This window comes from Rhinoraja longicauda, chromosome 42, assembly GCF_053455715.1.
Source record: "Rhinoraja longicauda isolate Sanriku21f chromosome 42, sRhiLon1.1, whole genome shotgun sequence".
NCBI classification, from domain to species: Eukaryota; Metazoa; Chordata; class Chondrichthyes; order Rajiformes; family Arhynchobatidae; genus Rhinoraja; species Rhinoraja longicauda.
The window spans coordinates 2,550,674-2,836,310 of NC_135994.1; the positions used below are offsets into that span (position 1 = coordinate 2,550,674).

General features: G+C 42.7%; 4 protein-coding genes across 11 annotated transcripts; all 4 read left to right on the top strand.

Moving 5' to 3' along the window:
* Positions 1-1,692: 1,692 nt before the first annotated feature.
* LOC144611976 (ras-related protein Rab-5B) lies at positions 1,693-19,344 on the top strand. 3 transcript variants are annotated; one of them, XM_078431349.1, is made up of 7 exons: positions 1,714-1,819; positions 4,670-4,743; positions 5,034-5,285; positions 7,855-8,006; positions 10,107-10,229; positions 10,574-10,667; positions 12,617-15,477. In XM_078431349.1, the coding sequence occupies exons 3-7, from the start codon at positions 5,123-5,125 to the stop codon at positions 12,730-12,732; spliced, it is 648 nt and encodes a 215-aa protein (XP_078287475.1). In that variant the 5' UTR covers positions 1,714-1,819; positions 4,670-4,743; positions 5,034-5,122; the 3' UTR covers positions 12,733-15,477. The 3 variants fall into 3 exon arrangements, with proteins under 3 accessions (XP_078287476.1, XP_078287474.1, XP_078287475.1); XM_078431350.1 differs by lacking the exons at positions 4,670-4,743; positions 12,617-15,477 and adding an exon at positions 19,251-19,344 and having other exon boundaries at positions 1,693-1,819; XM_078431348.1 differs by lacking the exon at positions 4,670-4,743 and having other exon boundaries at positions 1,693-1,819.
* Positions 19,345-19,747: 403 nt separating this feature from the next.
* On the top strand, positions 19,748-79,742 carry suox (sulfite oxidase). 2 transcript variants are annotated; one of them, XM_078431346.1, is made up of 8 exons: positions 19,748-19,886; positions 32,904-32,990; positions 38,469-38,639; positions 39,461-39,550; positions 41,116-41,833; positions 68,585-68,648; positions 74,224-74,416; positions 75,843-79,742. In XM_078431346.1, exons 1-8 carry the CDS (start codon positions 19,803-19,805, stop codon positions 77,283-77,285), a joined length of 2,850 nt encoding a protein of 949 aa, XP_078287472.1. In that variant the 5' UTR covers positions 19,748-19,802; the 3' UTR covers positions 77,286-79,742. The 2 variants fall into 2 exon arrangements, with proteins under 2 accessions (XP_078287472.1, XP_078287473.1); XM_078431347.1 differs by lacking the exons at positions 19,748-19,886; positions 32,904-32,990; positions 38,469-38,639; positions 39,461-39,550; positions 41,116-41,833 and adding an exon at positions 63,581-63,705.
* A 17,160-nt stretch (positions 79,743-96,902) lies between these two features.
* Positions 96,903-211,962, top strand: ikzf4 (IKAROS family zinc finger 4). 3 transcript variants are annotated; one of them, XM_078431236.1, is made up of 9 exons: positions 96,903-97,045; positions 118,292-118,348; positions 145,249-145,303; positions 160,890-160,994; positions 178,727-178,987; positions 181,008-181,175; positions 196,604-196,753; positions 207,918-208,049; positions 210,461-211,962. In XM_078431236.1, the coding sequence occupies exons 2-9, from the start codon at positions 118,328-118,330 to the stop codon at positions 211,183-211,185; spliced, it is 1,617 nt and encodes a 538-aa protein (XP_078287362.1). In that variant the 5' UTR covers positions 96,903-97,045; positions 118,292-118,327; the 3' UTR covers positions 211,186-211,962. The 3 variants fall into 3 exon arrangements, with proteins under 3 accessions (XP_078287362.1, XP_078287360.1, XP_078287361.1); XM_078431234.1 differs by lacking the exon at positions 178,727-178,987; XM_078431235.1 differs by lacking the exons at positions 118,292-118,348; positions 178,727-178,987.
* On the top strand, positions 196,706-239,904 carry rps26 (ribosomal protein S26). 3 transcript variants are annotated; one of them, XM_078431237.1, is made up of 4 exons: positions 196,706-196,753; positions 238,643-238,820; positions 238,953-239,083; positions 239,810-239,904. In XM_078431237.1, exons 1-4 carry the CDS (start codon positions 196,721-196,723, stop codon positions 239,846-239,848), a joined length of 381 nt encoding a protein of 126 aa, XP_078287363.1. In that variant the 5' UTR covers positions 196,706-196,720; the 3' UTR covers positions 239,849-239,904. The 3 variants fall into 3 exon arrangements, with proteins under 3 accessions (XP_078287363.1, XP_078287365.1, XP_078287364.1); XM_078431239.1 differs by lacking the exon at positions 196,706-196,753 and adding an exon at positions 236,958-237,207; XM_078431238.1 differs by lacking the exon at positions 196,706-196,753 and adding an exon at positions 237,512-237,544.
* Positions 239,905-285,637: the final 45,733 nt, after the last annotated feature.

Genomic DNA, 285,637 nt, shown 5'->3' on the forward strand with positions numbered 1-285,637 from the left:
GTCTGAAGAAGGGTCTCGACCCGAAACGTCACCCATCCCTTCTCTCCCGAGATGCTGCATAACCCGCTGAGTTACTCCAGCATTGTGTGTCAATCTTTGATTTTAACCAGCATCTGCAGTTTTTTTCCTAGCCAAAAAGATACTGTTGTGATCACTCTTTACAGCCCTTTTGGGAACAAATACACTTTCAACAGGTAGATTAATGAGGATGAGGTCAAGTGGATTTATCCTGAATGTTGCTTCAATCACTATCTATTGCATGCCCAGTCTGACAGGTAAGACCTTCAGGACTCTGCCAGCTTTGTGCTACACAGCCACTCTTTGCAGTGGGGATTGTAGTTCCATCTGCAGTATATGCTCCGTGGGCCCTTGCCACTGTCAGTGCTTCTTCCAAGGTGGATGGTCTATCCTGTGTTATCACTATATTGATTTAACCTAAAGGTTGTGTTTCTGCTGAAAGGCTTGCTGGGGCACTTCACAGGCCTGTTACGAGTCAACCATCTTGGATAGACACAAAAGGCTGGAGTAACTCAGCGGGTCAGGCAGCATCTCTGGAGAACATGAATTGGTGATGTGTATGGCTGAGACCCTTCATCAATCATATTGGAGTCACAAATCGGTGAGATGGGTAAATAAACCAGATTTCTTTACCCTGGAGATTTATGAACCAGACGACAATAAATTAATGGTTTACATTACTGAGACTAGTTGCTATTTTTTTAAAGTTAGACATTATTCAGTAAACTTAATTTAAATTCCACAGCCACAGTTTGGAATTTGAATCCACCTCTCAGGATTGTCAGTCCATGCTTCTGGATACTCGCCCAGTAAATATAACCACTGCATCACAACTGTTTGATTTGATAAAGACATACAATCTATGTTTGCATTGTAACAGTTAACTCTGTCTAACCTGGACATTTCTGGACACCTCCAGATTCAGGGACAGTTTCTTCCCGGCTTTTATCAGGCACCTGAATCATCCTACCGACAACGAGAGAGCAGTCCTGAGCTACTATCTACCTCTTTCGTAACCCTTGAACTATCCTTGATCAGAGAGAGACACAAAATGCCGGAGTAACTCAGCGGGTCAGGCAGTATCTCTGGAGAGAAGGAATGGGTGACGTTGAAGAAGGGTCTCGACCCGAAACGTCACCCATTCCTTCTCTCCTGAGATGCTGCCTGACCTGCTGAGTTACTCCAGCATTTTGTGAATAAACACCTTCGATTTGTACCAGCATCTGCAGTTATTTTCTTATACTTCTTGCATCCTTGATCGGACTTTGCTGGCATTACCTTGCACTAAACATTATTCCTTTATCCTGTATCTGTACACTGTGGACGGCTCGATTGTAATCATGTATTGTCTTTCCGCTCACTGGTTATCACGCAACAAAAGCTTTTCACTGTACCCCGGCACACATGACAATAAACTCAACTCAACTGAACTGAACACTCGACATCAAAGAAGCAACGAGCCTCCACGACAACCGCGCTAACACCGGAAGTCCCGCCCACGCGGCAGGGCCCCTCAACGATTGGCTAATTGGTCAAGTCACCCGCGGATGGCGCTTGGCCAGTGGTCGAGCCGGCGGTCAATCACACGGGTGCTCTCTTTGACTGGCTGTCTGCGCAGGGCCCGCTTCCGCCGCGCTGTGATTGGTGCGTGCAGCTGTCAATAACAGTGGGGCAGCCTTTTATTCCGCCTGGAAGGTGGCGCGCAGCTCCCGCCTCTCGCTGTGGTCCACGACCGGCCGCCGCACACTTCTTGCGACACAATTAATTACAAAAAATCTGCGAAGTTGAAGGCGTCGTTGAGGTATATATACATTTAAAAACTGTTTTTGGTGAGAAATATGTGAGCGAACCATTCTCTTTCGAGTCTAGGCTTGGGGTTGTCCCGGCTTTTTTTGTGAGGCGAAGGACTTTTTAAACAGACAGAGAATGTTGCGCTGCTTATGGGTGTGGGGATTGGGCGGGCAACAGCAACATTAAATGTTTCTTTTGCTCTCTTAAGCGCTTGGAGGACTGGTTGCTTTTGAACGCGGAGCTGACAGTTTGTTAGTGTCTGCAGATTTCCAGCAAGAATACGTTGTTGAAGTTATTTTGCAAAGGACCGACACTGGGGCCTTAACCGATTCTTTATGTTGGGATTACAAATTTAGAGCTCTGATGGGCATTGATTGCAGGACTCTTGTGCAAACCGATGGGAGTAGAGACTTCCACGTAAATCCCGTGGAATTAAAATGTGGCGAAACGTCCATTATCTATTTGTTACTTTTGGGACAAAGCCTTGGGCGTGATACCAGCCCGCAATCTTTTCACGGTTAATGATCAATTTGACAGTTGAAGAATACTACTTTGACATTTTTCATTCCTGACCCCGAAGGTAAACTGCAGGTCTCCCAGCCTGTGACTTGCTCCTAGTTTTGGGGCAGTGGTCTTTGCCGAGTTGTTGCAGATATTGTTCATCAGTAAATACTATAGCGATGGTTCGAAAGCTTTGTCAAAGAATGGATCAGCGTTTCTGGCCTTTCAATGTCAGGGTTGAGTTTGGACTGCATTTAAAATTTGTTGTTATTTGCTTGTAATGCCAGAAGTCTAAGCAACTATTGTCTTGCATATAAATTGAAAGTACACGATGAGGAGGGATACAATTCATTTCCTTCTACCATCTCCTATTTAGCAATTTTAAATTACTTGCTTCTTTCAATGTAGTAAAGATGTGTGTTTGGGAGCTTATCCAGTTTTTTTGAATCGGCAGTTTTTCATTAACCAACCCTTTAGTCTAGATATTTATCAGAAATGTAACCCATTGATCATAACTCTTGTGTGTCACAGGTCTAGAAGTGGTAGAAATTAAGATGCATTTGGGACTTTGTCATTAGAACTACAGCGGTGAGTCTAGTCATAACTCCATGCAGTTTGTTATAGGGCAGAGGAGGAAGGTAGTCAAGAAATTAGAAATGGATTTCATTGTTACTGTGATGTTCGTCACAGATGCTCTGAAGAGGAAGTGTCCATTGGTACTGTTTTAAAGCCTGTTTTACAACATTGTCAGCCCTGTAGCATATGATACAATACGATATGATAGAACTTTATTTATCCCAGGGGGGGAGTTGATTTGCCAACAGTCATTTAAAAAAAACAAATTACACAAAATATGAAATTAAAGTGATGAGTGGAAAGGATTGGGGGGGGGAGGGGAGTCGGTCTACCCCATGACAGAAGGGGGAGGAGTTGTGCAGTTTGATAGCCACAGGGAAGAAGGATCTCCTGTGGTCTGCTCTGCGTCTTGGTGGAACCAGTCTGTTGCTGAAGGTACTCCTCAGGTTGACCAGTGTGTCGTGGAGGGGGTGAGCTGTATTGTCCAAGATGCTCTGCAGTTTGAGGAGCATCCATCTCCGCTCTGAGGACGAAGCCAGCCTTCCTGACGAGTTTATTAAATCTGTCCTGGGCCTGATGCTGTGATCGGTGATGTTCTTGAAGACTATCGGGAACAATGCCAGAACAGGGAAAGGAAGCAAAGGAATTCTACCACAAGGAGTATGTCATTTTACTCATTGTAACTGACCTTTCCTTCAAGATTTTGCCCTGGCCACTTGTAAGACTAAAGACTTGCTGGTAAGACAGAATTGCAGAACCTGCTGTGACCTCTGTCTAGATACTTCACAGCCAATTATTGTGTTTTTTTTTTTGTTAAATGGTTGTTCATAGCCAACTTTCTTTTCAAAGTAAATTTTGCATTTGGTATACTGGTTTTCATTCCTAATGAGCTTTCCAAAGTACTCATTCAGCAATATGCAATTTGATTTTGGGCATCTCTGAACAAAGGTTTTTCTTCTACAAATTTTGAACGTGGTATTGTTTTTTCCATGCGCAAAATACTAAATATTAAGAATTTGTTTATTTGGAGAAATTTTGACATCTATTCTGCTAGTTGGCTTTGGGCTTCTTAAGTTTGTAAACACATACTTGTTGCTCCAAAAATAGTTTATTTTTGTTTTCATTGAAGTGGGAAATTGAGCAATTGCATTATAGTTGTTTGCTCTGTTGGCCAAGTACATATCTTGTTTCGTTGGTACATATCTTGTTTCACTGCTTGTTTACGAAGGGAACCTAAAACTTGTCATGATAATGTGACAACTGCGTACACTTGAGCCAAATGATGTTCAGAGACCAATATGTTTAGTCTTCACAGAAATGCAAATACTCATCCATTTTTCCAGATGCTCAAGGTATACAAACCTGAGCTGAGATGGCTTTTAAAAAACCTGCACTAACAGGGGAGAGCATAATTAAATGCCAGCAACAGTGTCCATATTTTGATCTGGTGTATTGTCTCAGAAAGCTTGTCTTCCTTGATCAATATGTTGCACCACTGGGGAATCTATTCCATATTTTAGTTGGTGACCAGGAATTTTTGATATGGTGGAATCTGTTAAATTTTCCCCAAAGTTTTGTCTGAATCAAAATCCTCCTGCCCGAAGCTTTTGACAATGCAATATGTTCATGATTTGCATGCCTTAGTTAAACTGAATTAGTGCTCTAGTGTTCACAGCAACATTGATGTATTTAACAATAGTTTGTGCTTTATTTGTCAAAGTGTAACTATCAAGTCCAAACTTTGAGGTAATGAATTTAATGCCAACATCCATTATCAAACTAGATGCAAGTTGTACCCTTTGGATTTGACTGGTGTTGGACCACAGAAATCGCTCTTGATCCTCATCCTCTGAGCAGGTGAACTGATTTTTTTTATCCCCCAAGTATAGACATTCCCCAGACAACAATGGTTCTGTGAACACACTGCACTACAGGTCTCAATTTTATCTTGGTTAGATCTTCATTTGAATTGGTTAATTTTGCGCAGATTTGCACGACAGATTCAGAACTATCCCAGGCTATGGACTAGAGCTTCAACATGGAGTAGACTGAAATATTTGAGTAGGAATTGGCCATTAACGAGTGTAATTGTTTATTGTAATTATTGTAACTAAAGCTATTCTAGTCTGAATTTGTTTTTCTTGCAGATTGTGTGATCTTGGTTCTCTCTTGTGCTTGTCTGCTGGAATTGGCAGGATCTGTTTCTGCTACTTCTGTCACAATTCCTGTGGCGGCCATGGCTAGCAGAGGAGTATCCAGGCCAAATGGTCAATCACAGGCCAGCAAAATCTGCCAGTTCAAACTTGTCTTGCTCGGCGAGTCAGCTGTGGGAAAGTCCAGTCTAGTGCTGCGGTTTGTTAAAGGACAATTCCATGAATACCAGGAAAGCACAATTGGTGGTAAGTCCAAGTGTACCCATGGAAAATAACGTGGGAAATGGAGTTTGGGGCCCCTCTTGGCTATGCTTGTTCTATTTTGCTGCCTGTATGCTATGCTCCACACTATAACATCCATAACTATTGTCCGTTTCCCATAGTAGAGGAGTCTCGACCTAAAAGTCACCGATCCATGTTCCCCAGAGATGCTGCCTGACCCGCTGAGTTACTCCAGCACTCTGTGAAACGTCACCTATCCGTGTTCTCCAGAGATGCTGCCTGACCCGCTGAGTTACTCCGGCACTCTGTGAAACGTCACCTATCCATGTTCTCCACAGATGCTGCCTGACCCGCTGAGTTACTCCAGCACTCTGTGAAACGTCACCGATCCATGTTCCCCAGAGATGCTGCCTGATCTGCTGAGTTACTCCAGCACTTTGTTTTTTTGTCCCTTTCCTATTATTGCTTGCCTCCTGACCTTTCTTCCATGATCTTTTGCTCTTGCAATAAGTAACATAACTGGAATTATGTACTTTAATCCTAACATTTGGTTTTTGAATGGTCAAGTAACCATTTTAGAAGCTTGTATTTTTTCAGCTTGTACTTGGCAGTGAGTGATCTCTGAACTGCTGGATTGGGGAAGTTAGTTGGTGACTTTATGACAGGAGGCCACATTGGCTAAAGTTTAGCTGATGTTTGCAGTTTATTGCTCTTTAGACTTGTCACTATGCTCTTGATGAAGTTGTTTCCTGTTATTCTCGAGTCTATTTGCCAGCAATACTTAATATTCAAAATGCTATTATAGCTTCTGTTGGCTACTTTAAAAATTGCTATTATATGGTATGTTCTTCGTTTATCAAAGTTTTAACTCCCCATTGACAAAGTCTCTGAAATTGTATTCACTTATGAGGCTCCTTGCTCCTGCCCATTGTTGCCAACTAACTTGCATGGAAACAATATAATTGGTAAATCATTTGGATAAATGGCTTGCTCTTTGGCTTTTAAACTAATGTAACTTGGTGCCAAGATCCCCAGTTGCAACACTTGGTTCATTAATTTCACAGGTACTTTAGGGCCAAAGCACTTTCAAGGTGCCAGAACTATGGAAACTCATTAATGATTTGTCTGTGGTTGAGGTTGTAGGAGCCATGACTTCATATTTGGAACACAAACCCCTATTTGATAGAAGCAACAGTTGTTTTCCCTCGGTCTGAAGACCAAGTTGACTAGATGAATGAAGACAGCTCTGGCAGACTTGGCTCTTCCATTGTCAAGGTGTGGTCACAATATCATCACAATCGCCCAGCAATTCAAGCCAGAGCCATCACTGCATTATTAATGTACAACTGAGGAAACAGTTGCCAGTACACTCTCTGTAACCGCATCCATCATCAAGTGGAAACCTTGGCTGGATACCCTTTTCTAAGTGGTCATCTTGTTACTTTTGACCATCCCCCTCGCACTGCTTTCTTGAGGGAGGGGGGGGGGTCCTTTAGGTAGAGCTGAATAATTAGTTTATGGGATGTTACCTTTACTAAGGTGTTGCAAGTTTATCTTAATGAAATGGCAATTAAAGGTGGGTCCTAACCTGAAATGCCACCTGTCCATGTCCTCCAGAGATGCTGCCTGACCTGCTGAGTTACTCCAGCACTTTGTGGGAATTAAATTATTTGTTCAAAAATCTTAACTAACTGACTCTTTTTAATCTACCAAATGTTGCCCTTACCTGAAGATGGTGGTTTGCAGATAATTCTATATGCATCAGCAACATTTGAAAGTGGTGGGAAGTCGAGGTTGAGGTGGAAGTTGGGATGTAAAATTGATCGGCGAGTAACACAGGAGATTTGGGCAAAGGCATGTAGGTCTTTTTGACAGTGCTGGATGGAGATGATTTCTTTGGTTGGGATGATTTGAGATTACTTTTTTAGGCTACAGATGCTGGAAATTTGAAGTACCAGAAATACTCAGCAAGTCGGGCAACATTTGTCGGAGGAATTGATGTTTAAGGTTGCAAACACTTCCCTGGGACTGGGGAAATAGGGTTAGAGCTCAATGATTGCTTTGTCCCCCTACCATTCAATGGCCAGTGCACATGTCTTATATGCATAGAGCAACAACTTTATTTGCAGCTGTTAATACAATATATTATTATAGCCACATTTACTATTTAAAGCTCTATCTAAATATCAAGCTGTGTAATTATATTACCATTGGAAATTACTGTTCAGGGTTTTACTACTTGACTGTGCAGCGTTATGAACGTCCAGGGGAATATCTGCCAAGTTATTGCTTTAAGTAACTTTCTTGTTTCAGTTAGTGTAAGAAAATAACTGCAGATGCTGGTAGAAATCGAAGGTATTTATTTCACAAAATGCTGGAGTAACTCAGCAGGTCAGGCAGCATCTCAGGAGAGAAGGAATGGGTGACGTTTCGGGTCGAGACCCTTCTTCAGTCTGACCTGCTGAGTTACTCCAGCATTTTGTGAAATAAATACCTCCTTTTTGTTTCAGTTGGTCTGTTTGTCTACTTGGTGCTCTTTATGTCTTCTGTCTTGAGGTAAAACTGACCAGTGGTTCTTTTAATATTTCTGCAGCTGCCTTTCTCACACAATCCGTCTGCTTGGATGACACAACAGTGAAGTTTGAGATCTGGGACACTGCTGGACAAGAGCGATATCACAGTCTGGCTCCCATGTATTACAGAGGTGCTCAGGCTGCCATTGTAGTCTATGACATCACCAATCAGGTTAGAACACGCCATCGTGGCTTAAGTAGGGTCACAACTATTGTCTAGTGTGAAAAGATGTGTTTTGTGATTGTTTATTCCTGCTTTTGGGCCAGGGAGCTGGAAAATTTTAATTTAATTGGCTGGGTAAATGTAAAAATTGTCCCTAGTGGGTGTAGGATAGTGTTAATGTACGGGGATCGCTGGGCGGCACGGACTTGGTGGGCCGAAAAGGCCTGTTTCCGGCTGTATATATATGATATGATATGATATGTAAGATAATTCTGCACTTGCAAAACCTTAACGTCAAGCCAAGAAGTTAATTGTTCTGGTCCTGGTGCATATGATAATGACATTCTTGCTGCAGCTTTACAGGCACATTAGTGCAACAATCCAACAAGTACACAAACCATCAGTTACACAAGGTAACCAAAACATATCGTGCAACCTTAAACAACATTGATAGTAATTCGGTGCTGAGGTAGTTGTGGTTGGGATTGTGCAGCGTGGCTCAAAAGCTTCTTCGTTAATGGGAAGGAGCTGTCCTTGACCCTGGAGGTAATGGGTCTCTGGCTCCTATCCTACCTTCCTGATGGTATCAGTAGTGATACAGAGTGGTGTCTGATATTGGCTGGTGCCTTGGGGCAAAGTTTCATGTTGAGCACGTCAATGGTAGGAAGGTGATTCCTTTGATGGACTTGGCATTGTCCACCATCTTTTGCAGCGACTAGGCTTGTTTACACTGGAATTTAGAAGGATGTGAGGAGATCTTATTGAAACGTATAAGATTATTAAGGGGTTGGACACGTTAGAGGCAGGAAACATGTTCCCAATGTTGGGGGAGACCAGAACAAGGGGCCACAGTTTAAGAATAAGGGATAGGCCATTTAGAACTGAGATGAGGAAAATCTATTTCAGTCAGAGTTGTGAATATGTGGAATTCTCTGCCTCAGAAGGCAGTGGAGGCCAATTCCCCGAATGCATTCAAGAGAGAGCTAGATAGAGCTCTTAAGGATAGCGGAGTCAGGGGGTATGGGGAGAAGGCAGGAACGGTGCTGGCTCGAAGGGCCGAATGGCCTCCTCCTGCCTCTATTGTCTATTGCAACCTCCTTTTTTGGGCATTTGAGTTACAGAACCAGGCTGTGATGCAACCACTCAGTATGCTCTCTTGTAAAAGTTTGAGGGTGCTGAATCTTTGAGCAAACTGAGGAGGTAAATGCATTGAGCTTTCTTTCATTGCACTAATTGCTGGGCCCAGAACAGATCATCAGATGTGCCTGGTCTGAAACTTGAAGCTGTTGACTGCCATCCCATTGATAAGATGGGTTCACAGACCCTCAGCTTCCCCTTTCCTGATCATTCAGACCAGTTAAACTGATCAGTCTGGACACTTGAGGGGAGAAGGGAAATCTTATGAACTTACATTAAAGGCTTTTTTAAACATCCCTGTGGCTAAAATGACTTAAAATAGTCTGTTGCTTGTTTGTAGCTAGATGAATTGGACGGTGAATTTAGTTTCCACCACATTGACTCCCATAAATCATTAGCCCACAAGCAATCTTCTCAAGCATCCTACCTTGTGTCTGCTGGTGAAAGTTGTGTGTCATAAGTCCTTTAAGTGCTTGTTCAGTGGTTGGTCCAATAATGGGACTTGTTTGTTGGGTTATGCATAAACTCTGGAATTTGAATTTTGAAACACTGGTATCCTGGTACTATTTATTGAAATCATCTTGGTATTTGCATCAAGAATTAGATGCACTGTTTTGGCACACTTCACTAAATTGTACGTGAATCGTTTTCTGGGTAAGAGCAATAAGCTTGGCAAATTTGAGCAGTGGAGGGGTATTGGCAGGGCTTTCATTGTGCATTATGGTAATGTTTGGTAAGTTTTTATTGTTTCTGATAGATTTTGTTCCAGCAAGCCTTTTAGTTGTTTTCAAAATGGCTTCCGCACCTTTTTATTCAGTTGAAATTTGGTGTGAGGGATTTGAGGACTTTGAGCCAGTCTAAATGCAAACTTGCCAGATTGATCTGGTGATTTAGTCATCCAGCTGGAATTTTGGGTGCACGAGTCCAAGTATTGAATTTTAATTGAATATTGTGGCTTTTTTTAAACTTTAGGAGACGTTTGCAAGAGCAAAGACATGGGTGAAAGAGTTGCAGCGACAAGCAAGCCCCAGTATTGTTATAGCACTATCGGGAAATAAGGCAGATCTGGCAAATAAAAGAATGGTGGAATATGAGGTATGTACATCTTTTGGAGGTGATATAAATGCCCCGTCTGAGGGAATGTTGCATCGTCTGTAGGTGTTTGCCTGATTGCGTACCAAGCGTTATTTGTGAGATGAGTAGCTCTCGGGGAATCAAATTTGGAGATTGAGTTTGGCCATTTCCTTGTTAATGGGAATAATTGGCCATCTTAAGTGGCATTTTGAATTAGGGGGAATGTATGGCGTTGGCCTTCAATCTAAACTTATACTCTTTTTTTTTAATTGCCAGAGTAGAGTGATGTGAAAATTGTATAAATGCAATTGACAGTAGATTTGTCTAATTCACCATATATTTACATTTTTTTTCTCTTTCAACAGGAAGCACAAGCATACGCAGAAGACAACAGTTTATTGTTCATGGAGACATCAGCAAAGACAGCAATGAATGTTAATGACCTATTTTTGGCAATAGGTAAGTAATGGGGGCATTTAACAACTTTTAAATTTGAACTGCATGTTCTGGCCACCAACTTGAAAGATGGGAACCATTGAACTTGGGTTGGTGTAAACCTGCAAGACATTCTGAAATGTAGTCCATAAAGATCATTTGCTTCTCTCAATATTCCCCCCAAATATTAGAAATTACTAGTTGTTTCATTTTGGTGTTTAAAGAAATGTCTTGTTAATAGCATAGTTAAAATTCAACTTCCTGCAATGAATAAGCTTGAATAAACTAAATTGTATGCCAAGGAATGAGCCTGAGAAGCCATTGGCTTTAAATGGCATTTTACGGGGTTCTAGTAAAAGATGGCAGGCCAACTAAACACTAGTAATTTGGGCATCCAAAGCTCCATGAGGAACCAATATAGATTCTTGAATTTCCTTTTTGTCAACCACTGTTTTGTTCCAGTGGGCCTCCAAGCTATGTTAAAAGCTTGGCACAGTTGATAGCAATCTCCCAAGTCAAAGCTCTGGCTTGCTGTACTGAAGTGGAACTAGAATATCTAGGCAAGATACCAATGATTAAATCATTTAAATGCTGGAAATACTCAGCAGGTCATTGTCCAAAGCTGATTATGTTCTTGATATTAAGGGATTGCCACATTGTTTGTCGTTTAAGAAAAAAAAAGAGAACTTGAGGCTTTGTCTCCTCGTTCCGGTGGATGCAAAAGATCCTGTGGTCTCATTCAGAGAAGACGTTTGGTCGACATTTGACTAATGCTACAAAACATACAGTAACTGATAAGTCATCTCATTCGCTGCTCAGTACCTTGTGCGCAAATTGGCGGCTGCATTTCACTACAAACTTAACTGCACAACAAAGCTAGCTGCAAAAGTGCTTTGCAATAGCCTGAAAATGATGAGGCGCTATGTAACGCAAGCTCTTGCCCCTTGAGCTACAGCATCTGATTTTGTAGATGCCTTTGGACTGGAAGCTTTGTTCTAAATATACTTCTGTCTTTAAATCTCTCTCCTTCAGTGTGGTAATTCATTGCGCAAATCTGGTCTGCAACTTAAGGTTCAGACTTTGCTGACAGGTTTTAGTTCAATATTTGCTGCTCTTGATAAAGCTACATTTTTGGCAGCAGAGTAGATTGTTGTCAAAATTCTTGACATTGGATGTTTTGTGGTTGGTCAACTTGACTCCTTGTGTAGATCCTAGTGGGAATATGACAATTTGCCTGTATGCCAGTGACTAGAATTGAAGTGCCAATTAAAGTTTGATTGTTACTCATCCCTGCACATTAAACGTAGCATTGCCATCTGAGTGCAAACTATATTAAATGGATCTTAAGCAGTATCCAAATGAGGAAAGCAAAAGACTGCATGCTGGATCTGAAATGAAAAGGCAATGCTGGAAACACAACCTATTGGACAATATTTGAGAGGAACTAATAGAGAGGATGGAATGCAGTCAGCACTGGTACTTTAACTCTGCCTGACCTGAGTATTTCCTGCATTTTTAATTAAACACTCTCAGATGCTTGGTCTGAAGAACTGGCTGTAAGTAGGCAAGAATTGAAGGGAGGGGTAATGCAAGACAATTGAACAAAAGGCACCAAAGTGCGGGTGGGAATAGATGAATCATTGAGAACAACTGCTGCCCAGAAAATGGAGGTGGTGATCTGAATGTTTGAGCTCTAACAAGGCACATTAAGCCTTCTGGATTAAGTTGACATTCCGCAAGGTCATGTGCACTTTGATCAGTGTAGGAGGCAGAAATCAATGGGCAGAGAATTAAACTAAACTAACAGATGACCAGTAGCTCAGTTGAGTTTGCAGACTGAATGGAGGCGTTGTACCAGTCACCCCATCTGCCTTGCTCCAGTGCAGGGGAGATGACAAATGGTAAAGACTTGAAAGCCTGATAAACCACCTGTTTCACTTGGGAGCACCATTACTCGTATCTTTATCTTCCAGCCAAGAAGTTGCCAAAGAGTGAACTTCAGAATGCCAGTGGAGCAGCAGGCCGCAATAGAGGTGTGGATCTCCACGAACCATCTCCGCAGAACAGGAGCCAATGTTGTAGCAACTAAATGATGAAGGGAGCTTGTTCCAGTTGACAACTGCACACTTGAGTGGAAATTCGATTTCTCCGGCCATGCCCTTTGCGAAGCTTTAGTCAAGAAAGTACCTGCAGAATGGATGTGGAACTTAAACCAGTCATTACTTTGTATTATAGATGCAAATATCAACCTTTTCCCTCTTAAATAATGTTCGTGTGGATGCACTTATCTCTTGCACACCAGTTCTTCAAAAACCTGTTTTTTATCATTATACATTAAGAAAATGCTCAAATTCCAGTGGTGTAACTTAGCACGAAAGCGGCAGTATCCCATTGATCAGTTTCTGCCCTGTATCTTGAGACTGCACACAATATAAATCAGTATTTTGCATAAGCTTAGACTGACGGGCAATCTTTGCAGTTCAGTAAATTGTAGCAATTGGCCCTTTCTAAATGGCAAGTCTAAAAGGGGTTCTGTATTGAAAAGTAGGTTAGTTATCCTGGAGAAATTGGCTGCTAAAATCTGTAAACTCTGGCTACTAGTTCTTGGTGCAATAAGATTGTAGGTCACTGAATACTTGAGCATTGTGAATACTTCTGAATTAACAGGGTTTTTTTAACTACTGTAGGTGGCACCTTGGTTTTAAGTGGTTTGATGGGAAACTAGGCTCTTCCAGCATGGGTGTTTTAACTCTGCACTGTTCTCACACTTGTACCTGTCGAGGAAGGGTTGTAAGGTGTGCACTTAACTGAACCATGAAAGGGCAGTATAGCCACAAAATTAACGCATGGTTGGAAATGAGTGCATACAGTTTCTAAAATTAAGCTGTAGTTTTGCTTATGATCACTTGTGCCATATATTGGCTGGCTAATGAACCTTCCCTGTGGAGTAGGGGAAGACCTGAGAAAGCTTTGCAATGACTGATCACTACATGTCCTGAATAGTTCAGTCCACTTTAACAATTTTGGTTCAGACTCTTATATTGGAGCTATGATTAAAGTGACACCTACAGAAGTGCTGGCTCTCCACCTGACATTTTCAAGGCTGGGTTCAGTGTAGCAGCATCTGTTAAGAATAACTGGTAGTGTTGGATGCACAGAGGTTGAGATTCAACTTGATAAACTATAAAATTGTATTTTGATAACTCGGCTGTTTGTTTGCATTGTGGTGGTGATCCAATGGCATTTTGTGGCTTTATTAATTCCTCTTGGATTTTGTTTCCACTATAGACATGAGATGTGACAGCACTGCTAATTCTGCCCATGCAGTCGGATATTGCAGCATTATTTAACGTGGTAATATCTTAATTTTGCCCTGATCAACTCCCCTGAGTATTTGACTTCAAAAGATCAATAATTTGTTGGATTGTTTTGACATTCTCATTGTGTTCTCCATCACAGGCACACAGGAAACATTTTAGTTTGACATAGGAATAGTTTCTGCACCTTGGCCTGCATAAGAACACCACCATTGGAATGAATTGGTGAACATGAGGTAGTAATTGAATGATCTCTGGATTTCAGATCATTTTGCAAATTGCCAATTACAATGCATGATCTATACACTTTACAGCCACTTTGCAATGTGTTTCTTTCCTGCAGAACACCTATAGGATGAAAAGCAGTCCATTTGTGACTATTTGGATCCACTAAGCTTAACATTTGAGCCAGCGTTTGTTCCGGTTGAAATTGGCAAGCATAAGCATTAACATCTGGTTTGGGCAGAGTTATTAATAAAGATGTTCAGCAACTGTCTGCCATGCAGGTAGAAATGAGGACATAGCCAAGCACTTTGCTATCAGCATTTCAGATTAATTGTGAACGTGTGAGGAATCTGAATGCAGAAATTGAGACATTGGAGAATTTTTGATCAAATTAGTTTTTAATTTGAGCCTTTATCAGTGTTTGGGCATGTGATGAATGATTTGGGTCTTGCATAGGAATTTAATATTTTTCTGATGCACTTTAATGGTTTTCTCCTCAATGCATTCATCTAATCTGGTGCCTAGTTACCCAACTGTGTGCACATGTATATACCAGCATTGGGAATATTCCAAAATATAACTTTCTCTTATTGACTCGAGGGGGAGGGAAAGGTGGAGAAGCCTTTGGATCTCACTTTAACAGTGACTCCAAGTGTATGTATGATTTTAAAGTTCACTTTTATTAAAACTTCTGAATTTGTGTAGTTGTAATGTTGCTGCTTCAGATAGCTTGGTTCTTGCAACCTAAAGGGTGCACTTGATGAATGTCTTCACCTAGCTAGGTATGGTTCCTTCATGGTAGCTCATGAATGGGCAATGCATTTTATACCAGATAATTACTTGCATTGGTGTCACAAAGACTGTCTACTCACTTCTACGAGGCAATATTAATCCACTAATCCTGTTTTTGCTCCAAATGGAAGTGAATGATGCAGTTGTGGGCATGTGATTTTTAAATAAAACACTACGCAAGTCCTGCAAAAGGTTGGATTTCATAGCAAGAAACTGGTCATGCCACCTGTGAATAAGATGCCACAATTCTGTAAACAATTTGCTGTTTTTGTAATTAAGTCAGCTTTAAACTTGCAATTAAATCATGGTCATTCTAATGAATAGATGTAACCATGTATTATGGATGGTCTTGGTTATGGATTTCATTACTATGGACAATTTTGGTGTGTCCTAATGTGGGTACTCTATCACTGAAATGTATTTGGGACTACCTGGACTTGTGCATTGAGGGTTTCATTTTTGTATATTATCCTGAAAGATTAAAAGTTATTTAGCAATTGCATTGGAGTCTGAAGTATATATCGCCATGCATCATATCACAAATGTCTCTGATCTTTTAAAATGCTGCTTGTAGCAAAACAATATATAGTGACTGCATTTTTGTACTTGAATTTTAATTTCATTTACTTACACACCTGGAATTCTATAGATAGTTGCAAATGGTCAGTGCAAGTAACCAAGAAAGAATAGATTTTTTTTCCTCTTTGTACACTGTCCCACCATCACAGAAAACCAAATGGACTACCAATCAATTGACCATGTGCTCCAGTTCCTAGGCAGCTTCTGACTGATACCACAGCTAACCAGTATTTCTCTTGCATTTTGCCAATGGATCCAGAATTACTTTGTACCTTTGAATGCAGCTGTACAGAAGGCAACATTTTTGTTCATTGTGCATATTAATGTTTCAAAGCTGACTTTTTCTGTAATAAACTTAATAGTGCTACTTGTGTCTGTTTTGTTCACTCCCTACAAGCCTTAGACCATCCTGTGGTCATCTACCCCAAAGGGTCAGCATTTAAGCTGATTTGCATTAATGGCTGACTTCAGTTGCAGGAGCTACAACTTTTTCTACAACAGTGTGCAACCCTGAGGTAACTAACATGCACTGAAGGTAATCTGGTTGGCTTTAACAGGCAAATGCAGTAGCCAAATTGCACACAGCAAATGAGATGACTTCAGCCAGTGAGGAATTCCACCCAGGACCTTGCAACTAAACAAGTGACCTATGTCATGCCACGCATGCAACTGTACAAATTTGAATGTCCTCATTTTTAAATGTCTCCTTGCTAACTTTAGATTTTCTTCTCCCACCCTCCATACATCTCCCATGGGTGCAATCTACTTGCGTCAGTTGCCTATATTACTGCAAGTCTGAAGAAGGATCTTGACCCAAAACATCACCTGTTCCTTTTCTCCAGAGATGCCTGACCTTGAGTTGTTCAGGCATTTTGTCTATCTGCCTACATTAATACATTGTCCAAATTTGGATTTGCATTGAATGGGAAGGCATTCCCTATTTGGTTTTGGGCACTCTACTTGGGATTGGTGAACTTCTGCTCTGGTCCTGAGGATGATGATGGTGGTGGCTGTCAAGGTGGTAACTGCAACTGGGGCAGGAGGCAGCTCCTGGTCGAGTTGGTGAGTAGTTTGAGGTGATCTGCTTCCATTTTGGGCTTCTCTGCTCATTCATGCAGCATTACCATTTCTCAATACTATCCCTGATGTTCTTTTTTTCCCCCCCTCTTTCTGCCCCTCAAAATATCCTTGGTCAGAGATTCCTGTAAATTAATGGGGATATAGCACTTTATGGAATCACGTTCTTTATATCTCGGCCTACTCCTATCCTACCAGGGTGGAGCTTGGAATTGACTTGTTTAGAGTGTCTTGGTTTCAGACAACCTGTTTGCCCAAGTCTCTGAGGTGCTAGGCCTTGCGCTAGACTTGACCTTCAACATACCTACCTCTCTCTGGTAGCATTTAGCAGTCTATAAACACACACTGAACAAACTTTGCAGTATGTGTTGGCATATGGATTAGTTAAGCCCCTTCACCTAAACTGCCTTTTTAATCATGCTGTCCTGGGATATTTTCTATCCTGCAAAGTTACTTTTTTGTGTTAAAGTAACCTCTGAATTCTCTACCAATTATCTGTCTTCGATAGCCTGACCATTATTTTTGCTGTTATTGTAAAGAAAAAATTTGCAAGAAGCGGGTTTTATTTTGTCTCTGATACTCGCTCTTTTATTGCAACCACCCATCTGAAATTGAAGCCTAATTTTGTATCAAACATATTAAATTGGTTACTTTATTGTCACGTGACAAGTCACAGTGAAATTCTTTGCTTGCAAATAATCGCCACCTAAGGGCGCTGATGAAGTTACAAAATATTCACTATCTGCGGCAGATTCCCCTTTGTTCTACCCCACCCCCCGGCCAGATTGTCCATTGTTCTTCCAGGTGGAGTAAATGTCTACTTAATCTGACATTTATTCCAACTAGAATGGAGAATCTAACTTTCTGCAAAAAAAGTGAATCCTGTGGCTGGCCATAATCAAGGATGATTCTCCAAAAAACGTATTTTCCCATTTTACCACTTGAAGTAAAACAGACACAGGATGTTAGCAGTAAGTGACATCCAGTGGGGTCATTGTGTAATTGCAGTACAAATAAGTAGCTGCCAAGTATAGTGTTACCTATCGTAATTTGCAGAAATTCTATAATATTTTCTGGTGTTCTCAATAAAATTAGACTTTAATCAGACTTTTTTTTCCTGTGAATTGCATTTTTTTATCCAGAGAACATTTGGTGCATGTGTCTAACCTGAAAAATCTGCATTAAAATGTAAACTCAACCTTCATTATGAAATGAAAGTCTGACAAAAGTGTAACACTGAATCATCAAATTTCGAAATGGTTAACAATCTGAGTATGGGATACGGTCCAATTCTGACTTCCGATCAATGAAAAATAAATTGGGAAGCATTTTGAAATAGCACACCTCCAGGAAAATCTAGCTAGGCAATCTGTCTATTGCTTTGGAGATTGTTGCAAAAGACTTGTTTTGGGGAAACTGCTATAATCTGAAGAACTGTGACTGGCCATTTGACCTTTTCCTCATTAGTAGTTCCAGCTTGGCTTTCAGAGCTGGGAAGTGTCTATGGTTTACAACATAGGCCTCCAGAAAGCATTTACAATTGCATCCGATGTCACAAACATTGAGCAGAAGGTGCCACTTTTGACAGGTTGGAATTTTGAGAAATGGGAATACTGTAATGGGCAATGGGTGACGAGCTGTGTTCTCTCAGCCTCTCCTTTTCGCCACGTTTAATGGTAAATGAAGTTGGGTTTGCAGCTGACACCAATTTAGATGGGTATATAGTGCTGCAATTAAGTTGTTGAGATGTCAATCAAGTGGGGGGAAATCATTAGCAATGTGGACAAGAATTAAGTTATCTTCAAATAAGAGTAAATATTGGCAAAATATGGAACTTGAGGGCAAAGGAATTTATGTATGTTTAGCCAAATTGTCGATGCTGTTGACATTACAAAAGTAACCACAGTGACAAATGGACTATTGACATTTTTGTCAAGAAGATAGCAAGAGATGGAAGCTTTGCTTTATTTGCCCATGGCTCTGAAATGAGCCTTTTCTGGGATTTAGGTCCAGAGTGCGAACATTGACCTCAGGAAAGTTGTGTGAAATGATTTACTTAATGTTAGAGCATGAAAGTTGAATGTTATAAATTAAACCCTCAGAAATTGAAAGGTTGGATACAGACGCTATGTCATTGACAATGGTGAAATTCAAACATTGAGAGAATACAATCTTGCAACTTTAGCCAGACCATTCAAGAGTCAAGAGTGTTTTATTGTCATGTCCTGGAACGGAACAATTAAATTATATATTACGCAGGCACAAAACAAATAACAATAGCGCAAAGACAAAACCAATCCCCCAAATCTATATGGCTCAGATCTTATTTGGAGCATGTCCCGTTTAACAGCCTGATGGTTGTACAGGAAAGAAAATTAGTGTTTTCTGACAAAGGGTTGTAGAAAACTGTAATCTAAGCTTCATAGGCCGATGGCTTGTTCTGGATTGTAGGAGTGGCAGAGATGCAGTTCAGCTGCAGATCATCCCTGAGCAAAGTGCTTCCATGCTCCTATTTAATCACACTTCGTTTATGACCACGGCGTGCTCTCATGCGATGCGAATGTTATCCAAAGACGCGATGCTCATTGATTTCACTTAATTATGATTGTTTCTCAAGATAGCTACCGGAGTGCCTGCCGTCAACCTGAATAGCTTGTCAAGACTCGTGTGTCATGGAAAACGAACCTGTTCTGCTTTGGTGGAGGGAGGGGTAAGTTTGCAGTCAGTTTCTCTCCCCTCCCATTTCCTCTCTTAAAATGTTGAGACATTCCCTGAACTGATCTGGACGCCAGTTTCGTGGAAGACTTTACAAAAACAACACATTTGGACCGACTGATTCTCTTCCCTCGCCTGTGGGTGAACAAGCCGGCGCTAGGACCCAAAGGTCTTCCTGGCTCCAGGCGGGACTGATAGAAAAGCCACAACCCAGAAATGCGAGTCGAGTAGCTGACTGCGCGGAGGAGCCTTTTAAAGTCTATTGTTTTTGTTGAGCGGGCGGGAGACCGCAGCACACCGGGAAGGAGAATGAAGCCAAGAGGATCTCCGACTTGTTGATTTGTTTCACCGGCTGGCTAGCTGGAGGTTTTGCACCCAAATCCCCGACGACCAGAGGAACTACAGTCACGTTTGTTTCTGAAGCCAATAAGAGATTTAATTGAATAGTGGAGCGATGGGGACTCCGGTGAATTCTCGGAGAAGGATCCTGTCCAGAGAAATGTCGGAGGATGAAAACGTGATGTTAATGATTAAAGAGGTAAGAAACTCCGTTTCCCAAGTACTCTATTTTTAAAACGTTGCATTTTAGGTTTTTTAAAAATCAGGTTTTACATTATTTTTCAATCAAATCGGTTGCGAGGTTTCACATAAATCATTTAATAAGCTTATGCTGAATTCACCCAAGGCTAATCACACAAAACAGGAAACGAGTTTCTTTTGACTTCAGAATTATTTTATCTACTTTACATACCACAGTGTGAATCAGGCCCTGGATATGTGGAAATAAATAATCATTACAGGCGGGATGCTACATCGAACTTTGGAGTCCAAAGCTGCCTTTATACTCGTTTATTTAAACGCAGGCACACCTCTTCTCCAATGTTGGACCCCATGTAATCCACTTCATCCCCAGAACAAAAGCTCCATTTAATCAATCCTGATCTCTAATGGAAGCAACATCTTGTAAAACCTCTGGCTGTGTAAAACACGAATCTCAACAGCAAGTACTTACAATGGCAAATGACATGTTCGCCTTCAGTGTGTAAAAGAGCCAGGATATCTGCCCGAGGAAGGGTCTCAGCCTGAAACGTCACCTATCCACGTTCTCCAGAGATGCTGCCTGACCCGCTGAGTTACTCCAGCACTCTGTGAAACGTCACCTATCCATGTTCTCTACAGATACTGCCTGACCCGCTGAGTTGCTCCAACACTTTGTGTCCTTTAAGGATATTTTTATACAGGGTAGACACAAAATGCTGGAGTAATTCAGCAGGACAGGCAGCATCTCGCTTCCGGTGGAAGTGCTGGAGGCAGGCTCGATTTTATTATTTAAGAGTAAATTGGATAGGTATTATGGATAAGAGGGGATTGGAGGGTTATGGTCTGAGAGCAGGTAGATGAGACTAGGTCAGAGAGAGTGGTCGGCATGGACTGGTAGGGCCGAACGGGCCTGTTTCCGTGCTGTAGTTGTTATATGGTTATATGGAGAAGGAATGGGTGGCGTTTCGGGTCGAGACCCTTATACAGGGCCTTGGTGAGACCACACCTGAAATGTTTTGTGTCATTCTGTGCTTTTTACCAAAGAAAGGATGTACTTGTCATAGATGGAGAGCAAAGGTTTATCACACTGGTTCCAGGGATGGTGGGATTGGTGATAAGCAAGTGGAAAGGGCATGGTCTGAAACTTAAATAGTCTTACATAGCATGCTCTTAAATAGTCTGAAACTTAGCTCACTGTCAAATATCACACCAAGGTTGCAAGCAGTTTTTTTTGGCATTGGTATTGATTTATTACTGTCACATGTACAAAAGTAACCACAAAAGTTACTCCAGCACTCTGTGAAATGTCACAGTGAAAAGCTTTTGTTCGTGTGCAATCAGAGTACAATCAAGCCATACTGAAGTTCAACAGGGTAATGTAAATAGAAACTTACTAGAGGGCAAATTATAGTTTTGCAACATTGCAGTGTTACATAGAATCATTGTCATACAGCACGGAAGCAGGCCCTTCAGCCCAACTTGCCCATGCCAACCAAGATGCCCCTTCTATACTAGTCCCACCTGTCTGTGTTTGGTCCATGTCCCTTTAAATCTTTCTTATCCATGTATCTGTCTAAAAGTCTTTTAGCTATTCCAGAGAAAAAGTTCAATGTCTGCAATGAGGTAGTTTGGAAGGTGGGGAGGGACTGTGCCCTAGTTTATGGGTGGACCATTCAATGGTCTGATAATAGCAGGGGAAGAATCTGTTCCTGAATCTGGTGGTACGTGCTTTTGAGCTTTTGTATCTTCTGCCCGAGAGGGGAGAGGACGGAATAACTGGGGCAAAAAAAGGTCCTTGGTTACTTGCCTGCATTCCTGAGACAGTGTGAAGTGCAGATGGAGTCAATGGCGGGACGACTGGTTTGTGTGATGGACTGCGCTACATCCACAATCTGCGATTGCTTGCGGTCTTGAGCAGAGCTGTTCCCAGACCAAGCTGTGATCTTTCTCAATAGTATGCTTTCTGTGGTGTATCTGTGGAAGTCGGCAAGAGTTGTTGGAGACATGCCAAACCTCCATCTCCTGAGGAAGTAGAAGCATTGGTGTGCTTTTTTATAGCCGTAGCTTCAATCCATGACAGATTGTTGGTGATATTTACACCTGGAACTTGAGGCTCTCGATCATTTCCACGTCAGCACCATTGATGCTGATTGGGGCATGTACTCCACCATGCTTCCTGGAGTCAATAACTAGTTCTTTGATGCTGACATCACAAGAGTGGTTGTTATCCTGGCACCGTGTTTCTCAATTCTCTATCTCCTTCCTGTACTCCATTTCGTCATTGTTTGCGATCCGTCCCACTACAGTGGTGTTATTCTGATTTGGAGATTTGCTCGGGAGAGGGTTGGTGATAAGGAAGCTACATTTGTGATGTGAGGTGGTTGGATGTTGAACGAGCAGTCTGACAACTCTGAGGCAGTGACGGCTTCGGGAGAGGCAATGGTGAGCAAAAGCTGTGAAAGGCAATCATGCGACATGTAACTGTGCTTATCCCAAGTACCGTCTTCTCATTCCTTCTAATCCCTTCAATGTACTGATTCCCGACAAGGCTATGTGTAGATTCTTCACCTTTCCGGAAGAATTGTAACAAAGTCCATAATTGGAAGGCATTTAGGAGCTAAGGCTAGGCTGCCCTGGTTTACCATTGATGGACACAAAAAGCTGGAGTAACTCAGTGGGTCAGATCGCATCTCAGGAGAAAATGAATAGGTGACGTTTCAGGTCGAGACCCTTCTTCGGACTGAGTCAGGGGAAAGGGAAACGAGAGATATAGATGGTGATGTAGAGAGATATAGAACAAATGAATGAAAGATATGCAAAAAGGTAACGATGATAAAGGAAGCAGGCCATTGTTAGCTGTGAGCTAGGTGCGAACAAGCTACAGACAATGAGACTCAACAAGACTACTTTGAAGCTGGTGCGACTTGGGTGGGGGAGGGATGGAGAGAGGGGGGGATGCAAGGGTTACTTGAAGTTAGAGATATCAATATCATACCACTGGGGTGTAAGCTGCCCAAGCGAAATATGAGATACTGTTCCTTGAATTTGTGTTCGCCTCACTCTGACAATGGAGGAGACCCAGGACAGAAGTCAGTGTGCGAATGGGAAGGGGAATTAAAGTGTTTGGCTACCGGGAGATCATGTAGTTATCCCTTCCCAGCTTGAAAGCCTAGAAGTCAATTGTAACATCCTTGTCATGAGTCTTTAATGTAAATTAACGGCTCAAAACCTTTTAACCTATTATGTCTGTCGATTCTTTCAAGCAATCCTAAATTAATCTTGTTTTGCCCATTGTCCTTTGTTTCAAATATGTATCCGATTTTTAAATGTTTTTAAAAATGAGAACGTCTCAACCACTTCCTGTGATCAATTGGTCAATGTTGAATTGAGACTTTTTGTTCTCGCTCCTCTCTCAGTTCAGTGGCGAACTTAAACTAATGACCCTTGCCACCGACCCTGCTACGAGAGAAAATAGCCTTTCCTGATTCAGTGTGTCAAATCCGCTAATAACTTAAACAAAGACTTTGTATTTAATCTCTTGGCCTCTTTTGTTCCGCTGGAAACAGAGTATTGTAAATATATATAGCCAAAATAGACTTACAAGTCAGAAGAAATCGAGATGAAATTGTGCAATGTTCTCGTCAGACTCCACCGTATTGTGTTTATTCTGTGATCAAAACAAAACAAGAGAGGCGATCAAACCCATTTATGGTCAAGACATCACATTATAAGGAATGTCGAGAGACTTGGGTTTCAGTCTGGGCAAGGAACTGTGCATTTTCAGTATTATAAGGTTAGCATTAGGATTGACGTTTTGAAACTCCCCCTTCAAATGGCCTCAAAGATGAATATTATCAACTAACTGATGTTGGGGCCACAAAAGGCTGCACTTTTACACGACTGCCCTCATTATTTTTTTGGACTCGGTTTCTTGAATGTTCCGCATTCAAGCTCGATTATCCAATTATCAATGGAGGCGAAACCCTGGAATCATTAAAAAAAAAGATTGGTTGTTTCTATGGAGGTTTCTAAGGTTGTCTGGCTGCATGAACTGACACGGGGTGAACTGGCATTAATGATTACTGAATTCTCTGCATTTTCGCTGTGGTTAAAGTGCACCGTGGAATGAAAAGAATTCCTCCTGGTTATTCATCAAGAACTGTTGATCTTTAAACCAAGTACACGCTAGCTATCATTTGCTGAAATCAGTTTCCCTGTTTGTCCGGAATCATCCAGAATCAAAGCCACTGATTATTGCAGGGCACCGTGTAGGGAAGGGTAGTGTAGATACTGCCCCATTCCCAATAATCACCATGAACGTGTGCGTTTATGTATTCACTGACTGCTGAATATCCCTCTTCAAAAGCTGTCAAATTTCAAGACCAATGCAAAACTCTCTGGACACTGAAGTTTGCCCATGTCTTTTTGTGCACCGAGGCTATGGAGATGTTTATTATAAAGGGGCTGGTGGTTTACATTTCAAAGGATTTGAGAAAATAAAATACAAATCTGACAAGGCAACAGGCTACAGAGGTGCAGATGTGACCGGGAAGTAGTGAAATAAATCGGGATGGCTTACTGGCACTTGTGTAAATACAGATGGTGCTTGTAGCTCCTTGATTTTCTCCACTTAAGGTACCTAACACGCCTCTACTCCCACTGTACTTCACTGACAGTGTTCAATGCTGAAGCTCTCTAGATATTCCCCAGGGGCTGCCATCTGCACTGATTTATTTTCCCCTCTTTGCTCCCCACCCCCCCGAGAAGTCTACATCAAATAAGAAACATGGGGAGGATCTGCATTATTTATACGGGATGGGATGATTAAAATGGTCAACGTATAGATCAGGCAAGACAGGAATTGAAGACGTACAACACGAAACAGAAGAATGTTTCTTGCTCCTGACGACAAACGTGAAACAATTCATAGTCTGCAAAATATTTGCAACACATGGATCAATATCTTTGCCAAAGGTTTCCTTGCACACCCTTTGGCCAATATTTCTTGCAGCTCTTCATGTTCTCCTTATGTGGATATGCTTTGCCTTCTCTGGTAGCAGGCCCAAATGGGTAGAAGTGAGATCATAACTTTGAACTGTTGGGAATTACACATATAAACCCACACCCTACTCTCCTAATACATAAATAAATAGAGATTTTGAAAAACTGGCAAGTCAGTGAGCACTTGAAGGAAATGGACAGGTGATATTGCAGAATGGAAAATTCTCTGAGAATGAGTGTATTCATGAGTCGAGAGGGGTCAAACGAGGGGGCGTATTGATTGCTGAATGTTGCAAGAGATTATTGCTCAAGAATGATGTAGCAAGGTGGAGCATGCCTCTCAAATCCCAGCCGTTGCATTCCAGAGTGGTGAAAATGCCACAGAACACAGTACAAAAACTTCAAGTACAAGCCTTGATTATTCAGTGTAACTAAACGGGGTATGGCTTTCCTTACACAAATGCAAGAAAGCAAAGTGAAAGGTGAGAGAATCTACATGAGATTTACTTGCACCCGAAGAGACCAAGAGAGTTCACAAATGCCCGGACCTCCATTGAAGTCTGTGATTTCAGACAATGAGTAAATGCACTGTATTGTGGTATTGAGTGACAATAATCAGGAAACCAGCATCTGCAATTCCTTGTTTCTACATGAAAGAGCCTGTCCTTGTTTTGTGTTCAGTTGGGTAGGTAGGTAAGTTAAGATGGTGTGTCATCTCAGAAAAGGGGTGGTGTCCGGTCACAGCAGGTTGGGGACTAGTGTTGAAGTTGTGGAGAGCTATCCCACAGACGAGTCAAGCAACAGTCTAATATGATTGTCCTCACAACATTGTAGCATGAGGACAATGAGGTGGACAATCCTTCACAGTCTTTGGCACCTCCTGCCCCACTGGAGGAGGGGGTGCTTGGCATGCAGGCTGGATGGAGTTGCCATGGGGGTCTAATGTAGTTGATGTTATTGGGTCAAGCCAACCTCCTCCTGATTGTGTCCCCCCCCCCCCCCCCCCCCACCCGGCTGATAAATCAGTGCATCTCTACTTTGACCAACATCTGGAAATAGAGAGACAAGTCTCTCTTCCTCCAAGCACTGAAAGTAGCAAAGGCACAGAGTGCACTGATGATGGGGGACTTCATTGTCTGTCACCAGTAGTGGCTTGGTAAAAATATCACAAACTAAGCTCACCGTGTCCTGAACAACCTCAGGTGCTGTCTGTGTGGAGTTTGCACGTTCACCCAGATTCTGAAAAAAAACTACGAATAAAAAACCAAAACTATGCAGAAAGCGAAGTGAATCGGGCAGCCATTCGGCACACCGTGGTCAAATGCCAGGTTGTTAAAGAGTCATACAGCGTGGAAACGGGTCCTTCGGTCCAATCTGCCCACACCAACCAACATGTCCCATCTACACTAGTCCCATTACTCCCCTGACATCAATCTGAAGAAGGGTCTCGAACCGAACCGTCAACCTTTCCTTCTCTCCACAGATGTCGCCTGGCCTGCTGAGTTACTCCAGCATTTTGTCTATCTTCGATTTAAACCAGCATCTGCGGTTCTTTCCTGCACTAGTCCCACCTGCCCGCGTTTGGTGTTATACTAACTTTTTTTTTTAAAGTCACTGTTTAAACCTTTAAATCCAAACCCCTATTCCCTTTCCGCCACCTTCAAACACAGTTTTGTGCCTCAGTAATCCAGTTGATCAGGTTTCAGCCCGACAATTTTAATTCTTGTCCGAGCCCATGCGACTTGGAATAGGGCAATTCAAAACTTGCTGGCTTGTTGCAGTCCAAGTTTAAAATGAGCAAGTCACCAAACTGGGAGTTGCACTGTCACGTTGGAAAATTGATGGAGCAGGCGCTGATGTTTGGGCGTGAAGCCTTCTTTGTTTTTGCAGGTGAAACCATTGCTGGATCCTCTGCCTCCTTTATCCGATTGATTAATAATTTATTATCACACGTGGCATGTCACAGTGAAATTCTGTTTCGCATACCATACATAAAGTATGGCCCTCCCGTCCCCTCCTCATTCCCAGATCTCCCTCTATCTTCCTGTCTCCACCTATATCCTTCCTTTGTCCCGCCCCCCTGACATCAGTCTGAAGAAAGGTCTCGACCCGAAACGTCACCCATTCCTTCTCTCCCGAGATGCTGCCTGACCTGCTGAGTTACTCCAGCATTTTGTGAATAAATACCTTCTTATACGTATGGAAAGAGTCGCCATGTATAGGGTGCCACTTTTGAAGTGGACGGGACGTGTTTAAAAGTGGATTTTGTTTTAAAAATGCACCATAGATTATCTTTGGCTTTATTTATAGGCGTAGGGAACAAAAACAAGGAAGTTCAGCTTCCCCTTTTGTAAGCCGTTCAATCAATCTCAGCTGGAGTATTGTGCCCTGGGCTTGATGGTTTAGGAAAGACGTCATGGCCCTGGAGAGGATGTAGAGGAGATTTATTTGACTGATTTCAAGGATGCAGAGTTTGTGTTATGTGGTAGCACTGGAGGAGCTGAGCTGTTGTGCTTGGAGCAGTGATGGTTAGGGCGATGTGAGTGGTGGGCTCAGTGTCCTGGAGGGTGGTGCCAGAACAAACAGGCAAGTGGTTGATATTTAGAGGACACAAATTTAAGGCAAATGGCAAAAAGGACCAGAGGTGAAATAAAGTTTAAAAACGAGGAACTGCAGATGCTGGTTTACAATAAAAAGACACAAAGTGCTGGAGTAACTCGGCAGATCAGGCCACATCTTTGAAAACATAGGTGCTGTTTTGGGGCGAGACCCTTCGTCAGACTGATTGCGGTGGGGGGGGGGGGGGGGAAGAAAGCTGGAAGAGTGGAGAGGCAGAACAAAGCCTGGCAGGTAATATCAACACAGGTGAAGGGGCTTTAACGTTTAGGTTTTTTATTGTCACATGTACCGAGTTACATTGAAAAGCTTTGTTTTACATGCTCTCCAATCAAAATCACATAACACTGTACATAAATACTGAAGTTAAACTCAAGTGCAATAGTTAGAGCACGGAGGAAGATATAGAATGCAGAATATAGTTAAAATATCATTGGAACATTCAGAAATTGTGATAGATTTACAGGTAGAAAAGAGATTAAAATAGTTGAGCGATTGTGTCGGATGATACTAGATCTCTATCTGGGAAAATAGACAATAGACAATAGGTGCAGGAGTAGGCCATTCAGCCCTTCGAGCCAGCACCGCCATTCAATGCGATCATGGCTGATCACTCTCAATCAGTACCCCGTTCCTGCCTTCTCCCCATACCCCCTCACTCCGCTATCCTTAAGAGCTCTATCCAGCTCTCTCTTGAAAGCATCTAACGAACTGGCCTCCACTGCATTCTGAGGCAGAGAATTCCACACCTTCACCACTCTCTGACTGAAAAAGTTCTTCCTCATCTCCGTTCTAAATGGCCTACCCCTTATTCTTAAACTGTGGCCCCTTGTTCTGGACTCCCCCAACATTGGGAACATGTTTCCTGTCTCTAATGTGTCCAATCCCCTAATTATCTTATATGTTTCAATAAGATCCCCCCTCATCCTTCTAAATTCCAGTGTATACAAGCCTAATTGCTCCAGCCTTTCAACATACGACAGTCCCGCCATTCCGGGAATTAACCTAGTGAACCTACGCTGCACGCCCTCAATAGCAAGAATATCCTTCCTCAAATTTGGAGACCAAAACTGCACACAGTACTCCAGGTGCGGTCTCACCAGGGCCCGGTACAACTGTAGAAGGACCTCTTTGCTCCTATACTCAATAGACAATAGACAATAGACAATAGGTGCAGGAGTAGGCCATTCAGCCCTTCGAGCCAGCACCGCCATTCAATGCGATCATGGCTGATCACTATCAACTCCTCTTGTTATGAAGGCCAACATTCCATTGGCTTTCTTCACTGCCTGCTGGACCTGCATGCTTCCTTTCAGTGACTGATGCACTAGGACACCCAGATCTCGTTGAACATCCCCTCTTCCTAACTTGACACCATTCAGATAATAATCTGCCTTTCTATTCTTACTTCCAAAGTGAATAACCTCACACTTATCTACATTAAACTGCATCTGCCATGTATCCGCCCACTCACACAACCTGTCCAAGTCACCCTGCAGCCTTATTGCATCTTCCTCACAATTCACACTACCCCCAGCTTAGTATCATCTGCAAATTTGCTAATGGTACTTTTAATCCCTTCGTCTAAGTCATTAATGTATATCGTAAATAGCTGGGGTCCCAGCATCGAACCTTGCGGTACCCCACTGGTCACTGCCTGCCATTCCGAAAGGGACCCATTTATCCCCACTCTTTGCTTTCTGTCTGTCAACCAATTTTCTATCCATGTCAGTACCCTACCCCCAATACCATGTGCTCTAATTTTGCCCACTAATCTCCTATGTGGGACCTTGTCGAAAGCTTTCTGAAAGTCGAGGTACACCACATCCACTGACTCTCCCCTGTCAATTTTCCTAGTTACAGGGTACATGGTAAAAGCACCCAGTCACCAGTGCCATCTTGAGAGATCTGTGAATAGTTGTGTGATCTGTTATTCGTTGTCTGAAAGGCTGGTAGAAGCGGATTCAAGAGCAACTTTCCAAAGACCTCCCAGTCTCGGCCCTCTGAGATCTCTCTGCACCTTCAATTCTGCCCCTCCCCGCTCCTCCATATTTCTCATGCCTTCAGCTGTGAAGGTGCTAAACTCTGCTCCCTAAACCCCTCTGTTTCTCTCCCCTCCCTGAATACGCTGGGTTATCTGCAGTCATACCCCATTTGGTTCCGTGTCAGAATATGTTGGTAATTCTCTGACTGCCTTGCAACTTCACAAATCTAAAGGTGCTATATAAATAGTGTATAAAGCTGTTGGTGGTGGGTAAATAATTGGAGAGGAACCATTTACTAGGGCTTTGGGAAAAGAACACGAGGATGAGACTAACTGAGCAGCTCATTCAAACCATGAGCACAATTGTTGAACTCTAACTGGCGTTCGTCCACATTGTATCAACGTTTTCTAAGAGTTTCTTATAATATTCAGTAACCGATTCCTTGCATGGAATGGTTAACAATAGAAAAAAATCCAGCTCCTTGTCACCCTTCCACAAAGTTTTGGTCTCCACAAGCAGTGATCTCCCTTTCACATCTTGCTGTACTGAACAGCCATGGCTGTTCTTCTCGCCACTCGGTAACCAAGATGGCGACTTTGGACACGGTGACTAACTGCAGGGAGTCCAGTCTCGCATCAGCTGCTCTCCCCCATTTCACTCCGACCATTGGCAAGAAGGTACAGGAGTTTGAAAACCATAAGAGAGTTAGTTTTCAAGAGAGAGTTAGATTTCGCTCTTGGGGCTAAGGGAATCAAGGGATATGGGGGGAAAAGCCGGAACAGGGTACTGATTTTGGATGATCAGCCATGATCACATTGAATGGCGGTGCTGGCTCGAAGGGCCGAATGGCCTACTCCACCTATTTTCTATGACCTCTGGGTTCGAGAACAGCTTCTTCCCAACAACCATCAGGCTTTTGAACACTACAAAACACTAACCAAACTATGGACTGTCTTGGCTGCACTAAGGACATCAGGCTCTTTTGCACTAATATTGGGGTTATTCATTTTTTGAGTGTTTTGTTTATGTTATCTACGAGCACTGTGTGAACAGGCGTGTTAAGCTGCCGCAAGTAAGAATTTATTGTTCCGTTGTCAGTTTTCATGACAATGAAACACTCTTGACATCTGCCTCTGCCCACATCCTTACGATTTTGCAAGGGCGATTCACAAGAAAGCAGGAGACCCAGCTGTTTTTGCCACCTTAACCTAACCTGGGCAATGGCAGCGATCTTTTTAATTACTGTAAATGCAGCAATACAGAAACCAGGGGGAAGTGTTGAAGGCTATTTATGCATTTTTCTTTGTGTCTTTGAGTGCTCCCTCTAAAGTTACAGCAATAGTACAGAATTGCAGCAAAAAAGATGCGTTCCAGGAACCAACCTGAAAGCTTTGTGATCTCTCTTGCTGCTGTTGTGCTTTTAACCAGCTGGGCTGCTCACCAAAAACAGCTGCTCATCAATAACTGTCACTACAAACTAATGTTGTGTTAAATTATGTTGTTAATTCTGTCCAAATACATGTTCTTTATGAGGGATGATTTTACCTATAAACTGGATCGTCATTTTTCAAAGCTTCGTGATGCCCCTATGGCTATTTTAGTGCTGACTACCTCAGTGTTTACTCTAAGCTGGAAGCAGTTACAGCTCCTTTAAAATACCATGGGTGCTGGAAGAAAAATCTGATGTTTACTCTTATCTAGTTCCATCCAAGCAGTAAATAAAGCTTGACAACTGTTTCCAGATGGTTCCAGCGCTCGTTAAATGTTGCACAAGCTCTTGAGATTTCTGATATTTTGAAACCTCATTAATTCTTTATTCTGGTCTTAAAAAACACAAATGAGGACCAAACTACTCCTACCTCTCCTAAACACGATAGTTTGTGATGGGCTCTCCTCCTTGGGCAGTCTTGACTTGCTTCCAGTTCTGTGGTTGCCACATTGGCCTCATCAGACACCTCTGAATCCTCAGAACAGATCTAGCAAATCGAAGTCCATGAGGCAATGTGAGCGGTTAGGAGCAGGAATGTACGCAGCGACCTGTAACTTGGTGGCCTGGAATATCACTCTACCATTGGGAAGAAACCACGAGACCAACTATCAAGAGTAGTTCTCTCCATCCCTCCCCCACCATAGTTCTCCGGCTAGTTTCACTGTCCTCCTGATTACTTTTACTGTTTATACGCCTTGTTGTCAGCTTCCCCTCAGCCAACAATGAACCATTCTACATTTCCTTGATCATCATCTGCTTTCATCTGTCGTTTTCACACCTTGCCCTTCCATATCAGTTTCCCTCGCCCCAGACTCTCAGTCTGAAGAAGGGACTCGACAACACCATGTGGAAGAAGTGCGGCAGCTCACCACCAAGAGCAATGAATGAAATTCAATAGATGCTGGCCTTGCCAATGACACCCAGACCCTGAAAATGAATGATGTACCATTGGCCTCTTGCGAGTACATAGCCGCTGCTGCAGTCAGACGCAATACTGACGTTGTGCTGACACAATCTGACCTCTGTGGATCAGGGTGGGGAATAATTGTCATCTGAAGTGAAGCAATCCAGAGAAGTGAGAAAGGAATGTCAAATGTGGGGGTGGAGAGGAATAATGTGAATCCAGATGTAGCATCAACCTGTACCTGTTCCGTAGGGGAGAGAAACACAGCAAAACCAAGGGCCGTTTTCACACTGCATGTTTGAATATCAAGAGTCATGTTCAAGAGTGTTTAATTGTCATATGTACTGAAAATGGAACAATGAATTTTTTACTTGCAGCAGCAGAACAGGTCTGTGGTGGGCACAGTACTCGTAGATAACATAATGGAACAAAAAAGGTTCAATTAGGTTAAAAAAAGATGCACTTTGTGTGCTGGAATTGGAACGTGAGAAAAATTGTTCAGTCAAGAGCAATATGTATATCTTCCAGTGTAGGATGAAATGCAGATGCTGGTTTACACCACAGATAGACAAAATGCTGGAGGAGCTCATCGGGACGGGTAGCATCTCTGGAGAGAAGGAATGGGTGACATTTTGGGTCGAGACCCTACTTCAATGGTGATGGGCATGTGAGAGATTGCAAGGAGATAAGTGGGACAATGGGTTTATTATTTAGTGTTAGTAACGGGATTCTTGATTACTACGGGTGTCAGGGGTTATGGGGAGAAGGCAGGAGCACGGGGTTAGGAGGGAGAGATAGATCAGCTATGATTGAATGGTGGAGTAGACTTGATGGGCCGAATGGCCTAATTCTGCTATCATTTATGACATGGGATTACTGAGAGGCAGCACAGACTCGGCGGGCTGACTGACTGTTTTCTACATTGTCAGGAAATATGAAAACATGAATAATACCTCTGCTCTTGCCTTTGTTGGCTGACGACCGTTGTGTGCATCACTCCCCTTCTGTTTCTCTTTGTAGGCCGATGCAAAGTTCAATGCCAGGAAAGCTTCGCTTGCTGAGGTCAAGGAGGCTTGTATGAAGAAATTGGTGCAACAGCAGCAACAGGTAAAGCACAGTATCTAAACACATCCCTCACGGCAATTGTCCCCGTACAGTGTTACATAGAAAATAGGTGCAGGAGTAGGCCATTCGGCCCTTCGAGCCTGCACCGCCATTCAATATGATCATGGCTAATCATCCAGCTCAGTAACCTGTACCTGCCTTCTCTCCATACCCCCTGATCCCTTTAGCCACAAGGGCCACATCTAACTCCCTCTTAAATATAGCCAATGAACTGGCCTCAACTACCTTCTGTGGCAGAGAATTCCACAGACTCACCACTTTCTGTGTGAGGAAATGTTTTCTCATCTCGGTCCTAAAAGACTTCCCCCTTATCCTTAAGCTGTGACCCCCCCGGTTCTGGACTTCCCCAACATCGGGAACAATCTTCCCGCATCTAGCCTCTCCAACCCCTTAAGAATTTTATATGTTTCTATAAGATCCCCCCTCAGTCTTCTAAATTCCAGCGAGTATAAGCCTAGTCTATCCAGTCTTTCTTCATATGAAAGTCCCGCCATCCCAGGGATCAATCTGGTGAACCTTCTCTGTACTCCCTCTAAGGCAAGAACGTCTTTCCTCAGATTAGGAGACCAAAACTGCACACAATACTCCAGGTGCGGTCACTTCTGTACATCACTTTCTGTACAAATAAGTGATGAGAGGAATCCCTGTGGAGAACAATGGCACGTGATGACACGCAACAACCTTACGAGAAAGAAATCTTTCCATTGGAGCACATTGTGTCGAAACTGTCTCTTGCGAGGTCTTCCAATAATATCACTGGGATAGACACAAAAAGCTGGAGTAACTCAGCGGGACAGGCAGTATCTCTGGAGAGAAGGAATGGGTAACGTACAGTCTAAAGAAGGGTCTTGACCCGAAACGTCACCCATTCCTTCTCTCCAGAGATGCTGCCTGTCCCGCTGAGTCACTCCAGCATTTTGTGTCTATCTTCGGTTTAAACCTGCATCTGGTGTTCCTTCCTACACATATCACTGGGATTATAGTATAAGAAAATAACTGCAGATGCTGGTACAAATCGAAGGTCACAAAATGCTGGAGTAACTCAGCAGGTCAGGCAGCATCTCGGGAGAGAAGGAATGGGTGACGTTTCGGGTCGAGACCCTTCTTCAGACTGAAGAAGGTTCTCGACCCGAAACGTCACCCATTCCTTCTCTCCCGAGATGCTGCCTGACCTGCTGAGTATCACTGGGATTATGTACCTACAGTATTACCATATATCCAAACATTGCCAGTCATTGTATTCTTTAGCCAGATCAGCACAATAATTAACTAGGAATGTGATCAATTGAGAACAATTTGCCATTTGGTTGTTCCAAGAAAAAAATCGTGCAATGCTTGAATTTGTTTTGTCTTGCACAGACTGATTAATATTTTAAAACAAGAACAATAAATTGTCCATTTTTAAATCAGGAAATGTAAGAAAGAAAATAACTAGATTTGTTGTTGAAATGAACTATGGCATTGTGAATCAAGCATAATCTAAAATCTGGAAAATATTGAAACATTGTTCGCTTGAATAAATTGGTTGAAGGGAACTCCTATCTATTCCCTGCTCCCCCTCAAACCACCTGCCCCCCCTTATCCTGTCAGCCCCTGCCTCAGTTCTCCCCAATCTCCACCACCGACCTCTGACCTCTTCACAGGAATAAAAACTGCCACCTGCTCTCTGGACCCCATCCCCTCCAGCGTTGTCAAGGCCTGCCTTCCTGCTCTCTCTCCACTTATCACTGCAACAATAAACTCCTCCCTGTCCACTGGCATCGTCCTGCCATCCCTCAAAATCGCTGCTGTCACCCCCATTCTGAAAAAACCTGGTCTAAACCCTGACACCCCAAACAACTTCAGACCAATCTCCAACCTACCCTTTCTGTCCAAAGTTTTGGAACGTGCTGTAGCTTCCCAACTCAAATACCACCTCTCTACCAATAACCTGTATGAAACTTTCCAATCCGGATTCCGCTCAAACCACTGTACTGAAACTGCGCTCCTCAAAATCACAAACGACATTCTCCTCTCCTCCGACGCTGGCAACCTCAACATCCTCATCCTACTTGACCTCAGCGCCGCCTTTGACACCATAAATCACTCCATTCTCCTCACCCGACTTGAAACCTCCCTTAACATCACCGGCACAGCCCTATCCTGGTTCAAATCTTACCTCTCTGACAGACACCAGTTCATCTCCATTAACAACTGTAAATCCCCCACCGCTCCTCTCCCCCAAGGTGTCCCCCAAGGCTCAGTCCTTGGCCCCCTCCTCTTCATCCTCTACCTGTTCCCCCTTGGTCAATTAATCCGCCGTCATGGTCTCAACTTCCACTGCTTCGCCGATGATATCCAGCTCCTCATCTCCACCAAGTCAATCTCCCCCACCACACACTCTACACTGACAAACTGCATCACTGAAATAAAATCTTGGCTTCAATCAAACTTCCTCAAACTCAATTGCAACAAATCTGAAATCATCATCATTGGTCCAAAAACGCTCACCAAATCCACCCAAAACTTCATCCTCAACATTGATGGTCTCCCAGTATCCACCTCACCTCACATCCGGAATCTTGGAATCATCCTTGATCAAACCCTCTCCTTCGACAAACACATCAAACACATCACAAAGACAGCCTTCTTCCACCTCAAAAACATTGCCCGTCTCCGTCCATCCCTCTCCTCCACAGCTGCAGAAACCCTCATCCACGCCTTCATCACCTCCCGTCTGGACTACTGCAACAGCCTCCTCTATGGCGCACCCTCAAAAATCATCAATAAACTTCAATACATTCAAAACTCCGCTGCCCGTCTACTCACACACACCTCGATCCGTGACCATATCACCCCCGTCCTTTATAAACTCCACTGGCTCCCCATCCCTCAGAGAATCCAGTACAAAATCCTCCTCATAACATACAAAGCCCTCCATAACCTGGCCCCATCCTACCTGACCGACCTCCTCCACAGGCACACTCCCACCTGCACCCTCCGCTCTGCCGCTGCCAATCTCCTATCCCCCCACATCCGGACCAAACTCAAATCCTGGGGGGACAGGGCTTTCTCCATCGCTGCTCCCACCCTATGGAACTCACTACCCCAAACCGTTAGAGACTCCTCCACACTCACCACATTCAAAACATCACTGAAGTCTCACCTGTTCAGTACTGCCTTCAACCACTGAAGGTCACCTCACCTTCTGTCTCCTTTCTCTGTTCATTTATTTATTTACTTATTTATCTATTTATTAATTTCCCTATGTTCTCAAAATCTCTGTAAAGCGTCTTTGAGTATATGAAAAGCGCTATATAAATAAAATGCATTATTATTATTATTATTATTCGGACAGATTTTTTTTCTTCTAAAAATAACTGAAATTTCAATATTCAAATTTGAATTTTGATGAAGTTTGGGTGTGTTCAAGACTTTCTTTTGTGCAGCACATTCACAATTTGCATCTTGCACCAAGGAACACAGCAGTTAATACGTGCTGTTCTTGTTCCGTCCTCGAAATAAATACAGATAATATTGGAACCACTTGGCTGATCAGGCAGCAGCTGTGGAAAAAGAAACCGTGTTTGTTTTGGGTCTGCGATCCTTCAGAAGTGGGAGAGACAAGTTAGTTAAAGTAGTAAGGACGGAAGGAAGGGGGATGGGTAAAAGAGTATATTTTAGCCAGCGATAGAGAATAATAGACCAAAGGAGAATATCCTGCCTGTGAGTACTGGCTCTTGTCTGGAAATGTCCAGTTGATTTTAATTCCCTGCTCTTTCTCTATAGCCCTGTCAGATTTCCTCTTTGTATTCAACTCTGGTTTTATTCATCATGAAGTGGTTATTGTTTGGGCTAACTGCTTGTGAGCCGAATGCATTTGAAGCATGGAAGTTTGAGGATACAGAATAGTCGCTGTTAAAATAAATTTCTACCCTTGTCCCCATCAAAGACTCCCCAGGAACCTGTGCAGTGCCAAGCTGATGTCCCTACTCCAGCAAGTAGGGTCATCAACTTACTTGACGGTCCCACCAAGGTTTTAAGTGTGCAGACAAGCTTTTGCTTAATTATTTGTCCGATGTAGTGCGGCAAGTACATTGGGGTAGATTTCCCATAAAGATACTCTTGTTCTTCTGCTGTAACGTAGGCGGAACCCGCAGGAGAGCAGCGGACGTTTGTAGAGAAATTACAGTGATCTTTAGATGCAGTGTCTGTCTTTTATCATCGCCTGTGGATTGAGACAAGATGCAAATTAAAGGGAAAAGTTAGATGGCAGGAGAGAGCCAGACTTCAATTAAAAACCTTTGATCATGAAAGATCTCCTTTTAAACATGTTTTTCATAATGTTTCTTTACCCTATATCTATTTACTGCTTGAGGAGCTAATGGAAAAACAAGATGCTGACCAGGTAGACTGTTTCCTGCTCGGATTTTGTTCCAAGCAGAATATTCAGTTTTTAACGACAACTGATGATAGCAGAGTCAGGGGGTATGGGGAGAGGACAGGAACGGGGTACTGATTGTGGATGATCAGCCATGATCACATTGAATGGTGGTGCTGGCTCGAAGGGCAGAATGGCCTACTCCTAACTGATCTATGAATTGCATTAATTAATCAGATCAATAATTAACTATTAAGAGAACCAAGCGCTACATGATTAGTGCAGGAAACTGGTGAATATATCATCCATGATCTTATTGAATGGTGGAGCAGGCATGAGGGGTTGAATGGCCTACCCCTCCTCCTATTTATTGTAAGTTAACAGGGTAGAAGAATACATATCACATTGGACATTCCTTAATAGTACCTTGAACAGCAACAAAATTATGCAGGGCAATATTTGATCGCTTAAACTAACTTTCAATTCTGTTATCTCAACGTTCTTTACGGAACTACTTCAAGGAAATGATTAACGAAATGACCGTTTTGTTGGGAATTTGTTGCAAAAATCTATTACTTTGGGAAGATAATAGAATTTGGGCTAATGAAATTTCTAACTCCATTTGTTAAGCAGTGTTTATTTTTTGTATGTTCTTATAGACGTGTGTAAAATCATGAGAGAAATAGATGGGGTAGACACAGAGTCTCTTGCCCAGAATAGGGGAATCAAGCACCAGAGGGCATAGGTTTAAGGTGAGGGGGGAAAAAGATTTAAAAGGAACTTGAGGGTGGTGGACGTATGGAACAAGCTGCCGGAGGAGGTAGTTGAGGCAGAGGCTATTGCAATGTTTAAGAAGCAATTAGACATGTACATGGATTGGACAAGTTTGGAGGGATATGGGGCAAATGCAGGCAAGTAGGACTAGTGTAGATGGGACATGTGGGCAAGTTGGGCTGAAGGGCCTGTTTCCACACTGTATGACTAACTTATTGTGTGCATGCACCTATAGTTACATTACGTTTTGTATGTTGAGAAATTATTATTGAAATGATGATTCCTCTGTGAGCATAAACTGTTGTTTTCATATTGTCCTTGTGTAGAACACCCAGGAAGACTTCAAAGAGAAGTACATGGATGCGGTCGAGTCGATTGGCCATTTGGAAACTGAGAAGGTGTTGCTCATGTACGAGGTGGAGCGGCTGAGGGATGTCCTGGAGAGCACAGAGGAGGAGCTGGCTGAGCTTCACTGGAAACATCAGCAAATAACCAGGGTACCATGTCCTGGCTCCTACGAATTTGAAGGAACTCTGTGTCAAATTGTCTTCAAAACAATAACCAACACTTGAGGGTACCCGAGCATGAAATTGGCTCACTACCCCCAAATACCCTCTTATTAATGCAGCTCCATCAATAATGTCCCTATATTCCTTTCCCCTCCACAGACCCCTTGTAATAACCATTACTGTTCCAGCATGTTCATGTTCTTTATAGATCTGCCAGATTGGACTTTTTTTATTATGAAATATGGATTAGCCCAACCCTATTAATTGGCATACTATTTGCACAGCAAAATGCCACAGCCACAGTCTGAAGAAGGGTCCCAACTCAAAATGCTGCCTGTCCATGTCCCTCCACTGATGCTGCCTGACCCGCTGTGTTATTGCAGCACTTAGTATTTTGCTCAAGATTGCAGCATCTGCAGTCGCCTGATCTCCAAGGCCAGTGTGTTTGGCAGACCTAATTCTGAGCTTTGTGCCATTATTTAATGTACAACTGCGTACTGTTCAGATCAAAGGGCATCAGACTAACTGGTGTACATAACGTCACGAGAGAAATAAGCTTGCTCTGCATATGTTGGAGTGGTGGTGGGTTTTAGCACAAAATTAACCGTGAGTGACCAGAAAGTGTTAGTTGCAAGAAGAAACACACGGTGGTCGTATCATTCAACTTTGGAAAAGAGCAGTAAATTTAAGAGTTTACGTACTATGTCTGTTGAGTGATTCTCTAGGGATGCCACCTGACCTGCTGAGTTACTCCAGCATCTTGTGTCTTTCCTTGTTGAGTGATTACGGTTTTTTCATTCAATTAACAGGAGCTGGAAAAGGAGAAAGTTGCCAAATATTTATTGTTGCAGAAAATGAATTGCATGAAGGAGCAACTGGAAGAGAGAAAGATGAACGAGGTGAGAATTATGAAGGCAAAGTCTGACGTGTGTTATGTTGCAGCTTGGGCCTTGGGGAAATTGTATCTGATCAATGGATGGGCACTGTGGCGCAGCAGTAGAGTTGCTGCCTTACAGAGCTTGCAGCGTCGAAGACCCGGGTTTAATCCCGACTACGGGTGTTGTCTGTACGGAGTTTGTACGTTGTCCCCGTGACCGCATTGCTTTCTCGGAGATCTTCGATTTCCTCCCACACTCCAAAGACGTACAGGTATGAAGGTTAATTGGCTTGGTGTATGTGTAAATTGTCCCTAGTGTGTGTAGGATAGTGTTAATGTGCGGGATCGCTGGTCGGCGTGGACTCGGGCCAAAGGGCCTGTTTCCGCCCTGTATCGCTAAACTAAACTGAAAACTTGGAAACTTTGGGGGCCGTGCTCGATCTGTTGAGTGCTCCCCTCTACTGGGTAAGCTGCCCCATAGATATTTATCAGCTTTTTATTTATTAATTTTCTGGGATGAGAGTGGGCCAGAACAGTGGGGGAAGGGAGGACTGGAGCAGTTGGGGGAGAGATGGCTGCAGTAGTGAGGTAGAGCAGACTGGAGTAGTGGGGGGAGTGAGTGGGCCAGAGACACAATGTGGAGAGTGGGCCTGAAGAGTGGGGAATCCGTTATCCCAACCTGAGACACAATGTAAAAAGCAGTTTCATGTCTGGATTTACAAACCTAGGAAGTTTTTTAAAATATCATTTCACTCATTAGCATCACAGAGCTAAAGAAGCCATTTACTCGTTATTATCTGTCAGCTACGTAACACAACTTTACAATTAGAATTTGGATTCACTCAGCCCCATTTTTTTTTTAAACTTCCCTTTTAAAAGTTGCTCTTGCATCTGCGTCCTCTGCCTTTTCAGGCTGTGCGTTTCTGATAATAATGTTTATTTTTTAAAAGGAAAGGTCTCCTCCCCTTCCTCTTTGTTTTTCTGCCGGTCTTCAACCTGCCCTTTGATCATCAATCTTCCTGACACTGGAAACTGCTCCCACTATCTACGTCAAAACTCTACATCATTTTGCGCACAGCTGTTAAGTTCCCCCTTGACCCCTGTGGACGACAATCTCAGCTTCTCTGCTTTTCTTGTTCTTGGTATCGTCTTGGCAAACCTTCTCTGTGCCTCTGTGTGGGCCTTGACGTCTTTCCTGCAGTGAGATGCCAAGATTGGACACACAGCTCTAGCCAAGGCCTTGCCAATGATTCATCATAAATTCCCCAAAATATCTTTTTAATATCTTTTAAATCTCTCCATTTTACACTCGATTGTGGCCGTTTGGGAAGACACAAATCTTAAATAGAAACTGAATTCTAATAATGGGAGGAATAAAAAAAACAACTGAATGTTGCATGCAATTTGAAAAGATATCTAAAATAGTCAATGCTTGATTTAACCTTATTGTGAGACTAGCTAGTAGGTCTACTAAACTTTCCCCTCTATGCGAGCTTGTTTCTTGTACATTTTGAAAGCAATGACCAAATATATTACTGCACCTCTAACTTCCATTACTCATTAACTAATTGTGGTGCATTTCCACAGGCTGTTGAAATGACTACCACGAATGATATGGATCCAGGTATCCAGGGCAACCTTAAACACAAGGAATATTCAGGTGCAAGGAAAATGGAGTTGAAAGCGGCTGATTATGGCACGCAGCAACTTTGGAGCTCACCAGCAAACTTAGCAGATGGAGAGCAGAAACACTTAACAAACAGCAACTTTGAAGCTAAACACAATATGCAACGTCAAACAAAAATACTCGCACAACGAGGTGCAGATGACGTGCTTTTGGAAGAATCTACTCGTCTGATAAAGGCTGGTGAAAATATGATGGTTGCAGAAAAAGTGAACCATGTTCACCATTGTGAGGCTGAAAGATCCAAATTGAATAACGTCATGGAAGGCAGTGGAAGTGAAACTTTTGAACCTGTCAAGGTGGACAGTGAAAGAAGCGACCCGGAAAGCAAGGGTCAAAAAGAGGAAGAGCTAATCTTTGAGGCAAGTCGAGTTTCTTTGGAGGAGAGTGCAAGCAATGAGAAACAAAGTGATGATGAGGCAAGAGAGCAAGTGGCTGGTGACCATTCTTTGAGTAACGCAGTGAAAGAGGAAGAAAGAAAGCAAATTGAACAAAAGAAAACCATTATGATGGAAATGCCTGATGGAACAAACCTGGAATCAACAGATGTTTGTGGTGTAACCCCAGGAGAAACCAGATGGGAGGGAACTAAAGAGAGGAACAGGGAAGCAATATCTTCAGGTAAAAGTTACAAAGAATTGGGAATGGATTGCAAGGCTGAGGATTTCGAAAGTGGTGGAGTTGGAAGAGCTGATGATGAACGGATAGAGTGTGGCAGAAATAAAGAAGAGGTCACCAACCCGTTTCAGAGTATGAAAGAAACCATTCCAAGTCTTGCAAAGGATGGAGTGTCTGTGAATCTGAAGCAAGATTTTGGGTCAGACAATGAGCAACAGCATGGAAAAGTAATGTCTGAAGAGAACAAGAATCCAGTGAAGAATCAAGAGATGGATAGATGGTTACAAAGTTCCATTGATGAAATAAATCAAGAAGCCTACAGTGGAAGGAAAGAAGGCGAGGATATCAATGAAAAAGCAAGAGTAGGTCTATTACAAGAGGATAATGCAGATGAGGGGAATGAAATGAATGTAGATTTAGATGCACAAGAGCATAACATTGGAATGAGTGGATCAGTTCAGGTGGAAGGGAAACAAACGCACAATGGTAGCAACACTGAGGAAAACAATGGTGGGAGGGAGAAGAGCCCATTTGATATGTTTGTGCAAATGATTAGAACGATAATAACACAGAAGAACCTTGCAAAAAATGAGGGCCAGGCGAGCAGGAAGGATGATGTTGATGAGTGCAGGAGTGAGGTGCATGAGGAAAGGGACGAGGAAATAAAAGAGCAGAATGAGGAACATCAAGAACTATATGTGGGAGAAGAGGAAAAAGAGTTAGAATCACCAGGAGATGGGTATGGGGAGAAAAGGGGGAATGATACAAGTGGGCAGGGACTGCTCGAAGGTACACTCAAGCTGACAGGACCGGAAGGAAGGAAGGCTGCAAGGGAATTTGTTGGAGAAGCAGAGGGAGTCTTGGATGATCTATCTGATGAGGAAATGCACGATGCAGCAGAAAGTATGGCATCTGAACCAAAAGCTGCCTTGTGTGATGGAGAAAGGAAATCAGACACTGAAGATGATCCTGAAAACACCACAGAGGACGAGATGGGGTTTGGGCAGAGTTTGAATAGAAACGAGAGTCTCAGGCGACACATGAAAAACAAAGACGGGTGTCAGGTTTCGTAGAGTTCCTGTCGTGTTTCCAACTATATAAATCTTGAGGCTGAAAAGGCCTCAAAGGCTTCATAGAAAATAGGTGAAGGAATAGGCCATTCGGCCATTCGGCCCTTCGAGCCAGCACCGCCATTCAATATGATCATGGCTGATCATCCAAAATCAGTACCCCGTTCTAGCTTTTTCCCCATATCCCTTGATTCCCTGAGCCCAAAGAGCTAAATCTAACTCTCTCTTGAAAACTAAAAACATTCCGAAACCTTGCACAAATTAGATCTTTTAAATCATCATAACACTGATAATTTCTGTTGCAAAGACTTTCATTTTTTAACTGAAAAGTAAATCATACTTGGAATGTAAATAAGTTGATCTTGTGGAAATAATTTTATGATTGCTTTTCTCAATGCATTGCACCTCAGTTTTTAGATTGAATTGATTGAGGAATAAATAGCCTGTCTTTATACGCCTATTATATGTTATAAGGCTCCTTTTGCCTTTGGGCTGTTATCGTTTCACCATGCCAATTAAGAAATCTGGACAGCCCTGGACAAACCTCAGAATCTGAAGAAGTTAGCAATGAACTGACAGAAACCTTTCTGAACGTTAATGTGTCTGTTGCCTGTTTTAGGCTGTAAGGGGTTTTAGGATAACAAGATAAACATTTTGAGATGTGAAACATGTGATCTATATTGAAGGTTAGAGTAGTATTTCTGAAGCATATGAAGCACAGTGCTATTTTAAAGACGTGGGTGATATTATAGCCCTTTGTAACTGTGGCTGTGTCACTCACTGCACTTCTGTTCACTTCCTTTTCACTCGAGTCCAACTGAACCTGCATTTGATGTTCCTTCTTTAAATGGGCCCAGCAGAGATGAAGATGTTACTCTGCCAAAGATGCCTCAGCAATACTGCTGTGCTGTGGCAGTCTGAGGGCCCTGAAATGATTTTGGGATTGACAAATGTGCTGTAGCCCTGACGATTGCGAATGCTGCAATCTACCGTAATACAAGCTTTCTTCCACCAGATGGTGTGATCAACCAACTGGGTGTTGTCTGTTCTCATAGTCAACTGTCCTTCATGTTCTTGTACTTAAGTTGGGACAATAAAATCGAAATAAACGAGATGTATTCTTTTTGTATTGCGCAATGCTGTTTCAAAGTTATGCGGCTCTCGAAAACGCATCAGTCTATTTGCATGCAAATGTTATTCATGAGGTATGTGTTGCACCTATCCTGCTGAAAGTTGTACATCTGACATAATGTACATCTTTCTCCTTCCCCACTCCTTTCAACCTAGTTCTGTAATTTGCTGCTCGTGGCACATGTCCCTTTACAGTTGAGGGACTGACTGCGGATTGGGTCAAACAGATCTGTTGCTGCAAATTGGACCCTGTTCTTGCACCCCCCTCTTTCTCCCACCCCTTCTCCCCGTTCCCATGCTGACCCACCAATTGTGCCTCCACACTGTTCCAACCGAAACAGTGGTAACTTCAGACCTTGGTTGTAGCCTTTATTTCCCCATCACTTTCTGCTCCTGCCCTTCTGTTTTAAAACTGCTTCCACATCGCTCATCTTCAGCCTAGATCAAAATGGGGAGGAGTCTCATTGGAACAGCATCCCATGTGGTGATAGGTATAACTACACCTCACTGCTTGCAGGTGAACGCACTTGTCTAAACACACACTGAAGCAATGGGCCTAACGTGCTTGGTTCCTTGTATTGGTTGAAATTGTTGACTGCAAGTTCCCATTCTTGAAATGGGTAACGTCCATACAGGAATATAATAGTCACATGCCACCTGTTGCAAGGTAACAGGTTCAAGGATCTGACTAGTAGAACAGAAAAAGGCTCACTTGTCTAACAAATCAGATTTATTGGCAAGTGAGCAAAAAATACTTGCCTCGGTATGTGCCTTGCAGCAGCACACCTCCCGATCTCTCTGCCTCCGTCTGCGACGCTGATCGCGACTCAGCCCGTCGGTGTACCCCCCTCGTACACAAACTAACATGTCTTACAGGTGCCTGCAGGCAGAAATCAGCTGTTGAAATCAGCTGTTGAAGTAAGTCCTGGCCAATAGCGCTGCTCCCAAATTCAAACTGCACCCAATGGCAGGGGACTGCATCCGAGCAAGGCCCTCTTCCCCCCCCCCCCCCCCCCCCCCCGCAAACAAACGCTACCGGCCGCAGACTGGCGCGTAAAGCAATACACACAGCGCTATAGACTTGGCGCGCAAAGGTAATACAGCTCTGCCTGTTTGGCGAGCAAAGGTCTAAACAGTGTTGTCGGTTTACAATACAATATGTCTTTATTGTCATTGTACAGGGGTACAACGAGATTGGGAATGTGCCTCCCATACGATGGAATAAATTAATTAGCTAGTCAGTATTAATTTAAACAACCCAATGAAACAAATTGTAACAGTTTTAAAACAGAATAAAGTGCAAGTAGATCTGTGCCGGATCACTGTGCGATGTGACAATCCGGCTCAGCAGGACCGGTTCATAGCAGCTATGGCCCTGGGGATGAAGCTGTTCCTGAGTCTGGAGGTGCGGGCGTAGAAGACCTTGTATCGTCTGCCCGATGGTAGAAGTTCGAACAGACTGTTACAGGGGTGTGAAGAGTCTTTGTGGATGCTGGTGGCTTTTCTGAGGCATCGTGTGTTGTAGATGCCCTTCAAGGCTGGTAGATGTGTTCCGATGGTCCTCTGACCTCTATGGACTACCCGCTGAAGAGCTTTCCTCTCTGCCTCCGTGCAGCTGAGATACCACACAGGGATGCCATGTGTTAGGATGCTCTCTATGGTGCAGCGATAGAATGTCGTCAGCAGCTGTTGGGGTAGACCAGACTTCTTCAGTGTTCTTAGGTAGAACAGTTGTTGCTGTGCCTTCTTGACCAGCGCAGCAGTGTTATTGGACCATGTTAGGCCCTCCGAAATGTGAGTGCCCAGAAACTTGAAGCTGTACACTCTCTCCACACTGTCCCCGTTGTTAAAGAACGGGGCGTATTCCCCGTTGTTAAAGAACGGGGCGTATTCCCCGTTGTGTGACCTACGGAAGTTGATGATCAGCTCCTTGGTCTTGGTGGTATTTAGGGACAGGTTGTTATCAGAGCACCAATCCGCCAGGTTCTGCACCTCCGCTCTGTATTTTGTTTCATCACCGTTGGTGATCAGCCCGATCACCATTGTGTCGTCTGCAAACTTGACAATGGTGTTGGTGTCGAATGCAGGAACACAGTCGTGTGTGAAGAGGGAGTAGAGCATGGGGCTCAGAACACAGCCCTGTGGTGTGCCGGTACTCGGGGTGATAGTGGAGGACAGGTGCGGGCCCATTCTCACTGCCTGCGGTCGCTCCAGCAGGAAGTCCAAGATCCAGTCGCATAGAAACATAGAAAATAGGTGCAGGAGTAGGCCATTCGGCCCTTCGAGCCTGCACCGCCATTCAATATTATCATGGCTGATCATCCAACTCAGTATCCCGTACCTGCCTTCTCTCCATAACCCCTGACCCCTTTAGCCACAAGGGCCACATCTAACTCCCTCTTAAATATAGCCAATAACTGGCCTCAACTACCTTCTGTGGCAGAGAATTCCACAGATTCACCACACTCTGTGTGGAAAAAAAACGTTCTCATCTCGGTCCTAAAAGACTTCCCCCTTATCCTTAAACTGTGACCCCTTGTTCTGGACTTCCCCAACATCGGGAACAATCTTCCTGCATCTAGCCTGTCCAACCCCTTAAGAATTTTGTAAGTTTCTATAAGATCCCCCCTCAATCTTCTAAATTCCAGCGAGTACAAGCCGAGTCTATCCAGTCTTTCTTCATATGAAAGTCCTGCCATCCCAGGAATCAATCTGGTGAACCTTCTCTGTACTCCCTCTATGGCAAGAATGTCTTTCCTCAGATTAGGAGACCAAAACTGGATAAACTGGCATAACGACGAGCTGAGGCCTAGCTGGTGGAGTTTGGTGATGAGCTTGGTGGGGATGACCATGTTCAAGGCAGAGCTATAGTCAATGAATAGCATCCTCACGTACATGCCCTGTCTCTCCAGGTGAGTCAGGACAGTGTGAAGAGCCAGAGAGATGGCGTCCTCTGTGGATCTGTTTTCCCTGTATGCAAATTGATGTGGGTCCAGTGAGTAAGGGATGCTGGATTTGATGTGTGAGAGGACCAGCCTTTCAAAGCACTTCATGACTATAGGAGTTAGGGCAACCGGACGGTAGTCGTTCAGGTTGGTGATCTTTGCTGTTTTCGGCACCGGCACTATGGTAGCCGACTTGGGGACCTTAGCCAGAGATAATGACAGGTTAAAGATCCTGGTGAATACCTCAGCCAACTGTTCGGCACATTCCTTAAGTACCCTTCCTTAAACTCCATCCGGGCCTGCAGCCTTGCGTGGGTTGACCCTTTGCAGAGCGCGTTGTACCTCCTGTGTGCTCAGTTGCAAGACCAGTCCCTCCGCCTCGGCTGGGGTTCTTCCACTCAAGGTGGTGTTGCCAGTTTCGAAGCGGACAAAGAAGGTGTTTAGCTCGTTGGTTAGTGTGATATCGCTGTGGGGGCAGGCAGGGCTGCTCTTGTAGCCAGTGATGTCCCTGACACCCTGCCACATGCATCTGGTGTCTGTGGTATTGAAGTGGTCTTCCACCCGTTGCCTGTGGGTATCTTTGGCCCTTTTAATACCTCTGTTCAGGTTTGACCTGGCAACACTATGCTGAAGTGTCACCAGATTTAAAGGCGTGCCCTCAACAGGTTCTGTACCTCCTTATTCATCCAGGGTTTCTGGTTTGGGAACATCTTTATTTCCTTGTCCTCCGTGACATTCTCCACACAGCAGTTGATGTAGGAGAGCACAGTGGATGTGTACTCCTCCAAGTCTACCTCTGAACCGCAGGTCGCCTGTTGTGCAAACAGGTCCCAGTCGGTGCGATCAAAGCAGTCCTGGAGTTGTAGGATGGCATCCTCGGGCCATATTTTGACCGTCTTTATTGTAGGTTTGGTCTTGCGGATGAGGGGTTTGTATGCGGGCAGTAGAAACAGTGAGAGGTGATCGGATTGTCCCAGGGGTGGGCAGGGGAGAGCTCTGTAGGCGTCCTTTACGTTGGTGTACACTTTATCCAGCGTGTTTGAGCCCCTGATAGGGCACTGCACATGCTGGTGGAATTTGTGGAGCGCGGCTCGTAGGTCAACCTGATTAAAGTCCCCGGCAACAATGAAGGCACCGTCGGGGTGGGCATCCTGCTGCTTGCTGATGGCCGAGTGCAGCTGTGCTAGCGCTAGGTTAGCATTAGCCTGTGGGGGAATGTATGTGGCCATGATGATGACCACAGTAAACTCCCGAGGCAGATAGAACGGCCTACATTTGAGCAGTAGGTACTCCAGGTCTGGGGAACAGTAGCTATCTATTGCGGAGTGGTTGGTGCACCAGTCATTGTTAATGTAGATACAGAGCCCACCGCCCTTACTCTAGCATGAGAGGATTTAAACAAAGCGTTGTCAGCCACAGCACTATGGGCTTTAAACGTAACGCAATGGCCACAGCACAATGGGTCACAGACTGTTCGGGCAAAATTCCCATATAACACCACCCCACCCTCTCATTTTCTAAAGCAGCCTTACTTGTTACAAGGTGGAGCTACAACAGAGGAGCCAACATTCTACAGTGCTGGTGTATATCTCTCCTGGAGAGAGCAGACAGCAGGGGTTGGGATTACAATTGTTGATAAAGTAGTAACAGCAAAGGTACCGATACAATCGAGTGCACCTTACTGTCTAAACTGGACTATTAACCAGTGGCAAATTATTTTATTAAATCCTCTACATTATTCTGGGAGTCTTCAGGAATGCACAGTTAATTTTTCTGGGCCCTGTTTGCTGGCAAGCCAGAAGAACAGAAACTTGCATTCCTGAAACTTGCTCCTCCCCGACCTGCAGCATATTCACTTTGTAAGTTGTATCGACAACTCATCTTCTCATTTTTTCCTCTGGCAAAAATGGAGTAAGGCAAAACTGGTCAAGCATAATTAACAAATCCACTCGTTATGTCATTGGATTTCCAGGGTTTTTCCATTGCTCTGTATTTTAAGTCCCATTTTAGTTTGTGCTGTGGAACAGACTGGGTTTCGGTTCAATTTTGGAGATGAGCAAAGGGAATTTTGGAGGCTTTCTTTTTAATTAAGGGTGATTGAGAGCTGTCTGTTTTAAAAGATAATCCATTCCCTTTGTACTTTCCACCAAATTAGTAACATTGTGACTTTTCACTAACATTTCATTGGCCCTGTTATTGGTTGTGGAGTACTTTTATAGTTGCCGTTTAAAAAAAAACACATTTTGCCTGCACGAGTGAGCTGAAAATACGAGTTGAAAATGCAGAACAGCAGCTGAGAACTTTGAATTCAAGATTATTGAACTGAATTTAATAATTGGTATCTGATAACAGTGAACATGAAATTGCTGGTGCCGTAAAAAACAACCTTGTTTACTACAGTACTTTAAGGAAAGAAATTTAATGTTTCCAAATTCCTGTTCTCTTTGCGAACTCTGTACCCCAGCTGCTCTCTGAAATGGGTCACAAATCACTCCGCTCAAGGGAAGTGAAAGATGGGTAACCAATGTCGACCTTGTCAATGACACCCACATTCCATGAATGAGTAACACGCAATGTTTGTTTCATATCAATTTAATGGGGCATGGACTATTCTCGGCTGTTTAAAGTATAAAGAACCTTCTCAAATTCTGGGAACCTGACCAAAACTTTTTCTTTGTATGCTTTCTGTTGTGGAATTCTAATGATTTTTAGGAGGAACATGCTTAAAATCTGCCCACAAACAATGAACAGTGGACAATGAATCCCTGTCCCAAGACTGGGGTCTTGTGATCAGTATTCACCTGTTGTCTCCAGGTGGTTGTGTTTGAAAGGCTCAGATTAATTGAAAATGATGATCAGATAAACAAGGTCAGCTCATTGAATGTTTGAATGCCTAATCTTTTTGTAGTCTTTTATTAATAAACTGCATTTAATTTTTTTTAATCTGTGCCTTTGTTACCTCTTAGACTTGACTATCCCAAGCCACTCCTAGCTCAATTAAGCATCAAGACCTTATCCAGATGAACATTGCTCTTATTCCTCTCTATCTCGGTTATCTCCTCTGGCCCAGATCCCTCTCATGTGTCACCTATTTTTATTTTGCCACCATTGGAGGCCATGCTTGATGTCATAAGATAGCGATTCCTCCCACAATTTCTTCTTTCTTCATGTAAAATGGTCTTCTATGAACTTTGCATGACTAAAGTTGCACGGCGTATTTTGGTTTGCACAATCGCGGTCTGGTTTACCAAGAATAACTGGTAAATTATCATTAACGCTTCTACCTCAGACGTTTGAGGTGATTTGGCATGTCGCCAAATATGCAATTGGACTTCTGCAGCTTGAGAGTGCACTGACTGGCTGCATCACTGTTCGGTTTGGTAATTTGAATGCTCAAAAGCAAAGGAGGTTGCAGAAAGTGGTGATCATTGCGCAGTGCATCAGTGGTATTAACCTCCCCGCCGATGAAGGGATCTACAGGGAGCGCTGCCTCAGGAAGGCAGCTAAAATGATAAAAAACCCACACCACCCTGGCCGCGCGCGCTCTAATCTCACTGCTACTATTGGGAAGAAGGAACAGGAGCTTGAGAACTGTGACCTCTGGGTTCAAGAACAGCTGCTTTCCAACAACCATCAGGTTCTTGAACCACCCAATACAACCCTACCTCAGCACCAAACCACTTTACTTTCGCCTGCACTACTGTGGTGCAAAATCTGCAATTGAAAAGATGAATCCTGAAATCCACATTTACCTTGAATGAGAGGAAAAAGAGCTATTCTTTCTTTATGCAATTCTTCATGAACAGACATGCTGGAAACACTTCGGCAGCACTAGTAAACAAAACAAGGACATTTACATTTTGGGTGTGGAGTCTTAACCAGAAGCTGCCTTGATAACAGGCTGACGCATAAATGCAGATTCCTCTTTACAGTCACCCCCAGACCTATGGCGTGCTTCCAGTGTTTTTTGGTCTTTTCCAGGTTTGCCTTATCTGCAAATTCTGCCCACCCCTTTTTAGTTATGCAGCTCCACCCAGATCAAATTGAATTGAACATTTGTGATGATGGTAAATGTTTACCCTAATCTTTTCCGTATCAACAAGGTTGTGTAAATTGCATGTAATTTGGAACGAGCTTTTTATCATTTGACTACGACTATTTCCTATGCAAACTCATCCCGACTGAAGCCCTCAGTCGCATTTTTTTTTCCATGTGGTCCAACTGTTCCTGACCTGCTTGGACCAGGTAAAATTTCCACTTCCTATTACCTTAAGGTAATCCAAAATACTGCTGCCTAACTTACACCAAGTCCCATTCATCCTTGGCTCATTGGCTCCTTGTTAAGTGAAGCTTTAATTTTTACAGTTCCCAACCTCTCTACTTCCCCCTCTCTGATATTTCCCCCGTCTAACCCTTAGAATGATCTGCACTCCTGCAGTTTTGGCTGTTGCTTAGTCCTGATTTTAATTGTTCCAACGTTGGTGTCTGTACTTTTATCTTCCAAGATACCAACTTCTATAATTTATATACAAACATATAAGATTATTAAGGGGTTGGACACGTTAGAGGCAGGAAACATGTTCCCAATGTTGGGGGAGTCCAGAACCAGAGGCCACAGTTTAGGAATAAGGGGTAGGCCATTTAGAACGGAGATGAGGAAAAACGTTTTCAGTCAGAGAGCTGTAAATCTGTGGAATTCACTGCCTCAGAAGGCAGTGGAGGCCAATTCTCTGAATGCATTCAAGAGAGAGCTAGATAGAGCTCTTAAGGATAGTGGAGTCGGGGGGTATATGGAGAAGGCAGGAACGTGGTACTGATTGAGAACGATCAGCCATGATCACATTGAATGGTGGTGCTGGCTCGAAGGGCCGAATGGCCTCCTCCTGCACCTATTGTCTATTGAATACAATGTTCCATGCTGAAAGGTAAGTAAATTAAATTAGGCAATTCCACAGGATTTCTCCTTGCTGTCACAGCTTATCTGTGAAAGAATTTTGTTGAGCATTGATCAGCTTTCAATTGCAATAGAATGGTTGCTTTCTCTTTTTCCCCTTTCTAATGCTGTTCTTCAGGCGCTGAGTCATGATGGAGAGGAGCTCGATGATTTCCAGAGAGAGCCCTGGCACTTTGCAGACAGCCATTCGTCAGAAGCGCGTTTTGACACAGCTGTGGCAATGCCATGGATGTTGCTGTGATGTGCTGCGGAAATTTCAGCTGTTTGCCCAGATCAACGATCGACGTGCCGCTGCCAGTCAGTGGCCGTGTAGAGGAGGCCTGCCCTTGTATTTGGTTGTGGTCGAGGCTTCTCTCCAGCTTTGACAAAAGTGATTGATTTCTTTGGGGCGTGGTGGTGTTTGCTGCTACTGATGGCAGTGGCTATGCTCTCAGCAACCACCTTAAGCACCTGGTCATGGCGCCACCAATAGCGACCTTCACCAAGGGACTTTGGGCAGCTGCTGAGGAGATGTTCTAATGATCCCCTTCCAGTGCAAAGTGGGCAGGAAGGCGTCACGCTCTTGCCCCAGACGTGGAGGTTTGCTGGGCTTGGTAGAGCATCATAGACAGCTTGGACAAGGAACCGGACGCACTGGAAATCTGCCTGCATGATGTTTGACCAGGTAATCCTGCTCTGCGGTATGCTCTCCCACCTTGTCCACGCTCCCTGCTGCCTGAGCCCCACGGTCCTGCTCACACGCTCTTCCTCCACACCTGCTCGGACCTCTTCCTGGATGAGATGGTGTCTCTCCTTGCCCTGGGCCTTGCCAACCTGGGTCTTAGGGAAGTATCCCAAGCCCGCTCTGCCAGTTGCTATGACTCCCACCAATGCCTTTTGTCTTAGGCGTGACTCTGCCACCTCCACTGCTTTCTCCGCCCTCCATTTCCTCCCTGTTCTCACCTCGATGCCAGCCGATGATACCTTTTGGTCCCTGGAGTCCCTGTACTGTAGGGCTTCTCTTGTCCGTGCCACCATAAACTCTTCAGTGAGACCACTGAATGGGAGCTGCAAGATGTTACTGGTCCCGTACAGTGCTCCACTGTTGAGGCTGCGGGGAAGGCCAAGCCACTTGCGAAGAAAGCCACTGATCTTCCTTCCGAGGGACTCAACTGTGGTCAATGGAACAGCGTAAACCAGCAGAGGCCGCAGGACACGGGGCAGGATGGAATGCTGATAGATCCAGGCCTTGAATCTGCCAGGCAGGCCTGACTTGTCGACTTTGGTGAGCCAGGCTTCAAGGTCTTCGGTGGACTTTTGAATGGCGGCAGAGTCTCTCACAGTTGCGTCAAAAAGCTTCCCCAAACCCTTGACAGGTTTCTCAGTGATGGAGGGAATCGCAGTTCCGGATAATAACAAGTGGAATTTGTCAGTCACCTTCCCCTTCAGCAGCATGGACCTTGACTTGGTTGGCTTGAAACTCATCCTTGCCCAAGTGTTCAGTTTCTCAAGACCTTGTAGGATCCACCTACTCCCTGGGACCGATGTTGTGTTGATGGTAAGGTTGTCCATAAAAGCTCTTATTGGGGGCTGTCGTACACCAGACTTGGTTAGGGGGTCTCTGCATTCCACCTTGGCTGACTTGGCCACCATGTTCATGGCAAGAGCAAAAAGAATAACACAAATGGTGCAGCCCGTTATTATTCCTTTTTCAAGCCCATGCCAGTCTGAAGTTTCTGACCCAGAAGTCACCCTCAGCCTGAAATTATGGTAATAATCCAGGATCAGGACCTTGATCTTACTGGGAACATGGTGGTGGTGTAGTGCAAGCTCAACCAGTCTGTGCGGCATGGACCCATAGGCATTGGCCAGGCCCAACCATAGAACAGCTAGGTCGCCTCTATTTTCATGGGCTTCTCTGATGAGCTGCGTGACTACTCCAGTGTGCTCCAAGCAGCCGGGAACGCCAGGAATCCCACCCTTCTGCACTGAGGGGTCGATGTAGCTGTTTTTGAGGAGAAACTCAATTAATCTTCGGGAGACAATGCTGAAAAACACCTTCCCTTCCACGCTCAGCAGCGAGATTGACCGAAACTGATTGATGTTTCCTCTTTCGGGGATCCAAACTCCCTCAGTGCACCTCCACTGGTCAGCAACTCTCCCCCTTCGCCATACCACCATCAAGATCTTCCATGGGTGTCGCAGGAGCTCTGGGCAGCACTTGTACACTATGTATGGTACGCCACTTGGGCCTAGTGCAGAGGCTGAGCGTGCCGCCTTGATGACCTCCTCAATCTCCTTCAGACTCGGCTCCCTCAGATTGAACTTTGTTGTTGGGGGGACTGGGCTGATGAGGGCTTTGTTGGGTTCAAATTCCTGTTCTCTCATCGGATCGCTCAGGGTGTCATGGAGGAAGCGATTGACTTCATCTGTTGAGCACATGAGGCGGCCACTGCGCTTGTCCCCAAGTAGTCGCCTGGTGAGGCAATGAATGCAGCTCGCTTCCTGGCTCTCTCTCTTCCTCTTCTCCTGTGCCACTCTGCTCTGCAGAGGGTCATAAGCCTTTTCCTAAGGATGTTTCGTAGGTCGGCCAAGGCTTGCTTCTCCTCTTCGGTAGATGTCTTGTACTGGTTTTTGAGGGTTCGAAACTCCTGCCGCAGTTGATGTATTTTGGTGGCCCTGCGGTTCATGGTGTAGGTGGTGGGCTTGGTGTTACCTTTCTCACCATGGCCAAATCTTTCAGAGGCATAACTGACAATGATGGCAGTCATTGTTTGGAGTTGGCGATCTGCATCTCCTTTGGCTGTGGCTTGAATGATGTTGGTCACATCTTTGTCAAACTGCAGCCATTCATTCCGGTTGCTGGCTGGGTGGCACTTAATCCATTGCTGTGGAACTACTCTGCAGGGGTTGGGAGACTCTGGTGCGTGGAGGGACTGGGCTCTGTGGGGTGAGTCCTGGCCGGGCTCCTCCTGCGTCTCACCAGGTTCAAGGCCTATGTGCTGCACCTCTTTCTCCTTCTCCGAGCATTTCATTCTGGCCTGATGGATTTTAAGGCCACGGTGGTTCTTGCACAGCTTTCCGCAAATGCATCTTATACTCGTAGTCAGGTCGTTTGCGAGGGTCAATAACCTTTGGTCCGTCCTATTGGAGATCTCATCCTCCCCCCCCCCCCCCCGAGAACTCATGGGGGTATGTTTCCTAAGGCTTTTCCGTAGCTTTATTGGGTTTCTTTCTCACGAAAGACACAGACTGGGGTGCTAACCCACCCTGTCCCGGATGCCGTCTTACCATGCCGTCAACTGTCTCTCCAGTAGTCACCAAACTATTCTTGGTTGTCACCCAGTCTATTCCTAGGTGCCACTGGCTGAGCCAGACTTCAATGTGCAAGATACATCTTCTGGATGCACTGGGACGCATCCTCAGTGATGTGACCTGGGGTCATCGGGTGTTTCGGGTCTCACAACATCAGACACCCTCGCCCAGGCGACCCAGCCAGGGTTGATCAGGCCCCGACTTGCGTCCCAGCAGCAACTGCCCACGGATCAGCCCTCTTAATCCAAAGCCATCTAGTGGCTTTCTCTGCGGCTCCGCTTGCGGATTGAATAGCCCTCTTCTTTGCCAGCCCCGTAATGCCCAATTGGTTGAGGACTTTGCAGAGTGAGCGACCTGCAAAGCCTCTACAGTCCACCTCTATGGGTTCATAACGTGTCTTCCAGCCTCTGTCCCAGCACATTTCCACCAGCTCCTGGTACTTTGCGCATTTCCTCTCATTTGCTTCTTCCATACGCTCTTCCCAGGGCACTGTCAGTTCCAGAGTGATCAGCTGTTTTGTCACTTCAGAGGTGATGATCATGTCTGGCCGAAGTGATGTTGCTGTGATGTGCTGCGGAAAATGAAGATCCCCCAAAAATGTCTCTGGATTTTAAAAGCATCTTTTCCTTTGAACAGTGTCTTTCAAAAACACACATAACAGTGAACTATGTTATTGATCCAGAAAATGAATCTGATTTCGGGGAGGCTTAATGCTTTCCTAGTTTTCAAAACCCAATAAAAACCACAATTGTCTTTGAAGAACAAGAGATAAACACATTGAATAGAAATGAAAATTGCATGACCTCAGGACATTGTAAAGCACAGATGGCATAGGAAATACGCCAGTCAATTTGAAAACAGCAAAGCAACGTGGTAATAACCAGGTAAATTGTTCTTAAGGTGTTGGTTAAGAGGTATTGGCTGGACCACGGCAGAATAACTCACCAGCGTTTCCCTAAAACAGTTCTATGGATGATTTGATGTCCACTTTGAAGGACAGACAAAGCCTCAATACAATGTTTCCATTGAAAGAACCCACTACCTTCAGATTCCATGGCAAGTATGCTACACATTGCAGGACTGCTGACCTGCAGAATAATTTTGCTAAAGAATCCTATAAACTCAAACTAGGGGCCATATTTTGCATGGTGTGCTTTAAGTCATTAAAGGAATTCATGTTGGGAAATAGTTCTCGCAGATAGGTCAGTTGCAATGCTCTGTTTGGACTTGCTGTGATAAAGTGTGGTTTTCATTTTAAGACACAATATGGTACATGAAAGACTAGTTTCTCGTTTGTTATCATTTGTCACTGATGAAGTTCGTTTCATTTGAGTGATAAATATGCAACTGTTCAATATCTGTTACCATATTGCAGCTATGGGAAGAGATAGCATGTATTTAGATTAGAGACTCCTTCATAAACATAACATGATGATTTACTTTATCTATTAACAGTTAATGTGATCATTTCCGCTTTATTTTCCCCACCTTCTTTTGGTAAACTATTTTTATTTCTGATTGCTGGAACCGAGCTTTATCAGTGAGGTCCAGGTCATGGCTGTTGCTTAGAGTTAAAGAGAACTCTGCTGCCCCTGAAACTATCATGGGGATCCTGCAACAAAATTGGGATCGCAACCTGCAGATTTTCTCTCCAATACGCTTTTCCTGTCTGTTGTAGTTGAGTGCTACATCTCAAATTTACAAAATACAAACGGATTCCCCAGGAATATAAAATATTCTTGCTAGGATACGTTCACTCTCTGAAACAACCTGTTTTGAAACCGATGTTAATGTTTACCACTTTAAGGAAATGCAAACACATGCTTTGCCAGTTATTCTTAATGTATGAGAAATTTGCTTCTATTATCAGTAATTGGGTGAGGTACTAAACTAAGATGCAGTCTGTTTATATGGGTGGATATTGCCCCTTTTATTCACAAAATGCTGGAGTAACTCAGCAGGTCAGGCAGCATCTCGGGAGAGAAGGAATGGGTGACGTTTCGGGTCGAGACCCTTCTTCAGACTGATGTCGGGGGTGGGACAAAGGAAGGATATAGGTGGAGACAGGAAGATAGAGGGAGATCTGGGAAGGAGGAGGGGAAGGGAGGGACAGAGGAGCTATCTGAAGTTGGAGAAGTCAACGTTCATACCACCGGGCCGCAAACTGCCCAGGCGAAATATGAGGTGCTGCTCCTCCAATTTCCGGCGGGCCTCACTATGGCACTGGAGGAGGCCCATGACAGAGAGGTCAGACTGGGAATGGGAGGGGGAGTTGAAGTGCTGGGCCACCGGGAGATCAGTGGCGTTAATGCGGACCGAGCGCAGGTGTTCAGCGAAGCGATCGCCGAGCCTGCGCTTGGTTTCGCCGATATAGATGAGTTGACATCTAGAGCAGCGGATGCAATAGATGAGGTTGGAGGAGGTGCAGGTGAACCTCTGTCTCACCTGGAAAGAATGTTTGGGTCCTTTGATGGAGTTGAGGGGGGAGGTAAAGGGACAGGTGTTGCATCTCGTGCGGTTGCAAGGGAAAGTGCCCGGGGTTAGGGTGGTTTGGGTAGGAAGGGACGAGTGGACCAGGGAGTTGCGGAGGGAACGGTCTCTGCGGAATGCAGAGAGGGGAGGGGATGGGAAGATATGGCCAGTGGTGGGGTCCTGTTGTAGGTGACGGAAATGTTGGTGGATGATATGTTGGATCCGCTGGCTGGTGGGGTGGAAGGTGAGAACGAGGGGGATCCTGTCCTTGTTGCGAGTGGGGGGATGGGGAGCAAGAGCGGAGCTGCGGGATGTAGAAGAGACCCTAGTGAGAGCCTCATCTATAATGGAGGAGGGGAAGCCCCGTTTTCTGAAAAACGAGGACATCTCGGAAGCCCTAGTCTGAAACACCTCATCCCGGGCACAGATGCGGCGTAGACGGAGGAATTGGGAGTAGGGGATAGACTTTTTGCAGGGGACCGGGTGGGAAGAAGTGTAGTCGAGATAGCTGTGCGAGTCGATGGGCTTGTAATAAATGTCCGTCACTAATTTTTCTCCTGTGATGGAGATGGTGAGGTCCAGAAACGGGAGGGAGATGTCAGAGATAGTCCAGGTATATTTAAGGGCAGGATGGAAATTGGAGGTGAAGTGTATAAAGTCAGTGAGTTCTGCATGGGTGCAAGAGGTAGCACCAATGCAGTCGTCGATGTAGCGGAGGTAGAGTTCGGGGATGGGGCCAGTGTACGTCTGGAACAGGGATTGTTCGACGTACCCGACAAAGAGGCAGGCGTAGCTAGGGCCCATGCGAGTGCCCATAGCTACGCCTCTGGTTTGGAGGAAGTGGGAGGAGTCAAAGGAGAAGTTATTGAGGGTAAGAACCAGCTCTGCTAGGCGGAGGAGAGTGTTGGTCGATGGGGATTGGCTGGTTCTACGGTCGAGGAAGAAACGGAGGGCTTCGAGACCATCCTTGTGGGGGATGGAAGTGTAGAGTGACTGGACATCCATGGTGAAAATGAGGGAGTGGGGGCCTGGGAACCGGAAGTTATCCAGGAGATGGAGAGCGTGTGAGGTGTCTTGGACGTAGGTGGGGAGGGATTTGACCAGGGGGGATAGGATGGAGTCGAGGTAGGTAGAGATAAGTTCGGTGGGGCATGAGCAGGCAGAGACAATGGGTCTGCCGGGACAATTGTGTTTGTGGATTTTGGGTAGGAGGTAGAATCGGGCCGTGCGGGGCTGGGGAACTATGAGATTGGAGGCACTGAGGGGTAGTTCGCCGGAGTTGGTGAGGTCGGTGATGGTGCTGCTGATGAAGGTCTGGTGTTCATCGGTGGGGTCATGGTCCAGGGATAGGTAGGAAGAGGTGTCTGATAGTTGTCGTCTGGCCTCGGTGCGGTAGAGGTCAGCACGCCAGACTACCACAGCCCCTCCCTTGTCAGCGGGTTTAATTATTAAGTCCGGGTTGTTGCGGAGTGAGTTGAGGGCTGCACGTTCAGGAGGGGAGAGGTTAGAGTTAGTCAGTGGGGTGGAAAATTTGAGGCGGCCGATGTCACGCCGGCAGTTTGAAATAAAAAGTTCTAGTGGGGCCCCTGATGCCCAAGCCCATATTTATCCGGCAACAAACATCACTAAAAAAATTGATTTAATTCTCCCATCCATTACCACTCTAATCTCTGTCATTTGGACCTTGCCTCTTTCCAGTAAATCCAAATGTAATCTCAATCACCTGATTCAGTATATTACAGGTTTTGGGATTTCATACCGTCTTCAACAATTTCAGATAACCAGCCTTTCCAGTTGGGTCAGAACTGGCCAGTTCTGATGTAAGGTCAACAAACTCAATTTTTCTCGATGCAAATTACTGCCTAGCCTGCTGTGTTTCCAGCAATGTTTTCATTTCAGATTGCCAACAAAGTTTCGTATCTCAAGGTAGTTACTGTGCTACAGTTTCTGAATCTCTCTCCTCCATCCTCATTCATCTCGTTTTTCACAGGTCTTCCCGACCAACAAGTCTTTGTTACCCTCTCTCAACCAGCTCCACCACATTTGTGTAGTTTAGTTTCTCTTTGTCTCCATTTCTTTCAGCATTTTGTTTTTATATCACCAAACAGACCAGTCTGGTTGTCATCACGTTACTGTTTGTAGAATTCTGTTCTATGCACATTGCCAACAATGTAATATATATATTTAAACAGTAACTACATTAAAAATATTTAATATATATATTTAAAGAGTAACTACATTAAAAATATTTAATTGGCTGCAAATACTTTGGGATATCCTGGCCTTGAAAAATACAGTATAAATATGATGTTTTTCATCAAATAGGTTAAGATGAAACATTAAATCGGCAGTCATGTCTCAACCCAATACTTCCATGCTCTGATCGTTGCATGAAATCTCTCAGAAAAACTATAACCTATTGTAATCCCAAACCAATATCATTATCAAATGGTAAGGACAATCTATTGCAAGTGGTGAGTTATAGTAAACTAACGTGGAAAATGACACATCATTACCACTACCATTTGCAGACTAAAGAGAAAGAATTTGGAGTGCAGATCTTTTATCAGGATATTCTCTGATAATATTAACATCTTTCCTCTTATCAGCTGCTGCTGATTCTGCTATTTCTGCCACTTTTAATTTTTTTGTTTAAACCTGTTTGACTATTGACAACGCTTTTTCCTGATTTAAGCCTTACTATTTCAAAAAAATACTGATCAAAATATCAAGAAAGAAGCCATTTTGATCAATTGGTCTATGCTGCTAATTTTATCAGTTCACTTGATCTTAATTTTTCATGCCAACATGAACTCCATTTGAGAACTGTTTCTGCAGCAGAAATGCATTACGAACAAGCAGATCTGCACAGCCCCGTTCCAGAAGAGTGACAATCTCTTTATTCATTTTATTTTGAAAAGGCAACACTGCTTAATGGCCTGCCTGCTTAACAACCTAAGTCTGTTCCAAGACATCTTAATCCTTCGTACACTAGTCTAGATTCTATATTGAGCCATAATCCAACAACTTTGGGAGAGATTTCTCGGGGCAGAACGATCCATGATCACTTATTCATTGTCAGTGCAATCTATTCCTGAAGTCCCAATGAATAGGTGAGTGAGGTTAGAATTTTTATGTGATAAATCATGTGGCCAAACCCATATCACTGGTATTGAAAACTAATTTACTTTGCTCCTATCTGTTTTAATTGAATAACTCTTTGACCAAGTTTCAAATACTTTAGTTCAGAAAGATGTCTATCTAGAGGTTATTTCAATAACTTCACTTTTGCCTCTCTTCCCTTTCCATGGACCAATGTGAGTACATTTCACTCGAATTACAACAATGTTTCCAAACATTAGTCCTACACTCATTAGTTTGCAGCTATGTTTCCTTGTCCAGTGGTTGAGGATGAATTTGAAATATGGTCACAATTAGCTTTAACTGTTCCACAGAATAACCTATCTTTCAAAAAGGAATCCTCTCATTTCTTGCCAGAAGGCTAGAGTTTTAAGTTGTTTGATTCTTAACTTGGTCTCAAGGATAGCTGTAGTGCCCTTCTGCACACCTTCTCGATCTTCGGGTGTCTTCTTGGTGCTTTGCTAAACAGCACTGAACATTGTATTCAATAGACAATAGGTGCAGGAGGAGGCCATTCAGCCCTTCAACCCAACGTGTCCAACGTGTCCAACCCCTTAATAATCTTATACGTTTCGATAAGATCTCCTCTCATCCATCTAAATTCCAGTGTATACAAGCCTATTCAAACTGTGACTGAACAGAGTTGCAAAGGAAAATAAAAAGTGAAGCTTGCTACCTATACGGATAAGGCTCATGCCTGTAACATGGTTTGTCACATCCATTAACATGGTTAGTGCATGCATCCAGTTGGAAATTGTCCATGCTTCTCTGTCTGCTGTCAGCTTTGGAAACTTTTATTGCTGTTTGTCAACATGAGGACCAAAGTTGTGCCAATGAAAGTCAAAGAAGCCATTATGAGACTGAGAAACAAGAATAAAACTATTGGAGACATCAGCCAAACCTTTGCCTTATCAAAATCAACTGTTTGGACCATCATTAAGAAGAAAGAGAGCACTAGTGAGCTTACTAATCTCAAAGGGACTGGCAGGCCAAGGAAGACCTCCACAGCTGATGGCAGAAGAATTCTCTCTATAATAAAGAAAAATCCCCAAACACCTGTCCGACAGATCAGAAACACTTCAGGAGTCAGGTGTAGATTTGTCAATGACCACTGTCCGCAGAAGATTTCATGAACAGAAATACAGAGGGTACACTGCAAGACGCAGATCACTGGTTAGCCGCAAAAATAGGATGGCCAGGTTACAGTTTGGCAAGAAGTACTTAAAAGAGCAACTACAGTTCTGGAGAAAAGATCTTGTGGACAGATGAGATGAAGATTAACCTATATCAGAGTGAGGGCAAGAGCAAAGTATGGAGGAGAGAAGGAACTGCCCAAGATCCAAAGCATACCACCTCATCTGTGAAACACGGTGGTGGGGTAATGGGCTGGGCATGTCTGGCTGCTGAAGGTACTGGCTCACTTATCTTCATTGATGTTACAACTGCTGATGGTAGTAGCATGAATTCTGAAGTGTATAGACACATCCTATCTACTCAAGTTTAAACAAATGCCTCAAAACTCATTGGCCGGTGGTTCATTCTACAACAAGACAATGATCCCAAACATACTGCTAAAGCAACAAAGGGGTTTTTCAAAGCTAAAAAAATGGTCAATGCTTGAGTGGCCAAGTCAATCACCTGATCTGAACCTAATTGAGCATGCCTTCTATATGCTGAAGAGAAAACTGAAGGGGACTAGCCCCCCAAAACAAGCATAAGCTAAAGATGGCTGCAATACAGGCCTGGCAGTGCATCACCAGAGAAGACACCCAGCAACTGGTGATGTCCATGAATCTCAGACTTCATGCAGTCATTGCATGCAAAGGACATGCCACAAAATACTAAACATGACTACTTTCATTTACGTGACATTGCTGTGTCCCAAACATTATGGTGCCCTGAAATGGGGGGGATTATGTATAAACACTTCTGTAATTTCTACATGGTGAAACCGAAATGTATAAAAATGGCCTTTATTAAAATCTGACAATGTGCACTTTACATGTGATTTTTTTTTTTCTATTTCAAATCTCAAATTGTGGAGAACGGAGGCAAATAAATAAATGATGGGTCTTTGTTCCAAACATTATGGAGGGCACTGTAAGAGATTGTGTGAATTTATCTAGGGCTTTAATATGATAGTTTGAGTTGTGAAGCTTTGGAAACGTCTATTGCGGAGTCATTGATGCCGAGGCTGATAGACATTTGGACAATATGAGAATAAAAAAAGAATGAGGATCAAGGAATACAGGGATGGGGCAAAATAAAACTGCAGATGCTGTTTATTTTTTAATAAAAAATAGAAAATATTGGAAACACTCAGCAGGTCAGACCTTATCTGTGGAGAGAAGTAGTTTAGCGATTCAGGTTCGGCCCTTCATTGGAACTGGGCTGACAAAGGGGTCTCAGACCAAAAACATTCACTTTGTTTCTCTCACTGCACCTGCTGCCTGACCTGATGAGTAATGTATGGTTTGATAAATAGTGTTTGGACAGTGTGGATCAGCCATAATCTGGCTGACTGATGACTGGTGAGCAGCAGCCCCTCGCTCGGGCCGAATGGACTACTGCTGCTGCCATTTCTTGTGTCACCTCAGTCACAAATACCTCAGTGGTAAAGCCCCCATCCGCCATCTCGCCGCGGGACCCTGTCAAGTTCGGTTTCCATCTGTGCCCTGACGGTTGACGCTGCTCGTCGCCGCCGCATCAGAGCTCGTCACCCGCGGGAACGGCTCGGAGACTGCGCTTGCGCAGAGCGCTCGAGCGAGCTAGCGATGGGAACGCGGGCTGCAGAGTGAGGCGAAGCAAAGAATTTTCCAGCTGGCGAAGATTTGGAGGAGAATTTCTGTCGGCTTTTTTTGACTGAATGTGAGTGGAATGTCATCTAATGGCTTTGAGTGGATGGAGACCGAGGGCAGCGGAGTGACGCCTGATTTAAAACGGCGACGCGGTAATTATGTTATCGGCACCAGAAACCGAGCCTCTTGAGATTTAAATATGAGATCGGTGGGGATGTTGAGACCAAGGGCCGCTTCCCAGTCCGTCCTCCACACACTTTAAGGGATATCTTCTCAACAATCAACAACTAGAACCTTTCAGTTACACAGTTAATCCTGTCGTCAGATGCCTTCCTGAGGGTTGAGAAAATGTGGATAATTTCTGGGGGGAGAAAACTTTTTTTATCGTCTTTATTGGTATTGAAAGGGAAAGAAAATATGCCACATTGCTTGCATCCTCCACACTTTCTTATTCCCCTATTCCACCTTCTAAAAAGTACATATTTACTTGACAGATAGTGGAAGCGGTCAGATAATTATTTCTACAACGCAAGGGGTCTCAAAGCATTTCGGAGTTGTGAAGTGCAATCATTGTTGGATTCGCCTTCAGAGCAAGTTCCCACAAACGCTGTCAGAAATGATGGCCTGCTAATCAGTTTTCAGTCGTATTTGTTATTTTACGAATAGGTATTGACCTGGGCTGAATTACAAGCACTGAAAGTAGCAAAGGCACAGAGTGCACTGATGATGGGGGACTTCATTGTCTGTCACCAGTAGTGGCTTGGTAAAAATATCACAAACTAAGCTCACCGTGTCCTGAACAACCTCAGGTGCTGTCTGTGTGGAGTTTGCACGTTCACCCAGATTCTGAAAAAAAATTACGAATAAAAAACCAAAATTATGCAGAAAGCGAAGTGAATCTCGGTTGTCATGAAATGCTTTGAGAGGCTAGTCAAGAAGCACATCTGCGCCCTCCTTCCTCGCAACATGGACCCACTACAGTTCGCATACCGTCCGAACAGGTCCACGGATGATGCGGTCTCCCAGGTTCTACACACCGCTTTCTCTCATCTGGACAGCCAGGGGGGCTATGTGAGGATGCTGTTCAGCATTCAACACAATAGTCCCCAGCAGACTGGTTGAGAAGCTGCTGGAACTGGGGCTTAGCACCCCTCTGTGTGCCTGGGTCCTGGACTTTCTCACTGCCAGGCCCCAAGTGGTCAGGATGGGGGAACACACATCTAGCTCCCTCACCCTGAACATAGGATCCCCCCAGGGCTGCGTCCTTAGCCCCCTACTGTACTCCCTGTACACACATGACTGTGGGGCCAGGTTCAGCTCAAACTCCATCATCAAGTTTGCTGATGACACTGTGGTGGTGGGCCGGATCTCCAACAACGATGAGAAGGCCTACCGGGAGGAGGTGGCTGATCTGGCACTCTGGTGTCAGGACAATAGCCTCCTCTTGAATGTCACTAAAACAAAGGAGCTGATTGTGGACTTCAGAAGGGCTAAACATCCAAGGACGTACACGCCACTGGAGATAAATGGGTCTATTGTGGATAGGGTGAGCAGTTTTAAATACTTGGGAGTCCGCATCGCAGAGGATCTGACCTGGGCAACGCACATTGCCGCACTGGTGGGTAAGGCTAAGCAGCGCCTTTACCACCTTAGACAACTGAGGAAATTCAGAGTGTCTCTGAGGATCCTTCATTGCTTCTACTCTGGGGCTGTAGAGAGCATCCTGTCCGGCAACATTACAGTCTGGTTTGGGAACAGCTCTGCCCAGGACAGGATGACCCTGCAGAGAGTAGTGCGTTCGGCAGAACGCACCATGGGAACTACACTCGTCCCCCTGCAGGACCTATACATCAGGAGGTGCAGATCCAGAGCAAGCAAGATCATGAGGGACCCCTGCCACCCCAGTAACGGACTGTTCCAGATGCTACGATCAGGCAAACCCCTCCGCTGTCACGCTGTGAAAACGGAGAGGATGAGACGGAGCTTCTTCCCACAGGCCATCAGGACTCTCAACTTTTATAACCCCAGAGACTAAATTTTTGTCAACACTAATAGTAACTTATTAACTTTATTTATATGCTGTAACTGTAATTCTTTTTGTGCACAACCCGCAGGCATTGCCACTTTCATTTCACTGCACATCGTGTATGTGTATGTGACAAATAAATTTGACTTGACTTGACTTGACTTGAATCGGGCAACCATTCGGCACACCGTGGTCAAATGCCAGGTTGTTAAAGAGTCATACAGCGTGGAAACGGGTCCTTCGGTCCAATCTGCCCAAACCAACCAACATGTCCCATCTACACTAGTCCCATTACTCCCCTGACATCAATCTGAAGAAGGGTCTCGAACCGAACCGTCAACCTTTCCTTCTCTCCACAGATGCCGCCTGGCCTGCTGAGTTACTCCAGCATTTTGTCTATCTTCGATTTAAACCAGCATCTGCAGTTCTTTCCTGCACTAGTCCCACCTGCCCGCGTTTGGCGTTATACTAACTTTTTTTTTTAAAGTAACTGTTTAAACCTTTAAATCCAAACCCCTATTCCCTTTCCGCCACCTTCAAACACAGTTCTGTGCCTCAGCAATCCAGGTTTCAGCCCGACCATTTTAATTCCTGTCCAAGCCCATGCGACTTGGAATAGGGCAATTCAAAACTTGCTGGCTTGTTGCAGTTCAAGTTTAAAATGAGCAAGTCACCAAACTGGGAGTTGCACTGTCACGTTGGAAAATTGATGGAGCAGGCGCTGATGTTTGGGCGTGAAGCCTTCTTTGTTTTTGCAGGTGAAACCATTGCTGGATCCTCTGCCTCCTTTATCCGATTGATTAATAATTTATTATCACACGTGGCATGTCACAGTGAAATTCTGTTTCGCATACCATACACAAAGTATGGCCCTCCCGTCCCCTCCTCCTTCCCAGATCTCCCTCTATCTTCCTGTCTCCACCTATATCCTTCCTTTGTCCCGCCCCCCTGACATCAGTCTGAAGAAGGGTCTCGACCCGAAACGTCACCCATTCCTTCTCTCCCGAGATGCTGCCTGACCTGCTGAGTTACTCCAGCATTTTGTGAATAAATACCTTCGATTTGTACCAGCATCTGCAGTTATCTTCTTATACGTATGGAAAGAGTCGCCATGAAAAGGGTGCCACTTTTGAAGTGGACGGGACGTGTTTAAAAGTGGATTTTGTTTTAAAAATGCACCATAGATTATCTTTGGCTTTATTTAAAATAGTTGAGCGATTGTGTCGGATGATACTAGATCTCTATCTGGGAAAATAGACAATAGACAATAGGTGCAGGAGTAGGCCATTCAGCCCTTCGAGCCAGCACCGCCATTCAATGCGATCATGGCTGATCACTCTCAATCAGTACCCCGTTCCTGCCTTCTCCCCATACCCCCTCACTCCGCTATCCTTAAGAGCTCTATCCAGCTCTCTCTTGAAAGCATCTAACGAACTGGCCTCCACTGCCTTCTGAGGCAGAGAATTCCACACCTTCACCACTCTCTGACTGAAAAAGTTCTTCCTCATCTCCGTTCTAAATGGCCTACACCTTATTCTTAAACTGTGGCCCCTTGTTCTGGACTCTTTTACCTCGGTGTCACTTTCCTACACTAACTCCACATCCTTTGATTCCATATATCTAAAAACCTCCTGGTTTTTGACTCCTGATTCCTGGTTCTAGATGCATCAGCCAGGGAAATCATTATCCTCGAGTCTACTTTGTCAAGCCCGTTAAGAATCTTACATGTTTTGGATCTGCTAGTTTGCACGATTAACACTGCAATTGCCAATCTCTGCGACTCATGGCTGATTCTCCATTTTTCTGCGCAAAAGGTGCCTCCATTGTTGCTCAGGCACCAGATACTTTCAGAAGGATGGTCTTGTTCCATAACTGACCTTGAAACTGCTGACTCCATTGAGTCAACCACCTCCCCCTCTGACCACAGGATTTTGTACTTTGACTTTTGGACTCCAATGTTGTCTTTGTTTTTGGCCAGGGTATGGCTGGCCTAACCTTTGCTGCCTCGATATACAAAGTATTACACAAATGCAAGTTTTTGTGGGGCTAAAACATTTCACCTATGGAAATAAATCTACTGTGGTAAATGTGTCTACTCTGCAAAGAGAAATAGACAGCTTTCCATTTTTATTGATGTTTTAAAAAGGTGATCCTTTGTGAATTTGAGCCTGGAAAATAACTCTGTTTTATTGAAGTATTGGGTATTTGCGAGTCAAGTGAGAATTACACGTATGTGTACTGCAAGTGATCAAATTTTATTTAGGATATTTTACACTTCAGGAAATTCTATACTTTTCTATACTTCCAGTATACTAACTTGGAAGTCTTACCCATTAACCTCATGCCACTTGTTAATCATGTATGGATTTAAATATTTTGCATTGTTGTTTAACAGGGTTTAATATGAAGGGAAGCCCGCAAATCAAATTGTTTTAAATAATTGCAGTCGTCTGCTGCAATGATTTTTGAGTTGGGTAACTTTTTAACTGACAGTCCAAGTGCTGTTTTGTGTGCGACTTAGTACTGGTGACAGTTCGATTTAATATGAGCTATTGTCGTTAGTGAGCAATGCACTCTGCTGGCGAAAGGGACAGCAAACATGATGTTTCCATATCTTTTCCCTCTGACTACTCGCATGCATTAACTATTCTCCATTTGTTACAAATGTTTCATGTTTGAAGCACTGATACAAGTTGCTGTTTGAGAACTGTAAATATATTCAATATATTGACTTCCAACTTGAAGTTGTTCATCTGATGCATTTTAAACTCCAAGAATTAACAAACTGGTCGATCAAGTTCTATTCCATTGGTTTTCTGATTGCAACCCCTTATTGATGAAGTAGGTAGTTAAAATACAATAGATTAAAATATAAATCAACCAAATAAAATTGATTAAAATTGAAATGTTATTCTGTCTCTAGGTACTTTGATGTCGTTCCTTAAGTGTACGCGGTCTGCTCTGGGCATCTGGCAGATACAAAGCAGGTAATGTTTATCTTTTTGAGAAGAACAACTCTAATTCATTTTGTTGATCTAAAACTGCCAGTTAATGAGGCCCTTTTCCCCACCTATAACTGAAAAAACTAATGTCAGCCTTGACTCAGTTGGTAGCAACTCAGGGTTGGAGGTTGTGGATTCAAGTCCTGCCCAGATGAAAGTGGGTTCTGGTGAAGTGCTGTAATATTGGATGTGCCAGCGCTTCAACTGAACATCACCTTCTTGGGCAGTTCCTTAGGATTGTGGATGCCTTGCCCCTCAAGTCCCTTTTAATTCTTTCTCCACTCAGCTTAAATCTATGCCCTTTGGCTTCAGGCTCCCCAACCCTGGGAAAAAGGCTATGACCATCTACCTTATCCATGTGCCACATGATTTTGCATACCTCTTGAGGCCACCCCTCTGCCTCCTACACTTCAGATGAAAAAGTCCCAGCCTTTCCGTAAAATTTAAAACCCTGCAGTCCAGATAACGTCCTCTTGAATCTTTTCTGCACCCTTTCTAGCTTAATGATATGCTTCCTATAGCTAGGTGACCAGAACTGCACGCAGTATTCCAAGTGTTGTCTCACCCATGACTTGTACAGTTGTAACAATGTCCCAACTCCTGTAGTCAGTGCCTTGACCGAAGAACGCATTCAGCATGCCTACCTTTGATCTATGTTGTAGTTTTGCCCACCAGTATAGGACACCTTGTACCAGAGCTGGCTCTGTTCATAGACATTGGACCAAGCTTTACATGGTTTCTCAGTCTCTTCTCCCTGACCTTTTCATTCTTGGGTCCTAGATCTCCAGTGACATTGCATTCAAGATCCAGGTGAAAATGCGCTGAGAGTTGGCATAGACTTGATGGGCTCTATGGCCTCCTGTGTTGTGTGATAATATCAGGTCTCACTTTTCCTACGTCCCATTAAAATTGTGCCCTTCTGACATTTATTACCTCTTTGTTTAGTTTAATATAGAGATACAGTGCGAAAACAGCTCCTTCAGCCCACCGAGTCCGCGCCGAGCAGCGATCCCCCGCACACTAACACTATCCAACACACACTAGGGACAATTTACAATTATACCAAACCAATTAACCTACAAACCTGTATGTCTTTGGACGTTCTTCCCTCTAGAACCTAATACTTATTTTCTTTGTTAAGTTTTGTCTGGCCATGCCACTAGCCAACATAATCTCAATGAATCATTGTGTACTGTTTACAGAGTAAAATTAGTATACAATAAACCTTCATTATAACGGGCCATGGGTGGGCAGTGGAATGGTGTCCGTTATTACCGATTTTCCGTTATAACTGAGTAAGGAATTGCCGAGTAATAGAGTATCTTTGTATAAATAGTTGAGACAAAGAACTGTAGATGCTGGTTAATACACAAAAGGAGACAGTGTTGGAGTAACTCAGCAGGTTAGGCAGCATCTCTGCAGAACATGGATAGGTGAGGTTTTGTGTCGCGACCCATCTTCAGACTCTCTGTCTTGAACTGGGCCTGGAATCTAGGCATGTTGACAACCCTGGCGGCAGGGGAAGAGGCGAGGACCAGCAGAATCATTGGTCGTGGCCGGTGTTCAGGTAAGGGTCAGCGGTGGCGGTAGAAGGTGTGGCCTGGAAGTGGCCAATGAAGCTGTGTGGGCCGGTGGTGGCAGCAGTAGGTCCGGCCTGGAAGGAGCCAGTGATGCGGTGCGGGCGGGGGGTGACATGGGCAGCCTGGCTTGAAAGTGGCTGGGGAGGCTGTGCAGGATGGGGGGTGGTGTCAGCACCTGGCCTGCAAGCAGCCGGGGAGGCGGTGCCGGTGAGGCTATCATCAACAGCCCAGCCTTGAAGTGGCCAGGGAGGCAGTGCGGGCTGGGGGTGGTGTCGACAGCCTGGCCTGGCAGTGAAGGTCGGTAGGTCTGTCCTCTATAACTGAAATCCATTATAAAGAGGTCTGTAATAACAAGGATTTACTGTACATTTAAAAAAAAAGGTTGTTCTAGTACTGGCCCATCGAGGAGCACCAATGTACACTTCCCTCTCATCTGAAAAAACTACTGTTTGATCTTGGTAGGTAATTTTCAATACATATTACTTCTTTTAACAAAAAATTATTTTTTAAATTTTACACAAATTTACACAGGACACCAACAAACAGTACAGGACAGTACAGGACATATATACCCCCTCCCCATCCCCAAGGCTCAAAAAAGAAGAAAAAAAACCCGTCTTTGTGTTCAAATGTTACATGAATACATATTATAATAATAATAATGCATTACATTTATATAGCGCTTTTCATTCACTCAAAGACGCTTTACAGGGATTTAAAGAACATAGGGAAGTGAATAAATAGATAAATAAGTAGACGAACAGAGAAAGGAGACAGAAGGTGAGGTGATCTTCAGTGGTTGAAGGCAGTACTGAACAGGTGAGACTTCAGTGATGTTTTGAATGTGGTGAGTGAGGAGGAGTCTCTGACGGTTTGGGGTAGTGAGTTCCATAGGGTGGGAGCAGCGATGGAGAAAGCCCTGTCCCCCCAGGATCTGAGTTTGGTCCGGATGGGGGGGGGGGATAGGAGATTGGCAGCAGCAGAGCGGAGGGTGCAGGTGGGAGTGTGCCTGTGGAGGAGGTCAGTCAGGTAGGATGGGGCCAGGTTATGGAGGGCTTTGTAGGTCATGAGGAGGATTTTGTACTGGATTCTCTGGGGGATGGGGAACCAGTGGAGTTTGTAAAGGACGGGGGTGATATGGTCACGGATCGGGGTGTGGGTGAGTAGACGAGCAGCAGAGTTTTGAATGTATTGAAGTTTACTGATGATTTTTGAGGGTGCGCCATAGAGGAGGCTGTTGCAGTTGTTCAGACGGGAGGTGATGAAGGCGTGGATGAGGGTTTCTGCAGCTGTGGAGGAGAGGGATGGACGGAGACGGGCAATGTTTTTGAGGTGGAAGAAGGCTGTCTTTGTGATGTGTTTGATGTGTTTGTCGAAGGAGAGGGTTTGATCAAAGATGATTCCAAGATTCCGGATGTGAGGGGAGGTGGATACTGGGAGACCATCAATATTGAGGATGAAGTTTTGGGTGGATTTGGTGAGCGTTTTTGGACCAATGATGATAATTTCAGATTTGTTGCAGTTGAGTTTGAGGAAATTTGATTGAAGCCAAGATATTATTTCAGTGATACAGTTTGTCAGTGTAGAGTGTGTGGTGGTGGAGATTGACTTGGTGGAGATGAGGAGCTGGATATTACATCTGCTATAAACTTTGCACAATATTTGACAGTATTTGATCACATTTGATGTTATAATAACAAGCAGTCAGCTAACCACCATATATGCTGTATAAGTAACGTGTGAACAGATTACTTTAAGATAGTCTAGTTAATGGAGAGATGTCATTTTGAGTTGCTCTTCAAATGGCATTTAATGGCAAGTTCATGATTTAACGGGAAAATTTAATAATTTGCAAACACTTGACCGGATTCCCAAAATGAAATTGCGAATGTGGTTATTGCTGCTTGCTTTCTAATTTTGAATATTATTTCCTTTAGTTCTGCTGGCGCAAAAAAGATAAAGGAATAATAAAGCTGATGTGAAACCGTAATAAATGATATAGTTATGTAGATAGTGAACGAGATAGTTATAAAGCATATAGCAGTATTTAACTTGCTTTTGCTGCTTTCTGTAAATTATTTTTTGCCAGTTAAATATTGTCAGCAAGTAGTGCCATAAAAAAATGTCTGTATGAAGTCTCTCTTTTGTGGGATGCTTTTTTTAGGGTTGTATTTGGAAATGTTCTCTTCGGGCACAAATCAAGAGCACTCTATCCATTCAGCCCACCAAAGCTATTAACATTGTTATTGTTAAGTTCTAATGGTTTTAGTGGTAGGAAGCAATTCTATTTGGTGGACAATGTTTAATCTTGTTGGCTTTTAACCCATTCTTATGCCCTTATGTACAAGGAAGAGTCAACTAAACTTACAGATGTACAAGGTATTTCCTTCATGAAGCTAGGTAGCTCAAAAGAACTGGTTGATGTAATTGGCTTTTGCATTTTGACATTGTGCTTCAGCTATGGGTAGAAAAAAAGATCAGTTCATTTGTGTGCATGCTATTGAAAACCAATTCATTTACAGGTGCTTTTATAAGATGGTCCCTCAAGTTTGCTTATCACTTTTAAAAGTTGCTTATTCTAAATCAGGATGTGCATTAATAGGTAATTAATAGGTAATTGCTAAGTACACCTATTGAAACCTAGTGAGAAATCAAGATTTGGGATTTCTGCTTCATTTATAGGTTGCTTATGGAGGAATGAGTAATGTTTTAAATCTTCACGGGTGATCTTTTAAGTGTTAATTATTTTGCTGAATATTTGTTTCTGTAATCTTTTACAATTGGTTGCATTGCCTTGCTTTTTCCTGAAGATCTTGCTCGTTTGTTGCGTGTTGGATTTGGGTGTAGAGGAGGGCACTTGGAAAGCAGCAGGAGGTGAAACAGTAGTAACTAAAAAAAATCAAAAGATTGCAAACTCATTTGTTATTGCAACATTTTAATCATGTACTTGTCAGGTCTTGTACTGACAGTGAACTGTATTCTGTTCCACAAATTATCTCCCTTATTGGTCTATTTGGCACACTGCAATAACCCACACACTAAAGTTACTTAGGTTTAACTTGTTGTTCCAAATCCACGTTACTTTTAAAATATCCCAAACAATTAAATACTGCTGGGAAAACTTCAAAGGACAATGCTATGACAAGTTTTGGGGTGAGGTGGTAATGATAAGGAAATGATAGAGATATTTTGATAATCTTTTCAAAATGTACTTGGATATTGCAAACGGGATCATTCGCTTCTGTTGGTGGTGCTGGGCAATTGAACTGCTGCAGTTCTTGAGACAGTGGTGCTTGGAATAAAACATGCCAAACTATGCTAGCCGGAAAGCCAGATTGCAATCTTTAGATTTTTTTTCCATAATTGCTAGTTGAATCTCTGATGGTCTTTAGAACTATAGAATAGTACAACATGAATGGAGCTGGAGTAAAAAAAAAGAGAGCTGCGGGAGGCAACTGAATTTTTCAGAGTTGCTATAGAGCAATTTACTTTACTGATAATTGGAAGGCAAAGTACAGTAATGCTGGAATTCTAGTAACATCGTAGCATTTTAGTTATTTGAATTAGTCTGTTTTGGTTAATAATTTGGTCTGCTCGCCTTGAGGTATTTTGAAATAGCATAGCCTCAGCAGTAAGTTGTAAGTACATATGGAGTGATGGGTAGTAAAATGAAGAATTGTCACCAAATTCTTTATAGTTTGCGGTCAATGAAGATAAAGAACTGACCCTGAACTGACAACTGATTTTAACCTCTCTGTGCACTTATAAACTTATAACTTTCAATTATCTGGATTCTTGATTTTCATCATGCTAATGAGTACTAATGATCATGACAATATGTGTGGAGGCAGGAACCTGCAGTTCATTCCAAAGACTGGGTCCAGCAGAGCATGGAAGCTATCTATGATGCTTATTGTGATGAAAATTTGTTTTAAAATGTGTGCCATGTAGGTGTGCATTACATCATACTTCCTTTTTAGAGTGTGGCTAGAAACCACTGCAGTCCACCCACATGCATGCTCAGTTTGCAGCTCAGTACGATGGAAGAACACTGCTGCTAACCAGGAGAAAGATGCAAACTATCAGTTCCGTAATGCACGTTGGAGGCAAATGGTTCTCGGGGTCATCACTGGTACAGGCGCTATCCTAGCTTATGGCTTGTACAGAAAACAGGTATGTAGGAAAAGATGTATTGTTGATTTACTAACATGTTTGTTTCATTAATATTCTTACTAATATTTTTAAAGAATGATGAAATACCATAATCCCTATGAAAGAAACTGAGTGTTTGATCATGTCATTGATATCTGCTCCTGCCACTTCCACTTCCACACATTTTTTCCCCTCTGCTGGAGATGCACGATGCTTAGGATACATTTTTCTGTGAGAATGATAAACGCTTTGGTTTATGGCAAAGTAGCCATTATTTATGGATGGTGCTTGATACAGAGAGGTGGTGAATGTGGTTGAGGTCAATTCTGCACTGCACCTCAATGGATTTCAGCCATTGGTGTATGGAACATTTTGGTCATAGAACATATAACACAGTAACTGGTCCTACGGCCCACAGTGACTGTGTAAACATGATGTCAAATTAAACTAATCACCATACATGATCCATTCCCTGTATATTCATGTGCCTATCTAAAAGTCTCTTAAGCGCCACGATATATCTGCTTCCACCACTGTTGCTGGCAGTGCAGGGGCTGTAGTGGAAGCAGATACAAAAGGGGTTGCATGCACTTCGTCCAACCTCATTTACAGCATCTGGTGTTCCTGATGTGGCCTCCTGTACATTGGTGAAACCAAGCGTAGACTCAGCGACCGTTTCGCTGAACACTTGCACTCAGTCTGCCAAGGCCTACCAGATCTCCTGGTTACTAACCATTTGAATTCATATTCCCTTACTGACCTGGGCCGCCTTCATTGCCAGAGTGAGGCCACACAGAAACTGGAGGAACAGCACCTCATATTCTGCATAGGTAGCTGAAAACCCAATGATACGAACATTTAATTCTCCAATTTTAGGTAATCTTTAACAACCGCATCCCTCCCTGTGCCCCACCTGGACTCTCGCCTATTTCTTCTCTTCTCCACCTACATTCCTTCTCCTGGCTTCACAATCTGCAATTCTTCAGTCTTTTTGTCTCACACCCTCTGTTTTAATTTCTGGCCATTATTCTAACCATCTGCCTATCCAAAGCCCCCGCTGCCCGTGTCCACCTGACACACTTTGTCCTGTCTCTCCTCCCAGATTTCTTTCCTCTTTCTCTCCCTCCCACAATCAGTCTGAACATGGGTCCTGACCCAAAATATCACCTATCCATGTTCAGCAGAGTTGCTGCCTGACCTGTTGAGTTACTCCACCACTTGGTGTTTAAAAAAAACCCACGGCCTGCACATCTTCTTTAAACTTGCATTAAATGGTTCCAAAAATGGAACCAATCAAAAAAGGAGCTGGCTGACTGCTCTCGTTTCTACATCTAAATGCTGAGAATCAATCACATTGCTCCAGTTGCCATACTGGGACAGAAGTTTGAGTTACATTATTTTATCTCTTCATGAAAGATAAATTACTTTTCTTTTGTTTTTGGTAAAGGAAGCGGAGCCAAAACCAGAAACATCGGTTAACAATGAGGTTCAACAATCTTATCCAGTTTACACCAGGCAAGATGTGGCCAAGCATAAAACTATGGAAAGTGGAATATGGGTCACCTACAAATCTGACGTATATGATATTACAAACTTTGTGGAACTGCATCCTGGGGGTGATAGGATCTTGCTTGCTGCAGGAGGTGCCCTTGAACCATTTTGGTCAATGTATGCTGTCCATAAACAAGAACATGTATACAAGATTCTTGAAGAGTACAAAGTAGGAGAATTGAGCCCAGAAGCTGTGCAGGAGGCCTTGGATGTGACTGACCCTTATGGGAAAGACCCATTGAGACATCCGGTTTTGAAGGTGAATAGTTTAAAGCCATTTAATGCGGAACCGCCAGTAGAGATTCTATCTGAAAATTATCTTACCCCAAATGACTTGTTCTTCATACGAAACCACCTGCCTGTCCCAGAAGTTGATCCAAAAAACTTCAGTTTGGAGATTGAGGGAGATGGGCTAAAGTCCATCCAACTGTCCCTCCGTGACCTTCAAACCAAGTTCCCAAAGCACACAATAACTGCTACATTGCAATGTGCTGGCAATCGTCGCTCGGACATGAATGCAGTGCGTGAAGTGAAGGGACTAAATTGGGGGTCAGCAGCGATTGGTAATGCAAAATGGACTGGGGTTAAACTCTCTGATGTCCTTGAGTATGCAAGGCTGCCAGCGAACACAGATGCTAAACATATCCAATTTGAGGGACTTGATAAGGATACAAGTGGGACTCCCTACGGAGCCTCTATTCCTATTCGTAAGGCGCTCGCCAAAGATGGTGACGTGCTTCTTGCCTACGAAATGAATGGTGAAATTTTATCCAGAGATCATGGCTTTCCACTACGTCTCGTTGTCCCAGGAGTGGTAGGAGCACGTAATGTGAAGTGGTTGAGCAAGATCATCGTAAGTAAAGAAGAAAGCAAGAGCCATTGGCAAGTGAATGACTATAAGGGATTTTGTCCTTCTGTGGATTGGGATACCATTGACTTCACCACTGCTCCAGCAATCCAAGAACTACCTATCCAATCTGCCATCACATCACCTTCCAAAGATGAACATCTCAGCTCAGACCTGGATGAGATCACAGTAAAAGGTTATGCGTGGAGTGGAGGTGGCCGAGAAGTGATCCGGGTGGATGTCTCAGTGGATGGTGGACAGACATGGCAAGTGGCTGACTTAAGTGAGATGAAGCAAAATGAGGGGCAGGCGTGGGCCTGGAAACTGTGGCAACTCACTGTGCCTATGCCAAAGAAACAGAAAAGGCTGGAGATAATTACCAAAGCTGTGGATAACCAGTATAATGTGCAACCAGACACGGTTGCGCCCATCTGGAATTTACGAGGGGTCCTCAATAATTCTTGGAGTCGAGTGAATGTTACAATCAAATAGAAATGATTAGAAACTGTTGCTGATTTCATAACATTGAGAGACTTGGGCATAGTAATTTAGTCTTAATTGTCAGTGTGGATTACTTGGTAATACTCTTGCCTCTGAAGATTGTGGGAACGTGTTCCATTCCAGAGGCTAGTACTTAGTTCAGGTTGGCACTTCAGTGCAGTGTTGACTTAATGTCATTTGAACAAAAGGATAGACAGGTACTGTTAACTGCTTTCCCTGTGTGGATAAGAACTCTTGGAAGAGGAACAGTTGTTATCCATTGCATCTTAGTCAACAGTTATCCCACCTGAAGCATGAAATTGAAAAGAAACTGATTATTATTGCATTGTTGTTTTTTGGGAACTAGATATGTGCTGATTGTCTGCCTCTTTCTTGAATTGGAGCAATGCCATTCAAAAGTACTTACTGTGAAGTGCTTTAGGGTATCCTAAAATTGTTAGCAATACTATATATATATAAACGCAGTGCCCTTGTGTCCATCCTTTTGAAATATGGCTCCTGCATCGTGACATACGTCTTGCCACCCTAGCGTTAATTTCACGTATGGTCTACTTTTAAAGCCACTCTATTTGTACGTTTCAGAATTTAACCAGCACAAAATGTTTAGTGTTATTTATCTCTGCTTAATTTGAATTACTTTAATTTGAAAAGACTTTTTCCAAAATAATCTGAACCTAACAGTAGGGCAATTAATGCTCAATTGAATATGGATACAATGCAGCTCAATGCAGTTCTCTCTCCTGCATTGGTATTGACTTTTTCTATCTTTAAAATTCATAAGTGGTGGAAGCAATGAAGCGACAATGATGATAACACACTAGACTACATAATTTTCCAAGCAGTAGGGAAGATAATTAATAAATTTTGCTTTACAGTGATGACTCCACTTGGTTATTCAGTAGATAGTGAAGCTATAAATGCCTTAATTCTAATAATTTTGACATGTTCATCAAGAATGAGGCTAAGGGTGGTTGTATTTGCTCTCCTTTGTTCATAGAGGTTTGCAGAACAAGAGGAAGTCACTCAGCCCATCAGGCTCTGTCCCTGTGCAAGGATTTCCTCCAGGAGTAGAAGCTGCAGGAGTAGAAGTGTAATATTGGCCATCCATCAGATAAACCCCCAATTTCCATTTGATAATTTCTTCCTGGTGATGGGACTGAAATAAGCATCCAGTGTTTATCTGCATGTTTCTCCCACTGTTTTATGGCATTCAGCACTTTGTTTTCCTCGTTTCTATGTGAATACTTTGTAAAGAAAATCTAAAAACAGGGAGGGAGTGGGGGACAGAAAGTTATGCAAATTGTAATGTTGAGGGGTAGAAATTTGAGCATTGGTTGAGGACAAAGAAATTTGTGATTTAAATAAGAATAAAGCTTGCATTAAACCTTCAACAGAAAATGTTTCATCATTAATGTTAAAATTTCAGCGAATAATGTTAGTTAATTACTTCACTTTCTATTGTGGACGTTGTACAGTGATTTTAGACTTTAGAGATACATTCAAGATTCAAGATAGCTTTATTTGTCATCCAATATTGGACGAAATTCAGTCACCCACAGTCCAACAATAAAAGCATTAAATAAGCATTAAAATTACACAACCCCAAAAAAAAACCCAAAACACAGTCCAACAATAAAAGCATTAAGTAGGCATTCAAATTACACAACCCCAAAAACCCCCAAACACAGTCCAACAATAAAAGCATTAAATAGGCATTCAAATTACACAACCCCAAAACCCCCAAAAACACAGTCCAACAATAAAAGCATTAAATAGGCATTCAAATTACCCAACCCCAAAAACACACAAAAAAAGAAACATCCATCAAAGAAACATCCATCACAGTGAGTCTCCTCCAGTCCTCTCCTCACTGTGATGGAAGGCCACAATGTCTTTCCCTTCTCCTGCTGTCCTCGCCCGCAGTCAGGTTGTTGTGGTTGCAGGCCGCACCGGACGGTCCACAGCGGGCCAAGCCCAAGGCGAGTCGCAGCCGCTCCCGCAGCCTCCGAAGACGGCCGGCTCCGCCGATGATAAGTCCGATCATTGCGGAAACAGACCCTTCAGGCCACCAAGTCCGCGCCGACCTGCGGTCACACCTGTACACGAGCACCATCCTACACACTAGGGACCATTTACAATTTTTACCAAACCCATACGTCTTTGGAGTGTGGGAGGAAACCGGAGCAGCTGAGGAAAATCCACGCGGTCACAGGGAGAATGTACAAGTTCCGCACAGACAGCACCCGTAGTCAGGATCGAACCTGTGTCTTTGGCGCTGCAAGGCAGCAACACTACTGCTTCGCCACTGTGCCACCCTCATATAATGACATTACATTATTGTAATGCCCGAGTCATTTAATGTTTTTGATTAGTTTATATGTGAGGAAATGTTGGAAAAGCTACCGATTGTACAGCGAATTAAACAAATATTTCATATCTTCTCTCAAAGTGGAAATGTCTGCAGATTAATTTTCCATTGTGCATTAGATATTAATAAGACTTCAAGTCGACAATAAAAACAATGTAATAAAACCAGGGAATATGCAGAAGTTAGAATCAAACACATTGTCATGGCGCAGGGTTGCCATCAACAGCAGGCATTTGGAACTCTCATTTGATCAGAGTAGATTTAAATCAACCTAACATCTGAGGGCAGCAGAGACCTACATTTTTTTGTTGAGCTTGGGACCTGCTGCCTGATTTGGTGCCAAATCGAGTGCCTCTTGTACTTGATAAATATGTATCTGCCTTCTCGTCTTTTAAACTTGCACGTTGAAGAAACCAATTACATGTTATTTCTCTGGCTTGCTCTCTCAGGATATATTTTAGATTTTGACAAACAATTGTGTGAAAAGATTTTGAAAAAATCTAAATCGAGGAAATGTTAAAAAGGTAGGAATCCTTGAACATTGATGGTATTGTTTATTTAAAATTACATTACAGACCTACATGAAGAATTGCCTTTATCATTGGTCCTGCAGCGGAAATAATTTGTTGCCAGTACAGGATGGTTTGAGGTTGGAGGGGGTTGAGGGGAGATGGCTTGTATCAAGTAGCCATTTTGTGCAACTGCTCAAGACTATTTTCTATCCCCGAGTTTGTGTTGTGAAGACAGGAAAAGCTTACAATCCCTCCTGAGGTTGGAGAAATATTGTTGATCAAATGACTAGTGGGTCCTAAGGAATGCTCGAAGGGGCCCTGTGGGATGCGAGAGCAGAATGAAAAACTTGGTTGAATTTGACGTTACGGAGCAAATAGCTTTTTGCTGGTAACTCCAATTTCTGTTTAAGTACAAGAGATGTTGAGGTCAAGGATATAATTAGCTGGAGCTAGACAAAGAATGAAGCCATCAAAGTTTGAGGTTGGAGCTGGGTGGGTGTACACGATGAACTTATGGGGTAATTTTTCTGAACTTAAAAGAATCTTTATTAAATTTCTCGCATTGTATGACTTAAAACCCTATACTGAAGGAACTAACTTGAACCATTTTACTCAGCTACAGTAGAAATTCACAGGTTATTTGAATTAAAACATAAATTAAAATTTAATGTGATTAGACAGGTTTGGAGGGATATGGACCAAACGCGGGCAGGTGGGACTAATGTAGCTGGGACATGTTGGCCGGTGTGGGCAAGTTGGGCCGAAGGGCCTGTTTCCACACTGTATGACTATGACCTGTGTAATATGCATTTACCAACTTTTTTTTCCTGTTGTACTTTCACAATCTAGCATTAAAATGTTACAGTAAATTGCATTATTCCTTTATTTTTGAATTCTTCTCTAATGTCAACAGAGAATGCTTTTGAACTTAAATTGTTTATTTACATAGAAACATAGAAAATAGGTGCAGGAGGAGGCCATTCGGCCCTTCGAGCCAGCACCACCATTCATTGTGATCATGGCTGATCGTCCACAATCAATATCCCGTGTCTGCCTTCTCTCCATATACCTTGATTCCACTAGCCCCTAGAGCTCTATCTAACTCTCTCTTTAATCCATCTAGTGATTTGGGCTCCACTGCCCTCTGTGGCAGAGAATTCCACAAATTCACAACTCTCCTGGTGAAAAGGTTCCTTCTCGCCTCAGTTTTAAATGGCCTCCCCTTTATTCTAAGACTGTGGCCCCTGGTTCTGGACTCGCCCAACATTGGGAACATTTTTCCTGCATCCAGCTTGTCCAGTCCTTTTATAATTGTATATGTTTCTATAAGATCCCCTCTCATCCGTCTAAACTCCAGTGAGTACAAGCCTAGTCTTTTCAATCTTTCCTCATATGACAGTCCCGCCATCCCAGGGATCAATCTCGTGTACCTACGCTGCCCTGCCTCAATTACAAGGATGTCCTTCCTCAAATTAGGAGACCAAAACTGTACACAATACTCCAGATGTGGTCTTACCAGGGCCCTATACAACTGCAGAAGAACCTCTTTACTCTTATACTGAAATCCTCTCGTTATGAAGGCCAACATGCCACTAGCTTTCTTCACTGCCTGCTGTACCTGCACGCCAACTTTCAGTGACTGGTGTACAAGGACACCCAGGTCTCGCTGCACTCCCCCCTTACCTAACGTAACACCATTGAGATAATAATCTGCCTCCTTGTTTTTGCCGCCAAAGTGGATAACCTCACATTTATCTATATTATACTGCATCTGCCACGCATCTGCCCACTCACTCAACCTGTCCAGATCACCCTGCAACCTCCTAACATCCTCTTCATAGTTCACACTGCCATCCAGCTTTGTGTCATCTGCAAACTTGTTAGTGTTGCTTCTAATTCCCTCTTCCAAATCATTAATATATATGGTAAACAGTTGCGGCCCCAACTCCGAGCCTTGCGGCACTCCACTCGCCACTGCCTGCCATTCTGAAAAGGACCCGTTTACTCCTACTCTGCTTCCTGTCTGCCAACCAATTTTCTATCCATGTCAACACCCTACCCCAATACTCCAAAGACGTACAGGTATGTAGGTTAATTGGCTGGGTAAATGTAAAAATTGTCCCTAGTGGATGTAGGATAGTGTTAATGTACGGGGATCACTGGGCGGCACGGACTTGGAGGGCCGAAAAGGCCTGTTTCCGGCTGTATATATATGATATGATATGATATGATAATACCATGTGCTCTAGTTTTACTCATCAATCTCCCGTGTGGGAACTTATCAAAGGCTTTCTGAAAGTCTAGATACACTACATCCACTGGCTCCCCTTCATCCATTTTACTTGTCACATCCTCAAAAAATTCCCCGTTTTCTCTCTCGCTTCTTTCTCAATCCACAGGAACTGATCCTGAATCTATTGAACATTGGAAAACGATCACCAATGCGTCCACTATTTCTAGAGCCCCCTCCCTGAGTACCTTGTGATGCAGACCACCAGACCCTGGGGATTTATCAACCTTCAGTCCCATCAGTCTACCCAATACTATTTCTCGCCGAATGCAAATTTATTTCAGTTCCTCTATCCACCTAGATCCTCTGTCCTCTAGTACATCTGGGAGATTGTTTGTGTCTTCCTTAGTGAAAACAGATCCGAAGTACCTGTTCAACTCTTCTGCCATTTCCTTGTTACCCATAATAATTTCACCCAAGTTTGCCTTCAAGGGATCCACATTTGACTTTGCTAATCTTTTTCTCTTAACATATCTAAAGAAGCTTTTACTGTCCTTCTTTACATTCTTGGCCAGCTTCCCCTCGTACTTCATCTTTTCAGCCCGTATTGCCTGTTTTGTTACCTTCTGTTGTCCTTTGAAAGTTTCCCAATCTTCTGGCTTCCTGCTACTTTTTGCTATGTTATACATCTTTTCTTGTAGTTTTATTCCATCCCTAACTTCCCTTGTCAGCCATAGTTGCCTCCTACTCCCCTTAGAATCTTTCTTCCGCTTTGGAATGAAATGATCCTGCATCTTCCGGATTATGCCCAGAAATTCCTGCCATTGCTATTCCACCGTCATTCCTGCTAGGATCCCTTTGCAGTCGACCTTGGCCAGCTCCTCTCTCATGCCTTCATAGTCCCCTTTGTTCAACTGCAACACTGACACTTCCGATTTAACCTTCTCCCTCTCAAATTGCAGATTAAAACTAATCATATTATGATCACTACCTCCAAGCAGTTCCTTTACCTCGAGTTCGCTTTATCAAATCTGGTTCATTGGACAACATTAAATCTAGAAATGCCTTTTCTCTGGTAGGCTCCAGTACAAGCTGCTCTAAGAATCCATCTCGGAGGCACTCTACAAACTCTCTTGGGGTCCAGAACCAACATGATTTTCCCAGTCTACCTGCATATTGAAATCCCCCATCACCACAGTAGCATTACTTTTGTTACATGCCAGTTTGAACTCCTGCTGCAACTTACACCCTACATCCGGGCTACTATTTGGGGGTCTGTAGATAACTCCAATTAGTGTCTTCTTACCTTTACAATTTCTCAACTCTATCCACAGTGACTCGACCTCGTCAGTCCCTATGTCACCCCTCGCAAGGGACTGAATTTTGTCCCTCACCAACAGAACTACCCCACCTCCTCTACCCACCTGTCTGTCCTTTCTATAGGATGTATAACCCTGAATATTAAGTTCCCAGGCCCGATCCTCCTGCAGCCACGTCTCTGTAATCCCCACAATGTCATATTTACCAATCTGTAACTGAGCCTCAAGCTCATCTACTTTACTTCTTATACTTCACGTATTCATGTACAATACTTTTAATTCCTTACTCATCTCACCTTTCACATCGATTCCTATTACACTTGGCCATACTCTCCTATCCCTTTGTGAGCTTTCTTTCCTGTTAATTCTGGGGTCATTAACTATCCCTTTACTCTCTTTCCCTTTAACTCCATCCTTGACTATCCCATTTGACACCCCCCACCCCCTATTTAGTTTAAACCCACCCGTGCAGCAGTGGCAAACCTGCCTGCCAGAATGCTGGTCCCCCGCCTGTTACGGTGCAATTTCCCCTTCCCCCAAAACAAATCCCAGTGGTCTAAGAATCTAAATCCCTGCCCCCTGCACGAGCTCTTCAGCCACACATTCAGATCCCCAATCTCCCTGTTCCTGCCCTCATCAGCACGAGGAACTGGAAGCAAACCGGAGATATCCATCCTGGAGGTCCTGCTTTTCAGCATTTTTCCGAGCACTTTAAAGTCACGCTGCAGAATATCTATCCCCTTCTTTCCGACGTCGTTTGTGCCGACATGCACTACCACTTCTGGCTGTTCACCTTCGCCCTTGAGGATTTTCTGCACTTTGTCCGTGACATCCTGGATCCTGGCACCAGGGAGGCAGCACACCATCCTCGAATCCCGCCTGTTGCCGCAGAAACCCCTGTCCGTACCTCTTTCAATGGAGACACCCTACTACCACGGCTCTGCCTGACGTCGACCTCTTTGGTTTTGGCTCAACAGCACGTTTTGCTTTGCAAACCTGTCTGCCGCTCAGTATGGCAATGTCTTCTGTCCCGACAGCTTTCAAGTGGGTGAACTTATTCTCAAGAGGTACAACAACCGGGGTCCCTTGCACTCCAAGTTTCCTTCCCTTTCTCACCGTCACCCACCTTCTCTCTTCCAGTACCTTTGGTGTAACAATCTCACTGTAGGACTTGTCCAGGAACGTCTTGTTTTCTTGGATGATCCTGAGGTTATCCAGTTGCCTCTCCAGTTCCCCAACACGGTCCTTTAGGAGCTGAACCTGGATACACTTCTCACATTTGTTGCAGCCAGAGGCACCAGCGGTGTCTCTGACCTCTCACATCCTACAAACGTCACACTCTTGTAACATATTTCCCCCTGCCCAAAGCTCTCCTTAGTTGGATCTTGAAGCATCCTAATATTCATAAGACATGGAAAATCCTAGCCTCAAAGAAGCTCAAATGAAATTTCCAATGATCTGCAGCAAATCCCTACCTCTGGTCTTTGAGGGCAATTAAAGGAAAGATCCAGCAGATTATTAAAGTTAAGTTAATTATTTTGCTGAAATCCCTCAAGGAGAGCTAGGACAACGATCTGCATCAAATAAAAAGTAATAAGTGGGCAACTTACTGTTCTGGACAGGGGTTGACAGCCTGAGGACAATGCAGAAGAATTTTAAATATCCACCACCCCACCTTTTTATTGTTTTCAACTGGCCTACCAAATGATGCATGTGCCGAAGAGCCTGTTTCTATGTTGTATGACATGCTCACACTAAAGCAAGAAAAAAAATCACAAGTGCTGGAGTAACTCAGCAGATCAGGTAGCATCCCTGGAGAACATGGAAAGGCGACATTTTGGTTAGGGACCCTTCCTCAGACTCCCTGATTGCATTCAACAGCTGAACTAGTTGCTAAAACTTTTGAGTAAAAAAAACATTCTCAAATGAAATTTTCTATGCAATTTAAAATTGAAAAATTCAAGCCTCTGCACAATTTACACCATTAAAAGCATTACATTGACATGGCCCTCTTCCTGGTAACTCTTATAGCTTTTTTTCTGTATGTGCTTTAGAAAAGCAATCTTAACAGTTAATGACTTGAGTCAAGCCATTTAATTTAAGAGTCTTCTTTCTTTCCAATCTTTTTTTTTCAATCCAGCAAGGTCAATCCACAATTTCTAAAGCACACTTTTCGTAGGCAGTCATTCATTGTGGTGATAATGCATATTCCGTGTTGCATTAGATGAATCTGCTATTTTCAGTCCTCCTTTTGTATGGGATTATCAGGCAGATAATGGATAAATTAAATCATATCTCCATTGCATCTATGAGCTGTTTCTTTCGGCAGCACAAGTACCCGAAACGTCACCCATTCCTTCTCTCCCGAGATGCTGCCTGACCTGCTGAGTTACTCCGGCATTTTGTGAATAAATCGATTTGTACCAGCATCTGCAGTTATTTTCTCTTACCTACCATCCCATGTATTTTCTATTTTTCCCAAGTTAGAGGAGAGGATGTTTAATTCTTACCCATGAGTGATATGAAACTGGCTGTACTTAAATAAAAAAGGAAGGTTTGCAAGTGAAACTGGAAAAAATAATTCACGTTGTCATCTTTAGGTTATTTAGGATGGGGGTTCCTTAAGGATGAAAATATAAAGATACAATTACTTACATGTTATGTTCATTTGCTTTTGGCCTTTTCTCCTATGGTTATTTTGTTGGGACTCTTACGTGTGCCAAATCCAGGCACTATTCACTTTTACATCATTTTAATCGGTACTAACCTTGTACTTTATATTAAATATCACTGAATCTTGTAACCAGGTCAATAAGATTGAAATCATGCAAATATTCATGTCAGGCCCCATTTGTGGCAAGAGAAGAGAAACTATTAATGTTTCATTTTGATGACCTATATCAGAATTGGAAGAGAAAACAAGTTGTAAAATGGTCGAGACCCTTCCCGAAAAGTCACCCATTCCTTCTATCCAGAGACACTGCCTGTCATGGTGAGTTACTCCAGCATTTTTTGTCTATCTTCGGTGGAAAGCAGCATCTGCAGTTCCTTCCGACACCTCACTGTCTACCTTTCTAATTGCTGGTTGGACCTGCACCGTAACGTTATTTCATTGAGCAAACCAATGTTTCTCACTCTTCCAAGAGGAAATTAATTTTCTGTTCCTACCAGAGTAAATATCCATTGTTCATAATGCTGAATATAATTAACACTAATTAAGACAGAATGCATTGATCCATTCAACGCCTCAATGCTGAGAACAGATCGCTGATTGCATGGTCAGTTCGAGGGATGCAAAAGCTTCTTTAGGGATGTGAAGAGGAAAAATAGTTAAGACAAATGTGGGTCCCTTGAAGACAGAAGCAGGTGAATTTATTATGGGGAACAAGGAAATGCCAGATGAGTTGAACAGGTACTTTGGATCTGTCTTCACTAAGGAAGACACAAACAATCTCCCAGATGTACTTGTGGACAGAGGTCCTAGGGTAACGGAGGAACTGAAGGAAATTCACATTAGGCAGGAAATGGTGTTGGGTAGACTGATGGGACTGAAGGCTGATAAATCCCCAGGGCCTGATGGTCTGCATCCCAGGGCACTTAAGGAAGTGGCTCTAGAAATCGTGGACGCATTGGTGATCATTTTCCAATGTTCTATGGATTCAGGATCAGTTCCCGTGGATTGGAGGGTAGCTAATGTTATCCCACTTTTTAAGAAAGGAGGGAGAGAGAAAACGGGAAATTATAGACCAGTTAGCCTGACATCAGTGGTGGGGAAGATGCTGGAGTCAATTATAAAAGAAGAAATTGTGGAACATTTGGATAGCAGTAACAGGATCGTTCTGAGTTGGCATGGATTTACGAAGGGGAAATCATGCTTGACTAATCTTCGGGAAGAATCTTTTGAGGATGTAACTAGGAAAATGGACAAGGGAGAGCCAGTGGATGTAGTGTACCTGGACTTTCAGAAAGCCTTTCATAAGGTCCCACATAAGAGATTAGTGGGCAAGATTAGAGCACATGGTATTGGGGGTAGGGTGCTGACATGGATAGAAAATTGGTTGGCAGACAGGAAACAAAGAGTAGGGATTAATGGGTTCCTTTCAGAATGGCAGGCAGTGACTAGTGGGGTACCACAAGGCTCGGTGCTGGGACCGCAGCTATTTACAATATACATTAATGACTTAGATGAAGGGATTAAAAGTAACATTAGCAAATTTGCGGATGACACAAAGCTGGGTGGCTGTGTGAACTGTGAGGAGGATGCTATGAGGATGCAGGGTGACTTGGACAGGTTGTGTGAGTGGGCAGATGCAGTTTAAAGTGGATAAATGTGAGGTTATCCACTTTGGTGGCAAGAACAGGAAGGCAGATTATTATCTGAATGGTGTCAAGTTAGGAAATGGGGAAGTACAAAGAGATCTGGGTGTCCTTCTTCATCAGTCACTTAAAGTTAGCATGCAGCTACAGCAGGCAGTGAAGAAAGCTAATGGCATGTTGACCTTTATGACAAGAGGAGTTGCGTATAGGAGCAAAGAGGTCCTTCTGCAGTTGTACAGGGCCCTAGAGAGACCGCACCTGGAGTACCGTGTGCAGTTTTGGTCTCCAAATTTGAGGAAGGACATTCTTCCTATTGAGGGCGTGCAGCATAGGTTCACTAGGTTAATTCCCGGAATGGCTGGACTGTCGTATGTTGAAAGACTGGAGCGACTAGGCTTGTATACACTGGAATTTAGAAGGATGAGAGGGGATCTTATTGAAACATATAAGATTATTAAGTGATTGGACACGCTAGAGGCAGGAAACATCTTCCCAATGTTGGGGGAGTCCAGAACCAGGGGCCACAGTTTAAGAATAAGGGATAGGCCATTTAGAACGGAGATGAGGAAAAACTTTTTCAGTCAGAGAGTTGTAAATCTGTGGAATTCTCTGCCTCAGAAAGCAGTGGAGGCCAATTCTCTGAATGCATTCAAGAGAGAGCTAGATAGAGCTCTTAAGGATAGCGGAGTCAAGGGGTATGGGGAGAAGGCAGGAACGGGGTACTGATTGTGAATGATCAGCCATGATCACATTGAATGGCGGTGCTGGCTCGAAGGGCCGAATGGCCTACTCCTGCACCTATTTCTATTAGCGTGAAGCACTATTCTGGGAGATGCCAGTCTGAACTAAAGTGACATTTATCAGCCTTGCTGTTTCTCTTACTAATGGTTGCATTCTGTGGGCTGTAGATGCTTTTCACACAGAACATTGGCAATATTTCCTTTGCAGCTTGCTGCTGTCCTCATTTTAGATCAATGGTTTCTTTTTAGAAAAGCTAATTTTTATTCATTAATTTAAAAAAGATGAAAGCAGCAATCTTTTTCTAAACGCAGACCTTTTGTTTAACTTGTGCCTTGTGGCTTTCTGTGGTAGACAGCAGTCAACCATAAGGTTCACAGGAGGGATTTTACAGGTTCGTGATCTCATTACCGCAGGTTTATGGGGAAATAACGCTTGCGTTGTCCTATAATCTGGTGTCTATGATAAGATCACAGGTACGTATTTTACTGTCCTACTTAAGTTTTTCAGTTTATTTCTACATGGGTTTTTGGTCAAGAAAATGGACAAACATTAAGCCAATGCCCGTATTCTGCCAGCACATTTAAGTTGTCAATTGTGCGCTTGCACTATAGTAAGGAAATATCCAACTTCCATTCAGTTACTCTCCTGTGACAGAAGTGCTGACACCAGGAATTTAACAATGAAAATACATTTTGGAAACATGCCTATATTGTACTTCTGTTGTTGCATAAATTATTCCCTGTGTCCCTGCAGCACTTTTTTTGCAAAATACAGATGAGCTCTTTTGTTTTTAGAAAAGCAACTTGTTTAGCGGGTAACCTCCATTTTACAAGGCAAAATACCGCAGATGCTGGAAGTCTGAAATGAAACCAGACAATGCTGGAAATGCTCAGGAGCGCAAGACATTGAGGTCAGAGAACAGAAGTGTAAATAGGTGGGTATGGTCATCGTAGACTTGGTGGGCCCAAAAGGCTGGTTTCCATGCTATAACACTCTGACTTTAAGGAGAGGCCTGTGATAGAGTTGTATACTGTGATAGTATGGGGAGATTGAAAGGGGTGTTGGCGATAGAAAAAAAAAGCCTCAAAGTTATTTATTATACTAAATAATGCAGTATAATTATTTAGTCTAGTTTATTATGTGAAAAGCTTGCTCTGCATGCTATTTTATTTTTGCATTTGGAAGAATATTGCTATTCTTATTCCATTTCTGGATCGACTGTCATGCTTCAATAGTGAGAAGCTGGTCACAGTAGGCAAGTTGATTTCTGTTTTTTAAACTTATTAGAACACTGTGGTTGGATTTACACAAGTTTATTTTCTAATCTTGATCAGACTCTTCCTCTGTAAACCCCTTAATTAATGATTTTACTGGAAATACTCTGAATTGCAAAAGGTCAGACATGGAGTAGATGATGCTGACATTTACTGTGCTAGAGTTCTGTCTTCCTGTTTGCGTTTTGACTCTACAGTAGTTAATCTTCTGTTTACAATAAAGTCAAATGCGTGGTTTGCCTAAATATGAAGGGTTTACACAGTCATTGGGGAAATCTATGGAAGCTTTATGAAGCTTGAGCTGAAAATTAACTTGTTTTACATGATATGGTGCACATTTTTGAGCAATGTATTCTTCGGATAGTAACTTGAGTTTAATTTAAATGGATGTCCATAATCCCATAATTAATCAGAGCTTCTAGATGAAACGTCACCCATTCTTTGTGTGCAAGTTTGGATGGTGAGCCTACCTGTTGTTCCCAATCACGTTGATACTAAAGTTGGTTGTAACACTTAGCCGAGGTGGACACAGAGATCTTGATCTTATTATACACCTGAGGCACAGTTTTAGGAGAAGCAATTATTTTGCTATTAGCAAACACATACATTGGAGTCATGACATATTGGAAATATGAAGTTAATTGCGGTTCAAACCTGAAAAGTATGCATAAGGCCACTCAGCCGCTCAACGTGGAGTTAGTGTTACAATCAAATTAGCAGCGAACTTCTGTCATTCAATAAGATCATAGTTAATATTGACTCCACATTCCCTTCTGCCCATAATCGCCTTTCACTCCTTGCTTATCTGCCTCAAATATATTCAAAGACTGCTTCCACTGCTCTTTTGAGAAAGAAAGTTTGGAGGGAAAGATTTTCACCTCATCTACATACTAAAACTCTCGTTTGTTATCTTGTTTGTGACTGAACTTCAGCCAAAACGGTAGACGATAGCGCAACAATTTTAGGCCCACCTTACTCACCATTGTCACTTTAGTGATAATGCAAGTTGTTTTATTGTAATCGGTGTTACATTTTTAAAGTTATTCAAACATTTTAACGTTTAAAAGGAGGGGAGGGGATGAGGGAGAGGGGAGGGGGTTGGGGGGGGGGGGAGGACAGGGTGCTGCACCAATGCAGGAGAGGTTTAGGCCCAACGGGTCCACTTGGTCTAGTCTAAACTAAAATTGTCAACTCGTATATCGTAAATATTATTCAAAATGTTCTTCCTTAGCAATAAGTTAAACTGAGAAGCAAAGTTGGGCTATATATTTCAGATGCTAATTAGACTAAACTGTTGTTTTGATGTTGATTTTTGTCTCTACTTATGAAATGTGGTGACAAATTTGTGATTGCCTACCAGTTTTGCTGATTTAATAATTAGCTTATTAGATTAATGGATATTAGGAAATGTGGTGATTTTGTCAATTTTAGCTTTTGGTATCTGCCAACAGCTTGGTAGCAACCATTTGAGCCAATCTTTTTTTGGCACTGCAACACTGAGGTATGGAACCCAATAAAATGGAGCGCAGGAATGAAAGATTTGACCCAGGAACCACTGATAGTCTGGGTCCTTCATGCACCCATTGGTGCCTTAGAGCCACACTGGGAGAAATGCATTGCACTGTTTCCTAATGAACCACATAGAGCGACAATGACTCAATTTCTATTCCATGTCTGAGCCCAGTTTGCAGAGTGCCAATGTGGTAGTAGCTCTGGCTATGATAAACCTCGGCTGGAGAGGAAACATTATGCAGGTTTTCTATTCCCAACTGCTATCCCAGCGACTTCTACAAGACTGATCAGGATAGGATTGGGCATAGAGTTGTGACTCCTAAAAATAAACAATTTGCTCTTGGTTTCTGCTTGAATCGTGGCCATTCTGCTGAGGGACTTGTGGGACATTGGCTGGGACACAACTTGTATGTTACCGTTGGCAGGAGAGGAAAGGGGGAAAGTTGAGAAAAATGGCCATGGAACGATCTGGTTGATTGGTAAGATTTATGCCATTTCTATCTAGTAATATACTTTTACAAAAGATAAATCAACTGGGAATGCGTTAATTGCGAAAAGACATAATTGGGTATGTGTATTCTGAAACATAGTTGAATGTTAACTAAACAGAAATAATTCTAGTATTTCTAAATGTATGACAAAGCACATGGTACAATAATCTTCTTGCTAAAGAAATCTTTTTAAATTAATTTTCTAGTTTCGTTGTGGTGCTGTTTAAATGTCCAATCAATTCCACTCACAAGAATATCTAGAATTTTCCTTGTTCAACAGTCTTGAGGGTAACGATTTGCATCAAACATTGCCCCCCCCGCCCGCTTTGAACAATGTCTTCACTCTTTTCCACACTGCGACAAAGGTGGGGTTTGCAAACAGCCTGTGCTGCCGCGTGCTTTTTGTTTAAAGGGCGATCATTTTGGAGAGAGTGCAGCTGAATACGGCTATTACAATGCTCACAGCTGCTGCTTTACAAATCGTTTCTGAAAAGAGAACTTTTCAATTTCTACATGTGCACCTAATTTTGAGCAGTTCTGTTTTCTGCTTGTTTTAATTTATTAATCCTGCAGCTGTCACAGCTTTTGAGGAGTAAAAAATGGCTCTGCCACAACCATTTATTGGGTTGCTCTGAGGAGTCAAATTGGAAAGTCTGGTCCATTAAATCTTCTGTCAGGATATAATTTCCGTTTATCCTTAGCTTTTTTAATGCAAATGTAAGTACTTCATTGCACACACTTTCCTATGAAAACATTCATTATAACAACAAATACAAAAGCAATATGTTACATAATTACAACTGATGCATTTGTGCTTTACAGTCAAATGTTAAGTAATTTCATCATTGATCACGCCACATCAGGGGCCCTCGAGGCTACAGCAGGAACAAGTCCCTCACCTGACTCCCCCTCCTGCTGGAGACTCCCTTCATCTGGAAGGTGTGGAGAGATATGTATAGTATCTGCTCTGGTTCATCCTCAACAACGGAATAACACAGCATTCTCTGCTCTGTTCCCACTGAAAGACATTAACTGCTGCTGGAAGATCTGGAGGAGACTCACTGTGATGGATGTTTCTTTTGTTTGGTGTTAGTTTGTGATTGTGTGTGTTATTGCATTTTTATTGATTATTCTTATTGGTCTTATTGTTGAACTGCGGGTAATTTTTCATTTCACTGCACATTTATGTGTATGTGACAAATAAATGACTATTGACTATCACCAGCAGTGAAAGAGGTTCCCTGGTCCAGAACCAGCTGGTCTGACAGCTGAAATAACTGTCTATGACCGAGTCTTACCAACTGTGTTGGACTTTTGTTCCTCATAGCCCATGTGGTGTGCCTGGTGTCTGAGCATGATGTAAGAAGGCATTGGCTATCTCCATGTAAAATGTGCTGATATCTGTGTGAAATGTATCTGTTCACATTTTCTCCCATCATGTTTTCTATGAAGTACTTTCATGCCTTTGATTTTTTTTCTTAGTTCTCTTCATAGGCTGTATAAGGAAGCACATTGCTGACCTGCTCATGTACACTCACCCATCTCTTCACAAAAGCTTGAGGAGAACAAGCCTCCATGGAACATTGAACAAGACAGCACAGGAACAGGTCCTTCGGCCCACAATGTCCAATGACAATGTGTTAGTGTTATGATTACTGAGACTAGCCCTTCATTCCAAATGTATTTCTAACTACATTAAAGTCTCCAGTTGCCGTGCCAGGCTTTGAATTCAATGGCTCCACATAGTTCCTAGTCTTCTGGATACTAGTCCAGTAAACCTAACTGCTGGCTACATGAAACTGACAGCTTCTTGCTTTGAAATAATTTTTAAACATCCTCAGGGGTGTCAGAAAGGGCTTTACAATTAGTTAATTAAATACATTTGAAATGCTCTCACTGTTGCAATTATAACCAAACAGCTGTGTCCCTGAGGCTTCCACAATTCTGCTGCTGAAGCTACAGTGGATGGAGAGGAGGGCCTTGTCAGAAATTCCAGATGATAAAAGACTGCTGCTGGAAAAATATATTATTTATATCACCATGTTGCAGGTTTGGTATCGCATTTCAGGCATTCTATCGACTCGTAGGCAAATTTGTAATTATAAAAAAGAGCAAAATGACAATTGAACGGGCAGATGTCAATTCCAAATGAGTTCCTTCATTGAACCTGTAACTTCCCAGAACTACTGTGGACACATCTTTAGTATGCAGACTGAAGCAGTGCAGTGCACTCTTGAAAGATGGGTGATAAATGGTGGTCTTCCAAACAATCTCCATATTTTGTGACTGAATTGGGGGGGGGAGGAGAAAATACAATTGGCAAACTGAGGATGAAAAGATAGGATAAGCACAGTTAAAGTCTACTGCTGCTATTTGACAATGATTTTGTGTCATATAATTTTATTTTATTCACTCATGGGACTTGAGCATCGTTGGTAAGGCCAGTATTTATTACTCATCTCATTTCCCTTGAAATGGGTGTATTGTTGGGCAATTTCAGAGAGCCGTTAAGAGCCGAGCCCATTGTTGTGTGTCTGGAGTCAACTATTGGCCAGACTAGATGGGTAGGGCAGATTTCCTTCTCTCAGGACATTAGTGAACCAGATGAGTTATTGGAAGTTTCATGGTCACCAGTATTGATGCAAGCCTTTTATTCCAGATTTATTTGATTACTTGGCCACCTGAATCTCATCTGGTAACTTAACAAACAATAGCATCATACCATAAAAAGAAAGGAGACAAACCAACTAATGAATGTATAACTATCCTATAGTTTCTGCATTGCTCTGTAATTTCCTCTGCATATTTGGCTTTTCACATCTCTACCATTCATCAGTGACCTATAAGAGTACACTCAGCAATGTTTGGCTGTAACCAGATTCTGTATTTGATCCCTTTTCATGTACTGTCTCCATCACTCTCTTTAATTAATACTGCTACCCCTCCTTTCTTATCCTAATCTTTCCTAAACACTTTGAAACCAGGAATACTTCATGCAATTTCCCCCAGACACAGTCCCATTTCATCAAGAAGATGAATCCTTTCTTCTTGCATCATCTCTCCAGCTACACATTGATCTGTTCTATCCTCTTATTTCTGTTGGAAATTACTCCCTTTGAGGTCCTGGTTTGTAACCCCTTTCCTAGCTACCTCATGTGCTCAAATGTATGTTTCTCAAATGTAGAGGAGGCTACATTATGAACACCAACGATACATTGGAGAAACCAAACACTGACTCGGTGATCACTTTGCAGAGCACCTGGACTTGGGCCACAAAGTGGTCCTGAGCTTCCTGTTGCATGCCACTTTAATTCTCAAACCCACTCTCATTCTGCCCTGTCTGTCTGTGGTTTCCTCCACTGCTGTCGTGAGGCCCAATATAAATTGGAGGAAAATATCTTATCTTCCATCTTGTGCCTTTGCAACTTTCTGGAATGAGCATCGAATTCTCCAACTTCAGGTAAACTGCTCTCTCATCGTTTTCCATTCCCATGCTTATGTTCCTTTCTCATCTCCAACATTATGTTGACATTATGTTCTCATCTCCAACATCATGGTGTCATGTTGACAACCACAGATATGCCCCTCTAACAATTGAATCCCTAATCACAATTTCTCCCTCTGGTTTCTCCTTCCCTTCCTGTACAACTGAGCTGTTAATCGTGCCAAGTTCTTAAATCTGCACTCTCTCATCACCATCACTAGTATCCAAAAAGATACAGCATATTTTTCATGCCCAAACTTCATAAGTATGTGAACAAATAGAAAGGTAATAAATATATTTTTTCATGCAAGGAGAGGTTGGGCAGACTTCAATAGTTTTCTCAGCAATGCCGGAGGTTGCGGGGAGTCCTGATGAAAGTGTATAAAATTATGAGAGGCATAGATAGGGAAGGCAGACAGAACCTTTTCCCAGGGTGGAAAATCAATACGTCAAGACACAGCTTTAATGTGAGAGGGGCAAAGTATAAAGGAGTTGTGCAGGGCAAGTATTTTTTCACACAGACGGTGAGTGGCTGGAACATGTTGCCAGAGGTGGTGGTTGAGGCAGATTAGTGGCATTTAAGAGACTTTTCGATAGGCATATGGATATGCAGGGAATGGAGCGATGTGGATTATGTGCAGGCAAATAAGATTTGGTCTCTCATTTATGTTTGGCACAGGCATTGTGGGCTGGAGGGCCTGTTCTTGTGCCATACCACTCTATGTTCTAATCCTGGATTTGAGTGATAGATGTTTGCAGAACACCCTATATGGCAGTTGATTGATAGAGAGGCCATTCCACATCAATCCTGGAGCCAGATGACAGTTGTCTTTTGTCCATTTCCCAGTCAGTCTTTTTGCTGCACAATCTCTGGTTCTCCTGATCTTAATACAATTATTTATGTTTTTGAATCTCTGGCTGGGCGATAATATTTTAAATGTGCAGGATGGAACTGCAGATGCGAGTTTAAACCGAAGAGACACAAAATGCTAGAGTAACTCAGCGGGTCAGACAGCATCTCTGGAGAACATGATAGACACAAAATCCTGGAGTAACTCAGCGGGTCAGACAGCATCCCCGGAGAATAGGAATAGGTGTCGTTTTTATATATTTTAAATATTGACCGTGAATTATTCAGTATTGACGGACGGATAAAGAAAAAAAAATAGATTTTGGACTTTCGGTTCCAGTTCAGTTGGGAACAATGTGTTACTTGCGTTGAAACAAGATCCAATGTGATGTCTTTCAGGAGTCCAATGACTGGCGTTGGTTCCCATAACTATCCTTGTTTCCGCAATCTGCTCGCTGCCCTTGTTCCCGGAATGAATGGATGCGGCGGCGTTCGACCGTTCGGCCTGGCGCTGCTATGAATCGGTTTTTGGTCTCTCCGCTCGCTGCCCTGGCGCTCGGAAGTTATGGCGGAAGTTGTTCGCTGACTGGAATTCAATCGCTCGAAGCTGAGCGGAGGGAATGCTGCTGTACCCGTAAACGCTAATTCCTGAGGTAAAAACGGTGTCTTAATCCGTCAGAAAGGCGATGTTTCCTTCCTAAACCCGGCGGCCCATAAAATGTCGGCGTGCGTCGCGCTGTCAAGCGAACGAACCTGGGGCCTAAGGTTTATTCCACTATTATCTCTTCGAGGGAGCGAGGGATGGTTCCGTTTGGATGTGAACCTGCTCTCATAACAAATCCGGTTACCTTGTTTTCATTGCTCTCTCTGTTTGCTTAAAAAACTGAAGTGCAATTTTAAATTGGTTTTGGAGGCATTTGTCTGCTTTTCATAGTCAACCGCACCTGCTACCGGAGGTCCCGCCTTTCCTTTGTGGTCATTGGCGTCTCTGGGGAATGATCGCGCAGTGGTTGCACGGCGGAGCTGTCAGTTCTTGGAATAGGGGCGGGATGTCTGGCGCAATTAGTGTGAGTTTACAATGGGTTCATAATAAAAGGAATGTGCGTCTAATTTAGTTGAAAGTGTGGTTCTGTTGTGGTGGGATTATAGGTATTGGAGCAAGCTAATTTCCCTTTCTCCCTCGAGGAATCCGGTGATGGCCCATAATGGCTCTGAGACCTGTAGCTATTGAGTACTGCAGGTGTGTTGTCAGTCATGAAGATCTTCCTCAGAAGTTAAAACCAGCTGCAATGCACGGTGTTTTATCCACGGCCATTATTCAAGATTGATATCAGATCCATTTGGAAAGATTGTTTTGATGATTCACGTATGTATTGTATTTCTCCCCCGTTGTTCAGTTGCCCAGAGTGAGGCCTTTTGTGCAACAGCAAACCCTGCCTGTTCGCAAAACAACCATTGTTGAATGGGATCAAAGTTTTACATGGTGAAGGTTCCGAAATCAAGATCTAAATACGGTATTGTTAAGAAGATCAACACATCTTTGGAAGTCTGATGTATTGATCACACAAATGTAATGGGTGAATTCCCTTAGTCGAGAAAGCATTTCCGAATAAATTGAGTAAAGTGAAACTCGTATTGCAATTGAATGAAACAATAAAGTACTGTTCAAAATTTGTATGCGGTTTCAGTAATTGATTGCTAAAATATAGTGTAACAAAAATAATGGAATGTGGCATGTTAGCCCATTGATCATTATTTTAATTTTGATTAAGTTTCAAGTTGTTTAATTACTGTTATTTTATAAGAGAGCAAGAATAAGGATTATTCTGTCCATTCTAATGATTATGACATCTAAATTAGAGCAACTGTCATCGGATGCATTTGCATTGATATATATCCACATCATAAGTGGCTTATATTTTGAAGTGCCTAGAAATTCTCTTTCTTTTACCACACATTATTTCAATTGGGCGAATGAGATTTATTTTAAAATTTTCCAAAAAATGTTCTTTACATCTATATCATTTCACATGTCTTAAGGCAGGTGCCAAATTTGCCTCCAGATTCTGCCAATGTCAATATATAACATACTTGGGTGATAAAGACCCGAGTTTGATTTTACTTTTGTTAAGTTACTTTTCCACGTCTGTGTCTCCAGGCCTGTGCAATTCGCCTTCAGTTACCTGACTTAGATCAGATATGACAAATGTCCATGGTAAAAGTGGCACAACCAGCAAGTTTGCATACTGGCAGAACAGTGCAGCTTGTGGAGTCACTGCTATGCAGCGCCAGAGACCCAGGTTCAATCCTGACCGTGGGCTCTGTCTGTGTGGCGTTTACACGGTCTCCCTGTGACTGCTTGGGTTTTTCCCTGGTGCTCCGGTTTTATCCCACATCCCAAAAATGTGCAGATTGGTAGGCTAGCTAGCCTCTGTAAATTACCACAAGTTTGTCGGTGAGTGGCATAACCTGGGGAAAGCTGATGGGAATATGGGGAGATTTTGAATTAAACATTACAGCACAGGAATGGGCCCCAAGTTAATAATGCTAAGTTAAACTAGTCTCTTTTGCCTGCACGTAATCCGTATCCTTCCATTCATTGCATATTCATGTGCCTATCAAAAAGATTCTTGAATGGCACTGTTGTATCTACTTCCATTACCACCCCTGGCAGCACATTCTAGGCACCCACCTTGTCCTGCACATCTTTTAAACTTTTCCTCTCTTACCTTAATGCTAAAATACACTTCTGGTGGGATCAGAAATGCATTTTCTGCTGGCAAACACAGCAAAGCTATTAAATGGAACTTGGTGTCTTGTTCTTTTGAGTGACTGCTATAAATTTGAACATAAATTGCAAAGTTTTACTAAGCTTACATTATTCTACGGATGAAAGCAACAATTAGCAATAGCATTGTTTCATGACCTTAGAAGCTACTTACTGCAGTGTTAGATAGCTTACGATAATTTCCCAAGATGGCAACTTGTGGATTGCTGGGTTAAATTCTCTACAGCATCTTGTGTTGGTATGTTGTGTCATGCTAAGATCTTTGATGTGCTGAAAATTTCCCTAATATTTGGAGTTGCTGTTGTACGAATATTTTCATATTCCTGAAATATTTTGCTGCTTTGAAAAGCATATTCGCTGTATTCTGAATTCTGAGCATATTGCCTAGTGGTGGGGATGAAAGTAAATGATGATTAAAGTTGGCAGCAGTGGGAAAGATTTTTCACAGTGGTGGTTATAGCGGATTTCCATTTGGTTAAGATCATGGACTGACGACCAGTTTATATTAGCATTCAATCAGTTAGTTCTGGGTAATGGGCATCTCCATTCTGTGCAGGAGGAGCAATTTGATGACCATTTACCACATTGTATTCCTGTTGCCAAGGAACACGGCACTGCATTTCAACGACTAAGTCTAGACTTACGGGAGGGCTGTGTGCATATGATTATAAATGCTGATGTAAGATTGAAAGGTGTGGAGTCTGCTTTTGTAAATACCTTGGTGTTTGTGCTGCCTGGAACAAAAACTAACTGCTTAACTATCTTTTATTTTCCTTTGTCTTCTAACTAGTTCTTTTTGTTCCAATCATTCTGATTTTTAGATATATAAATAAATCTAAGTCAAACCAATATTACATTGTGCACACAGTTGAAACCATGTACATTCTTATGTGGAGAGAATGGTGGAGTGAATTGTAATTTGACCAGGGTGTGCAGGTGTGATTTCCTATACATTTTTGAAGTTATTCATTCTTACTAACATTCCCTCATTTGGATAAACTTGTCGTATTGAAGGTACGCACTTCTGCCAGTGTTGCACTGGAATGCCCCCATTGGTGATGAGATGGAGTTGCATTGTGATGTTTACATTAAAAAATTCCATTTTGTCAGTAAAACCATAGAATTTTTTTAATGGAAAAGATCAACTGGTATGATTTTTAGTTTTTCCATTAAAATCAAATTTTTGCCCATGTAAGTGGTTTAACGTTTAATGTATTAATGCCAATGTCATAGTAAAATTACAGTATTATCGTTTAGAAGTCATTATCAAAAATGGTAATTGATAATTTCCATGTTCTATGGTATTTGTTTTACTTTAATTGTCTAATGCATTGCCACTTCCACTCAAATGCCCATCCAGCAGAAGTTCTGCAGATCCCTGGAGTCTTCCCCTTTATCTTCCCTGTATTGTCCCCATTGCTCTCCCTATTGTACTTGAGTTTGAACATTATATTTATGTACAGTATTATCTGATCTGTTTGGATAGCATGCAAAACAAAGCCATTCACTCTACCTTAGTGCATGTGGCGATAATAATAATAAACCTAAAGTTTTGTCCCTGTCTTGCCTCAAGTGCCTGCCCCGTGGGTCATGCGGCACCACAGGCACGAGAGGGTGTGGGCACGTGCCAGCGGCACGTGGAATTCTCTGCCACAGAAGGTAGTTGAGGCCAGTTCATTGGCTATATTTAAGAGGGAGTTAGATGTGGCCCTTGTGGTTAAAGGGATCAGGGGGTATGGAGAGAAGGCAGGTACAGGTTACTGAGCTGGATGATCAGCCATGATCATATTGAATGGCGGTGCAGGCTCGAAGGGCCGAATGGCCTACTCCTGCACCTATTTTCTATGTTTCTACTAGCCGGGCAAGTGGGGTACCAGCTGGGCAAGAGGGCGGTCGTGTGTGGGCGAGATAGTAGGCAGGCGAGATGGTGGGCAGGCATGTGCTTGAGGCAGCTGGGTGGCGAGACTGAATGCACGACCCACAGTGCAGGCACTTGAGGCAAGACAGGGACAAAACTTTAGGTTTATTATTATTATTGCGAGGTGCAGTGAATGGCTTTGTTTTGCATGCTATCCAAACAGATCAGATAATACTGTACATGAATACCCATTCTCCCAATGAGTCTCTCCCCCTTCCCCGAGTCAAGATCTCTTGCCCGTATGATGTACTCTCTCACCTGATATCTGTCTGTCTCTATCTCTCACCGAATGTCTGCCTTTCCCTTCGCTGTTTACATTGCTCTTGCTTCTATCATTTTATGTATTTGGATATTTTTTTCGTTTCTTTGCTTTTTATAATCAAAGCCAGTTCTCCAGATTGTCCGGGTGAAAGACTGTTGTGATATTCACCGTTACCCCCAAAAAACAACACCTTCAATGTGCCATCTGGATGACTCCATCTGAGTGGCATTTGATCAGAGCATAAAATTCCAATAGACCAAAGCACATGCCTTGCACTCCCACTCCAAATAATTAAAATGGACAAAACATTCCCTATTCATTATCTTTGTGTAGATCTCCTTCCTGATCTATGCATAAAATATTCCTTCTCTTCAATGCCTCCATCTGCCCCCTCCCCCAAACTGTCACCTAACCTATTTTTCTGATTCTGAAAACTGTGCTGCTGCACAACGGCATGTGTGGAAGCTTAGTCAGTTTTGGTGTCGAAGATTGCTTTTGAGTGATATTTTTGTTTGACTTGTTAAATAAATAAAAATAAGCTGTACAGCAGAGTTGCATTATTATCAGTATTTTATCTGGAATTTCTGATCAAAATGTAACATTTTTCAAACTGGTCATATGCTAAAGGATTTGTTTTTGTAACAATGGGGGTTAAATTCCACAAGGATATTTTGTTCCATGCATACTGCCTTTTGAGCTGGTTTTGTTTTACAACAATGTTGCGTTATCTGTATGGATAAGCAGGGAACTTAAATTTAGTTTAGTTTAGAGATACAGCGTGGAAACATCGGGTCCGCACTGACCAGCGATCCCCGTGCATTAACACTATCCTACACCCACTAGGGACAATGTTTACATTTATCAAGCCAATTAACCTACAAACCTGTACGTCTTTGGAGCGTGGGAGGAAAACGAAGATCTCAGAGAAAATCCACGCAAGTCACGGGGAGAACGTACAAACTCCGTACAGACAGCCACCCAGGTCTCCGGCGCTGCATTTGCTGTAAGGCAGCAACTCTGCCGCTGCGCCACCATGAATGAACCTATAAGTTCACTAACAACATCTAACTTGCATTTGTCGAGGCGTTTAACATAATAAAATGCTGCAAAGTGCTTCGCAAAGGGGCAAATCGATTAGAAATGGAAAGCTGAGCCAAAGAGTCTGACTAAAGTATTGGGAGGGTGAATAGAATGTCTTGCATGGAAGACTGAGGACTTAGGAAGAACATTGCAGAGTGTGGTGCCAATACAGTTGAAGGCAGAAGTGGAAGTCTTGGTGATGGACAAGATGCAGTTGAAAACTCAACTGACTTGAATAGCATGCTGAGGTTGCAACCCAAGATTGGGACCAGGAGATGGCTGGTAGTTGCCGTCAAGGGAATAGCATTTATGTTGACAGAAATTGGCACCATGGCTTTGGTCTCGATATTTAACTGTAGGCAATTGAGGTGTTTTCAAAATTTGCTCAGAAGATGTTGGTAAGAGATAATGTAGATAGAGAAGGTCAGGGGGTGGGGGGGAACAAGAATTCCTGGCATGACAAGGCATAAGTGGCAAGAGAAGTTTTGGCTAACAATATCTGACTGATTTGATGGGCAAGAGTAGAAACCAGTGAGTGAATTCCCAAAAATCTGCATTGCAGAGGAGAGGGCTTGGAAATGCATAGGACAGTCAAGCTTTGACAGGAAATGTACACCCTTTGCGATATGGGGTACTGTTTGAGACTGATTACAACTATTTCAGCTTTTTGGAACCTTATTGGAGAAACACTGGCATTCAGGAGGTGATGTATTCGGGAGGTGATGTATTTGGTCTTTGGATAGGAAAAAGAGGTTGGTTGTCAGGTGGATGTTTGTGAAAGAGGAAATGGAGGATAGGCTTGTTGGTGGGAATGATGTGACTGGCTGTGAATGAGGTGCAGTACCTGAAACAAGGGGAATCATTTGTGTTAATGGTTAGAATGGAGCCAGAAAAGAAAGATGAGCACCTGGTAGTTTAACATGATTAAATTTAATTAAAGAGAGCGATATGATTCTTGTGCAACATTTGAATTTGGTGAGTTGGAAGGGAAACACAAACGTGGATACAGGAAGAGAGCGAGGACAAGACAGATGAGAAGAACATTTATCAGTTTGCGGTGGATAACTGTGGATTTGTAGTGAGATAACGGAGGTAATGGTCTCAGTGTTGGTGATTTAGAAAAAAATGTATGGAGTTTCATGAGCGGATTGGGGAAGGAAGCAAGTTATTTTAAGAAATTATTGGTTTTGTAGAAAAGACCCTCCAAGATGCTGTATTGGATTGTTTTGGTAGAGGGTACGGGGTTGGAAAGGATATTTAAGTGGCGAGAGCTAAAAGGAAGTTCTCAGAAGTGAACTTGATGCGAGTTCTTTGAAGTGGAGTGAAGTCTGTCGGGTCATCAGCCTGAAATGTTTACTTTTTTCTCTCCACAAATGCTGCCTGACCTGCTGAGTATTTTCAAGGTTTTCTGGTGTTTTAACACATTTCCAGAATTTATTTTGGGGTTATATTGATATTGGACAGAAACAACAATAGACAATAGACAATAGACAATAGGTGCAGGAGTAGGCCATTCAGCCCTTCGAGCCAGCACCGCCATTCAATGCGATCATGGCTGATCACTATCAATCAGTACCCCGTTCCTGCCTTCTCCCCATACCCCCTCACTCCGCTATCCTTAAGAGCTCTATCCAGCTCTCTCTTGAAAGCATCCAACGAACTGGCCTCCACTGCCTTCTGAGGCAGAGAATTCCACACCTTCACCACCCTCTGACACAGGGGGTGGACTGGTCTTGTCCATTGGACCCGAATAAAGTGAAGTTAGCAGCATCGATGCAGTTCCCTGGTGAATCTCACTAAAAATTCTCACGAAAGACCTTCCTTGGGTCAGTGTGGTTCGGAGTACAGTGGAAGAGTAAAGTTCAGGAAGTCCGGAACTTGCTGAAGCTAACTTACAAAGATTTGGTCCTTGTTCTTGGCTGATTGGTGAGATTACTTTGTTTTTGCACAACGCAAGGATGGTGGTAACATGTGTAGGATGAAGGGTCTCGACCCGAAACGTCACCTATTTTTTTTTCTCCAGAGATGCTGCCTGACCCACTGAGTTACTCCAGCTTTTTGTGTCTATGTTCGGTGGTGGTAACATGCTTAGCTTCAAAAGCCCCTTGTGAGCCATTAAAAGTCTCATTGTTTCCTGAAGTCAAGGTCTGTGTTATGAATTCTGAAGATGGTTCCTGACGAGGGAAAGCACAGCACTATTGGAAACTGGCACCATCACTTTCTTGGCCAGCAAATGAACTGTTTCTGCTTGGAGGTTTTTACTATTTACTGATATAATTTTCCCCTTTGATCTGTTCACCAGAGAGCAAGAGGAATTGTACCATGGCTTGGAGAACCTATACTGGGGAACAGGATATAGTCAGTAGCAGGCAGGCACAGTGACCGAAAAAGCTGACTGAGTTTTCCGGATCACTAGAAGCAAAACACAGACATCCTTGAGCCCCCTCCTGATATTTCTTTCTGAGATTTAAAAAAATGATGCAGGATCCTTGACAGAACTATTAGCTCTACAGTTGTGTATGGTTCACAATTCTTTTTAAAGTTTGCCAGCTGGAGCACCTATTTTCTCAAAAACATGCAAAACTACTTGTAAAAATACACTTGTCCAATTCCTCTCTATGGTGTAAAAAGGTCTCGCAATGAAAAACCGAAATCTCTAAAATTAGGTAGCTCCTGAATTCATTTTCTTTAACCTCCATTGTTCTTTGGTTGCACTATGCTCAAAATTAATTTTATAAAACGCACACGAGAACCTGAACAAAATGGCTTGTGGGAAACCCTGGAATCTTTTGAGGGAATATTAGCATTGAGCTGTCTCAACAAGTATTTACTGTTACCACCACTCCATGTGAGTTACTGCAGTGGGGGAAAACATCAAAGTTGTTGCACCTGCCTCCCTTCTGCGACTACCTTTCTATGATCCCACCGAAGTGTCTGGCAGCATCTCTGCTATCTTCCTTCAATTCCTAGTCATCATAAACTCGGTGTAGAGCAATGGAAGTACTAGATTTGCGTTGTGAGGTTTTGGGGGCAAAGCTCAGTTGTTAAATCTTGGTTTTCCACAATTCACTAAATTATTTCTGGTGCTGTAGATTGAGGGCATCAAGCACAATATGATATTCAGCAACACAGCAAAATAAAGACAAATTAATTGTCACGCAAAAGAAATGGTAGTGGATGTCTTGCTTTGACTTTTTCTATTCTTTCGGAGACAGTGAGCATTTTGTAACCTTGACTCATAGTTTCCCTCCAAAAAATATATAAAATTGCATCATTGTTTGATTTGATGTAGAAAAGGTACTTTCATCTCATTGGGTGAAGCAGCACAGTTACATTTGCATTGAAGAAAATTCATAGATCAATTTATTGGATTATTGCTCCTTTTAACACAATGTGCTTTTGTTGTGAAGCTTCTGTTGTGTTACTGACACATAATATTCTAATCTGTCCAGCTATGAACATTTTAACAAGTTTTTTGTGTTACTATCCCATTCTGTACTTTTTGCCTCTTTCGGTTCTCTCCATTGGTCTTGTCTGCACCCCATGATTTTAAAATGGCTGCTGAAATTCTTGAGAGAAAGTATTGAGGCAGATCTATCTAATAGAAGGTTAACGGCTCAGTCCAGCGGTGCTTTCTTTCTGAATTTGTTATTTGATTTGAGGTATGTTAGTCACAGTCATTCTTAAGATTGGAGTGACTGTCGTGAGATTTTGGCCCTCTTCCTAAAGGAATTTTATTTGAGACTTGAAATTCCTGCATCTATTCCCAGATGACTGTTTGGTTTAGCAGAAACAAAACTAAGCAGAAAATCATTATTGATGTAAACAAATATTGTATGTTGTTTAATAACAATTTATGCTTCAGCAAATTTGAAAGGTCAATTAATAAGACGATGCCTACTTGTGCATGTGTAGTGAATTGAAAACAAATAGACTTGTAATAATCGGGAGCAGATGTGACGATCACTTGCTGAATCATAGCATTGAATCATATTTAATTAGCAGATTCGTATTGTCAAAGTTGATGCAAATAAAAAGGCACTTTTTAATTACAATTCCAGGTGAATTGCTCACCCCTTTATATGAGCAATCACTATTTCAACTTCGTCTCTTGGGGGTCGAAGCATATAATTTGCTATCAATGGTGTTGCTAAATGTGAAAGACTAACAACTGTGCATTGCCAATTAGCAATCTTACTTTCTTGTTTAGTTTAGCTTCACATGCTTGGCACTGAACCTTGCTCTCCTGTCGTGTTAGTTATTGATTCATACTGGCTTTGTAGCTCCCAATATGTTTACAAAACATAGCCTTTAAAATTTAATCATGCCTGTACTCATTTTCCTCTCTGTTCACTTTTCCATAAGTTTCCCTGACTTTGTCATTTTGTGCATGCCTTCATTTCTATTGTTTGGTTTTTTAAAAAACTTGGTCCATTCCTACCACGCGCCCTTCTGTTAATCTATTCTTAAAAGTTGTCTGTTTCAGCAAGCTTTCCTAACTTTGCTTAATTTTAACTTAATTCGTAAGTTAATTTTTCATGATTTGAATTCATTTGTCGCTGAGCATAGACAGGTAATGTAATAAATTGAGAATGAAATCTGTTACTTCCTGTTAAATATATTGCTTAGTGCAAGAAGTATAAGAAAATAACTGCAGATGCTGGTACAAATCGAAGGTATTTATTCACAAAATGCTGGAGTAACTCAGCAGGTCAGGCAGCATCTCAGGAGAGAAGGAATGAGAGAAAGAATTGCTTAGTGCAAGTGGGATGTCTTCTGTTGATATAATAATAATGCATTACATTTATATAGCGCTTTTCAAACACTCAAATACGCTTTACATGGATTTCTAGAACATAGAGAAGTGAATAAATAGATAAATAAGTAAACGAACAGAGAAAGGAGACAGAAGGTGAGGTGACCTTCAGTGGTTGAAGGCAGTGCTGAAGAGGTGAGACTTCAGTGATGTTTTGAATGTGGTGAGTGAGGAGGAGTCTCTGACGGTTTGGGGTAGTGAGTTCCATAGGGTGGGAGCAGCGATGGAGAAAGCCCTGTCCCCCCAGGATCTGAGTTTGGTCCGGATGGGGGGGGGGATAGGAGATTGGCAGCAGCAGAGCGGAGGGTGCAGGTGGGAGTGTGCCTGTGGAGGAGGTCAGTCAGGTAGGATGGGGCCAGGTTATGGAGGGCTTTGTAGGTCATGAGGAGGATTTTGTACTGGATTCTCTGGGGGATGGGGAGCCAGTGGAGTTTGTAAAGGACGGGGGTGATATGGTCACGGATCGGGGAGTGGGTGAGTAGACGGGCAGCGGAGTTTTGAATGTATTGAAGTTTACTGATGATTTTTGAGGGTGAGCCATAGAGGAGGCTGTTGCAGTAGTCCAGACGGGAGGTGATGAAGGCGTGGATGAGGGTTTCTGCAGCTGTGAAGGAGAGGGATGGACGGAGACGGGCAATGTTTTTGAGGTGGAAGAAGGCTGTCTTTGTGATGTGTTTGATGTGTTTGTCGAAGGAGAGGATTTGATCAAAGATGATTCCAAGATTCCGGATGTGAGGGGAGGTGGATACTGGGAGACCATCAATATTGAGGATGAAGTTTTGGGTGGATTTGGTGAGCGTTTTTGGACCAATGATGATGATTTCAGATTTGTTGCAGTTGAGTTTGAGGAAATTTGATTGAAGCCAAGATTTTATTTCAGTGATACAGTTTGTCAGTGTAGAGTGTGTGGTGGTGGAGATTGACTTGGTGGAGATGAGGAGCTGGATATCATCGGCGAAGCAGTGGAAGTTGAGACCATGTTGGCGGATTAATTGACCAAGGGGGAACAGGTAGAGGATGAAGAGGAGGGGGCCAAGGACTGAGCCTTGGGGGACACCTTGGGGGAGGGGAGCGGTGGGGGATTTACAGTTGTTAATGGAGATGAACTGGTGCCTGTCAGAGGTAAGATTTGAACCAGGATAGGGCTGTGCCGGTGATGTTAAAGGAGGTTTCAAGTCGGGTGAGGAGAATGGAGTGATTTATGGTGTCAAAGGCGGCGCTGAGGTCAAGTAGGATGAGGATGTTGAGGTTGCCAGCGTCGGAGGAGAGGAAAAGGTCGTTTGTGATTTTGAGGAGCGCAGTTTCAGTACAGTGGTTGGAGCGGAATCCGGATTTGAAAGTTTCATACAGGTTATTGGTAGAGAGGTGGTATTTGAGTTGGGAAGCTACAGCACGTTCCAAAACTTTGGACAGAAAGGGTAGGTTGGAGATTGGTCTGAAGTTGTTTGGGGTGTCAGGGTTGAGACCAGGTTTTTTCAGAATGGGGGTGATAGCAGCGATTTTGAGGGATGGCGGGATGATGCCAGTGGACAGGGAGGAGTTTATTGTTGCAGTGATAAGTGGAGAGAGAGCAGGAAGGCAGGCCTTGACAAAGCTGGAGGGGATGGGGTCCAGAGAGCAGGTGGCAGTTTTTATTCCTGTGAAGAGGTCAGAGAGGTCGGTGGTGGAGACTGGGGAGAACTGAGGCAGGGGTTGACAGGATAAGGGGGGGCAGGTGGTTTGAGGGGGAGCAGGTGCATTGGTGGTTAAGGTGCTGTAGATGCTGTCTATTTTGCTTTGGAAGAATGAAAGGAAAGTGGTGCATTTGTCAACTGTGAATGATTGGGAGATGGTGTCCAGGGGGCTGAGGAGTTTGTTTATTGTAGAGAAGAGTGCTTTTGGGTTTCCGGAGCCAGTGAATTATTTGAGAGTAGTAGGTGGAGTGGGCGCGGGAGAGGGCATCTTTGTAGTGCTGCAGGTGGTCTTTGTAGGCTTGGGAGTGAATTGTGAGACCTGTTTTGTTGCGGAGTCTTTCAAGTTGGCGGGCATGAGTTTTCATCATGCGGAGTTCGGGGGTAAACCAGGGAGCAGAGTGGGTGAAGGAAACTGTTTTGGTTTTTATAGGTGCAAGCTGGTCGAGGCAGGAGGAGAGAGTGTGGTTGTAGTAGTCAGTGAGGTCAGAGGGGCTGTGGAGGTCAACGAAGGGAGAGGCGGACATTATTTCAGAGAGGGAGGATGAGAGCGAGGTAGGTGAAACAGAGTTCAGCTTACGGAAGTTGATTTTGCGTTTTTGCCTTGGAGCTGATCTTATCTTTCTATCAGTGAGCATACAAGAGTTTTGACCCAACTGTATTTTGTTGCTGGAAAGTGCTCATTCATATACCATATACCTTCTTTACCACTCTCTCAATAGCGTGGGAATCACCTCTTGCAATGCAGAAAGAGGCCATTCAGCTCATCAGGTCTGTGCTGGCTCCCTCCAGCAAACACGTCCGTCCCTTCTCTCGCGTTCACCAACTACTCCTTGACTTTCCTGCTGCTTACCTGCACTAGGGGTAGTTAATTAAACTACCAACTGGCATGTCTGGGATGTGAGGGAATTATCCGTGAGGTCACATGGAGAATATACAAGTACCATGAAGGTGATGATCGAATCGAGTTGCTGGAGCTGTGAGGCAGCGGCACTAACTGCTGCACCGATGTCGATCACCCCCAGTCAGGTATGGCTGCCGCTCTTGCATTTAATCCTTGGTTTGTTCTGAATCAGTTGAATTTGGCCATGGTGCTGCAGTTCGCCACAGCACCTTGATGCAAATGTAACTACCTCCTGATACGTGCAGCCGATTATTGGCATTCCTTCTCTCTATCCCTCCCTCTTTGCAACTCAATACATTTGTTTTCTTTTCCAAAATGTGGACTCTTTCCCCCGCCCCCCCGCCCCCCCCACTGATGCTGCTCCAAACACTTCTAGTTTATGTTTCAACTTTCCAGCAACAGTGGGGGGGGGGGTTTGCTCCAATTACTGATTATTACTCTTTCGTTCCTGATAGAAAGCTAAGTATCTGATGAAGATAGAATTGGACTGGGTTGTGATGTTGGCAGGAGTTGTATTTCTTGTTGTTTTGATGTATTTATGAAAAAAATATTGTGCAGGCGGGGTAGCCTTGATGTCACTTTATTTTAAAAGCGACGAATTATCTTGGCTTTTGGGAATGGAAGGGTCAAGATTGAAAAGAGTGTTTTGCACATATTTCCTTGCATTTAGCACATTACAGCAACTGATTCCAGTGGCTTGATTGTAATGGTAGATCAAGGGATATGCTAGCTCACAAGTCCCATACTTGCTCATTCATACTACACAGTCTAATTATTTCTGGCAACAAAATGTTTTTAAACCCCACGCAGGCACTGGCTTAACTACCACTTTCTGATTTCCCTTGTTATCTTTCATTCTCCACAGCCTTGATATTTTGTTCTGTCGATATTGGGTTTTCATTCTTGGTTAAAACACTTTTTGCAATGTATAATGTAAGTGTATACAAAAATCTAATTTAATTGCAATATCCAAGTGAAATAAATCATTTTTCCTCTTCGCTTTTAAAAAATGATGTTGTTTTGAGAAGTAACTAGTGCGCTGAATATTCAGTATTTTGCACTACAAACACATGGATCTAGTTACTGGGAATACCTGATGCTGAGATTAGGAATTCAAATGACAGAAGTGATTTTGAAAGATTTAGCCCAGTGGCATTCACTTGCAGGACTAATGAATGGATCCATTTGATCCTGTGGAATTTGCTTATAGTTGAAGAATTTGAGTTAATGGAATGATTTGGTCCTTTGGAATTCAATGTCAGTGGGTGTACATGGGAAGGGATTTGGTCATTAGAGTTTGTCAAATAATGGAACTGAATGGAAAATAATGTAACCCTCTCAGCTCCATTGGTCCAAACTATCCTTCGATCAGAGAATAGGTATATTTATTTGGTGTTTACCAGATTTGGAGATGTTTTAGCAACATGTCTTGAAGTGCAGCCAATCATTTGCTAGAAGCATTAACTACATCATTAACTACATCATTAACTAATCATTAAGCATTAACTACATCATTAACTAATTTTATTCAGCATTCTGCCTCAGGGATTGTAGGGAAAAAATGTTTACCCAAGAAGCTAATTCAGGACCATTTTTTTTGGTTTCTGAATGTCTAGTATGCATTTCAAACATTGCACTTCACGAGTGGAAAGATATTGTCAACATTGTCTCTGCAAGATCTCCCAAATATACTGGAAAGATAAGTGAGCTAACATCTGTGGTCTCTGTCAGGCCAGCGTCCCCAGCATTGAGTCCCTAATTACACTCGGTCAGCTTCATGGAGCAGGACACATCGTTCACATGCCCAAAACAGAAACACTATTCCAAGCTCTGTCGTGGAGAAATAACTACCGGGTAGACAGAAAAAGATTTGAGGATGTGCTCAAAGCTGCCTTGAAATGCAGCAAAGTCCTTCTCTGACTCTTGAGAATCCCTGGGCCCTCAAAATGGAGAAAGCATTCAGGGTAATGTTGAGAATTTAGAGTGCATGCAATGGAGCCCACACAAGCCCTGCGTAAACGGTGGAATGAGTGAAGCACCTTGCAAACTATCCATCCATCTGCCTTGTCGGGCACCTCTTGTCCCATCTGTGGAAGAGCCTGCAGGTCCTGTCCTTTCCTTGTCTAGCTATGTAGTTGACATAGCTTGATAGCAGCACAACTGAGATGGCTGTGTGCTTAAGGACAAAGTTTATCAGTGTGTGTTTGCACGAGGTGGTGGTGGAACCAACATGATGAGCAGTGATACCTGTGGCCCATCCATTTGAGATGCATTTTTCTATCACAAAAGAGTGAATGCGATAAGCCCTGTATTCTCACAAATTTCACCCCGCATGTTGTGTGGCACTGCCATCATACTAAAGGAATAGATTCAGAACCTGGAGTATAAAACTGGGCATTGATGTTTGACGGCACTCGGCCTGTGCTCGCTGGAGTTCAGAAGGATTAGGGGGGGGACCTCATTGAAACTTACTGAGTAGTGAAAGGCTTGGATAGAGTGGATGTGGAGAGAATGTTTCTACTAGTGGGAGAGTCTAGGACAAGAGGTCATAGCCTCAGAATTAAAGGATGTTCCTTTAGGAAGGAGATGAAGAGGAATTTCTTTGGTCAGAGGGTGGTGAACCTGTGGAGTTCTTTGCCACAGAAGGCTGTGGAGGCCAAGTCAATGGATATTTTTAAGGCAGAGATAGATAGATTCTTGATTAGTACGGGTGTCAGAGGTGATGAGGATAATGCAGGAATATGAGGTTGGGAGGGAGAGATAGATGGAGGGAGAGATAGATATGATGCGATAGAACTTTATCCGAGGAGATAAATTGATCTGCCATGATTGAATGGCAGAGTAGACTTGATGGGCCGAATGACCTAATTCTGCACCTCTGACTTATGAAATTGTGCAGAAGTTCTGTCCATCTTATAATCTGTCAGATTCATACAATACAGAAATACATATGACCTTATGATACCTGAGGTACCGAGCAACAGTGATGAATCAATCTCCGCCTACAACTCCTGGCCCAGCATATCACTAACTCTGTCAGTACCATCAAACCAGAGGTCCATTGTGGACACAAAGAACTGGAGATGTTGGTTTTCAAAGAAAGACGCAAAGTGCTGGAAAAACAGCAGGTCAGGCAACGTCACTGGAGAACATAGTTAGGTGACGTTTTGGGTCTGAAGAAGGGACTTGACCAGAAATGTGGCCTAACCATGTTCTCAGAAGATGCTGCATGACCCGCTGAGTTACTTCAGCATTTTGTCTTTTTTTGTGAACCAGGGGTCCAACCCTTGTTCATTAAGTAGTGTACAAGTGTATGTCAGGAGTAGTGCCAGGCACACTTTTTAAAAAGTACCCATCTGCTGAATTTACCACAAAGGACTTTGTGGGTGAAACAGTGAAAGCAACAATCAATGGGTCCAATCAAACTTGTCTGGCCAAGCTATGTATGCTTATAAATAGTTGCATACAATTAAATGGCTCAAGAGGAGGCGGTCAAAAAAGACAACCCCATTCTACAGAGGCCAGCATATGTGCCAAAGAGAACACTTGGAAGAATTTACAGCAATCTTCTGCCAGAAGTACCAAGTGCATGATTCAACTCTGCCCCCTCCTGAGGTCCCCACTGTGAGAGAAGCTTGTCCTGAGCCAACTCGTTTAATTCCATGCGATATCAGAGAGTGTTGAAAAACAGCCAAGGCTTTGAGCTTTTCTGAAGTCTCAGTTGTAGTGGGGGAGGTTTGGGCTTCAGAACTAACTGTGCCTCCAGCCATGTTATTACAGTACAACTACAGTGCTTTTGGCATAGACCCATCAATGTGGAAAATTGCCCAGGTATGTCCTGTCTCTGAAAAGCAGAGCAAATATAATCCAGCCAATTACCAGTTGATCAATCTGATTTTAATCATGGGAGGGATACTATCAAACGGCATTCACTCGATCAATAACCTGCTTTTCACAGACAGGACATACCTGGGCAATTTTCAGCAGAACCCAAATTAAGCATTTGTGCTGAATCTACGATACCATGACAGCCCTTGGTCAAAATGCAATCCAATTAAGTTCCAAGGGTTTGACTGATACGGTCAGACTCGATGGGGTCTGAGCAGGTAGGGGGGTGGTGCAGGAACTGAGGGGGTGCGGTAGGGCAGGGACTGAGGGAGGAGGGCATTACAACCTGGAGGTCTATCGATCACAACAAAGATGGTTGTAGCTGTTGAGATATCTCAATCCAAGGATGTTATTGCAATAGTTCCTCAGGGCAGTGTCCTAATCGAACCCTTGTTCAACTACCTTCTAAACATCTTTTTGCATCGCCTTAGTAATCTGCTTTTTGCACTGAATGTATACAATACAATATACAATACAATACAATAAATCTTTATTGTCAGGGGTACAGGGGTACAACGAGATTGGGAATGCGCCTCCCATACGATGCAATAATTTAATTAATTTAAATAACAACAACCCAACGAAACAAATTGTAACAGTTTTAAGACAGAATAAAGTGCAAGTAGATCTGTGCCGGATTACTGCGTTTTGACCATCCGGCTCAGCAGGACCGGTTCATAGCAGCTATGGCCCTGGGGATGAAGCTGTTCCTGAGTCTGGAGGTGCGGGCGTAGAAGGCCTTGTATCGTCTGCCCGATGGAAGGAGTTCGAACAGACTGTTGCAGTCTGTTTTCATTAGTAAAGTTGCCCTTGCATGTTTTGGATTTGACCAGGCGATGATACATAACTGAGTACTAAACCCAGCTCAGACTTTTTTTCAAAATCCGAGATGAAGTTTTTCATGAGCTTATAATTTTGTTTTTGAGATGAGAAACAGATTTACTGATGTAACTTGCTGAGTGCAATATCCAGGACTCCAAGCTAAATGAGTACTTTGCTAAATTGGCCACAGTTGCTCCCAATAAAATACAAAGATAATTAACTGATCTCTTCTGGTTGGTCATGGTTAGAAGTAACAAAGCTGTGCAGATCAGAGAAATCTTTTGCATTCATCTGAGGACCAAATGGGGCCCAATACTCAGTTAATTTTCCGTGTGGAGAATTGTAGCTCGGGTGATATGAAATGCACCTCTGAAACTATCCCCGAAAGAGGGTGTGTCTCATGAAGGTGGAGCCAGGGGAGGGAATATCATGTGGACTTTTATCTCCAAATGCACTTTGGTGTTGAGGTAGAACTTGGCTGTCAGTTGGCTTTTGGATGCTGAGTTTAAAATTATGTAAAATTAATGCTTGAATCAAGAAATCTTTTGTTAAAATGAATGTGAAATGGTTTGGTTAAGTGGAACTCAGTTGGCATTAAATGTATTGATTTGACTGAATCCAGATTAAAACAATGTAGGTCTCTGTTAAAGCAAACATAACATGCATTACGTAAGGACACTACATTTAAACCTCGTAATATGTTTAAGAAGAATCATTTTTGGCAATTTAGTAAGCAGACACAGTTGTTGGAGCGACGAGAGAAAGTGCTCATTTATGTTGCTGAGCAAATTTGTCAAGTCAACTCTCAAGGTACGTTGAACTATCTTTTGTTTTGTCAGATCAACAGCTGAATTCAGGGCGCAACTTATGCTGGTTTGTACTTTACTTTTAAACTAAATTAAAGGGGAACTTGTATTCTAATTGTCGTGGAGTTTGAAGTCATTTCTTTGGCAGGCATGAGATCTGGAATTTTTTTGGTTATAGCTTTGTGAGAGGAAATGGAACTCAAAAGATAATAGATGCAAACTTTGAGTACAGTTCCTGAGCATATTTAAAGACTAGACAACCTATTCCCCTATATTAGCACTGTACAGTAACTTAGTACATTTGCAACCTTTAGCCTTACACTGTCAACAGCTATGCATTTCAGAGACTTGCTGTGTAGGTATCCTGTAGCCTTGACATGTAAGTGCCCGAATCAACCAAATCTGGGGAAAAGGTGATGCTGATCCTTGTATGGCTGTAAGACAAATTTATCTATCAGAAGGTCCAAACTACACAAAGAACAAACAGTTATTTTGCCAGCTTGCATCAGCCACTAAGGTGCTTTGAAAGTTTGAGCTGATCTGGACATGTTCCTGATAATGTCTGCTTCTGCAGATACTGACTTTTTACTCTCAAAATTGTATCCTCAGCATAAAATACATCCTGAACCCAGTCCCATCCACATGGCTTCTCAGTGTTCAAGGTGAAAATCTGGTTAATTTGATAAAACTTGTGTTCTTGAACTACGAATGGAGGAAATTGACATGTGCATCTTACTTTAGCAGCCCTTCTCTGTTGTCCTCTCCATTTTTTTTTCTGTGCTGAAAGTCTTAAGTTAGACAAAGAATGGTTCTGTGCACTAACATATCAAAGCTATATTTCCCCTGACTGAAGTGCATTGGGGATCAATTGATAAGAGGTGAGTGTTGTCATTGTCTACAAGCATGTCACTAATTGAGGCAAGAAAGTCCAATTAAGAAAATTTGCCCTGTCTGTGTCTCATCAAGGATGGATCGTAGAAAGATAGGTGCAGGAGTGGGCCATTCGGCCCTTCAAGCCAGTACTGCCATTCAATATGATCATGGCTGATCATCTAAAATCAGTACCCTGTTGCTGCTTTTTTCCCCGTATCCCTTGATTCCTTTAGCCCTCAGAGCTAAATCTAACTCGCTCTTGAAAAGAGTGTGTTTCTACCTAACTTTTGATGACTTTCAGGGTTGTCAGGCTATTGAGATCTTTTTGAAGTCCAATCATTTGTAAGACATTGGCAGATAGCTTGTGCAGAACTTAACAGCAATGTAATAATGACCAAATAATGTGTTTTAGGGATGTCAATTAAGGGCTAAATATTAAACTTGACACTGGGAGAATGTGGCCCCAGCTTTCAATTAGTGCTACAGGGTCATTTGTAACCCCCTTAGAGTGGTGAGCACGCAACAAAAGCTTTTAATTGTACCTCGGTACACGTGACAATAAACTAAACTGAAACATCTCTCTCTGCAGACAGGACCTCCAACATAACTTGCCAACTTAGCTTCCCACGTCCTGCACTGGATTGCCATGTAACTTTGATTTATGTGCTCAATTCTCTTGACTGATTCTTGGGCCCACAACATTCAGACTGCAGAAGTAACACTCTTACTCAATGAACCCAAAGCTAATGCTGAAGAAGGGTCTGAAGCAGTCTGAAGAAGGGTCTCGACCCGAAACGTCACCCATTCCTTCTCTCCTGAGATGCTGCCTGACCTGCTGAGTTACTCCAGCATTTTGTGAATAAATACCTTCGATTTGTACCAGCATCTGCAGTTATTTTCTTACACCAAAGCTAATGCCCAGTACATTGTAAGGGTTGGCCCATTGCATTCTACTGTAAATAAAATCATTTGAAAATAATCAAATTGAAGCATGGTGTAGTGAGCCTGGTTCTTCAGAGAGGCTGTATCGCTCGCCCAAGCTATTGTTTTGCATCTCTCGTCATTATTGCAGAGCTTCCTATCACAGTTGTGATCTCAAGTAAAAGCCAAGTTAGGAATAATTTCAAATAGCATTGAGGGCTGAGTTCTCAATCCTTCTGCCCTTGTAGTGACATATGATAGATTTGTTGGAATCTAGATGCCAGGTCATGAAGACCAAAGAGGAAATTGTTTTGCAGGCAGGGCTACGTCTACAACTATTGACGTAGAAGCAACAAGACTTGCAATGTGTCTGCTTTTGTCAGTAAATTTGGTAACATTGTTCATTTTGAAGGTAGAAGAACTGGAGTACAGAAAAGAGTGTGCAATAAATATGATGCATTGATATTGTAGAGAGAGAGGCTAAGATAAACCCATGAGTAGTTTAAGTGATGTAAGGGTTTGTGGTTTTAAAAGTGTGTAAACTAGGAGGGAGGCAGAATTTGAGAGCGCTTTTTGGTCAAACTCATTTGTAACAGCCCAGAAGGAGGCCATTCAGCCCATCAGGTTCACACTGGCCTACGGGAGAAATGACAACAGTCCAATTTTCTTCCCCCATCCCTTATTTCCCTTTCCCTGCAACTTAATTCCTCTCACACAATCCTATCAATTTCCCTTTAATTCTTTTTGCTATTAATCTTCACTAAGGAGTCATTTTACGAGAACCAATTAATCTACCAACCTATCTTTGGCATCCAGAGCAAAATCCACTCCGTCATGCGGATAACCTGAAAACCCAACACTGATACCACTCAGCCTAGATCAAACCCGGGTCCCTGGAGTTGTTCGGCAGCAGCATTAACTGTTGTGCTGCCCTTCCACACTTTGTCTTGTGCATTCAGTCAAATAAACAGCCCATGCAAGAAATAAAATATTGGAAATACTTGGCGGGTCAAGTCGCATCGCTGGGAAGCGAAAAAGAGCTAACATTCTTGAGTCAGATCATATGAAAGATCATTGATCTGCAATATTAATTCTGTTTGTGTCGCTACAGATGTTGCCTGATCCGCAAAGTATTTCTGTTTTTATTTCAGATCGCTAACATCCACAGTATTTTGCTTCTGTATCGGATGCTAGAAGAATCTTGCCAGGTACAGGAGCAGTATCCAACTAAGGAGCAGTAACTGCTGCCCGTCTACTCACCCACACCCCGATCCGTGACCATATCACCCTCGTCCTTTACAAACTCCACTGGCTCCCCATCCCCCAGAGAATCCAGTACAAAATCCTCCTCATAACCTACAAAGCCCTCCATAACCTGGCCCCATCCTACCTGAACGACCTCCTCACACTCCCACCTGCACCCTCCGCTCTGCTGCTGCCAATCTCCTATCCCCCCACATCCGGACCAAACTCAGATCCTGGGGGGACAGGGCTTTCTCCATCGCTGCTCCCACCCTATGGAACTCACTACCCCAAACCGTTAGAGACTCCTCCACACTCACCACATTCAAAACATCGCTGAAGTCTCACCTGTTCAGTACTGCCTTCAACCACTGAAGGTCACCTCACCTTCTGTCTCCTTTCTCTGTTCGTTTACTTATTTACTTATTTATCTATTTATTCATTTCCCTATGTTCTCTAAATCTCTGTAAAGCGTCTTTGAGTATATGAAAAGCGCTATATAAATGTAATGCGTTATTATTATTATTATTATTTCATTGGGTTGGGTCAAGGGGGTGTGGGGGGAGGTGGGGAACTTGGGGATACTGGAAAGAAAATGGTTGACCTGAAAGGTGAAATTGACTCCACACTGCACATTTGTGAATGTGCTTCTGACATTTTTGTTATCAGTCGGCAAGGAAATTGGTGGGGGTGAGATGGAAAATGAAACTGCAGATGCTGGAATATAACACAAAATCAGAAACCAGAGAAGAGCTTGGGACCATCTGCGGATGGACAGAGCAGTTAACGTGTTTAGTCAGGGACCCTTCCTCAGAACTGGGGGGAAAAAATGGAGGGTTGAAAGTTTTGTTTAAAAGCAGAACGGATGGGAGGAGTAAGTTGCAATGCAAAAGGCGACATGGTGATGAGTTTAAAAACTGTTCAGATGATGAGGCACCTGCGTATTGATTCTTAGCAAGGCATTTTAAAGAAACTAGGTAGGAATGGGACGCAAGCATGTTTTTTTAGGAAATACGAGCGAACAATGTACCTGAAGCTCAAATCTGATGCTCATCCCAGACGTCGCACTGTGCCTGGACAGAAGATGAGTTGTTCGTCAAGTTTGTGGTGGTCCCCAATATGGCAGTGGAGGATGCCACAAACAAATAGATCAGAATGGGGACTCTAGGAACTGCAGATGCTGGCTTATACAGTTTTATACAGTTGTAGCATAACCTCCTGGCCTTTGCTTTCATTGCCCCTATCAATAAACGCAGGTATGCCGTACACCACCTTTACCACCTTATCTACTTATCTTGCCACTTTTGGGGAGTTGTGGACTTGCACTGTAAGATCTCTCTGTCCCTCAAAGTACAGGGGGAATCTTGGGGTGCAAGTCCACAGTTCACTGAGCTTCCCTTTCCATAAATGCTGCTTGAGTGGCTGAGCAAGTCCAACGTTTCCATTCTTGTTATAAATCACAGATCCTCGTTCCAGTTCTATGAAATCAAATCTAAAGTTTTATTTTGAATTATTTTATCAATTTCTGCTTTCTGTTAAATTTTACATCCTCTCTTGATATCTGCTTTCATCCTCTTGTGTGTCGTGGCTGGTCAATTGATCAGCTTCTGCCCCCTGTGACTTCAACTCTGTAACTGACCAGTGAGGCACAGTGCCCTTCATAATGTTTGGGACAAAGACACATCATTTATGTATTTGCCTCTGTATTCCACAATTTGAGATTTGTGATAGAAAGAATCACATGTGGTTAAAGTGCACATTGTCAGATTTTAATAAAGGGTATTTTTATATATTTTGGTTTCAACATGAAGAAATTACAGCTGTGTTTATACATAGTCCCCCCCATTTCAGGGCACCATAATGTTTGGGAAACAAGGCTTCACAGGTGTTTGTAATTGCTCGGGTGTGTTTAATTGCCTCCTGAATGTAGGTATAAGAGAGCTCTCAGCACCTAGTCTTTTCTCCAGTCTTGCCATCACCTGGGAAATTTATTGTTGTTTATCAACATGAGGACCAAAATTGTGCCAATGAAAGTCAAAGAAGCCATTATGAGACTGAGAAACAAGAATAAAACTGTTTGAGACATCAGCCAAACCTCAGGCTTACCAAAATCAACTGTTTGGAACATCATTAAGAAGAAAGAGAGCACTGGTGAGCTTACTAATCGCAAAGGGACTGGCAGGCCAAGGAAGGCCTCCACAGCTGATGAAGGAAGAATTCTCTCTATAATAAAGAAAAATCCCCAAACACCTGTCCGACAGATCAGAAACACTCTTCAGGAGTCAGGTGTGGATTTGTCAATGACCACTGTCCGCAGAAGACTTCATGAACAGAAATACAGAGCCTACACTGCAAGATGCAAACCACTGGTTAGCTACAAAAATAGGATGGCCAGGTTACAGTTTGCCAAGAAGTACCTAAAAGAGCAACCACAAGTTCCGAAAAAAGGTCTTGTGGACAGCTGAGACGAAAATTAACTTGTATCAGAGTGATGGCAAGAGCACAGTATGGAGGAGAGAAGGAACTGCCCAAGATCCAAAGCGTATATCTTTCGTGTCCAAGATATCCTGAAAAGGGAGGGAGAGGAGCCAGAGGTCGTGGTACATATAGGTACCAACAATATAGGTAGGATAAGGGAAGAGGTCCTGAAAGGAGAATTTAGGGGGCTAGGAAGAGAGTTTAAAAAAAGGACTTCCAAAGTGATCATCTCAGGCTTACTGCCTGTGCCACGCGAGAGTGAGAATAGGAATGGAGTGAGGTGGAGGATAAATACGTGGCTGAGGGACTGGTGCAGGGAGCAGGGATTCAAGTTTCTGGATCATTGGGACCTCTTCTGGGGGAAGTATGACCTGTACAAAAAGGACGTGTTGCATCTGAACCTGAGGGGAACCAATATCCTGGCGGGGAGATTTGCTAAGGTAATTGCGGAGACTTTAAACTAGTACGGTTGGGGGGAGGGACTCAAACACAGATAGCTAATAGGCAGTGTGTGAGGCAGGAGGCAGAAAAGGGAAACACTCAGACCTAATATGTAGGAGAGAAAGAAATGAAAAGAAATAAACTGAGAATGAAATGATGGGTCCCTTAAATGTGTATATTTTAATGCTAGGAGCATTGTAAGAAAGGTGGATGAGCTTAGAGCCTGGATTGACATCTGGAAGTATGATGTTGTGGCGATCAGTGAAACATGGTTGCAGGAGGGTTGCGATTGGCAATTAAATATTCCAGGATTTAATTGTTTCAGATGTGAAAGAATCGGAGGGGCAAGAGGTGGGGGTGTTGCATTGCTTGTCAGGGAGGATATCACAGCAGTGCTTTGGCAGGATAGACTAGAAGGCTCGATTAGGGAGGCTGTTTGGGTGGAACTCAGAAATGAGAAAGGCGAAGCAACACTTATAGGGGTGTATTATAGACCGCCAAATAGGGAACGAGAATTGGAAGAGCAAATATGTAAGGAGATAGCAGATATTAGTAGTAAGCACAGAGTAGTGGTTGTGGGTGATATCAATTTTCCGTACATAGACTGGGAATCACATTCTGTTAAAGGGCTGGATGGTTTGGAGTTTGTAAAATGTGTGCAGGATAGTTTTTTGCAGCAATACGTAGAGGTACCTACCAGAGAAGGGGCAGTGTTGGACCTCCTGTTAGGAAATGAGACGGGTCAGGTGACGGAGGTATGTGTTGAGGAGCACGTTGGGTCTAGTGATCACAATGCCATTAGTTTCAATATAATTATGGAGAAGGTCAAATCTGGACCAAGGGTTGAGATTTTGGATTGGAGAAAGGCTAATTTTGAGGAGATGAGAAAGGATTTAAAAGGAGTGAAATGGGACATTTTGTTTTATGAAAAGGATATAATAGAGAAATGGAGGATATTTAAAGGTGAAATTTTGAGAGTACAGTGTCTTTATGTCCCTGTTCGGTGGAAAGGAAAGAATAATAATTTGAAAGAGCCGTGGTTTTCCAGGGAAATTGGACACTTGGTTTGGAAAAAGAGGGAGATATACAATAAGTATAAGCGGCAGGGAGTAAATGAGGTTCTTGAGGAATATAAAGAATGTAAAAGGAATCTTAAGAAGGAAATTAGAAAAGTGAAAAAAAGATATGAGGTTGCTTTGGCAAGTAATGTAAAAGTAAACCCCAAGGGGTTCTACAGATAAGTCAATAGCAAAAGGATAGCGAGGGATAAAATTGGTCCATTAGAGAGTCAGAGTGGACAGCTATGTGCTGAGCCGGAAGAAATGGGGGAGATATTAAACAATTTATTTTCTTCGGTATTCACCGAGGAGAAGGATATTGAATTATGTGAGGTAAGCGAAACAAGTAGAGTAGTGATGGAAATTATGAGGATCAAAGAAGAGGAGGTACGGACACTTTTGAAAAATATAAAAGTGGATTATTCCTCCAGGTCCTGATCGGATATTCCCTAGGACATTGAGGGAAGTTAGTGCAGAAATAGCAGGGGCTATGACGGAAATATTTCAAACGTCATTAGAAACGGGGATGGTGCCGGAAGATTGGCGCATTGCGCATGTTGTGCCTTTGTTTAAAAAAGGTTCTAAAAGTAAACCTAGCAATTATAGACCTGTTAGTTTGACGTGTCTGGTGGGAAAATTAATGGAAAAGATACTTGGGGACAATATATATAATCACATGGATAAACAAGGCCTGATTAGAAACAGTCAACATGGATTTGTGCCTGGAAGGTCATGTTTGACTAATCTTCTTGAATTTTTTGAAGAGGTTACCAGGGAAATTGATAAGGACAAGGCTGTGGATGTTGTCTATATGGACTTCAGTAAGGCATTTGACAAGGTTCCACATGGAAGGTTGATTAAGAAGGTTAAATCGTTGGGTATTAATAGTGAGGTTGCAAGATGGATTCAACAATGGCTGAATGGGAGATACCAGAGGGTAATGGTTGACAATTGTATGTCAGGTTGGAGGCCAGTGTCTAGTGGAGTGCCCCAGGGATCTGTGTTGGGTCCACTGTTGTTTGTCATTTACATTAATGATCTGGATGATGGTGTGGCAAATTGGATTAGTAAGTATGCAGATGATACTAAGATAGGTGGTGTAGTTAATAATGAAGTAGAGTTTCAAAGTCTAGAGAGACTTGGGCCTTTTGGAAGGGTGGGCTGAAAGATGGCAGGTGGAGTTTAATGCTGATAAGTGTGAGGTGCTGCATTTTGGTAGGACAAATCAAAATAGGACGTACAGGGTAAATGGTAGGGAATTGAGGAATGCAGTGGAACAGAGGGATCTGGGAATAACTGTGCATTGTTCCCTGAAGGTGGAATCTCATGTGGATAGGGTGGTGAAGAAGGCGTTTGGTATGCTTGCCTTTATAAATCAGTGCATCGAATATAGAAGTTGGGATGTAATGTTAAAATTGTACAGGGCATTGGTGAGGCCGAATCTGGAGTATGGTGTGCAGTTCTGGTTGCCAAATTATAGGAAGGATGTCGACAAAATGGACAGGGTACAGAGGAGATTTACTAGAATGTTGCCTGGGTTTCAGCACTTAAGCTACAGAGAGAGGTTGAACAGGTTGGGTCTTTATTCTTTGGAGCGTAGAAGGTTGAGGGGGGACTTGATAGAGGTTTTTTAAATTTTAAGAGGGACGGACAGAGTTGATGTGGGTAGGCTTTTCCCTTTGAGAGTGGGGAAGATTCCAACAAGGGGACATAACTTCAGAATTAAGGGACAAAAGTTTAGGGGTAACATGAGGGGTAATTTCTTTACTCAGAGGGTGGTGGCTGTATGGAATGAGCTTCCGATGGAAGTGGTGGAGGCAGGCTCGATTTTATTATTTAAGAGTAAATTGGATAGGTATATGGATGGGAGGGGATTGGAGGGTTATGGTCTGAGAGCAGGTAGATGAGACTAGGTCAGAGAAAGGTCGGCGTGGACTGGTAGGGCCGAACGGGCCTGTTTCCGTGCTGTAATTGTTATATGGTTATATGGTACCACCTCATCTGTGAAACACGGTGGTGGGGTTGTTATGGCCTGGGCATGTCTGGCTGCTGAAGGTACTGGCTCATTGATGATACAACTGCTGATGGTAGAAGCATAATAAATTCTGAAATGTATAGACACATCATATCTGCTAAAGTTCAAACAAATGCCTCAAAACTCATTGGCCGGCGGTTCAGTTTACAGCAAGACAATGATCCCAAACATACTGCTGAAGCAACAAAGGAGTTTTTCAAAGCTAAAAAATGGTAAATTCTTGAGTGGCCAAGTCAATCACCCGAACTGAAACCAATTGAGCATGCCTTTTATATGCTGAAGAGAAAACTGAAGGGGACTAGCCCCCAAAACAAGCATAAGCTAAAGATGGCTGCAATACAGGCCTGGCAGAGCATCACCAGAGAAGACACCCAGCAACTGGTGATGTCCATGAATCGCAGACTTCATGCAGTCATTGCATGCAAAGGATTTGCAAGAAAATACTAAACATGACTACTTTCATTTACATGACATTGCTGTGTCCCAAACATTATGGTGCCCTGAAATGGGAGGACTATGTATAAACACTGCTGTAATTTCTACATGGTGAATCCAAAATGTATAAAAATGGCCTTTATTAAAATCTGACAACGTGCAATTTAATCCCATGTAATTTTTTTCTATTACAAATCTCAAATTGTGGAGTACAGAGGCAAATAAATAAATGATGGGTCTTTGTCCCAAACATTATGGAGGGCACTGTATATAAGGATATGAGCTGGGTATAGCAGACATAGAATTGTATGTATGTTTTTGCTGTGCAAGAAGAAAGAATGCCAATCATCTAGTAGTGTTTGGCCACTGGCAACTTCGGGGAGTTACAGTGAACATCCACCCTGGTACTCTATGTTTGTAATCAGATCTCAATCTAAATTAATTTAGAAAATTTCTCGCATCCATATTTACGAAAAGGCATTTAAGCCTGTAGAGATTTACACAGATGATGCCTGTGTATTTCATACAGTATTAAGCTGTTTTAAAAAAAATGTTTACCAGTTACCAAAGGGCAACTTATGGCAAAGCAGGTGAATGATCTGAGCTCTTGTAGAAACTAGGAACTACAGATTCTGTTTATACAAAAAAAAGACACACAGTGCTATAAAGGGCCAGGCAGCATCCCTGGATTACGTGGATAGGTGACGTTTCGGGTTGGGATCCTTCTTCATATTGTCTGAAGATGGGTCCTGACCTGAAACGTCAATAGACAATAGACAATAGACAATAGGTGCAGGAGTAGGCCATTCAGCCCTTCGAGCCAGCACCGCCATTCAATGCGATCATGGCTGATCACTCTCAATCAGTACCCCGTTCCTGCCTTCTCCCCATACCCCCTCACTCCGCTATCCTTAAGAGCTCTATCCAGCTCTCTCTTGAAAGCATCCAACGAACTGGCCTCCACTGCCTTCTGAGGCAGAGAATTCCACACCTTCACCACCCTCTGACTGAAAAAGTTCTTCCTCATCTCCGTTCTAAATGGCCTACCCCTTATTCTTAAACTGTGGCCCCTTGTTCTGGACTCCCCCAACATTGGGAACATGTTATCTGCCTCTAATGTGTCCAATCCCCTAATTATCTTATATGTTTCAATAAGATCCCCCCTCATCCTTCTAAATTCCAGTGTATACAAGCCCAATCGCTCCAGCCTTTCAACATACGACAGTCCCGCCATTCCGGGAATTAACCTAGTGAACCTACGCTGCACGCCCTCCATAGCAAGAATATCCTTCCTCAAATTTGGAGACCAAAACTGCACACAGTACTCCAGGTGCGGTCTCACCAGGGCCCGGTACAACTGTAGAAGGACCTCTTTGCTCCTATACTCAACTCCTCTTGTTACGAAGGCCAACATTCCATTGGCTTTCTTCACTGCCTGCTGTACCTGCATGCTTCCTTTCATTGACTGATGCACTAGGACACCCAGATCTCGTTGAACTCCCCCTCCGCCTAACTTGACACCATTCAGATAATAATCTGCCTTTCTATTCTTACTTCCAAAGTGAATAACCTCACACTTATCTACATTAAACTGCATCTGCCATGTATCCGCCCACTCACACAACCTGTCCAAGTCACCCTGCAGCCTTATTGCATCTTCCTCACAATTCACACTACCCCCCAACTTAGTATCATCTGCAAATTTGCTAATGGTACTTTTAATCCCTTCGTCTAAGTCATTATCCATGTTCTCCAGGGATGCTGCCTGACCCACTGAATTACTCCAGCACTTTGTGCCTTTTTTTCTTGTTGCTCTGATGTCTTGTTTTCCAACCATGGAGTCTATGTGGACTTTGTAGTCCAGATCTGAATTAATGTGACTAATGAGCATTGAAGAAAGGTATTAATACCATAGTAGTTGATAGATTCATCGTTGATCAATATTGAATGCATTATTTTTACCTGTGATGTGGTTCGGTAGCATGTGCATCAGATAGTCATAAGTGAAGATAAGCTGGGTCATTTAAAGTCCATGGGAGTTAACAGCCTAAAAAAAGTGCCGTGATGTCAGCAGCCACACCAGCTGCAATGTGACACAGGCACGTTCTGAATCCAACTTGGCACATAAATTGGAGAAGTACTTGGCTCTATAAACTGGTGATATTCTTGGCTGTTTGCTTTCAGCAAATCTGAGTCAGTAACAGACATGCATTATCAAAGTCCCCTTGAGTTGTATACTTGATTGGTGGTTTCTTTGTTCTGCTTCTCCCAAGCATTGTAGTAGACTGACTGAGCATTACTGTTTAAGTCAAAGTATGAAGATCAACTTGAAGCAGAAATATTTGATTTGAATGTTTGAATTATTGTATAATTCATCTCTAAGACCTACTTTTAAAATGTAGTGTCGGGTCAATGGTGTAAAAATTATTTCTCCATTAGTTCTCCACTCTGCAAAAAATTCAACAAGGAGAACTGATTGGCATCCCAGAGGACATGGGCCATTAGTACAAAATAGCCTACTCTGTTCATTGTTTCAGAGTGACTTGTCACTTGAAAGGGAGAGCTTTGCTTCCTACCAAACACATCACCGACCTTGGCCACAATGCTTGCATGAAACAAAGATAAGCAAAACTTGGGTTTAAAGGCTGGTGTGTAGGTACTGGGGAATCAAAAAGCACATGAATATTTATTGTGTAGGAAGGAATGGCAGACCCTCTCAGTCTGAAGAAGGGTCTCGACCCGAAACGCCACCCATTCCTTTTCTCCAGAGTTACTCCAGCATTTTGTGTCTGTCTTGAATATTTATTGATTCTAAAGAGGAGTCATCAAAGTAAATGTATTTCTAATTTTGATGCAGAATGCCTTCCCATGCTTGAAGGGTGCAGTGATGGGATGGTCAATGATGTATGAGTAGAAAAGAATAAAGTAAGCTCTCAACTGTACTTTAAGTTCGCAAAATGCTAGTCTATAAAACAGCTTGTGAATGATGTTCGGTAATTGAGCTTTGACAGCAGTTAACTTTTTGAAGTACATAAAAGGGTTCTTTCATATGTTTTTTAAGGATTTGTCTGGAAAACTCTGTTTTCAGAGGAATGCTTTAATCTCCAGTAAAAAATGTAGTGTTCACAATTTTAAATAGTTTCAGAAATTTTCATCGTCCCCCTTCACATCTCCTGTCCCATGTAATTACACTTCTGACCCAGGAATCTAATTGCTGTATTTTCCAAGTTGAATCATTTACTTGATTTTTTCTGTTAAAAAGGAAATTGTAAAATTCTGATGATGGTTTGTATGTATATATTTAATTTTGTCATATTTATATTTCCTTATAACATGGTCTTGATGGGCCAAATAGCCTCCAGTGTCAGCTTTCAGAACAGTCCACACACACACACACACACACACACACACACACACACACACACACACACACACACACACACACACACACACACACACACACACACACACACACACTCTCTGCAAACTTATTCTCTCGCACATGGCTATCAACTTTACTCTCACCCACTCCTCCCCACCCCACCTGGATTTTCCTGCCATGTGGCTTTATCTGGGGTAATTCACAGCCGCTTAACCTACCAAACCACATCTTCAGGATGTGGGAGGAAACTGGAGCACGGATAGAGGGAGGGAGGTGGGTAGAAACTCATGCAGTCATTGGCCGAGTGTGTAACCTCCACTGCATCCTAGATCTGGATCAAACGAGGGTTGCTGGAGCTGTGCGGCAGCAAAACAAGCCGCTGGGCCCCTGGGTCTCCTCCCCCAACCCTGTGGTCAAACAAGATCAGAACCTGTGCAAAAAGAAAACTCCCTCTTGAGACATGAGACATTCTTGTTGTCTGCCAATTGAATGAAAACTTCAAAGTTCCGATGGATTGAATTGTCTTATGGTTTAATGCTGTGGGTTTTTTTCCTGCACTTGCTATGTATGGAAATTTGCATTTTCTGGGGAATCCTTTTGCATTTGGACAGGTTGTTTGGATAGGAAAGGTTTAGAGGAACATGGGGCCAACATGAGCAAATGTGACTCGCTTAGGTGTAGGAAAAGAAACTGCAGATGCTGGTTTAAATCGAAGGTAGACACAAAATTCTGGAGTAACTCAGCGGGTCAGACAGCATCTCGGGAGAGAAGGAATGGGTGACGTTTCGGGTTGAAACCCTTCTTCAGACTGTTGGGCGAAAGGGCCTGTTTCCATGCTGTGTGAGTCTGACTTGTGAAGTGATGTACCGTTCCTCCCCACTTGCCATGGAAATAGGTCCTTGTTCTCTAATTTTGCTCATAATTTAATTTTAAACCTTTTTATCCTTTGGGGTCTATGGTCTAATAACCTTATTGTTTAAGCTCTCTTGCAATTTTAAACATCAGACTTGAGTTGTGCAAAGCCTTTTTTTTTTAATGAGATTTCAGTTTTGCAATTCAGTGCATGAAATTTAGACCCTCCTAGAGTTGTTTTGCTCGCTGTATTCTCCCATGCATTATTATACTTTTCAGAATTTAATGCTCAAAAGACATCTGGAATGTGGAGTCACATCATTTATGTTTACATTTTCTGTTCCAATTGCATTATTGTTTAGCTGACTTATCATAGCCCGTGAGATCCAAGGAAATTGTAACAATAGATAATTTAATTGATGTAATACACTCTGTCAATATCTTTCAGTGTTTCACAGAATGTGATGAAGTTCTTAAATAGCATTTTGCTTTCGTATATCATCACACTGGTGCAAGAATAACCAAATACATCACTTTAATAATGATGTTCCAAAAGTCTAAATTGTAATTCTGCTATCATTCATTCTGAAATTTGGACGTAATCCTCTGAAGATATAGCCAGTGCTGCACAACCAAAACGTCAATGACAATTAATGGCCAGCGGCTTTGTGTACCTGTTGTTACCGATTCAGATTACTTTATTGCCCCACATGCCAAGGTGCAATGAAATTCCTTGTTCACATGAAGCTCGTAAACAGTAATAATAAATACAGTAATATGGCGGCACGGTGGTGGTAGAGTTGCTGCCTTACAGCGAATGCAGCGCCGGAGACTCGGGTTCGATCCTGACTACGGGCGCCGTCTGTACGGAGTTTGTACGTTCTCCCCGTGACCTGCGTGGGTTTTCTCCGAGATCTTCGGTTTCCTCCCACATTCCAAAGACGTACAGGTATGTAGGTTAATTGACTGGGTAAATGTAAAAATTGTCCTTAGTGTGCGTAGGATAGTGTTAGTGTGCGGGGATCGCTGGGCGGCGCGGACTCGGTGGGCCGAAGGGCCTGTTTCCGCGCTGTATCTCTAAATTAAAAATCTAAAATCGAAGTACAAGTGTAAAACAACAAACCTGTCTAATTACTTGGCTAAATTTTTCATTTGTTGTCGCTGGGTTCCATGGTTAAATAGCTTCAAAAGTTGCATTCATTGACCCAAATAATTGGAGAAGTGCGTCTGGAAAATCCTTGCAATATTTTCATGATATATTGATTATTTAAAATATATATAAACATAGCACAAAAAGTAAGGACATTTGTGTTTGGTAGATTATTTCTTTGTTGTAACAATGCTTCTTGGCAATAAATCTTATACCGTTGGAAAGCCTGTTTATTTCCCTTTTAAATGGTGCCACATTTGTAAGGAACATGCATTTGTGGGATGAGCAGCAGAGCTGAGTATGTGGGTTGCGCCCATGAAAAATCTTCCAAATCTTCTCTGCCAATGCCAAACAGCTTATTCTGCCATTGACTCTTGTTCGGTGTTGTTTGGTGGATTGGATGATTGAAGTCTGAAGAAACAAGACATATTGGCAATTTAACAATTTATTCATTTAATAAACAGGAGCCTCAGTAGCGTGTGGAAGAACCATACACAGCCACAACAGCCTGGCACCTCCTCCTCATGCTGGTCACCAGCCTGGTCACACACTGTTGTGGGATGGCATCCCATTCTTCAACCAGCATTTGTCGCAAGTCAGCCAACGTGGTTGTGTTGGTCACTCTGGCACGAACAGCATGCCCAAGCTGATCCCACAAGTGTTCAATGGGGTTGAGGTCAGGACTGCTGGCAGGCCATTCCATCCTCTCCACTCCCAAATTCTGGAGGTAGTCTCTGAGAAACTCTGTTCTGTGGGGGCGAGCATTGTCATCTTGGAGGATAGAGTTCGGTCCCAGACTGTGGAGATATCGATATCTCTCTGCATTGAGATTGCCTCCTTGATGACAAGCCTCGTTTTTCCAGTGAGGGAGATGCCGCCCCATACCATCACACTGCCTCCACCAAAAGATGTTACTCTATCGGTGCAGCAATCAGCATAGCGTTCTCCGCGTCTTCTCCACACTTTGACCCTATGATCCAACTGCCGTAGGCAGAATCTGGACTCATCGCTGAACATAACGTTCCTCCACATGTTCAGATTCCAGTGCACGTGTTGCCGACACCAGCGCAAACGGGCCTGACGGTGAAGGGCAGTCATGGCAGGCCTCCTGGCAGCCCTATGAGACCGGAGATCGGCTGCGTGCAGTCTGTTCCCGAATTGTCTGGGCAGAGAGCCGTCGGCCGTATCGTCCTGCAAACCTTGACTGCAAATTTGTAGAAGACAGCCTACGGTTCCTAAGTGCTGACAGGGTGAGGAAACGGTCTTCTTCGGGTGTCGTCTTCTTGGGACGCCCACTTCGCGGCCTGCCTCTGACATCCCCCGTTATATGGAACTTGGCCTTCACTTTGGAGATGGTACTAGGGCTCACTCCAAATAATGCCGCAACTTTTTGTGCTATGTTTATATATATATATATCCTACAATAGGGTGTCGAGTTTGGTTTATCTGAGTAAATGAGCTGCTTAAAAAACACATTTTTGCAATTCAAATCCAAGTATTTCTTTTTGAATGCACCACTTGTTTACCTGCTTTCTGTTGTGCCAGAGGTAGATAAATGTTTGCTAGTCCCTTGCATCTCCCTCCAAGTGGGAACTTAAATCTTGATTAGAAATTTGAAGCAAATAGTGCTTTCCTCGAAGGTTCCATAACTGATAAGTCACAGGTGTTGAAGGCGACAAAGGGAATTTGGTGCCACTTGATAGAAAAGTCTCAGTGGGTAATCGACCAGTATTGCAATGGTAGCTGGCTAACTTGTTTATTCTAATATAACATTTGAGTTAATTTATTTCCTTTAATGAAGAAAATCCCCTTTTTTCTATGTGGTGTGTAAGCAACAAACCTGAAACTTTGTGTAGGATTATTAATAGAATCATTGATATTTACATTATATGGTTTTAAATGTGCACGCCTCCCTATGGCAGCAGTCCAGCTTATTCTGTTCATTTTCTGAGAAATGATTCTTACTTCCCGGTGAGCTCTGTTTTTAACCCTTCAGCCCTTTGGTAATGAAATCCATTTTTAACTGCCACCCCTATAATATGGCATTAATATAATCAATGAAACTTTGTCTGGAAATGAGCTACGCAAAGAAGTGGTCGGTGAAGAGACAAGGAAGCAATTCTATTTGCAATAGAAATGCACAATACTTGGTTTAGCTGGTATTCGGGAGGAGAATAGATTTTTGAATAGGCCAATTACACAAAATAAGCTGCTTACACATTTGCCTTTCCCATTTTGGCAGTGCCAGTTATGGACAGTGTTCTTCTTTATAATCCAAAACAATTCAAGCTTTAGATATTAATTGGCATAACTAGAAAATGATGCCCTTCAAGGCGGCTTCTTACGAATAAAATTGCACTAAAGACAAGGCAGAGTTGGACAATAAATTGAAGAACTGCTCAATTCTAGAATTTGACCAAGTGAAATTTTGAAAGCTCAGTTTAAATAAAAAAAATTCCATTCTTGCAAAGAATGTTTTATATTTCTGAGGTTGAGTCTAAAGTGTGGATTAAGTTTGTAAAATATATTTAATATATGCCTGGTGGTTGAGAGATTGGAACCAAGAGCTTTAACCGTGTGAAACAAATCTTGTGGCTTTATTTTACAGAGCAGACTAGTACTTTGTCATGGCCAAATTTTATTCCTCAGCCAATATACTACGACGATTCGAGTCATTTATCTAATTGCTGTGTGACTGTTAAATTGCGTTGCATTAGTTGGCTATCGTGTTTCTCTATGTTACAAGACATCAAAATGATTTTAAATACGATAATCCTTGAACCCAGAAGTCGTGAAAACTCTGCATTTTTTATTGGCTTTAATAGTCCACTGCATTGTGCTGAAAATTTCCTTGGGATAAAAAAGAGGTTTTATCCTCGATTGATGAAAACTCTTTGTTCAAATTTAGTTAAGGAATTTTTCACTATTTTGTGCACAAATGTTGTATTTGACTGTAACTTCTATGATTTCTATTGAAGGCTGCTGGTTAGAGACGTGCAAGTTCAGATATACAAAAATTTGAAGGTGACAGTTTTAAAATATCAAGCTCGATGATTCCTGGGCAATAATATACTTTGAGATGTAAGCGTGCAAAAGTGATGAAGTTAAAATAAACCTTCTCAATCCTAAATGGAGTGCTGTGTGCTATTCTGGGCACCATACCTGAACAAGGATGTTGAAGCCTCTGCAAAGAGATTTGGTGGAGCAAATGAAGCAATTCAGTTGTGTACAGAAACTTGAAGTTTTGTCTTGCATTATAGAATGCTCAGGGGATATGTACAATATCTTAAACTACGAAGAGTTTTTATTAGAGTAAACTGCTTTGTCAGGAAGGTTGATAACGCAAGTGTGTAGATTTAAGATTGTTGCCAAAGGAGACAGAGAAAAGATAAGAATGCACTGTCATTAAAAGATAACAGAAGATTAAATAGTAACCTTCAAAAAGGGAGTTGGATAAATGTAAATAATTGCAGGCTCTGAGGAAGATGGTGGAATTAATTTTGAATTCTGTCAGAGCCAGTATGTGCATGGTTAAGCCAAATGGTCTCCTTGTCTTCTGTATGATTTCCAGAATATGACAGATTTCCAGAAATCATTTTTTCTTATAGCCTGAAGTTCCCAGCAGAAATTGTACTCCTCGTTACTACTTCAATAACCCCACCTTCCCAGCTGGCTGATAAACATTATCGATCTAATTCCACTGAATCCAAAACAGCATCAAGTATGAAAACTTTGGTCTTGAGCGTGCAGAGTTGTTTTTTGTTATTAAACTTGTTTTACTTCACATTTACTCGAACCTCCAGCACAGCAGAAGAAATAAATGTAATTCAAGCCTGAAGACTGGGTTTGGACAGTTTGCTCGTGGGGGTTGAAATTTGCCCATCCTTCTGGTACTGCTGATATTCTGACGGTTGTTTGAAGATTGTTTATTCTTACAATGCTTTAAGTGCTCAGAATGTTTTTCATCAATAACGGAGGCCAGATGAATTTGACAGTGTCAGTGGAGATCTATCTATTAAAAGTAAAATAGTCTTTTATTGCCTTCAATATTGGCCTTCTAAGTCAATATCAGAAGCCTAACATCTATGAGCTGACCTCTATTTTATCCTGTTAAATCTGATTATGGTAGACTGGCGGCAGACTTGGAGTTTGAGGTAAATCTAGGTCTACAAACCTGCTGGCAATAGGCAGAAAGTGAATGTAACAGCAGGAAAGCTGCCTGACTATTTACAGGCACTGGGGTTCAAAGCTTGTAGACCAGTATGAAACTGGCTTTTAACTTGCCCCTTTTCTTTCCTGATGTGTTGACATTTAGTGGGTCTACTGAAAGTTGTTTTTGTCTCTTCTGAAGCTGGTGTAAAGTTTCACAGGTAACAAGAGCAGCAACCTTGCAAAGTAGCCATTAATTGGATAATCCAGTAAACATCTCAAAGCCACCTCATTTAATGTCCATGTGTATACAGATTCTACAGTGTCACTGCACATCATTTGAAATCGGGAGTTGATTTCTCGCCCTACTCTGGGGTATGTGGACACGTATAATCTGCTCTAATCAGCAATGTCTCTATTACCCCACTAAATTACTGGCGGAAAGCAATAGGAACTTAAATAATTTATTCAAGGAGTATAAATACAGAATTTCATGAGTTAAGATTTTGTTTTTTGGTTCCAAAATCTGTCAGAAGTGGTTAGACTATTCTTTTTAACTTGTTTTTTTGTAAAATTCACTATCAATCTTCATGATGCCTCCCTTCACCTTGTGATGTGGCAATAGATTGATTTAAGAGATACAGGTTTACTTGCTGGTGTAACTGGTCAGCTTTGAAAGAATTCTTAATTATATTTTTAAAAAGTGACAGCATTTTGTGTTGCCTTATTACAATTGCAGCACTTATTTCTCAGCATTGTTTTGGTGATAAAAGTTCTTACTGTCCATCTTATTTGAAGGGGGGATTATTAGGCTCGTCGTTCTAAGATTTGTTTTAGTTGTAGTTTCTGAAATTATTGGAAGGTTATAAAGACATACAGGTTTAGAGCAACTGTCTTCTTTAGGACATCTGGGCTCAAACTGAATGTGCTTTTCATTGGTGAAAGTTCTTTCGGTTCTTAGGCCTTGGCTTTGAAACTCACTTCCAAAATCTGAAGAAGGGTCTCGACACGAAACGTCGCCCATTCCTTCTCTCCTGAGATGCTGCCTGACCTGCTGAGTTACTCCAGCTTTTTGTGAATAAATACATCCAAAATGTATAATCATTCTTGCCATCGCTCTGTCTCTGAGACAACGTTAAAATCCTTTTGTGTAGGAAGGAACTACAGATGCTGATTTAAACCTAAGATAGACACAAATAGCTGGAGTAACTCAGTGGGACAGGCAGCATCTCTGGAGAGAAGGAATGGGTGACGTTCTGGGTCGAGAAAATCTTTTATTTGTCTGTGCTTTGACCGCCTTTCTTTTACCTGTTTTCCCTCTTTCTATTGCGGACTTGTGTAAGGATATTCAGAGATGCCATCTAATCTTTGCAGTGCACGATGTAAATAGAATTTGTTCCATGCACTCTAACTAGAAATCTCTATCAGATTTGAACCTGTACTACATAAGCCATTGAGTTGGAGCCACAATGCACAGATACCCAAGTAAGGCTGTAATTCAATTAGATTCAACACTTTAAGTGACTGTAAAATAGTTTATTTGAATTTTATATTGTCGTGGCAGTGTTGTGTATATAAAAACAATTGAAAGAAATACACATATGCCTGAGACTTGATTGAAGAGTGCAAGACTGTTCCCTCTGACATTTCCACTTGTTCCGATCGAATTTCTATTGAGTAAAATAGTACTGATCTAATGGTAAATGTATGTGCCACTATAACTGGAATAACTAGTTTTCTTTATGTTAAGAATGTGGCAGTTTGATTTGAAAAAAAGGTTTGCGTGCAAGTAATTCTATATGTTAGAAATGCAGCACAACTTGCTTGTACTTCTGTTGCCTTTGCACAAGCATTGGATAATTTTTATCCTGGTGAGTATTTTTCACCTTTTTTCTAAAAGTAAAATCGTTTTTGTTAATCTGATATTTGCTGAAGAATGGATTCAAAATTTAAATCAAAAATAAACTTCACCCGGAACTTCCCCTCACTCATACCATGGCATGCAATGAGAATGAAGTGAATGTGGTGTGGTGAAACTGACATTTAAACTCTGAAACCAAAGCGTTGCAGTTTTAAAGATGTACCTTTTTAGTAGCTTCAAAAAAATTGGGCTTTACAGAATGAATGAGAGCTCTTCTTAAAATTAAACCTTTTTCGTGCTTTGCATTGTAGTTGACAACCGCAAAAGATCTCTTGGTGAAAGACATTTCTTGCAGCCTTCATTCTGAAAGCTAATAATGCAGAGAAGCTTGGTAATAATTTGGAGTCCTCTGAATTTCTCTACTCCATATTTTTCCTTTTAAATGTAATACACTCAAATCAAAGTCAGTCCTCCAGAAGGGATGAATATGGAAACTCTCAGTTGAGTGTATTTGAATCCTGAAACTGCAATGCAGCATTAATTCAGTTTGCACTTCACTTCACTGCACATTTATGTGTATGTGACAAATAAATTGACTATTGACTATTAAATATAATTGATATTTGTTCATTTCTAGCATAAGCATTGTTATGCATAAGTAGTATTTAATAACTTAAATCCCTACAGCCAGTTTGATGGATATCAAACTGGTGAATCAGCTCCTTCATTTTGCTGGGTTGCAAGGAGGAAGGAAAAAATACTCTTTGGGCCCAACCTTGTTATTGCTAATTGGTTGTGACAGTTTTGTTCCTTGGAACATCAACATAGAAGGAGCCCAAGACGCATTCTGGAAGGGGTTATGGCAACAGACAATTGAGGGAACGACGGACTTTCTTTTGAATGAGCACAGGAATTTGGGTGCCAGTAGAAATGGCAAAGAATGAGACATTTGATTAGTATGACTTGGTTTGGGACAGGCAGCAGAGTTTTTGAGAAGTTTGAACTTTGTGCTTGGGATGCCAGTAATGAGGATATTGGTGAAATTCGGGATAAGGAAAATTTGATAAAGTTGGCATCTCTTTGGGGGACAAAGTATACAATGTGCAAGAGGTGGATGTTGCATTGGCAATGGATAGAATGTGAGTTTGAAACTTTGTACACAGCATCACAAACAAATTGTGTTTTCACTGGGAAGAGTATCACTTAGAATCTGAAGGTTTTATGCCATGAAAAATCAATGCAGTGGTACGTGTGTAGGAAAGAACTGCAGATGCTGGTTTACACCGAAAATAGACACAAAGTGCTGGAGTAACTCAGCGGATCAGGCAGCAACTCTGGAGAAAAGGAATAGGTGACGTTTCGGGTCGAGACCCTTCTTCCGACTGAGACTCGGGGAGAGAGAAACTAGAGGTATGAAAAGGTACAGAACAAATCGGAGCCGGCACCGCTGATCATGAAAACGTGGCTGTCTATTGTTGGCTGTGAAAGAGGTGATAACAAAGGGATACGAACACTGAAACTAGCAGCAAGACTAGGGTGGGGTAGGAATGCAAGAGTTTCATTGTTAAATTGTTAATGGATTTACTCCTCACACCAGGCTTGCACTAAGAGTATAATCACGTTCTGAAAGGATTACTATAATTTATGAACATCGCAAACAGATTGGAAAGGTTCCGCGGAGTTAGTGCCTGTAATTTCTGTTTAGTAAGAACCAGGTCTCCTATGCTATTTTGCAATAAAATGCCAAGTCCTTGTTGACATAGAGAAGGGAACAATTCCATTTAGTACTCGTCTTGCACTGAGGGCTGTTTAAGATTGTGACATTTCCAGATTTTGTGTGTATGCTTCCTCATGCAAGGTGCATGGATTGGTGCCTAAAGATTGATGCAAATCTATATTTTACGGATCTAGCACGTTTGTTTCTAAATGTTTCTCTGCTCTTTCGAAAGTTATTTTCAAAGCAAAAACATTTCCACTAAATGGAATGAGACCAAAGTATATACTCTTTACACCAAGTAATTTGCAACCTGAAAAGCTAGAGAGGGAATGAGTCAGACAGCGCCTTCAAATTACGTAGCGTTTTCATAACCATTCAGCTCCTTCATTTAAAGTCACTTGTTGCATTTGGAGCAGCGGCACATTGTACAAGGACTCCAAAAGTATCCATTGTGCGACAGCAGCAAAGGGACAAGTCAACATGTCAAACCCTCATAGTAACTCTGTAAGTACTGAATATTTTATTTAAATGTTTTAAATTCGAGGAGTGCTACCTTTCACAGTTGTGCATTCTCTGCATTTGATATATATTAAGTTCAGATCTGAACTTTTGCCTTTTGTCCATAATTTGGTCAGAAGATGTAACATTATCATCCAGAATGATTCATTTTAAAATTAACTTTACAAATGCTAATTTACAAAATAATCTCCACTCCTCACCTGTGTTTGTTGTGTAGTTATTACTTAAATTATAATAGCCACAGCCTCCAACAATGTCAGTCTTAAACGGTTTCTGTCAATTTCCATCGTTTTTGTGATTTTCATTTAACACTGATCCCTGGTCGGAATGAATTCATTCTAATTTTATATTTTTACGAAAACCCACTGATTTGAATTATATCCTGTTTGACTTTGCTGTTGGCCCAGCTTAATTGAAAGCCTGATCTTTTTTTAATTCATTGGTGATTAAATGTTAACGGATTGGCTCTGGAACAGGTTTAAGTTAACTAAACTTGTTAACAGAGCAAATCTTAAGTCATTCGTGCTGAATTGGTACATGCTAGCAGGTTAATAATTGGATTTAAATTATGCCAAGTGCAAGTGTATTTGGTTCACAAAATGCTGGAGTAACTCAGCAGGTCAGGCAGCATCTCGGGAGAGAAGGATTGGGTGACGTTTCGGGTCTCTGAAGAAGGGTCTCGACCCGAAACGTCACCCATTCCTTCTCTCCTGAGATGCTGCCTGACCCGCTGAGTTACTCCAGCATTTTGTGAATAAATACCTTTGATTTGTACCAGCATCTGCAGTTATTTTCTTATACTAAGTGTATTTGGTTGGAGCCTTGGTTGAAATTGAGTTTTTAATATTTTGCATTTGGTAGCTAATTAATAGTTTGGCATCTGCATTTATTGTGTACTTGTAAAACTAAGTCAATCAGTGCCTACTACAGGGAATGGTAGTACTGTGATGTAAATTTATCATCTTAATCCATCTTTGATTACTCAATGTTTACTCTACTTGAGGATGAATCAATCTGGCAAGTGAAAACCTGTTTCTCACTTATCCAGGATAGCAACAGTGTTATGGTGTGAAGATAAAGCACCTACATTTGTATTTTATAGGTAGCTTTCCATTGTCTTTATCATTCATGTACAAACTTGGGTAGTTTGTATTAATTCTTTCAACAGTGGAGTGTTTCAAATTCAAATGCATAACATCTTCGCTTAAGAACCCCGCTTAAACTTGCTCAACGGACTGAGCATTAAAGTAGTCTGCATGGAAGGATATTATAATTGAAAGAAATATCATTTATTTCCCCCCCCCCCCCCCCCTTGCTCAGATCAAATTTTTATTTCTACATTTTATTTCTATCCTCTTAACCCACCCACCACAATACACTGAAGTGAATCAGGAATATACCTTCTCGGACCTCTGATTAACATCTCATTTGAGAAGTGAGCTCTGCTCTCCAACTGCATTGGAGCAGGGCTTGAACTTTTGAGCACAAGCAAAACAAAACCAGACAAATGCATGCATAAAACCTTGACTTTTTATCAAATTTTCATCAGCTAGGGTGCAATCCTGACCTCCCATCTACCTCAAAGGGGACCTTTGAACAATCTTTAATTGGACTTGAATGTTATATCTTGCACTAAATGTCGTACCCTTTATCCTTGATCTGTGAACTGTGGACAGCGTGATTGTATTCGTGTATAGTCTTTGACTGGATAGCATGCAAACAAAAGCTTTTCACTGTACACGTGACAATAATAATAAACCTAAAACTAAACTAATGTTCAGATTTGTTTTAATATGATTCATAAATGGCATAAATAACTGTTTAGATGGGTAAACCAATCAACTTCAAGTTGCAAATAGTTAACTATCACTGACCAACGTATGTCCAATAATGAGTTTTTCCCCCCAAAATGAAATTTATTCAGAATAAAAAATATATATACAAAGCAAGAACGCTTCATATATTCTCAGTGTCTCTACATGTAATAGTTAATCATGTTTGCACCTACCTTTTAAACAAAACACCCTGCCACTCACATGGCCTCCATTCCCTTGTTACTGAGAGTTGCTCCATGAACAATTGTACACATTAACTGCATGAATTTGTGGTTCCCCTGAAATGGGACAACATAATGATTGCAACCATACATCAGTTGGACAACACCAAACATATTTTGTGATCTATATCCAGCTTTCCTTCCTTGTTAGTGGATGAACAATCAAGACACTTTGACATTTCCCCCCCGCCCCCCCTCACTTGGGTTATAGCCATCTGTCTTTGCATCAGCATACATTGCATAAACTGTCTTCCTTAAACCACTGATGGATTCACAGACCCATGAAAATTTATGTCTGCAATTTTGGCTGTAGAGGAGGAAGCTGATATTAGCAATGTAAATGAGGAGAGATCGATCACAAATTTGGACTCCCGTGACCTGGACTGCAGGAGCGTGAAATATAAAAGTACCTTCAATTTTACCTCAGTTCAAGAGTTGGCATCAAATAATTTTCAGGTGACTGAAACCAGTTATTCCAGGTTTTTTTTGTCTGAGACCTAAAATTCAGTCCCCTTGTTTCAACTCTTGTTTAAATGCTGCTCGTATAGATAAAACATGCTTTTGCTTGCGGTGTTTCGTGCCTTTTTCCCCCCCTTTATAAAATTTAATTTAATTGTGATGTTCATAATTTCATTCTGTTTAATGTTCTTCACACCCACCACTCCCCCAAATACATTTTAAAGGCATGTGCTGATATGTTTGGAGTAAAATGTAAGCTCAATGTGTTCATTGCATGTATTTATGTGGCTCATTAATTAGACTCCTTACCCCTCATCCTCCAGATAGAAAGCTTCATGCACTGCACATTTTTGGAAGTGAGAGCATCTGTCTGTCGTATGGGTAAACAAGATCAAAAAGCTGAGAAAAGAAAGCTCGAAAAAGTAGTAGCTCCAATTTGTCAAACTGGGTGCAGAAAGAAATGAATGGTAAAAGGAGATTCGTTTGATAGCGAAAATAAATTGAAGTATATGGATTTAAAAAATAAAAGCACAACAATTTGACATATTTCAGATTGAGACTGCTTTTTTGTTTCGTCTCTGTTCAGTGGTTTTACGGGAATAGTTCCTATTTTATACAACAAGGTTTGAGCTGCTTAGTACTACCCTGAACTTTCTACATAGAGTTTAATTTGCAATTAGGGTACAAATGCAACAATTTTATGAAAATCACGGGGAGATTATGGTAAGCTGTTTTCATATGGCAAACACTGATGCAATGCAAATCAGCTAACAATTTGTGATCATTCATGGCAAATCTCTTGCAAATTACTAAATGATTTAAATGATAATGGTGTATTAAACTTTGTACCATTTAGCTTGTATCATTTTTCCAGCACAAAAGATCTAATTCACAGATTTTTCATATTTCGTAACCACATAGAAGGGGGACATTCAGCCCATTTAGTTGACGCCAGCTCTCAGTGCAATCCCATTTGTATGGGTAACCTGCGGCAGCCAGTTAACTTACCAACCAATACATCTCTCTACCTAACCTTAAGTTAACTCAAGGTGAGGAGATAAATTGTCCTCTCATTTGATGTCAGAATCATTTGTTTGAGGAATAATGTATTTCAGCGACACTATTTTACCAGAGATGCAAAAGTTATTGCTGGAGGAAAGGAGATTAAGAGGATATTTGATGATGGTGCATGTGATCATGGAAGCTGCAGGCTGCAGAAAAGCTATCCGCATTGTCAGATGGTTCGAGGATGGGGGCACAGAATCAAAGTGATGGGTAAACGTGACGAATGTGTGGGAAATGTTTTGTACACATGTTTATGGTCTGAACTTCTGCCTGTAAGGATGGTGGAAACAGCCAATCAAACAAAACTCGATTGCCACTTGGAACATGATTTGATTGGAGTCAAAATGTAGAAACAAGAACTGCAGATGCTGGCTTGCACAAAAGGACACAAAGTGCAGGAGAGTATGAGGAAAGGTCTCGACCCGAAACATCACCTATCCATGTTCTCCACAGATGTTGCTTGACCCGCTGAGTTATTCCAGCACTTTGTGTCCTTTCATGATTTGAGAGGAAATCGGACTGAATAAGATGCTCAATGCTTGTGAACAAAATGATGGAATCCTGTGCTGTAACAATTGTTATTAATTTAACACAACCAAATGACATGATGAGCCTTCTCTCAATTGTGAATTAAATGGAATTATTGTGACATCTGATAAATAACCAGTTCACACTAGCTTAGAATGTGGAACCCTGGAACTACAGATACTGGTTTATCAAGGAAATACACAATGCTGAAGGAACCCAATGGGTCAGATAGCATTCTGGAGGACATGGATAGGTAACATTTGGGTCTTTTAGCTTAGTATTAAACGAAAGGGTCAAGACCCTTCTTCAGATGTTTTGGGTCGAGACCCTTCTTCAGGTTTGAATAAGCTCATCACAAGTTTGAATAAGCTGAATATTACAGAGAAGTTGAGAATAGACACTCTTCAAATCAAGGCAGCATTCATGCAGCAGGAAGCCCAGCAAAGATGAAATGAATATGGGTTAATGGTAAAACCTTTTGTAGCTGGAGTTATTTTGATCTAAGCAGGTGGCAGTGGTTGATGGAGACCAATGCTTTCAATCCCAGGACGTATGTATAGGAGTTCCTCAAGGAAGTTTCCTTGACAACCAACATCAGTTGTTTGATCCAAAGACTGTCTTCGCATCCTACTCAAGAGTGGGTCTGCTCACTGACTTTGTGTTCTAATTCAAAGTGAAATAGCCTGTGCCAACCCACATCAAGACTCCAGGCTTAGGTTGACAAGCAGCGGATAGGCGTTACACTGCACAGATGCCAAATAATTAGACAAGAGGACACGCAACATCTTGCCTCAACATTCAAGGCACATTGTCCACAACCTGAAAACATACCCTTAGCCTAAATTTCAATTGGTGTATCTTTTAGCACATTAAACCACATTGCAGCAATGTTGGTGAAGTTGAAACAGTTACATGATGTTTTGTTGAAATCTTAACAAGTTGTCAGAATGTGGTTCACTTGAAAAGGGGATGCTTCTTCATTCTTCTCTGGAATAGAGTCATGACGTGTTGACATATTCTTTGACGTGTGTTTCGAGGCCACTCTCTGAACCATTTTAAAAATGACATTCAAAATATACCCTTGATCTGAGTTAGTATTCATTAAACATTTTCAAAGGCACCATTTAGATTACTTATTTTTCCAAATTTAAATAATAAAAACAAACTGCTGGAAAGACTCAGCAGTCAGCGGAAAGAGAAGCAGAGTTGGCATTTATGATCAAAGAGCCTTATTTAGACCCTTCAGCTGAAAAATGCTCTGCCTGTTTCCAAAGATGCTGCCGGACCCGCTGAATATTTCCATCGTTTTCTGTTTTTATTTCAAACTTTCCTATATCTGCAATTTTTGTAGATTTTTGGAAAAATGAGTCACTTTCTGGTTTTGCTGCAACTGATCAAGCAATTAATTTATTTAGGATTGTCTAATTTTAGATGTGTTATTGAATGTTTTCATGTTTGATCAAGTTTCCATATAGATATTCTGCCAGTCCTATGCACTAACTCGACTGAATAATGAAATGATTAGGCATTAAATAACTGTGGAAGATCATTTAATTTTATATGCTGATTAATGTTCCTTTTGGGCTGATCATTAAATGAGAGTTGCGTATTATAGATATAATTTACTGCTTTTTCTTGGCTGGGGTTGACATGTAACATTGGTATACTTTTTTTAATAGCCACGTCAGCAGACACACAAATACCTGAATACTACAGAATATTACAGGTTGAAATTACTGAATTTGTGTGTAAATAAAAGCAACTGGTTCACTTGAATCATTCTATAATGCCGGTGAAAAAGAACATGTGTGCCACTGGACTTCCAGATTTAGGAGACACAAATACCTGATCTGGATCTGGAATTCCAGTAGCTGGTATGTTCTCTTTCACCTGCATTATAGAATGATTCAAGTGAGCCAATTGCTTTTATTAACACAAATTTCAGTTGTCTTAAACTGTAGTATTCTGTAAATTAGTATAAATGTTCCCGTATGTATTTTAAGTATAATTAATGTGGATTTAACTCGCATGAATGTCTGATAAGCATGTTTTTCTAAGTGACGTACAAGTTAGCCTTTCGTGGGGATTCGGATGCACAACACGGCCAATCTGAGATCATAGATTTTTGGGTTATCTGTACAGCTTGATTTTCAACTTAGTACACAGTGCATTAAGTTTCCCAACTTTACGACAGTTTCCTGTTATTTAAACAGATATTGTAATGAGATATTGTAATGAGGCTTTGAATTGAATCCGTATGAAGGATGCTAATACCATTCACAGCCCAAGCTTTTTCCCCGAGGCATTGTATTCACCATTTCCATAAACGGATGAATCTCGTTTGAGCAAAATCTTTTCGTCTTTCCTCTGACAATGGGTTAACATTGCATCATTCAGTAATATACCATGAATCATAGTAAATTCGTTAGTGTCTTTGCCCAAATATCCTCCACTGTCCGTGTGTTACTTTGGAAGATGGATAGGTCATTTATCCACAAACAAACTTGCGACAGCTCACCAAATAGTAATTCAGTGCAAAACCAGGAGTTCAACCACGACTTTCTACTTTTTAACCATTTTTGGGGATGGTTGACAATTTTGTCGTTTACTAAGAGTCTCTTACATTTGAAAGATTCCATGTTGGGAATGGTTTTTAAACCCTTTTGTTTTTTACTTTCTAGCACAGCACTTTGAAAATGGACATAGAAGATTGCAATGGTCGTGGTTACATTTCTGGTAAGGAACAATTGTGCTAATTTTCCAAGTGTCAGAATATTTTGACTCAAAATTACTATATCATGGAGCAATTAATGTCCTCTAAATTTCCACTCAAGATATTTTTGGGATGTTTTTTGCAAACTTTAATGTCATGATTCCATGTACTTCTGTTTTACTGAATTTTATGCGATTGGAGGTGTGATATGTTGCCACTGGTGAACAGTAGGCATTTGTATTGGTTCATTATTGTTGCATGTAGTGAGGTATAGTGAGAATCTTTGTTTAGCATGCTATCCAGGCAAATCATACCATACATCAGTACATAAATGGTGCAAAAGAGAAAATAAAGTGCAGCTTCAAAGAAAGTGCAGATTAAAAACAGTGCAAGAGGCATCAGAATAGGATGTTTTCTGTAGAAATTGATGAGTTAGTGGAGACATCTGTAGAAATTGATATGAGTTAGTGGAGACATGCTGAATTTCCTTAGTCCTGTGAGGATGTAGACAATAGACAATAGGTGCAGGAGGAGGCCATTCGGCCCTTCGAGCCAGCACCGCCATTCAATGTGATCATGGCTGATCATTCTCAATCAGTACCCCGTTCCTGCTTTCTCCCCATACCCCCAGACTATCCTTAAGAGCTCCATCTAGCTCTCTCTTGAATGCATTCAGGGAATTGGCCTCCACTGCCTTCTGAGGCAGAGAATTCCACAGATTCACAACTCTCTGACTGAAAAAGTTTTTCCTCATCTCAGTTCTAAATGGCCTACCCCTTATTCTTAAACTGTGGCCCCTTGTTCTGGACTCCCCCAACATTGGGAACATGTTTCCTGCCTCTAACGTGTCCAACCCCTTAATAATCTTATACGTTTCGATAAGATCTCCTCTCATCCTTCTAAATTCCAGTGTATACAAGCCTAGTCGCTCCAGTCTTTCAACATATGATAGTCCTGCCATTCCGGGAATTAACCTAGTAAACCTACGCTGCACGCCCTCAATAGCAAGAATATCCTTCCTCGCTAGGTGTTGGTCTACTTGGCCACTGCAATAACATGGTTGGACAAGAGCAAATTGTTGGTGATATTTACAGCAAGGAACCTGAAATCCTGACCATCTCCACTTCAGCACCATCGATACAGACTTGGGCGTGTACTTCACCCCACTTCCTGAAACCAAACAGCACCTTTGTCTTGCCAGCATTGAGGGATAGGTTGGTGTCTTGACACCATGCTACTAAGCACGCAATCTCCTTCCTGTGCTCCATCTCACCATTGTTTGAGATCCGGCCACTACGGTGCTGTCCAGGGGTGCAGTGCTGCCGGAGTTCACCAGAGTGCCGCTCCAGCACCTCTGTGTAAAAATAAAAACAAAATAAACAGCGGGGAAATTAACAGCGGCCGCTCTAGTACCAGTGACAGCTCCGGCACCTAAAAATTTAGCACTGCAGCACTGGTGGTGTCATCTTCAAACTTGTGAATGGAGTTAAAGCTGAATTTGGCCACACTGCCACATAGGGGGTGCATGGGGCTGAGAACGCATCTTTGTGGGCCACGGGCGTTGAGAATTATGGTTTGGGATGTTTTGTCGCCTATCCTTGATGATTGTGATGTTTGTGTCAGGAAGTTGAGAATCCAGCTTTGGAGGGCTGTGCCAACTCCAAAGGCCATGTGTTTGGGGATGAGTTTGGTTGGAATTATAGTATTGAAGGCAGAGCTATAGTCAGTTCCTGTGGATTGGAGGGTAGCTAATGTTATCCACTTTTTAAGAAAGGAGGGAGAGAGAAAACAGGAAATTATAGACCAGTTAGCCTGACATCGGTGGTGGGGAAGATGCTGGAGTCAATTATTAAAGAAGAAATAGCGGAACATTTGGATAGCAGTAACAGGATCGTTCCGAGTCAGCATGGATTTACGATGGGGAAATCATGCTTGGCTGATCTTCTGGAATTTTTTGAGAATGTAACTAGGAAAATGGACAAGGGAGAGCCAGTTAATGTATTGTACCTGAACTTTCAGAAAGCCTCTGATAAGGTCCAACATAGGAGATTAATGGGCAAAATTAGAGCACATGGTATTGGGGGTAGGGTACTGACATGGATAGAAAATTGGTTTCTGACGCTGTGAGGCAGCAGCTCTACCGCTACGCCTCTGTGCCGGCCGTATCGTAACAGCTCCAGAGAAAAAAGTACAGTGGCCACACTGAGGCAGGTTGGAGGAATCAGGACTCTGCCCCAGCTTATGGATGGAAGAATAAGCTATACCCGAGTCGTGCTTTCAAACTTCTATACTTTCTCCCGATGGGAGTGGGGAGGAAGAATGACCGGGCTGGGAAAGGTCTATGATTATGTTGGCAACTTTCCCAAGGCAGCATGGTGTGGATGGATGGGAGTCTAGGCTACATCCACAACTCTGTAATGTGACAATGATAATTGGGGAGCACCAGGGGAAAGGGGCACCTTCTTAAAGTTTTGGATCAAAGCATAAGAAATAGAAGCAGGTGTAGGTTATTCAGCCCTTCAAGCCTGTTCTTGCTTGGTCGTTTTAACATCTACACATTCGTTAATCTCAGCAACAAATAACCATCCAAAAGATTTAGAGACATCTGATTGCAAAAAAACATTTCCCTTACCCCCAACTAAATTAACCTACCCTTATGTGTAAGAAGGAACTGCAGATGCTGGTTTAAACCGAAAATAGACACAAAAAGCTGAAGAAATAAATGTGAGGTTATCCACTTTGGTGGCAAGAACAGGAAAGCAGACTATTATCTGAATGGTGGCCGATTAGGAAAAGGGGAGATGCAACGAGACCTGGGTGTCGTGGTACACCAGTCATTGAAAGTAGGCATGCAGGTGCAGCAGGCAGTGAAGAAAGCGAATGGTATGTTGGCATTCATAGCGAGGGGATTTGAGTTTAGGAGCAGGGAGGTTCTGCTGCAGTAGTACAGGGCATTGGTGAGACCACACCTGGAGTATTGCGTACAGTTTTGGTCTCCTAATCTGAGGAAAGACATTCTTGCCATAGAGGGAGTACAGCGAAGGTTCACCAGATTGATTCCTGGGATGGCAGGACTTTCATATGAAGAAAGACTGGATAGACTCGGCTTGTACTCGCTGGAATTTAGAAGATTGAGCAGGGATCTTATAGAAACTTACAAAATTCTTAAGGGGTTGGACAGGCTAGATGCAGGAAGATTGTTCCCGATGTTGGGGAAGTCCAGAACAAGGGATCACAGTTTAAGGATAAGGGGAAAGTCTTTTTGGACCGAGATGAGAAAGTTTTTTTTCACACAGAGAGTGGTGAATCTGTGGAATTCACTGCCACAGAAGGTAGTTGAGGCCAGTTCATTGGCTATATTTAAGAGGGAGTTAGATGTGGCCCTTGTGGCTAAAGGGATCAGGGGGTATGGAGAGAAGGCAGGTACAGGATACTGAGTTGGATGATCAGCCATGATCATATTGAATGGCAGTGCATGCTCGAAGGGCTGAATGGCCTACTCCTGCACCTATTTTTTATGTTTCTATGAAAGGTCTCGACCCGAAACGTCACCCATTCCTTCTCTCCAGAGATGCTGCCTGTCCCGCTGAGCTACTCCAGCTTTTTGTGTCGATCTTTAGTCTACCCTTACCCTTAGACAACAGTCCTAGTTGTTCAATGTCCAGCCAAAGGAAACAGCTTCTCAGTATCTGTCTGCCAACCCCTCTCAAAGTACTTGAGTGAGATCGCTCCTGGCTAAAGTCCTGTTATGCGGGCGGAACGTCAATAATTTGAGGTTAGATTGCGGCAAGATGGACAAAATTACAGAAAAGAAATGCTTACTGTTATTAATTGAGTTAACTTCCAAACGTTTGCAAGCATTTTTTCTTTCTGAAATGACGAGTAGCTTAAACAACGTGAACATTTCAAAAATATGTTTTAAACATAAATCATATCCGTCTGTCTTTACCTGACTGTCCTGCACTGCATATCCCAAGGTGCACTGCAGCCCACTGATTTAACCAATGCCCTGTCAACGGGGGCAAAACGTTTATAATGAGTTGCACTACAATGCTGAGAACTACATTCAGCACTCTATATCTTCCCCTTTGCCCTGTCTATTGTGCTTGAATTTGGCTTGATTGTATTTGTGTGTCGTATTGTCTAATCTGTTTGGGTAGCAGGCAAAACATAGGTTTTTACTGTACCTCAGTACATGTGTGAATAATAAACCTAAACCACCTCCTAACCTCCAGAAGTCCAACCTGCTCAGGCATCCACAAGATGACCCCTCTCAGTGCACCTTCTTTGAACACTCCCCAAAACAATTATATCTCTCCTCACCAAAACAGTTCTCTGCGCTGCTTTTGGTTCTGGTCGCAGTTCCAGCTTCATCTCCTTCATGGGTAGCTCAACAGACTGGAGTTTTTAAACGAGTATCAAACACCATGGTGGCCCTTGGCTTGGTGACTTGGCTGTCCGCATATTCCACGAGGAATACAGCTAACTGGGCCTCATGGGTTTCACCACAAGCAGAGCAGAGAATGGCCTGTATTTGCTTTCTTACTGATCCATTAAAAAAAAAAAATGTCATTAATAACAAACTGAAATCTCCCCCCGATGCTTATAAGTTCAAAAGACACACCAGCAGATTGAATTTAATGGCTCATGAGCAGGTCAGTATTGCATTCCATTATATGTTAGATCGTGCTGGACCAGAGATGAAATTAGCCAGCATTCTGCATCTCCTCATGGAAGACTTACAACGCAAGCCTGTTTCTTTCTCCCAATCCAGTCCAAAGCCAAATAGACTCCTCTCAGCAAATTAATCGCACAGGACGGATTCATAGAAACATAGAAACATAGAAAATAGGTGCAGGAGTAGGTCATCTCGGTCCTAAAAGACTTCCCCTTATCCTTAAACTGTGACCCCTTGTTCTGGACTTCCCCAACATCGGGAACAATCTTCCTGCATCTAGCCTGTCCAACCCCTTAAGAATTTTGTAAGTTTCTATAAGATCCCCCCTCAATCTTCTAAATTCCAGCGAGTACAAGCTGAGTCTATCCAGTCTTTCTTCATATGAAAGTCCTGCCATCCCAGGAATCAATCTGGTGAACCTTCTCTGCACTCCCTCTATGGCAAGAATGTCTTTCCTCAGATTAGGAGACCAAAACTGTACGCAATACTCCTGGTGTGGTCTCACCAATTCCCTGTACAACTGCAGCAGAACCTCCCTGCTCCTATACTCAAATCCCCTCGCTATGAATGCCAACATACCATTCGCTTTCTTCACTGCCTGCTGCACCTGCATGCCTACTTCCAATGACTGGTGTACCACGACACCCAGGTCTCGTTGCATCTCCCCTTCTCCTAATCGGCCACCATTCAGGTAATAGTCTGCTTTCCTGTTCTTGCCACCAAAGTGGATAACCTCACTTTGAGGAAAGCAAGTGGTAATTCTACTTCCCAAGGTGCCATTGTATCACCTTCCCCTCCCACCCCCCCTAGAGGCAGGAAACATGTTCCCAATGTTGGGGAGTCCAGAACAAGGGGCCACAGTTTAAGAATAAGGGGTAGGCCATTTAGAACGGAGATGAGGAAAAACTTTTTCAGTCAGAGAGTTGTGAATCTGTGGAATTCTCTGCCTCAGAAGGCAGTGGAGGCCAATTCTCTGAATGCATTCAAGAGAGAGCTAGGTAGAGCTCTTAAGGATAGCGGAGTCAGGGGGTATGGGGAGAAGGCAGGAACGGGGTACTGATTGAGAATGATCAGCCATGATCACATTGAATGGTGGTGCTGGCTCGAAGGGCCGAATGGCCTCCTCCTGCACCTATTGTCTATTGTCTAAAATCCAAATAGTAATGGCATATGTGAACATATTAAGGATTTGAAGTATATGCTGCTGTTCTGTGTTCTACAAAGGAACAACCAAAATGTGGCTACCACCACACGCACATCCTCCCCCTCCTCCTGCTGCTGGAGACTCCTTTCACATGGAAAATGTGGAGGAGCACTGATGTCTGCTCTGGTTTCACCCCGGGCAGCTGAATAACGCAGCACTCTGTACTCAGTGGGCCGTTCCCACTGAGACGCATCAAGTGCTGCTGCAAGACCACCAGATGCACAAGAGGCCCAGAACATGCTGCTTTCCCAGCCGACACAGAGGCTTGTGGTCCGCGTGACCACAAAGGGAGATGGCTTCCTCTCCCTGGCCCCTGCGCGTTTTAGCCTTCTGTCCCCAAGAGGACGCTGGGTATATTACAACGGCAAAATCCTTGTCTCACTCGGACACAATGGAGCACGTCAGCATCGGAGTTCAGTTGGCCGACTGACATCCAGAGGTTGGGTTTTGCTGGCGTAATGGTTAAGAAACTGGATTTGCGACCAACATCCTGGATCACTGATCCGGGGACATGAGTTGAAATTCCATCATTGCAGCTGGAGAAGTTAAACTCGTGTAATTAAATAAATGTGGATTTACGAACAAAATCGAGTCTCTGAAATGGTAAACATTGTAAAAACCCATCTGGTTTACTCATGGCCTCTGGCCAGTATGGAACTCCAGATCAACAGCGTGGTTGACTCTTTGCTGCCTGCTGAGACCGGGGGCAATTAGTAAGGAGCAATCAGTAAAAGACTCTAAGGGGGGTAAGAGGCGACCGTGGCTGACAAGGGAAGTCAAGGACAGTATAAAAATAAAAGAGAAGAAGTATAACATAGCAAAGATGAGCGGGAAGCCAGAGGATTGGGACCCTTTTAAAGAGCAGCTGAAGATAACTAAAAAGGCAATATGGGGAGAAAAGATGAGGTACGAAGGTAATCTAGCCAAGAATATAAAGGAGGATAGTAAAAGCTTCTTTAGGTATGTGAAGAGGAAAAAAAATAGTTAAGACAAATGTGGGTCCCTTGAAGACAGAAGCAGGTGAATTTATTATGGGGAACAAGGAAATGGCAGATGAGTTGAACAGGTACTTTGGATCTGTCTTCACTCAGGAAGATACACACAATCTCCCAGATGTACTTGTGGACAGAGGTCCTAGGGTGACGGAGGAATTGAAGGAAATTCATATTAGGCAGGAAATGGTGTTGGGTAGACTGATGGGACTGAAGGCTGATAAATCCCCAGGGCCTGATGGTCTGCATCCCAGGGTACTTAAGGAAGTGGCTCTAGAAATCGTGGATGCATTGGTGATCATTTTCCAATGTTCTATAGATTCAGGATCAGTTCCCGTGGATTGGAGGGTAGCTAATGTCATCCCACTTTTCAAGAAAGGAGGGAGAGAGAAAACAGGAAATTATAGACCAGTTAGCCTGACATCAGTGGTGGGGAAGATGCTGGAGTCAATTATAAAAGAAGAAATTGTGGAACATTTGGATCGCAGTAACAGGATCGTTCTGGTTGGCATGGATTTACGAAGGGGAAATCATGCTTGACTAATCTACTGGAATTTCTTTGAGGATGTAACTAGGAAAATGGACAAGGGAGAGCCAGTGGATGTAGTGTACCTGGACTTTCAGAAAGCCTTTGATAAGGTCCCACATCGGAGATTAGTGGTCAAAATTAGAGGACATGGTATTGGGGGTAGGGTACTGACATGGATAGAAAATTGGTTGGCAGACAGGAAACAAAGAGTAGGGATTAACGGGTCCCTTTCAGAATGGCAGGCAGTAACTAGTGGGGTACCACAAGGCTCGGTGCTGGGACCGCAGCTATTTACAATATACATTAATGACTTGGATGAAGGGGTTAAAAGTAACATTTGCTCACAAAGCTGGGTGGCAGTGTGAGCTGTGAGGAGGATGCTATGAGGATGCAGGGTGACTTGGACAGGTTGTGTGAGTGGGCAGATGCATGGTAGATGCAGTTTAATGTGGATAAATGTGAGTTTATCCACTTTAGTGGCAAGAACAGGAAGGCAGATTATCTGAATGGTGTCAAGATAGGAAAAGGGGATGTACAACGAGATCTGGGTGTCCTTGTTCATTAGTCACTAAAAGTAATCACGCAGTTACAGCAGGCAGTGAAGAAATCTAATGGCATGTTGACCTTCATAACAAGAGGAGTTGAGTATAGGAGCAAAGAGGTCCTTCTGCAGTTGTACAGGGCCCTAGTGGGACCACACCTGGAGTATTGTGTACAGTTTTGGTCTCCAAATTTGAGGAAGGACATTCTTGCTATTGAGGGAGTGCAGCGTAGGTTCACAAGGTTAATTCCCAGGATCGCGGGACTGTCATATGTTGAAAGACTGGAACGACTGGGCTTGTATACACTGGAATTTAGAAGGATGAGAGGGGATCTTATTGAAACATATAAGATTATTAAGAGATTGGACACGGGAGAGGCAAGAAACATGTTCCCGATGTTGGGGGAGTCCAGAACCAGGGGCCACAGTTTACGAATAAGGGGTAGGTCATTTAGAACAGAGATGAGGAATTTTTTTTCACTCAGTGAGTTGTGAATCTGTGAAACTCTGCCTCAGAAAGCATTGGAGGCCAATTCTCTATGTTTTCAAGAGAGAGTTAGTTAGAGCTCTTAAAGAAAGCGGAGTCAAGGGATATAGGGAGAAGGCAGGAATGGGGTACTGATTGTGGATGATCAGCCATGATCACAGTGAATAGTGATGCTGGCTCGAAGGGCTGAATGGCCTACTGCATCTATTGTCTATAATTTCTCGGGGCTGAAGCCACCATACTGCCTCCTGATACTTCACTGGATCGTTTCTATTGTTGATGTCTTGAGATAATATGCACTGTGCATTCCTGGAAGTGAGCCCTCCCCATTACTGGAGCCATAGAAATTGTACCTCTGGCAGACTGTATGCATTGACAAACCTAAGTCCATTCCTACACCAATTTAAAAACCTTTTTTATTTGTTTGCTTTCCACTTTGTAACTTGAAGTATGAACTAAAGGCACAATCTCTAATCTTTCTGCACTTTATGTTAAAAAGAAAAATTGAATGCTTTGCAAAGCCTTTCCCATCTCTTACTGGTTTTCTAAACTTACTGCATTATGTTAAAGCCATTGAGATATTGTGCTTCTCTCTGGTATTTGTCATTTTCAGTAGCAGAATGTGTGTTTCTTTGTAAATTAAAATTATGGGTGAATAGTTATTGTATAAGTGATTAGGTAGCAATTTCATTTTAGTTTTGTCAATGCCAATTCATCCCAGCCTAATGCTGACGTAGGTTCCCTGCCTTGGAGTAAGTCGTTTTTAGGCTTTTTTAAAGTAATAAAGTGTCAAAAGCTTGTTTTTATGCTTGAATTGTGATATTTGTCTTTTGTAAACTTATCTTCGGGTATTTTCTTTTCAGAGTATGAATAAAGTGACATTGTTTGCAGAAAATCCAGGTTATGAAAGACTGCAATCTTTTTCATCTTTGTCAAGTATCGCACTGAATCCTGTCTGAATGTTTTGCCAAAAAGGCACATGCATGCACCACAAGCATTACGATCAAACAGCAGTGAACAAAATTAGTAGCTCGTTGAGCAGTGAGTTCTGAAGGCTCGAAACTTCAACATTTTAGCAGTGCATGTGTTACGCACCTTGTGATACTATTGAGCACCATGAATACTTTTAAATTATCAGCAAGTCGTCCTTAAAGAGATATTCGTTTGTGATTTTACAAAAAATTGTTTTTGAAAAAGGAAAATTAACACGTGTGTAGTGTATTGTAGCATCCTCGGGAATGTTGACAAGGACACAAGGAAACTTCCTGCTCCTCTTCCATCAATTCATGCGATCCTACATGCCCTTAACAAGAAGTAAGTTTTGGTCATGAATACAAGTGCCCATGAATGAAACATCACAATCCATAATTTCTTTTGAATGAATTTTTTGGACAATCTGAAGAGCTCAATATTAATTTTGAGGTGGGAGCAGCAGCTCATCACATATTTTTTTTAAAAGAAGCAAAATAATATAATACCCAGGTGCTTAATTTGTGATAATAAAAAAAACTACTGCACCACAAATATATAACCTGCAAGTTTAAAATTGGAATCACAAGGAAGGAGTAATAGAGAATTACCTATGTCCACTCTCACCTCGTTCCCAGGTTGACTAACAAAATTGGCTTTCTACTTTTGGAGTGGAGAAGGACAAATGTATGGAATTGCATTATCACAGTGCAGTGGAATCTTCCTGGTGCAAAATTCTGACGATTAATATTATTTCTAAGCCTGTGAAATTTCCAAAGATGGATCGTGAAGAAATTATGTTTCTTTGCAGAATAAAGGTTTTGGCCAAATGAGAAAATATGGAAAACATTTAGTGAAAGTTAGGCCAAAGCAAGTTCTCCATCCCCTTGCAATCCACGTGGTTTAACCACGCAGGGGCTGATGGAGGGTCTCTTAGCTGTCCATAACTAAAGGCGTTCTTCCTTTACCCACAAGGCGGTGTTTAACAATAGCTCAATGCTTGAAGCTTCCCTGATTTTAAAGAAAAAGATTGGAGTTATCATTTCTTGCTCACATGGCATATCTCAAACGCAGTTCTGAAGTGCAAAATCAGTTCTGCACCCTCTCACCACAGGAGGAACACTTTTTTTGGCAAATATTGCAATGAGCTGTCAGAGGAAGTAGTTGACACAGGTACCATAACAACATTTAAAAGCCATTTGGACAGGTACATGGATAGGAAAGGAAAAGAGGGATATGGGCCAACTGTGGGCAAGTGGGGCTCGGGTAGATGGGCATCTTGGTTGGCATGGGCAAGTTGGGCTGATGGGCCTGTTTCCATGCTGTATGACCCTAAATAAAGGGGCATAATTCTGTGAGCACAGTTGACGTATGCATTAATTGAAATGTTCACATTTTTGATTTATAAACATTTAAATCTTTAAAGTAACAGTCGCTCAAGTGATTCCCTTCAACTGCAAGGGAAACTAAACAGCTGCAAGATGTCAGAAGTCAAGTGGAGTGAAAGCTGCCAAATTTTAACATCAGAGTACATATGGTACTCTAGCTTGCCAGTATTTATTACACTTGCACCTCGACATTTACTAGAACTGGATTAATCAAACCTCTTTTTTTTTTTTTTAATTAAAAAGTGTTGCTATTGTGTTAAATTTGTGACTTGTCCACAAACATTGAATGACCCCATTTGGAATTTTGTGCAAAAAACAGGTTATAACGTCTCTTCACTGTTCCTATTGCTGATGCTTGCAGGAATAATCAAAAATTGCTTAATTCATGAATTCAATATGTTCATTTCCAAATGAGTTTGCAAAGATTTTTAAAAACACTAATGAAACCTTTAATACATGAACATCAATGAGCTGCGTCTGAATGAAAAGCAGGTGAATGCATTGTTGCAGGATATAGAATTTGCAGTCATGACAGGGGAAGGGCAGAATGCAAGAGGAGGGGGCATTGCAGTATTGATCAAGGAGAACATTATTGCAGTAAAGGAGCATTGTGATCAGCATGGACGAGTTGGACCGAAGGGCCTGTGTCCATGCTATACGACTCTGAGAATCATACAATGGAACTCGTATACCTTTGATACATAGAAGAAATATTACCGGATACCATTCTTGGCTCATAGACATTCAGTTAAATATATTAGTTGCAACCCCCAAGTCGTATCCTCTGTTTTATAATTTTACATGGATGTCAATGACATCCTTGAGTGTGCATTAACCTTGAGTCCCTTGAGTGTGCATTAACCTCGGACATTTCCAAAGCAAGGGGTTTAAATTATAGGTCACATGGAAATGCCAATCTCCACAAAATATTTACTGGAATGATTTGCCAATTTCAGAAACAAAAGGAGGAGTGCAAAGTTAGAGGAGTTGATAAAAAAATATTTTCTTTAACTTATCCTATTTCTAAAAGAAAAATTACAGAAAAGCTGCTTTAATTTGGATTCTGAGTTCAACATCGAGGAGCTGCCTCCTTGCATTAATGCTGTAAAATCCCTTTTTGTACATCTGTAGCAGCTTCTATTCTCAAGATGTCCAAGTTTGATGCCAAGCTATGGAAATCTGTTTAACAGCACAAACACACCCACCGGATGTCAAAGTCCTAGAATGGAGTTTCTAAATACAAATAGAAGACTATTGTTAAAAGCCACAGGGTGACCTGCAGAAGTGTTTTACTACAGCATATTTCGAGTAAACTGCAGGCTATACACGGTGCATTGTATAATTAGTAACAAAAGCGCATAGGATTCCCCCCAAAAAAAATGTGTACAGTGTTATTTGTCAGCAAGCATACCTCAACTGTTTTTATTAAATAGGGAGGGATGAAATGGACTTAGTCAAATACAGAAGATTTGATGCTCAGAGGGAAAATTGCTCTTCCATTTTATAATGTAACTCGAGCCTCAAGAAGAAAATAAATCGGGCCACACCACTGCCAGGTATTTTCATACTTTTGGTAACCTATCCTCCTGGAAATGCTTCTTCCAAGAAATGAAACTGAGCCAGCCTCTCGTGTCTCCCTGCACTGATCGCGAGGAAATGACCGACAGCATCAAATAATACCAACTGATTTGTAGCTTTAAAGTGCCCAACCCTGAAACTTGAGTAGCAAATTCTGAACAGTGTTGCATTTACTGGATCTCTACTTCATATATTTGAGAAACCAATTCTGTGACAGTCTGCAAATAAGTTTCTACGAGCACCTACAGAAACAAAATCACCATATTTCAGGTACATCTTGAATTTTGAAATATTTCATATAGTTAATTAACTAGCACCATCTTAATTAAATTACACATAATTTCCGAGCCTGATAGAAATTGTGTAATCTCTCCCTTATCTCGTTACCCATGGCTATTTGCACGTTTTTCTTTTCAGTCTCCATTTCCTTCATAGCCTTCAAATGTGTTTGTTTTGCTTTACCTCCCAATTGCATTTCCACCATTCCTAAAGCACAGCTACTCGAACAGAACTGACCAAGGTAGTCTTAATCAAAATCACAAACTTCATCTGTAATTGTGAGCATACTATCTTATCCTTTCTTAACATTTCCACTGTCTTCAATGTGGTGGCTACACCATCTTCCAATGATGCCTCATCTGTTTCTGGCTCAGTGGGACTGTCAGTGGTTTCATTCTACTGCATCCAACTGTGTTAAGATTTTTTATTTGTGTCCTATTTCCATTAATTTCCAAGGATCTGCAGTTGGTTGCTGCCTTTGTCTCACGCCATAGGTTGAAGGTGAGAGGGGAAAGATTTAATAGGAACCTGAGGGGCAACTTTTTCGCATATTGAGTGATGGGTAGATGGAACAAGCTGCCAGAGGAGGCAGTTGAGGCAAGTACTATAACAGCATTTAAAAGACATTTGGACAGGTACACGAATAGGAAAGGTTTAGAGGGATATGGGCCAGATGTGGACAGGTGGGACAAGTATAGATGGGGGATCTTGGTCGGCATGGGCAAATTGGGCTGAATGGCCTGTTTCTGTGCTGAATGACTCTATGACTCTGACTCTATATGCCTGGTGGACTTTATATGCCTGAAACATGGAAGCTGCGCTCATTCAAATGAGCATAGCTTCCATGTTTGCATTGATAATACCCAGCGCTACCACTCTACTCTTAACTGCTTCTATGCTGTTGGTTTGTGAGTCTATTTTATTAAAAATTCCTACCAAATTGTATAACTCCTGATGTCTTCCTTTTGACTGCACCCTGAAGTGATGTAGGACATTTCATAACATGCCCTTAACAGAAAATATGTCACACATGTCCAACAAAGCAAAATTTGGAAGATTTCAATTTATGAATGTGGACAACTTTAGTCAAGGGAATTTTGTTTTGGCAGAAGTTGAATTTGTTGCAATTTTACCCTATTTTTTGGGTGACAGTTGTGCAAACTGAAATCTGCTGCTCAAGGGTTGAAGGACCTTGTCTGTCATTGTTTTTAAGCCTTGCTCATTCCAGATTCTCTGTGCTTTTATCTTGGTTTTAAAATTAATTTGGTCTTTTGCAATTGGGTACAATGCGTCTTTATGAAGATGGTAGTCGTTGAACAAGATTGTGGTTGTATCAGCTGCTCGTGTCTCTTCAGCTGGTAGTTAATTTAATTAATGCATGAGAAAAGGTTGTGTGTGAGAATTAACTAAGCTGTTTTGTTTGGTTTTAAAATTAGCTCTTGTGTCATACTGTTGGAAGCTTCTTTGCAGAAAAATAATATTTTTTTGGAATAAAACTTGGTCATCTCACTGTGTAGAAAGGAACTGCAGATGCTGGTTTAAACCGAAGATAGACACACAATGCTGGATTAACTCAGCGGGGCAGGCAGCATCTCTGGAAAGAAGGAATGGATGACGTTTCGGGTCGAGACCCTTCTTCAAAAGAAGTGTCTCGAACCGAAATGTCACCTATTCCTTCTCTCCAGAGATACTGCCTATCCCGCTGAGTTAATCCAGCATTTTGTGTCTATCTTTGGTAATCTCACTCCTTTGTAATGATTGTTCATTGAAGCTAAGAAAATATAAAGGTTTTTGGGGTGTGGGGAACATGTAATTCTTTTATGATTCCATCTTTCCTTGTATGGATTTTGAAGACGCAATAAATAAGTTTGTTCACAAAAGTGTAAGATGGTTAATTAGGTTTTCTGACTGTACAAGTGCAATTGCCAAAATAAAAGAAATCAAATCCAAATAAACATTGAGAAAAGCATGATTAATAATACTATACAGAGATCAATAATTCTGTGTGGAACTATGCTGACTGACTGATGTGCAAGATTTCTGCCTCCGTTCAGTAAATCGGTGACTGCTCCAGAATATAAATACTAAAAAAATGTTCTCACTATTAATAAGTGAAACGTTGTCCACCTTGTGCGCCTCACCAAATTTGGTCAATGAATTTAGAAGATATCAAGTACTGAGACCCTGAAATATGTTGAACCTTGATCAGTATTCTGTATCTTGAGTCTTAGCCATACATTAGACATCAGCCATGGAAAGCTGTGGAGGCCAAGTCAATGGATATTTTTAAGGCACACCTAGAAAGATTCTTATTCACAAAATGCTGGAGTAACTCAGCAGGTCAGGCAGCATCTCAGGAGAGAAGGAATGGGTGACGTTTCGGGTCGAGACCCTACTCCAGCATTTTGTGAATAAATACCTTAGATTTGTACCAGCATCTGCAGTTATTTTCTTACACTACCGAGATAGATTCTTGATTAGTACGGGTGTCAGGGGTTATGGGGAGAAGACAGGAAAATGGGGTTAAGAGGGAAAGATGGATCAACGATGGTTGAATGGCGGAGTAGACTTTGATGGGCCAAATGGCCTAATTCTGCTCCTATCACTTATGAACTTACCTGTGCTGGAAGCTTATAAGTGAATGACTTATCTAGAATTATTGTTACTTTTGCAGTGATGGTATTGACCCCAAGTATCCAGTGACTGTCTAAGTTTGAAGCTGTGTGTTAGTGGTACTGTGTTTCGTTTGGCCAACTTGTTTCTGTATATGTTGTTGAATTCTCAGATCAAAAGTTAATGTGAACCCTTGTAAGTTTTTTTTTTGAAATAGCAAATCCCAATGCACAGTTATTTGCATCGATGTTGCGTTAAATTTTATTTTTAAAGTGTTTTTTTTTTCCACGTGTAAATGTGTTTTGAGCAATAAATTACAATATTTCTAAACCACATTTTCTCCCTGTGCAGGAAGCGGCGACTCTTCAATGGACAAAGAATTCTCTGGGACAATGGTGGGCCCCACAGTGAGCACACCCAACAGTCAGCACTCTTCGCCCAGCCGTTCTCTGAGTGGTATGTCTAAGTTCTCTCTTTAATTATTTGTTGGTTTCACTCATTTAATTTCACTCATCTAACCCTTCTTGGATAGTTGTTTTTAAGTCAATTAAATCTCGAGAAGGTAAAATTAATTTACTGAGGATGAATAAAATAATCTGGTTTGAGTTTATTTCTAAAACTAAATATGGATGATACTTTTTGCAGTTTGACTTGGCAGGAAATGCACATGCTGCACATTGAAACTATTTTAAATTATTAGTTCCAACAGGAGGTAGAATCATTGTTCATCTCATCTTTGGGATTTTAAGTAGTTGTAGCAAATCTGCAGTTCTTGGTTATTTCCATTAAAACTGTTCTTGGTCTTTTCCATTAGTGAAAGATTAGCTTGTATTTACGTGTGTGTGGTTAAGTTGTTTGATCGCGGCATTGGATCTCTTATCAGTAAAGAGCGCTTCAGAGTTTGCTGGAGAAGCGTACTCTTGGGTGTGCTCCATGAGTTTTTGTCCCCTCCTGTCAGCTGAAAAATGTTATGCAGCTGAAAATTGCAAGTTGACTGCTGATAAGGTTAGGATCTTTGGATCTTGAACTGTGAAAAATGATGGGACCAAGCATCCAATGTTAATTTAGGAAGAATAAGAAATGAACAGGGCAAGCGGAGGAGGAAATTGTCACACTAGAAAGAAGTAGTTTGATTGTGGGGATAGAAATTTAAGACGAAAAAAAAAAACAAAAAAATGCATTTTCAAACATCTCAGAATAATTTGCTACCTACAGAGGTGAGATTCAGAGGTGAGGTTCTCTCTTCCTTGCCTGGCGAGGATGAACAACAAAGCAAGGGTATCATTCTCATCCTTGAGAGGATCCTGGGTTGAAGTTCCTTTTATAGCATTTTCTTGAGACTTGGGAGACCACCTTATTGTACAAAGCCGAACAGCGGTGTGCCACAAATCATTCACTGATATGGTGGTGACGAATTGGAATTATGAATTGCCGCAAGTTGCTGGAAGTGCAGTTAACATGCAGTTACTTTCTGACTGATGTAGTTTAATTGAAACATTACAATCTATTAATTTTCAAATACGCAGTGATATACTTGCGTGCCTATTATTCCAAATCTTTTGGAACCAGGCGAACAACATGGTGAATATTCCATGACTGATTAATCGATGAGTACGCAAATATTGTGGACAGTGTTCGTGTATTATTAATTATTCACTTTTACTTTCTTGAACACCATTTCCCAATATCTCCATTGAATATCCAGCTTTGGTGGAGATTAAATATTGCTCTGAGACACATGGCACTTGAAGTCTGATCCGTAATCTTGAATTACACCCCTTGACCTTGCAAACTAATTCCAAACTTGTCTCAAGACCATGGATGTGTTGTAGCTACTCAAATTTGTGTCTATCGTTCCTGAAACGCCATTTGAATCTTTCCAAGGTACCAAAACATCTCTTATCAAAGATGAAATGACAAATGTAATCTCTCCACCTTTCTTGCCCAGTTTGCTGCCTTTGGTTGTGACAGCGTCTAACTAAAATGGCTGTTGGCCATCATCCAGCTGTGTAGGTTGCACCTGGTTTATTTCCTCTCCCTTCAGTTGGGAACAGAGAATCACTTGCAATGACTTTTTCTTTTCCTGCACCATTAATATTTGTGTCCTTCAATGATTAGACCTTGACCACCATCTGTTATTCATGTACACACTCTGCCTTGGCAATGTCAGCCAGCCTAAAATATATTAGCGTCCACGTGCACCGGGATGATGCTCAACTCCACATCATGAGAACCTCTTGCCACAACTGGACTGTCTCCATGCTGTCGGATTGCTTGACAAGTGCTGGATGAACCGAAACAGCCTTCAACTGGGTCTTGACATGATTGAAATCCTTGGATGTGAAGTCTTTGTGATCTTTGGATGCCATATCCACTCGAATAATATCTGTGCCCTTTTTTTAAAAATCTCTGGACATTATTCCTATGGGTTCTTGGCTGCTCTCCCTTGTTCTATCTTTGGTAAGCTTCAGCTCTTAGAAGCTTTGGTTCCTTCCTCTTAATTCTGATTAAGCCCCTTCATCTGTCACTGTTGGGCTTGCTGAACTATGTTAACTCATAATTAAGCAAAACCTTGCTTTTGAATTTTTCACTGCTTTTGCTCCACTGTATTGCTCCCTCGCTATACTACCCATCAAGATCTCTGCACTTCTCTAATTCTGGTTGCTTATCTTTTAAAAATCTGTGCTTTTTAAAAATCTTACTTTTAGATCTTGACAGGACTTCTAAAAGGGGAGAGGGACTGCGAACAGCTGGGCTTGAATGGCTGGATTTTTCATTTGCGTTTGCTGTTTCCAATGCCAGTATATCAATTTTGTACCAAAATGGTAGTGCACCAGCTTGATGAAAATAACGTTCCAGACAGGGCTTGCATTTAGTGAAATCATCATCTTCCCACTGCGTTTTTCTATCCCGTGGGAATTTCTAGGTTTTTGCCTTGAGACAACATATTGGGCATGCATATTGGGCAACATATTGGGCATATTAAATACAGGTGCATTGATTCTGAGTATGGTACGTTTTCACCAGGGGTCACAGTTTAAGGATAAGGGGGGAGTCTTTTAGGACCGAGATGAGAATGTTTTTTTTCACACGGAGAGTGGTGAACCTGTGGAATTCTCTGCCACAGAAGGTAGTTGAGGCCAGTTCATTGGCTATATTTAAGAGGGAGTTAGATGTGGCCCTTGTGGCTGAAGGGATCAGGGGGTATGGAGAGAAGGCAGGTACAGGATACTGAGTTGGATAATCAGCCATGATCATATTGAATGGCGGTGCAGGCTCGATGGGCCGAATGGCCTACTCCTGCACCTATTTTCTATGTTTCCATGTTTTATGAGAACCCTTGGGATTTTCATCCATGTTCCTATTTGTGATTTATTTTAAATCGCTGCCAGGCTGTTTATGTTTTATTGGTGAGCAGGATATGCCTTCAAGTTAGAAATGGCATGACTTGCCATTCTAAGCAATGATATATTGGAACACCTGTGACTACAACACACAACTTTTTCAGCATTCATAAATCAGCTGAAAACAAAGAGTTGCATGAAGTCTTATCAGGATGTGGTACATTACAAATACCGCCGGGTTCTTACGAGAGAGTTTGGGGAAACATTGATTCCCTCTGCTCCATCAGTCTGAAGAAAGATCCTGAGCCAAATGTTGTCTGCCCATCCCTTCCACAGTTGCTGCCTGACCCGCTGAGTTCCTCCAGCTGCTGTTTTTTGCTTAGGATTCCAGCACCTACAGTCTCTTGTGTTTTGATTCCTTTACGTTTTTTCGTGTTTCCTTCCAAAATAGGAGGCTATTCAGTCTATCGAGTCTATGCTGATCTCGGAGCAATCCAATAATCTATTCTCTCTCACGTACTGATCAACTACCCACCCTTTCCTCTTTCCCCATCCCACACCACACCTCAATTCTCCTTTCAAACACCTAACAGCCACAGATCTTTGGGATGTTCGTCCATTGTATAGGTAACCCTGACAAATGAGAAAAGGAAGACAAAAGAGTGAAAACTAATTGATTCTAAACTTGCCCTGGAGTTAAATATGTTTTTGATGATTATGAGGTGATCGGTTTGATGATGAGATTGTGGAACTCAAGTTTTGTTTTGTATGCCTTGCTGGAATGATGCGTTCAATCATGAGGCAAGAGCAGCATTTACTTGAGGGTTGATCCATGTCACATGTATCTCTGTGACGCAAGTTAAGACCCAGCTTGCAATGTTGCCATGTTTGGCTTGACTTTGTCTAAACCTACCTCCCAGCAGATTATCTGGCCATTATCATATTGCCGTTTGTGGGAGCCGGTTGGCTTCTGTGCTTCCTACATTACAATATTGGCTACACTTCAGGAGAGCTCCACTGACTACAATGCTTTTGCGTAGCCTGGGGTTGTGAAAAACACTGCATAAGTCATGTCTGTCTTTTTTGAGTTTTGCTCCCAACAGTGTCTATGGACATTAACCTTCAATTGCTGCAGACTCCAAAGCATTGAGTCCCTTCAGGGTTGATAACCTTAGTGCTGTTGTTTGCTTGTAAATGAAATCTCTTTGTTTTCTACACATTCAGCGAGATGGGCCGAGTCCATCTGCTGAATTTTTGCCAGTAACACAGAGTACTCGTGGTTGTAGGAGGGGAAAGTCCGTCTGTTTGCGGGGAAGCGGGATAAGCTAAAAAGCAGAGCAAAAAGCTTCGTGTTGTGTCTTTGTTTCCTGCACATTCAGTGAGAAGGGCTAGTTGAGTCTGTCTGTTGAATATTTTTGCCAGTAACACAGGGTGATCATGCTCGTAGGAGGGGAAAGTCCATCCGTTTGTGGGGAAGCTGGATAAGCAAGGAAGAAAGCAGCAAATTTGAAACACCTGCAAAATAGTACGTTGTCAGAGGATAGTCCCCAGCCAAATATGAAAGCTCGTATCATCCTGAGAAATTAGGTTCTGTGAAATGCTTGGTTAAAATTGTAGCCTTTTCAAAAGGGTGGCATTACTGTGCGGGTCAACATTTCAGAAATTGGCATATTTCCTAAGTTAGCTAATAAGTAACCCTAGACTGCCATGGGCAGATTTCTTTGCCATGCATGACTTTTATACTCATTTCTGTTTCCATTAAATTATGTAGCTGCTACATAGTTCGCTCCTTCCATATGCCCCTGGTCCAGTTGAGTCTCAGTTCAAATGTTCATACAATGCAGATAGAAATCCCAGGTTTTCTTGCAGTGATGGCAAAATTTGCGCTGCTTCTTGTTCTATTGTTAGTTACAAATAATGGCATTGGTGCTTCAGTTATTCTCAATTATCTCTTCCCTTTAAAGATATTAAGAATTATTCCTGATTAACTTAAAGTCACGTTTGAGCATACTTGATAACAAAAGGTTGTGCCACACTTTGTGCCAAGTCAATTATGTTGTCGTTTGCACAAGTAAGGTGAGGTACAGGTACAACGAAAATCTTGTTTGCAGCAGCAACACAGTCCATCCATTACGTAGCCTCTTTTTGTTTTAAAACAGCATTGGTTGAAACCTTTGAGCAAGTTTCTATGTGAATGATTAGTCCATCAAAGTGTGGCACATCTCACACTAGTGTAGTTGTTGCTAATTCAGCAAGAAGAAAGTAGGCAGGCATTTGGTGATAGTTGGATTTAGGAAAAAAATGCATTTGGGTTGGGTTTAAATTTGTAACGAACAGACCTCTGGTCCCAACTAATGCTTTTCTGTTTTTTTAAAAAGGGCTATCTGGTCATACAATACAATATATCTTTATTGTCATTGTACAGGGGTACAATGAGATTGGGAATGCGCCTCCCATACGATGCAATCATTTAATTAGCTAGTCAGTATTAATTTAAACAACAACAACCCAACGAAACAGATTGTAACAGTTTTAAGACAGAATAAAGTGCAAGTAGATCTGTGCCGGATCATTGTGCGTTTTGACCATCCGGCTCAGCAGGACCGGTTCATGGCAGCTATGGCCCTGGGGATGAAGCTGATCCTGAGTCTGGAGGTGCGGGCATAGAAGGCCTTGTATCGTCTACCCGATGGAAGGAGTTCGAACAGACTGTTGCAGGGGTGTGAAGAGTCTTTGTGGATGCTGGTGGCTTTTCTGAGGCATCGTGTGTTGTAGATGCCCTCCAAGGCTGGTAGCTGTGTTCCGATGGTCCTCTGAGCTCTATGGACTACCCGCTGAATGGTTGTTTATGAGAACGTGTCGTAAGTGGAAAATAGGAACCGGCGCAGATCATCTGTTATTCAATAAGATTGTGGCCCATCTGATCTTTATCTCTTTTTCTGCCAGATTCCCATAATGCTTAAATGCATGTAATAACTTAATACTCACAACTCTCTGGGGAAACGATACACAGCCTTAATGAGAAGAAATTCCTCTGCATTTCAATCAAGTGACTGACCCCTTATGTGAGACTGTACTCTAGTCCTGCACCCTCCCACGAGAGGAAATATCAAAAACAGTATCTGCAGCCTTAAGCTCCCTTGGATATTCGTACCTTTCAATGAGATCATTGATTCTTCGGAATACCCAGTGGGTCGGCCCAGTGTGCACTCCTTTGCTATCCTTCCATATTGGGAATCACTGCCTTCAAAGCAAATGTATTTTTATAAAGACCAAAAACAATGCAGTGCTCAAGGTATGGTTTCACCAAAGTCCTGTAGAGGTGTAGTTTATTTTTAAAAAACTCCTGCTCTTGTACCCCATCCCCCCTGACATGAAGACCAATGTCTTTCTTTTTCAGAGGGGTGTTTGTTGTACGAGGACACCCTGATCTCGACAAACACCAATATCTAATCATCTCATGTTGTGAAATGATATTCTATCTTCTCATCTTTGTACCAGTTGGTAACTTTGTATTTCACAAAATCATTTTCCATCTGCTATCACTTTGCACACTCACTTAATCTGCCCATATCCCTTTGTCTATTTAAAAAAAGAACTGCAGGAGGTACTCTGTGGGCCAGGCAGCATCTGTGGAGGGAAATGGACAGATGATATTTCTGGTCAGGATTCTTCTTCAGCAGTTTGTTTTTGCACAAGATTCCAGCAGATGCAGTCTCTTGTTGCTCCCCTCAGTTATTTTTATATGCTCTTTCCAACCTGAGTGTTGTTAGTGCACATGGATGCATTCCACCTTGTCCCACTGTCGAAGTCATTGCAATAGATTAATAGCTGAGGCTTGACACTTGGGGAACCCCACTATATACAGCTTACCATGTCAAAAATGATATTTTTATAGTGCCACTGCAATCTGACAGGCCATCCTCGACCATGCTGAGGTCAGGTATCAGCTTCGCTAGTGATGTTTTAGGAATTCCAAAACTCTACATCCACTGATTCCCCACTGTTGGCCCTGCTAATATGTTTCGTAAAGTTTCATAAAACTATATTAATTCTCTATAATTACATTGTGTTTTTCTACATGCTCAGTTATTATTTCCTTAATACTTCTAGCATTTTAGACAATAGACAATAGACAATAGACAATAGGTGCAGGAGTAGGCCATTCGGCCCTTCGAGCCTGTACGCACCGCCATTCAATGTGATCATGGCTGATCATTCTCAATCAGTACCCCGTTCCTGCCTTCTCCCCATACCCCCTGACTCCGCTATCCTTAAGAGCTCTATCTAGCTCTCTCTTGAATACATTCAGAGAATTGGCCTCCACTGCCTTCTGAGGCAGAGAATTCCACAGATTCACAACTCTCTGACTGAAAAAGGTTTTCCTCATCTCAGTTCTAAATGGCCTACCCCTTATTCTTAAACTGTGGCCCCTGGTTCTGGACTCCCCCAACATTGGGAACATGTTTCCTGCCTCTAACGTGTCCAACCCCTTAATAATCTTATACGTTTCTATAAGATCTCCTCTCATCCTTCTAAATTTCAGTGTATACAAGCCTAGTCGCTCCAGTCTTTCAACATATGATAGTCCCGCCATTCCGGGAATTAACCTAGTAGCCCACAACCCTTGATTTTCCTTGTAGTACAAACATCTTTCTCAGTCTTGAATGCATATCATAGCCATGATGGCGAGGCACCAGGCAAGTTCCTGTTTCCTCCTCCCTTTCTTCTACAGCTGTGTCACGTTTGCTGTTCTATTCTCAGTCTGCTGGGACCTTTCCAGAATCTAGGATTTTGGAAAATGACAGCCAATGCATCGACTGGAAAGAGAAACACAGTTGACATTTCAGGTCAATAAGCATTCGTCGGATTCCTTGGTGAGGTGTGGTCCCATTCCACACATTGCGTCTATACTCTTTGAAAGGTCATTGAGCTGAAACATTAATTGTTTCTTTCCCCACAGATGCAACCTGATATGCTGAGCATTTCCAGCAGTTTCTGTTTCTGATTTTCAACATTTTCTGTATCAGATTTCCAACATCCTACAGTGTTTTGCTCATCAATGCATCCAGTATTGCTGTGGGACGCTGAAATGCATTTCATGAACCTGTCCTCAAGATCACCTTTGTCAAAGTTGGTTTGAGCAGTTTCTGAAGAATTTAAATATGATAGAGGCATTTAAGAGGCTTATGGATAGACATATGGATTTGCAGGGATATGGATTAGGTGCAGGTAGATAAGAGATGGTCTTGGCATCATGTTTGGCACAGACATTGCGGGTCAAAGGTCCTGCTCTTGTGCTTTACCATTCTATATTCAGATTTCCAATGGTCATTACACATTTTATTACAGTCCCTATTATTTCATGATTGATGCCATGTCCATCAGTCAAGGAATCTATAGACTTCTCACTAGTATTTTTTTTAATGTCTTTTTGTGTTGCTCCGATCTTTAGCCAAGGTGCATATCTCCCTATCCTCATGCTATTTGTTATTATCAGAGTTGCTAGCTCTTTCATTTTGCACCCCCCCCTTCCCCATTTCCGTTCTAGATTTAGATTTAGAGATACAGCGCAGAAACAGGCCCTTCGGCCCACCGGGTCCGCGCCGCCCAGCGATCCCCGCACATTAACAACTACTAGGAACAATTTTACATTTGCCCAGCCAATTAACCTACAAACCTGTACGTCTTTGGAGACTAGTTTTCCAAAAGATCAAGTACCGTGAAACATTCAATTTACAGGGAAGTTTTGTCTCTATAAAGGCCAGTAGATCAAGCCCATTTTATCCCTATTTTTGCTGCAAACTCGTCTATCATGTTATGAATCCTCCATACACCTACATGAAGACCCATTAATTTATTTTATTTTTTTACCCACTTGACCCTATTTACTGCTGATCTATTACCCCATACTCTTTGGCTTTCAAACAATGATACGCTTCAAAAATATTTCATGGGTTGGAAAGCACTTTGGGTTATCTTGTGGCTATGTAAGACATGAGAGAATTGAAGGTTTTTTAAAAAAAAATCTTGCTAATTTTTGTTGTTTAAGAAGAGTTTGAAGGATAGGCAGTTAAATTTGTCTATCTTTGACCAATGCAGACAAATTGTGCTCCAATGGGAACACTAATTTGTTCAGATGAGATTGAATTGTCGACTTGGGTCGCTCCATTAAGTGGTCAGCCATCTCATTTTCTGAGCTCTGGAATTTATTACTAGGAGATGCACAACATAAGACATAATGGTTTGCTTGTATGGAAGCTGATAGCTTCCTTCATGTGATATTTCAGCTGAGGAATTTGAGGTGCACTGCAGGCAGCTTTTTGGTTCTGTTCTAATTTTATCTGATTTATTTCTTGCGGATTGTTTCTGATCTGATATGTCAAATTTAAAATGGTCTGTAAAGGGGGTCCTTCAAAAGGAGCTGAAAGGATTTAACCAGACCCGCAGCTTGCATTGGACATTGCCAACATCATTACTATTGAGTGAAAGGAAAAATGTTTGTTGTGGGACTCGGGACTCTCATGTACCCAAGTTATATTTTCTAGCTTTTTTCCCCTGATATTTCTTGATTAAATGTCCCTATTCATGTGGTGTTTCAGAAAACATTTACAATACAATACAATACAATATATCTTTATTGTCATTGTACAGGGGTACAACGAGATTGGGAATGCGCCTCCCATACGATGCAATAATTTAATTAATTTAAACAACAACAACCCAACGAGACAAATTGTAACAGTTTTAAGACAGAATAAAGTGCATGTAGATCTGTGCCGGTTCACTGTGCGATGTGACCATCCGGCTCAGCAGGACCGGTTCATAGCAGCTATGGCCGTGGGGATGAAGCTGTTCCTGAGTCTGGAGGTGCGGGCGTAGAAGGCCTTGTATCGTCTGCCCGATGGAAGGAGTTCGAACAAACTGTTGCAGGGGTGTGAAGAGTCTTTGTGGATGTTGGTGGCGTTTCTGAGGCATCGTGTGTTGTAGATGCCCTCCAAGGCTGGTAGCTGTGTTCCGATGGTCCTCTGAGCTCTATGGACTACCCGCTGAAGAGCTTTCCTTTCTGCCTCCGTGCAGCTGAGGTACCACACAGGGATGCCATGTGTTAGGATGCTCTCTATGGTGCAGCGGTTGAATGTCGTCAGCAGCTGTTGGGGTAGACCAGACTTCTTCAGTGTTCTTAGGTAGAACAGTCGTTGCTGTGCCTTCTTGACCTGCGCAACAGTGTTATTGGACCATGTTAGGTCCTCTGAAATGTGAGTGCCCAGAAACTTGAAGCTGGACACTCTCTCCACACTGTCCCCGTTGATAAAGATTGGGGCGTATTCCCCCTTTAAGTGACCTACGGAAGTTGATGATCAGCTCCTTGGTCTTGGTGGTATTTGGGGACAGGTTGTTATCAGAGCACCAATGTGAGAGATGACAAGCAAATCACAAGTATTTAATCAGCAAACTTCCTAAGAGCGGTTAAAAATATATAATTTGATGGTTTATTTACTGTACTGCTCTCAGCATAATTTTGTTGACCAATTTGTGGAATGCATTGTGTTGTCTGTATAATCTTGTAATTTGATGTGTCGTCAGTGCTTTCATAGTTGCATGCTGCTTGCAGTCTTTAAAAGATATTTTAAGTTATTATATCTACAGTCGTAGTTTATTGCTGGGCTTGGAAATGGAAAAAAAAATGAGCATATGCCCTTGTGGAGCTGAGAAATCCTTTCTCCTCGAGCTGATTTTTCTCTTGCCTTCTTGACAAGGTGTTGGCTTTTTTTGTTGTGGTTCTGTCCCTTTGTCACTGATTGCCCTTGGTGCTTGATCAAAGTACCCATTTAAGACAGCAACACATATGAAAGGCAGCCCAACCACAGGGGAGGCTGTATGTTATTCCTGATTGAGTTCTCCCCTGATGCTTGTGTACTTCCAGCAGGGATCACTGGATGAGGGATTGGGAACAACAACCTATTTCTCCAACCCAGCCAGTTGTAGTTGACAGCTGAAACTGAACTGTGACAACCTGGTTGGATTTGTCTTATCCATTCACTGGATAACTTTTGGTGCCATTAGAGATGCATATTAAAAATCTTTCGGACTACACCTTTCCCTGGCAGACAACCCAGAAAATTGCAAGCCTCTTCAATTTTGCGTGCTTCCTATTGTCCTGTTATCCATTTGGGTTGGGTAGACTACTACAAACTCCCAAATACCGAGCCACCAGATGCATTCAGCGCTGTTCAAATGACCACAATTGCTTGGGAATCCACGATTCCGCAATTGGCTTTTCAAAACGTTGACCTTTTTCATGTTATCAATTTGAATAGATATGGCCCTTCGGAAGGGAAATGCACTATATGAATAGGTTGTTACTGATTGTAATATTCCTGATGTGTTTACCTAATGTAAATAGCATTTTTGAAGCGGTTTTGACTGAAAAAGGTTTGAAGGTTATTCTGCACAATTAAATTAAATCAAGATTATCATTCTTCTGCAGCAGGGTGCAAGGCAAGGCAGCAATCGTTCAGGGCTGAGTGTAAAGTTCATAAATTTAAACTTCCTATCTATCTATATATAATAAAAGGCCTGTTCTGTTTTTAATACTTGCTGAAGCCTCCATTTTATTGTGTAGGAAATAACTGCAGATGCTGGTTTAAATCGAAGATAGACAAAATGCTGGAGTAACTCAGCGGGACAGGCAGCATCTCTGGAGAGAAGGAATGGGTGACATTTCAGGTTGAGACCCTTCTTCAGACTCCATTTGTCTGCCTCCATTTAACTACTACTTTTGGTTACAGTTGGGCTTGGACCAGTTTATTTAAAATCTCATTTTACAAATTCCCCAGTTCCAAGTGAAATTAATTGCAAATAGTGCTTGCTCCTTGCTGTTGATAATCTTAACATCCAAAATAACGCTATACACCAAGGAAGAGAAAAGAAAAAAAGCAATCATGTAACGTTTTAACATTTCTTGGAAATATCAGTGTTTCAGACACAATCAATCTCTTTGAAGTGCCATGACTGCTTACGCAGGCAACTGATGAAGTGGGTTACACAAAGTGAGAGCTGACAATCTGCAGTGCAACAAATGATCAATTAAGCTGCTATTACTAAGAAAGCTAATCAGGTACTTCTTGCTTTTCAATGTGATCATGATAGCCATCACAATTCTTCAGATTATCCGAAGATTTCTTCCTCTGGCTCTGCAGCATCTCCTTTGTGCTGCACGGAAGTGTCCAAGTCCGACCGAGGCTTTAAATTAACTGACCATTGAATTCCGTTCAGCAAGCCAGAATATGATAGTGCTCATAATTTTGAGGGGAGCGAGTGAGTGTAAAAGTTCAATAACGTGATTGTGGTTGAAATTCTGAACACTAATTTCAGGCGTGCTAGGACAAGATACTGCAAAGAATGCGTCGTTGATCCTTGCATGGTCCAACATATGGGAAACAATAATTAGACCCTTTTACAAAATAACAACAAAACAAATATATCTCTGCCTTGTGTTGTGTTAGTACCCCACTGCACAGCCTGTTTGGGGGGAGGGAGAGGTTGTGGTAGAAGAAGTATCCTTTCAATGTCTCAAACTTAATTTTATATGAAACTAACGTACAAGAAAGTGCTCTTGCACGTTAGTTCCATATAAAAATTAATTGTGGTTTCTTTGTTCAGACCGTTCAAATATTATTTGAGATGTTGAATTTCCAGAGTTAAGTGCAAGCCGCACAAATTCAAATAAATTAATTGAGGTTGCATTTTCCAATTTACTAACATGTAGCAAAACTAAAATCATCTAGGTTTACCAGTGCTCTTTAAACCAGTTTGGCAGGGGGATGGGAACCTCAAAGGGGATTTGGGTAGGTGAGAGAACAAGAAGAGGATGTCATAAATGAAGCAGGTGAAATGAATAGATGGTAAAAACAACGTTGAACAACAAAGGGGGTTAAAGTACAGAAAATACATGGCATCTGAATGTTTGCAACATTTGCAATGAGGTACAAATGTTGGTATGATCTTTTTGCCATTACAGAAACATGGTTTCAGAGTGACCAAAACTGGGAACAAATTAGTCCAGAGGATTTGACTTTGTGGAAGGGCAGGCAAAAAGAGGAAAGGAGTGATCGAGCACTAATAAGGAAAGTGATTAGTGTAGTGGTGTGAAATGATCTTGACAAAACAGATCATGATGTTGTACGATTGGAATCAATTTGGATTGAGTGGTGAAATAACAAAAGGCAGAAAAGCATTGGTAGGTGTTATTTATTGACCACAAAATGGTTGTAATATTGGTCTTGTCATGAATCGGGAAATTAGAGATGTGTTTAACAAGAATAATACTTTTATTGTGAGATGCTTTAACCTACATAGAGACTGGATCAGGTTTACTTTAAAAAGGTGGAAGATGAATTCTTATGTATTAAAAATGTTTTTTTTTAGATAAAATATGTTAAGGTACCAACTGGGGAAAAGGTATTTTAGATCTCATTTGATGGCAATGGTTAGATAGTTGAAGAAGTCTGATGAAACGTCACCTATTCCTTTTCTCCAGAGATGCTGCCAGGAGTTGCTAAGTTGCTCCAGCATTTTGTGTCGATCAATGTTTAGACAACTTTTGTCAAGGGGGCTTTGGGGAAGAGTGACCATAATGTGATAGATGATGCAAATCATTGTGAAATTAGGGATTTAAATTAAATAAAAAATACAATGAAGGCATGAGGGTAGAGTTGGCTGTGGTACATTGGGAGAACATGTTGAAAGGCATGAGGGTGAATAGACAATGATTAGCATTTTAAAGAAATAGTGCACATTTCAAAAAAAAGTTAATGCACAGTCGACTGACTAGAGAATGCGGGTTTAAATAGAAATTAAAAGAGGCATGCAAAGTTGCCAGGGTCTCGACCCGAAACGTCACCCATTCCTTCTCTCCCAAGATGCTGCCTGTCCCGCTGAGTTACTCCAGCATTTTGTGTCTATTGCCAGCAATGGTAGTAGATTGGCTGAGATTGGCAGCTTTTTAGAATAAGTGGTGAGTAGAGATGAAACATTTCTTCCCTCAGTGTGGTGAACCTTTAGAATTCTCTGCCACGGATTGTTACGTGGACTTGATCATCATGTTAATTCAAAACAGAAGTCATATATCTAGGCATTAAGAGAATCGAGGTTTATGAGGGTAACGCTGGCAAATGGCGCGGAGGTACATGATCAGCCAAGATCTTAATGATTGACAGAGTGATCTCGACAGGACAATGGTGTACTTCTGCTCCTTATGCTAAGTTTGGCATGGAATCGGCCTGGGGTTGCTCTTCCTCTGTACTAGAATGAAAGCTTCAAGTTCAAATAGGGGTGCAAATGCCCAGCTGAATCATCCTCAAGATTATCTTGGGACTCCTTGCTGATTTAAGAGCAGCCTTGCTAAAGTTGAGCAATGTAAATCAAAATGCTGTAACAAAAATGAGAGAGGTTTTAAAATGGAGAAGGACAATGCGTCCCAAGTTAGTTATGGATCTGGGCACAGCTTGGGTGTCATCCTACGCTGTACCAAACACAGGGTTCCAGATTTTACCAGCAGTATATGCCATATTAAGTGAACGTAACTGTTGTAATGTGAGCCTTGGTGCTCCTGTGATTAGGAGGGTATTATTAAACCAGTCATGATTCCAGCTCTGGATGCTCCTTTATGGTGAAGGCAAATTGAGCTCAGCTGTAATATTCATTTTTTGTTCGAACCCCCACTTCTTTCCTCCCCCACTTCTTTCCTCTTGCCGCTTCTTGAATCTTTTAAAGAAAATGTTGAATAAATAAGCTGTTAACTTCCTGTCAAAGCTCTCAAATGAATAGCCACCTGGACAAGGTACTGCATCAGCAATAGAATCGTATCCTAGCAAATACACAAAAGGAGAAAATTGGAAAGAAACAAATAGATAAAAAGAAACAGATGGAAAATATGACCTGCATTTTAAATGGCAGTTTGTTTTTGTTCATTATTTTTGAGACTTCCAGTTGGTTCTCAGCAGGCATTTACTATAGGACCAGAGTGGTCTGCTACCATGGCAAATCCACTGGTTGCCATGACAGTTTTTGAATTGGATATTTTAATACATAAAGTAGAAAGTCTTTGTTTTTTATTCAGACTAATTTTGCATTCGTAGAACTGAAAGGCCAAGGATTATGGGAATTGTACTATGGGGATGGTTTGTTGATTCTGTCAGTTTGGATAATTGCTCGAGCACAATGATAAATTGCATGGATGCATTTCATCCACGGGATTGAATCCGTTAGAATCTTTTTTTTCCCTTTTAAACTGAATGCATTTGTGAATTTAATCCCTGAAGTTAATTTGGATAAATTCTCTCCTGGACAATTATAAAGCAATGTGAATTCTATGAAGCAGCGTTTTTGTGTTTTTGTTTCAAATTTAGCTGTTACAATTGTATTCCCCTGTTATTTCATTGACCTTCGAGCTGGTTGTAAAGTTCAATTATGAATCTTCATCGAATTTTAAAGAAAAATAAATTTCAAATTGCAGGTAATGTTTTATCTTTAACCTGGGTTATTTTAAACTTGTTTTTGGTGTTGGTAGAAATCAGTCAAGATTAAAGAAGTATTTTGTGTAAAATGTTATCGTGGTCCAGATACAGCACTAATTGTGTCACGTGATTGCTCTCGAGATTGAACTTAATATAGTGAATGCTCGGCTTCTGTTCATAGGAGGTGAAAGAAATAGCAGTGTCTGAAGCTCTGTTTTCTGACTATTGAGTGGTGTTAAAGGCTGCTGTAATGAAGGCTTTATTCCAAACTGACCAATCTCCTGGTTGAAAGATAAACTTTGATAGGTGGCCACTGTGTTGGTGGAGGGAGCAGGGAAGGTGGTGGTGAAGTTCTCCGGAACAATTTAATCTTTAAAAGTGTTCTTTTGGATTTGTGGGTTATTTCTGAAATGGCCTGTTTCTCAAGTAACACATTCATAGCTGATTTGTTACTACCAAATCAAAGAATGGATTGTGTTGGAAGGAACACTGAAGATAGACACAAAATGCTGGAGTAACTCAGCGGGACAGGCAGCATCTCTGGATAGAAGGAATGGATGACGTTTCGGGTCGAGACTCTTCTTCAGACTGATTACAGCATAGCTCAAACCATAAGAGTAAAAGTAACCCCCCCAACCACCTCCTTCCTACCTGCTCTCCCTGAAATAATTTTCAAACGTATTATCCATCTCTTGAGCAGTATAGGTTTATTTAAAGCACTAGCATTTTCTAAGCTCCTCGTATTGGGATCTTTAAGCAGACAATTTACCTTGTTGATAATTTGGGGCGCTATACTGGGGTCATATCTTTATTCGCAATATGTATGCTTGATGCAGACAAGAGATACCAAAGGTGGAAATGTTTCATTTCCCAGCATTGTTTTGTATTGCTTTGTTTGACCAGAACAAAATATACATTTTCAGCATTGTCTTGTTTATGTAAAATAAACTATATATCTCAAATGCTGAATGGTAGCATCAACTCTGAGCAAATCTTCTTTTAGATTGTCTTACTTGTTGTATCCATTATTTATTGTGGTTGTGGCAAAATTCATGCTCCATACCTATTCCCTCTTGGCTGAAGGCAGATAATCACTGGTAAGCAGTTGGGAACACGAGGCAATGAGCAAGTAAACAGCAGCGTCAAAGGCTCTAGTAAAAAAACAAGGTGCTGGAGGAACTCAGCGGGTCAGGCAGCTTCTGTGGATGGAATGCACTGATGACGTTTGGGGTCGGGCCCCTTCAGACTGATTGGAGTGGGGGGAGCTAAACCTGGAAGAGAGAGGTGGGGGTGTGACAAAATCTGGCAAGTGATAGGTGGATACAGGTGAGGGGGAAGATTGGCAGATGGGTGGAGATGGTGACAACAGCTGGAGATGGAAAAAGAGACAAGGGTGTCAGATGTGGAAAGAGGAGTGAAGTGTAAAGCCCGAGGGAGGGGTTGGTTGGAGCGGGGGGGGAAATGTGGGACCCGGACAAGGGAGATGAGTGTACAAAGGAGGGAAGGAGCAAGGTGACTGTGCGAGTGGGATAAATGTGTGTGCACGGGGATGGCGGGTGAAGTGTGGGGGAGATATTACTTGAAATTGGAGTGTTTATTGTGCATACCATTGGATTGTACGCTACATAAGTAGGTCATACAGTTGGGTTGTAAGCTACCCAAGTGTTACAGGCTTAGTTGTTTCAGGCAGTTGTAGAAAGTTCAATTTTTCTTCTCTCAGTCTTATCTCAGCAAGTGGTCTTCATTTCAATATGTTTCTGCTGGTGTAACTGCCCCATCGTGCTCCAACAGTGCTCACTAGTGCTCTCAACGTGCTATTATCATATACTCGAGTCCAATTTTATCCATTTCCAAACTTTGAATGGATCAGTATGCATTTTGTTCCGTGTATAGCTTCATTCTAGGAAGAAGGATTTTAGGTCTACTGTGGTATAATCCAAAGTCGCTAAAATGTTGCAATTACTCAATTCAATAAAAAGGCTATGCATTTGTGATTTTAGTACGTATATATATATATATGTTCACTGTGTGCTCGTAAGCTGAAGGACAACAGTACTGTAGAATTGGATTTTTTTTTTTCTCCCCACATTTTTCTGTAAGCAGTCATCTCCCGTGTGAGATTTGGCACGGGTTACCTATAGTGCTGGGTCCTCTCTTGCTTCAAGCTTGCAGATATTTGACTCCATGAGGGCGCTGAAAGTTTTTTGAGTGCTGCACACTTGTTGCCACCTGGCTCACCTTGAACAACACCCGTACTCGGTGTGTGTCTAGCTAGCCCTGTCATCTTATGGCTCCATCTGACATTTCTGATGTTCATTTGCAGCCAACTCCATCAAGGTTGAGATGTGCAGCGATGAAGAGGCAGGGAAACTTCTGGCACAGGAGGATGGCGCTAGTGATAAAGATGAAGCAGTCATTGCGGATGAGTCTTTGACGGAGCCGCTAGGATTCTGTGAGGGCACGGGGCAGGGACCTCATTCTCCTGGAGGGATTCGCCTTCCAAATGGAAAACTGAAGTGTGATCTATGCGGAATGGTCTGCATCGGACCGAATGTTCTTATGGTACATAAGAGGAGCCACACTGGTAAGTATGTTTACACAAATAAGGAAATGGAGTGACGTATCGTGGGGATTTAAAGTCTCTATCTGTGGTGGCAGTTGTTTGAACTCACTTGTTGATTTATTTTCCCATGAAGTTTGGCCATTTGTTTCTGCCCTGGGAAGCAGAATGTAGGCGCTTATTGGAGCAAACAGATGTAGGTTGCTATGTTCAATCAGCTCTGGCAACTGAACTTGTTGAGGACAATAGAATTCAGCTTGCACATATATATATTTCCTTTGGGAAAACTTTCTGCAAATGATCTTGCAGCATCTTTTTTTTGGGTTCTTGCTATTTTGCTTTTTCTTTCTTGACCCATAAGAGGACTTCTGCAACGTAACTGCGACATGAAAAATGTAACCAATATGGGGCCGCTTTAGTTTCACAGCGCACGACTACAATGAGTTGCCATTAAATTCAGTGAAGCTTTGCGGCATGGGGAATGGAAATAATTACTGATACAGCAGGAATGGTTCTTCTGTAGTTGTTGAGGTGCATTGAGGCAGAAGGTTTTCTCCTGCACCAGACCTATGCGATATTAGACCTGTGGTTGCCAATTGCACGTTTTTATTTTCTACTCAATAAAATCCTTTTCCCAGTATTGGTGTCCCTCAGCACGAGCACAAAATTTACTGGAAGAAATTTAGAATTGTTTATTACCATCATGCTGTGTTCACAGAAAGATGTCTCATGAAATGTATTGACACGAGAGACTGCAAATGTTGGCATCTTGAGCAAAAGAAACTGCTGGAGGAACTCGGCAGGTCAGCCAGCATCCATGGAGGGAAATGCACAGGTGACATTTTGAGTCGGCACTATATGAATACTTCCAGTGCATTTTTAATCTTGTGATCTATGCGACAACTAGTTTGACGATGTCTGAAGAAGGGTCTCGGCTTGAAACGTTGTCTGTCATTTTTCCTCCATAAATGTGGCCTGACCCACTGAGTTCCTCCAGCAGTTTATGTTTTGCGAATGAAATGTGTTTTCTGTTCAGTTTTGACCGATCTACGGCAAGAACACTGAAATCACTGTTCCTTGGAGGGTTCCATTTTTTTGTTCCAGCACCTGTACTTTTTTATGTCTACATCTAATTGCAACTTGAAATGAGTGGAATTGAGCATCTCTTAGATTGGTCGACGTAAATATGTAGTCACTTTTGATGATACTCATGTTCAAAGGCTCGGTTGGTGCTTTTGATATCTTTTGACTGTGTTCCTTGTCGATATTTAAATGCTACTGTTGTCAACAGCATATTGTATCTGAGGAGGGCCAGGTTGTACCTGACAGTCTGACCAACTATTCAACTGGACATTAACATCATGTTGATGTGTTTGGTTTCTCTGGAAGTTATTTTCATTCACTAGTTTAGCTGGCAGAATTCTTGCCTCTGAAGGTTCTCTATCCTATCGAAACCTCACCCAACGCTTGAGTACAAAGTCTGGAATGCAGCACCAAACAGGTGCTACAATGTCAGATATGCCGCTCTTTGGATGAGTCTTCCTGCATTACACTTCAGCATCACACTTGCACATTTTTAAGTGTTGCAGGTGGGTGTTGAATCCATGGGCACTATTTAAAAACCAGGAAATTTAACAAGCGTACCTAGCTGCAATGAAAATCGTCAACTGCTTGCTCATTTCATCTGTATGTGAGATTCGTACTGTGCATAAAATGGCTGCTGCATTTAAACAAGCGTCTGTGGTCCATAGAAATTCATTGGAGTGCCCCGAGATGTGATGATGTCTTATGCACACAAATTATTTCTGTAGTTTACTATTGCCACTTGGTCAATTTGTCACGTTCCAAAACGTCTTTTACATTTCAAAGTATGTACCAGCTCTACATAACTTTGAATTCCATGAAAATGAAAAATCCTTTGCTTTCCAGCATTGTCATCCTTCACTTCATTGAACGCAAACATTTTCTGTTGTACAGCTGGTAATATTTTAAACCTATTTTTCTGCTTCACTCTTTGACCCTTCTACCTATCTTTCTTCCTCAGGTGAACGCCCCTTCCATTGTAACCAGTGTGGTGCCTCATTCACACAGAAAGGAAACCTCCTGCGGCACATCAAATTACACTCTGGGGAGAAGCCTTTCAAATGCCCTTTCTGTAATTATGCCTGTCGGAGAAGGGATGCACTCAGTGGACACCTCCGAACACATGCAGGTTAGTGGGTGGAATCCTGTTCAGAGAAGGGCAACAAGTGAACTTAATGTTGAATTCTTTGTACAGCAGCTGTTTCAAAGATTAAACGGGAAGTTGAGTTAATGCACTCCAAAAACAATGAAATTATGTTTAGGGGAATGGCGAGGTGCAGGAATTCAACATATTGCAGCTCTTAATTTCTATTCTTTTCCCATAGTGCACCACAAAGATTTTGTTCTTTTTAAAAAATCAATTTGTATATAGGACGTGATTCAGTTTTGTAAAATTTTGAAGAAAATGTAGGTTGTGCTGTTAATTGGAGTATGCCCGTTTTAGTCTCAAATAGGCAAGAACATGAGAACATAAGGTTTAAGAGCCGGATGTTCCACTTGGCCTTTCGACTCTGTCATTTATCAAGGTCGCGGCTACTTTTCCACCACAGCTCAACTTTCCTATCCTGGCCACCAGATTCCTTAGCTATGCAAATATCTGTCAAACTTGATTTTAAATTATCTCAATCTCTGTGGTAGGGAATTCTATAAATTCACCAACCACCTCTGAATGCAGATTTCACCCCATCTCAGTTCGAAATGAGCTACCCCTTATTCCTAGACCCCCATTCCCTCAGGTTCTAGCTTCCTCAGCCGACGTAATCTTCCTCCTTGAACCTGCCCTAGTAAGAATTTTGTAAGTTCCCGTGAGATCATATCTCATTCCTCGAAACGCTGCAGAATACTGGCCGAGTGAAGTCAATCTTTTAAATTATAAACCCAACGTGGTAGGAATCCATCTTCTAGACCTTAATTGCGCTTCTTCTTTGACAAGTAAATATCTTTTTAGTGTAGGAAAATGTACACTGTATCTCACATGTTGTCTCGCGAAGGCCCTGTATGGTTGCGGTGTGACATATATACTTCTGTATTTAAATTCTCTTGTAAAATTGGCACTATTTGCCTTCCTAATTGCTTGTTGCATCTGCGTGTTTACTTTCCTTGAATTGTAGACAGCAATGTTTCTTAATCTGCCACCATTTTTTAAAAATCTGCTCTTTTGTTTTATGTACCAAAGTTAAAGATCTTGTATTATGTTCTATCAGTCTGAAGAAGGGTCTCGACCCGAAACGTCACCCATTCCTTCTCTCCCGAGATGCTGCCCGACCTGCTGAGTTATTCCAGCATTTTGTGAATAAATCGATTTGTACCAGCATCTGCAGTTATTTTCTTATACTATTATGTTCTATCTGCTGTATTCTCATCCATTAACATATGTTGGTTATATCCCCTTGAAGCCTCTTTACATTGTTATCTCTAATTTCTAAACATAAGGTGATGTTTGAGGCTCCTGTAGATATGGACAATAGGTGCAGGAGTAGGCCCTTCGAGCCAGCACCACCATTTAATGTGATCATGGCTGATCATTCTCAATCAGTACCCCGTTCCTGCCTCCTCCCCATACCCCCTGACTCCGCTATCCTTAAGAGCTCTATCTAGCTCTCTCTTGAATGCATTCAGAGAATTGGCCTCCACTGCCTTCTGAGGCAGTGAATTCCACAGATTTACAACTCTCTGACTGAAAAAGTTTTTCCTCATCTCCATTCTAAATGGCCTACCCCTTATTCTTAAACTGTGGCCCCTGGTTCTGGACTCCCCCAACATTGGGAACATGTTTCCTGCCTCTAACGTGTCCAACCCTTTAATAATCTTATATGTTTCGATAAGATCCCCTCTCATCCTTCTAAATTCCAGTGTATACAAGCCAAGCTGCTCCAGTCTTTCAACATATGACATTACCTGGGCAAGATGTATATTAATGTTTAAATTTGAAGCTCGGACTTGCCAACCTGTTTTTGTCGATGCTCAAGCAACAATTGTCAACTGCAAACATTTAAGTTTGAAAATGAGGGGGAGAGAAATTGGTTATCTAATCTTGCAGGGAACATGATTGAATAATAAGTAATTCTTACAGTATAGAAGATGAGGTGCATTGGTGTGTAGTTATTAGTAAACTTAGAACTTGGTTTGAACATAATGCCCAATCCTTCACATAGAATAGTGGATAAGTGGAATAAATGTGGCAAAGGCACTTCACAGCTCATTGATATACTTGTAAAAGAGCTTCATTAAATATCCAAATAAAAGCCAGACTGAAGAATGACAAGGAGACAATAATGACAAGAATGACAAGAATGACAAGAATGACAAGCAGACAAACCTGGAAAATTAATAATGAAAAAATAATTGATAATTCTTGTGTTACAAAGGACATGAAAACATGCACAATTAACTGAAGAAGGCTCTCGACCCGAAACGTCACCCATTCCTTCTCTCCAGAGATGCTGCCTGTCCCGCTGAGTTACTCCAGTATTTTGTGTCTACCTTCAATTTAAACCAGCATCTGCAGTTCTTTCTTACACACAATTAATATAACCAGCTACAATTAAGAGTGCAAATTGTAATGTTGGGTTGATGTCTGAGAGGTTTGCAGGTTTGCTGTTAACTCCCTGGGAGATATTTGTCACCTATTTTTCTCTGGTTTTCCATTTCCACATGAATTACTGAAATTGAGTAGAATTGCTGAAGAATACACAGTCTGAAGAAGGGTCTCGACCCGAAACGTCACCCATTCCTTCTCTCCTGAGATGCTGCCTGACCTGCTGAGTTACTTCAGCATTTTGTGAATAAATACATATTAACTGGTCTGTTGAAAGAAAGCTTGGTAGTGAAGTAGATTTCCATCCCAATTTTTTGCATCAACTGCATACACTCAGTTTTAGATCTCCATATTTTTTAAGGGAGGAGATTAAATTAAGAATGTTTTCGCGTTGGAATTTTTTTACAAGGTTCCATTACGTAAATATGCCCTTGGGTAGCAGCTCAACTGATTTGTGCCAGTTGGTTGTGATATGCAGTTCTGAAATGGAGATATCTGTGGTATTTTCGTTCTTGCCAGTTGATCAGGTGCCACTTTTTTTCTGTAAACAACAGACTGAGAAGAAAAAAATCCCCTACATTTAAAATCCCCTAAATTATTGTGTTTTACCTTATACAGCCATGCTAGGTGGTAATTCACAAGATAAAATCAGCTGGGTTACAAATACAAGATTTATTTTAAAGTGCTCTTTAACCTTTAATGCAAGGGCTGCCACTGTTGAATACCGTTTATGCATTGGGGTGGGTGGTGGTGATAAATGGCGGATTTACTGCGTGATGGAAACCTGTATATTTTATTGTGGCTGAACACACCCATAGTGAGATGTTTTCTTTCAATTGAATGCTCTGGAGCCTCTTCTACCTCTCGAATGGGGAAATTCCCGGCTTAACATTAAAACTGAACTTGGGGTGATTACATTGTGTCTTTCATAGCTTCGGGACATCCTGAAGCACTTCATAGTTGGTTCACTACCTGCGGTAGATGATCATTTGACGCTTGTGGAAATGATCGGTGAATCCTGCAAGCCATTGTTTAGAATACTTCATTATGTGTTTTAGTTAATAAATTAGTTGGCATACAATTACTCAATGTAGCTTGTTTCTTTTGTGGGTTTGTATTGCTGATCAACCCGAGCTCCTTTAACATAAATCTACATGAATTTGTGTAATGCCATCTTGTGAATGGCAAAAGTGAATGCAATACATTTGTGATTATTTGGAATTTATTGATGGAAAGTTGTTTATTCAGGTCATTTGTTTGACCCGCTAGCTTGTATTGGAATTGTCTTTTCCCAGTGAAATTAATTGGGGAACAAGACTTCTGCCTGTGGTCTTCAAAGCTGTTTTATCATGGTTAATAGATCTTACCCAAGCCATAATGGACCTTGCTTGCTGTTCGCTTCCACACTTATTCATCCCATCATCCAATGCCATTTTTGCAACTTCCAGCATTGTGGCAATACCAAAAACGTTTTCTACCCCCTCTGAATTTGAGGGGACCAGCTGGCCAACTTTTCAATCACTCCCAATATTCACTGCATTTCCTACAGCATCTTCTGTGCAATTGCAGGAGGTCATTTTTCAAGCAAAAGAGAAAACAATTCAAACTAACCAATCTTATTAACCACTACTATGGTCTAATGGTGTGATTAAAATGTGCATTATGTTTAAACTTAATGCGCAAACCAGATAAAATCAGTGCAATTGAATGCATGAGATTAAATGTTACCATCGAGACAGAGGATTGAGTTGAAGTATTCTAGGCACTACCTTTCATTGTTTGATATTCGAAACAATTATTTTGGGATTAAAAAGCAAAGAACTTGCTTTGGCGCAGCGGTAGAGTTGCTGCCTTACAGCGAATGCAGCGCCGGAGACTCAGGTTCGATCCTGACTACGGGTGCCGTCTGTACGGAGTTTGTACGTTCTCCCCGTGACCCGCGTGGGTTTTCTCCGAGATCTTCGGTTTCCTCCCACACTCCAAAGACGTACAGGTATGTAGGTTAATTGGCTGGGCAAATGTTTTAAAAAAATTGTCCCTAGTGTGTGGGATAGTGTTAATGTGCGGGGATCGCTGGGCGGCGCGGACCAGGTGGGCCGAATGGCCTGTTTCCACGCTGTATCTCTAAATCTCTAAAATCTCTAAAACTTCATTCTCAATTGAGCGTGCTGTTATCACTTTGTTGTTCATCACTTTATGGTGAAAGTTTACTGTAAATATATGGTACTTTCTGCCATTTGTGCACCATGCCACGTGTCACGTACCTGTCTGTAAGCCAGTGAGTGTCATATGAGTGCCATCATTTTCAGAAGATGCTGAAGATTCAGACAGACTGCTCACCTTGAAGGATAGTTCTTTGCATGCAACCACAAGTTTGTAAGTTATTTTGCCTGGTGCTATGATTCTTTCTATCTTTGCAAATTCTTTACAACTATTCCTATTCTATCTTCTACCTGGGGTTTTTAATCAGCATTGTCCACTTCGAATTGGTCATTTTGTCGCTTTTGTAAATTTATGGTTTAAGGTTAAAAATTTGAATTTAAATTAAGTTTAATTTATTCCCATTTTTAAAAATAAATCTTCGGTTTCATCTTCTAGACAATAGACAATAGGTGCAGGAGTAGGCCATTCGGCCCTTTGAGCCAGCACCACCATTCAATGTGATCAAGGCTGATCATTCTCAATCAGTACCCCGTTCCTGCCTTCTCCCCATACCCCTTGACTCTGCTATCGTTAAGGGCTCTATCTAGCTCTCTCTTGAATGCATTCAGAGAATGGCCTCCACTGCCTTCTGAGGCAGAGAATTCCACAGATTTACAACTCTTTGACTGAAAAAATGTTTCCTCATCTCCGTTCTAAATGACCTACCCCTTATTCTTAAACTGTGGCCCCTGGTTCGGGACTCCCCCAACATTGGGAACATGTTTCCTGCCTCTAACGTGTCCAACCCCTTAATAATCTTATATGTTTCGATAAGATCCCCTCTCATCCTTCTAAATTCCAGTGTATACAAGCCTAGTCGCTCCAGTCTTTCAACATATGACAGTCCCGCCATTCCGGGAATTCACCTAGTAAACCTACGCTGCACGCCCTCAATAGCAAGAATATCCTTCCTCAAATTTGGAGACCAAAACTGTACACAGCATTCCAGGTGCGGTCTCACTAGGGCCCTGTACAACTGTGGAAGGACCTCTTTGCTCCTATATGTTATGTTATGAAGGCCAACATTCCATTGGCTTTCTTTACTGCCTGCTGTATCTGCATGCTTCCATTCAGTGACTGATGCACTAGGACACCCAGATCTCGTTGTACGTCCCCTTTTCCTAACTTGACACCATTCAGATAATAATCTGCCTTCCTATTCTTACCACCAAAGTGGATAACCTCACACTTATCCACATTAAACTGCATCTGCCATGCATCTGCCCACTCACACAACCTGTCCAAGTCACCTTGCAACATCATAGCATCTTCCTCACAGTTCATACTGCCACCCAGCTTTGTATCATCTGCAAATTTGCTAATGGTACTTTTAATCCCTTCATCCAAGTTATTAATGTATATTATAAATAGCTGCGGTCCCAGCACCGAGCCTTGCGGTACCCCACTGGTCACTGCCTGCCATTCTGAAAGGGACCCATTTATCCCCACTCTTTGCTTTCTGTCTGCCAACCAATTTTCTAACCATGTCAGTACCCTACCCCCAATACCATGTGCTCTAATGTTGCCCACTAATCTCCTATGTGGGACCTTGTCGAAGGCTTTCTGAAAGTCGAGGTACACTACATCCACCGGCTCTCCCCGTCAATTTTCCTAGTTACATCCTCAAAAAATTCCAGAAGATTAGTGAAGCATGATTTCCCCTTCGTAAATCCATGCTGACTAGGAACGACCCTGTTATTGCTATCCAAATGCTCCGTAATTTCGCATTTTATAATTGACTCCAGCATCTTCCCCACCACTGATGTCAGACTAACTGGTCTATAATTTCCCGTTTTCTCTCTCCCTCTTTTCTTAAAAAGTGAAATAATATTAGCTACGTAATATAATCCACAGGAACTGATCCTGAATCTATAGAACATTGGAAAATGATCACCAATGCGTCCACGATTTCTAGAGCCATCTCCTCAAGTACCCTGGGATGCACACCGGGGATTTATCAGCTTTCAGTCCCATCAGTCTACCCAACACCATTTCCTGCCTAATGTGAATTTCCTTCAGTTCCTCCGTCACCCTAGGATCTCTGGCCACTAGAACATCTGGGAGATTGTTTGTATCTTCCTTAGTGAAGACAGATCCAAAGTACCAGTTCAACTTGTCTGCCATTTACTTGTTCCCCATAATAATTCCCCTGCTTCTGTCTTCAAGGGACCCACATTTGCCTTGACTATTTTTTTCCTCTTCACATACCTAAAAAAGCTTTTACTATCCTCCTTTATATTATTGGCTAGCTTACCCTCGTACCTCATCTTTTCTCCCCGTATTGCCTTTTTAGTTATCTCCTGTTGCTCTTTAAAAGAGTCCCAATCCTCTGGCTTCCCACTCTTCTTGGCTATGTTATACTTCTCTTTTATTTTTATGCTGTCCTTGACTTCCCTTGTCAGCCTCTTACTCCCCTTAGAATCTTTCCTCCTCTTTGGGATAAATTGATCCTGCAACTTCTGCATTATTCCCAGGAATACCTGCCATTGCTGTTCCACCGTCTTCCCTGCTAGGGCCTCCTTCCAGTCAAATCTGGCCAGCTCCTGCTTCATGCCTCTGTAATCCCTTTTGCTATACTGTAATACTGACACTTCCGATTTTCCCTTCTCCCTCTCAATTTGGAGATTAAAACTTATCATATTGTGGTCACTGCCTCCTAATGGCTCTTTTACCTTGAGTTCCCTTATCAGATCAGGTTCATTATACCACACTAAATCCAGAATTGCCTTCTCCCTGGTAGGCTCCAGTACAAGTTGTTCTAAGAATCCATCTCGGAGGCACTCCACAAACTCTCTTTCCTGGGGTCCACCACCAACCTGATTTTCCCAGTCTACCTGCATGTTGAAATCTCACATAACCACCGTAGCATTACATTTGCGACATGCCAATTTTAGCTCTTGATTCAACTGGCACCCTATGTCGAGGCTACTGTTTGGGGGCCTGTAGATAACTCCCATTAGGGTCTTTTTACCCTTACAATTCCTCATTTCTATCCATATTGATTCTACATCTCCTGATTCTATGTCACCCCTTGCAAGGGAGTGAATATTGGCGCTCTTTTTTAAACGGACTTTTACCTGCAATTCACACTTACTTACTTTCAGCCAACGGTCGTCCTTGCTGCTACTGCTGCTCTCCCGACCTTTACTGAATGACTGCTAGCGTCCCTTTGGCGCTCTTTTTAAACTGACTTTTACCAGCAATTCACACTTACTTTCAGCCAACGGTCGTCCTTGCTGCTCCTGCTGCTCTCCCGACCTTTACTTCTAGTTTTTGTCCCCTTATTTTCCCGTGAATGCTGATTCACGCTGGTGTAAATGCATGTGACTTCACATCCTCTTTCTTGTCCAAGTGGCTGTGTTTATATGTGAGATTATTCACTAGGTTTTAGCAAAGTAATTGAGTGCAGTAGCATGACAGCTGAGCCTGATTCTGCTCTCAGCAGACGTTAACATGTAATTTATTAGCCCTGTGTGAATTACCAAATAGAAATCAGTGCCCCTGTTGTATTTCCTCCTTTTTCGCTAGAGACAGGCCATTTGGGCTCCCACTGCTATAATAACAATTTTTAACAAATCTGTGAAATCACATTTCCTCAGGAATTTGGTATAGAGGGGATTGAGCTTTATTAAACGATAGAGTTGTATTCAAGTAGCAAATCCGTTTATAATCTGTATAAATTGCAAAAAAAATTGAAGACTGCAGCTCGTTTCTTCAGTGTTGTTCTATCCTAATTTAAATTTCTGCATTACAAGAGTTTTCTTTTTCTTTTCTTTTTCCCTCTCTCTAATTGTTGTTGGTCAAGTCTTTTTTTCAGTGAAAGCCTTTAAGGACGAATTTGTACCACATGCATCTTTTAAATGAACAGGTTGTGCAGATCTCTGGAATGTTCAACCTCAGAACTTTGAATGCCAAGTCAATTAATGTATATTCCAAGGTTTAGAGAGATTTTGGATTGCAGGGCAATCTAGGCTTATTGGAATTTGGTAATCAAGTAGAGTAGATCGTATTGAGTGGCAGAACAGGTTTGAGGGAGTGTATGACAAACTCCTTTTTTTTCTTGCATAAATTCATTACCCTGCTTCATCCCTTTGTGCAACAAATTATCAATGTGTTGTGTTCCTATTGCACATTGCAATGTAGATTAGTTGGGCTTTTCTTTAAAGAGATGTTAAACTATTTCACATTGGGTATGGGAAGTGCTTGGCTTGGCCACACAAAGCCCCTTTCCAGAGTAGAGGCATAGAACAAGAGGTTTTGGCCAACTACTATATAGCATGGTCAATCGCACCCTTTGGACAGGGATGCCTATGAAAAATCCAGTTATTTGGCGTCTTGAGATTAGTTGGGTAAGTGGCCTGTAATTAGATTATAATAGTAAATTAGTTTATGATCCTCACCAGACAGGACCATAAACGAGGCAGAATAATTTCCAGTGCCTGCTCTAAAGCTATTAATAGACATCCCACTTTGTTGACATTTATTTCAGTAAGGCAATGCTCTGACCTGGTCTGAACTGGCCGACTCCTGTCATTTGATCTGCTCATCCTTCTGTCCTTTGAAAGTTAAATTCATATGCAAATTCCAATGGCATAGGCAGTCTCTAATACAATCCTCTATTGATACTGAAATTTCCGATAAATTATCTTCCTCTCTTGTGTATCGTTCACAGGCTATTAAAAACATGATTCTTATCAGCATTTCCAGTCATCTCCAAAGTATTTTAGTCTACTAGTGGCTATCCTGCGGCATTTTTCGCAATGCATTAGATATCATTGTATGATGGAAAATAACATGCCAAAGATGGTTGGTATGTGAAAATGTATCCTGTTTTATTTGAAATTTTGGGATAAAATTACACAACGTGGTTATTTGTGTGGAAACCAAATCAGTTTCGTTGATTACCATTGGAAGTTCATTTACCATACTCTTTCTTTTGAGCGATCAGAATATTGAGGCATTAGGATATTCAGGATATTAAGATAGTTAAGGCAGGTGATGCTGGCCACTGGAACGAATTGTATGTGGTAGATGTTAGATTTGGAGCTGGCATTGTTGATTGGTAGTTGAGAGTTTTTTTGAAGAGTGGTTAGTGGGTTGTGGGAGCATTTCTGATGATGCTGTTAAACCAGGAAAGGAATTGTAGCAGGCGGAGGCACACTGTGTGAAGTTGTGGGTGTCTGAAGATGCAGAATCGGGGAAACTGGTCTGTTAAAAGTGCCAAAGATGAGTTGAGATATGGCAGTTTTAGGACGAACCATTGTGATGAGGGTAAAGGGCTGTAGGATGCAGATGCTGGGGCAGAGAGGGAAGTGGGCTTTTGTTCCTGGGATGTGGAAGCTCTGAGATGGCAGTGCCAGGGGGGTGAGTGGGACCATTGGTGGCACGTGATTGACAAAAGTGTAGTAATGGGTGGTTTCTTAGGTCAGCAAAGATTAGACAAGAATGCATTGTTACACGTGGATGGAAGAGATGGGTGAAGGTGACCTTTCTTGGAACTAAAAGACAAAGGTGGAGAGATGTGGCCTTGATAAGGGGAAAAGGGATTTAAGTTTCTCGATAAGTGACAGATGGGAACCTTGAGAATGTTTTCTGAACATGTTGCACACATTGGTGGTGGGAAGGTTGTGTTCCTAACTGCACTAAATTCACCTGAATTTACTGTATAGTTGCTTTCCCCAAGCCTACAAAGACCACCTGCAGCACTACAAAGATGCCCTCTCCCGCGCCCACTCCGCCTACTACTCTCAAATAATTCACTCTGGCTCCGGAAACCCAAAAGCACTCTTCTCTACAATAAACAAACTCCTCAGCCCCCTGGACACTATCTCCCAGTCATTCACAGTCGACAAATGCACCTCTTTCCTTTCATTCTTCCAAAGCAAAATAGACAACATCTACAGCACCTTAACCACCAACGCACCTGCTCCCCCTCAAACCACCTGCTCCCCCTTATCCTGTCAACCCCTGTCTCAGTTCTCCCCAGTCTCCACCACCGACCTCTCTGACCTCTTCACAGGAATGAAAACTGCCACCTGCTCTCTGGACCCCATCCCCTCCAGCTTTGTCAAGGCCAGCCTTCCTACTCTCTCTCCACTTATCACTGCAACAATAAACTCCTCCCTGTCCACTGGCATCGTCCCGCCATCCCTCAAAATCGCTGCTGTCACCCCTATTCTGAAAAAACCTGGACTCAACCCTGACACCCCAAACAACTTCAGGCCAATCTCCAACCTACCCTTTCTGTCCAAAGTTTTGGAACGCACTGTAGCTTCTCAACTCAAACATCACCTCTCTACCAATAACCTGTATGAAACATTCCAATCCGGATTCCGCTCCAACCACAGTACTGAAACTGCACTCCTCAAAATCACCAACGACCTTCTCCTCTCCTCTGACGCTGGCAACCTCAACATTCTCATCCTACTCGACCTCAGCGCCGCCTTTGACACCATAAATCACTCCATCCTCCTTACCCGACTTGAAACCACCTTTAACATCACCGGCACAGCCCTATCCTGGATCAAATCATACCTCTCCGACAGGCACCAGTTCATCTCCATTAATAACTGCAAATCCCCCACCGCTCCCCTCCCGCAAGGTGTCCCCCAAGGTTCAGTTCTTGGCCCCCTCCTCTTCATCCTGTACCTGTTCCCCCTTGGTCAATTAATCTGCCGTCATGGTCTCAAGTTCCACTGCTATGCCGATGATATCCAGCTCCTCATCTCCACCAAGTCAATCTCCACCACTACGCACTCTACCCTGACAAACTGCATCACTGAAATAAAATCTTGCCTTCAATTCAATTTTCTCAAACTCAACTGCGACAAATCTGAAATCATCATCATTGGACCAAAAACCCTCACCAAATCCACCCACAACTTCACCCTCAATATTGATGGTTTCCCAGTATCCACCTCCCCTCACATCCGGAATCTTGGAATCATCCTTGATCAAACCCTCTCCTTCGACAAACACATCAAACACAACACCAAGACAGCCTTCTTCCACCTCAAAAACACCGCCCGTCTCCGTCCATCCCTCTTCTCCACAGCTGCTGAAACCCTCATCCACGCCTTCATCACCTCCCGTCTGGACTACTGCAACAGCCTCCTCTATGGTTCACCCTCAAAAATCATCAACAAACTCCAACACATCCAGAATTCCGCTGCCCGTCTACTCACCCACTCCCCGATCCGTGACCATATCACCCCCGTCCTTTACAAGCTCCACTGGCTCCCCATCCCCCAGAGAATCCAGTACAAAATCCTCCTCATGACCTACAAAGCCCTCCATAACCTGGCCCCATCCTACCTGACTGACCTCCTCCACAGACACACTCCAACCCGTAACCTCCGCTCTGCTGCTGCAAACCTCCTGTCTTCCCCCCATCCGGACCAAACTCAGATCCTGGGGGGACAGGGCTTTCTCCATCGCTGCTCCCACACTCTGGAACTCACTACCCCAAACCGTCAGAGACTCCTCCTCACTCACCACATTCAAAACATCACTGAAGTCTCACCTGTTCAGCACTGTCGTCAATCACTGACCGTTACCTCACCTTCTTTTTCCTTTTCTCTTCGTTTACTTATTTATCTATTTATTTTATTTTCTGTTTTAGTAAACCTTGTAAAGCGTCTTTGAGTGTTTAGAAAAGCGCTATATAAATGTAATGCATTATTATTATTATTATTATTTATTCCACAAATTGCACAAGGGTGGCACAGCGGCAGAGTTGCTGCCTTACAGCGCTTGTAGTGCCAGTGACCCAGGTTCGATCCTGACTATGGGTGCTGTCTGTACGGAGTTTATATGTTCTCCCCGTGACCGCGTGGGTTTTCTCCGAGATCTTCGGTTTCCTCCCATACTCAAGACGTACAGGTTTGCAGGTTGATTGGCTTGATGCATATGTACAATTGTCCCGAGTACTTGTAAGATAGTGCGGGGGTCGGTGCAGACTCACTGGGCCGAAGGGCCTGTTTCCGCACTGCATCTCTAAACTAAAACTAAACTAAGTAGAACTTATGTTTTGTTTCTCCTGTTCAAATTAGCATAATTGATGGGGAGTACAAATTCAAACTGAAACCTATCAAGGAAAATGAAGTATAAACTTTAATTGAGAACAGAATGTTTAGGTTGTGAACATGATTTTCAAAACAGACAAGATGGTGTGTAGTTGTGAATTACCTAAAGAATTTCAGATATGATTAAGCTTTGTCTTTTCTTTAAATGCATAAAATTAATAAAAGCATTTCCCTAAAATGGTGACACTTGCTACATTAGTAATACTTAATGAATGGGAACCTTTGAATAGGTTCTGTTAAATCATACATGCACAAGATGACAAAATTAGAGATAAAGTGTCAGAACGATGAACAGCTATGGACATTAATGTACCTTCAAAGTAATCCCACCCTCAAAGTATTCAAAAGAAAAAGTTGGTTGAGGTTAAACCTTAAGGATGAATGTCTATGTGGTTGTTTCAATCTGGATCTAATTCTTTGGAACGGACCTGAAATATTTTCAGAATATCTAAACATCAGGAACTGATACTGCTCAACAGAAATATCAATCTCTACACATGGTACATGGCACGCTCTGCACGGGTGTCAGGGGTTATGGGGAGAAGGCAGGAGAATGGGGCTCGGAGGGAAAGATAGATCAGCCATGAATAAATGTCGGAGTAGACTTGATGGGCCAAATGGCCTAATTCTACTACTATCACTTATGATCTTCTATAAGTTTGAAATCTAGCCTCGAGAATTTGGGCTGCACCAGAGCAGATGAGCTCAGATGTGCTCGACAATGACATTTGTTTGAAAAATGAATTTTTGCAGCGTTATTACACTGTTTCTCTCTAATATCGTTGTATTTTATTCTGCAGCTTGCCTTAAATACGTAACTGAGCACTCCCTGATTCTCTATTGACAAATAACTACTATGGAAGACACAAAAATTTGATTGAATCTGAACAGCAAAAAACATTTCCAGTCATTGTATTAATTCACATTAGTGTCCTTCTCTCCCCCTCTCCCCCTCTCCCCTGCCCCCTTGATGGGTTTTAACTGCAAAGCTGCATGACTGATTTTAACCAGTCACCCTGCTCACCCTCCCTAACATTGGGAATGTTTGAAAAATTCACTCCTAAATAAAAATGCTTAGAAGTCCACATAACCACATCCACAAACTTTGTGCTCTGCATTTCCTAGCACTCAGTAGTTGAAATACTAGATGCAAAATACAGTTCCAGGATTATTTTAATGTTACAGTGAGTGCATTGAATTACATTGGATGGTTGCCTTCAATTGTGTTCTTTTGGAGATGTATCAAATTTTAGCATACAGGTAGTTATAATGCTGTAATGTGTTAGCCACGTTCCTAGGAATCCTCGTGTTTATAGAAAATCGCATGATTAAAAACAAGTGTCAATTGGGGTAAAGGGGGGTTGAATGCTAGAGAGTTTCAGACTCTCAATAACCAATTTATTTTGCTTTGCAGAATTTTCAGAAATAAAGGTCTTTTTAATAGCTTTAAGTTTGTTTTTGTTACTGCAAGCTAAAAATACTAAAGTATTTATGATACATTGTTTAATAGAGTAAAGTTGCACAAGTGTCAGTAGATGCAATTGCTTGTCAATTTCATTAACTGCCTGTGGTGCAACTGACTGTGTTCTCAAGAGAATAGGATGTCACTTCCCAAATTCATCTTTCGTCTTTCTCACAGTCCCAAGGTAAAATTTCAGAGCTTGGCTTTCTCCCCTTACCAAAAGCTCTGTCGAGGTCCTAATGACACTCCCAGATTACACCAAGGACATTCCTTCCTTAAACTCTTGTTTAAAAAAAAAATCTCCAATATTCTACCCTGGTATCATATATTCTACCTCCTTTGTGCTGATCATCAGTCCTTTGACATGGTGAATCATCATTTGCCTCCCAATTCTATTTCCTTTAACTTTTTCCTATTTTATTCTGTGGCTGTCTATTCTCATTTATTTCTCATTCTCAATGGGTCAAACATAGAAACATAGAAAATAGGTGCAGGAGTAGGCCATTCGGCCCTTCGAGCCTGCACCGCCATTCAATATGATCATGGCTGATCATCCAACTCAGTATCCCGTACCTGCCTTCTCTCCATACCCCCTGATCCCTTTAGCCACAAGGGCCACATCTAACTCCCTCTTAAATATAGCCAATGAACTGGCCTCAACTACCTTCTGTGGCAGAGAATTCCACAGATTCACCACTCTCTGTGTGAAAAAAAACTTTCTCATCTCGGTCCTAAAAGACTTCCGCCTTATCCTTAAACTGTGACCCCTTGTTCTGGACTTCCCCAAAATCGGGAACAATCTTCCTGCATCTAGCCTGTCCAACCCCTTAAGAATTTTGTACGTTTCTATAAGATCCCCCCTCAATCTTCTAAATTCCAGCGAGTACAAGCCGAGTCTATCCAGTCTTTCTTCATATGAAAGTCCTGCCATCCCAGGAATCAAACAGTCTAATTCTACTCCTACGACTTATAAACTTATGAATTTTATTGTCACCCCTCTTGATCAGAGACTTGCATATTTTGGATCGATTAATAAATGTTCCTGTTGATTAGAGCTCACGTTAATCTACAGAGATGCTGCTTTTATTATTGAAGTTATGAACATGCAAATTATATGGGGAAAGTAAGTGCATGGTAATGAAGGCTTACAGCCTGGAATGTCCAGCATTTTCTGTTTTAATATCATACGTAATGTCCAATTCAAGGTAGCATCTTAATGAAATCTGACCTTGCGTGATGAATGCTCATCTGGTCATTTTCTCTCTCTCTAGTCTCTTCTCCTACTGTCGGCAAACCTTACAAATGTAACTACTGTGGGCGGAGTTACAAGCAGCAGAGTTCACTGGAAGAACACAAGGACCGTTGCCACAACTACCTGCAGAGTCTGAATGCTGAGCCCCCACAGCCATCTTCTCAGCAAGGTCTGTAACCAGCAATATTAGTGTCACAAAGGACTGTACATAATAATCTCGGTAATAGAGGGATAGTGAGCCGTTTACTAATCATTGCTGAACCAACAGCATAATTATGCTTTTAGCTCAGATTTCGTGTCAACAAGAGCTACTTCTTTAGATACATTGCAGTGTATCAATGTTTGAAAATGTACATTTTATCATTCAGGATTAATTCGCAAATCACAGGAGCTCGTTCAATCTCATTTTGGTTTGATACAATGGCGTTGCAAATGTGTCTGTGTTTAATGGCATTATTAAGAACACCTTGGGTGACAAACGATAACCCCTTACTGTATAAACTGTATAAAAACCCAATGTCTCCCTGATAGTCCAGTGACCAAACCATATCCAATCATTGTGCTACATGAAGGGTAGAGTACATCACCAAAGGAGTGAATTGTTGTGGTTGGTGTCTGATAAATAGGCAGGTCGCTGGGCACACAATTTTAGATTCAATAGCTCCAATGTGTTAATACAAGGATGTTACAATATATATCGACAGACTATCCCAATATAATTTAATTTGAGTTTACACTGAAAAGACAGGGTAAATATATAAATCTGCATCAAATAGGGAACCTAAATGCCTTGCATAGGCCCAGGAGCTGCGCTTGATCCTCAAGTATATTTCATTACATATAGTAATGCATGTTTAGTGCACAAGTCGCTATTTTTATTAACTTTTTTGTTATCAGTTTTGGTGAAAATAGGAACACGTCTGACTTTCAAAACACTTGTTATTCTACTCTGCTCAGGCTTCAGATTCTAATGAAATCCGTAAAGAAGTGCTCCCCTTGGGGAACCTGTTGAGCAACTAACTCACTTACTGACCTGAGCCTTAGAGAGCCATTCTGTCACAGCCCTGAATGACTTTAAGAATTACAGTGGCATTAAGGCAGCATAATCTATCCCACCATTGATTTTAATGGGACTCTAATGAGTTCTACAACTTTGAGCTCACATACCCACCTAGCTCATAACTGATCGCCGTCAGTATCAGCCATCAGCTTAAAGGGCAGTTATCCAGTATAGCTGTCTCCATTTGCATTCTGCACCAGTTTTATTTCATGGGTTATTCATTTAAATTATTGGCATACCCACTTCTGATCAAGGCACTATCCACAACAAAGTGTCTCTGAAATTCGTTGACTTTCAGTATGTTTTTTTAGCATATTGGATTTTCACACCTATTACCTGTGGCCAATTGGTCAAACGACCTTTGCGCTACTTTCTGGATCCTGCTAAGCAATCGGTTCCTCAAAAATCCTGTTCGCTTGCATTAAGTGACAGAACCCTTCTGGTTTTGAGGTTAATCCCCGTGAATGCATGTTGTTACATTGATCCTGCAATCAATCATCTCTTGGGTATTGCTCAATTACCCATAGCTGTGTGCAAAATCCTTTCGTTTTTCTTACCCTCTTAGATTCTTTATGGAGCACCTAGCAACTGCCTCTCTGTAACTCAGCCTGTAGTATATTCTTATTTGATCAACTGGTTAATTCAGACAGCCCAGAAAGTAATTGATATCTTTCAGTTGCTGATAATTTATTGATTAACGCCAGCAGGATTCTTGTGAAGACTCATCTGCTTCATTCACATCCTTCAAAGGAGGAAATGGTGTCTATATGTCTCAAACTGTTTAATTGACTCAATTCTCCTGGAGATGGCAAATAAATATTGGGTTATTAGGGTCATCCATTTTCTTAAAACAAAGGAAGTGGGTTTACAGGAATATTCCTTGCTTAAGTCTGTCAAAATATTTGAGACACAGTCCATTGTATTTCTCAAGACAAAAAATTATAAGCTCATGGACTGCCATTGAAACATTTTTTCAAACTGATTGTTTTAAAACTGCTTTGTTGTAAACCATGTTACTTGGGCTTTTCTCCATCAGTTTTTCTTGGCATATTGCGCCCTTGCACATTTACCATACATGACATCGTGAAATTTGGGCAGCCTTCAGGCTTTTCTCGTCTGTTTTGGCAGTACAGCGTATAGCTTTGCAGTGAGGGCCTTTCTTTGCAAGTGCTGTGCTAATGTGTATCCTCCATTGTGTGAGGGCTGCTTGAATGTCGAAGAAGTTGTGACCTGGTAAAATCATCCTCATTCTTTGTACATTGCCATCCCATCTGATCCATTATATTTTGTTAGATGGTTGGGGATATGTTAATGGAACAATTTTTAAGTTTCTGTAGGTCAAAAAAAGCTGAAATTTTTGCCGAGGTCCTGGACCTTTTAAACAGTGCAGGAGCAGGATGTCACAAGAGCCATGTTCTCAATGATGCCCTAATCAAAGAGAATGTGATTTCGAGGACTAATCCAGAATGGGCAAGCCCCTATGGCTTGTGAGAGTTGCTATCATGTGAAGAATCAAGGAGACTGTACAAGTTAGGCAATTTTTCTTTGCCTGTGACTCCCATGTGAGGCTTCCCTGATTTCAGCAATGTTGAAGGAGTCTCTGTCAGGAGGTGACACGGGAAGAGAAAAATTACTGTTGCCTTAACAATTTCCACATTGGAGACTTGTGAGCACATTCAGTTGCCCATTCACCACCTTAACCAGGGAATAGGATATGGCTACTGTGAGGAAGAGTAGAGAGAACAAATGACCATTTGACACCGTATAAGTAATTGATTTGATGAATTGTAAAAAGTTGTTCTGTTTGGTCAAAACACACGTAAACTAATAAATTATTGTTTATCTGGAGGAGTGGTAGCATAGTAATAATGAATTTAGCAAATAAGAGGGAGGCTATACATTCAAATTCAAGTGTGACATTTTAGTGAATATCCAATAAATTGCGATTACACCAAAAATGTAATTGCCATTTGCAGTAAACCTGTGCGATGGATGTAATATCTCAGCATTAACAAACATAATTGTAAACTCATTTAATTCTGTTACTAATATTTTTAATATTTGCAGTGGTGTTTAGGAATCTGCTAAACAGAATATTAGTGAGTAGTTGAGTTTTATTAAGATTCCTGTGGCTGTCACTATGATGGTTTTAACTGAAAGTTTTCTGCAGTTTTTAACCACTGACCATGGAAGATATCAGAATATTGATAATTTACAGTTTTATCTGCAGAAATTAAGTTTTGAAATTGTTGTATATTCATAAATTGGTTTCTCTGTACTCCTTGGAAATTGAGTAGTTCACAGTTGTGTTACTGATTCTCTGGAATCGAGTTATCATTTGTTTACTGTCTGCCCACTTTTAAAATCATAGCCCTTTGAAAAGGACTTTTCTTCATACAGGTGTTTAAGTGATTAGGCACATATTCTCACTGACTAGCACATTTTGCAGTGGAACATCAACAACACTTCTCACCCCTGCACTACATTGTTTTAAACATTTGTTTTATGGACATTCATAGCCACAAATAAAACTTTGGAAATATCTGTGTGTGGCTCCAGCTGATGCTGTAATATAATGCAAGTTATGCATCTGATGGCATCGTTTAAATCTTGAAGCTGCTTGCTGCAAAATGCTGTCCAGAGCAGTTGATTTCTGAAAAACCCATGTTTAGAGACAGGAAATACCAGTCATGGTTCCTGCTTTTGATTGCTGTTCTGTGCTCAATCGTGAAACTTATGGCAAAGACAATCATGAACGCAACTCACATTCAGTCTAGGGTTATCCCTGAAGAACTGGCTGCACAGTGGCGCAGCGGTAGAGCTGCTGCCTCACCACGCCAGAAACCAGAGTTCAATTCTGACTACAGGTGCTAACTTGTACGTTCTCTCTGTGGTCGTGTGAATTTTCTCTGGGTGCTCCAATTTCCTCCCACATTCCAAAGATGTGCAGGTTTGTTGGTTAATTGGCTTCTGTATATTGAGACTAGTGTATGGGTGATCGCTGGGCGGCATGGACTCGATGGACCGAAGGGCCTGTTTCCACGCTGTATCTCTGAACTGAACTAAACAGACCCAATTGGCTGAGGTCGCTGAGGGCTGCCCTTGTTATCATACAAATGAATTACAGTGCCCTCCGTAATGTTTGGGACAAAGACCCATCATTTATTTATTTGCCTCTGTACTCCACAATTTGAGATTTGTAATAGAAAAAATCACACGTGGTTAAAGTGCACATTTTTTAGCTTTGCTTCAGCAGTATGTTTGGGATCATTGTCTTGCTGTAGACTGAACTGCCGGCCAATGAGTTTTGAGGCATTTGTTTGAACTTGAGCAGATAGGATGTGTCTATACACTTCAGAATTCATTATGCTACTACCATCAGCAGTTGTATCATCAATGAAGATAAGTGAGCCAGTACCTTCAGCAGCCAGACATGCCCAGGCCATAACAACCCCACCACCGTGTTTCACAGATGAGGTGGTACACTTTGGATATTGGGCAGTTCCTTCTCTCCTCCATACTTTGCTCTTGCCATCACTCTGGTATAAGTTAATTTTCATCTCATCTGTCCACAAGACCTTTTTCCAGAACAGTGGTTGCTCTTTTATGTATTTCTTGGCAAACTGTAACCTGGCCATCCTATTTTTGCAGCTAACCAGTGGTTTGCATCTTGCAGTGTAGCCTCTGTAGTTTTGTTCATGAAGTCTTTTGTGGACAGTGGTCATTGACAAATCCACACCTGACTCCTGAAGAGTGTTTCTGATCTGCCGTCCAGATGTTTGGGGATTTGTCTTTATTATAGAGAGAATTCTTCTGTCATCAGCTGTGGAGGTCTTCCTTGGCCTGCCAGTCCCTTTGCGATTAGTAAGCTCACCAGTGCTCTCTTTCTTCTTAATGATGTTCCAAACAGTTGATTTTGAGAAGCCAAAGTTTGGCTGACGTCTCTAATAGTTTTATTCTTGTTTCTCAGTCTCATAATGGCTTCTTTGACTTTCATTGGCACAACTTTGGTCCTCATGTTGATAAACAGCAATGAAAGTTTCCAAAGGTGATCGAAAGACTGGAGGAAAGACTAGGTGCTGCGAGCTCTCTTATACCTGCATTAAGGAGGCATTTAAACACATCTGAGCAATTACAAACACCTGTGAAGCCATATGTCCCAACTGATAAGGGGACTCGAGGTAAATGAGCCATTAGGAGGCAGTGACCACAATATGATAAGTTTTACTCTACAAATGGAGAGGGAGAAGGGAAAATCGGAGGTGTCAGTATTACAGTATAGCAAAGGGGATTACAGAGGCATGAGGCAGGAGTTGGCCAAAATTGACTGGAAGGAGGCCCTAGCAGGGAAGACTGTGGAACAGCAATGGCAGGTATTCCTGGGAATAATGCAGAAGTTGCAGGATCAATTTATCCCAAAGAGGAGGAAAGATTCTAAGGGGAGTAAGAGGCACCCGTGGCTGACAAGGGAAGTCAAGGACAACATAAAAATAAAAGGGAAGAAGTATAACATAGCAAAGAAGAGTGGGAAGCCAGAGGATTGGGACTCTTTTAAAGAGCAACAGGAGATAACTAAAAAGGCAATACGGGGAGAAAAGATGAGGTACGAGAGTAAACTAGCCAATAATATAAAGGAGGATAGTAAAAGCTTTTTTAGGTATGTGAAGAGGAAAAAAATAGTCAAGGCAAATGTGGGTCCCTTGAAGACAGAAGCAGGGGAATTTATTATGGGGAACAAGGAAATGGCAGAAGAGTTGAACCAGTACTTTGGATCTGTCTTCACTGAGGAGGATACAAACAAACTCCCAGATGTTCTAGTGGCCAGAGATCCTAGGGTGACAGGAACTGGAGGAAATCCACATTAGGCAGGAAAAAGTTTTGGGTAGACTAATGGGACTCAAGGCTGATAAATCCCCAGGGCCTGATGGTCTGCATCCCAGGGTGCTTAAGGAGGTGGCTCTCGAAATTGTGGACGCAATAGTAATTATTTTCCAATGTTCTATAGATTCCGGGTCAGTTCCTGTGGATTGGAGGGTAGTTAATGTTATCCCACTTTTCAAGAAAGGAGGGAGAGAGAAAACGGGAAATTATAGACCAGTTAGTCTGACATCAGTGGTGGGGAAGATGCTGGAGTCAATTATAAAAGACGAAATTGCGGAGCATGTGGATCGCAGTAACAGGATCGTTCCGAGTCAGCATGGATTTACGAAGGGGAAATTGTGCTCGACTAATCTACTGGAATTTTTTGAGGATGTAACTAGGAAAATTGACAGGGGAGAGCAGATGGATGTGGTGTACCTCGACTTTCAGAAAGCCTTCGACAAGGTCCCACATAGGAGATTGGTGGGCAAAATTAGAGCACATGGTATTGGAAGTAGGGTACTGACATGGATAGAAAGTTGGTTGACAGACAGAAAGCAAAGAGTGGGGATAAATGGGACCCTTTCAGAATGGCAGGCAGTGACTAGTGGGGTACCGCAAGGCTCGGTGTTGGGACCGCAACTATTTACAATATACATCAATGACTTGGATGAAGGGATTAAAAGTACCATTAGCAAATTTGCCGATGATACAAAGCTAGGTGGCAGTGTGAACTGTGAGGAAGATGCTATGAGGTTGCAGGGTGACTTGGACAGGTTGTGTGAGTGGGCGGATGCATGGCAGATGCAGTTTAATGTGGATAAGTGTGAGGTTATCCACTTTGGTGGTAAGAATAGGAAGGCAGATTATTATTTGAATGGTGTCAAGTTAGGAAAAGGGGATGTACAATGTGATCTGGGTGTCTTAGTGCATCAGCCACTGAAAGGAAGCATGCAGGTACAGCAGGCAGTGAAGAAAGCCAATGGAATGTTGCCATTCATAACAAGAGGATTTGAGTATAGGAGCAAAGAGGTCATTCTGCAGTTGTACAGGGCCCTAGTGAGACCGCACCTGGAGTACTGTGTGCAGTTTTGGTCTCCAAATTTGAGGAAGGATATTCTTGCTATTGAGGGCGTGCAGCGTAGGTTTACTAGGTTAATTCCCGGAATGGCGGGACTTTCATATGTTGAAAGACTGGAGCGACTAGGTTTGTATACACTGGAATTTAGAAGGATGAGAGGGGATCTTATCGAAACGTATAAGATTATTAAGGGGTTGGACATGTTAGAGGCAGGAAACATGTTCCCAATGTTGGGGGAGTCCAGAACCAGGGGCCACAGTTTAAGAATAAGGGGTAGGCCATTTAGAACAGAGATGAGGAAAAACTTTTTTAGTCAGAGAGTTGTGAATCCGTGGAATTCTCTGCCTCAGAGGGCAGTGGAGGCCAATTCTCTGAATACATTCAAGAGAGAGCTAGATAGAGCTCTTAAGGATAGCGGAGTCAGTGGGTATGGGGAGAAAGCAGGAACGGGGTACTGATTGAGAATGATCAGCCATGATCACATCGAATGGCGGTGCTGGCTCGAAGGGCCGAATGGCCTACTCCTGCACCTATTGTCTATTGTCTATTATGGTGCCCTGAAATGGGGGGGACTATGTATAAATACAACTGTAATTTCTACATGGTGAAATCAATCAAAATGTATAAAAATACCCTTTAATAAAATCTGACAATGTGCACTTTAACCACGTGTGATTTATTTTCCTTCTCTATTACAAATCTCAAATTGTGGAGTACAGAGGCAAATAAATAAATGATGGGTCTTTGTCCCAAACATTATGGAGGGCACTGTAGTTACTTTGAGATACCAGGTTCTCCAGAACCTGCAAAGGATACCTGGTGTGTGCAGGCACGAGTCTGTAACATCAGCAGGATTGGTTAGAGGGGAAATCAAAACAAAATTAACCCACCAATTATATCCAATAGCACATCTGAACATTGGAACTGCAAAGAAAGTATCAACATTGAGTTGGTCCATCGTTTGTCTTGAAGATATGTTTTATGTTATAACCATGTTGAACCCTTTGGATCACATTTTCCATTACTTTTATTGAATACGTTACTTGTTTTCTTCACGTATTGAGCAATATTAAGTTAACAGGAGAACACTGATGGTCAAGTCAAGTCAATTTTATTTGTATAGCACATTTAAAAACAACCCACGTTGACCAAAGTGCTGTACATTTGAATTAGGTTCCAATAGAAAAAAAAATGAAAACATACAGTAGCACGCAAACAGTTCACAGCGCCTCCTCAATGAGCCTCAAACGCTAGGGAGTAGAAATATGTTTTGAGCCTGGACTTAAAGGAGTCGATGGAGGGGGCAGTTCTGATCGGGAGAGGGATGCTGTTCCACAGTCTAGGAGCTGCAACCGCAAAAGCGCGGTCACCCCTGAGTTTAAGCCTAGACCGTGGGATAGTGAATAGCCCCAAGTCGGCCGATCTGAGGGACCTGGAGTTAGAGAGGGGGGTTAGAAGATTTTTGATGTAGGGGGGGGAGTGTCCATTTAGGGCTTTATACGTGAATAGGAGGAGCTTGAAGTTGATTCTGTACCGTACAGGGAGCCAGTGGAGAGAGGCCAGAATCGGGGTGATGTGGTCCCTTTTACGGGTACCCGTCAGGAGTCTCGCTGCGGCGTTTTGGACCAGTTGCAGGCGGGACAGGGAAGATTGGCTGATCCCAGTGTATAGGGAGTTGCAGTAGTCTAGGCGGGAGGAAATGAAAGCGTGAATGATTTTTTCTGTGTCGTCGAATTTGAGGAAAGGTTTGATTTTAGCTATGGTTCGAAGTTGGAAGAAGCTGGCTTTTACCACAGCGTTGACTTGCTTATCAAATTTTAATGCAGAGTCAAATATCATGCCGAGGTTTTTGACATGCGGTTTGACTAGGCAGGATAGGCTTCCAAGACTGCCTGTTATCAATTTGATGGAGTCGGGGGGGCCGAATAGGATGACCTCAGACTTGCTCTCATTTAATTGGAGGAAGTTCTGTGCCATCCAACATTTTATGTCCTCAAGGCAGTGTGAGAGGCTGTTTAAATTTGACTGGTTGTTGGGTTTCAGGGGGAGGTAAAGCTGAGTGTCATCGGCATAGCAGTGGAAAGAAATGCCGTGCCTTTGAATGATTTGGCCAAGGGGGAGCATGTATAGAGAAAAGAGAATGGGGCCTAGGATTGAGCCTTGTGGAACTCCGCAGGAGAGGCTAGCTGGAGCAGAGGAATAACTGCCTATGTTGATGGCGAAACTCCTATCTTTGAGGTACGAAGCGAACCAGCTCAGGGCAGTGCCATCAATGCCAACCGCGTACCGGAGACGGTCAATAAGGATGGTGTGGTCCACTGTATCGAATGCTGCGCTGAGGTCGAGAAGGAGCAGGATTGCACAGTCGCCGGTGTCGATGGCGAGAAGCAGGTCGTTGTGTACCTTCAACAAGGCAGACTCTGTGCTGTGGTGGGCTCTGAAACCTGACTGGAAACTTTCCAGGATGGTGTTTTGGTGCAGGTAGGGCACTAATTGGTTAAGGATTGCCTTTTCAAGGACTTTTGACAGGAATGGCAGTTTGGAAATGGGTCTGTAGGTGAGAATGAAAAGATTTAAAGGGGATCTGAGGGGCAGTTATTTTACACAGAGCAGCAGGTGGTGGATATATTGAACGAGCTGCCAGAGGAACTAGTTGAGGCAGGTGCATTTAATAGACATTTGCACAGGTAAGTGGATAGGAAAGGTTTCGAGGGGTAAGGGCCAAACGCGGGTAGGTGGAGTAAGTGAAGACTGGCATCGTAGTGGGCATGGACGAGTTGGGGCGAAAGGCCTATTTCCATGTTGTGTAACTATGAATCAATGAAAAGAGAGAAATGTGTTATCCACCAAAAGACAAGGCCTTGGTTAACAATAAAAGTTTAAATCCAGTGTAGAATGACCCCCCCCCCCCCTCTCTTCCTGCCACTTTCCTTCCTATTTTCTCAATTAGTTTCTGCCATACCTCTATGAATGCTCGCCACCATCCAATGCTTTGGCAGTTGCTGATTCTTTGTGCGAGTTAAGGCAGGAGTTGTTATTAGGAGCTGGAACCCTCAATTCTCCTTTCTCTTCCCTTCCTCCCCTTCTCTCTTTAGCTGTGACGCCCCCTGCTGTTAGTCCAAACCGGAAATTAAGCCTTGGAGTTGATTCAGTCTAGTGTGGCCCAGACATTTAAGAGAGCCATCTGATAGAGTGTTAATGAAATAAACTGTGCCATAAATTTGAAATTATCATATCATATCATATCATATCATATCATATCATATATATACAGCCGGAAACAGGCCTTTTCGGCCCACCAAGTCCGTGCCGCCCAGCGATCCCCGTACATTAACACTATCCTACACCCACTAGGGACAATTTTTACATTTACCCAGCCAATTAACCTACATACCTGTTACAATGACCAATACAAATTTGCAGCTCTTGCCTGATTTGTATCTTTTTAAAGAAACTGGAAAGGCTTTGGAGAAGTTAGTCGTGAAACATTATATGGGATGTTTCAAATAAGGATTGTGCGTTCCAGTCTTTTAATGGTCTTCCTTTGTTTTCAAAACCTTTTTATCAATTTAATGTCCTTAATGGAGACTATAATATTTGTTTTTAAACAATTAGTGCAAACAAAATTAGTTCAGATTCCATAACTTTGATGTTGGAAAGTTGCAAATGAATATAGTTCTCATTGAGGTAAAATATATTTAAGCTGTGCAATGGAGCACTTTCCGTTTTCCACCCAGTATTGGCATCAAGCACACCCAAGCAATCTCTTTTTTTTTTCTTGGCAGTTTACGCATTAAAAAGTTACAAATGGGAATGTTTTGTGTTGTAGGTCCATAGCTACCTGAAGCTACATTGAAGTGGTTCAAACTCATTTTCACAAAGGACCTAGTTAAGACCTGGCGCTGCACAAATGAAATAAGTCAATAACTTGTAACTGCATTGAGAATGCATGCCATTTGGAGTGAATGTGCTGAGTGCCCTCACTATAGCTTCATGTTGCATATCTCGCATGCTGCACTGTTCTCTAAAGAAGGCTAAAATGAATTTTGCTTGTATGACACCCTTGGACCAAAATTAGAAGCTGGCAAAACTATGGAGTTGCCGACAGTTCATTGGCCGTCTTAATCATGGCGCAAATGCGCAAAATGCCTCTAAAATGTAATGGAGCTCTGTTGCCAAAGTCAAATTCCTTAACAGGAGCTTAAACGGTTATGCAATATAAAATGATCGCTAAAGCTGGGTCAAAGCAAGTTCCACTGTTTTTCCCAATGCTGGCTATACAATGTGCATCAGTTGATCACCAGATTTTAGGGTGCTTTCTCTTATCAGCAGGGGAGGAGTGCCGTGACATCGACGTGATGCCAGACCATATCCTTCAGCCCGCCCCTGACAGGCCTTCTTTTATAGATAGGCTTGCTAACAGCATTGCAAAAAGAAAAAGATCTACTCCACAGAAATTTGTTGGTAAGAACTCATTTATATATTTTTCAATTCCCCAGAAGGACAGTGGTTTGCACAACTATTTCCACATTTTTGAAGCTTAATGATGTTTGCCCAGTTGTAACATAAATGTTTTTCTGTACTTGAAACTTGATTTTGAGGGATTAAACTCGACAGAAGTGACCTGCACTAATTTGTACAAACTGAACAACGCCATTCTGGGCATTCTGCTTAATCCACTCATTTGAATGCACACAGTCTTAGTTTGAAGCTTCCCAAAAGCACAAATTTAAATTGTGTTAAATATGCAATGCAATTCTCAAAAATATTACAAAAGCTCAATAATATCTTGCATCCAAATGAAAAGGTTATATTAATCATCCACTGTTCAAATACTTTCTGCTTGGATTTAGAGTAGGACCTTTAGTGACTCTGTACATCAGGAGAATTCTATTTGTTTCTGAAGTTTTCTGTCACTGCCAGGTAGAAATGTGAAATCTTTCTGGCTGCTTTTAGATTGTATTAAAAGTTTTTGTTTTTTATTCCAGAGCTATTTCAAATTCCTGACTGTTATCTAATCTTGGTTTGGCTCATCCATATTTCCCTGATTACTAGACAGATTAATTCTCCTTTGTAAAATTATGGTTTCAATGTACTTTGCTTTTCCAGTTATCTTCATTGCATTGTAACACAAGTCCAACAAGAATTTAATCATAGGTTGACACAAAATGCTGGAGTAACTCAGCGGGACAGGCAGCATCTCTGGAGAGAAGGAATGGGTGACGTTTCGGGTCGAGACCCTTCTTCAGACAAGAATTTAGTCATTCTTGTTCCTGAATTTAGACATGATCAATTTAATGACAAGACCATTTGGTCTTGAAGGCCATTTATATTTCCAAATGAATATTGGGAACATTGTTGAAATCATTTTAACTGTTGCATTATTTTATTTAATTTGGAAATGGGTAGTTTCAGTTATTGAAAACCAAAGAACTACAGATGCTGTAAGTCACAATGAAGTGCTAAAATCATTCCGCAGTCAGGCAACATCTGTGGGGAGTGTAGTGGCAACTTCAGTCCTTACCATAAAGTCCTCTCCGCCTGCCACCATTTCACGAAGGCTGGAGTGATCGACCTTCATGCAAACCAACAACAGAGAGATCTTAAAGATGTTTCAGCTTAATTAGTTGTTTATTGAAGTAGTAATACAAACAGATTTGTATCTATCCAAGCTTTTCTCTCGTCATAGGTCTGAGGAACTATATCTTGCCAAGCCCCTCCGTGTCTGACCCCTCCTATCTCCTCCTATCCCCTCCTATCTCTGCATTCCCAAATATACTCCTAAATCTGGCTCCTCCCAGTTTATTATGCCCATAAATGTATTCATCTTGCAACAACCCCCAAGTGTCCAAAAATAATACAGCAAGATACAAAGTATTATGATATGCTAAAATAGTTAGTACAGACACAAATGGCTCTTACAGGGAGAGAAACAAGGTTAATGTTTTAGGTCACTGACCTTTTATTTCTGGCATCATACTGCCTGATCTGAGTATTATCAGTATTTCTGGCTTAAATTGTTGCCATCTGTGAAACCCAAATTCAGCCAATTTGACCCTCTGTCTGCTTCCAGCAGAGCTGCTCATTGGTCCCCGTCCTCTGTACCCTGCAATTCATTCTCATTTGCGTGCCTTTTAGTCCTATTGCCACTTATCTACACTAAGGGATAATTTACCGTGGCCAAATAACCCATCAGAGTATCTTTGGGATGAGAGGAAACCCGGTAATGGGAGCAATGTACAAACTCCATTAAAAAAAAAAGTTTGAGCCTGGACTTAAAGGAGTTGATGGAGGGGGCAGTTCTATGTTAAGAGCTCTATCTAGCTCTCTCTTGAATGCATTCAGAGAATTGGCCTCCACTGCCTTCCGAGGCAGAGAATTCCACAGATTCACAACTCTCTGACTGAAAAAGTTTTTCCTCATCTCAGTTCTAAATGGCCTACCCCTTATTCTTAAACTGTCCCCTTGTTCTGGACTCCCCCAACATTGGGAACATGTTTCCTGCCTCTAATGTGTCCAATCCCTTAATAATCTTATACGTTTCGATAAGATCTCCTCTCATCCTTCTAAATTCCAGTGTATACAAGCCTAGTCGCTCCAGTCTTTCAACATATGACAGTCCCGCCAATCCGGGAATTAACCTAGTGAACCTACGCTGCACGCCCTCAATAGCAAGAATTGCTGGCGCTGGAGCAGCAGCCCACCTGCTGTACCACTACGCTGCCTGAACTGTTAGCATTTTATTTAAAACTAAATGGATCCAACAGAATTTGTGGGTGGGAGGGTGAAATTGTAAATTAAGTTTACCCTTTGATTGCCTGACTGATTTATTTTTCTGTGCTTTCTGATTTTAAACCCTAATCCTTTCTTTTCAGGTGATAAACACATACGCCTCAACCTATCCGATGTTCACTTTGAGATGAACTCCAGTTTTGAGAAGGATGTAGAGATGATGGCTCCTCACCCCATGGACCAGAATTTGGGCAGTGCACTGTCCTATCTAGGAACAGAAGCAATGAGGCCTCCAAGGCTGCCCATAACCAGTTGTTTGCCAGAGATCACGCCTGTGATCAGTGCTGTGTACTCCCGCGTACATCCGATCCACAGCCGAGCTGAGGCACAGGGAAGTCGAGAGGCAGCAGAAGGTCATGAAGATGTGCCAGAAAATATGAATTCTCGAGCAAAAAATCAACTGGTTGAGCTTGGAGTATCTCCAAGCAATGGTTGTCATGATTCCACAGATACAGAAAGCAGCCATGAAGACAGGAATGCCCATGCTTTTCCTAGTAACTATGTCACAAGGCAAAGCCCGGCCTATTCCAAAGAGGACCCAAAGGCACAAGAGCCTCCATCATCTGCCAAAGCAGCTCAAAGCTCAGCCAAAGAGGTCCTTAGAGTCTTAAATGAAGATGGAGAACAAGTTAAGGCTTATAATTGTAACCACTGCCGGGTTCTCTTTCTTGACCATGTAATGTTTACCATCCACATGGGTTGCCATGGATTCAGAGACCCTTTTGAGTGCAACATCTGTGGCCACCACAGCCAAGATCGGTACGAATTCTCCTCGCACATTGTCCGAGGAGAGCATAAAGTGAGTTAGAGAGGGCCACATGGACTACACTTTTCTACTCCCCTTGCACTGACTTCATCTAAAGAAGGAGGTGTTCTTACCAGGGTTGGACAAGATCATTGTTTTCAGGGATTAATCTACAGAATAAACGAGGGTTAAATTCGGCTCCATTAAAACCAAGTGTACTCCATCTGGATTTTTTTGTTGCATCTTTAACAAAAATATGCTTACTTAAATTCTATTTAGTTGAATTTCAGAGGAGGAAAAATACATATTTCTGGGGGCCCAATCTTACAGTTAATGAATTATGGTACATTTTTTTCCAAGCACTGATTTATCTGTAATGTATATAAGGCAGTATAGGTGGATTTAATGTAATAGGGATGAATTCAAAATGAGGCTTTAATTCTTATCAAAGCTCCCTAATTAATGGGCTTCAACTCTATTTTATCCTTCTAGATAATTAAGTGTTCAACTGTTCTTTAATCCTAAAGACCTTGTGTAACTTTAGATGAGAATCATCCAGTGGAAACTACTGACCCTTTTTAGTGTTGTATGAATTCTTAACCTAGATAAGTAGCAGTAATTTATCCAAACGACATGCATCAAAGAGAACTACCTATGTTTATGCCTTTGTGGAATTTGTCTTTGAAGTTTGATGTTTTATAAATGCCCATCTTTTTTAAACATTAATGAGGTTAGGAGTTGAACTATCTAAACATCTTGGCATTTTGACATTTTTTTATGATGAAATAGATAATGCCTGTAATTGTTTTCTTAAAACTAGTTGAAAAACTGTGGATTAATCCCAGACCATTGTGACTTCGCTATCAGTTGCACAATTAGGGTGTCCAGCCAGATTCTGTGAAAACATTCTGGGGGAGGAAGGGGTGGGCACAGGCTTAGTGGTAATTTATTGGCAAGAATAACAGAAGAAATTTAAAATAGCAGAAGATTTTAACTGCTTCAGTTTGAAGATGCCCGATAATGTAGTAGTGAATGTGCCTCCTTTGTCACTGTGGTTACAAATTCATATCCTGTCAATGGTTCACATGTACTTGCCTACTGAAAGTCTGGTTGAGTTTGGCAAATTCTGGCTTGAACCAATGCACCATCTAGTTCTGTGTCAAATGACCAGCCTGTATGCTGAGCCACTGACTACCCTGGCAATGTGTAGGGTAATTAAGCCATGGGGCGTGAAAATGGGATTTGAGGAACTATCGTGGTGAACAGACAATTTATGAAATTAGTGTCATAAGCAATCCAAACTACCTCGTTCTAGCTGTTGGATCTAATAACTACCATGACGCAAAATTGGCTGATGAGAGGCTTTGAATTGGTGGCTAATGGTGACTTTCTTATTCCCCTTCCCCTCACCAAGCTGTTTGAAGATGTCACAGTGTCACCAACCACTTAGAAAGTGTACACAAATTGAAATGCTCAGTCTTACTGGCGCGTGATGGTGTTGTTGATCAGTACTTTCTGTGCTTGAAAGCACCAGTGCCCTGTTTGCATCAAATGTTGACTTTTGGCCCGCCAGTACAATTTCTGTGTATACTTTCTGAAGTTCAAACCTTCTCCAAAGTCAGTATTCCAACCCATTAACTATCATACGCATGTTGAGTTTCTTTAGGTTTTTTTTGGCTGAAACACTGCAGTGCTTCTTACTCTGTGGGAAGAGGTAGCCATCTGTGTTCATGCTCACCAACACTGGAGCAGCATTTGTCCTAGAAGCTGTGATGAAGTCTGGGTGTTTATCTAGGAATATGCAGTTTTTAAAACTTTAATCATATAATAAATACTTTTACTTTGGACCAAATGAGGTTTACAGGCAGAGGGTTAATATATTTTAAGCAATTAATGTGTTATCTATTAAAAGGACTTTTCCAGATGTTGACTTTTAAATAGTGTCTGCATTCATATTTATAATTTTAAAATTCTGTCGCATAAGAACTTCACACTCCTGTGGTTGTAGGTTCAAGTCCCAGGTTCGGGCATGTTGGCCACGTTAATGGTGAATAGTAACTAATTCTCAGTCTACTCACTGGATATGACCTCTGATTGGAGTTGGATATTGTCAGCTGCTCCACTGTAGTGAGATGCAGGAAATAATTTTTGTTGCTGGGCTTTGCATTCTGCTTGTCTTTAGTAAAGGATATTGGATGAAGGGGCACAGCCATTATGGAATGCGAGTTTATTCAGGATGGTTTTATGGAGCTAATAGATTTTTGTAAAGTAGGAAACCCAGTAGCATCTTCAGTTTGCAAGACATCAGGGCAAAGTCTAGATTATACTTTTTGAGGGGGAGAGGGGCTTCATAGTTTGTAGATTTTTTTTGTCCAACCCTAAGTTTTTTAAGATTTTCAGTTATTTAATTTCTTTTGAACTGACACTTCTAGAATTATTTTCTGATTTTATTTAAATTATCTTTGCACATTAGTTTCTAATGCACAAATATGTTGCACACTGTTAGGGCAGCTTGTTAGCTTCCTGTTTCTTCTGCAGAGCCAAAGTCACAGTTCATTTTCTTCTCGTTCCGGTTATTTCAAACACGCCTCTTTTTTTAAGATTTAAGACTTTAATCTGTGCAAATCACATTTATTTAAAATCTACTTTCAGGAGCCCTGCTGCATTAGTAGAAATGTGTACCCCTGAGCTCTGATACAGTCTTGGGTTTCTGGTCTCGGAAGGAATGGGTCTGGCTGCAAACTAGCAAGGGAGAGCTTAAGTCCCTCTACTGCTGCCGCCCTCTAAGCTGTTGGGACAGAAACCAGGGAAATGAAATGTATTGTTCTGTATCAGTTCAGTTAGACGCAAAGGGAGCAAGCTTTAAATATGGTCATTGTTATCTGAATAAGATAGAAAAATCAGAAAAAGTTGCTGCTTGTGGAAATTCAGACAGCAGGTTACTTTGAACTGCAGGACATCCTAGCCAGTGCTGATGGATGATGGTTCAATGTAGGAGATGTTTGTACTTAAGACTGTAAGTTCATCTTTCCCACGCGCTTTTTATGCGCCTTTTTTTGTGCTTGCCCTTGTCGCTTAATGGTACTATTGTATTGCAAATTAAATGTTGCGCTAAACTTGCAATCCTACTGCAAAAGGCAAGAATGGTCAAGCATTTACAAAAGGGGAACTTCTACCCTCAGAATCAACATATTTGAATGTTTGGAATCTGGGCGCATTGTCAAGGCAATGTCACTCTGGCTAACTTGAGCATCCTTTCCAAAATGATTGTATATTGTGGCGTTGAGCAGATCTAAAGGTGGAAATCCTGCACCAAACCAGCAGTCCAGTAAGTGTCCGAATCAGTTGATGTACATTTGGGCTAGATTCCATTTAGCATTTTTCCCTAAGAAGCGACGGTCTTCACCCAATGTCAATTATCCAGCAAAATGGCTCCCTATAGCTGCCATCTATGATGTGAAAGAAACCCATTTTTCAAGTGTGACTATTTTAAATTTATCTCATTGTAATCTTGAAGCACTTTCAAAATGACCTTAACTTGAAACTAATATCCTTTGTGCCTTTAATTATAGAGCATTGTAATATGTTTTGTATTTGTAATCTTAGTGTATTTTTCAACCCTACGTGGGACTTTGGATCATAAATTATTGATCTAGTTGACCCCACCTAGTCACACTGATATGACTGTCTACACCAGAGATAAGCAGATGCAATTCTATTATTCTTTAATTAAAGGGACCTGGTTGAATATGTGTTTCTAACAAAAAAGATTTCTGATTGCATGACAGTGCCTTGCAGCACCATTTTTGTTTCTTTATTGAAAATATTCAGAGTTGCGCAAACCATTATGAACAAGGTGTTTCCCAAAACCATTGCTTCAACACTGTGATAAATCTTGGCTTCAGTGAAGATAATCTTCTTTTTTCAGCAAAAAAACATCTTCAGTGAAACTGACCTCATCTTTTTGACCTTGTAAGTAACTGCTGTGGCCTTTCAGCAGGCTTTTCCCCTGTTTTCTAAATCATCTTGTACTGTCTTGCACATCTGAATACACATCAAGGAATCTTGCAATTCAAATCCTGGGCAACACAGGTGCACAGCTGGTAGAGCTGCTGTCTCACAACGCCGGAGACCCGGGTTCAATCCTGACTGTATGGAATTTGCACATTCTCCTTGTGATTCCTCTGAGTGCTCCAGTTTCCTCCCACATCCCAAAGACATGTTTGTTAGTTAATTGGCCCTCTGTAAATTGTTCCCTAATGCGCAGGGAGTGAATGAGCAAGTGAGATAACATAGAACTACCTGTATTGTGAATGGGTGATTGATGGTCAGCATGAACTCAGTGGGCAGAAGGGCCTGTTTCCATCCTGTATCTCTTTTTTTTAAACTGCCTTCGTAAAATTGGGATAAAAAACTCAATTGGCTTTTTGATTTTGGAGATAATTTGAAGATCGTGGAGGAACTCTGGATAGTGAGCTTATTTGATGAGTGCATGTATTTAGTTCATGAATGACTTGTATGTCACTGCACATACATGGAGTTGGACTGTGGTGAATATGTGCAAGGGCTTTTTGAGTTCATTTGCAAGAGCATGAATGTAAAGCCATGAGTTTTATCCAGCTTTGTGAAATAAAAAGGAGATGATCAGAAACAACCAAGCTTCCCCCCCCCCCCACCCCCCACCCCCATAATCTTGAAATTTGTTTTTAATGAATCTTTAAAGAAAAACTACTTATTAACACAAGATTTGGGCATTAATTGGGCTGTTGGTTTGATGAAGCACTTCGGTCTGCAATGTTAAGACCTTCTCAATGGAATGAAACATGCCACTGAATTTTGCACAAGGAGATTTCAATCTCTGTCTTTCCATATTTAAAATATGTATGTTTAACATCAAGATTCTTTTTGGTAGATGCGGCATTTTGATTTTGGCAAGCTACTTCTATATTTAACTTTTCTGTATGCCTATGAGGTATATTTTGCTGTTGAGAATTTTGTATGGATACACTTGAAAAACAGCAATCCAATAAAATAATTAATGTGCTTTCAAGTTGTGAAAAGCTATGTCAGCCAGATTGCAAGGTATCTTTGGGGCATTTACAGCCTTCACAGATGCACAGAAATACTGCTTTGTTATTATTGGTTTTTATTTCTTCCTATGCCTATTCCCACTGCTAAGGAGTCCAACTTCATGGATATCCCAGTTTAATTTGTGCTTTAGAAATCTTGGAAGTTTCCAATGCACTTAATGTCTCTGATCAGCCTGAGAAAGTCCTGGCATGAGTAAGAATCAAGACTAAGAAGTGAGCTTGGCAGTTAGTTGCTTCATCCTTGTCGCTTTATTTTAAGGTATTAATAATTTGGGTAATTGTCTTTCGAGTGAAAAATATTATACTTTCAAATAACCAGGGGCTTGCTATAGATCAACTGGTCATTGTGAAGCCAACCCTTGCAGTCCAAACTGGTTTCAGGTGGATAGAATGATGTTCAAGTCACTCAACTATTGCAGTTTTTGTTTGCAAATAATTTTTGTGCTGACTTTTGTCGGTGATCTTAGTTCTTTTCCTGGCTGTGTTATTTTTAGCACTATAGATTCCACCTTCCACACCACCCCCCCCCCCCCCCCCCTTTCCAGCCCTTGAAGAGGCCATTTGATGTGTTGTGACCTTTAATGTATTGTAGAGTGATGGGTACTGGGGAGTGAATTATAAGACAATAATATGTGCTCAGATGACAGAATGAAGAGTGTATTGTTAATCTCTACTGTGTGAACTCAGCAAGGTTATTACCTTAGGTTCCACCTTCTGTGTTAAAGCTTTGTATTATGTGTAGAGTTTATGTCATGTTATAGTGTTTTTGTTTTTGAAGTCTGATTTAATCTGATCCTTTACATGTAGGAAATTTGAAATGCAGATATTTTCAGATCCAACGGTAATTTGGAAAAACTGTACAATGTGGCAGGTGCCAAGATACTTTGGTATCTGACTGCTGGAAGGTAATGCATACGACTGTTTAGTATGTGTTACAGCAATTCCATCCCTAACCATTATTCATCCCTAACCTTTCCAAAGAGCATTGTAATTATGCTGAGCAAGGCACCAAAAATATAGTTTGAAATTCCTCAGGTATTGTAGTCCCTTACTCTAGTGTAGTAGTTGTGGGGTTTTTAAACCTCATGCCATTATCAATGATGTAATTGATTATGTTAGATTGGTGCACACTTTTTACAGTTTATTTTTCCATTAACTCTTCTCGGTCCGCTCTCTTTCTGTGTGCAGCCTCAAGGGGGACAAAGAGTTGTGAATGATACTGTTCTGATACAAAAGTGGTGCTTCTGCTATTCATCTACACATCAAACCCTAAACCTGAATGCAATTTCTGACCCTCTTCTGGCAAGAACAGCCAGGCTGGGGGTTTGAGCGGTGGAAACTACAAAAGTGAACTTTGAGGTTGGAATAGGGCAAAAATAAATTTAGGTATGGGGAGAAAAGAGGAAAGAATTGTTTTTTATTGATAAATTATGTAAATAAAGCCACAGATCAACAACCAGTTTATAACTGCCTTGTGATTGTTGCTGCTGCAACTGGAATTTTCCCCATATTTAACAACTACCATAGTTTCCTGGTCATCTTGTAAATTAGTCAATACTCTGGGGAGCAAGATTTTCCAATTGCTGCAAAAAGAATCTTTTTGGAATTAAAAGCTTTTCCCTTTATACTTATCAGTGTTTGATCCATAAATTGGTACACAGTGTACATTATTCAGCGCCTTGCTGCATTGAACTTGTATATAATCTTAAAGAACAGCCCAATTGAGCATATAGGACAAATATCGATCACTGATAAATGAGAATTGCAGAAACACGCCCTTGATTTTTAAATTTACACCTGGGGGAATGTGGTTCAACTTGTTGAATCCCACCTACATGCAGTATACTTCAGTGAAAACAGAAATCATTGGATATACACAGCAGGTCTGGCAGCACTCGTGGAGAGAGGAGCAGGGTTAATATTTCAGGTTGATTTCTTTCATTAGAACTATTTTATCATACTTTAATTCTGATGAAAGGTGATCAACCTAAAATATTAACCCTGTTCCTCCCTCAACACGTGCTGCCAGACCTGTAAAGCATCTCCAGCATTCCTTGTTTTGTTTATATCTCAGATTTCCAGCATATGCCGTCTTTTGTTTTTTGATTACTGTATTCTTTAGCCTTGGACCTGTGTGTGTATTGGATCAAATTATGAGTCTTAATGCATGCATAAGAGCCTGAAGGCCTAGCTTGTATATGGAATCACTTCCTCAGTTTTATTTTGTTGAAAAGAAATTTGAAATTTTGGGTAAGTTGGAATGGGTGTCGGTACCTCCTAAGGAAACTCAATGACATAAAATTGAAAAAAAAACAAGCAGTGTTTAAAGGGCATATCAAAAAAATATAGGCGGCAAGAATCATTGAAGGTCACTTATAGATGTTGCTGTAGTCCCCGATTGACTAAAACCTGAAATGTGAGCTGAACTAAAAGTAATGATGTTGATAGTTTTATTTTGCCATGATCTAGTACTTCCAAAAAGTAATTTATACCTGACAGAAAACTCTTTTATAAATTAGTGATTGAAGACCAGGGGCCCATCTTATTACTGTCACCCAGTGACAACTGCATTCTGCTTAAATAATTGAATAAAGCAGACACTGTTCTGTAACTGATACTTCCTGGTCCCTCCTTTAAAGTTGGCTAACCATTTGGAGGTAGAGTTCCTCTAGAATAAATAGTTCCCATCAGGTGACTTTTGCCTAGCACATTCTAAGGATTGGATTCAAAAGCTAAAAACTTTAATTTTACATTGAATTCTTTTATTATTGGGTCCAGTCAATAGTGTAATCATCAAACCTTGAGGCTCTTCTTGTGCAAAACAAAAAAAGGCATCCATTTACCGTGCAGTACCCCAAACCTTTTCATTTGTAGTATTTTAAATGAAATTATTCCTTTTGTTTAGCGCCTTGTTTGTCAACCTACTGACTGTATGTCTGTATTTAGTTTAGGAGAAGGGCAAAATAGGGACACTGTATACTGTGACTGTAACTCTATGTTAATCAAACAGGAAACGCAAATAACGTCCGCTGTTACGTGTGCGTGCGTGTGTGTTGCAGTAAATTTGAATTGTCACCGATTTTAAGTTTGCTCTCTTTTGATTGGAGGTCATAAAACATTGTAAAACAAAAAATAAATCTGTGGTTCTATCTGTGTTTCCTTGAAGCACTAGTCTTTGTATAAAGGATGTCGTTTTATACAAGAAAGTGTTTGATTTCTCAAATAATCAAGCTTCTGCAAGTCACGCACTCGCGATCTAACAACTTGAATCATTTTCGATCAGCTTTCCAAAGCACTTTGTCAATACTTAAAGCTGGTGCAGTGATTAGTGGTTGTTTCGCTGATTTACTTAACTTGATAATCGATCACTTCTATAGTCAGTTGATTATTATCAGAATTTGTCATTTTTCACTTAAAACACCAAAAATACTTTTATTCGAAATTCCTTTTTTAATAAATAATCCTGTAACATTTATAAATCATTTTCAAAAACTTATTTCATTTTGGAGGAAAAAATAAATTTTAGCCATAGCCACTCTTAATTTCACACAATCTTTTGGATTTGTGACTCATATCAAAATGTTTAGTACTTTTAATATGAAAAAACTTCCAAAATATTTCACAAACAGGAAAATATTTTTGAGGGAAGTGAAAATCTAACACTGGCTGAATGGTAGATCAAAGGGATGTAGCTTTAAGAGTTGTTTTTTACTTTTTTGCTAATTGAAACGCAAAGGATGATAGTGCAGCATTTGTTTATTTCCTGATGAACAATTTGGCCTTCCCTCTGCTTTGAATACAGCATTGGAAAATTAGCTGTATCCCTAGCTTAATGTATCTGCTCCAGCAATAATGCGAGCATTGGAAGGCAGTTTAAAGAAATAAGTAAAATGTAGCAGAGAGGTGCTTTTTTAATTAATAAAATATTAATAATATGTAACAAGGCAGAATAGCCATTCTCTAATCTAAAAGATGTCAGTGAGCTATCACCTTGAACTGCTGAAGTCCTTCTGGTGGAGGTACTCTCACAATGATTTTGGCAGGTAGGTTCTAGAATTTAAAGCATTGATGATTAAGGTACAGAGACACATTTCCAAGTCTGGATGGTGTGAAATTTGGCTGGGAGTGTAGGCGGTGGAGTTCTCGTGCACCTGCGACCGTTGTCCTTTTTGAGCAGTCATGTTTGTGAACATCGAAGGTTTTGTTAAGAAGTCTTGGCAATTTGCTGCAATGCTTTGTGTAAATGGTACACATTGCAGCCATAGTGGAGAGAGTGAATGTTTCAGCTACTGGTTGGGATGTCAAACAAATGGGTTGCTTTGTCCTGGTTGGTATCAAAATGGGCTGTTAACTGTAACTGCACTTGATTTCCTTTTTAGCCTACTTTTTTTTAAAAGAAGCCCTCCACACTTGTGATGACCTAAATATAATTTTATCAGATTTCAGGTAAAGCTAATGCCACACAATGCATTTTCACAATGTATTCAGCAAGCTAAAAGGCTTTTATTTGAAAAGCATTTGTTTTGTCTTAAACCAAATGTTAATGGACCCAAATCTGTAGCATAAAAATCAGCGCAAATTTCCAAGTGGACCGTATGCCATGGAAACATTCACACTGGTGCGGTAAGGAATGCTTATGCATTATGACAAAGTGTGTCATTATGGCAGCTTAACTCTGAATCTGGCTGTTTTGTACCTCACTTGGGCCGAGTTCAGTTTCAGCATTTGGTACAAATGATGCGAAAGTTGAATTTCTGCAGCTGACATCCTTCATCTTCAGAGTGTGGGGAAAAAAAGTAGCAAAACAATTTAAACAATCTGTTCGTAATGCATGCTTTATCTGTGCCCAGTCGTGTCTCAAATGTCTGCACACTTGTAAGTGATTTTCTGCTTTACGTGAAAATATTAACCTCCATTCACTGCTATCCCTTTAAAGTTGCTATCTGAATTAGTGCAGTGCAATGTTGTGTGGAATATAATTCTTGTGCCCCTTCTCGGTAGAACTTTGATCTTCTCCATGCATCTGAGACTATTGTGAGTATGTTCTGCAGTCTAATGTGAGAGAAGTTAGGTGCATCACAAGTGTACAATTTTGAAGCATTTCCCCACTGTAATTTCCCCAAATATTCTATGGTGCTTCTTTAAGCCATTTGTCGCTGAAAGCTCTACTCTTCCATGGTATACGTATCTTGAATTGAAGAACAGTACATTATGTGCTACAGTCCAAAAATTGACCTTTTCAGGTTTCAGCAGAACTGTTTAGCATTAAAAGAATTTGTATTACAATCCAAAAGCTGTTAGAAATTTTCGCAAGCAATTGTATTTCGTCAGCTTTATCCTGGTATCTTGCAGTTTCTAAAGGTTTAAATTTAAATGTACTGACAATGTTTAGGATTTCTTTCCTTCCCCTCTGCCTGGGTGCAAAATACATGCAAAGTGCAATACATTAATCACACCCTGCACTTGCATATACTTCCTCTCCAGATCATGTAAATGGCCTGGGAATGCTTCAGGACATTTCAAGACCTTGGGATATTCAGGAAGATCAAGCAGCTGTAGGTTTCTCGGACCTGTAACAGCCTCTGGCTTCTGCATGATGATGGGGGTTTGTTAACCTAACACGGCAGAAAGAAAATTACTAATGACAAACTTCGGATTTTTGGCCAGCCTCAAAACTCTTAGGATTTTGTGGAACTTCCCAGCATAGACTTTTCTATATGCCCTCTAAGGTGCCCACCAAGTGTTACCCTTGGGAACTAAACCCATAGGCTGGGAACTCTCTTCCTGACTGATTTAAGTGGCACCCTTTGGCCTTCTGCAAGTGCAGGCCAGGACATGCCCCAATGCCCAAGCAGTATTACAGTCAGTGATAATTTCCACAATTTTTCCCCAACCCACGAGCTTGCTTTCCATACACAAGGGGTCAAGAACATTGGACTTCCTTGTTATTCTGAGGATCTTGCTAAAAAATAATTGTCCAAGTTACCCTTTTGTGTACCAGCTCCTATCGTTGAAAATTAAGGAAAAATATGTTTTGTATTTTGCACCATTAGCAGTCTTCCTCCATGTTTAGGATAGAGGTAGTCGGCAAGCTCTGTCTATGCTCGACTTGCGTTTCACAGCCCTACATGGAGGGCATGGAAAAGCTGAATAAATGTTGTTTGCTCACTTGATTTCAGTGATAGGATACCTTCAAATGAATCTCATCATCTTGCTAGACAGCATTGTTGTCATTTGCATTTCAGTCAAGTGTTAAAGAGCATTTAGACCTGAATGATGTGAGTGTGATTTATTGATCATATTTCACCTTTTGAGCTGGTGAATTACTTTAAAGCAAATTGGTACAAACATTATTTTTCTGTGTTTGTGCCAAACATCTAAACATGCACAGTATTGGCAAAGGATGCTGTTTTTTATGTCTCATCCGTGAGGTTAACCTAGGATGCAATGTGTGGTAATTACAAGGTTGTGTTTCTGGATTGAAGACCCAGCAGTTTAGGGGCACTGTGAAAGACCATTATAATTTATACTACAATGAATATAAAATGCAAATCCCTCTTTACACCCTGCTTTTGTGTTCAGAAACTGGTCAATTTTAGAGTATGGTGCACAGGATTTGAGGCTTGCCTTGAAGTATATTCCTTTCAGTGGTTGAAATTATTTATTTTAACAAATGATGACATTTTAAGTTGCAGTGGGGAGAATGTGAGACATTTTAGTTGTACACAATTTGCATAGAAAAAAAATAAAATGTGGAAATGCTGGCAACCTAAAGAAAACCACAAATGGTACAAACGCAGGTCAATGGACCTAACTTTATCTTTTTAGATGCCGACTGATCTGCATATTGCCACTATTTTCTACTTTTAATTTCACTGTGTGTGTGGACTGCTTAACAATATACTTCACTAACCTAAAGAAGAAGCTTCCGTTGTTTGGAGGGAAAAACTTTATATACTCTTCGAGTATGTAAGCTAGATACATGCTAAAGTGGAGTATAACTGCATGTCTTAGGCTATTTAGAGAAATTCTCAGAAAATCCCCACTTCTGATAAGGATGGAGGTAAGCCCCAGTCCCTCAATTTCAAATTTTTTTAAATAAAAAAAATAACATGCACATATTATATACCTCATGAAAATGTGAATATGACATTAATGATAAACTGACTTCTGGATCGACTATCAATGATAAATAATCGCATTTGTTGTAGCTTGCTGATTTGATTTTTGCAAGCAGTTTTTTAACCTGTAGGTGTAAATTTTGTTTAGTTTGAAACTGTTAATTGGTCTGAGGACAGTAAAATGTAATCTTAATAACGATGTGCTGCCTCAAAAAAGCTGACCCATAGCGTGTTTAAAATGCGTGAATCTTGTGTTTTTATACAATGTACGGAATTCCAAGTGCAATACTCCACTGTCCCTCTTTACAGTAGTTTTCTTGATGGACTTATTCGTATACGTTCGTGTGTAAGTACGATAACAGACCATTATTGTCTTGACTTTTTTTCTCCTGTGATCAATATGAATTGCATTATGTTGCTTTTAAAAACTGCTCCAGAGCCTTTGTACATGTATTATATTATAATTATATATATTTGTGTACTGGAGAAAAACTACTGTAAGTTTTGTACTGTCATGGCTGAAGGTCTACTAAAATAAACTTGAGAAACTCAGGAACCCGTTGACAAGTTGGTTATTTTCAAAATCACACTACACCCATGATTTGGTGCTGTGTAATCACATTATTTCATGTAAACATGGCCGGATAGATATCCACAAATGTGCCATAATTGCAAGGAAGTTTTTTTTTTAAACTTGAACAATCTAATAAAGATCTTTCATACACAGTGCGTTTCACATCCCAGCAAGTGGCAAAGCATTTCACACATTTTGTAGCACAATCAATGTTGGTGCACAGGCAAATGTGGCTGCCAATATGCGCACAAGGGCCCACAATGAGCAAGGAGGTAAAAGACCATACCGTTTATATTGGCCAAGGGAATTTCTTGCATTTATATAGCGCTTAATTTTGTCTCTTAGAAACATTCAACCTGCTTCGCACAAACTGAAATGCTTTGGGAGCATTCCCTCTTGCAAGCAAATGCAGTTACCATTTTGCGCACAAGGTACCACAAACTGCAAATGAGGTAGCTAGTTAATTTGGTTTTGATAGAATGAATAATAGAATGTTAACCAGGACACTGAGGAGAATTTCTCTGCACTCCAGATAACCTGTGGAACCTTTTATGTCCACCTAAGATTGCAGTTTGTGTAACAACTCATCTAAAAGATGCCATCTCTAACTATGCAGCACTTCCGCAATACTTAGATAATGTGCTTGAAATGGGGATGAGATTTAACTGGAAGGTTTCTGACTTGGGAGTTTTGCCATTGAACCTCACGCTATCATGTTGGGAGAGACTGAAAACAACTGCTACACCTACACAGCAGACAAAACCAGCCGACATTACATGTTTTCGTTCAAATGAATCCTCCCTCAACATAACCTCACCTAATGCAGTATGATTGAGAAAGCTACAACAAAGTCTTACGGCATGCATTTCTGCATTTATTTTAATAAATTTTAGCCCAAATTTGAATTTGCGTTGATATTTTAAATGTAATTTTCCGTGTACGCTTGTGAGAATAAGGAATCATGAGATTTGTACCGATTCAGTTGACACACATTTAAATGTGTGCGAAGCTAAATTTCAAGTTTAAGTTTAATGTCTTCCTTGCTGGTGTAAACCCTTTGAAAAAATATAAATGAAGTTTGTTCAGCACCGGTCTAGTTTCTAGTGAGCCCACAACACAAAATAGCAGATGAACTGACCATTTCCCTCCAACGACAGTTGTAAAAATAGTCAACTTGAACAAGGTGCTTGACAGATATAATTGGACAAAGCAAAAATTACCTTGTTTTTAACATGCAAAGCACCTCACCGAGCTATCTGTCAATGTCAAAAATAGATAATTCCCTTTTTCACCCATGATAACCATCACCTTGATGAGCATAAAGTTCACCTGTTGAATCCTATCTGTTGTAGGCTGGTCTGTGGATCAATTCCTGTCACTTCCTACTCCACATCACCTTAAACCTTGTAAATGGAAAATAATAATCTGGGAGGTCATCACCAGCACTGTCACCAAATTGACATTAGCAGTCTTGGGTTCTGATGCAGAAGAAGATTACTCTCTTGAGAACATTTTGCATCCAGTCCAGACTGAAGCAATTGAAGGATCTGGCAAGAAAAGGAATAAATGAGACAGTAGTGTAGAAGAATCTCAAATATACATTGAACCAATGTTTCTGCTTTGCAGGAGTTGATTTGGACGGTTTATTTAAAGCAAAAACCTTTCCAAGCACAAGTTTCCCCAAATGCTAGTTTAGTATAATTACAAATCTTGCCTTATGGTTAAAATAAGGCTCTGATTTATGTGGACCTTTTGTGTGCTTTATGGCTTATAATGTATCAATGAAGTGTAGTCTATGATGAAAGACAATCAGTCAGAAGAAGGCTCCTGACCCGAAACATCACCTGTCCATGTTCTCTAGAGATGCTGCCCGACCAGCTGAGTTACTCCAGCACTTTGTTTTTGAATGTAATGAAAGACATGAGTTTTAAGGACATGTCTCACATTTCAGTCATTCTCAAAAAAGAAAGTACAAGGGGGTGGAGTGATTTAAGTGTTACTTTAGCATCATGTTTTTTAATAAAATTTTAATTAAAAACCTTGTTACTTGGTTGGATAATGTTGGGGCACTAAACCATACAGACCAGAAGAATCCCAGATTTAATCCTTGCGAGATAAAATGGGTTGGAATAAGTCCATGGTGGAGAGGATTGTGGAAGGAACAAGATTTGGGTCATGACTAAACAAGACTTGCATTCTTCACCATCAAAGAGGTAACAACGGCACCAAGCCTTAATTTCAAACACTAAAGTATATCGTGTTGCGATCCTTCCAAGAAGTGGGATTTTATGATGCATTTGCTGAGTTTTAGAAGATTTGGCGGATTTGCAAAGGGTTTAAAAGGGTTAATTGAAAGCCCAAAGAGCCAAATTTCAAACTGATTAACACAGAAATACACATGAACACTTGCGGTACGGTGGTTGATCAACATCTGTTATTGCAGTTGGATGTGTGCAACCCGAATCTTTACTACCCCTGCGTACACCAGACCATAATGTTCAAACTGGCTCATTGATGTGGTGGCTGGTTTCAACTTATCACGATGGTTATCTAAGTTTGACATTTCCACCCAATCCTAGTACATAATATGCACTCTTCTCACCAAAAATGAAAAGCACCAAGTAGTTACCGCAGCAGTTATTATTGCAGGTGGTATTGTCAATTAACTGTTTTTGCACAATTGACCGATTTGTGGGGAGGGATGTTTTCAAAGGCTGCAGTACATCGAGAACTGAAAAATAGTACGTTGACTCAGTTCATTATCTTCGAGATAATTAAAGAGCTACAACATATGATGGGTCTAGATCGGGCAGGTGCCAAGTTCAGTTCTGCCTCCTGAGTGAACTGATCTCAGGATAGCAATCAGGGAAATGCCGTTGGTTCAGTTGAGGGAGCTGGACTAATAACTAGAGTTCCTAGTGAGTCTGAAGAAGGGTCTCGACCCGAAATGTCGCCCATTCCTTCTCTCCTGAGATGCTGCCTGACCTGCTGCCTGACCTGCTGAATTTGGTGTAATTGGACTTTGGTACTTGCTCTGTTTAATTGCATTTTGTGAATAAATACCTTTGATTTGTACCAGCATCTGCAGTTATTTTCTTACACAAAGTTCCTACTGCTGATCACTATACAGTAACCCAAGTTGGGGAAGAAACGTCTTAGACTTTTGAACATTTAATTTTTTTTTTGCGAGAGTAAGAATGGCAATAATTAGGTTGCATATTATGTTATTTCTGGTTTCTCTCCTGAAGGATTGTGGTCATGAGATGTGGTTTGAGCATCTGCTGCCCTTGGATACCTTGCCTCAACTGTCATTCATTGAGTGTGCCTGAACAGTGTCGTTGGTCTGTCCCAACTGGTCATTATGTAGTTTTTGCAAACATGTACTTGGCAGTAAGGAACACTGGAGTGCCATCAGAAACTCAAACTCAAGCTGATTTTATCCCATAGACTGGGGCCCAAAATGGGACCACATCTACCTTACACCATTTAGTTACCAGTTGAACAATGTAGTTACAAAAACAGGTGCTTTATAAAATTGTGTATATTTACTCATGTAGGCTTAAAAATCTGAAATGAATGGAAGTTTAATTTTTCTTAAAGCCCGAAAGATTACATGTAAAATATGGTGAAAGAATAAATGCACCTTATATAAACTTTGTAGGTTTAGAAACCTTTTATTTCCTTCCTGTAATTGTGTTGATCCATTGAAAAAATGCAGAGACGAAGTGAAACAGATTAGATTTTTTAATTTGGTGTAATTGGACTTTGGTACTTGCTCTGTTTAATTGCAGCAGAATAATCTTGCAGCAGACAATGGTTTAATCACAGATAAATAACAAAGTGCTGGCAGAGCAGATATATTCTCAGATATATTCAGTAGACAGTAGAGTGCTAAGAAATGCCGATGAACAAAGGGACCTTAGGCTTCAAGTCGACAGTCCCGTGAATTTGGTAACAGCAGTAGATAGAGTGATGAAGAAAGCACATTGTATGCTTGTCTTCTTAAGCATTGAATATAAAAATTGCCAAAGGCTCATTTCTATACTGCAAAATTCAATGACAATTGCTACTGAAAGGCAACAGGATTAGGAGTTAAATAAATGAGTTAATGCTTTACAAACTTAATTAAAATTAAAACATCTTTCCTCAAAAAAAATGTTGTTCACATGATGAAGTCTTTGTATTCCTCTGCTTTCCATATTGGATTTGTAGCATGTATGTGTACTTGGTTTTATTTTTATGGGATGTGGGCATTGGGAAGGTCAGCATTCATTGCCCATCTCTAATTGCCCTTCAGAAAGTAGTGGTGATACACTGCATTGAAGTTGTGCAGTCCTTCTGTGAAGGCAGTGTGTAGGGATCTCCAGGATTTTGACCCAGTGATGGTGAAAGAACAAGTCAAAATAGTGTCCAATTCGGAGGAGAGCCTGCAGTTGGTGATGTTCCTGTGTCGGCCAGAGGGAACAAGCCTTGGGTTTGGCAGGTGTTGTCTCAGAAGGCGTGAATATATATATATGTATATATTTTTTAATTAAATATAAAAGAAGGCATGAATATTTTTAGATACCAAAGAGATCTCGGGATTTGTAGCACTGAGGCCATAAGCTCAACCATGATCAGAGCAGGCATGATGTTCTTGTTTATTTCTTCTGTTCACAGTGAGTCTCTGTAATACATTTTATAGATGGTGCACATTGCGAACAGTATTTGCCAATAGTTGAGGTGATGAATATTTAGCCAGGTGAATAAGGTGCTATTTAAGCATGCTATTGTGTCCTGGATGGTATTGTGGATATTTGGTCCTGCATTTACCAAGGCAAATGAAGATTATTTTTTCGTTCTACTGATGTGCCTTGTGGAAGGGATTTTGTGTGGGTCTGGAATTGAGTCATCTAGGGCAAGATACCCACAGCTACATTGTAAATAACACTAGTTTTGTTAAATTGGAGACGCAAGGTACTACAGATGCTGGAATCTTGAGCAGAGCGGGGACTGAAGAAGGGTCCTGACCTGAAACATCATCTGTCCATTCCCTCCACAGATGCTGCTCAACCCACTGAGTTCCTCCAGCACTATGTAGTTGTGTTACATTTAGTCAATGGTGACCTCCAGAGAGTTAATCATGGGAGGTTTAATTATGGCTAAAGGTCAAGGTTAGGTAGTTAGTGATCGCGTTGGTGATGGGCATTGGCTGGCACCTTTGCAGCACAAGTGTACTTTGACAATTATCAGTCTAAGCCTGGACATTACCATGTTACAGTTGCAGAAAACCCGACTTCAAGTGGTTTATGGACTTTCACACATTTAGTGTGTAAGCGCTGTGATTTACATTTCTCACTCTTGTCTCTCAGGGGTGTTTTAAATGTTAACTGTCTGCACTAAGTGAAGAATAATTATGCTGGAAATGGGGTATGGGGAGAAGGCAGGAACGGGGTACTGATTGAGAATGATCAGCCATGATCACATTGAATGGCGGTGCTGGCTCGAAGGGCCGAATGGCCTCCTCCTGCACCTATTGTCTGTTGAAATAGCTTGAGACTATTTTGGTATACTTGTGATTGTTACTGGTACTAGTCTCCAGAGTTTGAAAAATGTAAAGTGGTTTGATCAGTTTTATGTGACTGCTTGTTGCTGACTAGAAATGTTTCATTTTGCTCCATACAGCAGCACTAATTGTCTCTTCCATTTACCTTATGTTTTGGTTTTTTTTAAAGGTGGAGATTGACAGATGCTTGATTAGAAAGGGTGTCAAGAGTTATGGGGAGAAGGCAGGAGAATAGGGTTGAGTGGGAAAGATACAGTAGATCAACCATGATTGAATGGCGGAGTAAACTTAATAGACAATAGGTGCAGGAGTAGACCATTTGGTCCTTCGAGCCAGCACCGCCATTCAATGTGATCATGGCTGATCATTCACAATCAGTACCCCATTCCTGCCCTCTCCCCATACCCCCTGACTGTTATCATTAAGAACTCGGTGGGCCGAATGGCTTAAATCTGCTCCCATGACTTATGAACTTGTTTTATTCCCCATGCACACTTTTTGTATGAATGTTACCAACAAGCACAGAATGGAAAATGTTTAGGTTTAATCTGGACATACTGCATATACAGGGGATACTACATTTCCTCTTCCATAGACAACCAATGTGTTTGCAAATGGTTCCTATCTAAATGGAAATATATAGTGATGCCAGAGATGGTGAAATAGAACCAAAAATACTGGAGATGGTCAATGGGTCAGGTTGTTTCTGGAGAGAGAAACCCATCCTCTTCCATCTATATCCCTCTCCTGGCTTTACATTTCATTCCACCTCTTCTCTCCTTATCTGACACCCTTTTGTTTCCTTTTCATCTCCAGCCTTTTGTCACTTACTCCAGCCATCTGCCAATCCATCCTCCCCTCACCTGTATCCACCTTATCACTTGCCAGGCATTGTCACACCCCCAACTCCTCACTTCCAGCTTCACACCTCCCCCCCCCCCCCCCCCCCCCATACTCCAATCAGTCTGAAGAAGGGTCCCCACCCAAAATGTTGAGTGTCCATTTCCCTCCACAGATGCTGCCTGACACAAAGAGTTTCTCCAGCACTTTGCAGAGAGAAACATGGTTAGTTTCGGATCAATGACCTTTCACCAGAGGTAGAGGGAAAAACAGGAAATAGCACCGTGCGTCTGAAAGAGCTGCTCAAAGGGTTTGTCACGTTTATGCCTTTTGGCTTTACTTCTTGTTTTGGAAGAACAGCCACACTGCATTGGGAGCTGGCCTGCACTGTACAAAACACAGAAACTCCCAGGTGTCAGCCTGCAGGACTAGCTTATTGTATTTATAGACACTAGTGAGCTTACCCCCAACAGTTGGGTCGCACAGCCAGAGTTTTGTCGGCTGTTGTTTCACTGAGTGTTTACACTGTGAGATGGTACTGTTGGGGAAGAGCCACCTGTGTTCTTGCAGTGGGACGATGCCAACAGTGAACTGGCCAGTCCAACTTGGTTATTTTTAGTGTTGCCTCCAGAGGGCCCTGTTTCATAAGGTACATGAGTTGCTATATATAAAATGACAAGTACGTTCTTGTTTGACATATAAACCACTGCTTTTGTCTAATGCCATACTTTAGGATCGAGGATTTTGGTTCTGGGGTATCTGATGAGGTCATTGTGGGGACCACAGACAGTCCCACATGTGGGGCACAAGATGCTTGATTTTATTCTGAGGCCTCTCCAAATGCCTGTTTGCCTGCCTCTGTTTATGGGCCAGGTCTTAGTGGAATCCCAAGTGCTCCTCGACTTTTGAGCGGTCTTGGCCTAGAGGTTCCCAGCAGATGGTGGGGATGTTGATATTTCTCAAGGAAGTTTTTAAAAGATCCTTTTTTTACTCTGTTCGTCTGGTAATTTCCTTCATGGAGCTCAGAATAGAACGTCTATTTCAGGAGTCTAGTTTCGGGCAGAAAAACAATGTAACCTGGGCAAAAGGAGCCAACTGAGTTTAGCTTGAGCCTCATAATTTCTACTAACTTTAACAAGGTGCTACCACCAGATGTATCTTTCCCTCCCCTTGCCTCTCTTCCCCACTCCTCTGAAAGCATTCCCTATGGACATTTCCCTTCTCAATTCTGTAGTCCACCCTTTCATCAGCACGAAACACTTCCCTTTATTGCACTGTCCTTTGTAACTGCCATGCAACACCTATCCTTTCCCTTCCCACCAACCAAGGACATAAACAATCATTCTAAGTGAAGCAGTGATTCACCTGTATTTCTTCCAGCCTAGTGTACTGCATTCAATGTTCACAGTGTGGCCTCCTATGCCTTGGAGAACCTAAATGCAGATTGGGTGGCTACTCTGCAGGACTTCTCTGCCCAGTCCACACAGACGACCTGGAGCTTCCATTTACCTGTAATTTTAACTCCATAGCCCACTCCCTTTCTGGATCATGTGCCTATCGCCTCCTGCACTACCCTAACGAGGCCCAGTGTAAGCTTGAAGAACAGCATCTCATCTGTATGGGCATGTTGTAGCCTTTGGAACAATATTGAATTCAACAATTTCAGATAACTTGCATTTACTGTTTGTATTGAAATTAGCCAGTTCTGCCATTAATTTCATTCATCTGTAACGGTAGTTCAACTCTTCTCTCTCCTCAGACACTGCTTGATCTGTTAAGCATTTCCAGAATACTTTTGGTTTAAGGCCTCAGCAACGATTCTGACCTGCATTTCACAGCTTCTCTATGTCCCTTTTATTTTCTCTTTCTCTCAAACTACCCTCATTCAACTATCTATGACGTCGAGCGGAAGAGGAAGGAGGTGCTACAGCGGGAGTTTAGAGAGTTGGGAAAAACACTGAGAAGTAGGACGTCGAAGGTGGTTATCTCTGGACTGCTCGTGCTGGTGAGGCCAGGAACAGAGAGATAGAGGGTATGAATTTATGGCTGAGGGGCTGGTGCAGAGAGCAGGGATTTAGATTTCTGGACCACTGGGATCTCTTCTGGGCTAGGGGTGACTTGTACAAAAGGGACGGGTTACATCTTAACAGCAGGGGGACAAACATTCTGGCAGGCAAGTTTGCTAGTGTGACACCTGTGGCTTTAAACTAAGTAGTGGGGGGGAGGGGTTAACAAATTGTGAATATGAAGATGAGGTAAAAGGGAATACAGGAGATATTGCAAAAGACTCTCGGAAGAATGGGAACAGAAGTTCTAGAGGGGAAAAGAAATTAAGGGCAGGGCCAATTGTGACTGATGTGAGAGGGGAGGTAAATACAGAAGTTAAAGTGTTGTACTTAAATGCGCGTAGTATAAAAAATAAAGTGGATGAGCTTGAGGCTCAGTTAGTCATGGGCAAGTATGATGTTGTAGGGATCACTGAGACATGGCTACAAGAGGACCAGGGCTGGGAACTGAATATTCAGGGGTACACAACGTATAGAAAAGTCAGACAGGTGGGCAGAGGGGGTGGGGTTGCTCTGATGGTAAGGAATGATATCAAGTCAAGTCAAGTCAAGTCAAGTCAAATTTATTTGTCACATACACATATTCGATGTGCAGTGAAATGAAAGTGGCAATGCCTGCGGGTTGTGCACAAAAAGAATTACAGTTACAATATAATAAAGTTAATAAGTTACTAAACATAGCACAAAAAGTGTCGACAAAAATTTAGTCTCTGGGGTTATAAAAGTTGACAGTCCTGATGGCCTGTGGGAAGAAGCTCCGTCTCATCCTCTCCGTTTTCACAGCGTGACAGCGGAGGCGTTTGCCTGATCGTAGCATCTGGAACAGTCCGTTACTGGGGTGGCAGGGGTCCCTCATGATCTTGCTTGCTCTGGATCTGCACCTCCTGATGTATAGGTCCTGCAGGGGGACGAGTGTAGTTCCCATTGTGCGTTCTGCCGAACGCACTACTCTCTGCAGGGCCATCCTGTCCTGGGCAGAGCTGTTCCCAAACCAGACTGTAATGTTGCCGGACAGGATGCTCTCTACAGCCCCAGAGTAGAAGCAATGAAGGATCCTCAGCGACACTCTGAATTTCCTCAGTTGTTTAAGGTGGTAAAGGCGCTGCTTAGCCTTACCCACCAGTGCGGCAATGTGCGTTGCCCACGTCAGATCCTCTGCGATGGGCAATATTCATTCCCTTGCAAGGGGTGACATAGAATCAGGAGATGTTGAATCAGTATGGATAGAAATGAGAAATTGTAAGGGTAAAAAGACCCTAATGGGAGTTATCTATAGGCCCCCAAACAGTAGCCTCGACATAGGGTGCAAGTTGAATCAGGAGATAAAATTGGCGTGTCAAAAATGTAATGCTACGGTGGTTATGGGAGATTTCAACATGCAGGTAGACTGGGAAAATCAAGTTGGAAATGGACCCCAGGAAAGAGAGTTTGTAGAGTGCCTTCGAGATGGATTCTTAGAACAGCTTGTACTGGAGCCTACCAGGGAGAAGGCAATTCTGGATTTAGTGTTGTGTAATGATCCTGATCTGATAAGGGGACTAGAGGTAAAAGAGCCATTAGGAGGCAGTGATCACAACATGATAAGTTTTACTCTGGAAATGGAAAGGCAGAAGGGAAAATCGGAAGTGTCAGTATTACAGTATAGCAAAGGGGATTACAGAGGCATGAGGCAGGAGCTGGCCAAAATTGACTGGAAGGAGGCCCTAGCAGGGAACACGGTAGAACAGCAATGGCAGGTATTCCTGGGAATAATGCAGAGGTTGCAGGATCAATTTATTCCAAAGAGGTGGAAAGACTCTAAGGGGATTAAGAGACACCTGTGGCTGACAAGGGAAGTCAGGGACAGCATAAAAATTAAGGAGAGGAAGTATAACATAGCAAAGAAGAGTGGGAAGACAGAGGATTGGGACTCTTTTAAAAAGCAACAAAAGTTAACTAAAAAGGCAATACGGGGAGAAAAGATGAGGTACGAGGGTAAACTAGCCAATAATATAAAGGAGGATAGCAAAAGTTTTTTTAGGTACGTGAAGAGGAAAAAAATAGTCAAGGCAAATGTGGGTCCCTTGAAGACAGAAGCAGGGGAATTTATTATGGGGAACAAAGAAATGGCAGACGAGTTAAACCGTTACTTTGGATCTGTCTTCACTGAGGAAGATACACACAATCTCCCAAATGTTCTAGAGGCCGGAGAACCTAGGGTGATGGAGGAACTGAAGGAAATCCACATTAGGCAGGAAATGGTTTTGGGTAGACTGATGGGACTGAAGGCTGATAAATCCCCAGGGCCTGATGGTCTGCATCCCATGGTACTTAAGGAGGTGGCTCTAGAAATAGTGGAAGCATTGGAGATCATTTTTCAATGTTCTATAGATTCAGGATCAGTTCCTGTGGATTGGAGGATAGCAAATGTTATCCCATTTTTTAAGAAAGGAGGGAGAGAGAAAACGGGTAATTATAGACCAGTTAGTCTGACATCAGTGGTGGAGAAGATGCTGGAGTCAATTATAAAAGACGAAATTGCTGAGCATTTGGATAGCAGTAACAGGATCATTCCGAGTCAGCATGGATTTACGAAGGGGAAATCATGCTTGACAAATCTACTGGAATTTTTTGAGGATGTAACTAGGAAAATTGACAGGGGAGAGTCAGTGGATGTGGTGTACCTCGACTTTCAGAAAGCCTTCGACAAGGTCCCACATAGGAGATTAGTGGGCAAAATTAGGGCACAAGGTATTGGGGGTAGGGTACTGACATGGATAGAAAATTGGTTGACAGACAGAAAGCAAAGAGTGGGGATAAATGGGTCCCTTTCGGAATGGCAGGCAGTGACCAGTGGGGTACCGCAAGGTTCGGTGCTGGGACCCCAGCTATTTACGATATACATTAATGACTTAGACGAAGGGATTAAAAGTACCATTAGCAAATTTGCAGATGATACTAAGCTGGGGGGTAGTGTGAATTGTGAGGAAGATGCAATAAGGCTGCAGGGTGACTTGGACAGGTTGTGTGAGTGGGCGGATACATGGCAGATGCAGTTTAATGTAGATAAGTGTGAGGTTATTCACTTTGGAAGTAAGAATAGAAAGGCAGATTATTATCTGAATGGTGTCAAGTTAGGAGGAGGGGGAGTTCAATGAGATCTGGGTGTCCTAGTGCATCAGTCAATGAAAGGAAGCATGCAGGTACAGCAGGCAGTGAAGAAAGCCAATGGAATGTTGGCCTTCGTAACAAGAGGAGTTGAGTATAGGAGCAAAGAGGTCCTTCTACAGTTGTACCGGGCCCTGGTGAGACCGCACCTGGAGTACTGTGTGCAGTTTTGGTCTCCAAATTTGAGGAAGGATATTCTTGCTATGGAGGGCGTGCAGCGTAGGTTCACTAGGTTAATTCCCGGAATGGTGGGACTGTCGTATGTTGAAAGGCTGGATCGATTGGGCTTGTATACACTGGAATTTAGAAGGATGAGGGGGGATCTTATTGAAACATATAAGATAATTAGGGGATTGGACACATTAGAGGCAGGAAACATGTTCCCAATGTTGGGGGAGTCCAGAACAAGGGGCCACAGTTTAAGAATAAGGGGTAGGCCATTTAGAACGGAGATGAGGAAGAACTTTTTCAGTCAGAGAGTGGTGAAGGTGTGGAATTCTCTGCCTCAGAAGGCAGTGGAGGCCAGTTCGTTGGATGCTTTCAAGAGAGAGCTGGATAGAGCTTTTAAGGATAGCGGAATGAGGGGGTATGGGGAGAAGGCAGGAACGGGGTACTGATTGAGAGTGATCAGCCATGATCGCATTGAATGGCGGTGCTGGCTCGAAGGGCTGAATGGCCTACTCCTGCACCTATTGTCTATTGTCTATCAACCAGACAGGTCTGTAAACAGTAGAATACATTGTAAACCTGCCTTGCCCTCTCTAAGATGTGTGTTTTGTTCAATCTATCCCTTCCTTGCCCTTTCTGCAACTTAAAACATTTGTTTTTTCACTTTTCCAGTTTAAACGTAGGATCATTGACCGGAGATGCTAACTCGCTTTCCCTTTCCATGAATTCAGCCTGGTCTGAGTGTTTACAATGGTTTTTAAATTTTTTTATTTCATTCCCTCTCCATGTAATTCTGTCCCTCTTCCTGACCAGTCTCAAACTGAACCAGACCGTCTGCAAACTTGGCGTCTGATTTGAACTCTGACCCCATTGCCACCACCTTACCAAGAGCACAAACCTAAACGTGAAGAGGGGAATAGAATGACCTTGCTTCCCTCCCTATTTCGCTAATCTCTTGCAGTTCTGTTTCTTATTTCTTTCTGACTTCTTGACCATCCTGTATGTTAATGTACTATTAGCAGGTGCGGGCTCTGAAGGCAGCTCCTCAACCTTTCTGCCTCTACGATTACGGTGCACTTTATTGTATTTTTGTTACAACTTCTTTGTGGTTACCTTGGTGCCCATTGTCGTTGCTGTGGGACTGGGTGCATTGCTGGGTTGAAGTGCAGGGTGGTGGGAGCCATCTCCAGGAGGCGGGAATTTGACCCGTGCTTCCATTGATAGACAGCCCGGGTCACGTGACCGCTGCTGACGCCCGCTGCCCGCTGGGTAGTGGGCCCCTTCACTGATCCGCCGCGGCGTCTCGCTCCGCCGCTTGAAGTAGTTCCCGGTGTTTCCAGACGCAAAAGGGCCGAGTTGCGGGAGCGGTGTTGAGCCGGCGCGGTGGATCAGCGCGGCGGGGCCGCCGCTGCCGTGATGTCGGCGCTGGATGTGGCATCGGGGGTTGTTTGCGCCAGTTGCGGGGCCTGAGCGCGGAGGTATAAAAGGCGCGAGCGCCTGCTTCTGTTTCTCTTTGTGACTCGTGCTGAAGATGGTGAGTGTGGCCGGAGCGCGGCCCGTGTCGCTGCCTCCTCCCGCTGCCGCCAGCGTCGCCCCGCTCCCCGTCTCCCCCCGCTCGTGGTGCTCCGTCTCTCCTCCCATCGCCCCCCCCCCTGGGAAGCGGGAGGTCGAAGCGCTGATCCGTTTGCGGGCCGAGGCCTACAGGCCGGGCCCGGCCCAGGAGCCCGCCTCCCCGCGGGGCAGGGCCGCCTTGCGCGGGCTCGGGGAGGCGGTTTGCCGGGTGGGTTGATGGTGACACCGTCTGTCAATTGCACTGCAAGGCAGCCAGCAGCAACGGCTGATGCCACATTTTGATGACATTTCGATATGATGTAACTCGAATTAATTTACTCACTATTGGAGATATACTTGTAGGACGAAGCGAGGAAACGCTTCCAAATACAAAAAGGCCTTTGTGTATTTAGAGCCCTGTTCCACAATCTGTACCTGTTTTAAATGTTAATATTGAATAAAACCATTATAGGCAGCTGAAAATGTAAACAGGAGCATAGTTTTTATTTCAGAGTTTTTAATTTCTAAAAACGGAAGCAAGAAACAGCCAACATCAATGGAGAATTCTAGAGAAACAAATCTAATCATTTGATCCTTAATCCCCAGAATGGTGCATAGTTTTGTTAATGCGAGTCAATTCTCCAGAGCAATGTGAATTTGTGTGCATGGAGGTGGTATGCAACTATGGTTTCCAGTTACATTTTGGTTAACATTTCTAATGTCCCTATAAAATGAATAGCTGTGTAGGAAGGAACTGCAGGTGTCGTTTTAAACTGAAGATAGATGCAAAAAGCTGGAGTAACTCAGCGGGTCAGACAGCATCACTGGAGAAAAGGAATGGGTGACGTTTCGGGTCGAGACCCTTCTTCAGACTGAGAGTCAGGGAATAGGGAAACAAGAATTCAGCCCCATGTCAAATATCCTGCACTAACACAGGCGAAGAACAATGTCAATTTGATGTGTTAGCACAGAGGCTAAATTACTATGTTAACAGGGGATGTTGTGGAGCATTGCTCCAAGAACATGTTTAAATCCTACTGTGGCAATAAGATAATTTAAATTCAAATGATTATATCTGAATGTCTTTTTTCCCCCAAAGAATTTGAGAAAAACAGAGCTGTTAGATTGTTAAACCCATCTGATTTGCTGGTGTCTGTGAATAAAAGTCTGCCATCTTTACCCCAGAGTGTCCTATGTGTGACTCGAGGCCCATGATTGTTGTTGATTTTTAACTCCCTGAGTGGGCAATAAATCCTGGTCTAACCCGCATTGAATACAATGAAAAAATGCCTATTTTTTAATTTAAGAACTGATAACTACAATGTATGGTTTATCCAATCTGATTGGCAAGCATGCAAAACGGCATTTCTCTGTACCTCGGTGCATTTGACAATTATAGAACTAATCCTTTTTTTCAGACTAAGAAGCGAAGGAATAACGGGCGAGCCAAGAAGGGCCGTGGCCACGTCCAGCCCATCAGATGCACAAACTGTGCCCGTTGTGTCCCCAAAGACAAGGCCATCAAAAAGTTTGTAATCCGAAATATCGTGGAGGCTGCTGCAGTTCGAGATATTTCGGAGGCCAGTGTTTTTGACGGTAAGTTACTATGGAAGCCTGCTTGCCTGCCCGTCCATTTTCCCCGCTGTTCTCATCAATAAGGGCTTGGAGGTTCTGTTGAAAAGCTTGGATTCTGCTGTTGATTGTTTGCTGTTCTTTCTTTATTTCCAGCGTATGTGCTGCCCAAGCTGTATGTGAAGTTGCATTACTGCGTCAGCTGTGCCATCCACAGCAAGGTGGTGAGAAACCGTTCTCGGGAGGCTAGGAAGGACCGAACTCCACCACCGCGTTTCAGGCCAGGAGTAAGTATTGAAAGGCTGTCTGTAATTATATCAGTCTAAGACCAGACACTTCAACTTTGATTAGTCATTGACCCTAATTGCTTGTGATATTGGGTTCCATAGAGATTATGGTGGTTCTTCAGAGTTGCTTCAAGCCAGGATATCTTAACTGGTTAGAAGATGCCCGCTGGGTATTTGGGAGAGTTGGTTGGATAAGGGAAGAGATGAATGATATGGAATTGCATTCCTTGACTGCGTCAGAATGCCTGAATAACCAGTTGTCTTTCCACCCCTGATGTGCAGATACACATAGATTCCAGGTTGTGGGACTGTTTTTAAAAATAGTGACTGCTGCTTTATGAGGAGGGGAGGTGACAAATTTCACTCGTCTACTTGATGAATTCTGAAGCACTCTGGTGTTAGTAATGTACAGGTGCTCCTCAACTTATGCTGGGATTACGTTCTGAGAAACCCATTGCAAACTGAAATATCGTAAGTTGAAGCATGGTAAGTCGGGGAGCATCTGTACATGGTGATTAGAGGTGTACAAAAAAATGTGTGCTCAGTTTATATTAATGGCAGGTGTGCAACAGAACACGAGTAAATATCTCAAATTTAATACCTGTTGAATGCTTACATTTGACTTGTTTTTATGTTCAGCACATGGATGCCTATTTCTGAGTGGCATTCTTTGTAGTAAACTGCTTTCTGCAACAGCTGACATTTTTCTTTTTTTCTCCATTCTAGGCTAACATCCCACGTGGACCTCCTCCCAAGCCTATGTAAACATTAACAAATTCTGTCATTTGGTTTGAATAATAAAAATGTTGGACCACTGAAAAGTGTCTGCATATTTATTTGGGCCTTATTTTGATGTTTGGATCGATGAAAGCTGCTTACACGATGCAGAGATGTGGATTCCACTCTATTTTGCTGCTTATATTTGCAGTTTCACTGCTGCTCAAACTTCACTAATGAGCTATCGCGGTTTTTACATGGAAGGTTTTGTGGAAGCTAGCAAAATGGAAATTCTGTTTAGCTTCCTGAGGGACTTTATCTGCACCAAATTATGTCTGTATTGCTTTGAGAAAATTTCAAGTATTAATAGTACAATTTTTTGCAAAATGTTGTATTTTGTTGCCCTTCATGTGCGAGAACGATCGCCTGCTTTTTTGAGTTTTCCCTGATGTTGGAGAGCAGGGAATACTGCAGTCCATTAGGGTGGCACAGCGGTAGAGTTGCTGTCTTACAGTGCCAGAGACCCTGGTTTGATCCTGGCTATGGCTGCTGTCTGTACAGAGTTTGTATGTTCTCCCTATGACCACGTGGGTTTCGAGCGATGCTCCAGTCTCCTCCCATGTTACAAAGACATGCAGGTTTGTATATTAATTGGCTTCTGTAAATTGTCCCTAGTATGTAGGACAGAACTAGTGTATGTGCGGACTCAGTGGGCCGTATCTAAACTAAACTAATCCTAACCTTGGGTGCTGTCTGTGGAGTTTGTTTATTCTCCCTGTGACAGTGTGTTTCATCTTATGTTCCAAAGACGTGGTTTGTTGGTCGGTTAATTGGCCATGGTAAATTGCCTTGTGAATGGTACAATCTGGAAAGTAGTAAAGTGGTGAGAATAAAATGGGATTCATGTAGGATTGGTGAAAGTGGGTGGTTGGTAAATGCTGTATCTGATTGTCAACAAAACATTTTGCTGTATAAAAGGACAAAGCCACAAATGGATTGGGAAGAGGGATAGGTATTCAGACAGCCTAATGACGTGAGCAAGTGGTCAGTCCACCTTTGGAGTAGATCCATTCGAAGATCCTGAGTTAGCCCAACCCCATAAAGACCTGGAGTGTGGGACTGCAACATGATTTTAAGGAGCAATCCCTTCAAATGCCAAAGGAATGGCTGCAACCCCTCTCACCTCGGTTGGACATGGAACAGACTCCTCGAAGCTGCAGAAATAGTAGGTAGCCTGGGGACTTGTAAAGCCATTTGAAGATGTATATCCTAAAGAGCTGCATTTCCCCCCCCACCTCCATGCCAAATTGCTGATGGTAAGAAGACTACTGTTCATCTCGACTACGGAGATGGTGAGAAGGGTGATCTTTGATTTCAGGCCAATCTTGAGTTACATGGTGAGGGTACATTTTAGCATGTTATCTAAATGGTGAGACAGACAGGGGTGTCTGATTTCTCGTGTACAGCTACAGCAAGTAATTAGGAAAGCTAATAAAATATTAGCATTTATAGGGGAGGGATTGACTACAATAGTATGGAGAGTATAGTTCAATTATGTGGGCATGGATGAGACCTTGAAAATTGGTGTCACATGTCGATAGGGTGTTTGAGAATATTTTTGGCACATTGTCCTTCATCAGAGTATAGAAGTTGGGAGGTCATGTTACAGTTTTTTAGTTTAGAGATACAGCACGGAAACGGGCCCTTCGGCCCACCGATAAGCGATCCCCACACATAGCACTATCCTCTACGACAATTTGCACTTGTACCAAGCCAATTAACGTACAAACCTGCACGTCTTTGGAGTGTGGGAGGAAACCGGAGAAAACCCATATAGGCCACGGGGAGAATGTACAAACTCCGTACAGACAGCACCCGTACAGGTTCAAACCCAGGTCTCTGGCGCTGTAAGGCAGCTACTCTTCTGCTACGCCACCGTGCCGCCTAGTTTTACAAGACAGTGGTGAGGCCACGGTTTGAGTATTGTGTTCAGCTTTGGTCATCCTGTTATTGGAAAGATGTTAAGCTGGAAAGGTTGCAGAAAAGATTTACGAGGATGTTGCCAGGACTCGAGGGTCTGAACTATAGAGAAGTTGAGCAGGCTAGGAGGATGAGGGGTAAACTTATAGAGGAGGATGAGGAGTGAACTTATAGAGGTGTACCAGATCATGAGAGAAATAGGTAGGGTAAATGCAATATGGAAATGTATGGAATGAGCTGTCGGATGCAATAGTTGAGATGGGTTCTATCACAACATTTAATAATAATAATAATAATATTCATTTATTGTCGTTGCAACGAGTACAACGAAATTAAAAAATAGCAATCCTGACGGTGCGTAAAAACATATATGCAATAAATGCAAAACAAATAAATACAAATATATTAAATACAAAAGTTTTAACATTGTGACCTAGTGAGAAACATTTCAACAAGATGGCATTTCTTATCTGGATTAAATTCTGCTTGCCACTTGGGTACCCATTTACTCAGTCTGTTCATTGGTATCCAACGTATGTATACTATGATTACAAACTCCCAATTTGGTTGCGAAATTCAAAATTTGGTTGCACACATGGGACAAAGGGCAGCACTGGCACAGCTGGTAAAACTGCCTCAGAGACCCAGGTTCGATCTTGATTTCGAGTGCTGTCTGTATGGAGTTGACCGCATGGGTTGTCTCCAGGTACTCCGGTTTCCTCCCATGTCCCAAAGATGTGCGGATTTGCAGGTTAATTGGCCTCTGTAAATTGCTCCTGGTGTGACAGGAGTGGACGTAGGATAACAAAACTCGTGTAAATGAATGATCGATGGTCTGTAGTCTTTAAATCAATCAATCAATCATGTCTTTAGGTTACTTTTTGTTTGGAAGCCTCCAGCTAATTTCTTCTACTAAACAATTGATCTAAATTTTGCTTGCATTCATTCATTTTGATCCCTGTGGTATAGAAGCTGTGCAACTATTTCCTAGATTTCCAAACAACATTCAGCTTAACAGATCGATTGTGTCCCTATCTTCAATCGCAGGCTGTGTAGAAAAATAACTGCAGATGCTGGTACAAATCGAAGGTATCACAAAATGCTGGAGTAACTCAGCAGGTCAGGCAGCATCTAGGAGACAGGGAATACGTGACGTTTCGGGTCGAGACCCTTCTTCAGTCCGAAGAAACGTCACCCATTCCCTCTCTCCTAGATGCTGCCTGACCTGCTGAGTTTCTCCAGCATTTTGTGATACCTTCAATCACAGGCTGATTCCCCGTGATCAGAACCCTTTTAGTTTCTCCCTGCACTGTTAGTCCAGAACTAGCCACTAGAGGGTGCTTAAGAGCAACAGATATCCCTCCCTTCAATAACAAAGACCGATCGCGTTGGAGAGCCACACGATCGCATCTGCTTCCACACCACCCTGGACAACACATTCCAAGTACCTACCGCTTTCTGTAAGATTTAAAAAAAACTTGTCCTGTACATCTCCTTTAAACGATCCCTAGCAGTCCTCTCCTGCAGCTTCCCTGCTACTGATATGAGGCACACCAACCTATAATTTCCTGGATCATCCCTATTTTCCTTCTTAAACGAACAACATTGGCTACTGATCTTCAAGGCTCCAGTGATCTCTTGCTTCTCGGGCCCTGGAATCATTAACTAACGTTCTTCATTAGACTCAACACCACTTCCTTCTTGATCTCAATGCCCTACACCCCACACTGATCTCACTATCCTCCACCTCGTTCTCACCTTCCACCCCACCAGCCAGCGTGTCCAACAAATCATCCGCCAACATTTCCGTCACCTACAACGGGACCCCACCACTGCCCATATCTTCCCATCCCCTCTCCTTTCTGCGTTCCGCAGAGACCGTTCCCTCCGTAACTCCCTGGCCCACTCGTCCCTTCCTACCCAAACCACTCCATCCCCGGGCACTTTCCCCTGCAACCGCACGAGATGCAACAACTGTCCCTTTACCTCCCCCCTCAACTCCATCCAAAGACCCAAACAGTCTTTCCAGGTGATACAGAGGTTCACCTGCACCTCCTCCAACCTCCTCTATTGCACCTGCTGCTCTAGATGTCAACTTATTTACATTGGCGAAACCAAGCGCAGGCTCGGCGATCGCTTCGCTCAACACCTTTTTTTTTTTTTTTAATCAAAAAATACTTTATTCAAGTTATAAATATCATTTACAAAACATCATTTTTAAACAAACCCATCCGACATTTCCGGAGGTTACATATTCAATACAGGCATTTACTTAGACATTTACATACATTTACATACATATCCCTTATTTGGAGGGGCGTCTCTCTCCACCACACCCTGCCCCCCATGTCCAGCAGCGGAAGGACCCTAGACTGTGGTCCTCCCCCACAGGGCCTTGGCGTTGGCTGCACCGAGCTTCAGAGCGTCCCTCAGCACGTACTCCTGCAGTCTGCAGTGGGCCAGTCGGCAACATTCCTTGACGGACAGCTCGCTCCGCTGGGAGGTCAACAAGGATCGGGCAGACCAAAGAGCGTCTTTCACCGAGTTGATGACCTTCCAGCAGCACTCGATGTCAGTCTCGGAATGCGTCCCTGGGAACAGTCCGTAGAGCACAGAGTCCTCTGTGACGGAGCTGCTCGGAATGAATCGTGACAGGGACCCCTGCAGACCTCTCCAGACTCTCCTGGCAAATCCACACTCTTTGAAGAGGTGGGCCACCGTTTCCTCTCTGTAGCAGCCGTCCCGAGGGCAGCGTGCGCTGGTAGTGAGGTTCCGGCGGTGCAGGAAGGATCTGACTGGGAGGGCTCCCCTCACCGCCAGCCAAGCCAGGTCTTGGTGCTTGTTGGTGAGTACTGGCGATGAGGCATTTTGCCAGACAAGCTGGGCTGTCTGTTCTGGGAACCACGCCACAGGATCCATGGAGTCATTCCCCTGCAGTGCCTGCAGGACGTTCCGTGCTGACCACTGCCCGATGGACTTGTGGTCAAAGGTGTTGGTCCGGAAGAACCTGTCCACAAACGACAGATGGTTCGGCAATGTCCAGCTGACTGGCACATTGCGTGGCATCTGCGCCAGGCCCATCCTTCGCAACACCGGGGACAGGTAGAACCTCAGCAGGTAGTGGCATTTGGTGCCCACGTGCTTTGGCTCTAATGCTCCGCCTGATGCAGCCACACACGAAAGTGGCCATCAGAATGAGGGCGACGTTGGGCACGTCTTTACCCCCGTTGTCTGCCGACTTGTGCATTGTGGCTCGTCGCACCCGGTCCATCGCCGACCCCCAGACGAAACGGAAGACGGCCCGGGTGATCCCCGTGGCGTAGGAGGGAGGGACGGGCCACACTTGCGCCAAGTACAGCAGCCCCGAGAGCACCTCACACCTGATGACCAGGTTTTTCCCCGTGATGGAGAGGGAGCGCTGCTTCCACAGCTCCAGCTTCTTCCCCACCTTGGCTATCCACTCCAGCCAATTTTTGTTACATGCCTCAGCCTTCCCGAACCAGATCCCCAGCACCTTCAGGAAGTCAGGCTTGATGGTGAAGGGGATGGAAGATCGGTCGGGCCAGTTGCCAAAGAGCATGGCCTCGCTCTTCCTGCGGTTTACCCTGGCCCCCGTGGCCAACTCAAACTGGTCGCAGACGCTGATCAGTCTGCGGACCGACCCTGGATCCGAGCAGAAGACGGCGACATCGTCCATGTACAGGGAGGCCTTGACCTGGGTGCCCCCACTGCCTGGCAGTGTCACTCCTCTTATGCTCGCATCCTTCCTGATGGATTCGGCAAAGGGTTCAATGCAACAGACGAACAAGACAGGGGAAAGAGGGCAACCCTGCCTGACTCCAGACCTGACGGGGAAGCTGTCTGATTCCCACCCATTAATTTGGACTGCACTACAGATATCAGAGTAGAGCAGTTGTATCCACTTCCTGATTCCCTCCCCAAAGCCCATTTTGGAGAGCACGTCCCTCATGTACGTGTGCGATATCCTGTCGAAGGCCTTCTCCTGGTCCAAGCTGACCAGGCAGGCATCCACCCGTCTGTCCTGCACGTAGGCAATGGTATCTCTCAGCAGCACCAGGCTGTCTGAGATTTTCCTGCCAGGTACAGCACAGGTTTGGTCCGGGTGGATCACCTGTCCCAGAGCAGACTTGACCCGGTTGGCGATGGCCTTAGACAGGATCTTGTAGTCTACATTCAACAATGTGATGGGTCTCCAATTCCTTAAGTCATTCATCTCCCCCTTCTGCTTGTAGATCAGGGTGATGTTGCCCTTCCTCATAGAGTCTGACATGCTGCCTGCTAGAAGTATATCGTTGTACACTTCCAGCAGGTCCGGGCCCACCCAGTCCCACAGAGCCGAGTACAACTCTGCCGGTAAGCCATCGCCTCCGGGAGTTTTACTCGAGTCAAAGGAACGGATGGAGCCAGTCAGCTCCTCCAGGGTCAGTGGTTGGTCCAGACTCTCCCGCTTGCTGTCGTCCAAGACTTCCGTGATGGAGGACAGGAAGTTCTGGGAGGCGGTGCTGTCTGTGGTCTTTACATCGTACAGATCCTTATAAAAGGATCTGCAGATCTTGAGCATGTCTGTCTGCGAGGATGTTACCGAGCCGTCCTCCTCCCTAAGGCTTTTGATCACAGAGCTCCCCCTGTGAACCTTATGGAAGAAGTAACGTGAGCACGTCTCATCCTGCTCAACATGGCGGACCCTGGACCGGAAGATGATCTTGGAGGATTCAGAGGTAAAGAGCCGAGCTTGCCGGCCCTTCAACTCTCTCAGTTCCTCCCTCACATCCACCCCTCTCCTCTGCAGAAGGAGTAGCTGCTGCAAATCTGTCTGGAGTTGACACAGTTCCCTCTTACCCTGTCTTGCTCTCTGAACACCTTTGGAGACGAAGAACTTCTTGATGTTCTCCTTTGTTGCCTCCCACCAGAGTGTCTGGGAGTCAAAGAGGGGCCTCACAGTTCTCCAACATGCGTAGTCCCTCTTTAGCTCCTTAACGTTCTCCGGGGTCAACAGCTCCACGTTTAACTTCCACGTCCCTCTGCCCGCCTTCCGGTCCTCCTGTAGGTGACAGGTGGCCTGAAGGAGGCAGTGGTCAGAGAAGAACACCGGGGCGAGGTCGGTGTGTCTGACCGTGACGGCCCTCGATGTGAAGAGGAAGTCTATCCGGGACTGGGCTGAACCGTTTGGTCCTGACCAGGTGAACCGTGGCTGGACTCCGCCTGCAGGGTCACTGAAGGCGTCGCGCAGCTTTGCATCTTTGACCGTTTCCACCAGGAGTTTGGAGGTGCCGTCCAGTCTGTGGTTGGCACTGCCGGATCGTCCAGCCGCATCGATGATGCAGTTGAAGTCACCGGCCAGAACGAGCGGTCTAGACGTGGCCAGCAGCGGTGGGAGCTGCTGGAGGACGGCCACCCGCTCGCTCCACCTGGGTGAGGCATACACATTAATCAGCCGGAGCGGAGAACCACGGTACATTACATCCACCACCAAGAGACGACCCCCCACCACCTCCCTTACCTCAGTGATGGTGAAGCCCCCTCCCCGCAGCAAGATCCCCAGACCGGACGCACGACAATCATTTCCCCCCGACCATACCGACAGTCCGTGGGGCCACCATCGCGACCACCTCCGATAGCAGCGAAGGTGTGGCAGCCCACACTCCTGTAAAAAAGTCACATCCGCCTTTACCTTGGCCAGGTACTGCAAGGCGGATACACATCGCACAGTGCTCTTCACACTGCGCACGTTTAAGGATGCCAGTTTCAGCTCCATTGTCCTCAACACCTGCACTCGGTCCGTGTTAACCAATCTGATCTCCCGGTGGCTGAGCACTTCAACTCCCAGTCTGACCTTTCTGTTATGGGCCTCCTCCAGTGCCATAGTGAGGCCCACCGGAAATTGGAGGAACAGCACCTCATATTTCGCCTGGGCAGCTTGCAGCCCAGCGGTATGAACATTGGCTTCTCCAACTTTAGATAGTTCCTCTGTCCCTCTCTTCCCCTCCTCCTTCCCAGATCTCCCTCTATCTTCCTGTCTCCGCCTATATCCTTCCTTTGTCCCGCCCCCTGACATCAGTCTGAAGAAGGGTCTCGACCCGAAACGTCACCCATTCCTTCTCTCCTGAGATGCTGCCTGACCTGCTGAGTTACTCCAGCATTTTGTGAATAAATGCCTTCGATTTGTACCAGCATCTGCAGTTATTTTCTTGTACTTCACTATCCTCCTTGGTCAATACCGATGCAAAGTACTCATCCTTGCTAGCTCCTGTCTATTAATGTTGTAATCGTCTTTACCCCAATTTAGTAGCTTCCTGCAAGGTCCAGACTTCCCTTTATTCGTCACTCTTAACATTTATGGAGCTGTGATCACTGTTCCCACAATGCTCTCCACTGAAACGCCAGTCATCCAGCCAGGATTATTCTGTGACACAACGTCCAGAATGGACCCCCCCCCCCCCCTCAAATTGAACTATTCACATACTGTTTTAAGAAACCCTCTTGGATACACCTGACAAATATTGCCCTGTCTATGCCACTTGCACTCAGCGGGTCAGGCAGCATCTGTGGGGAACATGGATAGGTGACGTTTCACAGAGTGCTGGAGTAACTCAGCGGGTCAGGCAGCATCTCTGGAGAACATGGATAGGTGACGTTTCACAGAGTGCTGGAGTAACTCAGCGGGTCAGGCAGCATCTTTAGACGTTTCGGATCGGGACTCTTGTTCAGATTGATTGTAGAGAGGGGGGGTGAGGAAGAGAAAGATGGAAAGAGGGTGGGTGGACAAAGCATAACAGGTTCCTCGGTTTTATAAGATTAAGTAATCCAGTTTGAAACAACACCTTTTGGACAAAATGGGAACAACTGGAAACGTTAGCAGGGAAGATTTTAAATGATTTACTTCTATTTTAGATTTTGGGAAAAACTAAGAATTTTCAAAGCGTATTATTGATTGGCTGGCACGTATTTCATACAATTTGCAATACCAAAGTGTGTATTAGCGTCTTGCGCTCACGATTGCTGTAACTCCGCCCAGACACGGGATGGTCTTGTGTGGTGGCTTTTAAACTGTACGGCTCAACTTCGGAAAAGTGGGATTTCACAAACGCACACACTCCCGCGCGTTGTTTTATAATGTCACCAAACTCATGCTTTAAACACAATCTGGTTGGTGTATGTTCGACTTCTTATAAAGGTGTTCAAATAGAAACGCTACGTGCATCTTTGCAGTGTGGTCTCTCACCTTCCTGGTGATGTGATTTGGCTTCAGAAGGTGGAGCCAACCCCATGTGTCATATCAGCGAGAAACTGCCGAGAGCGGAGCGCAGAGCAACAACTCGACTGGCAATCAGAAAGTTTGACTGGAAACATTCTCAACATTTCCAAACGATTTAACAATCTCTTGTACTTAAAAAAAATAAAAAATAAAACCCAAGTCATGGAGCTAATTTCCTAGATGTGACTGAAGGATACGAAGCCAATCTGGAAAGTAGAAGATGGACATTGTGCAGGTGTTGGGCATATACTTGCTCTGGTTTCGACATGGTGTTGGCTCTCAGTCAGGTAAGGTGGCTTGATCCCACGTTTTCTGTCTTTTAAGTTACAAAAGTTGTCTATAATTTGTGTGAAACTTTATCTCAAACTAATTTTGTACTTCTTGTGGTAATGAATAAAATGTGATCTCTTGGGGGCCAATGTGAAACCCTCCGATGACAAACCCCCCCCCCCCCCCCCCTCCTTTCAAGACGGAAACGGCGAGTTATAAAAGCTTGTTTGTTTAAGTTTCTTTGCGCAAGACGGGCGATAAAGTGAGGTTGTTCAATGGGAGTGGTTCAGGTTGCGAGAAGCTGACTCGTTTGGCGCTGAACACTTAACAGAATGTAAAAAAATCAGGTCAGCGAGTTCGAGCGGAAAGTGCATGCGTCCACAGGTCCCTGCGAACGGCGAAACCTTTAGACTTTCCCTTTTGCCGCCTTTCCTTCGTTGGTTTGTTTGGAGAGCAAACTTGGAGCGTGATTTCAATATCGGAAATCCCAGCCAGACTCTGCAAGACTTTCAGCTAATATTTGGTCTTGTTTTGCCCACTGACAGAACTGCAGTCAGCTTTGAGGGGAACGTCAAACGCGATGGGACCCAGTCAGCTCCACGTTATTTTCAGGTTTAATTTTTCGAACACGTCCCTCTTAACTCAAAATGCTGGAGTAACTCAGCAGGTCAGGCAGCGTCTCGGGAGAGAAGGAATGGGTGAAAACCAGAGGAAAAATAGGTAACAAATATCTCCCAGGGAGTTAACAGCAAACCTGGGAGATATTTGTTACCTATTTTTCTCTGGTTTTCCATTTCCACATGAATTACTGAAATTGAGTAGAATTGCTGAAGAATACACAGTCTGAAGAAGGGTCTCGACCCGAAACGTCACCCATTCCTTCTCTCCTGAGATGCTGCCTGACCTGCTGAGTTACTCCAGCATTTTGAGAATAAATCGATTTGTACCAGCATCTGCAGTTATTTTCTTATACCTCTTAACTCAAAGTTTGAAACGGGGTAACTTTGCCACATGAGCAGATACCAAAAGCTGGGGGGGGGGGGGGGGGGGGGGGTTGAAATGAGAGTCATAAAGGAAGGAGGAGATGTTTAGGGAGAATTTCTGAGCATCCTAATCCAGTGATGGGGATGGTGAAGAAGAGATTTATTCTGACTGAAATGTCCCCTCGTTCCTCTGTGACGGTTTTCCCGAAATCCCTCGGTAGTTTCGCACGGCACGGTTGCCCTGGTCGAGTGTTTTTTTTAGTTGTTTTTTTTAACAGTCACGTTCGCATGCCACCAGTAATGTTCCACTTTATGCCCGTGACTCCTTCCCTGACCTTCACCAGACTGTGGTCTCAATGGGGAAAGGGAAGTCAGGTTTGTTCAATCCGCCGCAGAAGGCGGAGACTCGCTGAATGAATAGAGAGAGGAGTGCGGAGCTTCCAAGAACCACAAACTCTGATCCTCCAAGTGAATTTCGGCACAATTACTTTCCGGCTGTCTGGAATCCTGCACGCCAGGAGCTGGAGTTACCGAGCTCCAAAGTTTAATTTGCAAATTGTCAAAGCAGCTAGCTGTAGGTTGTTTAGACATTCTCTTCATTGTGTGAGGGAGACTCGTGTTTGCAAATCGCCTCCTCCGTGTTTGGCACTTACGAGTCATTAACCTTGCGTGATCAGATGCTATATAAATGCAAATCTTGCAGCACTAAGCCCATTGGAAGACTCATGTTTAAAGATCAGTTATTCATTTCTTGTGTCTTTTAACTCTGCCATCCCCTTTGCCCCCCCGCCCAAGAATGCCAATCATTCCCATTATTTCTAATCTGCATTGATCGCTGGAGGCTTTACTGATTTACACGTTGCTGCCGAAAAGGCGAACAGTCCCTTGTACAATGGATCAGTAGATTTGCTTGTTATAAACTGCAGAGATTTGTGGTTTTAACCATTTCTCACCGGCCCTGTTCCTTTCTGCTACATGTATCAATAGCCGCTCTCCCAGTTACACTGCTCGCCTGTCTCTGGATAATCGCCCTATAAAGTAAAAATTTCCACTTGGAATTTTCCTGCCTGGTAATATATTTTTCTTTCAGTGTCCGTGGCTTATTTTCGGTATTGCAAACTAAATCCCTTCCCCGTGTCCCTTCCATCCTAGCTGCCAGGAATAACGAACGCATAGGAGTCACGAAGATTGAAACCATTCATTCGGTTGGCTCTGTTCTACCCGCTTGTAGAGAGCTTCATCTGCTATCCCTGGGCTTGAGTGCTCCCGTTCCGCTTTATATTGTCCCACTCAGTCTTGATACTTCCATTATAAAATGTGTGTTTCAATGCTCGTGTGTCCTGCATTTGTAACCAGCACTACATTTGTTTAACTTTGGTCTCCCAATGACGCTTTGCCTCCAGTTGGCTCGCCTTTACTTTCCAGACCTCTCCCCGTCAACCTCTGTTCCGCTCCAACTCTTTTCCTCTTTAGAGTCTGCATGGAACCAACCACCCAATTACTCCTGGACAGTTACCCTTCTGTGAAGTGTGCTGGGACATGTCTCTGTCGAGATGCTTTGTGGATGGAACTTGTTCCCACTTTAGTCAGTAGCAACTGGTCGCAATTGTGAGATTTATGGACTAGTTGTTCCCCTTCAAACCTGCTTGACCATACATGTTACATCCTACTCCTCTTGCATCACTCCTGGGGAATGATCCTCTACTATCCTACAAAACAACGGAGCAATATCACTAAGCATCTCTTTCACATCACATGGCACTCGGTGTAAGCAAGCAGGAATGTGGGTAGGCTTGCTTTTTGTTCAACTGAATTCACAGTGCCAAGTGTTCTGGAGGCACCAAGCAAATACTGCAATCTAATTTCCCCCCCTCTGCCTCGCTTTCTCTCCCCCCTCTCTCTCGTTCTTTCTCCCTCTCTCTTAGTTTTCAAGAGAGAGTTAGAGTTTTCAAGAGAGAGTTAGAGTATTCAAGAGAGAGTTAGAATTAGCTCTTCGGGCTCGGGGAATCAAGGGATATGGGGAAGAAGCAGGAACGGGGTACTGATTTTGGACGATCAGGCATGATCCGATTGAAAGGCTCGAAGGGCTGAATGGCCTACTCCTGCACCTAGTTTCTATGTTTCTACTCCATTCAGCTATTCCATTATTGTGATTCAGTTAATGTTTAGCACTATTCCAGATTGAAAAGCTATCTTGCACCATTCTGCTGTTTTGCATCTGTTTTTGTATTTATTGTCGTCTCTATCTTTACCTGTTTACTGTTTACTCTGGACCTCATGCGCACAAGGAATTTTGTTGCACCCTGGTAACAAAAAAACTAAACTGAATCTCAGAAAACCATCCCATGTACATTCCATGAATTCATCCTCCATTTTCTAACCATAACTTGACTTGTCCAATTAAAATGTAGATTAAAACCTCTATGATTAATCTATCACTTCTGTTACATGCACTTCCTAATTTATTGTCCTGTCCAATATCACCACTACTATTTGGTGGCTCATAAATAGCGCCTACAAGCATTTTCTGCTTTTGTTTCTGAGCTCCACCCAAACCGACTTCTAATTCTACATCATGTCTGCCGAGCCGAGATAATTTCTTGCCACTATATTATGTCTGCCCTTATTAATGGCACTTCCTTAATACCCCACTTCCTCTTCCCTTCATCTCCAAACTTTGGTCACCCAGCAACCATGTTTCTGTAATAACAAAGACATTAACTTCTGGCCATGCCATTAATTCATCTACCTTATTGCAGAAACAAAGGCAAACAGCAATGGAGGTCAAAGTACAGAAAACTATTAAGAGCAGCAAAATTAAAGGTGCTGTATTAAAAATGTCTGCTCACCTTAGTTATCTACATTTAGCTCACTAACTATCTGTTATTTTGGTGTGCAAGGATTGTGATGCATGGTATAATTTGCTTGGATTGCACATTTTTCACTGTATTTCAGTGCACGTGACAATATTAAACAGCTACCATGGTTCACTATAGCTCCCACATTCATCAGTTACCATTTGTATAGTTTATTTGATTTGTCACAATGAAAAGAGAGAGGTTTTTCTAACAGTTTGATAAAAAGATTTGGACTATTATGGGGCCCATTCCCTTTAGGATAACAGAGAACCAGTGTGAATGGTCCTTGTGGACTCGATGGGCCGAAGGGCCTGTTTCCATCCTATATCTCTAAACTAAATGTAAGATTGAATGAGAGGGATTCGCAAATCTGGATGTAACTCCATGTAAAGAGGGCTCTCGGTTTGGGAATCTGCACCTGAATGTGTGTGTGAGCTGAATCATTGCACTAATCCGTTTATCCACATCATTACTGAGAAGGTAAACAAGAGCGAGGAACAGGTGTACCGCCAACAAAGACAGCCACATAGAGCTGTGAACCGAGCCAAGGCTATCTGGCCTATCAGCTGCAGATAACTTGACTGGGGCATGAGAAACCGATTTACAAGCCAAGTGTTCCTAGAATGAAATCCACACCCATGAGCGCAAATTGCATGAGAAGGAAAAATAGAGGAATTAATGTAGATGAACATTGAAAGTGGCATTACAGAGGCTTTGGATAGGCACATGGATAGGCAGGAAATAGAGGGATATGGATGAAGTGCAGGCAGAGGAGATTAGTATAACTTGACACCATGTTTGGTGCGGACATGGTAGGCTGAAGGGCCTGTTCCTGTTCTATGTTCCAAAGGCAGCCTCAATCTCCAGCCACATGCTCACTTGGACAATGCATTTCATCCCCTGAGCCATTTGGAGGCCAACTTGCTTAATATCACCAAGAATTGACGCTTCTCGAGTCATTTCCTTCTTGGCAAATGGATCCAACCCATATTTGACCTGGGATTCTGCCCGTTGGGTGCAAGAAGGCCATTCTGGTTTATCTGTGGTTGCGAATGTCTGAAGGTAACATGCTTAACATTGATTGAATTTTATCTGTCGTAACTGTGGCATGATCTCACTCTGCTATTTGGACTGGGTCAGGATCCAGAGCCCAGAGCTAAGATTGTGAGAAAATATATTTTGGTTAAATGAGATCAAAACAATTGTGCAGTGCTTGTTTAAGACTTTAGTTTTAATCCCATTATGTTGATCGTCTTTTGTGCTTTTGAACAGGAAAATCAAAGTTTATTCCAGCCAAATGCCCCATTAGATTTGGGAGGGGGTGGCACGAGGCGGGTCCTTCTGTGAGTGGTGTGCCAGACCTTGCAACTGTGAGAATGCCACGGCTGCATTTGGTCCACCCATAGTTGGGATAGTCAACATGGAAGCAGGCCATTCGGCTCATTATGTTGCTGCCAGCAGACAAACACCTATTTACAGTAACCCAATAATTCAATATTAGTTCATTGCACTAATCCAATTAAAAAAAAAAAAGTTTTGTTTAGTTTGGAGATACAGTGCGAAAACAGACCTTTTGGCCCACTGAGTCCGTGCCAACCAGCAGTGTTCCCCATGCACTAATACTATCCTACACACTAGGGACAATTTAAAATACTATCCTACACACGGAAGCCAATTAACCTACAAAACCTGTACGTCTTGGGAATGTGGGAGGGAATCCAGAGGAGGAAACCCACGCGGTCACAGGGAGAACATGCAAACTCCGCACAGACAGCACAAGAGGTCAGGATTGAACCCAGGTCTCTTAGCGCTGTAAAGCAGCAGCTCTACTCAATGTTTCAAATCTAGCCTGCCAATGCAGTCACACGAACCTGTGGCACATTGGCTTTTGGTCACTGCTGCTGATATCAGTTTCTTTTAAAATTCAGATTTATTTTATTAACTGAATTTAAATTATCGAGATACTGGGGTGGGAGTCACATTTGTACTTCTAGTTCAGTGGTCGCCGAACTGGGCCAGAATTCCACCGTGTGCTAAGTCAGAATCCACGTGGCTTAGGGGAAGCTGAAGATGTTTCTGAATGGGTTGCTGTTGCTGCTGCCCTGTCTCTGGAGCAGATGTCAGGGTTCGGGAGATGCTGTGGGGTTAACCTTACGGAGAGGCTTCTTGTAGATGGGGCACACCACAGTCCCAGGGCTGTGGCAATTGGAGCACCGAACCAGCAGGTGCTCTGTTCTGGATGTTTGGACCTAATTCAGGGTTGCTCCAACATTCCTGACTTGACCCCATCGATAGTGGAGTGGCCTTGGGACAAGTGCCCAGTCATTTGCCTACTCTTGAATCCTTTGACACTGTTTGAGGAGGTGCGTTGCGATGTGTCCCACTGGGCCCTTTCCAATACTGAGAAGTAGGTGGCACAGCGGCAGAGTTGCTGCCTTACAGTGCCAGAGACCTGGGCTCGATCCTGACGATGGATGCTATCTGTACAGAGTTTGTCTGTTCTCCCCGTGACCTGCGTGGGCTTTCTCCAGGTGCTCTGGTTTCCTCCCACATCCCAAAGACGTACAGGTTTGTAGGTTAATTGGCTTCTGTAAACTGTCCCTGGTGTGTTGGAGAGTGCTGGTGCACAGGTGACTGTTGGTCGGCACGGACTTGATGGGCTGAAGGGCCTGTTTAAATTAAACTAAAACAATAGTGGAGAGAAACAAAAAGTGCTGGAGTAACTCAGTGGGTCAGGCAGCATCTGTGGAGAACATGGACAGGTGACGTTTCACAGAGTGCTGGAGTAACTCAGCGGGTCAGGCAGCATCTGTGGGGAACATGGATAGGTGACGTTTCACAGAGTGCTGGAGTAACTCAGCGGGTCAGGCAGCATCTGTGGAGAAAAAGGATGAGTGACATTTTGTGTCGGGACCATTCTTCAGACTAAAGTGGGATTGATCTGCAGTCTGTTTTTGTGCAGCATGTCCAAGGCTGAATGGCCTTGTTTTGTATTTTTAATTCCAATAGCTGATTTGTATGGGGTGGGTGGGGGGCAAAGTCTGTTAATGAAAGCACGGGCATCATTCCTCGTTTACTCTGGGTGCTTTGGCACTTGTCTTGGTGCTTTTCTTCGGCCTGGATGAAATTCTAAAAGCTGCTTTGATGCCCCATGAATGAATAAGCATGAGCACTCCAACTAACGCTTGAAAACACAAACCTTGCACAGACAAAAGCACCTGCGATTATTTTCCCATTTTCTATTTGTTCCTTTAAGTGGAACAGCGCTAATTTGTTTTGGCTGTAACTTGGACTCTTCTTGCAGCTGAACGTGTCGTTCAGTGCCAGTGAGAATGAAACAATCTCGTTGGAAGAGCAAGTTGGACTTGCTTTTCCCCCCAAAAAATCCAGTTTCTCTTCCCCCTCCAAAGGTGCTGAGACACACAAACTCTGTCCAGTGAGCAGCCGGGTATTCAACACAACCCCCCCCCCCCCCCCCCCCCCCCCAAACAAGCAGAATTTGCTTGGCAGCCGAGCCCATTCCCAGCCTGCAAGAGCCTACGCCATTTAGGCCATTTACGTTAGGCTTGTATACACTGGAATTTAGAAGGATGAGAGGAGATCTTATCGAAATATATAAGATTATTAAGGGGTTGGACACGTTGGAGGCAGGAAACATGTTCCCAATGTTGGAGGAGTCCAGAACAAGGGGCCACAGTTTAAGAATACGGGGTAGGCCATTTAGAACTGAGATGAGGAAAAACGTTTTCAGTCAGAGAGTTGTGAATCTGTGGAATTCTCTGCCTCAGAAGGCAGTGGAGGCCAATTCTCTGAATGCATTCAAGAGAGAGCTAGATAGAGCTCTTAAGGATAGCGGAGTCAGGGGGTATGGGGAGAAGGCAGGAACGGGGTACTGATTGAGAATGATCAGCCATGATCACATTGAATGGCGGTGCGTACAGGCTCGAAGGGCCGAATGGCCTCCTCCTGCACCTATTGGATCTCCCAAACCCACTGTCCCGAGTCCGATGATCAGCTCGATGCAAGTTGAGTTGCTCGAATTTGGTGCCGGTGATGCTGCCTTTCGTTAACCCGAGGCCACGTCCGCTATCGTGGGTGGACGCACTATTTTAAGAGGGGAAGCCTCCTGATAGTCTTGAGTTTATCTTTGGACTGAGTAATGTTCAGCCCTGAACCAGCAAAGTCCGATCCGGTCATTGTTGCATTGGCGATAGAGGGAGCTTGCTGGGCACAGGTTAATTCGCTTTAAAAGTGTCCCATTGGCTTTGAAGCACTTGGGAATTTCTTGGAAAGGATGAGAAAGGCGCTGTGCAAATGTCAAGGTTTAAAGGGGCGATTGCAAACGCGTGACGTGGCTTCCCTGAGCACGCTTTAATCTGCTCCATCGTCATTCTATCTCTGTCATTTAATCTTTATCCAAATGCGAAGCGTCCCGGTGTTCGACACAGTAATTGGCGTAAACATGCTGTCTAATTTTACACGACAAATGTTGCCGTGGTGACGGTGGCCTTTCAAAGTCTGGCTAAAGTCTCTGATGTTACTGTCCGTTCTGGACTCTGAGACAGTGGCACCCGCTGCATGAAATGTGTGAAAAAGCACAGAGGCTGTTTGTTGCCATACATTTGTTTTTGCATCGCTGGTTAAAATGTTTATGTTTATAGATCATGAAGCCCTGACACGTTTACCCACCAAGAATTTTTGGAAAGCCCGAGGCACAGATAACGTTAAAGTGAATTCGTGCTATTTAACTTGGACTGTGAGCACTGGAGTTGAGAATGCAGTTCCAACATTAACATGCCTTAAATTAAACCAGAGATTGGTGAGATTCTTTCCCCTTCACACAGTCCTGCAACAGACGCCTGTTAAAAGCAATTCAATGTTGTGTCTGGTAGCTCCTGCGGGGGCAAAAAAAATGCAAGATAAATATCCTGCGTATGACAGGGAATCAGTATTATGTGGAATTTCCTTCCCTCTTTCCACTTTGGAGAAGAATTTTCTGGGGAATCCTGGGGCCCAATAGTAATCCTTTCAAAACCATCATTGTAAATGGAAGGGCAGGCAATTCTCTGATGTTTGTGGGAACTTGTTGTGCACAAAATTGGCGACATGATTTGATTGGGGTCAACATTCAAAAATACTATTTTGGCTGTAAGGTGGTCTGGGACATCACAAAGGGAATGAATGTGGAAGCAATGCCAGTGAGCCTCTCTTTTAGTCCAGGGTCCATAATGCCAATTGCAACAGCCCATCTCCTGCCCTGAGTTCAAACATCCTGGTACATAACAGAAAATGAAGCTGGGTCTTCCCAATTTGTCTGTCCAACACGCATCCGTCTATTTACTCTGTGCCAAACATGCAGCCTTTATAAACAACCTGGATGAGCAATGACCTCAGTGCGGTTGGCGTGCAGTAACCTGATGATGTACTTGCTTCTTCTGCCCTGGTGAGGTGAGCGGGCCAGACCTCAAAGAGTTAAAGTACCTGCAGAACTGGATTGAAATATTTGTGCCCAGGGTGTGTCTGTGTGAATCAGTTGGAGACCAACCTGACTGGGCGTTGCTCTTTTACACAAGGTGCTGTTTTACAGATTTTTCAAGCGCCTCTAATAAACCCCAGTTTCGCCACTCTCATTAATGGGAGCTGAGCTCGGCTTCTGACATGCCGGAGAGACTTAGCAGAGTTGACTGTGATACCCTGTAAATGGCATTACTTTAGAAACCCAGCAGGCACTTAAACTTCACAAGAGCTTGATTGCGATGGGCAGGAATGTGATTGTCAAGCTCTTGAGAGAAATGTTTGTTTTATTATCAACCAAAATGCTTTAGAGCCAGAGGTTTCATTTATTAAGTAATCAGATCCTGGAAATCTGACATTGGAAATCAGAATATGTTGGAAATTCAGCTGTTCAGGCAGCATCTGTGGAAAGAGAAACCATTCATTAGGACTGGACTGAAAGTTAACTCTTTTTCTTTCCATGGGCGCTGCCTGATCTGCTGATTGCTTCCAGCATGTTCTGTTTTTATTAGAAACATAGAAACATCAAAAATAGGTGCAGGAGGAGGCTATTCGGCCCTTTGAGCCAGCACCGCCATTCATTGTGATCATGGCTGATCATCCACAATCAGTAACCCGTGCCTGCCTTCTCCCCATATCCCTTGATTCCACTAGCCCCCAGAGCTCTATCTAACTCTCTCTTAAATTCATCCAGTGATTTGGCCTCCACTGCCCTCTGTGGCAGAGAATTTATTCCTGCCAAATATTTATTAGTCATAAAACAAATCATCAGGTTATAACCACATTGGTGTTTGTGGGATCTTGTGGCGTGTCATGTTTCCCCCACCATTACAAGGGTGTCTAAACTTCACTGGGTGTAAAGGGGTTTGGAATATTCAGAAAAGGAAGTAAAAGGTTCTGTAGCATTGCAATTCCCTGTTGATCTATCCAGAAATGTATCAGCAGTAACTGTGATGAGGAGGTGCCAGTACCAGTTGCTTTTGCAAGGCATACAGTTCGGGGTCCCAAATTGGCTTCAGGCAATGTACCAAAGGCCTTGAAGTGTGTTCAAATTGGCCAGGGTTTCTGCTCCACACTGGAAATTGAGTGACTAATAGGTGAAGGCAGGTTTAGGCTAGACTATAACAAATAGACGCTGGAGGAACTCAATGGGTCAGGCAGCACCTGTGGAGGGAATGGACAGGCAATGTTTTGAATGGATCCGAAACATTTCCTGTGCATTTAATATGAACCTGAGGGACAACTTTTTCACACAGAGGTTGGCAGGTACTATAACACCATTTAAAAGACATGTGGACAGGTACATGGAGAGGAAAGGTTTAGAGGGATATGGGTCAAATACAGGCCGGTGGGACCAGTGTAGATGGGGCATCTTGGCTGACAAGGGCAAGTTGGGCCAAAGGGCCTGTTTCCATGCTGTATGAGTCTATGACTCTATTAGGTTGGACTCTGATGCTCTCCAGCATTGCACAGCACGTGGACATAGAGGGGGCAGCTGTGAAAGACAGCTGTGCCCACTGAGCTGTCCTGTGCCTTCTTGGGTGGGGCGGTGTGATTAAACATTCTATATTTAAATGGAAACTTGCTGGATGCTCCCAAACTTTTTTGTGGAATGAATGACCTTCAAAGAACCATAACTTTTAACGTTAATGGCTCTTTGATCTGTGGCTGCTATGGTAACTTGGTCCCGAGGTAAACATGCTTTGAACAGCCTGTTTTGTTCTCCGAGTTCCTGGTCGAGGACTTTGTCTGTCCCTATTGCTGATAACACACTCCGAACTGCAGGCGGCATAGAGATAACTATTCTTCCCACTTGATGAGCTTAATTTTTATGATGTTTACAAGTGCAAGAATTAGAACATTGGAACAGGAGGTGGCCACTTGCCTCCTCAGAACGGGTCATAATTCAAAGAGATCATAGCTGGTCTCTATGTTTTCCACATATCCCTAACTCTCTTTGGTTAACAATAATTTACCAATCTCAGATTTAAAATTAGGAAACAAAAAATCTGCCAGAGGAACTCAGCAGGACAGAAATGGTCAGATGATGTTTCACATTGAGACCTTTCCTCTGGAGACCTTTTTTCGCTCGAGATTCCAGCATCTGTCAAGTTAGTCACAGGGGATGTACAATGAGATCTGGGTGTCCTAGTGCATCAGTCACTGAAAGGAAGCATGCAGGTACAGCAGGCAGTGAAGAAAGCCAATGGAATGTTGGCCTTCATAACAAGAGGAGTTGAGTATCGGAGCAAAGAGGTCCTTCTGCAGTTGTACAGGGCCCTAGTGAGACCGCACCTGGAATACTGTGTGCAGTTTTGGTCTCCAAATTTGAGGAAGGATATTCTTGCTATTAAGGGCGTGCAGCGTAGGTTTACTAGGTTAATTCCCGGAATGGCGGGACTATCATATGTTGAAAGACTGGAGCGACTAGGCTTGTATACACTGGAATTTAGAAGGATGAGAGGAGATCTTATCGAAACGTATAAGATTATTAAGGGGTTGGGCACGTTAGAGGCAGGAAACATGTTCCCAATGTTAGGGGAGTCCAGAACAAGGGGCCACAGTTTACGAATAAGGGGTAGGCCATTTAGAACTGAGATGAGGAAAAACCTTTTCAGTCAGAGAGTTGTGAATCTGTGGAATTCTCTGCCTCAGAAGGCAGTGGAGGCCAATTCTCTGAATGCATTCAAGAGAGAGCTAGATAGAGCTCTTAAGGATAGCGGAGTCAGGGGGTATGGGGAGAAGGCAGGAACGGGGTACTGATTGAGAATGATCAGCCATGATCACATTGAATGGCGGTGCTGGCTCGAAGGGCCGAATGGCCTCCTCCTGCACCTATTGTCTATTATCTGCAGCCTCCTGTGTGTCTCTTAAAATGAGCAAAACAGATTACAGGTTGGACTCTCGCTGCAGCTGAAAACTCTGGGCTAACTCTTCAAACAATATTCAGCCAGGTGTATTTTATTTTACTCTCAAGAGATGAGATGTTAAAAAGTGTCCTTGTTCACTGACCTGGGCAGGTGTATGAGATCTGCTGATGCCATTCAAAGTCTTTTCCCAATGTCCTCGCCAACAGCCACCTGTTACCACGAAACATTCTGGCACGTCCTGTATGGGATAAGAATAAGAAGTAGTTTCTTTATCATGCATTCCCTAGAATTATGTACAAACATTTATCTTTCATTTACTGATGTTTCTCTGTGGTTGTGTAATCAATTGCCTTCATGTCCTTACGAACATGAAATATTATAATACTTGAAAATTGCAGTAGAAGTGAGAAGTGCTTATTCAATATATTTCCAACTATGGACCTCAGTGAGTCTTTTTAGCCTGAATAATTCCTGCCGACCTAATTCGGTGCTGTCTAATCCCACTGCCTGACCTGTAATTCCTCCAGACAAGTGTCGCAATTGGAATGTGTGCTTGCTGATTGACACTGATGGCTATAAAAGAATGATGCCGTCATTCTGCACAAATGGGGAGCTGTGTCCGTTTTCCATCAGTGGTAGGGTGCAGTTATCTGAGTGCTTCTATTTCTGTGTGGAATGGAATGCAAAGCCAAGCGTTCTGTTGAAGGGACAAGTCTCTTTATGCTGCCAGGCACAGAGCGTGCTTTCAGATTTCAGTCCTCCCCCAGGACTCTCTTTCTTTTCATTATTCCCTATCCCAGATACTCTTTCCTGCCATTAACTTTGCTGTACAATTCCGGGTTTGTTGGTCTTCTAATAACTTGCCCAAAGAGTTCATTGAACCCTTGTTCAAGGGTGAGGCCGGGCAGCGCGTGCCCCTAGGATGGCACGCACACAACTTGATCTTTTACTTGCCTGAATGGCACTCGTGCTAAAGTTTATCATTACAGTTAACTTCAGCACCAGTGCCATTCAGCCCCTCAGCCATGCTCCGTTGATGGATTCTGCACCTCGCTTTCACACTGATCCTTGTATTGCCCCCATATTCCATTGCCCCAACTTTCATCAGCTAATACCACAGGCTGGAATCCAGGCCTGGCGTTTTGTGTCGCTAGTGAGGTTGTGCAAATGCTTTTTTTCTTAACACCTGGGATCTGGATTTGGGATGAAAGACTTCTTTCCAGAAGAGAGGGTTATAGACAATAGACAATAGGTGCAGAAGGAGGCCATTCGGCCCTTCGAGCCAGCACAGCCATTCAATGTGATCATGGCTGATCATTCTCAATCAGTACCCCGTTCCTGCCTTCTCCTCATACCCCCTGACTCCGCTATCCTTAAGAGCTCTATCTAGCTCTCTCTTGAATGGATTCAGAGAATTGGCCTCCACTGCCTTCTGAGGCAGAGAATTCCACAGATTTACAACTCTCTGACTTCAAAGGTTTTTCCTCAACTCAGTTCTAAATGGCCTACCCCTTATTCTTAAACTGTGGCCCCTTGTTCTGGACTCCCCCAACATTGGTTGACATATGAAGGGTTGACATATGAAGAAAAGCTGAGCAGGTTGGGCCTGCATTTAACTTCAGATCATTGCCACTGGCCGGGTTGGGTGGACAAGGTGGCTTTAAGGGGAGTGAGTCTTAAGTGTGGAGAAGAGGAGTCAAAAGGGAGAAAGGTTCAGGAAGGGAATTCCACAGCCCAGGCAGCTAAAGGCACGACTGCCAGAGTCGGATGAACATCCACAACATTGCAGATGCTGGAAATCTGAAATAAAAACAAAAGAAATGCTGGAAACATCTAGCAGGTCAGGTAGTTTTGTGGAATAAGAAACAATACAATACAATACAATACAATATATCTTTATTGTCATTGTACCCAGGGGTACAATGAGATTGGGTACAACAGTTAACATATCAGGAGTGGCGGCACGGTGGCGCAGCGGTAGAGTTGCTGCCTTGCAGCGAATGCAGCGCCGGAGACTCAGGTTCGATCCTGACTATGGGCGCCGTCTGTACGGAGTTTGTACGTTCTCCCCGTGACCTGCGTGGGTTTTCTCCGAGATCTTTGGTTTCCTCACACACTCCAAAGACGTACAGGTATGTAGGTTAATTGGCTGGGCAAATGTAAAAATTGTCCCTAGTGTGTGTAGGATAGTGTTAATGTGCGGGGATTGCTGGGCGGCGCGGACCCGGTGGGCCGAAGGGCCTGTTTCCGTGCTGTATCTCTAAATCTATTTTTTTTTAAATCAGAACCAATCAATGGTAGAGTTATTAAATCGAGAACTTTGGTGTTGCAACTACATTACTAGACTAATAAAGCAGAAGCCTGGAGAACTATATGGCCATATTGTATAGTTGTTTAATTGCACTCTGCTAAATCTGGCCCTTGGACTTTGCCCGGCTTCAATCATTCCAACATTGGCAACTGCCCAGGCTCCAAACTTTGGGTTTCCCTCCCTAAATCCCTCTGACTCTCCCTGTCTTTTAGGGACACTCCTTTAAACTTATCTCATTAGCTAAACTTTTGGTTATTTGGCCTGATGCCTGCCTCCCTTTGCAGTTCTGTATTGATTTTTTTTTCTTGTCCGGTAACTCTCCTGAGAAGTGCCTTGAGATGTTTTGTTGAAGTAGTTAGAATGTAAAAGTTGTTATCTCGGCAGTGAAACCTGCAAGAATTAGTTGAGGAAAATATTTTTTATTGCACAGTTCCAAACTGCACTCTACTTTTATGCTTTATAATGTGATACCGTGTTTTATTATCTTAATATTCAAACAGTAAACTTCAGGAGAGTTTTGTTTTGTTTCTGGCAACGTGCCTTGAGATAAATATTTGATGTGTTCATTTGGATTGTTAGCATCCACCTGTCGTGTGAACTGTGTAATGGAGGGATAAGGGTCTGGGTTCATACTAGAAAATAGCCTGGTTACAGTGCAAACATCCTGCCATGCCATTATGTTTGTTTCTCATGTTGAAAACTCTTCCCAATTCAAACCTTGCTGCGGATTCTGACCATACTTTTTATGGTAAACGTAAAAAAAGTCTGTTGACTAAATTGCCTCCAATTCTGTGGTAAATGATGGATGTTGTGGAATTCCAGGTAGGCTTGTTGCCTTTGGATTTTAAGAAGCCTTAAAGAAAGCTTTACAAAAAGACAATGGAACTACCAGGTATCATGTGAAGACATCTGGGACGTGTAGCATCCCTGTATTGGATAAGGAGGCCATCAAGCCTGGATGGGGTGCCACATACACTTATTGTCTGGATTCCCTAATGAAGGATGCCCATTTGTACAGGGTACTGGGCTGGGTTTGTCCTCGAAGGCAGGAAATTGACCCTCTCCAATGCGCTTGACGTTCCACTTCCCTCTGACCTGGCCCAGTAAGACAGTCACCCGCATCAGACCATAAGACCTTCGTCAGAAAACTCTGGCATGAATTAATAACCTGGAATTGGCGACATGAATGATAGCGATTTCTCCACACCAAATACCCCTTCTCCCATTGGACCATTACCTCCCAGTAGGTGACCAACTGGCATCTTAAGTCGTCAGAAGAGCTATTTATATTTCCTTGCACTTGTAATAAATGCCAACAAACCTGGGTAATTGTTTCCATGGCAATTAGCCCCCGACGATGTCACGCAGGCCAAAAACAGACTCGAAAGTGATCCGTGACAATGTGGAAAAAGGCAACTGACTGCCTGCTGCCTAACACGCGAGATGTGATTGCACAGGGGTTATGATACTGGGTCAGTAATTCCCAATGCCAAGTCTGATGATTGAGCGACACAAGTTCAAATCCCACTGTGGCAGCTGGGAAGCTTAAATTCAGTTACTCAAAAAAAAACATGGAATTTAAGAAACTCATATCAGGAATAGTGACTGGGATTCTACCAGATTGGATGTGGAGCTGTTAGTTTTATCTTGCCTGCCTGACAGTACAGCTGTGCTTTATGAACCACCAGGTTAACCTTGAGCTCCCGTATCACTGGGAGGTGTGGGTGAGCTGGGTGCCCAAGACCCTTTGACCCCTGAATCTCCTCTGAAAGTTTTAAGCTCTTCCGTTTCTTTCATTGTGTTCCCCATACGACTTAAGAGGAGGCCACTCGTCTCCTTTACCCACTGCTTCATTTGATAAGATCATGGCTGATCTGATTGTGACCTCAACTCTGTATTCCTGCCTATCCTGGAAATCTTTCAACCCGTCATGTATCAAGCATCTATCTATCCACAGATCCATATAAGAAATGGGCCTAGAAGTTTGTTCTTTTCAAAATGTTAAAACATGATTATTGTGCCTTCTCGTTTGCTATTGAGGGCGTGCAGCGTAGGTTTACTAGATTAATTCCCGGAATGGTGGGACTGTCATATGTTGAAAGACTGGAGCGACTAGGCTTGTATACACTGGAATTTAGAAGGATGAGAGGAGATCTTATTGAAACGTATAAGATTATTAAGGGGTTGGACACGTTAGAGGCAGGAAACACGTTCCCAATGTTGGGGGAGTCCAGAACAAGGGGCCACAGTTTAAGAATAAGGGGTAGGCCATTTAGAACTGAGATGAGGAAAAACTTTTCCAGTCAGAGAGTTGTGAATCTGTGGAATTCTCTGCCTCAGAAGGCAGTGGAGGCCAATTCTCTGAATGCATTCAAGAGAGAGCTAGATAGAGCTCTTAAGGATAGCGGAGTCAGCGGGTATGGGGAGAAGGCAGGAACGGGGTACTGATTGAAAATGATCAGCCATGATCACATTGAATGGCGGTGCGTACAGGCTCGAAGGGCCGAATGGCCTCCTCCTGCACCTATTGTCTATTGTTGCTGTTTTAAAAAGTACTTCAAAGATTGCAAAGTTCACGAGTACCAGTTGGAAAACGTCATTCTATCTCCCTCATTTGACTGTCTCGGGAGCAGCAGAATTTTCTGATCAGATTTCTCAATGCTGCGAGCACTTAGAGACGCATACCTCATCAGACAACTCTTAAAGGTATAGTAGTCAATGCCACCAGCACCCTTCAAGTGACTGGAGAGCAGTGACCACTTCAGCATCGCTGGCCACTCCCTGATGGCAGGGAGTGTGTTCCTGCGTTCAATGATAGGAATATTTGGGGGCAGTGGGTCAACCTGGTGGGGGGTCGGCTCGTCCACAGGAGTGATGTCCTCAGTTCATTGTATTTCAAAAATAAGGGACGGGATAATGATTTGGTGTCGGCTCAGAGAATTTTCCTTCGAAGAACTAAATTCCCTGTTCAGCCTGTTCCTGTGGGCTAAAGTAAAAGTGTTTGAAGTCTGTTCTGGGAGAGAGTGTCAGTCATGTCCCTGATGCGGCAGTGATCAGCTACCTCTGGGATGTGGGTTACATCTGAAGATGGGACCTGGAGCGCTCCTGAGGCTAGGGAATCGAGAGTGAGGGTGACCGGGTGCCTTGGGAGTTGGTGTCGGCTTCTTTTACACCCTGATACCAATTCAAGGATACACATAGAAACATAGAAAATAGGTGCAGGAGTAGGCCATTCGGCCCTTCGAGCCTGCACCGCCATCCAATATGATCATGGCTGATCATCCAGCTCAATAACCTGTACCTGCCTTCTCTCCATACCCCCTGATCCCTTTAGCCATAAGGGCCACATCTAACTCCCTTTTAAATATAGCCAATGAACTGGCCTCAACTACCTTCTGTGGCAGAGAATTCCACAGACTCACCACTCTCTGTGTGAACACCTGGGTGGGAACTTACTCTCTGTAAGGACATTGAGCTCTCTGTAAGAACATCAATACGGTTTGCAAACACCCTCACTTTGCAGAAGATGGGTATTTAAATGGCAGTTTTGATTGCAGCAAAGTGTTTTAAAATGGAAGGAAGGGTCAGTGTTGAAGGAGAACAGGCTGTAGAGTGAGGTGGGAGCATGTAGAGTGGTATGGTTGACTATGACTGATTATTTTTAAATAATATTCAGTTTGAGCGTTATTAAAAACTGATTTTCTTTTCTGAGTGAACAATGCCTGTCATTATTTAGCCCAACTTGGTTGAAAATGTCACCGGAGACGGACTTTGGGTGTTGCACTAATGTTGACGTCATCTGAGCAATCTGAATAACAGATAAACAACCTCGTACCAATCAGTATTAATGACAAGGAACTTGCGCAAAATTACTTCACCCTGTGTGTCAACACATTTTCCACTTTGTAACCACTGGATTTCTAGCTCTCCACACAGAAGGGTTTTTTCGCGAGGGACTATTCCAGCATGACCAAAAGGTGGTAGAGAATCTGTAAATGAACCAAGTATTTTTTCCACACTGAATTCTGAGGGGATTGTGGATTCACATTTCACTCAAGGCTCACCCTCCAAGGAATGCTGCTCTATCTGAACTGGGGGGGGATCAAACAGAACATCATCGGTTCTCTCAGATAGACATAAGATATTGCCTGGTGCTGCTTTGTGGGGCAGGGTGTCCTCACTGCTGTCCCAGGTATGATAGTGGCAATCCAGAGACTGAGTTCAAATTGGCTGTGGAATTTAAATTTGGTTAATAATCCAGAACTAATTGGTGGTGACCACAAGTACTGGGCGTGCCACGTAGGTTTACTAGGTTAATTCCCGGAATGGCGGGACTGTCATATGTTGAAAGACTGGAGTGACTAGGCTTGTATACACTGGAGTTTAGAAGGATGAGAGGAGATCTTATCGAAACGTATAAGATTATTAAGGGGTTGGACACGTTAGAGGCAGGAAACATGTTCCCAATGTTGGGGGAGTCCAGAACCAGGGGCCACAGTTTAAGAATAAGGGGTAGGCCATTTAGAACTGAGATGAGGAAAAACTTTTTCAGTCAGAGAGTTGTGAATCTGTGGAATTCTCTGCCTCAGAAGGCAGTGGAGGCCAATTCTCTGAATGCATTCAAGAGAGAGCTAGATAGAGCTCTTAAGGATAGCGGAGTCAGGGGGTATGGGGAGAAGGCAGGGACGGGGTACTGATTGAGAATGATCAGCCATGATCACATTGAATGGCGGTGCATACAGGCTCGAAGGGCCGAATGGCCTCCTCCTGCACCTATTGTCTATTGTGCGGATATCTGCTGTCCTTGCCCAGTGTGGCTGATAGTGAGGAATGCAGAAACAAGGAACCGCAGATACTGGTTTACAAAGGAAAGACACAAAATGCTGGAGTAACACAGCGAGTCAAGCAACTTCCCCGGAGAACATGGATAAGCGACGTTTTTGGTCAGAAACCTTCTTCAGACTGAAGAAGTGTCCTGACCCGAAACGTCACCTATCCATGTTCCCCACAGATGCTGCCTGACCCGCTGAGTTGCTCCAGCACTCTGTGAAACGTCACCTATCCATGTTCCCCACAGATGCTGCCTGACCCGCTGAGTTACTCCAGCACTCTGTGAAACGTCACCTATCCATGTTCTCCACAGATGCTGCCTGACCCGCTGAGTTACTCCAGCATTTTGTGTCTTTCCTTGGCCGATAGTGAGTTCTAGTCAGCATCCCTGCTCCCAACCGGCAGAAGGTAGAGAAGCTTGAAAGCATGCACAAGTGGACTCGGGAACAGCTTCTTCCCCTCTGTTATCAGGCTTCTGAACAGTTCTTCCATAAGCTAGGGTGCTGTCTGATTCACCTCTACCCCATTGCAGACCTTGGACTTTGTCTCTGTAACTGATGCGCTACAATGCTGAGAACTATATTCTGCACTCTGTATCTTCCCCTTTGCTCTGCTTATTGTGCTTGAGTTTGGCTTGATTGTATTTATGTATAGTATTATCTGATCTGTATGGGTAGCCTGCAGACCAAAGCTTTTCACTGTGCCTCTAAGACGTAATAATAAACCTAAAAAAGGTGACTGGGTGCACCTCTGAAATGCCTTCGTAAGCTACTTGGTTCAAGGGCAGATAGAAAAGTAAATGCCCGATGATGCCCTTAAAGCCCAGATCTTGGAAAATGAATGAATAAATAAGGAAAAAAAATTGCTGTGGACCAATAGAAGGAGAAGGTGCCCAAGTGAGATTATTACCTGGGGTATCATGTAGAGTTTTGGTCTCCTTACCTAAGAAAAGATATATCTGTCATACAGTGGCAGCAGCAAAGATTTACCAGACTAATTCCAGGGATAGTGGAAACAAAGATCCACAGGTACTGGTTTATTACCAAAAATAGACACAAAATGCTGGAGTAACTCAGCAAGTTAGGCATGTCTCTGGAGAACATGGATAGGTGACGTTTTGAGTCGGGCCAGACTGAAGAAGGGTCCCGACCCAAAACATCACCTATCTTTTTTCTCCAGAGATGCTGCCTGACCCGCTGAGTTACTCCAGCACTTTGTGTCTATCCAGGAATGGTGGGTTTGCCACATGAGGACAGATTGAGTGAACTGGGACTGTATTCTCCAGACTAAATGGAAGAATGAGAGGAGACAGTGAGAATGTTTGTGCTTGGCTCAGAAGTCTGGATCTTATTCCTCCCTTCACGCACGCTGAGAATTTGTAGAGTTCATTGTTTTTAAATTTTATATTTCCAGCATGTACAGTTTTTTTCCTTCTTCTCCGATTACATACTTACTTTTGAAGTGAGGGGAAATGTCGAGTGGGGAAAGAACTGGTTTCTGAGCCGGCTCTCCTGCTTTGCTGGCTCCGTGAGATGGTGTGGACAGATACAACTGGGCAGGATACAATGCAGTTTCTGCTTCAATGTTCCGTCACCAATGCGTTTCCTAGCTGTATCAGTCTGTCTGAGCGGACGCTTTTCTTCAGACTGCTTTCACGCTAAGATGCCGGGCATCTGTGATAGGTATTAGCCAAGAGCCCACAATACACTGTGCATATCTCCCCCTGACCGTTACACTGAGTTTATTGTCTGGAAAGGCCTCATGACACCGGAGTGACTGAAAGCAGATCGTTCTGTTGCCTTGGAATCACAATGGTGTTTTGTACTGAACGTGACTCACCCTCCGACCCTGAAGTTAGAATTTCTGCACCCTGACATGTGAAGAAATGGTGTCTACCGGTTTTGCAAACTGCATGTCGCATCAGTGTTTATAATCTACAGTATGCAGACTGTATGAATAATCCAGATGAACGAGTGTGGCAGATAATCGCTCTCGTTCTGAGTGGTGTAACGCTTTGCGGATGATTGGTGTTGTCTGGTGTTGCCTGATATTGTCTCTTCCCGGGTTCCGGGTCCAGGTCTGTGTTGAGTCAGCTTCCCCCCTTCTCTCGGGAGTTGGTGGAAGGGCAAACCCCCTTTTTACTGGCCCGGGAAACAAACGCGACCACTCTTCACCATTGAAAAATTCTTGCGCATCTACTCGCACCAGGCGAGGCGAGGAGAGGAGCGGTCGTGATACACTCCAGACTCACAGCCTCTTGTCCCTTACTGTTCTCAGTTCTCACTTGATTGAGACACCGGAGAGCTTATGATTGAACAGTATCCCAGAGTGGGCGTTTGGAATGTGGGTCGACTTCCACAGAGGGAGTCTATGGTTATAGGGTGGAGTGGTGAAGAAGGATAGAGGGGCAGAGAACTGGGACAGATCAAGGATAGAGGGGCAGAGAACTGGGACAGATCAAGGATAGAGGGGGCAGAGAACTGGGACAGATCAAGGATAGAGGGGCAGAGAACTGGGACAGATCAAGGATAGAGGGGGCAGAGAACTGGGACAGATCCGAAGGGCCAAATGGCAATTTTGTGCTGTTAACTTTCTTGAATCAGGAGAAAAGGATGGAAAGTGAAGGGTATATGATAATTGTGAGCCTTCAGACTGCATCTCCGGAAAATGTGGTTTGGTGATGTTTTGGGCCGGGACCCTTCTTCAGACTGATGATACAGACATCAGACTTGTAGGTTACAAGGACGTACTAAAGTGGCAGTTGGTGTGGCAAAAGAACAAGTCTTTCATCCTCGTATCTAAGAGGCATTCTTTGTTCCCGGGAGTGAGCACCGGAACTGCAGATTCCAATGGGCTACATGACGAAGCTCATTGAGTCACACAGTGCCAACCATGTATGTATGACCAATTGCCTTTTATCCAGATTGCACTGACTGATTTTTTTTCTAAAAAGACAAAAAGACAATTGAGAATTCTGTGCATGGCTCGGGGAAGATCTCCCAGTGTGATCTGTCAGGGAGAATAAAGGCTAGCATGGGGTCATGACTGTCTCAATTAGCATAACACCAACAGTCCATTTGTTTCGACTTCAACACATCTCCAGCCCTGCTCAGTGTTTCGTTGTGGAGTAGGCCTTCACGGCACTGACAACGTGCCTTCCATTTTTTTACCAATGCGTTGTGGCTCTGAGCTCAGCAGTCACGAGGCTAATTCCCTCCCTCCCATCCTCTTCCACAAGATCATTTGCCGGGTCAGTAAACCCAGAAAGTAACTTGGACATTGAGGGAAAGACACTTGTACAAAGTATAGAAGGTAGAAATAAGGAGCTGCAAATGCTGGCTTACATAAAAGTACACAAAGTGCTGGAGTAACTCAGCGGGTAACTCAGCATCTCTGGAAGTGTCCCGACCCAAAATCCAAGTTCCCCACAGATGCTATTTGACCTGCTAAGTTACTCCAGTACTCTGTGTCCAACTTGTACAAAGTAACTGGGTCAGCTGTCCTTCGAGCTTTGGGGACACTCCCAGGTAAGGTATAGCACAATCATAACATCTCAATTAAATAAACGCTTCCTCCAACACTGTCCTTGTGACGTGGGAACTCCGACATCTTAGCACGCCTGTTAGACAATAGACAATAGGTGCAGGAGGAGGCCATTCGGCCCTTCGAGCCAGCACCGCCATTCAATGTGATCATGGCTGATCATTCTCAATCAGTACCCCGTTCCTGCCTTCTCCCCATACCCCTGACTCCGCTATTCTTAAGAGCTCTATCCAACTCTCTCTTGAATGCATCCAGAGAATTGGCCTCCACTGCCTTCTGAGGCAGAGAATTCCACAGATTCACAACTCTCTGACTGAAAAAGTTTTTCCTCATCTCAGTTCTAAATGGCCTACCCCTTATTCTTAAACTGTGGCCCCTTGTTCTGGACTCCCCCAACATTGGGAACATGTTTCCTGCCTCTAACGTGTCCAACCCCTTAATAATCTTATACGTTTCGATAAGATCTACTCTCATCCTTCTAAATTCCAGTGTATACAAGCCTAGTCGCTCCAGTCTTTCAACATATGACAGTCCCGCCATTCCGGGAATTCACCTAGTAAACCTACGCTGCACGCCCTCAATAGCAAGAATATCCTTCCTCAAATTTGGAGACCAAAACTGCACACAGTACTCCAGGTGCGGTCTCACTAGGGCCCTGTACAACTGCAGAAGGACCTGTTGTACTGATGTAAGCTTTCAACTTCCCATGTTGTTCCCATGAATGACACTCGTGGGTCTCATGTACCATGAAATACAATAGGACATTCACCTGATCCACAGAGCAGTTAGAAGGTGGAACTAGCTCACAGTGGTTGAGGCACATATGCATTGAAAGGGAGATTGAACAACCATTTGAGGGAGAAGGGGATAGAAGGGCAAGTTGAGAGATTTAGATAAGGAAAGATGCTCAAGTGGAGTACGATTACCACCATAGACTGGACTATGGACTATGCCATATATCCTGCGTAATTCAATAAATTATACTCTGCTTTGTGCTATGAGTTTACAGCCATAAATTCAACACATCGATGCCCATTTCTCTGGGCTGCTTCAGGCAGCATCTCAATAGAGATCAAAGGATTTTGTCTCTGCGCTCTGCAACACACTGTGTGCCTTAAGTGTGGGTTCAATCTAGCAAATCAAATCCTGAAATGAAACAGCAGATTTAGGATGGAATTATTTGTCCAGATGTGTGGAGTTAGACCAATGAATGTTCTGAGGAGCATAAATATTTCTGAGCAATTTGAAGAATGGGAGTGAGAATCATTTGTTAGAAGCTCTGTGCACAGTAAAACAGAAAAAAAAGGCAGACTTTCATTTCTATCACACTTTTCACTTTTTAAGGCATCCCACAGCACGTCACAACTAATCACGTATAATCACTGTTGTAATGTAGCCAAGCTGAGCACAGCAATCTCCCACAAACAGCAATGTGCTAATGTCCAAATTACTTGTTTCATGATTGTTACTTGAGGTTTAAATCATAGGCCAGCACGGTCTGGAAATTCCCCTGCATTTTGCAGAGCACCTTGGTTTAACATCTCATCTTTATGGCTTGCTGATGACTCAGCACTGCCCTTCCAGCGTTTAAAAAAATATATATCAAAAAATACTTTATTCAAGTAATAAATATTTACAAAACATCTTCTTTTCAACAACCCCATCCGACATTTCCGGAGGTTACACGTTCAATACAGGTATTCATTTCCAAATTTACACATAATCCCTTATTTGGAGGGGCGTCTCTCTCCACCACACCCTGCCCCCCCCCATGTCCAGCAGTGGAAGGACCCTAGACTGTGGTCCTCCCCCACAGGGCCTTGGCGTTGGCTGCACCAAGCTTCAGTGCGTCCCTCAGCACGTACTCCTGCCTCAGCACTGCCCTTCCAGCGTTGCAGTCATTCCTCAGTGCTACGCTGAAGTGTCAGCTGAGATTTTTATGCTTGAATCTCGGGAGTGGGACTCAAACCTACAACCTTTGAACTTCAAGGTGAGAGCACTGCCACTGGGCCATCATTATGGGGACTCGATTAGCTGCAGGCCGAGAGTTAGTATGTCATAGGGAGAAGCATTGCATAGCTTTCCTTCACATCATGGAAGTGGGGTTAAGTTGAGGATTACATTTTTACAAGGGTTGTGGATGCAGTAGACTTCATGGAATAAATTGCCTTTCATTTATTTTCTCCTTTTCTCTGCGAAAGCAAGTAAAGTCACGAGATGCTGATGAAAGGCAACCTTGATCAAGTGATAAATAACGTTCTCCACCGAATCAAAATGTTGCCTCCAAGCCCTGCTCCAGAATTTGAATCTGGGAATATCAGGGTGAATTGCAACTGCTTACTGAATAAAACTGACTCTGAACCACATGAGGAAATAATAGAGTGGGTAACCAAAGGGTTGGTTATGGAAGCAGGTTTTAAGGAGCACCATAATGGAGGAAACAGAGGGGAAAAGGGTTTAAAAAGGGAATTCCAGAGATGGCTGTTAGTGGTGGAAGAACCAAAGTCGAGGGATGAGCAAGTGGCCTGAATTGTGGGAGCACAGAAATCTTGTAGGGTTGTAGATCTGGAGAAAGTTACGTCAACAGCAAGTGCAAAGCCACAAAGGCATTTCCACAATCGAATAAATAAATGCACACAATATAATATTCATGCTGACAGTAACCACTACACTTCGACCAAGTAGACCTCTTTTTGTAAGATAATAACTGACACTATTTTGATCAAAAACAGTACTTTTATTTCCACTTTAAGTAGCAGCAACAGAAATCCTAGGTTTGAATCCAGCCCAGACTGCTGGGATAAGGACCTGCCTCTGACAACTTGTAAAGTTTGAGGTGACATGGGCAGGTTTAACCTTTATACAGTATACCTATAGAAGAGTACACGATGGTGCAAGTTTTGCCAATGTCACACCGAGGCCTCACAGTGTCATAAACAGAAATGCCCGATTGTATCCTGTGTTTTAGGGGATCTCCTTAAAGAGCTAGTGTGGACAGGCTAAATTTTGCTTTCGTGCCTGGCCTGTCTTATTGAACTGTATTGGTGTTGATATTGGAGATCTCAATCATTCCTTAGCTTCAATATCAGCTCCTTTTCCGTCCGACCAGACTCAGCCGCTGTGATGATGGTTGAATAGCGAGACTCATTGTTTAAATGCTCCCTTGTTTACAGATTTCCATTGTTCCTCCAATGCTGTCTCCTTTTTGCTGGTGGCTTCAGCTATTTTTGTTTCCAAACCAGTTTCTTTCCGCTCTACAGTGCAGCCTTTGGGCACAGGAAATTGTGGTCTTGCATCTTTTTGTTCTCCCTCTTTCACTATTTATCACTTGTTAATGATTAGTGGTCCCAATTTAAACTTTCAAATGTTTTGGCGGCCTGGGTGTAAGAAGTGAGATGTAATGAGGTCATTTTATCTCAATAGCCCACATTGTTGGACCTCATAAATTCTTCCAATGAGTTATCTGTCAACTATTTCATGAACAACGCAAAAAAGGGAGCCAACCCTGTCACAGGTTTTGCAAGCACATTGGATAAGACCACATTATCAGGTTTTGGACACATATCAAATAAGAGCATAAATTTCTGCTGAAATCTTTAGTTTAAGGTTGTGGCGGATCAGGCCACTCCTCGGGTCAGCCCCCTCGTTACGTGACGGACAGGTGAAAGGAGTTAAAAGCCAGACCAAGGGAAGGCGTGGATCATCCCTTGGAGAACTACGCTGTGGGCACCAGCTCACAGCCTAATAAAGCAATCTAACAAAACACTGCCTGGCGTCTTGCCTTTTCTCTGGCCTCCGCCAGGCCACTACAAGGTCTAGGTTTAAGGAGGAAATTAAATAGTTTTATGTATGGCTTTATATTGTGGCGCTGCATTGGTGTGGAATGTAGTGGGTTAAGTGACTGGAAAAGTAATTACAAACTTGAGAATCGAGTTCAAATCTCACCACAGCAGCATTCAAATAATTATATATCCAATGACACAGGATTGATCCTGGTGACACGAGACTGCAGATGCTGGAGTCTTGAGCAAAAAAACAAAATAATGGAGGAACTTAGCGGGTCTCTGGTGCTGTCTGTGTGAAGTTTGTACAAACAAGTAACTGCAGATGCTGGTTTACAACAAAAAAAAAAGACACAAAGTGCAGGAGTAACTCAGTGGGTTAGGCAACATTCCTGGAGAACATGGATAGGATTGGGACCGATCCAAAACAAACCCAAATCCCAACCCGAAAAGACACTTATCCATGTTCTCTCGAGATGCTGCCTGACCTGCTGAGTTACTCCAGCACTTTGTGTCTATTTTCATTCTCTCTGTGACTTGTCCAGGTTTCCCTTGGATGCCCCAGTTTCCTCCAACATCCCAGAAATGTGCGGGTTAGTAAGTTACATTCTGGGCAAATATTTGGTATAGAAGGTGGACAGCATGTGAGCCCTTTTACCTCCTCATTGATCTGCACTGTCTGACTGCAAGCTTAGTTCTTTGTCTTCTTGGACTGCCCAATTCCAGGGTTCAGAGGTATCGGATCAGGTCAAAGTGGGACTCACAGACTGTGCAGGTGACAAAGGAGTTGACTGATGGGGAGGGTGGGCACTGTTGCCCAGATTGTTGTGCATTCCTTCTGCTTGTTTGGGCTTCAGTTACTTACTCCCCTAGGAGTCTTCGTACATACATCGTCACCAGTTTAAGTGCTCGTGGGACAGAGATTCCTACAAGTTGGTGAGGATGTTACGTTTTTTCAAGAGGCTTTGAAATTATTTCTCTGCCCTCCTGGTAATGGCTTGCTTTTCAAGAAAAAAACTGGAGGAACTCGGCAGGTCAAGCAGCATCTATAGAGGCAAATAAATTACTGATGTTTTGGATCAGGACACTTCAGCACACTGTTCACTGCTGAACAGTTGCTTGTCATGATGTGGTTCAGAACAGAGGGTCCGTTTCAGCTTGGTTAATGAATGTAGCCATCATCACATCAGCACAATGGTCAGGCTGGATTCTTGGAGAAAAGCGTAGAAGTTGGGAAGTAGGAGATGAAACTGACAAATATTCCATGTTTACCTTCTTCTCTTGCACAGTTGCTTACTTGATGCATCTACGAACAGCAACCAGAACTAGGGGAATATTCGTGTAACAGGAAAATTAAACATTTTCAGTCAATTTATATGGATGTGGCTAAGATTTGAACGTGGAGCCAGGGGAAGGCTCAGGATAGCGTTAACAGCTGCTGTGTGCCAGGGCAATTGTGTCGAGCAGCTTGCACAGTACACTGTGAATTGTTTAATTGTTGAATCCAGAAAATGCCCGCGGGTGACTCTGTCCAACTTTGCCAAGTGGTCAGAGATTATGGCTCCTCTCCTCAGAAGCAGAGTAGATAAGTTGGAGGCTGATAAAGTATTTGCCCTCAAAGCCTGACAAAGCCGGGTCTGTCCGATGTGCCAATTCACAAAGGGCTACCTCTGGTTTCTCCCTGTGTGAAGACCATTGTTTCTGAATAAAGACCCTGATTATACTGCCATTAGCTATGGCAGTTTGAGGGGCCTGTGGAATCTGACCTTTTGAAGGCCGAGTACTGCTGAAAAGGCAGAGCTAAAGAGTCAAAAGACTTGGATTAAAACGGGCCCCATCCAGCTGCAATGGGTTGTGGAGTTTAACCCTTGGAACCCTCTGATGAAGGGGGAAAATGTTGCAAAGTGGGTGGGGTGGAGACGGGAAGAGAAAGACAATGAACCACACAACTCAAATCTGGTAAGGGACACTTGTTGTGATTACATGCGTTTTCCTGTGACCACTTGTTTCATCCGAGTATTCCACTTTTTTCCCACGTCCCAAAGAGGTGCAGGTTGTTTGGTTAATTCACCTCTGTAAATTGCACCAGTGTGTAGGTGAGTTAGCGAATCAAAGGGTGTAGAATAGTTGATGGGAATGTGGGGAGACTAAAATGAGTTTGGATAGCATTGGTGGAAAAATGGATGCTTGATGGTCAGCACAGGTTCAGTGGGCTGAAAGGCCTGTTTCTGTGCTATGTCTCTGCATGACTTTGTGACTTGCTCCTCCATGCCCCACCTCCCCAACCACGTGCCGTGTCACTAGAATTCCATTGTTAAACCACGATTCTGAGAGCCTCCTTGTCAGCATTGGAAAAGTGGGTTGGTCCAAGTGTGGCTACACCGTTTCCCATCAGAGGTATACCAGGCTTGCTGCAGTGCCTGCCAACACACACCATCCAATCCCCTCCCTTGGAGGATGGACACATGGAAGTATTGGAGTCCCTTAACCGTCAGTGGTTGCTTGAGGGGAGGAGCAAGGAGTTGCACTTTCCCATCGGTGCAGAGAATTCGGAATCCCTGTGGCTATTTTTCCATGTTTCCGGGTGCCTGGGGTGAGAGCTCGCACGTCAAGCCTGTGCCACTGAGCTGCCGTCTTTCACTGTGGTTTGTTTGCCTGTGGAGTGCAGGAATGTGTACTTTGGTTGAGGTGTATAAGTGGGTCCTGCTCTGCTCCAGTGGGTAGAATAGGCCAACTGTATTGTGCTGTTGCTTGGATAAGAGGCTTTCCCCTTACCGAAGCAGATGTGAAGCCAACTTGCTCTGTTTGAGCACCTTAATGCTGAACAAGGCATGGGAATCTTTTTCCGCTTGGGCGAGAACTCTGTCGTATCAGTGCTATCTAGCAGCAGAGTAGAAGCGGGAAATGGTGTGATAGTTCTATGCTTGGCATGCTGGCATACCTGTGACACCTACAATAAATAGACACAAAGTGCTGGAGTAACTCAGCGGGACAGGCAGCATCTCTGGAGAGAAGGAATGGGTGACATTTTGGGTCGAGATCCTTCCTCAGACCATACGTTGCAGATTGGCACCTGCAGTATCAATATGGTACAGAAGTGCCTTGCCTGGGTAACACTATTAGGTGAAATATCTGAGGTGCTTCAAACATAGCCTGTATTTCTGTAGTCCCCGGTAGAAAACACATCTCAGGTTGCAGCCTAAAATTGATTATCAAACATAATTCAACATTGAATCTCATGCGGAATCTCATTCCGAATATTGCGGAATAAGTGAACAAAAGTTTGGTCAGTTTGGAATGTTTTAAAGAGGTGAAAGAAGTGGAAAGGTTGAGGGAGGGAATTCCAGAACTCGGGCCCTGCCGGCTGAAGGCACGGTCACCAGTGGTGGAGTAATTAGCTTTGGAGAAGGTCATGACGCCAGAGTTGGAGATTTGGGGGGTTTTAAAGCTAGAAGGGGGTACAAAAACAGGAAGGAGTGAGATTATATTGGAAAACAAGGATAAAAAAAATAATTGGTTTGGTGGAGGGAGAGAGTATTATTTGACTGGCTGGCTGCTCTTGCTCACACTGATAATTTTAGGGCATTCAGATCTGAGAGCAGTGCACCTACCTGCTGTCCCAATGAAAGGTAGAGATCTCCCACAAATGAAAAGATAATCCGTTCCAATGATGTTAACCTAAAGACAGTAGAAACAAAAGGTGCTGCACATGTAAGAGTCTTGAGCAAATCGCAAAGAGCTGGAGGAACTCAGTGGGTCAGTCAGCATCTGTGGAGGGAATGGATCAGCAACGACTCGGGTCGGGACCCTTCTTCAAACTACAAAATGGTCCTGACCTGAAACCTCGCATATCAATTCCCTCCACAGATGCCGCTTGACATGCTGAGTTACCCCAGCGGTTTGTTTTTAACTTGAGGATAGTTGTTGAACAGGACACTGGGGAGAACTCTCTTGCTCTTCTTAAAAGCAGCACCACAGAATCTTTTGCATCCACTTGAGAGAACAGGCAAGGAGTTGAGGTAGCATAGGATGCCATCTGAAAGACGGCATCCCCAACAATGCAACACTTCCTGAGCACTATTGTGGATTGTGAAGCCAGATTTTTGCTGTGAGATTTGAATGGACAATTCTGTCTGCCAAACACCACTGGATCATAGCTGAGATTAATTTCCACAGAAACTGCCTATGTAAACGTCAAGCTGTAATTGCAGCCACTCCTCCCCATCCTACTGCTACTGAAAGAGTTGTAATTTTTCACAAATTGTGATGAAGATGTAGTTACAGTATGAGAAATTAATATAGGAAGTTTATTCCATAATAAAAGGGAACATACATTTATGAATTTATAAACATAAAAATAAGGACCAGAATTACCGACATTATAAAATGCTTTCTGAGTTAGATCTACACAGCGAGGTCTAATTATTGAAGATAGACAAAAAATGTTGGAGTAACGCACGGGTCAGGCAGCATCTCTGGAGAAAAGGAATAGGTGATGTTTCGGGTCAAAACTGAGACTTCTTCAGACTGAGAGTCGGGCACTGTTTCAACAGAAACCACAATTGGTTTTGACTCCTTCTGCAGTATTCCGCAGTATTTAGTGAAACAACCCAACTTTCTGCCTGTCCCGCTGAGTTACTCCGGCATTTTGTGTCAACTGTCTTTGTCATTTGGTGAACCCCTTTGCCATCAAGTGTTCTTTGAGATAGATTTTTTGTACGTGTGGATTTTGCAAATTCTCCCTGTGACTGCGAGTTTCCCCCGGGTGCTCCAGTTTCCTCTCACATCCCAAATACGTGGGCTGGTAGGTTCATTGGCCGTTGTAAATTGACCCAGTGTGTAGGTGAGCGGTAGAATCTGGGGAGGGTTGAAAGGAATGTGGGGAGAATAAAGAGGGATTTGCATTAATGGATGTTTGATGGTTGGCACAGTCTCAGTGGGGCCAAGAGTCTGTTTCTGTGCTGTGTGATTCTGTGCAGTGTAGCATGCATCACAAGCTCGAGTTATTTTTCTTTAGTGCAGTGAAAAATTCACTAAATTGCAGATTTAATCATTAAACATGCTTTACGCTGCAATGATTTTCAAGTCCACCCCCCTCTCGCAAACAAGTCCAAAGCCATTTGGCAGGTATTCTGCTTCTGCCATTCTGTCAGTACGGAGGTGCAGGGCTCTCATCTGGCTGTTTCACTAGAACGAAGGCAAAGAAACTGCTGATTCTAGGGCTGGTCCATGTGTCCAGGAGGTTTGTGGCTTTGTGTTTTATACACACACTCCTGGCCAGCCAGTCTTGACAAACCTGCCCATGTCACAGCCCCCTTCTCGCCCATCACCACCTCTGCACGCTGGACGTTCTGGTTCCCAGTTAAGTGTTGCTTTGAGATTAAAGTTTTCATCCTTTTCAAATCCCTTCATAGCCTCAACCTTCCTTAAGCCTGTAAACCCTGCCAGCATCACAATCCTCAGATCTCTGCTTTCCCCCAATTTTGGCCACTGGATAAACACTAAATTTAAACACTCCACCACTGGCAGCTGTGCCAACCTTTGGAACACCCTCCCTAAACATACCCACCTCTGTATTTAGACTTTAGAGATACAGTGCGAAAACAGGCTGTTCAGCCCACCAAGTCTGCGCCAGCCAGCGACCACGCCGTACACTAGCACTATCCTATACACGAGGGACCGTTTACAATTTTACCAAAGCCAATGAAGCTACAAACCTGCATGTCTTTTGGAGTGTAGTGGGAGGAAACCGGAGCACCTGGAGAAAACCCATGCGGTCACAAGGAGAATGTACAAACTCCATACGGACGGCACCTGTAGTCGGGATCGAACCTAAGTCTCTGGCGCTGTAAGGCAGCAACTCTACCACTGTGCCACCCCTAAAAACAATTTATTTCTCCTCTTTTAAGATGCTCCTTAGAACCAACATCATTGACGAACCTTTGGTGAGTCAGGAACGATTTTCTAATTCTCCCGTGAACTAGAATGTTATTGATGTGGAAGGTACAATACAGAGGGAAGGCGGTGATGGTGTTGTTATAATGATACAGCGTAGAAACAGACTATTCAAGCCATTTGAAACAAGCCACTGCTGTTAGCTTTTTCGTGGGATGTCCCTGAGGATTGAGAATGACTTGCTTCAATTTTGTGGGCTCTGAGGTAGCTGATGAGGTCAATGTGGAAATCGCAGATTTCCAAAGAGGGGGCAGGAGATGGCTGCTAGGTTTGCTAGGGTGGGTGCGTGGTTTGTGAGGTAGTGCACTCCTTTCACCACTTAGACAGGACTTCTCTGTGCTTCTTATCCATGGTATTAAGGTTCTCAATACCATCCTGAATGCTCCTTCTCCACTTTGTGTGGTTGTGGCCAGAGGAGTCAGTGAGGATGTTGCAATGTTTTTCTCTCAGTGTACATGCGCAACAGCCTATCATCATCTTATTCCTTCCCCTCTTCACTTTGACTTACTCAACACATATGTTAGGAAGCAGCGGCCACAAGTGGGATGGGATGATTTGAGTGAGTCCAACGAATGATCCAATGTGAGAGCATAATAGTGGGGAAAGGAGGGCAATTCTAGACGATGGCAGCACCAGACATTGAGTGGACAATGCTCAATTGAAAACCATTCACTGTTCTGAGTCTCTGATGTGCCTTTTTCCAATTTTCTTCTCCTGTCCAAACACTGCCACAATTGCAGGGGTAGCTCTGGGATACTGGATAGGATTTGTTGCATCTCACCATGAAGATCAAACTCTGAACCTTCCCTGTCTTCCGCAGCCTCTTTACCTGTTGCATCAGTAGAACTGACATTCCAGAATATGGACTTGCTTTCTCCACACTTCAAAGCAGGGATACTGTTTGGAGTTGGATGTTGAGGGAAGGGACACGCATTGGAACTCTGTCCACACTCGGACATGAAGAATGTGGAATCAAAGGGCTGTTGGTACCTGCAGTGCCATTCACTTCACTGTGTGTGTCAGAGACGTTGAGAGAGTTGAGAGAAAGAAACATCAGATAGGGAAGGGATGGTAAAAGGCGTCAAAAGACTCATCTGTGCCAAATATCAAGTAGCTGTTTCCCCAAATCCCATTAAAAAAAATCTCCCCTATATTTCCATTAATTCGCCCCATATTCTACATACTAGGGGCAATTTACAGTGGCCATTTAACCAGAATGTCATTGGGATATGGAAGTAAACTGGAGCACCAGAGGAAATCCACGTGGTCACACAGGGCAGCAGTGGATGCCAGGATTGAACCTGCGTACTCGGAGCTGTTTGACTGCTTACAGGCAATAGAACTTGACTGTGAAGAGTTGCTCTACACCACCTGGTGTTCTGACCCTTACAGTTGCTGCATTTCTTTCTCCACGGCAGTTTATTTGGACCATTAGCCACTGATGAACTATTTATTGACTCACCAACGAGTGTGGTTTGAAACTGGATAAACAACTCGTGACAGTGGCTTGGGAAAACAATCTACCTTGTTGTTAGGGTTACATCAACATACATTCCAATGCTACTTACAGTTAAACCTTTATAAGAACCTTTTCAAAGGGTGTTTGCCAGTGGAAAAGAAAACAAAAAAATACAGGTTTGCTTTTCCGTAAATAAATCCACAATGGAAGCTTTGCATTTTAATGATGACTGAAAATTTGTGCAAGTGTGAGCAGGAGAAATGTGAGTGCATCTGTGTGTATGCAAGCTCGTGCCAGCATGTGCAGTTTGGTGATGGACTGAGACAGACATGGGTTTAGGACCTGTAGCCCAGTCACCAATGAAAGAGCAGTGAGGCTAGAATAGGGGAAGAGCGATCCTGCACCATGGACTGCAGTTTGGCACGAGAGAGTCAGATGGCCACTGAAGAATAGTGACAGTTGCGGTGTGAATCCTTCATCTTATGCTTTCTAATCCAGCTACCTCATATTTGCATCGTGACCTGGAAACATGCTTGGAAACTTCCTGGGGGAAGGCACTGAAATGATTACTGCTGAGTCACCTGGACCAGGAAAGTCTGAGATTCACTGGCTTGTTATTGTTTTGGATGACCTCAGCAATGTTGATCCTGTTGTCAGCCTCAATGCTTTTCGACCTTAAGAAACCAGAGCATGAAGAGGCCATTTGGCTACTCAAGCCTGCTCCCTCATTTACACAGATAGCAGCTGATCCTTTGCCATGTCCAACACTACTCAGAGAAGATATTTCTTATCTTAGTCCAAAATGGATGCCTCCTTTTCCTCAATACCTGAGCTTTAAGCTTTCCAGCTGGGGCAACAGCTTCCCATCCCCTCTTGGATTTGAAACATTTTAGTAGAATCAACTCTCATAACAGAGGCTAGAAATGTATTTGTTATTCCAACAACTCGCACTGTTAAATTTGTATGTCTGGAGATTGTCCAGTGAGGCTTTGCAATGGTATTAACTCTTCTTCTCCAACTGTTGATAGTATATATCCACACATCAAGTACATTCATGACGATGAACTGTGCCAACCATGAGTCCAAAAACAAAGGAGGAAATAATTGCCTCCCATTATAAGTGGCGGAGTGGCCTCTGAATCAAAAGATTGTGAATTCAAATCCCACTCCAGAGAAATCAAAATGTTCCAATGCCGTGCCGAGGGAGTGCCTACCTATAGGAGGTGGGAGCTGAGGGAGCGTCAAACCGTTAGAGGGGCAGTACTGAGGGAGTGTCGCACTGAGGGGCAGTGAGGGAGCGTCGCACTGTGGGAGGGGCGGTGAGGGAGCGCCGGACTGAGAGGGGCAGTACTAAGGAAGTGTCGCACCGTGAGGAGGGGCGTTACTGAGGGAGCGCCATGTTGTGGGAGGGGCAGTACTGAGGGAATGCTGCAGTGCAGTAGGTATTGGATCCCTGTCTGTCCATCAGGCAGACGTGAATGAACTCATGACACTATTCCAGGGAAGAACAGAGGTAATTTTGCCAGGTCAGGCAGCCAATATTTGTCTTTTAATCAACATCACAAGAAAACCATTGTCCAGTCAGTATCAGAATGCAGTGTGTGGGATCTTGCTGTGTGCAATTTTGGCTGCCAAGTTTCCAACATTACAACAGTGACTTCAGCTCAGTAGGTATTTATTCACACAATGCTGGAGTAACTTAGCAGGTCAGGCAGCATCTCAGGAGAGAAGGAATGGGCGACGTTTCGGGTCGAGACCCTTCTTCAGACTGAAATGCTGCCTGACCTGCTGAGTTACTCCAGCATTGTGTGAATAAATACCTTCAATTTGTACCAGCATCTGCAGTTATTTTCTTACACTTCAGCTCAGTAGTGCTCATTGGCTGTAAAACATTATGGAATGTTCCTGATGTGAAAGGTGCTATACAAATGCAAGAGCTCAGCATGCTGTTTACACATGCAGCTCCCAGGTCTGAGTTTTGAGATTTGTGCGTTAGTCTCAAACGCACAAAGTTGCTGTCATTTTGCACAGTGTGGCCTGACTGTTTGCTGCAGAGCACAGAGGGGGAAAAAAAAGGGTTTGTGTTGGCACAGCCAGTTTCTGCAGTCATGGGAGCCATTTCTCCAGTCTAAGAGTTTGTGCCAATGACATCAGATATTACTGTAAATAAGTTGGAAAAGCAGCCAGCAGGACCTGCAAACTCCAT

What these genes read in the sequence shown, in the direction of transcription:
- LOC144611976 (XM_078431348.1), top strand. Translation starts at nt 5,123, where the DNA reads ATGGCTAGCAGAGGAGTATCCAGGCCAAATGGTCAATCACAGGCCAGC. An exon ending in CCAGGAAAGCACAATTGGTG is followed by an intron (nt 5,286 to 7,854) that starts GTAAGTCCAAGT and finishes ATATTTCTGCAG; the next exon opens with CTGCCTTTCTCACACAATCC. An exon ending in TGACCTATTTTTGGCAATAG is followed by an intron (nt 10,668 to 12,616) that starts GTAAGTAATGGG and finishes TTTATCTTCCAG; the next exon opens with CCAAGAAGTTGCCAAAGAGT.
- suox (XM_078431346.1), top strand. Translation starts at nt 19,803, where the DNA reads ATGGGGACTCCGGTGAATTCTCGGAGAAGGATCCTGTCCAGAGAAATG. An exon ending in TGGTGCAACAGCAGCAACAG is followed by an intron (nt 32,991 to 38,468) that starts GTAAAGCACAGT and finishes GTCCTTGTGTAG; the next exon opens with AACACCCAGGAAGACTTCAA. An exon ending in AAGAGAGAAAGATGAACGAG is followed by an intron (nt 39,551 to 41,115) that starts GTGAGAATTATG and finishes GCATTTCCACAG; the next exon opens with GCTGTTGAAATGACTACCAC.
- ikzf4 (XM_078431236.1), top strand. Translation starts at nt 118,328, where the DNA reads ATGCTAGAAGAATCTTGCCAG. An exon ending in TGGTCGTGGTTACATTTCTG is followed by an intron (nt 145,304 to 160,889) that starts GTAAGGAACAAT and finishes CTCCCTGTGCAG; the next exon opens with GAAGCGGCGACTCTTCAATG. An exon ending in GCCCAGCCGTTCTCTGAGTG is followed by an intron (nt 160,995 to 178,726) that starts GTATGTCTAAGT and finishes GTTCATTTGCAG; the next exon opens with CCAACTCCATCAAGGTTGAG.
- rps26 (XM_078431237.1), top strand. Translation starts at nt 196,721, where the DNA reads ATGCTGAGCCCCCACAGCCATCTTCTCAGCAAG. An exon ending in ACAGCCATCTTCTCAGCAAG is followed by an intron (nt 196,754 to 238,642) that starts GTCTGTAACCAG and finishes CCTTTTTTTCAG; the next exon opens with ACTAAGAAGCGAAGGAATAA. An exon ending in GGAGGCCAGTGTTTTTGACG is followed by an intron (nt 238,821 to 238,952) that starts GTAAGTTACTAT and finishes CTTTATTTCCAG; the next exon opens with CGTATGTGCTGCCCAAGCTG.